The following is a 228059-nucleotide window of genomic DNA, read 5'->3' on the forward strand; positions in this document are numbered from 1 at the left end:
GCTCATGCCTGTAATCCTAGCACTTTGGGAGGCCAAGGTGGGTGGATCACTTGAGGTTAGGAGTTCGAAACCAGCCTGGCCAACATGATGAAACCCTGTCTCTACTAAAAATACAAAAAAATTAGCCGGGTGTGGTGGCTGGTGCCTGTAATCTCAGCTTCTTAGGAGTCTGAGGCAGGCACATCCCTTGAACCTGGAAGGCGGAGGTTGCAGTGAGCCAAGATCACACCACTGCACTCCAACCTGGGTGACAGAGTGAAACTCCATCTCAAAAAAAAAAAAAAAGAATCCTTACAACAACTCAACAAGAAAAAAAAAAAAAAGATGTAATGGGCAAAGGATTTAAATAGAGATTTTTTTCCAAAGAAGATATACAGCCAGTTTTTTGCTTTAGCAAGAACTGGAAGCCCCACCAGGTTCTCACTGTAAAGACTGGAGAAAATTTCCTCATGCATCCAGCAGGGGGACAGAAAAAGTAACAAATTTGAAATATACCCAGAGCTCTCTGTTCTATTTAACAAGGCCTACTCTCAAAGAAAACTGTTTTACTACAGCCTAACCAACTTGAGTTTTACCAAAGCCTAACCAACATGGGGGAAGGGAAATACCCAACCTCAGCCCTGTCCAGCCTTCCTATCTCTCTACGGTGGACTGGACAAGTGCTGAGATGCACTTGTCAAGGTCATAGCCCAAGGACATAGGCTCATTAAAAGACTGAGACATAATTATAAGACTATATAATGCCTCCCTTATCCACCCCAACCTTCTCACTGCATCAGTGGGCTCCTGAATAATAATAAGTGTTACAGCTAAAAGAACTGCAAGCCTCAGACCCTATTTAAGAAGGAGTCTCTAGGAAAACCCAAAGGCAAAAGGCAAGACAAAAGTAAGGACACTAGGTGTCAGCTTCTGACACCACGGCTACAACAAGTAATAAACACAACCTGACTTCTAGCCAGATAAACATGAAATCTCACATTAAAGGCGTGTCTACCTCAGTTCCTTCTACCTGATACATCATATCTAGTTTCCAAAAAAAAAAAAAAAAAAAAAAAAAATTGCAAGACAGGCTAAAAGGCAAAAAAAAAAAAAAAAAAAAAAAAAAAAAAAATCTGAAAATACAAAACAAGCATCAGAACCAGACTCACATGGTACAGATTTTGGAATTATCAGGCTGGAAATTTAAAATAAGTATGCTTATATGCTAAGGGCTCTAGTGGGAAAACTGGATAGCATACGAGAAAAGATGGATAATGTAAGCAGAGTAAAGGAAACTCTAAGAGACGATCAAAAGGAAATGTTAGAAATTTAAAACAGTGTAATAGAAATAAATAATGTATTTGATGGACTCATCAGTAGAGTGGACAAGGCTGAGGGAAGAATCAGTGAGCTCGAAGATATATCAATAGAAATTTTTCAAACTGAAAAGCAAAGAGAAAAAAGGAATGGGGGGAAAAATGAAACAGACTATCAAGAAGTGTGGGGCAATAACAAAAGGTGTAACATACATGTAATGGGAACACCAGAGAAGAAAAAGAGAGAGAGAGAGAAAGGGAAGGGAAGGGGAGGGGAGGGGAGAGGAGGGGAGGGGAAGGGGGAGGGGAGGGGAGGGGAGGGGGAAGAGAAGGAAGAAGAGGATGAGGAGGAAGAGGAGGAGGAGAAGAAGGAGGAGGAGGAGGAGAAAGAGAAAGAGAGAGAGGGAGGGAGGAAGGGAGGAAGGAAGCAAGAGAGAGGGAGGGAAGGAAGGAAGGGAAGAAAGGAAGGAGAAAAGAAAAGAAAAAGAAAGCAAGCAAGCAAGAACATAAATATTTAAAGTAATAATGACTCAGAATTTTCTGAAATTAATGACAGCAAGCCACAGACCCAGAAAGCCCAAAGAATATCAAGCATGATAAATATTGAAAAAAATCTATGCCTTGGCATATCATATTGAAACTACAAAGAGAAAATCTTGAAAGAAACCACAGAAGAAGATATACATATAGTCAATAAGCATATAAAAAGATGCTCCGCTGGGCGTGGTGGCTCATGCCTGTCATCCCAGCACTTTGGGAGGCCGAGGCGGGTAGATAACTTGAGGTCAGGAGTTTGAGACCAGCCTGGCCAACATAGTGAAACCTCGTCTCTACCAAAAATACAAAAAATTTCGCTGGGCGTGGTCGTGCATGCCTGTAATCCTAGCTACTTAGGAGGCTGGGATGGGAGGATAGCTTGAACCGGGGAAGCAGAGATTGCAGTGAGCTGAGATCGTACCACTGCACTCCAGCCTGGGTGACAGAGTGAGATTCTGCCTCAAAAAATAAATAAATAAATAAAATAAAAAAGATGCTCAACATCATTAGTTATTAGGGAAATGGGAATCAAAACCACAGCAATATACCACTTTATACCCAGCTGGATAACAGCAAAATGATGAACAGTAAATGAGGGTTCCAGTTTCTCCACATCCTTCTCAACAAGTGTTTGACACTTGCTTGACCAGTAAATGAACCCTCATTTACTGGTGGTGGGAGTGTAAAATAGTGCAGCTGCTTTAGCAATAGTTTGGCAAATTTTCTCAAATATTTTCTAAAAATGTTAAACATAGAGTTATAACCATATCAGCAATTCCACTCCTAGGTATCTACCCAAGAAGAGAAAAGATGTGTCCACACAAAAATGTATGTACAAGTGTTCATAGCAGCATTACTTATAATAGCCCCAAAGTGGAAACAACCCAAATGTCCATCAACTGATGAAAAGAAAAACAAAATGTGACATATAAATACAAGGGAATATCTTCAGCCAAGAAATGAAGTACTGATACATGCAATGACATGGATGAATACTGAAAACATGCCAAGTGAAAGAAGCCAGATGCAAAAGGCCACATGTCGTATGATTCAATTTATATGAAAAGTCCAGAATAGGCAAATTCATAGAGTCAGGAAGTAGAATATTGGTTGCGAGGAGCTGAAGGGACAGCGAATGGAGTAACTGCTAATGGGTGTGGGGTTTCTTTTTGGGTGATGAAAATACTCTGAAATGTGATAGTGGTGATAATGCACAATTCTGTGAATATACTAAAAATTACTGTGAATTGTACACTTTAAAAGGATACACTTTATGGTATATATAGGGTATCTCAATAAAGCTGTTACTTTAAAAAGTAATAAAGCCAAAGTAAAAACCTGACTACTTAGAAGTAGTAACAACTACATACTCAACAGTAAGGAGAAGCAGGGATGCTCCTAAAGTACAGTATTCCTACTGTGATACAAATGGAACTGACAGAAATTTTGCAAATGTTTCTCAGATGTCACTATAGCAGGAGACCTATTTATCAACGGCCATGATGGTATCTTAGAAAAATTGTCTTTGACTAATTAGTTTATAATATAATTTATATTATTAATTTTATCACTTGTTGTAGTCACTATTATACGATTTACCAACCAACAAGTGTGGAAATACAGTATGGCTATATTTCAGCCCACATCTCCATTTCTATTGAAAGCACAAATGCACAAAAAATATTAAAGAAAAAGGAAAACTATTGGATTGAAAACATTTTGGAAGAAATAATTCCCCCGCTCCCAGATTGTATATGAAATTTTTGACATTTGAGTCATTGTACAACACTTGCAGAGTAAAATGCACAAGAAATTCCCATTCCCCAAAGTCACAGATCCAAAATAAGAAAAAACTTAGAATACGCTGAACTTTGGCAAGCCATGGCAAAATGATTTCAGTGAAACAGCTGCAAATAAATTAAAAGTGCAACTAAACTAAACTCAAAATTGTCAACTGATACTTTGTAGAAATCATTAAAAGTAGTTAAAATCAGCCCAACCATGCAAATTGTTGTCAACTTCACACATAACTAAAAGAAACCAACTTTTGGTAAACTGACAAAATTGGTAAGTTCCAACAAATTGATCACTCTATGATTGAAACTGAAATCCACAGGACTGGCTTTCCTTACTTCCCATCCCAGTGGATAGGAGTCCTTCCTCTTCTCCACATTTAATCCTCCACCTATGTTCTAGATTCCATTTCCTTCTACTTTCTCTGGTTCTTGCTCTGTGGGAGAGCATAGGGAGTTTCCTTTTCCTTTCCTAGAGCCTCTACAGGGAGCTGAAGTCCTTCAGAGCCTAGAAAACATCCTCACTCTTAAAAGATCCCAATTCAAACAGTGCTGGACTCTGGCCATTCTTTTTTTAATACTCCTGCTCACTTCTTCCAGGGCTGGGCTGTACCAAGGAGTTCTAATGACTTGTGACTTATAAGTATTTTGAACTAAGGCTTGGAGCAGTCTGAAACCAAGTACTAATGCTACCCAGTGCCTCCATCTCACTAGGAAAAAACAAAAGATTAACAGAACCACTGAAAACTGTCTGCTTTCCACTCTGTCACTCAGGATCATCATTCACAAGGTAGGCCTTTCAGGTCATCTCTCCTTTCACATTTGGTCATCGCCACATTGATGTGCCCTTCCCTGCCCCTAGTTGACTGGCCCTCCCCCTGCTTCCCTGCCTTTTAGCCCTTGCCATCATGGATTCACCCCTCAATCTTTCCTGTTCTGAAACCTCCATTTCATGGTGACAAATTCCTGAACTCTCAGCCCCTTCATATACCTCTGAGCCTCCACTTCCTGCGTAAGAGAACTGGCTTTGCTTAAGTACTGCCCTTCTGCACATATTTCCGTGTATCTTGGAAGGAAGAGGGAAGGAGTCACGACTCTCCAGGCTTCCCAAGGCCTAAATAGAGACAACTATTTCTCCATCCTCACCTCTCAGCCTTTGAAATTATGCCATCTTACACAAGCCTCTACCCTCCTCAGTGTTGTCATGAAATGACTTTCCCTCTTTTTCATCAAGGACTTAGGTGTGTGTCTCTATCCTTTGTTCTCTTGCCAGTATCCTCAACTCCTTGGTCTTTTAGGCCTGTAAGGCCACCAGCTATCACTCCCCTTAACAGTGTCTTCACTCCTCTAAAACTTTCAAGATTTCTAACATTATTGCCTCCCTCGTGCCCATTTTTCACAAAATCCCAACTCCTCTCTAGAGAGAATGAGATCATCAGGTATGATGGCCTCAAATTCCTGCCCTGTCCGCTTTCCTCCCCAACTACCACATACTTATACACATGCCCTTATCTGCACCCCACTCCTCTTCCTTTTCAGTCTTGAAGGAGGAGGTACTTCTTTTCCTGGCAAAGACCAATCCCTCTTTGTTGTGATGCTTAATTATTCAGTCCTTCCTCTCTCCTCTGGGGCCTTGCTCCATTCTCTCCATGAGCTCCTTACCTGGGATGTTAAACATGCTCTTGTTGCCTTCTTCCAAAGAGCTCTCTGTCAACCCTTTCTGCTCCCACTCCTCCTGCCAATACGCCACCCCACCCCACCCTCCCACCCAGGTTATCTATCCTCTCTCTTTTCTCTTGCATTCACTGAGTAACGGTACTTGATTCTGTTGTCTCACTAACATCCTTTCTTTATTCTGAAACAACCACCCCCTTCATGTCAGCCATTCACTTAACAAATATTGACTGAACATCACCTATGTGCATATATGTGCTACAGTGGTGAACAAACCAGCTTTACCATTTAGTGGAGTATATAGACATTTAACCAAATAGTCACATACTAGAATGAATATAAACTTGCCACTGTGATAACTGCCACAGAGGAGAAGTACCAGGCACTATGACAACCAGGCACTATGACAATATGGGGATTATTACTAGTATTATTATTATTATTATTTTGGAGATGGAATCTCACTCTGTCACTGAGGATAGAGTGCAGTGGTACAATCACATCTCAATTCAGCCTCAAATTCCCAGGCTCAAGCAATCCTCCCACCTCAGCCTCCCAAGCAGCTGGGACTACAGGCACACACCACCACACTTGGCTAGTTTTTGTGGTAACAAAGGTCTCCCTTTGTCACCCAGGCTGGAGTGCAGTGGTGTCATCATGGCTCACTGCAGCCTCAACCTACTGGGCTCAAGTGACTTCTCCCACTTTAACCTCCACACACCCCCCACCTCCCTCCCCTGAGTAAATGAGACTACAGACACTTGCTACCACCTGGCTAATTTTTTGTATTTTTTGTAGAGATAGAGTTTCAGTATGCCAGTACCAGGCACTATGACAATATGGGGATTTGCCCTAAAGAAGTCAAAGAAGATATCTGTGATGAAGTGGTGCTTCAGCTGAGATATGAAGGGTAAATGAAAGGTCAATTAACAGAAGAAGGGACGAAAGTATGCCCTAAACAAAAGGGCACATGTATGCCAAAGCATTTTTAATAATCAGTCTGAATGGGAGCTGCTGTCTTTTAAGTGACCTGGCCCCCTGCTCCCAAGATTGATCTGGATGGGCATATAAGTCAGCCCCGGCCCCAGGCCATCCAGACTCTTTCCCCAGGATTTCTGATCTGTGGTTTTTGTTATAAGGCCTATTTTTTAAACTAAGTAAATACATAATATTGATTAGAAAACTAATTTTAAAAATCAGTAAGAAAGAGCAGAAGAGCCAAATCTGCATATGGAAGAATTCCAAATAAAGTATATTATGTTATAATACATATCATACGTACCCCCTCTAGGAGATGGAGCTTAATCTCCCCCTCCCTGAGTATGGGACTTAGTGACTCACTTCTAAAGAACAGAATACAGTAAGGGGGAAAATAGCCTTACAGGGAGAGATCTTAATGCAGTGACTAAGGTTAACATTACCCGTGAAAATTCATTTATATCATGCACCCCCTGATATGACATATAGAGAAGGCACTTCAGCTCTGTGGTAGTCTCTCTCCCCAGTTTAATCACATGGAAAACAGCAGAGAAATCCAAATTGAGGGACACTCTACAAATTGCCTAGCCAGTACTCTTCAAAATTGTCAAGGTCATTAAAAAAAAAAGAGCAAAGATGGAGACACTGTCACAGACCAGAGGAAACTAACTAAACACGATGACTAAATACAAGGTATCCTGGATTGAATCCTGGGATAGGAAAAGGACATTAGTGGAAAAACTGGTGAAATCAGAACAAAGTCTGGAATTTAGTTAATAATGACGTACTGGCTTGGTGCAGTGGCTCGTGCCTATAATTCCAGTATTTTGGGAGGCCAAGGTGGGAGGATCACTTGAGGCCAGGAGTTCAAGACCAGCCTTGGAAACATAGTGAGACCCCCTACACTCTACAAAAAATTAAAAAATAAAAAAACTAGGCTGGGCGTGGTGGCTCACATCTGTAATGCCAACATTTTGGGAGGCCGAGGCGGGCAGATTGCTTGAGCTCAGGAGTTCCAGACCAGCGTGGTCTGGAAACTGATGAAACTCTGTCTCTACAAAAAATACAAAAAATTAGCCAGGTGGTAGCAAGTGTCTGTAGTCTCATTTATTCAGGGGAGGGAGGTGGGGGGTGTGTGGAGGTTAAAGTGGGAGAAATCACTTGAGCCCAGTAGGTTGAGGCTGTAGTGAGCCATGATGACACCACTGCACTCCAGCCTGGGTGACAAAGGGAGACCTTTGTTACCATGAAAAGTAGCCGAGTGTGGTGGTGTGTGCCTGTAGTCCCAGCTGCTTGGGAGGCTGAGGTGGGAGGATTGCTTGAGCCTGGGAATTTGAGGTTGAATTGAGATGTGACTGTACCACTGCACTCTATCCTCAGTGACAGAGTGAGATTCCATCTCCAAAATAATAATAATAATAGTAATAATAATGACAATATACCAATATTTAGAGGAAGCTCAGTGAAGGTATATGGGAACTCCCAGTACTATCTTTGCAACTTTTCTATAAATCTAAAATTATCCCCAAATAAAAAGTTCATTAAAAAATCAGTAGGAGAAAATGAAGCTGATAAACAAAATAAAATGAAATGAAAAACAGAAACCAGAGACACAGAGAAAGTCTTAATGGGCTTTCAGTTTCTGGTTCCATTAGCCAGTTGTCTCCCAACTTTAGCTATCTGGGCCAATAAATATACCCTTCCTTCCTAAATGAATTCAAATTGGGTTTCTTTCATGTGCAATCAACTTTTCACTCTTCCACACACAACACTATTGTTTTACTTCCACTTCACCTTTCCTCCCTGTGGCCTGGTGTCTTTCCCCTCCTCTCCTTTGATACGGAGATCATCGGCTGTCTCCTGATTCCAGAATCTAATGAAGACCTCTCAGACTCATCTTCCTGCAATATTTTTACTCTGATGAGAACTCTTATTCTAGTGGTTGTTTCTTCGTTTTCTTTCTATGATAACACATCAGATGCTACTTTTCTTTTTTTTTTTTTTTTTTTTTTTTTTTTTTTTGAGACAGTGTCTCACTCCGTCGCCTAGGCTGGAGTGCAGTGGCATGATCTCAGTTCACTGCAACCTCCGCTTACTGGGTTCAGGCGATTCTTCTGCCTCAGCCTCCCGAGTAGCTGGGACTACAGGCACACACCACTGCGCCCAGCTAATTTTTGTATTTTTAGAGATGGGGTTTCACCATGTTGGCCCAGGCTGGTCTCAAACTCCTGACCTCATGATCTGCTGCCCGTCTTGGCCTCCCAAAGTGCTGGGATTACAGGCATGAGCCACCGAACTGGCCAAGATACTACTTTTATTTAAGTATTACCTTGTTGCCTGCTTCTTCTCAATCTCTTTCATGACTCTTCTTTTTTTGCCCATGTCTTAAAGGCTGCCTAGATGCTCTTCTCACTTCATGCTCTCTGTGGGAGGCCACATGCATTCACACGATACCACTTACCACCTGCATACTAACTGCTTTGAAATATCTACCCTCAGCTCAACTCTCTTCTGAGTTCCAAATTTTATACTCAATCACCTATTAGACATCTTTATTTGGATATCTCACATGCATCTTAAACTCATACATCCAAAACCCAACTCACCATCTTACCTTCTCCCCACAAACCTGCTTCTCTATTACTTCCCCAGCTTCCTAAGTAGCATTACTAATGTACAACCCAAGAACATGGAAGCCATCTTAGAATCCTCCCATGCTACACCCTTTACTTCTAGTAGTTTTCTAAACTATAATTTCTCTCTTATCTTGCTCCTCTTTTCTAATCCTACTATCACTACCTTAGTTTAGACCCTCATTATAAGCTGGGAAATAGCCAAAATTATGTTGATGACACATAACCTGTCCATTTCATTTATCTTATTAAATAAACCCTTCAATGGCTCCTCAGAGCCTGGACCATTTGCATGACATATATTTTTCCGTGATTTGGCTCCATTTATCTTTCCTGTTTTTGCTTCCCACACTAGCCCATATGCTCAACACTCCAGCCAAGCCGGTCTGCACAGGACCACCACCACTGAAGCCTGGATGCCACCCTGCATGGCCAGAGCTATTTTCATTCATGCTTTTGTGATCTTGAACATGTCACTGTTCATTCTGTCTAAAAGTCCTTTCTCTAACTTTTCCCTCTGCTATGCTTCTAATCCTTCAAATCCAGTTCCATTGTCATCTCTGTGACACTATTTGCTGATGTCCTAGCCCCTGTCTGGATTAGGAAACCCCCTGTATCCACAACCCCACGCTCTCCTCTACTGCACCTTCTGTTGTCAGTTGGCAGGTCTGTCTTTACAGCTTACCGTGAGTTCCTTAGTCATGTCTTAATTTGTATATTTTAACTATAAAGCTGCACATAGCAGGCACTTAAATGTGTCTTCAATAAATGAAGGAAGAAAATAAATGAATTTAGATGCTCCTATTTGAAAAGCTTCCTGATCCCCTAAAACTCCTGTCCCTTACCCCAGTTACAGGTCTCTCTCCAGCCCTGTAGTTAGGCCTCCTTAAAGAATAAGCTCTACGGCAAGTCTTCAGTTCCTCACCTTCCATTCACCCCTTAATTACTGAGCGCTAATTAGCTATCATCCTTACCACTCCACCTACCACACTGTCCCCAAGGTCACCAGCCTGCTCCCTAGGCCCCAGCCAAATCCAGTGGATACTTTTCAGTCCTTACCTCACTGGCCTCCTCTGTGTCATTCCACACTAATGACCTCTCCTCACTTCATGGCTTCTTCCATAGCCATTCCCTGGGCTTCAATGGCACCACTCACCTCCCTTTCTTTCTCCTCCATGTCTGGCTACGCCTTCTCACTTTCCTTTGAGGGCTCCTCCTCTTCTCAACCTTTAGATGTTGGAGCTTCTCAGCATCTGTCCTAGACCTTCTTTTCTTCCTAATGTACATGCTCTCCCTCAGCAATATCATTCACTCTCTTACCTTCACTTACCATTTGTCACACTTACTATACAATATAGCTTACCGTATACAAAGCAACCCAAATTGGGTTGCTGAGGACATTTCAGGTTAATGAGTCTTGCCCAAAGAGTAATTTTTCATTTTTTCCCAGTGAGAAGATCCAAAAAGCTTTTCAACCAACCTAGAAATGTAAAACTTTAAGGATGAGGATGAAACAATCAGAAGTGTAATTCTATGAGTTAATGGACTTTACTGCACATATATTTAAATTCATATATCATATAAAAATATATAATTGATATTGTCTTTTCCATTCTCATAACTTATTAAACAATTTTATGCATACTCTTAACACAGGCAGTGTCTTTCTCATCATTAGGATCACTTTTTCAGCCGTCTTACATGTTTTCCCAGAACAGATGTCCTCTTCAGTCTAAGCGAAGGGCTTGGGAGAGGACACAGCACAGTTTGAATTTGCAGATGATGCAGTCCTTGGAAACTTTATCCTAAGTCCCAAGTTTCATTTGCATCACACTAGGGCAGTTGGTTTTTTGCATGCACCCTGCCTGAGTATATTCATGACTTCAAAACATCACTTAATGTAATGCCTTTTAAAAATTATATTTCTGTTAACTTTTTTACTGAAATACAGCATCTATACAGAAAAGGCCACAAGTCATCATAAGTGCTCAGCTCAATGAACTGTCAGAGTGAAACATCACTCAGGTTCATATAACCACTCAGGTCAAGAAATAGAACATTTTCGGCATCCCAGAAACCTCTTCCAAGTACTACTGTATTGCTTTTTAAAGCAATCTTTAAAAAGCATATTCTGATACATCCAACACATGCGGTTATGAGGTCATACTACCAGGAATAGTTACCAAAGCTGTGTTAAATTTCTTTGACTACAATACATCCAAAATAGCGTTGTTGAGGACATTTCAGGTTAATGGGTCTTACCCAAACAGTAAAAATAGTTAGCATTTATTGGGAACTTACTATATAGTGCCAGGTATATAGTGCTTTATATATATTACATAATTTAATCCTTAGGCCCACTTTATAGATGAGAAAACTGAGGCAGAGACAAGTTAGGTAACTTTCCCAAAGCCACACAGCTTGTAAATAGGAGAGTCTGGACCCCGAGCTAGGGAGTCTGGCTCCAGTTCACAAGCTTAGTCACCACACCATACTTCTCTATCCAGTGGTTTGTTGTTCAAAATAAAGTAGATGAGAGCAAACCCTGTAATATGAGAAACTTTGTAAGGACTCAAATATAAGGTTACTCCCTCTTTCCTGAGGGATGATTTTGGAAAAACAAAAAAGCAAAAACCTCACCCTATATTCAAGCTTATACGGCATTTGCAGATGAATCCCAAATATTTATGTCCATCCCAGACGGCTCCTCTAAGTTGCAGACCTACCTACCCAACCAGCACCTCAAAGTTAGCAGCCCCAAGTCACAGTCATCATCTCCTCATACCAACCCCCTGCAGCCTCCTCCTGCTCCTTTTGTGGAGCACAGCCAGCCTCACCACCATCCACCCAGCTGCCCAAGCCAGAGCCGTGGATATGATCAAGGACCCCAGCCTCTCCCTCACTCCTCTTCCAAAATCATACTCTCTTCTTCTTCAACTGAAACTTTGTTCCTTCTCCACAGAAGTTCCTGCTTTCTTTGTGCCATTTGTACACATCTCAAGTCCAGAAAACCCGTTTTTCTCAGTCTACTCGCAGTCCTAAAGAAGAAGGTCAGGAGTCAGAACTCTCCAAGTTCCTTTAAGATTGCTTGCTCTCTGTCTTTGTATGATTTCCCCTCTCCCCATATTCTCTCCCAAGTTGGTTTTTTGAGCCCCTTCCCACTTCCCTGCCCGGTTTCCTCCTCACTTTATTTTTCTAGGGAGTGTATTGTGAGTGGGACCACCATCCCCGAAGCTCTTCTTTCCAACACCTCCCGATCTCTACCCTCAAATTTGGGATAAAGAGAAAGTGGGGAAAAGGGAGCCTGGGGGTGAAGGAGAGAAAAGAGATAGAAATCATGGGATAATGAAAAGTGACTAACAGGGGAGAAGGCTGAGGTTACGAAGGAAGAAGGGGAAACAAAATCGGGTAAGGAAAAGGGCAGCGGTGAGAAAAGGGAATGGGGAGAAGTCGTGAGGAAAAGGGGATGATGAGGTGAGGCGAAAGACACAGGGAGAAGGGGATGGGGAGAAAGAGGTGGGGAGGAGAGACGGGGACAAAGGGATAGGAAGAAGAGGATAAGAGAAGAGGTAGGGAAGGAGATGGAGAGAATATGATGTGAAGACGCTGGAGAGAGATCGAGCAGACGGGATAAGGAGAAGAGAAAGGCGAGAAGAAGTGGGGAGAAAAGGATGGAGAAGGGGCGAGAAGAAGGGGATGGGAGAAAGGCAGAGGGGAATGGAGATAACGGTTGGGAAAAGGAAGGGGCGAGAGGGAGACCAGGGCAGTGAGGGAGAAGAGGGGAATAGGGGATGGAAAGAAGATGGAAGAGGAGGAGGTGAGCAGCAGGGAGCGGAGAGAAGGGGAAGAGACGAGAGGGCGTAGAGAACCGAATCGGAGGAGAGGACGGGAGAAGTGACAGGGAGAAGGGAAGGGAACCGAGACGGGGGCGCGGCGCCGCGCGGCGCTGGGGCCGGATCCGGAGCCCGGGCCTGGGGCCGGGAAGGGGAGGGGCGGAGGGAGGCCGGGCGGGCGCCGGGGGGAAGGGGGGGGACGGCGGCGCGGAGCGCGGGTGGGGGCGGGGGCGGGGGCTCCGCGGGCGGAGGGGCGGGGGCTCGGGTTACCGCGCGGAGGGCGGGGGGAGGGGAGGGGAGGGGAGGGGGCGCGGGGCCGCGGCGGCGAAGCTCGCATCCTCGGCCGGGCTGCTGTGCAGGAGGCGGCGCCCGGGCGTCAGCGGACGGACCGATCGACGGCCAAGGGCTCTCGGACCGACGGCGGCTGCCGGGAGGGGATCGCCGGCCTCGGAGACAGCGACTGCGGACGATGCGCGGCCCCAGGCCCCGCGCGGGCGGGCGCTGCCCGGGGGGCTGACCGCGGCCGGACGGCGCCCCAGCACCAGGCGAGGGAGCCGGAGTCGCGCGGAGGTCAGTGCCCGCGCCCGCCCGGCCCGTCCGGCCGCGCCAGCCCTGCCTGCCGGCCTCCCCGGGGCTGCGGCGGCGGCTGCGGCGGAGCCGGGGGCTTTGTTCTGAGCCGGAGACAATGGGGGAGGGGGGGCCTGGGCCTGCGGGACCCGGGCGAGCGTGAACGTGAGCGTGGGGGCAGGGCCTGGGGGTCTTTGTGTGCGTGTGTCATCGAGTCGGGGAGGGTGGCGGCGTGAGCGTGCGCCGGGGTTATGGGGTGCGACAGTATTATGTACCAGTGCATCGTCGGAGTGTGTCAGTGCGTGTCACTGTGAGGTTGTGTGTCCTTGGGTGTCTCTCTGACTGTATGTGCATGTGCGTGTCACTCAGAGGGTGTGAGGGTCAGAAGGAGCGTGTGTCATGGTGAGCGAGTCCCTGTGAGGGTGTGTTGCCCGCTTTGCGGGAGCCCATGTGTCAGAATGTGGAGGATGGGTGTGTGACAGAGACCAACTGAGACAGAGACAAAGAAACTGAGCGGGGAGAAGTACAGAGAAGCAGAGGAGAGGAAGGCACAGCCTGAAGTGGATGCAGGGGGGTCACCCAGACGTGTTCTGAGTGGGAGATTCGAGTAACTGGGAGTTTGTGTCCGGGATACCCAGCTCAGAATCCCGTGCAGGGGACAGAGCAAGGTCACCACAGGCGTGGGTCCCACGTGGAGGGGGTGGGGAGAGGGAGGTCTAGAAGCACAATGAACTCAGTGTGGTGGCTGGGCCCACAGCCACAAGGTCATAGGCCAGAAAAATATTGTCGCTTATGTCAACTTCTCAAATACCCATAGGGACACAGTCATAGCCCTACTCAAGCCACAAGAGGACACAGTCCCAGGGAACACACATCCTCGAGAGATACCCTCACAGCCGTCACATGCTTCCAGGAAGCCCACCCCCAGGAAGCACCCCCAGTCAGAACCAACACACGCCCACAGCTGACTCTATCAAGCCAACACACACCTACGGAAAATGCTCTCATGACAACACACACCCACAGCAGAAATGTTGCAACCAACATACTCCCACCAGCTCATTGTCAAGGCCAACACATACCATGGAAGACACTGTTACTGCCAACACTCTCCAGAGACACTGTCACCAGCAACAAACAAGTAGACCAGCACCTCTCAGGAGACACTGTCACTGCAATCCACATCCATTGGAAACACTGTCACAGCACATCTTATTAGGTTTACTTCCTTGGAACTGCACATACATAGTGGATGTCCCAGAGGCCTGTCACTAACAGGAGGCTGTGCCACAGTTGCCCTTACCACACAGCCACTTGTACAACCCCAGGAGACAGTCATGGATGACATGCACACCATAGGAAGAACTGTCCCACCTGCTGAATAAACTGTGTTTAACTTATCATGCTCACACCATCACCCCTTCTCATATGTAGATCTCCCAGTCACACCCTCTTGTTCCCTGAAAACTTCAAGATCTGGATAGTGTATCCTGCAATGGTTTCTCAGTGTCCCTCAACACCACAGCCTCACAGATTCTTGACCTCTGTAGCTCCTGTTACCTTCTTCTTCCCTCCCAGGACCACTCTGTAGAACTATTCCACCTTTAAAATTCTAAACTCTTGCATTCCCCTCTCTACCCACAGCCTCCTATATCCTTCCAGCTTTCAGATGTTCTCACTCCTATTACACTCTTTAACCTCATAATGACCTCTTGCCCTTGACCTCTTTTTTTTCTCCTACTCTGTTCCTTTCTGACTTTGTGCTTTCTTTCCAGCTCATATGCAAGGAATCATCCCTTTAACCACTCCTTGGCCACTGTGTTTCCTTGTCTTCCAAACTCATCCCTCAAATTATTGCCCCTAACTAGAATGATTTCTCAACTACACAAGGGGATGCTTCTATAAATTCATACTTCTAAAAAATTCCAACCTCAACTGGGCCCTTCATAAATAAATAGATGAAATTTTTTCTATTTTCTTCACACTCATTACCCCACATACCTCACATCATTGTTTTCAGTAGATTAATTAATCAATACACTAATTCATTCATTTAACACACACACACTAGGCACCTACTCTGCTAGGCATTGTGACAGGAGTTGGCAGCACAAGGGTGAACAAAATGGGCATGGTCCTTATCCTCATGGAGCTTACAGGCTGTGAAGTTAGTGTTGTAATATAGCAGCACACAGCAGAGTAACCTAGGCCAATATAGGGAAGTCAGAAGAGGCTTTCTGAAGAAAGTGGCATTTAAACTTAAACTTGATGGAGTGGGTGGAGAATATGCCAAGCCAAGGGAGCAGCATGTAAAAGCCCATGTAAAGGAAAATAGTGTGCGTGTGAGGGATAAAGCAGTTCAGTGAGCCTGACACAACATGAGGTGACGAGAGGGAGAGAGTCTGTGGGAGAGGTAAATGGAGGCTTAGACCATGCAGGGTCTAGGAAGCCACAGAAAGAAATTCATTTAACCCAAGAATAATGGAGAGTTACCAAATCATTGGAAGCTGTGGAGCGATATGATCAGATTCATTTTCGAAATACCACTCTGACTGCCATGAGGCTAATGGAGAAGGACCCTGAGAAGGAGCACAGTTGGCTCTTGCAGAAACTCAGGAGGGTATAACACTGGCCTGAACTGGAGTAGTGGCAGTAGAGGAGAAAGTGGATGGTTTCAAGAGCTCTTTAGGCAGTGGGATCAGCAGGGCTCAGTGACAAAGCAGACGTGGGGCGGGGGTGGTGAAGGAAAGGAAGGATTTAAGAGTGGACAACCTGGTCTTCTGGCTCACTGAGGAAATTGAGGCCATCTGGTTTGAATTCCCTTAGATTTCTGCCTCCTCCCTCAACTTTTATCTGCATCCTCTTCAATCTTTTCTCCTTCCTTCCTATAAGAATGAAGTGGTGTCTCTTCTAGTTAAGGCCAATCCTCTACCTGTGTTACAGATCCCATCCCTTTCCCCTTCCACAGGGACCTCAACTGATTATTCCGTGTGTTTCCTATGTCTCCAGTTCCTTCCTTTCTCCCATTCCTCCTGGGAGAACATAAAGATCCTCTAGCCTCTCCTATCTTTCTTTAACCCTGTAATACCCCATTAGCTAAGAGGCTTCCTCACTTTTCTTCACTGTCACATTTTGTGAAAGAGTCTTCTGCATATAGCTGTTCCTACTTCCTCACTTCCCATTTGTGCCTGCCCCTCAAATGTAACTGCTTTCCCTAGGAGAAAGTAGCATCTCTTCTGCTCAATCTGGAGGATCTTTTCAAAAGTCCTTAACTGCCTGACCTCTCGGGAGGAGCTGACATTATTGACCATTCTTTTCTCTTTGAGTTGTTCTTGTCGTTTGGCTTCTGAGCCATGATTTTATTCCATGAACATTTAACAGGCAAATAAGCGGAAAGTTACAGTATGGTACGTATCTCCCCTGGAGCTCCTCCTAGCTATTCTGTCTCAGTCTGCTTTGAGGGATCCTTTGTATGCCCCCTGAATGTCACTGTTCCTTAAAGTTCTGGCTTGGACCTTCTTATTGTCTCACTGTATACACACCTCTAGGTAATCAATTTCATTCATTTTGCAAGGCTTTAATTAACATCTATAGGCTGATGAGTCACAAACATCTCTCTTCTAGGCCCCATTTCTGCATACCTGCTGCATGCCTGCTGTTTACTGTATAGCTCGCAGACCCCTTATCATGTGCAAACCTGATCTCATCATTCCTTCCTCCCTCAAATGACCATCCCCACTCAGGTTGCAAGCTGGAATCCCAGAAATTAACTGTAACCATTCCCTTCTCCACATATCCCATAATTCAGAAATCCCTTGGAACCTGTTGGTTCTATCTTCTCTCCAGCAATCTCTGATATCCCATCCCCTTTCTCCATCACCTCTGCTGTTGCCCTCATCTACCATCTTTTCACATGAATTTTTGCAAGAGCCTCCTAACTTTTCTTTCTACACTTATCTTCCTTCTTTCAATCCATTCTTTTCATTGCAGTAATAGACACCTTCCTAAAGTACAAATCCAACTATGTCACTCCCTGCTCAGCATTATTCAAATGCCTTCCATTTTCCTTGAACAAAATCTTTTCTTTTTAATGAGGCTTATGAGATCATAGCATGACCTCCCCAAGCCTCCTAGTCTCATCACCTGTCCCATTTCCCTAGCCCCCTCACATTTTGAGTTTCAGCCATATTGAATTTCCTGTAGTTCACCAAAGACACTACATTTTTCCATGCTTCTGGCCCTTTGCAAATACTGCTCTGCCTGCCTGAAAGGCCCTTCACTCCCTTCTCCTCCTGGCTTATCCCTTCCCTTCCTCATATCTGATCTCAAACCCTGCCTTTAATGACTCCACCAGGCAGGCTTGAACTCTGTGTTTCATTGTTGTCATTACCTCTTCCCTGTCTTGTCTCCCCAAACCACGCTGGGACCTCCTTGATGGCAAGAGTGCATATTACTCATCTTTGTGACTCAGGGTCCCACACAGGTGCTTGGCTGTGAACAAAATGAATGAATACATGGGTACCTCACAGCACATCCCTCACCCTCGTTCACTCTTCAGAAGACTGACACCTAGTCTGAGCTGCCCACGTAATTAAGAAATGTTCACACTACCCACTTACTCTGCTGGAGACACTTCCACTCCCCTCACCTACAACTTATCCTTCCTTCGTCTCACTCAAACCTCTTCCTCACCCTTATCTGTACTTTATCTTTCATTCAATTAGCAGATATTTAAGAAGTACCAGAAGTTTGCAGACCCAAATCCATTGAGTCAGGTGTCTACTGGGGCTCTGGGAAGGGATGAAAGAAGCAGAAACTGTGACCTGTCACAGAAGCTGTGCCAGGCTACAAGGCATTACAGTGCCTCACCAGATTCTTTCCCCAGAGGTGTCCTAGGCTGCTCCTTCCTTTAATGCCCTTTTACCCTGCGGACTCACCCACCCTGAGCCCTCCAACTCCTGGCATCCTGGCCTTAGTCCTCCCCATATTAAGTTCCTTGATTCTTGTACCTTTTTCCTCTTGCCTGTCCTGCCTGTCAGTGGTAACAGAGGCAAGACTGGACTCTGTCTTCTCTGATGCCCTGGTATCTGCTAGCAAAAGCCCCTCCCAGGGGTTCATGCTATTGTCTCCCAGCTTTTTCCCAGCTTCCTGCTGACTCTCCTTCCTTCAGCTCCCATATCCATCTTCCCTAGGTAACCTTCTGACACCAGGGCACTTTCAACCACTGCCTCTTGGGAGGGGCTTCCGTTTCCCTGTGTCTCCTGGTGAGAGGGCACCTCCTCCAGGAGGTCCACCTGGAACTTCCAAGCCCTTCTCTGCTCACTTAGTATGCTGCGATGTCCTTGTTATTTTTTTCTCTTTCTAAGCTACTGGATGGAAGAAGCTTGTTATCTCTCAGAGCCTAGAACACACCTCTCTATGGATGGTGGAAAAGAAAGAAGGAAAGGAGGAAAGAGAAGAAAGAAGGGAGAGGGAGCCACACTTTAGACTTTCCAGCCACACTATTTATGGCCTGGATGACTTAGCTTCTTTGAGGTCCCCTTTCATTAGGTGAAAATGGAGGTAGTAGTATCTCCTTAAGAGAGTTGTTTTGGGGATTCAGAAGGAAAATTATTAAGTGTTCAACTATTAACTTAGTTAATTTTACTTCTAACATCTCAGCCCCTCTACTATGCTGTCCTACCCTCAGCCTCCCACTTTTCCAAATTTGTTCTTCTACTTTGACATCTCTGTTTGCTACATCTCCAACTTTTCTGCTAGCTCTGGCCTCATTGACCTCTTCTACAGCCTAGACCCTGATTGTCAGGGTCAGAATTTGGGCACCTTGCTGAGTGTCACTACTCCGTGCCCCAGCTCCCTCACCCTGCCCTGCCTATCCCTGCCAAGTCTCCCTACCTGTGAACATCATGAAGGAAAGGACTTGATCTGTCCATGTCACTTCTATCCCTAGTGCTTAGTATGGCATTTGGCACATGGTAAGTCTTCAACAAGTATTTGTTGAATAACAGATTTATCATTGAATCACTTCACATGCATACCCTAGGACCTCCTCTCCCCTCTCCATTTTTTCTTTGTCTCCTGGAGGCCTCCTATCATCCTCCATGTTCCGTCCCCTCTCTTACCACCTGCCCCCATGCTCACCTGACCCTCTACCTGGACTGACAATTTCTCAACATTGAGCTCCTCCTCCTCTCACCCACCCTGCACACACTGCCAGATGTATTCTCCTAAAACAGAACTTTGATCATTCTCCTTCCCTGCTTTGCTGCCTGACCAGTTATATGACCTTTTATCTGGGCATCCTGAGCCCTCCAGCAGAGAAGCAATGTGGTCTAACAGAAAGCACTAGCTTTGGAGTCCTTCCGAACTGCATTCTAGATCATTCTAAATATCTCTCTGCTACCTTCTTTGAGCCCTCAGTTTCCTCATCTCTGAAATAACACTTATTGCAGAGTTACTGTGTGTGTGGCACACAACAGCAGCAGCTAACATTTAATGAGCATTCACTGTTGCTGGACATTGTGCTATGTTTATTGTTAGAATTATTTCATTAACTCTCATATCAACCATTTAAGGTAAGCACTTTAAACCCCAGAGGTTTAAGCGGAAACTAACACTTAGAATGTTTAGTAACTTGCCTAGACTCATGCTTAAGTGGTAGAGTCAGGATTTGAACTCCAGCCTGACAGTCGAGCCTATCTTCTTAACCACTATAATAATATCTCATGCTCACATACTTATGAAGTTTACTATGTGCCAGACACTAGTCTGACAGCCAAATACAATGTAGTAGGTATTATTATTGTCCTTATTTATAAATGAGGAAATGGAAGCACTGAGAAACTAAGTGGCTTGCCCAAGGTCACACAGCCAGTAAGTGAAACTGGGAACCGAATCCAGCTGGCTTGGCCCTGGAGTCTGCATCTTAGCCACTATCCTGTCCTGCCTTGCTATGATATATTGTCTCCCTGTTCTAGGGGTGTAGCAAGCATGTATTGGTGAATGAATCTGTGCTGATGTCTGGTCTATGGCTAGCTACTGGTTGATCCATTCTTTTTCATTTCCCACTGCAAGAGGCTTGCACCCTTAGTACTCTTCTGACACAGTTTTCTGCATGATCACTAGAGACCGCCTCACTGCTAAATTCGGTGTCCACTTCTCAGCCCCTATCTTACTTGAATTCTCAGCAACATTGGACATTATCGATCCCTTTCTTTTTTTGAAATGTTGTCTCCCTTAACTTCTGTGATACTGTCCCCAGGAAGAATAAAGATCTCTTCAACCTGCTGCTTAATGTAACTAGTTCTCAGGGTTCTGTCCAAGACTCTCGTCTCACGCTACACATTCTATCTGATGGAGTCTCTAAGGCTACAGCTTTCAGTTACCCCATGACTTCCAAATCTCCAACCCTAGTCTCTATGCTAAGCTGCAGGCTTGTAAACCCAACTGTGCTTGAATATCTCCACATGGGGATCCCAACAGTCACCCCCCAAAATGGCTTTTCCTCTGCAGTGTCCGAATGGAACCACTTTAGTAACCTGGCCAGAACCCTGGTAGGTAGGCTGCAGTCTAGAGTCCTTCCACTCCTTCATCTTCCTGGAGAGTCAGTGACCAAGTCTTCTCACCTTCATCTCCTCACATCTGTATCCTCAGCCTTACCGCTGCCAACCCAGACTCTCCCAGAGGCCTCATTCTTCACCTCCCTCCTCCAGATTATCTTCCTTTTCAGGCCTCTGTTGTCCTGCCAGGACTCTGTCCCCTCAACTTCCCTGTAATTTCTTATTGTCTCCATCTTTCTCTCCTCCCTAAGGAGGAGGGAAATCTCAGGCAACATAGACTACATAGTCCTGGGACCAAATTAAGGCTGTGTTAACCCAGGAAAATTGTTTCACTCTGAGTCTCAATTTCCTTGTTTAAAAATGGAAGCCGGGATTCCTTCCTCACAGGGTTGTTATGGTGATTAAATGAGATACTGTCTGTGAATTGCTTGGCACAGGGCCCAGCACACCATAAAAACTCAGAAAATAGACTTTTCCTCTGCCTCTTCTGCTCACATCTGTCCTCAGCCTCTCCCTGGAGTACTTCCTGGGAACTAGTCCTCAGGAGGGACAGAGCCAGGCCCGGGCACTGCTCTGGTCACTGTCCTATGGGGCTGTCCCAGGGATATCCAGGGAAGCTAATTTGTCAGCTGTCTCCTCCTCCCTCCTGAGCCCCCTCCTCCTTCCTCCAGCTCTGGCCCAGCACGCACCGGTGGGGCTGGGGCTATTCCTGCCTCAACTCACCTCCCCTTTCTGAGTTAGCGCCGCTCCCTTTTTCCTCTGCCATACACAGTCACTCTCCCTCAGTCTTGCTCCCTGTCATCCCCCTACCGGAACCTCTTCCCACTTCCTCTTTCCTTTATGCCTGACCCTGTATCCTCACCCCTTTGCTCACTGAGGCTACCCTCTTCTTCCTCCACTTCTAGCCCATCTGCCTTTCGTGGCGCCCCTCCTCACCCCTGTTGTCTTTCTGCCCCTCGCTGGCCCTGGGACAGGAAGTTGAGGGAAGAGGCCTGGGTGGTGCTAGCTCCCCCAGCCTGCTTCCCCTTTAGCGTCTCGGGCCACTCCTCTACTTCCTCCTGGAGCACCCCCTTCCCTTGTAGTCCCCCTGCTCCTCCCCACCAGCCCACCTCTCTTTCCTCTCCCATGTTCACCCTGCTTCCAGGTCCTATAGACACACAGGCTGGAGGTGTGAGGGGGGCTCTGTTAGTGAGGGAGGGGGAATTGACATCACGTTTCAGGCCCCAATGAACAGTCTTGCCCCTCCCCTTCCTAATGAGAACCAGCTGTGGTTCCAGAGGCCCAGATGTGGGAATGGAGGAGGAGAGCAGGATGGAGTCAGAGAACCAAGTAGCAGGACTGGGGACAGAGTGAGGGCATGTAGCAAGGCAGAATCAGGTGGGAGAAGAGCCATGACAGATTTGGGGGAAGGAAGAAGACAGATCTAGGCAGGATGCAGCGCATACTGAGAAAGAGACAAGACGGAGGGGCAGGCCAGATCTGGGGGAAGTGACGGGACAGACCTGGATAGGGAAAGAGACAAGAGCAGGGAGGAGGAGCCAGTCTCAGGGAAGAGGAATGAGAAACACTGGACAGACTCGGGGAGATGGTGCAGAGGAGAGCTGGAGCGAGCATGAGACGGTCTCGGGAGAGAGTCTGGAGTTCGAGTTTGGAACTGGAAGCCTTGCAGCAGGAAGTGATGAGGCACAGTCCAGACAGAGGCCCCAGGGACCTGGAGGTCACAGCTGCAGCCGCAGAGCTGACCACGAGTGCCCCGGCAGCATGTGTGAGAGCATGCCTGCGTGTGGGTGGGTCTTCAAGTGTGAATGCATGCTCGCCTTGTCAGTCTGTGCATACGTGACACTGGGCCTCTGTGTGTGGAGGGTGTGTGTGTGTGTGTGTATGTGGGGGCATATCAGAGGGTGTGAACATACCTCTTGGTGTAAGGGCCGTGAGAAAGTGTCTTTCTGTGTGTGTGTTTCTCTGTGTGTGTGTATGTAAGCCTGCATATGTGTGTGGGTGGGTTCCATGTGAAGGAATAGGCTCATCTGTGTGGAAAATGTGCTTCTGCATATATATGGGAAGCGGTCTCTGTGTGTGTGCGCTGGCTGTGTATATGTTCAAGCAAGCCTCTGTGCATGTGTGTATGAGCATGTGTTGAATGTACGCATCTGCGTAAGCCTGACAGCGTGAGAGAGGGAGTGCCAGGCAGTGCATGGGGCTGTGACTTCGTGAGTGTGCACTTTTGTGTGTCCACTGTGAAAGTGTTCTGCAAGAGTTTGCAGTGGAAGGAGCACAAGTTGGGAGAAGGAGTTGTTTTCATACAGGGCATCTGCCTGGACCTGAGTCTCTCCTCTTGAAGGCTAATCTTTCACCTGAGATTTATCTCATACCATTCATAGATTCCTTCATTCAGAAAACATGTTTATCATGTACTATATGCTATGCTCCATGCTACATACAAAGATGACTAAAATACAGTCTGGGCTGACAAACAGCTACTTGTCTGGGTAGGAAGACAGGTAACTATGATACAGAGTATGATAATCACATTGGCCTCACTATTATCTTCCCTCCCTCCAAACCATGACTGCTTTCTCTCCACTAACTGATTAAATCAATAGGGCCATTCTTACCCCTTGACCTTTAGCCCAGCCTTTGGGCCTAGACCCCTGATCTGGGCCCTGGAACCATCCTTGTACTCTCATCCTCTCCCCTCTTCGAATCAGGCCTGGGTTCACCTGACCTCCTTGTTCTGAATCCCTCTGACCTGTTTTTCCATGCAGCACACATACAACCCCAGCATTCTGAAGCTGGGATGAAGGCAGAGAGGAGGCCTATCAGGGGATGGTGCTGGGAATTCATGAAAGAGAGTCTAGTAAATACCCAGCTCTGTGTTCCTTTCTTACATTGTTTCTAATTTTCACAAAACCCCACAGGATAGGTGTCACCATAGCCATTTTACAGATTACGGACATAATGCCCAGCCTGGGGCTCAAACCCAGTCCAAGCTCCAAAGCCCCTGCTCTTTTTATTGTTTCACACAGATGGGAGAGAGGAGGTGGGTCAGAAGTGTAAATAAGGGACAGAAGCCCACCTCTCTTTGTGGAAAGGAAGTCCTACAGCAGAGCAAATCTGTAAAGACCTGAGGACACATTTGTGTAGTCACAGGACTGACCAAGGTGCCTCAGGGTCCTGGGCTCACATGTGTTTGTGTGTGTTGTCTCAGTTGGCATGACCATGGATGTGTCTCTTATCAGTGTGTTATGTGAGTATGATGGTGTGGAAGCATGAGACTGTGACCATTCATTGAGCACGGGCTGTCTGCTCTTGCTATAACTCTACTAAATGCTGGAGAATCAAGAGACTAACCAAGACCTGTCACTGCCCTCAAGGAGTCTTCAATCCAGTGCAGAGGGCAGACACATGAACAAATTGAGGCTGCTGTGCCATTTATTGTCAGTGTTTACCAAAAGTAATGGGAGCCCAGTAGTGTGTATAATAGGCTCTGCATGGGCAGGAGGGAGTGATTATGTGGAGAGGATTTTTAGAGGATATCTCATGACAAAACAGTAGCAGATACAAGGCAAGGAGTTAGGAAGCACCAAGGAAGGAGCATGGTAATAGATTTCATGTTGGAGTGCAAGGTATGGTGGGGGAAGTAAAGGTGAGGGACTGTGGAGAAGTTGGCAGGGCTCAGATCATGAAGACGTGTTAAGGAGGTTGGACTTTATCTTGTAGATCAGAAGTTCTATACCTAGTTAGTGTCCATGAACCTCTTGACACTGTAGACACAAGTTTGTGTGGTTGCCTTTCTTTCTGTAGAGGGGCATTTGTTTTCTGCCATCAGTTATGGGAACCAGTGGAAACCTTTCATCAGGAGTGGTTTGGTGAGAGTTTTGTGGGTATCTCCAGTTGGGTGGAGATGGATCAGAAGGCCCAAGCCAGGAAGCAGAAGACCAGTGAGGAGCTGTTACAGGAATCACAAGGAGAGATGTTCGGACTGGGATATGGCAGTTAGGAGAAACAGGAAATACCTGAGACATGTCTAGTTGAAGTGGTGGGGTTTACGTGACTAATTGGAAATCAGGACTGAAGATAAGCAAGGACACAAGGAGAGCTTCTGGACTTCTAGTTGGACACCTGGATAGATGGTGGCCCTATTCACAGGAATAGGAATGGAGGAGAAGCAGTTTGAGGTGCTGGCTGGGGATACTAAAGCCCAGTATATGGCTGGACATGTGTCTCCAGAGCTCTTCAGAGCTGGAGCTAGAGATTGGAAAGTCATTAGCAAATAGATGGCACACAAAAAATGATTGATACATTTGAACTGAAGGCATAGGAGTGGGTAAGATCACTCAGGCAGAGTGTGGAGAGTGGGAAAAGACGCTGCCCAGGACTGAACCCCAAAGAGCACCAATTGTGAAGGAGTGGGCAGAGGAAAAAGAACTTGCAAAGGAGATGGAGGAGTGGGCAGGGAAGCATGATGGAAATAAAAGGTGGGGTCACAATGTGAAACCTAGGAGAAGAGATTTCGAGGAGCCAGTGATCAGTGTTTCAGTGTTCCAGAATGACCCAATAAAAGGAAGATAAAAAGGTGGCCGCCAACGTAGAACATGGAGATGTTTGGAAGCTTAGTGAAAGCAGTGTCACAAGAAAGGAAGCCTCACTGCATAAAGGGAGGAGAGTGTGAGAAATGAGAAAATGGGGAAATGAAACAACCTTTCAGAAAGGGCTGTAGGTTCTGAATGTCCCTCATCCCTCTGGTGACTACGTCCCATCTTCAGTCTTTGCTCTCACTTATCCACAGATTCTTCTCTCACTTACTCACTAAACTAGGGTCTCTAGGGCATTTCCTTCCTGATCTTAAGCATCATTTGAAACCCTGGCTCCCTTTGGACCCAGAGGCACCACCCCTCTTTGGTCGCTTGCCCTGCCTCTTTTTCTTTCTGAGCAGTTAAGGACACCTTTATCCAGCTGGTCGTTCAGGTCAGAAATGTGGGCATCATCCTTGACTTCTCCCAATCCTTCATCCTCTGCCTTCAAGCAGTCAGCAGGCCTGGCCTCTCTAACTCCTGAACTCCACCACAGACCTATCCACTTCTTGCCATGTTCATTGTTTACACTCATCCAAGTTACCATCAAAGCAGTGTCATCTCCTGGATGCCCATAAGTGCCTCCTCACTGTCTGATCTGCGTGATCTTTGCTTTCCAAAGGACTGCAATAGCTATCTTCACAAAATATAGGTCATATTCTGGCACTCCTCCTTGAAGTGCTTTAGTAGTTTCCATTTGCCTTTAGGATAATGTCAGAATCTTCAATGCAGCTTACAAGTCCCTGTCTTGTTTCATACCCTCTGCCCCTAGCACTATGCTTCACACACATGCCCCCCCACCCCACCCTCAGACACTCTGAGCCCCACCTTGACTGTGGGTTCTAAGTCTTTCCACATTCTGCTCACTCTTCTAGAACATCCTTCTCTCCTTTCTATATCCCCTTCTCTGGCCACCATTGCCTAGCTAGCGCCTAGTCATTTAGATCTCAACTTCAATGTCACTTCCTAGGCAAAACACGGACTCCCTGACTCTCTGCCTGTGTTGCTTCTCTTATATTCCTCCTTGCTCTATGTACATCTTCTTCACAACTCTTATCACACTTGTAATTACTTGTTCAACTCATGGACTATAAGCTCTCTGAAGCCAGAGACCGTTTCCTTTATTCACTGTGGTATCATCAGTGCCTCCACATTGTAGGTGTTCAATCTCTTATTGAATGGAGAGGGGAGTAGGGAAGTAGAGCTAAGGGAACAACATCATTCCCTTCTAGCAGAGTTGGGGGTGGGGGGAGAGAGAGAGACTTGGGCATATGTAGTACTGATGGAAAGCTCCAGGAGAGAGGAAAAGGTTGACAGTTCAGGAAAGGTTACCAAATACATGGTTATAGAGGCTGGAAGAAGCGAGTATTAATTCTGGATGAGAAGAAAATGAGAAAAGAATGTCCATATTTTTAAGCCTAGAAATAGGAAGAAGGGGGTTTGTGGGCATTCAGACCTAAAAAAAATAGGACGCAGAAAAATCTGCTGAGGGTAGGAAAGGATGGGATCTGCCAAGGAGAAGACTGGAGTGGCCCCAAAGAGTCCTGAGGCAGAGATCCATGTGGCCCAAGATGAGTGTGAGGCAGCACAAGGGCCTGCTGGGGGCTGAGCATGTCTGAATATTGATGTGGCCTTGATGCTGATCCCTCCTCTGTCGTGACCTGTTTCTTTCTGTTTTCTCCCAGGTCAAGGAGTCTGAGCTGGAGCCAGGGCCCCAGTGGGACCTGACCCAAAGTCTGAGGTCAAGCTGGGCCCAGAGCCTGGCCCAGAGCTGGAGCCCAAGGCACAGCTGGACTACCCTTGTCATGCAGAAGGAGCCGGGCATTGTGCCTTCCTGCCCTGGCATGAAGAGCCCCAGGCCCCGCCTTCTGCTACCATTGGTGCTGCTGCTGCTGCTGGGAGCTGGGGTGCCAGGTGCCTGGGCTCAGGCTGGGAGCCTGGACTTGCAGATTGATGAGGAGCAGCCAGCAGGTACACTGATTGGGGACATCAGTGCGGGGCTTCCGGCAGGCACGGCAGCTCCTCTCATGTACTTCATCTCCGCCCAGGAGGGCAGCGGCGTGGGCACAGACCTGGCCATTGATGAACACAGTGGGGTTGTCCGTACAGCCCGTGTCTTGGACCGTGAGCAGCGGGACCGCTACCGCTTCACTGCAGTCACTCCTGATGGTGCCACCGTGGAAGTTACAGTGCGAGTGGCTGACATCAACGACCATGCTCCAGCCTTCCCACAGGCTCGGGCTGCCCTGCAGGTACCTGAGCATACAGCTTTTGGCACCTGCTACCCACTGGAGCCTGCTCGTGATGCAGATGCTGGGCATCTGGGAACCCAGGGCTATGCGCTATCTGGTGATGGGGCTGGAGAGACTTTCCGGCTGGAGACACGCCCCGGTCCAGATGGGGCCCCAGTGCCTGAGCTGGTAGTTACTGGGGAACTGGACCGAGAGAACCGCTCACACTATATGCTACAGCTGGAGGCCTATGATGGTGGTTCTCCACCCCGGAGGGCCCAGACCCTGCTGGACGTGACACTGCTGGACATCAATGACCATGCTCCAGCTTTCAATCAGAGCCGCTATCATGCTGTGGTGTCTGAGAGCCTGGCCCCTGGCAGTCCTGTCTTGCAGGTGTTCGCATCTGATGCCGATGCTGGTGCCAATGGGGCTGTGACTTATGAGATCAATCGGAGGCAGAGTGAGGGTGACGGACCCTTCTCCATCGACGCGCACACGGGGCTGCTTCAGTTAGAGCGGCCACTGGACTTTGAGCAACGGCGGGTCCATGAACTGGTGGTGCAAGCACGAGATGGTGGGGCTCACCCTGAGTTGGGCTCAGCCTTTGTGACTGTGCATGTGCGAGATGCCAATGACAATCAGCCCTCCATGACTGTCATCTTTCTCAGTGCAGATGGCTCCCCCCAAGTGTCTGAGGCCGCCCCACCTGGACAGCTCGTTGCTCGTATCTCTGTGTCAGACCCAGATGATGGTGACTTTGCCCATGTCAATGTGTCCCTGGAAGGTGGAGAGGGCCACTTTGCCCTAAGCACCCAAGACAGCGTCATCTATCTGGTGTGTGTGGCTCGGCGGCTGGATCGGGAAGAGAGGGATGCCTATAACTTGAGGGTTACAGCCACAGACTCAGGCTCACCTCCACTGCGGGCCGAGGCTGCCTTTGTGCTGCACGTCACTGATGTCAACGACAACGCACCTGCCTTTGACCGCCAGTTCTACCAACCTGAGCCCCTGCCTGAGGTTGCGCTGCCTGGCAGCTTTGTAGTGCGGGTGACTGCTCGGGATCCTGACCAAGGCACCAATGGTCAGGTCACTTACAGCCTAGCCCCTGGCGCCCACACCCACTGGTTCTCCATTGACCCCACCTCAGGCATTATCACTACGTCTGCCTCACTGGACTATGAGTTGGAACCTCAGCCACAGCTGACTGTGGTGGCCACAGATGGTGGCCTGCCCCCTCTAGCCTCCTCTGCCACAGTTAACGTGGCCCTGCAAGATGTGAATGATAATGAGCCCCAATTCCAGAGGACTTTCTACAATGCCTCGCTGCCTGAGGGCACCCAGCCTGGAACTTGCTTCCTTCAGGTGGGTAGGCCTGGCACATAGCAAGATACAGTTGGGGGCATCTGAGAGCCACAGGGGACCTCAGAGCAGGAACAAAGTCTTACAAGGTCATCTACTGATGGTGACTTATGCTAGAGGGTTCTGCCCTATGTTGTAAGCTCCAAAATCTGTGCAGAGGGTGAGGGTTAATGAGAAGATGAGAAAGCAGAGTGCAAGAGCTGAGGCAGATGGTCTTGGCAGGTGAGGAAATTAAGATTGGATCTAGTGGAGAAATGATTTGTGGTGTCAGGAAGTGAAAGTCTCAAAGCTGTTCTGCAGGGCAGAGATGGAGATTCTACATACCGATGTGGCTTCTGTTCCCCAAAGAAGACACCAGAATTTATGAGGCCCTCCATTTCTTGTCAAGTGCTGGGCTGTGCTGGAAGAAATCCTCATCCCTGCCCTCAGAGCTGAGCCTTAATAGGACACTTTGGATGAGACATGAGAATGAGAGATAGCAAGAATTATCTCGATATCCAGAGCAGGAAGTCCTCTCAGGGGAAGAAGCAGGAACCCCGGACAGGCTGAGAAAGACAGAGACTGGCTGCAAGTCAGGCCTGGAAAAGTGGAGGGAACATGAAATGGAAAAGGCACTCTGAGACCAGGCTGCAGAAGTCCCTGAACACCAAGCACTGAGGGTTAGGACTACTTGGAAAGCAAAAGAGCTCACTGAACTTCTTTGGGTTTTTTTTGTTTTTTGTTTTTTGTTTTTGTTTTTTAAGATGGAGTCTCACTCTGTCACCCAGGCTGCAGTGCAGTGGCGTAATCTCAGCTCACTGCAAGCTCCGCCTCCTGGGTTCACGCCATTCTCCTGCCTCAGTGTCCTGAGTAGCTGGGACTATAGGAGCCTGCCACCATGCCCAGCTAATTTTTTATATTTTTAGTAGAGATGGGGTTTCACCGTATTAGCCGGGATAGTCTTGATCTTCTGACCTCAAGGAGCTCACTGAATTTCTTTGAGCTGGGAAGGGAATGATCAGGTTTGGTTTTATTAAGTTAGCTATCTGGCTTTAAGGGTGATTGGATCAGCAGGTGTGTGACAGATTGTTCCTTCATTTGTATATTCAAGATTTTATTTACATACTGTAAGCCTGGCACTGTGCTAAGCCCAGAGAACAAAGAAAAGAGACAGTCCTATTCCCAGGGTGGTCACAGTCTAGATAGGGAGACACATCAGTAACTAATGCTGCAGCAGGTGGCATATAAATGCTGTGGAAGCCCAGAGGAAGGGCCTTGAAGGACTAATGAAACTTTGCCAAATGGATAATATGAAGTGTGCAGACCAGAGACTCCAAGCCTAAGGAAAGAGCTGCTGAACAAATACCAGGACACATTCAGGAGATTGTATTGTTCAGGCTGGCATCAGCTGTACTGATGAGAAAGAGTCAGGGGAGATGAGACAAGACAGTAGACAGGAGCCAGGTCACAAATTCAACTTCATCTTTAAAATCATAGGGAGCAAGTGAAGGACTCTAAGCAAATCTGATATGTCTTTTAGAAAGATTGCTTTGACTGCACTATGGAGTATGGCTGCAGGAGAGAGGATAGTGGGCAGGGAGTCCTCTTAGGAGGCTGGTGCTTGGTGTCCTTATGTCACCAAACTCCACCAGACTCCTGAACATCTCCTCACGGCATAGACTTCCAGGCTAGCTCTGGGCCTGGCTGACCTCTTGTCCTCTGGCCAGACTGTGCATATTTGCTCGCCTGCTGCTGTGCAGCTCCACCACTCACTCTTCTATGTGTTTACTCTCCTTCTTGGCCAGGACCAATGGTCTATGGCTTCCAGACTTCTTCTCTCCTCACTAGTGCCTGAAGCAAGAGGGCAACTCTCCAGGTGGTTTCCTGGAGTTTTTACTATTAGCAACCATAGAGAATGAGGGGTAAAAATGACCATTTGGGGTTTACAACTGTTACAAGAAGTCTTAATGTTTGATTTATTCAATATAAATGTATTGAATGTTTACCATGTGCCAGTCACTGTATTAGAGACATGGAATACAGTCATGAAAGCATCACTCCCCTCATCTTAAGGAGTTTATAGAGGGGAGATTCATGTGCAAAGAAATAGTTTCATTCCAATAAAAACATTTCCATTTGGGGATATATATAAGGTACAGATAGGCAGTATGAGTGCTTTCCCGAAAGAAGGGACCCTTGAGTTGAGACTTAAAGAATGAGCAATTTATGAGAGTATCAGATGGGGTAAGGCTTCCAAGCAGCGGTGAGGTGCACAGAGGTGTGGGAGGGCCCAGCTTGTTCAAGGGCCTACTAGGGGTTCAGGATATCTGGAGTTAATACCGGAGATGGGAGGGTGGCAGATGAGAGTGCAGGGAGGCTCAGTCAAGTCAGAGGGTTTGAGCTTTTTTCTATAGGGAATATTGAAAATTCTGAGTAGAGGAGCAATATTACCAGATTTGTTTTTGCAAATGGTAGTCAATGTAGAGCAGTGGTTTATAACCATGGGAGACTTTGCCCCCCAGAAGGATATTAGCAATATCTAAAGAAATTTCTGATTGTCACAACTGGTGGTATACTATTGGCATCTAGTGGGTAGAGGCTGAGAATGCTGCTAACCATCCTGTAATGCACTTGACAGCTCCCATAATAAAGCATTATCTGGTCCAAAAGGTCAATAGTGCCAATGTTGAGAAACCGTGGTGTAGAGTACAGATCAGAGGGTCAGACCTCTATAAGAAGGCAGTCAAAATAATGCAGGGGAGCAATAACTCAGGACAACTCAGGCCTAAGTCAGAACGGTGATAATGGTGATGGAGAGGAACAGACAAATAGAGTTAATGAGGACTTACTTAATCCCTGGTTGATTGATATACCGGGTGAGAAAAAGGGAAGAACTGATTTCTGGCTTTAGCAACTGTGTGGATGGAAGAATCATTAGAGCAGGTTTGGAATGATCATGAGTTTAGTTTTGGGCTGGTTGGATTTAGGGTGCCTGTGGGACATCCAAGTGGAGGTGCTGAGCAGCCATCTGGATGTACAAGTTTGGAAATCTCAGAGGAGTGGTCTAGAGTGAAAGTATAGACGATGGTTGAAGACAAGGCCCTGAGAGTGTGAAGTGAGAAGGGGCCAAGGAGAGATTCCAGGGAACAGTGTGTAAGAACAGGCAGATAAGGGGAGATGGAGGAAGACTGGCAGTGGTGGTGGGGGAAGCAGTGGGTGGAGAAGCAGGAAAAGTAGTGTCAAGAAGTCATAGCAGGAGAGATGGGCATGGTGATGCATCCCTGTAATCCAAGCCACTCAAGAGGCTGAGGCAGGAGGATTACTTGAGCCCAGTAGTTCCAGACCTGCCTGGACAACATAGTGAGAGCCTGTCTTACAAAATAAATAAAGGCCAGGCACAGTGGTTCACGCCTGTAATCTCAGCACTTTGGGAGGCCAAGGTGGAAGGACTGGCTGAGGCCAGGAGTTTGAGACCAGCCTGGGAAACATACTGAAAACTGTCTATGCAAAAAATAAAAAAACTAGCCAGGCATGGTGGTGCACACCTGTAGTCCTAGTTGTTCAGGAGGCTGAGGCAGGAGGATTGCTTGAGCCCAGGAGTTCAGAGTTGCAGTGAGCTAGGATCACACCACTGCACCCCAGACTGGGCAACAGCCTGTCTCAAAAATAAAATTAAATAAATAATTTATATTTTAAAAATCAAAGCAGGAGGTACACCTGGGGAGGAGGTTGGGATGGGCATATGGAGTAAGTTTGGAGGCTGGTAGGAAGTTTAGAGAGTTCACAGATAAATGTCTTTCTTTTCTCCTTGAAATAGTGCATCTGATGAGAGCAAGGGATGGAATAGGGGCAAGAGGAGAGGGATGAAGTTTATTATGGCTTTGGGGCAGAAGGGGAGAAGGAGCTGACCAAGGTCGGACTGAGATGCTGAGCTGAGAATCGGCTGAAAAAGGAGACTGTATTTGCAGTGAAACCTCTGAGCAGGGGTTGTACAGGCCAGGAAATTCACTTCTGCCTTGTTCATTTCCAGTCAGTGGCCCTTGTGCCTTTTGGGTCACTTCCTGACAACTTCCCCGGACCACTGTTTATTGCTTTCTTCCTGCAGCGAGTCAGAGGGCAAAGGTCATTAACAGCTTCTGGAGATGGTGCCGCAGATGTACTGCTGCCTGCCAGGATTGGTGCAGGGGAAGTCTGTCTCCTGGAATATCCGGGCCCACAGCCACAGTAGAGAGTTGGAGCAGAAAATGTTTCCAGGGTTCAGCCATGGCGGGGTCTTGGTGTCTCTCAGGAGGGTAAACAATGCACAAGTCATTTCTGTCAAGGGTCTGGGCAACAATCAGAAGTCCTTGGCCAGCTTTCTCTCTAAGCACATTTTCTGGCTGAAAAAGGGGAACTCTCCAGCTTCCTGTTGCAGCGTATCATGACCCTGAGGTCCTTATATCCACAAAGAGCACTTTGTCACAGGCTACAGTTGTCAGTACCAGCTAACCCACTATTGAGGGCGTAATGTGTACCCAATGTATAAAACTTAGTGTGAAAGAAGGTTTTGTTACAAAGCAGGATGATCAGACTGTCGATTTACTCAGTGAAAAAAAATACGGGTAAAGCACCTACGGTGTACCTTGCACTGTACTAGGCAAAGAAGAGGGGACACCACTCACCCCAGCCTCTCCCTAGGTGACAGCCACAGATGCGGATAGTGGCCTATTTGGCCTCCTCTCCTATTCCTTGGGTGCTGGACTTGGGTCTTCCGGATCTCCCCCATTCCGCATTGATGCCCACAGTGGTGATGTGTGCACAACCCGGACCCTGGACCGTGACCAGGGGCCCTCAAGCTTTGACTTCACAGTGACAGCTGTGGATGGGGTGAGTCAGTAGACCATGGGTAGGTTGGGATGTTGGGGTAGGGCACTCACCGGGGTCAACCAAGGCTCACCTGACCTATGGCTGCATGTCCCACCAGGGAGGCCTCAAGTCCATGGTATATGTGAAGGTGTTTCTGTCAGACGAGAATGACAACCCTCCTCAGTTTTATCCACGGGAGTATGCTGCCAGTATAAGTGCCCAGAGTCCACCAGGCACAGCTGTGCTGAGGGTGCGTGCCCATGACCCTGACCAGGGGTCCCATGGGCGACTCTCCTACCATATCCTGGCTGGCAATAGCCCTCCACTTTTCGCATTGGATGAGCAAGCAGGTGAGGATCCTCCCATTCCTGGGGCCTTCCCCCAGGTCTCCCTCCCCACCTGCCTAAATGATGTCCTACCCACCTCTTCCATAACCTTTCTGGCCCTATTAAGTTTCATTATATATCTCTGCTTCTATCTTTCCTCCCAGGGCTATTGACAGTAGCCTGGCCCTTGGCCAGACGGGCCAACTCTGTGGTGCAGCTGGAGATCGGGGCTCAGGATGGAGGTGGCCTACAGGCAGAACCCAGTGCCCGAGTGAACATCAGCATTGTGCCTGGAACCCCCACACCACCCATATTTGAGCAACTACAGTATGTTTTTTCTGTGCCAGAGGATGTGGCACCAGGCACCAGTGTGGGCATAGTCCAGGCACACAACCCACCAGGTATCATTTAGCTTTATACCCACTTGGTGCCAGACCCAAATACCCCAGTATAACCCTCCAGCACCATCTGAAGGTACCTTAGAGTATCACAGCGCAGATAGCCCCTGAGTATAAAACACTCTGGTACCAATGCCCAGCACCTCCTTAGGCACAGTGCAGGCACACTGCTTCATGAGGCACAGGAATGTCACCTCAGTGCCAACCAACCTCTTTGCCAACCCCTGCCCCTCCTCCTAATATTTTGAAAGGCATGGGTGTGGGCACTGCCCATTCCTTCGTGGGATCAGAGTCTGGGTCCTGACTCAATAAGGGACTTTTTCCTGATCCCGTTTTCGTCCTCCCTAGGTCGCTTGGCACCTGTGACCCTTTCCCTATCAGGTGGGGATCCCCGAGGACTCTTCTCCCTAGATGCGATTTCGGGGCTGTTGCAAACACTTCGCCCTCTGGACCGGGAGCTACTGGGACCGGTACTGGAGCTGGAGGTGCGAGCAGGCAGTGGAGTCCCCCCAGCTTTCGCTGTAGTTCGGGTGCGTGTGCTGCTGGATGATGTGAATGACAACTCCCCTGCCTTTCCTGCACCTGAAGACACGGTATTGCTACCACCAAACACTGCCCCAGGGACTCCCATCTATACACTGCGGGCTCTTGACCCCGACTCAGGTGTTAACAGTCGAGTCACCTTTACCTTGCTTGCTGGGGGTGGTGGAGCCTTCACCGTGGACCCCACCACAGGCCATGTACGGCTTATGAGGCCTCTGGGGCCCTCAGGAGGGCCAGCCCATGAGCTGGAGCTGGAGGCCCGGGATGGGGGCTCCCCACCACGCACCAGCCACTTTCGACTGCGGGTGGTGGTACAGGATGTGGGAACCCGTGGGCTGGCTCCGCAGTTCGACAGCCCTACCTACCGTGTGGACCTGCCCTCAGGCACCATCCCTGGAACTCAGGTCCTGCAAGTGCAGGCCCAAGCACCAGATGGGGGCCCTGTCACGTATCACCTTGCAGCAGAGGGAGCAAGTAGCCCCTTTGGCCTGGAGCCACAGAGTGGGTGGCTATGGGTGCGGGCAGCGCTGGACCGTGAGGCCCAGGAGTTGTACATACTGAAGGTAATGGCAGTGTCTGGGTCCAAAGCTGAGTTGGGGCAGCAGACAGGCACAACCACCGTGAGGGTCAGCATCCTCAACCAGAATGAACACAGTCCCCGCTTGTCTGAGGATCCCACCTTCCTGGCTGTGGCTGAGAACCAGCCCCCAGGGACCAGCGTGGGCCGAGTCTTTGCCACTGACCGAGACTCGGGACCCAATGGACGTCTGACCTACAGCCTACAACAGCTGTCTGAAGACAGCAAGGCCTTCCGCATCCACCCCCAGACTGGTGAGCACAGAGACCCAAATCCTGAGACCCCATAACCTTATCCCCATCCTGGTGAACATCCAGACAGTATCCCCAACCCCCAGCTCCCATCTCACCCCTGAGAGTGAAGATTTAGCCCTGGCATTCCCTCCCCCACTCCCCAAACCCCAGCTTCTTAGGTGCAGGCCTCAGGCTCTGCATCCCTAAATATCTCATACATGATCCCCTTCTTGCACTCCCAGGAGAAGTGACCACACTCCAAACCCTGGACCGTGAGCAGCAGAGCACCTATCAGCTCCTGGTGCAGGTGCAGGATGGAGGGAGCCCATCCCACAGCACCACAGGCACTGTGCATGTTGCAGTGCTTGACCTCAACGACAACAGCCCCACCTTCCTGCAGGCTTCAGGAGCTGCTGCTGGCGGCCTCCCTATACAGGTATGTGAAGCGGCAGGACTTTGTCCTGAAAAGTGTGAGAGGGAGTGGGGATCTCCCCATAGAGCTGTAGACGTAGGTAAGAGACTGCCTCCTGGATCGGGTGTCGGAGCCCAAAAGAGGTTCTGCCTGCCCACAGGTGAGGGAAGCTTTATCCTGAGTTGTCTGAAGAACAGGAAAGAGACAACTAGGTGAGTTGTGTTCCCACAGGTACCAGACCGCGTGCCTCCAGGAACACTGGTGACGACTCTGCAAGCGAAGGATCCAGATGAGGGGGAGAATGGGACCATCTTGTACACGCTAACTGGTATGGGAGTGGAGAGAAGAGAATTGGTGGGTGATGGCATGCCCTCATGGCCTGCCCAGCTCTGGGCCCCAAGCCCTCATCTTACTCTGCCTGTCCCCAGGTCCCGGCTCAGAACTTTTCTCTCTGAACCCTCACTCAGGGGAGCTGCTCACTGCAGCTCCCCTGATCCGAGCAGAGCGGCCCCACTATGTGCTAACACTGAGTGCTCACGACCAAGGCAGCCCTCCTCGAAGTGCCAGCCTCCAGCTGCTGGTGCAGGTATGGCTGCCCTTCCCACAGTCTGCCAACCTCCCCTTGGCTACCGCTGTAAGTCCCCTTCAGTAGCTCCAGCTTCATGGGAGTCCTTGGGCTCCAGTAGTAGTCAGGTTACTGACCACTCTTTCCTACCACCTGGGAAGCCAGCCCAGATCCTCTTTTACACCGGCCCTCACAATTCTGTTCTCCTTCCCCGGTCCACAACAGGTGCTTCCCTCAGCTCGCTTGGCCGAGCCGCCCCCAGACCTCGCAGAGCGGGACCCAGCGGCACCAGTGCCTGTCGTGCTGACGGTGACAGCAGCTGAGGGGCTGCGGCCCGGCTCTCTGTTGGGCTCGGTGGCACCGCCAGAGCCCGCGGGTTTGGGCGCACTCACCTACACACTGGTGGGCGGTGCCGATCCCGAGGGCACCTTCGCGCTGGATGCGGCCTCAGGGCGCTTGTACCTGGCGCGGCCCCTGGACTTCGAAGCAGGCCCGCCATGGCGCGCGCTCACGGTACGCGCTGAGGGGCCGGGAGGCGCGGGCGCGCGGCTGCTGCGAGTGCAGGTGCGCGTGCAGGACGAGAATGAGCATGCGCCCGCCTTTGCGCGCGATCCGCTGGCGCTGGCGCTGCCCGAGAACCCGGAGCCCAGCGCAGCGCTGTACACTTTCCGCGCCTCGGACGCCGACGGCCCCGGCCCCAATAGCGACGTGCGCTACCGCCTGCTGCGCCAGGAGCCGCCAGTTCCGGCGCTTCGCCTGGACGCGCGCACCGGGGCGCTCAGCGCTCCGCGCGGCCTGGACCGAGAGACCACTCCCGCGCTGCTGCTGCTGGTGGAAGCCACCGACCGGCCAGCCAACGCCAGCCGCCGCCGTGCAGCGCGCGTTTCTGCGCGCGTCTTCGTCACGGATGAGAATGACAACGCGCCTGTCTTCGCCTCGCCCTCACGCGTGCGCCTCCCAGAGGACCAGCCGCCTGGGCTCGCGGCGCTGCACGTGGTAGCCCGGGACCCGGACCTGGGCGAGGCCGCACGCGTGTCCTATCGGCTGGCATCTGGCGGGGACGGACACTTCCGGCTGCACTCAAGCACTGGTGAGGGTTAGGTTGAGGGTGAGGGCGAGGAAGGTGCTGATGTGGAGTGTCGAGGTCCCCACCAACCTGCCTTACCGCTCACCTAGGAGCGCTGTCCGTGGTGCAGCCTTTGGACCGCGAACAACGAGCTGAGCACGTACTGACAGTGGTGGCCTCAGACCACGGCTCCCCGCCGCGGTCGGCCACTCAGGTCCTGACCGTCAGTGTCGCTGACGTCAACGACGAGGCGCCTACTTTCCAGCAGCAGGAGTACAGCGTCCTCTTGCGTGAGAACAGCCCGCCTGGCACATCTCTGCTCACCTTGCGAGCAACCGACCCCGACCTGGGTAAGACCTCGGGGGATAAATTATGAGTGGGATGGACTGGGGCAAGAAAGAGCGTTTTTACCCTCTGATCGCCCTCCATGCTGTCCCTCCTCAGGGGCCAACGGGCAAGTGACTTATGGAGGCGTCTCTAGCGGAAGCTTTTCTCTGGATCCTGACACTGGTGTTCTCACGACTCTTCGGGCCCTTGATCGAGAGGAGCAGGAGGAGATCAACCTGACAGGTACATGTTGACAGCACCCCAAAAGCCTGAGTGAGGTGTTGTAAACACCAGTATTACCTGGACAGAATACCCAAAGTACTACCTTCTAGAAGTTTTTGCCTAATGCCACAAAGCTCCTGTTACGTTTTTGGACCCTTTTGGGGAGTCAAGAGTTTGGCAGGGTGCAAGGTGAACTGACTTCTAGACTGCCACAACTGTGACCATACAAATTCTAAAATGCATAATGTCACAGCTGTGCCCTCCTGGCCTCCCTCAGATACCGCAGCCATTTAACAGAGGAGCATATTGATACTGAATATTGGAGAGGTCAAGTGACTTGCTCAAACTCATGCAGCTTGGAAGTGGCAGGGCTGGGACTTGAACCCAGATCTTTTCATACCTCATTTAGTGCCTTTCCTGTTACACCACCACTAGTCCAAGATATATCTTGCATGCACCAAGCATGGGAGGTAGGACACATGTATGTTTATGTATGCATGACACATGTGTGCCTGGGAGGTATGGAGAGATGGACATTTTCTGGTTTGTGTGCACCGAATGAACATATATGACCACTATGTGGTGTGGATTTCTCCATGTGATGAGAGCAGACTAGACTTCATTGATTTTGCTTTTCCACAGTGTATGCCCAGGACAGGGGCTCACCTCCCCAGTTAACTCATGCCACCATTCGAGTGGCTGTGGAGGATGAGAATGACCATGCACCAACCTTTGGGAGTACTCATCTCTCTCTGGAGGTGCCTGAGGGCCAGGACCCCCAAACCCTTACCATGCTTCGGGCTTCTGATCCAGATGTGGGAGCCAATGGGCAGTTGCAGTACCGCATCCTAGGTGAGAACCTTCCCACTCCCACTAACTCAGCACCCACTTGCCTGGTTCTTGCTCCTCCTTGGCTGCTGTCAGCCTCAGTGCATGTGTCTGGGTCTCCTTTTCCCTCGTGATATCGTTCACCTTTTCTTTCATGCTTATACCCAGTGTATCTGGGTATCTCTTTCCATGCCCTTTATCTCCCTGTGTGTCTCTGTTTCTATCTTCCTATTTCTTTTCTTTCTCATTTATTTCTCCCGGTAGAGCAGTCGTTCTCAAACTTTTTGGTCCCAGAAACCCTTAACACTCTTAATTTTTGAGAACCCTAAAGAGTTTTTATGTGGATTATATCAGTATTTACTGTATTAGGTAATAAAACTGAGATGATGTTAAAATATGATTGTGAAACAAGCCAATGAAGTATACAGCTTGCCAGTATTTCTGTGTAAGCACAAGGAAATACTAAGATTTCAAGTAACAATTTGTTGGACAGTAATTAATTTCAGAGATTAAAGCAGGTGTAACTGAAGATAGCCAGAACAGACTGAATCTCTGAAGACACACACATTCATGCTCTAAACTTTCTATCTAGAAAATTCTAGAAAACACAGGAATACATAAGCACACATTGCATTAACCAAGACATTATATCATCACATGTCATAGAGCATCTGCAAATTCTACTGTACATTTGTGAGATAACGAGAATAAAAAGGCCATATAATGGCTTAGTAGTGCTATGAAATAATTTTGATCTTATGCATATGAAAAGGACCTGGGGGACTCCTGGGGTTCCCAGACCACACACAGATGATACCAGCTGCTTTATAGTATCTTCTGTTACTTTCCATTTCTGTTTTTCTGTTTTTCTTCCTTTCTTTCATAAGTTCAGTTGCTTTTGTGCACATGCTCACTCTCTCTGCTGTTGTCTGTAAATCACCCCCATCCCCATGACACATGTATATTTATATGTGCATGCCCTTCTCTGCAGATGGGGACCCATCAGGAGCCTTTGTCCTAGACCTTGCTTCTGGAGAGTTTGGCACCATGAGGCCACTAGACAGAGAGGTGGAGCCAGCTTTCCAGCTGAGGATAGAGGCCCGGGATGGAGGCCAGCCAGCTCTCAGTGCCATGCTGCTTTTGACAGTGACAGTGCTGGATGCCAATGACCATGCTCCAGCCTTTCCTGTGCCTGCCTACTCTGTGGAGGTGCCGGAGGATGTGCCTGCAGGGACCCTGCTGCTACAGCTACAGGCTCATGACCCTGATGCTGGAGCCAATGGCCGTGTGACTTACTACCTGGGTGCCGGTACAGCAGGAGCCTTCCTGCTGGAGCCCAGCTCTGGAGAACTGCGCACAGCTGCAGCCTTGGACAGAGAACAGTGTCCCAGCTACACCTTTGCTGTGAGTGCAGTGGATGGTGCAGCTGCTGGGCCCCTAAGCACCACAGTGTCTGTCACCATCACAGTGCGTGATGTCAATGACCATGCACCCACCTTCCCCACCAGTCCTCTGCGCCTACGCCTGCCCCGCCCAGGCCCCAGCTTCAGTACCCCAACTCTGGCTCTGGCTACACTGAGAGCTGAAGATCGTGATGCTGGTGCCAATGCTTCCATTCTGTACCGACTGGCGGGCACACCACCTCCTGGCACTACTGTGGACTCTTACACTGGTGAAATCCGTGTGGCCCGCTCTCCTGTAGCTCTAGGCGCCCGGGATCGTGTCCTCTTCATTGTGGCCACTGATCTTGGCCGTCCAGCTCGCTCTGCCACTGGTGTGATCATTGTTGGACTGCAGGGGGAAGCTGAGCGTGGACCCCGCTTTCCCCGGACTAGCAGTGAGGCTATGATTCGTGAGAATGCACCCCCAGGTGGGTTCCCAGCCATTTCTCCCAGATTCGAACTCCCAAATGGGCTGGGGTTGCCCATTGAAAATGTCCCCCAAACTCTCCCAGTCTCACGCTCGCAGTCCAACAATGCCATTCTTTCTGCAGGGACTCCTATTGTCTCCCCGAGGGCTGTCCATGCAGGAGGCACAAATGGACCCATCACCTACAGCATTCTCAGTGGGAATGAGAAAGGGACATTCTCCATCCAGCCTAGTACAGGTAAGGAATAGGAGCAGGGGCTCTGTGCGGGACAGGCTACTGGGGAAGCAGGTTCTTTGCATCAGAGGAGCCTTTGATGGGTGAAGGGCTATCCTTGAGTAACAGGTCTCAGAGAAGGAGGCTCCAGGGCAAGCAAAGGAGCTGTCACTGATGCATTCTGCCTCCCCCAGGTGCCATCACAGTTCGCTCAGCAGAGGGGCTGGACTTTGAGGTGAGTCCACGACTGCGACTGGTGCTGCAGGCAGAGAGTGGAGGAGCCTTTGCCTTCACTGTGCTGACCCTGACCCTGCAAGATGCCAACGACAATGCTCCCCGTTTCCTGCGGCCCCATTACGTGGCCTTCCTTCCTGAGTCCCGGCCCTTGGAGGGGCCCCTGCTGCAGGTGTGGGGCGTGATGGAAAGATGGGGGAGCAGGGCTAGTCAGACTTGTCTGTGGCCAGACCAGTCCCAGCAGCCTCCTACCCTCACCAGGTGGAGGCAGATGACCTGGATCAAGGCTCTGGAGGACAGATTTCCTACAGTCTGGCTGCATCCCAGCCGGCACGTGGATTGTTCCACGTAGACCCAGCCACAGGCACTATCACCACCACAGCCATCCTGGACCGTGAGATCTGGGCCGAAACACGGTGAGTCCTGGCCCTGTGGACCCAAGACCCTATCTTGGGCCTGTCCAGTTTAAAGCCCTGCCTTGAACCCACCTCAGTCCCTTGGCCACATCCTGAATTCCCCAGCCCTAAAGTCTGTCCTGAGTGCTCCTGACCCTGCCCAGAGTTCCCCCTTATTGCCATGCCCCACCCGATGATGGTGCTTTGTACCCAGGTTGGTACTGATGGCCACAGACAGAGGGAGCCCAGCCCTGGTGGGCTCAGCTACCTTGACAGTGATGGTCATCGACACCAATGACAATCGCCCCACCATCCCCCAGCCCTGGGAGCTCCGAGTGTCAGAAGGTGAGACTGGGTAAAGTGGGTGGCATAAAGGGTGGCAGAAAGACATTTTTCTCCACCCTGCGGCTCAAGGTGGGGCTGTGTCCATGCCAAACACATTTGTCTCGTGTATTTCAGATGCGTTATTGGGCTCAGAGATTGCACAGGTAACAGGGAATGATGTGGACTCAGGACCGGTGCTGTGGTATGTGCTGAGCCCATCTGGGCCCCAGGATCCCTTCAGTGTTGGCCGCTATGGAGGCCGTGTCTCCCTCACGGGGCCCCTGGACTTTGAGCAGTGTGACCGCTACCAGCTGCAGCTGCTGGCGCATGATGGGCCTCATGAGGGCCGTGCCAACCTCACAGTGCTTGTGGAGGATGTCAATGATAACGCACCTGCCTTCTCACAGAGCCTCTACCAGGTATTGACACCCCTGGATCCACCTTCACCTGGGCCTGGGTTGTTCCTATTGGAGGGAAGTATCAGAGCTAGCAGCTGCTGAGGTGGGCTGGATGTTGGAGCTGATCTGGGAATGGGAAGGTCCCAAGTCCTGTGAACTACATCCTGGTTTTGCATCCTGTACCCACAAAGGGGAGAAGATGGGCATTTCCCATTCGAATACTTAGGAGTAGGGGCTCTGAATATTCCAAGTATTGGAATGGACGCCAAGCAGGGCTCAAGGAAGCAAGCTCCAGAACAGGCTGCATGGACAGCAGGGCAAATGGGAAGCCTGGCCATAAGCACTTCTCCTCACACTTCAGGTAATGCTGCTTGAGCACACACCCCCAGGCAGTGCCATTCTCTCCGTCTCTGCCACTGATCGGGACTCAGGTGCCAATGGTCACATCTCCTACCACCTGGCTTCCCCTGCTGATGGCTTCAGTGTTGACCCCAACAATGGTGCGTCTTTCCCAGGATCTGCCCCTTGCTTTTGACTGTGTTAGGCTATAATCTGACCTCATTCCTTGAATTTGTTACTCAAACTCTGTAACTCCTAGATGTCTGGCCCAGGGAGGACATTTCCTCCCCTCTGTCTTCATTGTAAGCCCCTTGTTGAGTGCATGTCTAGAAGCTGTTCCCTAAGCTGTGAAGCCTTGAGGCCATCCCCTTGTCTCCCAGCAGACAGGCCATTCCCTGAGTCTGACTTTCAAAACCATTTCCTAGATCCTGAAGGGTCACTCTTCTGTTCACTCACAGCCTTTGTTGAGTATGTTTCTTTCCCTTCCATTCTCATCTCAGGGACCCTGTTCACAATAGTGGGAACAGTGGCCTTGGGCCATGACGGGTCAGGAGCAGTGGATGTGGTGCTGGAAGCACGAGACCACGGGACTCCAGGCCGGGCAGCACGAGCCACAGTGCATGTACAACTGCAGGACCAGAACGACCATGCCCCGAGCTTCACATTGCCACACTACCGTGTGGCTGTGACTGAGGACCTACCCCCTGGCTCCACCCTCCTCACCCTGGAGGCTACAGATGCTGATGGAAGCCGCACCCATGCCGCTGTGGAGTACAGCATCATCAGTGGCAACTGGGGCCGAGTCTTCCAGCTGGAACCCAGGCTGGCTGAGGCTGGGGAGAGTGCTGGACCAGGCCCCCAGGCACTGGGCTGCCTGGTGTTGCTTGAACCTCTAGACTTTGAAAGCCTGACACAGTACAATCTAACAGTGGCTGCAGCTGACCGTGGGCAGCCACCCCAAAGCTCAGTCGTCCCAGTCACTGTCACTGTACTAGATGTCAATGACAACCCACCTGTCTTTACCCGAGCATCCTACCGTGTGGCAGTACCTGAGGACACACCTGTTGGAGCTGAGCTGCTGCATGTAGAGGCCTCTGACGCTGACCCTGGCCCTCATGGCCTCGTGCGTTTCACTGTCAGCTCAGGCGACCCATCAGGGCTCTTTGAACTGGATGAGAGTTCAGGCACCTTGCGACTGGCCCATGCCCTGGACTGTGAGACCCAGGCTCGACATCAGCTTGTAGTACAGGCTGCTGACCCTGCTGGTGCACACTTTGCTTTGGCACCAGTGACAATTGAGGTCCAGGATGTGAATGATCATGGCCCAGCCTTCCCACTGAACTTACTCAGCACCAGCCTGGCCGAGAATCAGCCTCCAGGCACTCTCGTGACCACTCTACATGCAATCGACGGGGATGCTGGGGCTTTTGGGAAGCTCCGTTACAGCCTGTTGGAGGCTGGGCCAGGGCCTGAGGGCCATGAGGCATTTGCACTGAACAGCTCAACAGGGGAGTTGCGTGCACGAGTGCCCTTTGACTACGAGCACACAGAAAGCTTCCGGCTGCTGGTGGGTGCTGCCGATGCTGGGAATCTCTCAGCCTCTGTCACTGTGTCGGTGCTGGTGACTGGAGAGGATGAGTATGACCCGGTATTTCTGGCACCAGCTTTCCACTTCCAAGTGCCCGAAGGTGCCCGGCGTGGTCACAGTTTGGGTCATGTGCAGGCCACAGATGAGGATGGGGGTGCTGATGGCCTGGTTCTGTATTCCCTTGCCACCTCTTCACCCTATTTTGGTATTAACCAGACTACAGGTGCCCTGTACCTGCGGGTGGACAGTCGAGCACCAGGCAGTGGAACAGCCACCACTGGGGGTGGGGGCCGGACCCGGCGGGAAGCACCACGGGAGCTGAGGCTGGAGGTGATAGCACGGGGGCCTCTGCCTGGTTCCCGGAGTGCCACAGTGCCTGTGACCGTGGATATCACCCACACCGCACTGGGCCTGGCACCTGACCTCAACCTGCTATTAGTAGGGGCTGTAGCAGCCTCCTTGGGAGTTGTGGTGGTGCTTGCACTGGCAGCCCTTGTCCTAGGACTTGTTCGGGCCCGTGGCCGCAAGGCTGAGGCAGCCCCTGGCCCAATGTCACAGGCAGCACCCCTAGCCAGTGGCTCACTGCAGAAAGTGGGCCGGGAGCCACCTAGTCCACCACCCTCTGAGCACCTCTATCACCAGACTCTTCCCAGCTATGGTGGGCCAGGGGCTGGAGGACCCTACCCCCGTGGTGGCTCCTTGGACCCTTCACATTCAAGTGGCCGAGGCTCAGCAGAGGCTGCAGAGGATGATGAGATCCGCATGATCAATGAGTTCCCCCGTGTGGCCAGTGTGGCCTCCTCTCTGGCTGCCCGTGGCCCTGACTCAGGCATCCAGCAGGATGCAGATGGACTGAGTGACACATCCTGCGAGCCACCTGCCCCTGACACCTGGTATAAGGGCCGAAAGGCAGGGCTGCTGCTGCCAGGTGCAGGAGCCACTCTCTATCGAGAGGAGGGGCCCCCAGCCACTGCCACAGCCTTCCTGGGGGGTTGTGGCCTGAGCCCTGCACCCACTGGGGACTATGGCTTCCCAGCAGATGGCAAGCCATGTGTGGCAGGTGCACTGACAGCCATTGTGGCCGGCGAGGAGGAGCTCCGTGGCAGCTATAACTGGGACTACCTGCTGAGCTGGTGCCCTCAGTTCCAACCACTGGCCAGTGTCTTCACAGAGATCGCTCGGCTCAAAGATGAAGCTCGGCCATGTCCCCCAGCTCCCCGTATCGACCCACCACCCCTCATCACTGCTGTGGCCCACCCAGGAGCCAAGTCTGTGCCCCCCAAGCCAGCAAACACAGCTGCAGCCCGGGCTATCTTCCCACCAGCTCCTCACCGCTCCCCCATCAGCCATGAAGGCTCCCTGTCCTCAGCTGCCATGTCCCCCAGCTTCTCACCCTCTCTGTCTCCTCTGGCTGCTCGCTCACCCGTTGTCTCACCATTTGGGGTGGCCCAGGGTCCCTCAGCCTCAGCACTCAGCACAGAGTCTGGCCTGGAGCCACCTGATGACACGGAGCTGCACATCTAGCTGTGGCCCAGGCTGGGCCCCGACCTGGGATGCGCATAGTGTCCCCAATGCAGGTCCCACTCTGAGCCTGCCCTGGGCAGCCTCGTACTATGACTGGCTACGGGGAGGCCACCACCAGGCCCCAGCTCTCCACCCTGAACTCCCCAGCCCCCTCAGAGCACTAGGACCATAGAAGTCCTGTTGGTCACTGACCTGTGACCAGATCCAATGTGGGGAGAAATATGAAGGAGGTAGCAGCCCTGGGTTCTCAGTGAGGGCTCCCTGCCCTGCACCAGCACCCTGAGATGGAGCTGAGACTTTATTTATTCGGGGTAGGGGGATGGAGGAGGTCCCTCCAACATGTTTGGACCCAGCTCCTTTGGGTTCCACTGACGCCCCTGCCCCTGCCCCTGCCCAGAACCAAGTGCCAATTCTCACTCTGGAGCCTTAATAAACTGCAATTTGTATCCAGTCTCCAGCTTTGTTCTATAGGGATGACTGGAAGACACCTGGCAGAGTATTGTGGATACCTCAGGAGGCACAGAGGGGTGGTGGGGTGGGGATGGCACTGGGAGCTCAGGAGCCTAGCCTGAGGCCGATGATCACATCTCTCTGCAGCTAATCTTCTCCTTCTAACATGGGCAAGAGGCCAGTAGGGCCTTGAGAGGGATCAGTTGGGTGTGAGAGGGGATCTTGGGGATGACCAGCTCTAGGCCCGAAATTCTTTTTTAAAATAAGTCGGGGTGGGTACAAGAGCAGTCAAGGGGTTTATTTGTTTTTTTGGGGCCACTAAATATCCACATTGTAATAATAGCTCAATTTGTTGAGCCTTTGTCATGTCAGGCTTTCTGCAGGTGGCTGTCTTGCTTCATCTCAGTGTAAACTTTCACAGTCATACAAAGGGATTTGGGAACCACTGGTGTAGACCATTCTTTGGGGGAGCCAGGCTGTGAGGGAAAGGCGATTGGCCAATGTTTGAGAAGTTCATGGGACTGAGGAAATTAGAAAAAAAAAAAAAGTGGTCAAAGAGAAATGTTTCTGAGCATGATGCTAGTAAATACAGCTCTAGGATCCAAGCTTAGTGGGAAACTGGAGGGATCAATGGACAGGAGGAAGTCAGATTAATAGGAGTAAGGAAAAACAATAGCTTGAAAAAACAGAAGGTTATAGTCTAAGAAAGGATTCTATAATTATAATTTCAAAGGTAGAGCAGTTTTGAGAGAGAGCAAGCCCAAGTGTAGCCATGGGACTGGTTTGCTTCAGTGAAGTGAAGGTAATACTCTTTAGGTTTAATGAGATGAAGAAATGGAAGGTTAGGGTGTTGAATGGGTCTTTTACCTAGATAATTTGATCATCTAGGTCAAATGATCGCAGGAATTGGGATGGAGAGAAAAGTGAAGTGCGGTAATCTTCAGCGTGGGAATATGATCTATAGGTTAATGGATATCAGTGGCCTATAGGACAACAGCAAGAGTAGAGGGATCTATCTAAAAAGTATTGAGGTCAGAACAAGGGATTTCACATGAGTATAGGATTAATGGTTTTGGAAGTTAAAATGACACTGCTGACACCATCTTCCATATGGATTTTTTGGGGAAAAAAATGCTTAGGAAGACTGGAAGGGAACTGAATCCTCAGGGTTTTAACTCTCATTGAAAATCTTCTTGTAATGACCCCAATTCGAAGCAGTAAACTCAGACCTTGTGGGCTTTGAGTTACCATTAGAAAGAAGCAAAGGTCTGTTTCCATTTTATCCACCTGAGCCCACTAAACAAGATGCAAGATTCCTCCATGGCCCTTGGAACAAAGTTGATTTCCTTGAAAACCTTGGGAACCCGTAATAAACAGGACCCCAGCTGATTGTAGATCTCCTGGGAAGCTACTTAAAACTGGAAACTGATTAGAATAAAAGGATCTTGATCTTGCAAAAGCTCTACTCTGTTCATAAATGTAGTCCTAAAATGAACACAAAATTGATAATATGGGGACATAGAGGATAAAGGAGGAAAAAATTTTTTCACTGCAATATTTCAAGGCAGATCACATTTATATAAGTCTCCATATTGTAAATGCAGAAACCTAGGCTCTGAGAGGTTATTTTGCTGATATCATATAGCTAGGAAGAACCCCGGTCTGTGGGTCTCTAGAGCCTACTCACTTGTGATTCCCAGGAGACCAAGCTCAGGATGCAGGTGGAGAGGCCTGGGCTTACTCAGCGCTTGACTGGCCAGAGGGGAGAATCCGAGTGGCGGCACCACCCTTGCCTAGCATTCAGGACCACCCACGCAAGGGAGGAGCCAGTACCGTCACTAGTTACTAGGCAGAGTGTTTAGTGGTGGTGGAATATAGGGTTCATGTGATCTGTCACATGACAGCAGATCTGCGGAAGGGCAGAATGGGACTCCAAGCCTGGTGAGAAATTGAGAGGGCTGGGGAGAAAGGGATCACGTTGGGGGGAGCACACATTGGGAGGGTGGGAACACAAGGACAATGTAGCTCCCACTGAAACCCACCTGCTGCCCTTACAGCCTCCTAGGGCTCTTTGCCCTCATCCTCTCTGGCAAATGCAGTTACAGCCCGGAGCCCGACCAGCGGAGAACGTGAGTTGACTTAGCACAGACCACCCCCTTCCCCATACCCTGTTTTGCGTCTCACTGTCCTGGTCCTAGCTTCTCTCACCCCCATGCCAGCTCCTAGTACACACTCCATAGTTTCATCTCTAGGTTCCTAGGCTCAGTCCCCTATCATTCACCTCATGTGATCTGTATCTGCTCCTAGGATCCTACCCAAGGTCTCAGCTCCTAATCTGGAACCTTCCATGACCAATATTTTCCATCTCCACCGTAACCAAAGCCATGTCCCTGACCCCTGACCCTACAGGCTGCCCCCAGGCTGGGTGTCCCTGGGCCGTGCGGACCCTGAGGAAGAGCTGAGTCTCACCTTTGCCCTGAGACAGCAGAACCTGGAAAGACTCTCGGAGCTGGTGCAGGCTGTGTCGGATCCCAACTCTCCTCAATACGGTGCCTTTTGGGACTGAGGACAGGATGTGGGATGCAGTGGAGGGACACAGGGCTGGGTTGGGCATGGGACGGTGATCATGTCAGGGCCTGACAAGACACTTGTGTTCCTCAGGCTAGAAACCTAAAAGGGGACATGGTTCAGCATATAGGCTTTATGATCAAATATGAACTCAAATTCTGACTCTGCTACTTACTAGCTACCAGGCAAACGGGAAAATAGCATCTAGTACAACTTAAGTTCCTTCCCCTACCCTCGAATCCATTCTAATTTCTTCTGTTCACATATTAAGGCTGCCAGTTCTAACTCCCAAAGAGCCTTTGGATTAGTTTACTTCTTGCTGTCCTTTGTTACTACCAACTCACTCATTTATTCCCACTCCTGGACTACTGCCCAGCTCCCCAGCTGATCTGCAGTCTCCTCCCTCCACCCCACCCCTCACTGTACTCCCCCACTCTGCTTCAAAACAGTCTCTCCAACAGTCAGAATGGATTGGTTCCTTCTCCTGGTTAAAGCCCTTCACAGCAGGGGGAGTGTGCACATGTGAACTGCAGAGGCTGGGGACAGGGCAGTGTGACACTAGTATGCATAGCAGGAAACAGTGACTCACCATCGTGTTAAGCTTAAAATCAACAAGTATGCAAATTTGAGCTAAACTGGATAACTAGTGCCAAAAGATTTGAAAACATTTACTGGACATAAGCTTAAAATTAAAATGGAAAATGTATATGTATTAATCTCACTGATTTTCATGATCATGGCAATACATGCTGTGGTGCGACATTTGCAACTTACTGGCCTTTAGGGCAAATCCATATTCTTGGCCATGGCATTTCAAGTCTTTCCAGCCTTTTCTTCTTCTGCTCCCCAAGTACACCCTACACCTGCACGCACAACCCTCCTTTACCCTGATCCAGGCTTTGGGAAGTCCTGATGTCTCATAGTCGAGGTCCAAAACGGGGAGTTTGGGAAAGCAATGAATGAGGGCAAGTGCCTCTTCTGAATCCCTGCAGGAAAATACTTGACCCTAGAGAATGTGGCTGATCTGGTGAGGCCATCCCCACTGACCCTCCACACGGTGCAAAAATGGCTCTTGGCAGCCGGAGCCCAGAAGTGCCATTCTGTGATCACACAGGACTTTCTGACTTGCTGGCTGAGCATCCGGTGAGAGGAAATGATTTCTCCATGGAGGGCACCAGTCATCCCCTCAGTGAGATGGATGGGAGGGAGTTGAGAGCTTGCTGGGGCTTGTGGGTGGGAGCTGATGCATGGGGAGACAGTGACTGACTGCCCAGGGACGCTCAGAGGCAGCTTCTTCTGTTCCGTTTTGAGCTTTCTGACCTCTGTTTTCTGACCTCCAGACAAGCAGAGCTGCTACTCCCTGGGGCTGAGTTTCATCACTATGTGGGAGGACCTACAGAGACCCATGTTGTAAGGTCCCCACGTCCCTACCAGCTTCCACAGGCCTTGGCCCCCCATGTGGACTTTGGTAACACCTATGGGGTGAATGGGGGTTGGGGCAGACAGATCCAGGGGCTGGGGAAGTTTAGATGCCTTTGGAGACTGAGGGTAGGGTGAGTAGTAAGGTGGGCATTACAGTCTATAAGATCTCCTCAAGCCTGACTTCTCCCTACAGTGGGGGGACTGCACCGTTTTCCCCCAACATCATCCCTGAGGCAACGTCCTGAGCCGCAGGTGACAGGGACTGTAGGCCTGCATTTGGGGGTGACCCCCTCTGTGATCCGTAAGCGATATAACTTGACCTCACAAGACGTGGGCTCTGGCATCAGCAATAACAGCCAAGCCTGTGCCCAGGTGAGCCAAGCAAAGAGCCCCAGGGTCCTCAGAGTCTCACACAGTGTCCTCAGTGCCTTGCCACACTGGGACTCACCCTCAGACCCACGACCTCTGCTCTGACTCCCTCCATAGTTCCTGGAGCAGTATTTCCATGACTCAGACCTGGCTCAGTTCATGCGCCTCTTCGGTGGCAACTTTGCACATCAGGCATCAGTAACCCGTGTGGTTGGACAACAGGGCCGGGGCCGGGCCGGGATTGAGGCCAGTCTAGATGTGCAGTACCTGATGAGTGCTGGCGCCAACATCTCCACCTGGGTCTACAGTAGCCCTGGTACTGCCAAGAGGACTGGACGGTGGGGAAGAGGGTGGGAGATGGGTATTGATCCCTGCCCCCTCAAGGGAATGCTGTAAGCTGGAGATCCTGACAACCCCCAATGACTATCTTTGTGCCCATCCCTCAAACAAAAATAATAATCCAGGCCGGCATGAGGGACAGGAGCCCTTCCTGCAGTGGCTCATGCTGCTCAGTAACGAGTCAGCCCTGCCACATGTGCATACTGTGAGCTATGGAGATGAGGAGGACTCCCTCAGCAGTGCCTACATCCAGCGAGTCAACACGGAGCTCATGAAGGCTGCTGCTCGGGGTCTCACCCTGCTCTTCGCCTCAGGTGACCTCCTACCCTAAACTTAGACAACGCTTCCACCCCTGCAACCTGGGAGCTTTGACCCCACAGTGACCCCTGAGCCTAGTCTCTGACTCAAAATCTGAACTTAGACCTTCCAACAGGGACCACTGACCTAACCTCTACACTCTGACCTCCTGCAGTAACAGCTGACACATAAATTTCCTCTCTGACATCTGAACCCACATACTAAGCCCTGACCAATTAATATGAGTGCTACACTTGGTCTCTCTTAGGTGACAGTGGGGCCGGGTGTTGGTCTGTCTCTGGAAGACACCAGTTCCGCCCTACCTTCCCTGCCTCCAGGTAAGTACTCTAGCCTACCACTCAAGTATAACCACCACCTTTCACTTGTGATCTCATGATGTAGAACCTTTGTCTTGACCCCACCATGTGCTCCTGTGGTTCAGCCTTAAGCTTTGCCTGCCCTGGTTGCTGCACTCCTGTCTCTTCCTGTAGGTCCCAGGCCCCAAATCTCTTGTGTGGGATACAGCTCCCATTGTTCCTTTTCCTCAGTCCCCAGGCATTTTAGTGGAAGATTTGGTGGATGTTCTGTAGAGAAACGTGTGCACAGTCACCTCGGACCATGCCTTGAAGGCTCAAAATCTCTTAGTCAATCCTATGTAGATGCTTCCCCATAGAGTCTAGTTCCTCCAGCAAGACCTGGGCTATACTCACCCCTCCCCACATATCTTGGAGGTCCCCTTGGGTCCCCTACTATCTGAATGCTGTCTTCTCCCTTCAGCCCCTATGTCACCACAGTGGGAGGCACATCCTTCCAGGAACCTTTCCTCATCACAAATGAAATTGTTGACTATATCAGTGGTGGTGGCTTCAGCAATGTGTTCCCACGGCCTTCATACCAGGTACATGTGTTTATGTGCATAGATGCAGGGTAAGAGTGAGGATGGGGGATCCTCAGTTCAGCTGACTGCTGGGCAGGCCACATGCCAATACTCACTCAAAAATGCCTTTCAGGAGGAAGCTGTAGCCAAGTTCCTGAGCTCTAGCCCCCACCTTCCACCATCCAGTTACTTCAATGCCAGTGGCCGTGCCTACCCAGATGTGGCTGCACTTTCTGATGGCTACTGGGTGGTCAGCAACAGAGTGCCCATTCCATGGGTGTCCGGAACCTCGGTGAGAATCAGCCCATCTCCAAACTCTCACTCAGGAACTACTCTTACCCCCTAACACCTTGAGTACCTGCATCCAGAACCCCTGACTCCTTAGAGATGTCTGATACTTTAAAGCATCACTGTCAAAAAGTCCAGTCACTCTGAACCCCTGACCTTTACTTGCACCTTCACTCTTGCAGGCCTCTACTCCAGTGTTTGGGGGGCTCCTATCCTTGATCAATGAGCACAGAATCCTCAGTGGCCACCCCCCTCTTGGCTTTCTCAACCCAAGGCTCTACCAGCAGCATGGGGCAGGACTCTTTGATGTGAGTGTGGAAGGGAAGGGTGTGGACATTTTCATACAACTATGGGGAGTACTAAGGGGGACTTGGGGGCAGTTGGGGTGGTATGGAACAGCCTCTGAAATATGAATACAGGATGAGGAGGTATACTCTGTAAGTATTGGTACTAGCAGGCCTAGATCTGATGCCAGCCTCCTCCCTAGGTAACCCATGGCTGCCATGCATCCTGTCTGGATGAAGAGGTGGAGGGCCAGGGTTTCTGCTCTGGCCCTGGCTGGGATCCTGTAACAGGCTGGGGAACACCCAACTTCCCAGCTTTGCTGAAGACTCTGCTCAACCCCTGACATTTTCCTATCAGGAGAGATGGCTTGTCCCCTGCCCTGAAGCTGGCAGTTCAGTCCCTTATTCTGCCCTATTGGAAGCCCTGCTGAACCCTCAACTATTGACTGCTGCAGACAGCTTATCTGCCTAACCCTGAAATGCTGTGAGCTTGACTTGACTCCCAACCCTACCATGCTCCATCATACTCAGGTCTCCCTACTCCTGCCTTAGATTCCTCAATAAGATGCTATAACTAGCATTTTTTTGAATGCATCTCCCTCTGCATCTCATCTTTCTCTTTTCAATCAGGCTTTTCCAAAGGGTTGTGTACAGACTCTGCACTATTTCACTTCATATTCACTGCCCAATTCACTGCAAGGAGACCTCTACTCTCACCTTTTACCCTTTCCTACCCTGACATCCAGAAACAATGGCCTGCAGTGCATACTTCTCAATCTTTGCTTTATGGCCTTTCCATCATAGTTGCCCACTCCCTCTCCTTACTTAGCTTCCATGGCTTAACTTCTCTGACCACTCTTGTCTTCCTCCCTCATCAGCTTCTGCTACTTCATGGAATGCTGACCTTCATTGCTCCATTTGTAGGTTTTTGCTCTTCTCAGTTTACTCATTGTCCCCTGGAACAAATCACTGACATCTACAACCATTACCATCTCACTAAATAAGACTTTCTATCCAATAGTGATTGATACCTCAAATATAAGATGTGTGATATTCAACATTTCATCTTCCACCTTCCCAAACCCAAACAATTCCATCTCTGGTTTCTTCTTGGTAAATGATGCTATGCTTTTTCCAACCAAGCCAGAATCTGTGTCATCTTTCCACCGCATCTTCAATCAACAAGTCCTCAATCAACAAGTCCTAAGCACCTCGTACCTCTTAAATATCTTTATCAGTCCACAAGTCCTTCCAATGATATTTCCCAAGTATATCTAGAACTTATCCACTTATATCCCCACTGCTACTACATTAGTTTAGGGCTACATTCTCTTGAAAAGTACAGTGTCCTTACTTCCGGCCAATCCCCAAATCATCTTCCAGAGTAAAATGCAAATCCCATCAGGCCACTTGGATGAAAATCCTTCAAGGATTACTGGATAGAGTTCAGGCTTTTTATTTTCTTCCCCCAATCATAGCTCACAAACCTTCCTTGCTATTTGTTCCTAAGTAACAAATCATTTTTCCTCCTCCCTCCCCAAACCCCAAGGAACTCTCACTCTTGCTCAAGCTGTTCTGTCCCCTTAATACCACTCCTGATACAAACTGCCTGGTTAATTTCCAGAATTCTTACAAGATTCAGCTCAGAAGTCACCTTCTCTCGTGAATGTTTTGATTCCCTGAGGCTACTTCATTTTGGTATGGCTGAAAAATCCTAGATTTTCTAAACAAAACCTGTTTGAATCTTGGTTCTGATATGGACTGGGAGAGAGACTGGGTCAAACAAGTTTATCTCCCTGAGGCTGTTTCCTCGTCTGTTAAGTGGGAATATTAATAGCTGCCTTTCATAATCACCAGGGAATAAAGTGGAATAATGTTGATAAGAGTACTTGGCACCTGGAAGTAGGTGGCAGATGTTAATGCCCTTCCTCCCTTGCACTGCGACCCCTGTGTCTACCTCTAGTATTGTAACGACCACATAGTATTGAAATAGCCACTTTACTTGTCTGGCTTCCTTTCCAAGACCGTTGGTGCCTAGAGGACTAGAATCGTGTTCTATTTAACTTTGTATTCCCAGGTCCTAGCTCAGGAGTTGGCAAATAAGAATTAAATATCTGCTACATTGAAAACCTCACGCCTTTCACTCGTTGTGATTTTTGCATACGTTGTTGACTTAGGCTGAAACCCCTCCTCCTCCTACAGCAGCACTGTGGGCCGCCCCACTGCTGCCCCCACCTCTCGGGGCAGTTGGTGGAGAAGGGCGGGGGGCTTTCCAAATCCACTATGAATCCTTACAAGGCTGAATAAGGGAACTTGAAAGGATGCAGACAGGCAGGCAACCCGTAGTCGAGGGATGTGGGGCCCATAAACCTCGAAGCAAGGTCTTCAGCGTCAGACAGAATGAGGCGTCGCAGAGCGGCGGAAGAGTCCCGGATGCACGCTGCTTCTGGTCTCGACGGAATCGCCACCGAGCACCGCAGAGGCTAGGGCAGAATGGCGACGGCAGCGCAGTTCGCCAAGGCTTGGTCTCCGCCCTTCAGCCTATTTCCTCTAACCAGCAGACCCACTACCGGAGGAGGCGGGGAGCGGGCTGGAGAGCACTAACACTGACAGGCGGGGCGAGTCGAGGGCGCGTGACGTCACCCCGGGGTGTGCGCGGCACGAGCGGAAGCGGAAGCGGCTCTGTTCGCCGCCTCTCCCACCGGCCCGATGAGCTGCAGCGGCTCCGGCGCGGACCCCGAGGCGGCGCCGGCTTCCGCCGCCTCGGCCCCGGGCCCGGCGCCCCCGGTCTCGGCTCCTGCCGCGCTGCCCGCCAGCACCGCTGCGGAGAACAAGGCCAGCCCCGCGGGGACAGCAGGGGGGCCTGGGGCTGGAGCAGCTGCTGGGGGCACGGGACCCTTGGCGGCGCGGGCCGGGGAGCCAGCTGAGCGGCGTGGGGCGGGTGAGGGCCTGACGGGTGAGGGCGAGGGAAGCGTCTGGGACTGGGCCCAGCGGCGCGTGAGGGCAGAGGGTATAGACAGACCTCGCTGGGGCCCTGCGCCTCCCACCTCTGTGTCTCATTTTGCTGGTTCTCCTCCAGCTCCGGTGTCGGCGGGTGGCGCGGCGCCCCCAGAAGGGGCCATGTCTAACGGGATTTACGTACTGCCGAGCGCGGCCAACGGAGACGTGAAGCCGGTGGTGTCCAGCACGCCTTTGGTGGACTTCTTGATGCAGCTGGAGGATTACACGCCTACGGTGGGCTTCCGCCCGAACAAGGCCACCTAGCCTGCTGTCACAACTTTCAGCCACATCTCCGTGCTCTTCAGCACCCTCTGATGTTTGCTTCCCTAGTCGCTCTTGTGTTTGCCCTCTGCTCACCCAAATCGTGAGCTTCCTGATAACCAGGTCTATCCGACATTTCCCTCACCCTCATCCCACTCTGCTGACAGTTCTCTTAATTGATTTCTTAGATCCCAGATGCAGTGACTGGTTACTACCTGAACCGTGCTGGCTTTGAGGCCTCAGACCCACGCATGTGAGTAAACCCAGGGCAGGTTAGTTTTGGGTGCTTGTGCAGTGTGTTGTCCATCTCCTTCTCATCTAAGTTTTTTCTCTCTAGAATTCGGCTCATCTCCCTAGCTGCCCAGAAATTCATCTCAGATATTGCCAATGATGCCCTACAGCACTGCAAAATGAAGGGCACAGCCTCCGGCAGCTCCCGGAGCAAGAGCAAGGTGTGAGGGGAGGCTCATTGAATCACTAATTACCTTCCACAACAGTGGAAGCTTATCCTGCCACCCCTTTGGGGAAACTGAATCCTAGGGGAGGTGTAAAACTTACTCAGGGTCAGCCATCTGGGATTGAAGTGTGGGATTCCTGTGCTCAGTTGGTGCTCTTCCCTCTTCCCTCAGGACCGCAAGTATACTTTAACCATGGAGGACTTGACCCCTGCCCTCAGCGAGTATGGCATCAATGTGAAGAAGCCGCACTACTTCACCTGAGCCACCCAACCTAAATGTACTTGTCTGTCCCCATGTCCCCACACCAGCCTGTTTTCATAATAAACTTTATTGTGACAGGCGGGGCTGATCCCTCCCATGTTGGGAGACACCATGTGGCAAGTGACAAAGCTCTGAGCCCACCCCTTTTGGGGCCACAGTGGTAGGGATGGGGGAAGGGGATGGACCCCATGGCTGGGGTAGTACCATGACTGGAGGCAGGGGAGGCAACCAGAGGCCTGCTGCTTTGGGGAGGTGCATTCCCCCAACCATGTCCTGACACCTCTGGAGTTCAGGCAAGGACCTTCCGGTCCTACTTGTCCTGCATCTTCTCCAGGATAGGCACAATCATGTCAAATTTGGGTCGCTTTGCAGGGTCTTCATTCATGCAGATCTTCATGAGCTTACACACATGAGGGGAAATACCTGGTGGGATAGTAGGCCGAAGGCCTTCCAATGCCACCTGTGAATACAAGAAAAAACTGAGCCTCACAATTTGAGTCTGTCATGTAGAGAGAAGCCACTGGCCCCTGGGACAGGATAACCGTATATCCAAACAAATACGGGAGGAGTCCAGGCCCACTACAGTTATTTTCACCATAACCAACCACTCCCCCAACACAAATGTATGCTGTTCTGCTCTCACCTTCATTCCAATCTCCATATTGGAAAGATCAGCAAAGGGTACCTCCCGTGTCACCAGTTCCCACAGAAGCACTGCAAAACTCCACATGTCTGCTGAGCGTCTGTTTGTGTCTTCAGGCTTCTTCTGCAGAGCTAGAGGGATAGGGCTTGTCTGTTCTGGCCCCCTGGCCTTTCCTGTCTCTGCCCCCTTCCACTACTTCTGAGCCTCCCAACATGATGACTTCACCCACCTTCAGGGGCTACCCAGGCAGGTGCATACATGCGACCAGGACATTGGAAAGAGAACTTGACATCAGCCATGCTAATTCGGGCAGTCATGTCCTCATCAATCTGAGGAAGAGAAAATAGAAGGAGGTAAGTCATAGATAGGCAAAAAGGGCTTTTGGGGCCTGGGCCAGGAGTGAGCTTGTGGTCTTACCATTACACTACGGCTATTGAGCGCATGTCGTGGGATGAGGGGCTCTAGTGTGTGTAGGAAGGCCATGCCCCTTGCCATGTCCAAAGCAAACTTCACAGCCTGGCTCTGGTCTACGACGAAATCTGAGAGGAAGCAAAAGTTCAAATAGTTCAGAGAGGCTCATGCACCCTCTCTCCCATTTCCTCCCCAAGGAAATTCAACATCTCTACTCACTGGTGCCTTCATGTAGTACATTGTAGAGGGATCCATATGGCATCCAGTGTGTGATGAGAGTAGGATGAGGAGCAGGTGGAGACTGACAGGCACCTAGCACTGGGAGCACATTTGGATGTGAGAAAATCCTGGAAGAGGGAGGGAGTGGTTGAGACAGAGTATAAAAGATCTCTTTCAGTGCTATTCAGGGTTCCCTGGAACTAGCAGCTTCCTTTACGCCTTGCACTACCTGAGCCGGGGACACTCTTCATTGAAGTCCCTGCTCTTCCTTGTACTCCAGTCTCGAACCTTCAGCACCTTCACGACAATGTCATTGCCCTGCCAGCGGCCCTTCCATAGCTGAAGAACAGGTAGAGGTTAGGAGGCTTTTACTGTTGCTACCACTTCCTTGCCCTCTAACTGGAGGAAAAACTTAAACCAGGTACAAAGCAGGTAATTTACGGGGGTTTAGTGAGGGAAGGGCAAGAAGGGCAGGGGTCACCTCTCCAGAGTGATTCTCGTTGAGCTTCGTCAGGAAGTTAAGCTGTTTGAAGTCAATGCCAGAGTGTTTGTTCAGGGTTCCATTTCCTAAGAGTGTGGGCAGGTCAGGTACCCAGCTTCACCCTAACCCAGCCCCAAGAGGCCAGGATTATCTCCTTTTACAACCCTTCTTCCCACAGTGGTGACTCACGGGGCCGAGTGCGGGTGGTCCCCTTCCAGAATGTGTCCTTGTATGGAATACGGTTGAGATTCTGGCCCATCTTCTCTGCCCGCTCTAGGGAAGAAAACCAACGTGAGCTGTGGTACAGAGGGAGAAGACAGGTGGGAAGGGACAAGAGATAAGCTAGAGGGTGGGGAGATGGACCTCGGAGAAGCTCTCTCAGGGGTGCCTTGGCTTTGTCCACAGGCATCTCTCCATACTTGTTACAGATGCTGACAAGGGCCCCATTTGCCACCAGGTCCTGGAATGAAAAGGCCATTATGATGAGAGCCACTGCTGCCTCGCTGGCAGTCAATGAACCAACCATGAACGCACAAATGTAGTACTTAATCCTATGAGTGTCACACAGTAGTACTGACAGAATGGGTTGAGGGTTCCAAAATCTCCCACCCAGGCTGACTTTACTTCCTACCCATCTCAGGACTTGAGGGCTGAGTACTCACCTCTGCCACTTGGTCTTGTCCCCAAAAACAGGCATAGTGCAGGGGCACATTCCCATGTTCATTCACTGCATTGATGTCTGCCTTGTACTGCAATAGCTGGACCCCATGGCCAGACAAAAAGAAGAGGCAGAAGGTACAGTCAGTCTCAAATGAGATACTGGTGTCAGGGCACGGGAAAAGGGGGAAGAGTACACATACTTTCTGCTTTATGTTACAGTGCCTGTGACTGACCCTCATGGCATGTATGTGATGTGGATGACGAAAGGGTTTGTACGTACCTTCTGTACAATATCACGGTGTCCATGACTGGCTGCCAGATGCAGGGGGGTGTCATCCCCACGGTTCATTACATTGATCCGTGCCCCCCGCATGATCAACATCTCAACCACAGCAGAGCGGCCCTCTCGGCAGGCCCAGTGCAAGGGGGAGAAGCCATGATCGTCCCTTTGAGGAAGGGGCAATGGTCATTGAGCTGGAGGTGGGATGGGGCAAAGGTTTTGATTCCTGAAAAACTGATCATTACATACTCTCTGGGAAGGCTTACCTCTCTAGGACTTTGATTCTCATTCATGTCAGCAACTCCCAAAGCTGTCCATTTCGGACCTTCCCCTGAGCTTCAAACCAAACCAACCACCTACATACCTCAATGACCTCTATAAAAAATTTTGTTATCTTCACCATATCCCACATCTCATTTCATTAGGTGGTAGCGCTCTTCCCCTGGTTTCTCCTGCACCCCTTCTGCAACATCTATTGGTTCTTTCTGTTTTCCACCACATCTTATATATCCCCCTACTTCAGCACTTGTCGCACTCGATTGTAAAAATCTGTTAGTGGACTGTCTTGTCTGTTAGATTTTAAGTTTCGTGAGGGAATGGATTGACAGCAGCTGTTCGGTGCATGTTAGTGGGGAAGAAGAGTGTCTTGGAGAAGGCAGGCCACAACTTATAGGAGAGGGAACAAACTTACTATTTGGCTCTGGTACTGAAACTAACATCTAAAAATGGAATGGAATTTAAATGATGTTTTGGAAGGGTTTATATTGAAAAGGAGAAATCCTTTTGACTACTGATGAGGCAGATAACAAACCACCATGCAAAGCAGGATTCCCCTACTTAGCAATCCTGTGCACAGAAAACAAGAAAATGAGAATGGCTGTTTGGGATGAAAACGATACCTTATTTTTTTCTTTTCCAAGAGATATGTATTTTATAAAGTAAAATAAGTATACAAACAAAACAAAACAATTGGTTTGGAGCTGGGCCTGCCTGACAGCCTGGGGCCATAAAAGGAAATTCCCTCTAGTTCGGGGCTGCAGATTCAAGGGGTGGAGCAGGGGGCGGTCCGTGGTCTGGGCCAGCAGCCTCCGGATGCCTTAGTGCTGTGGTCACTTCCTGTGTGCGACTCTAGGCAAGGCCTGGAGCTGATCAGGGGTCTGGCCATCCAGATCCCCCTACAGCTGAAGGGGTTGGGGGTGTGGCCTTTTACTTAATCATTTTCCTCCACAACTTGCTGGCATCTGCTAACACAGAAATAGCCAAAAGCTTTCCCTAGAGGTGGGATATCCCCAGGAAGCATTACACCCACTGTTTATCAGCTGGTCTTGCCTCCTAGACCTTTAATTTGTGCCCTAACTTATCAGCTTCCAGTACTGGGCAGGCCAAACTCTGGGGGCAAAAGTATGGGCGCAAGGGTTCTGTTCACTATCAAGCTGCCTGCCACCTCAGGGCCTGGACTTTTATCTCAAGGAATCCTACTAGGAATTAACCCCTTCTTCATATCCAGCATACAGCCAACTTAGGCCCCCATACCTTACCCCTCAAACCAGCACCACAACCATCCAGTTTCATTAATGCCACCCCTTTTCCTTCTGGCAGCATCTTCCTAGAGTCTTCCTAGATGCTAGGTCCACTGGACAACTGCCTAAGCCTGTATTTCCTCACCAACAAAATAGTAACAGTGCTTACTGTCTTTATCAGGGTACCCTTTGAGAATTATGTGAAAAATGGAACAAATGACTTTGCAAAGTATTAAAGAGAAATAGTGTAGAACCTAATGGAAACCAGTGAAGTCTAGACTAAGATGACAGGTGATCCTGACTTGTCAAACCTAAAAACTAAACTCTACCAATCTTAAAAAATAAAGAATTTGAATCTGCCACCCTGAGTCACCATCACTACTGCTCTTCTTGCCTTCCTATCTCAGCCAACCTTGTAGAACTGGTCTACATTCCCTTTCACTATTTGCTTACCTCCCAACTTTTCTTTTTTTTTTTTTTCCTTTTTTGAGACAGTCTTGCTCTGTGGCCCAGGCTGGAGTGCAGTGGCACGACCTTGGCTCACTGCAGCCTCTGCTTCCGGGTTCAAGCGATTCTCCTGGCTTAGCCTCCCAAGTAGCTGGGATTACAGGCGCACACCACCACACCTAGCTAATTTTTGTATTTTTAGTAGAGACAGGGTTTCAATATGTTGGTCAGGCTGGTCTCGAAATCCTGACCTTGTGATCCACCCGCCTCGGCCTCCCAAAGTGCTGGGATTACAGGCATGAGCCACCGCAACTGGTCTACTTTTCAATCTGCCACAAATCTGCTGTCTTGAGAGCAGAGATTATGTCAGATTCTGGACTCTAGCACCCAGCACAGAAGGTGTTCATCATAGTCTCTTAAATGAAGGAACCCAGTGTAGTCTGATTTCTTCACCCATTATTCTGAAACAATACTCACAGATCATCAAATACATCCTAACTGCACATTGAGGGGAACAACAGATGCTGGGGCCTACCAAAGTGGGGTGGATAGGAAGAGGGAGAGGATCAGGAAAAACAACTAATGGGTACTATGGCTTAATACCTGGGTGATGAAATGATCTGTACAACAAATCTCCATGACACGAGTTTATCCATATAACAAACCTGCACATGTACCCCTGAACTTTAAAAAAAAAATCCCAATTGTAAATTCAATGGCTACTTTAAAATATTAATGTTCTTTGATCTCTCAGTAGCCTGAACTGCTGTTGACCACCTCCCCTTCATTAAAACATTCTCTAAGCTTTACTGACACATTTTCCTATTTCTTTTTCAACTTATAGCTGCTCCTTTTCAGTCGTGCAGGCTTCCTGTCTCCTGACCTCTTGCCTTCCACTCTCTCGAGACATTCTCCTTCACACCCATGGCTTCAAGTATCATCTATATGCTGATAGCTCTCAAATCTGTATCTCCAAGTCAGATTCCTCTCCTGAATTGCAAATCTGCGTAACCAACAACACACTCAACATTTCTACCTTGCTGCATTGTCACCTTAACTTTAACACGTCCAAAATAGAATGCCTTATCCTCCAGTTTTCTCCATCTCAGTAAAAACAGCCACCATCTATCCAAGTTCCCAAGCCAGAACCCTGGTCCTCATCTTTGCCCTTACTCCCCACCAAGTTCCACAATTCTTTGTCCTAAAGACTTCTGGAATTTGATCACTTCTCTTTTTCACTCACCCTAATTCTAGTCCAAGACATCATTACTTCTACGATGAACTAGGCAACTGCCTCCTTTCCACCTGCTCTTCACAAAGCATCCAAGATGATACTGAAAAATGGACCATCTCATTATGTTACTACACAGCTTTAAAACCTTGCTTTTAAAATGAAGACTTTCTTATAGCCTAAATATGCTTGCATGATCTGGCTGATCCTTGCAGACCTCTACAGTCTTATGTCCTGTTCTTCTCCTCTTTTACCCAATGCTCCGACCCACAGAGATCATCTATCCTCCAGCTATATGGAACTCCAGACAATTTCCTGTTCTCTCTGCTCTGTGCCTTGCCTCCTAGCCTTTGCCCATGCAGTTTACTGAGGCTGGAAAGCTCTCTGCAGCCTCTGCCTGTGAAACTCTCATTCAGCAGTCAAGATTCAGCTCAAACTGCGTCCTCTGTGAAGACCCTCTGCCCCCCACAGGCTGTGCTTAGCACTCATTACACGGGCTAGCAAAGGCAGCCGCCCCCACCAGACATGAGCACTCCACTCCACGTAGCCAAGAGATATCTAGCCTTCCTCTCATCCACCAACCGCTTCAGCTCACCCCTGGTTGAGATCGTTCTCCGTGTTGTCCAGCCACAGGCGAACGGCGACTGCGTTGCCCTCCCGGCACTGAGTGAAAATGTCGTCCATAGCAGCGTCCCAGCGCCGAGTCCCCTGGATTAGGGTAGCCTGAGGACTGTGGGGTGATCCAGGGAAGGAGGATGAACCCCAAGCTTTATCCTCCACAGGAGAGAAGTGTTTGTGTTGGGGGTAAGGGGCCTGAGCTGCGTCCCCGGCTATTGGGGGTCTGTGAAGGAGTTTGTGGCTGCGGGATGATGCCCGGCTGTGTCCTCTAGGCGCGAGGTAAAGGCGGGTCAGGGGAGGCAGGTAGTGTCTCCTAAGAGGTAGTGTCTCCTGAACGGATGTCCGAGAGTAGGCAACTAAACCCTATCCGCGAATAGAGTTGGGGGAAGTGGGGAGGTTCAGGATCCGTATACGCTGGGGGAGGGGACTGGGGGTCCTCCCCAGGGTTGGCTCCGTTCCTTACTTGGAACTCAGGAGAAGTGAGGGGTGACAGGTTGGCAGGACCCCTAGTCGTGGGCAGGGGGCGCGGGTCCTCTCGCACTCACCGGGACTCGGGCTGCAGGCTCCTTCTCCGGGGAACTCCCGTCCGGCCGCGCCCGCAGCCCGACGCCGGCCCCGCCCCGCCCCGCCCCGCCCCTGGTGCTCTTGGGCAGCGCGGGCCTCCGTCCCTCCCCTCCCACCGCCTCCCTGCCCTTCTAGCCGCGGCTGGCTGAACTCGATGGTTCGCTGCGCCGCGCCGGCCGCTCTAGCAACCCCTGGCTGTCACGCTTTGGTTTCCGGCTCCGTTCTGGCGGGTGTGAGCGCTCCGACTCCCGGAGAAGAGCTCTGCACGTGGAGAAGATCGGGGACTCAGCGAACCTGCCCTCCGGTCCCTCATGTTCGAAGAGCCTGAGTGGGCCTCGGCGGCCCCAGTAGCCGCTGGCCTCGGGCCCGTAATCTCACGACCTCCTCCTACGGCCGCCTTGCAAAACAAAGTGAGTGACCCTCAGAGGCGATGGGAGCTGTTTCAGGCCGCGAAGCAGACGCTGGTGGATCCCAGCGCTGTGTGTATTGCAGGGAGGGACACCTGTGGCACCGTTGAGGGCGAGTCCTGATCTAAAGATCCGAGAATTTCCAAAAGAAACTGACGTTGGGTCAGAGAGAGTTGTTGAGTAGAAGCTGGGGAAGCGAAGAGGGTTCTTCAGACAGGGAAAAGTACGTACAAGGGCCCTGGGGCAAGAGAGCATGTTCTGTTAGAGTCACACACACAAGTGATCCTTGTGGTTGGAATATAGAGTAAATGAGAAGGGATGCTGTTCAAGTTCAAGAGGTAGATTAGAAGTTTTGCATATATTAGAGTAGAAGCCAATGAAAGGTTTTAAGCAATGGAATTATTTCTTCAGATTTGTATTTTGAAAGGGTCATTGGTTACAGTATGGAGGATGGATTGGAGAAAGTAAGAGTTGTCAGTATCATTGTTCAAGGGAGGGTGTGGGTAACTTAGAATCAAGGTAAGTGCCTGGCCTAGGATTACCCAGTAGGACTGCAACACAGAATCAGCCTTCTCGACAGTACACCTTCTCCTTTGAGCCTCTCAGATGTGAGGGCCGTACTTCCTCAGGCTTTTCTTAGGCTTCAGTCTGCCTCCAACTTGGAATCGACCTACTTTGTTTCCTCTTTTTTCATCCCCTAGCCCCATTACCATTGTCCAAGCCGCTGGCCTCTCTGCAATTTCTCTCCTTCCGTTTTTTTTCTACACTGCAGCTAGAGACATGTTAAATATTTAATATACGTGTGTGATCATGTACCTCCTGTTCAGAAACCTCCTTACCTCTTTTGGGAATGTATCAACTGGAGGCAAAAGCTCAAGGTGAAGGGTTGGAACTCCTGGTCTCTGGCCTTGGTCTTGTTGCTTGTGGCCTTAGCACTTTCCTTTGGGAAAACCTCTATTAACTCATTTACACATTGAAGAAAGTGGGATAGGTGGTTTCTCTGCTCTCCAGCTTCCCAGAAGTTGGGGTGGTGACGTGAAAGTTCTTCTGGGTTCTGGCAGGCTTGACTGGGAGGAATTCAGCTGCTTCTGCTAGTCTGAATCAGGTCGACATCTCTCCCTTCTTATTCTCCAGGCCTCATCCATTCTCTTTAGGCCCACTGTCACCCCTTGTTTTCCCCCAGGGCTCCAAGTGCCGCCAGCTCTTGGCCACATTACAGGCCCTAGAGGCAGCATCTCTTTCCCAGCATCCCCCCAGCCTACCTAGCAGTGACTCTGAGGAGGACGAGGAGGAAAGGAAGAAGAAATGCCCCCAAAAGGCATCGTTTGCCAGTGCCTCTGTTGAAGGAAGGAAGAAAGGGAAGAAGAAATGTGAAAAACAGGGCCCACCTTGCAGTGACTCTGAGGAAGAAGTGGAAAGGAAGAAGAAATGCCACAAACAGGCTCTTGTTGGCAGTGACTCTGCTGAAAAAGAGAAAAGAAAGAGGAAGTGCCAGAAACATGCCCCTATAAATTCAGCCCAGCACCTGGATGGTGTTGACCAAACAGGTACCATTGGATGTGTATATGTGTGTGTCGGGGGCGGGGGTAGGGAGTAGGTCAACTGATTCTACATACAACAGAGGTTATTGACTGCCATTAGGATTGGGGCTAATGGTGTACTCAGGCAATAAGAAGTACTTTTATGCAGGCCACAGTCACTGTTTCAAAGACAGAGGTATGGCTGGGATGACTTGCCATGACCTGAATGTAAGAGATTTTGCCTCAGGTGCACCTTCCCATCTCCCTCCCTGCAGGTCCCAAAGCCTGGAAGGATAGTACTACAAATGATCCACCGAAGCAAAGCCCTGGGTCCATTTCCTCTAAACCCCCTCGTACATTAAGCCGCAAGCAGTGGCGGAACCGGCAAAAGAACAAAAGAAGACATAAGAACAAGTTTCGGCCACCTCAGGTGCCAGGCCAGGCTCCAGCTGAGGCCCCCACAGAGAAGACAGAGGTGCCTCTTGTTTCCAGGACAGACAGCCATGAGACTCGGGCAGCGGATTTCCGAGCCCGCATGGCACAGCGGCTGGATGGCGCCCGATTTCGCTACCTCAATGAACAGCTGTACTCAGGGCCCAGCAGTGCTGCACAGCGTCTCTTCCAGGAAGACCCTGAGGCTTTTCTTGTCTACCACCGCGGCTTCCAGAGCCAGGTGAAGAAGTGGCCACTGCAGCCAGTGGACGGCATCGCCAGGGATCTTCGCCAGCGGTGAATGGGGGTCAGGCACTGTGAGAAGCCATGTGGTGGGTCAGTAATAGGCTCAGATCAGACCAATATGTGACCCTTGCCTTCCACTCTCAGGCCTGCATCCCTAGTGGTGGCTGACTTCGGCTGTGGGGATTGCCGCTTGGCTTCAAGTATCCGGAACCCTGTGCATTGCTTTGACTTGGCTTCTCTGGATCCTCGGGTCACTGTGTGTGACATGGCCCAGGTAAACCTATATGTTATCTGGCTTGTGCTCTAGGCCCAACCTCCATATGCTAATCTCTAACCCTTCCTTCCCCTTTCCCATCCTGGTGTCTCAGTGCTGGCTTTCTTCTTCTGCACTGTGTGCCATATACAAGACTCTCACTCTCCACAGGTTCCTCTGGAGGATGAGTCTGTGGATGTGGCTGTGTTTTGCCTTTCACTGATGGGAACCAACATCAGGGACTTCTTAGAGGAGGCAAATCGAGTACTGAAGCCAGGGTAAGAGCCCCCAGGACACAGATGGATGTATGTATGTGTGCATGCATGGGGTCTGTGCATTTACACAGAACTTTCTGTCCTTCTCAGGGGTCTCCTGAAAGTGGCTGAGGTCAGCAGCCGCTTTGAGGATGTTCGGACCTTTCTTCGGGCTGTGACCAAGCTGGGCTTCAAGATTGTCTCCAAGGTGAGGGCCCCAAGAAGTCTATACCTGTTTTTGTCTCATGTGGCCCTTTTCAGGATACTGGTGTTCAGGAAGGAGGCTTCATGCACAGGAACAGACATTTTGCTCCCCAACGGAGGTGGGAGCCCTGGGAAGCTTTCTGAGCAGAGGCAGTACATAGAGGGAGGTGTTTTAAGGTGTTGGGATGAGGATTTGGTTCTCACTGGGTCTTTTCTGCCCCTAGGACCTGACCAACAGCCACTTCTTCCTGTTTGATTTCCAAAAGACTGGGCCCCCTCAGGTAGGACCCAAGGTTCAACTTTCAGGCCTGAAGCTTCATCCATGTCTCTACAAGCGCAGGTGACCTCTGGATCTTCCTTGAAAGGGGAGGCAGAGCTCAAACTCCAGGCTCAGAACTGTGAAGACTATTTTCAGCCTGGCTGTAAGCCAAGACCTGGTTCCTGGTGGACCCCGAGGACAAAGTGTGATAAAACCTCTGACTCAGCTGGGCACGTTGGTTCATGCTTGTAATCCCAGCACTTTGGGAGGCCAAGGCAGGCGGATCACGAGGTCAGGAGATCAAGACCATCCTCCTGGGTAACACGGTGAAACCCCGTCTCTACTGAAAATACAAAAAATTTGCCAGGCATGGTGGCGGGCGCCTGTAGTCCCAACTATTTGGGAGGCTGAGGCAGGAGAATGGCGTGAACCTGGGAGGGAGAGCTTGCAGTGAGCCAAGATTGAGCCACTGCACTCCAGCCTGGGCGACAGAGCGAGACTTTGTCTCAAAAAAAAAAAAAAACCTCTCAGACTTGCTGTACTGAAGCCTTCTTGGTTATAATATGCATAAAGTCACCGGGGCTAGCTAAACAATAAAGAGTTTATTGTGAGAACATGGGGATATCTGTCTGTTTCATGACACTTTAGGTGTCATGAAAATTAGATGGTTTGGAATTCAAGGCATCTTTAGGTTTGGCTTGTCTTTCCAAGTAAGAAGACACATGGCCTTTCTGTCCTGCTATTTCCACTCTGCTGTCATCTGATCTGTCTACAGTTCAGCTTCCTCTGCTCACTCATAGTTTCTGCTCCTTCAGCTTCAGTTTGCCCAGGCCTTTAAGGTTGCAGACAGGCAGCTGTTGCTGCTTGACTCTGAGGCAACTGTTGGTCCGCCAACATCCTGGCTCAACACGTCAGTCTGAGCCACTAACTTGAGACTGTTTGGATGTCCCTGTACTGAGCATTTCTAGTGGTTTATCTTTCCCCTCTCCCCTCATCTCCATCTTTGGAACCATATAGCATCAAGGCACTCCCAACACGTATTATCCTGTGGGACTTTGGAATGTTTATGGCTGAGAGCACGGATTTTGGAATCAGGTAGACCTGGATTTAATTCCTGGCCTGCTACCTAGAGGCACTTAAAGTCATTTAATCTCTGTGTGTCACATTCCTCATTTGGAAAATGGTAGAATTTCTGTCTTGCAAGGTGGTCGTGTGGATTAACTGGGGAAATTTGTAGCCAGGGCTGGGAACATAGGAGGTGCTCAGTAAACTAGCTATGACTATTATATGTTGTAAGCCTTATTGTTTTTTGAAGATGTTCCCTAGGCTAGTTGGAGGCTGAGGGGTAAAGAATGGATTTGTTAACTAAGGAAGCCTCTGGGAGAGGCTAGGCCTTTCAGCAGGCTTACTTCATAGGCTATTTATTGACTCTTAATAGATTCTGAGCTTCTGTCCTTGGAGGGGTAGTGAGGGAGCTGGGTCTCTGTTCGTAAACAACTTGTTGATGCCGTGTGGGGTTTGGGGAATTGGGCTGTTCATTGGTGGAAGAGTCTGTCCATTGTTTCTGCCTTGCAGTGGACTCAGATCAGCATGTCCTGGGAAAGCTAAAGGCAAGGTGCTGAGGGAAGGTGAGTTTGAATGATAGATTCTAGGCCTCCCCGAGAAGATATCTGCCATGTGTCTAGGTGTAAAGATATGGCCTCTTGTACTTGTTTCCAGGAATACTTGACAGTACCCATCGGGAGATCATAGGTTCTATGGCCCTAAAGCCAGTTGAATGTCTTTAATAAGGGGATGGAGGTTTTGAAACAGGCTGTAGGTCAGTGGGCGTGTTTGGAGACTGGGCTGTGAATCATTAAACAGGCACTGCACAGTGCCTCTACACATACTGTTCTTTCTGCTGAATACTCATCTGACTGGCAATTTGCTCACCTTTCCAAATAACCTAGTTGTTTCCTATTCTACTCCCAAAGCAAAATCAATTCTTCATCTGTACTCTCAAAGTACTATGTGAAGAGTGCTACTTCAGCTTTTAAATATTGCATTGTGATTCATTTGTGCATTTGGCTGTAGTTTTCTCAAGCCGTATTTATCTTTATATTCCCAAAGCTTGTCATTTGAGATATAGCCAGTGTACTTATTCACCTAGGGAGAGATAAGGAATGACAGGGTCCAGCTGAGTGGGATGGATGAGAACAGGGGTGTTATAGAAACCCAGGTTCTAGGGCACAAGATGAGGGCACTGTTGACTAGTCATGATGGAAGAAGTAGGCAGACAGGAGAACTTCATTAGGTAGAATTGGTGGGATGCCGAGGATGGTAAGAGAGGAATCTGAAGTAAGTTCCAGGGTTCTGGCTTGAGCAACTGTGGGTAGGCTGGTGATGCCATTCAGAGTGTTGGATTTCAGGAAGTGGGACATGCGTGAGATCTGTGCTGGGGGTCTGGGAATCAGCAGCCTAGACGTGGTAATTAAAGTCAGAATAGATGAGATATTCAGGGTAAGACAATAAGAAGAGAAAATGGCTCAGAATAGAACTGAGGAACCTGTCATGGATGGATAAAGCAAAATGAACCAGTAAAGGTGATGGAAGAGGAGAAGGTTCACCCAGAGATGTAGGAGTAAAACCAGGAGAGTTATTGTTATTATTATTTTTTTTTAAGACAGAGTCTTGCTCTGTGGCCCAGGCTAGAATGCGGTGGCATGATCTCGGGTCACTGAAACCTCTGCCTCCTGGTTCAAGCAATTCTCCCGCCTCAGCCTCCCGAGTAGCTGGGAATACAGGCTGAAGTCACCATGCTCAGCTAATTTTTGTATTTTTAGTAAAGACGGGATTTCACCATGTTGGCCAGGCTGGTCTCGAACTCCTGACCTCAAGTGATCGGCCTGCCTCAGCCTCCCAAAGTTCTCAGATTACAGGCGTGAGCCACCACGCTCAGCCGATTTTTTTTTTTTTTAATATGGGAGGATGGGCAGGTTGTTAGCTGTCGAGTGCTGTTGAGATGAGAGAGAACTCAGAATGTAGTGGGGTAAGGATTGCTGAGTAATGTGGAGGGCCTGTTTGAGGTAAATGGGAGTAGTAAGAGGTTGCTCCATTGTGAAAACCCTCTTCCAGAGTTCCTAATAGGGCCCCAGAAGTTCATTTCTGGTTGCTTTGATTTTTTTTTTTTTTCAGGAAGCAGGAAGCCAGTTTATCATTTGAGAGTGAGAATGGGGGAGAGGAAGTATCTTCCAGGCCCAGAGGGCACAGAAATACCCAGTCAGGCCAGACTGATTTATCTCCTTACCTCTCCTCATCACTTGGGCCCAGAGCAATCAGCAGTGATTAGGTAGAGAGGAGCTGAGGAGAGCAAAGAGCATACCAATCCCTCCTCCCTTTCCCAGTGCAGGCTTCTAGACTTAGCTGGGGCAGAGCTGGGAGGGGAAAAAAGATTTAAAACTACAACAGGTGCAGATTGTTGTTACACAGGATTAGACGTTCTAATTGAGATGCTTGCTCCTTAAACTGATCACAGGACTATCAAGAACATCACAACCTAGCTGCAATTTTTCTCCATAGCAAGGAGAGTACCTCCCAGTGAATAAAATTTGGAGGGGTGGTAAGAGACAAGAATAAAATTGGGTTTGGTTATCCGTGCCTCATGCTTGTTCAGCATCCCTTTTAGAGTTCTCCGAATAACTAGTTACTGCTTCTGCAGTTACTGGTGTGCTCCAGCTTCTGTTCCCATAATATAGTCCTAAGGGAACACAGTTCTAAAATAAACAACATGATCTTGGCAGAGACACCGCTCAGCTCCAAACCCAACCATTTATGTAATTGCACAAAACTCTACAGCTTTTCACAGATACCAGTAATTAGAACCTTTCATCCGTAAGTCATCCTCCTTCCAGGTGAATTCTCATCCAGGTGAATTCTCTGACCAGCCATCTGGTTTTAGGATACCCAACTCCTGCCGTAACTGCCTTACTGGTCTAATTGCTTCTACTCCTGTCCCCAAAGCAATTAATTGTCCACACAGCCATGTGATCTTTTTAAAATGCAAATCAGCTTATGTCACTTCTCTGCTTAAAGTCCTTCAATGGATTCTCACTGCCCCGAGAACAAAAGACAAACTCTTCAGGCCCTGTGTGATCTTGCCCAGGCCTCCATCACCATCACCATCTGCATCTTAACCCACTCCTCCCCTTTCACAAAACTCCAGCCACACAGACTTGCTTTTTTATTCCTCAAGCTTTCCATACTGTTTGTACTGAGAGTCTTTGCACGTGCTCCATCTTCCTTGAATACTGTTTCCCCAGTGAGCTCATTTTCATCTTCCTGACTTCATACCACTATTACCTTTGCTTCTGTGGAAGAAACTGGCCAGATGCTCACCGAAATGTCCTCTTTGTGGACACAGGTAAACTGCGTTTCCCAGTTCCATGCATCTAGGCATGTGTGAGTAGTTCTCACCAGTGGAAAACGAGTGGAAATGATGTTTCAATACTAGACCAAGGCAGTTAAAGGGTGGCTGAGCCGTTTCCATATTCTCTTCCTCCCTCTTCAAGGTGACCTTGAAGCACATGTTTTGACAGTGTTGGAGTCATAGCATAGAAGAAGTCTGAATATCTGAGTTACTATTTAGACCATAACAGCTACTTGACCAAGAACATCCATGTTGGACTTTGAACAAGAAAATAAACCTGATTACATTCTGCTGATGAGTTTTGAGGGTGTTTTAGCAGTTATTATATACACTGGATATATCTTCTATGGTATCCTGTCCACCTTACTCTTGACCACAATACCCTCTTTGTTTCCTTCAGGGTGTTTCAGATATTTAATTATCTTGCTAGATGCCAGTCAACACTTTCTATTTGTCCTATGAATTTCAAATCAGGGGAAAACATATACTCCCAATAGGGAGTTGATATACTCTTTTAAAATCAGTCATTGTGTCTGTGACTGGAAAAACAAATCCCACTAAAGAATGTCCTAAGCAGATTATTTTTTTCTTTTTTTTTTTGTCATATAACCTGGAGTTAGGTGACTTGGCATTGGTTCAGGAGCTGAAGGATGTTAGGGATGAGGTCTCTGTAGTTTTCTTGTCTCACAGTCACAAAATGAAGTGTTATTGATTAAGCAGGGATGCCCTACTTAGTATTAGACTTCTTGGAAGTCTCCCTAATTGCCACAGCCCCTATCTTTTTGGCTTCATTTCAAGGGTCCTTCTACATTGTTAATACTCTGGTATAAATAAGTTCTATTATTCCCTATAACATGACTGAAACCAATCTAAAGTATTAACATTTTAAATATGTTTTGGGGAGCTACTCAGCTACTAGGGAGGCTGAGGTGGGAGGATTGCTTGAGCCCAGGAGTTTCAGGCTGTAGTGAGCTGTGGTTGTGCTACTGTACTCCAGCCTGGGTAACTGAGATCCTGTCTCAATAAATAAATAAAACAAGTATATGTATAATATGTAATATTACAGATACATATGTATGTATGTATGTTTTTCATCCCCACTCTTTGCCACATCTCGGGGACCTGCCAGCAGCTCATCCAGTTTAAAGCTGCTGTTCCTCTATCTCAGTGGTTTGGGAGAACATGGTCATTATTTCACTCATCCTTTACCTCCTCTGTCTCTTCTAGGATTGGAATGGGGGAGGGCATATTAGAGGATAAAGTCTCAACTTATGTGATCAATGTACCATTGGTGTGTTCTGTGCAGACAAGCATTTAAATGTTGACTCCTGTTTGAGCTATTGGGGTTCTCTGGAGCTCTCCGTGAGGACTGGAGCACTAACTGACTTTGACTGCCTCTTTTTGATGCACAGCCCACACTGCCCTTCAGCTCTTCAGCCCCTGACCCTGACAATGTATCCACAGCCTCCTTGTGCTAAAGTGCCTCACCCTCGTACACAGCCCTCCTGGGAATGGTCCCAGCAAACCCTCAAGACTGGTTACCTTTCATGGAACCCTCAGGAAATGCATACATATTTGTCCTGCCAAACTATAAGTGCAACCCAGCCAGCGGCTTGCTTTTCTCACCCTGCCTTGTCCCAGCCAGCCTGACTCATATATGTGAGAAGTGCCAGTCTCTATAATTCACATGGCTCCAAATCCTCATAAGTGATTCAGGTTATGTTCTCCCAAGAATCCTCTGTGCCACATTCCACTCTGGTGGCCAAATGGAGATGGGTCTGTACATTTCTGAGCTTAGCAAGTCTCTATCTAGAGAATGTAATGCTGAATGAATGTAATGCCTCTCCCTCACATGGAAACACTAATATCTACAAATGATTCTGTTGAAGCCCTCCTCACTCAGGAGGGCTCTACTAGAATGAAGGGAGCATACTACTCCTTTGTCTTGCAGGGAGAAGTTATCCCTATTCCTAAAGATTCCCATCAATGAATCTTTTATTTCTAATCTCATATACAATAGAAAGTGTAGCAGTCTTCTGGATCAGCTTTACTGTCTTAGAATAAACTTCATGTGGATATATCTAGTACCTTTATTTGGAATGTGTTGGTTCCTATCACCTCTTGTCATCAGTTTCGATATGTTATCCAAAGATCTTAGGCAACTGAAAAACTCTAACTTCCTCTTTTATACAGATATTCTTATTAAATGTGAAATTTCCTTTTTTGTGTGTGCTTTATTTCTATGGAGTATTGTCTACAAATCTTGTCTTCTTTTTAAAATCACTCAACTGTGTTTTTTAATATTCATTCATGTTATCAGTCAGGACCCAGTCAGGAAAACAGAAACCACACTAAGTATTTCAAGAGGAGGGCTTTTAATACAGAGACTTAATTACAAGTATTAGAAGACTAAAAGAGTAGAAAGAAGTTGCTGTTGTAATTCAAAAATTAGTAACTGTAGAAATCAGAATATTCCAAGGCCTGGGAAAACAAAAGGGAAGAGGTGATGTGACTACCAGAAACTAGGAACTCAGAGAAGGGGCCTTCTTTGACTGATACTTTTATGGGAGAAGCTCCCTCTGGGTATCTTGGTGCTTATACAAACTCTGAGGAAAGGCATGGCCCTGAGGGTGGGAAAGCAAGGGATGACTGATCTCAGACTGCCAAGTGGGTAGTCAGACTGCTGCTAATATCTCTGAGATGTGTGGCAAGCTGATGTTGAGTGCAGAACTAGCTAGTAGAAGCCAGATGTCTGCAGCTGAGAACATGTGACAACTGGAAAACAGGAATGAAGTCTCCTCTCTTTCAGGTTTTCTTTGGGGCATCCTATTGGCAGACCCTAACAGGAAATTTGGCAATGGATTCTGGGAAATGTTTGTAGAATCCCGGCTACAGCAACACAGCCAGAATGTTGGGGTGGGGGTGGGTAGGGGAGGGAATTGGGGGAGTTGTGGGGGGAGATATGGAGAGGCTAGCAGCTGGAAAAAAAAAAAGATAAAAAACCAGTGTAATCCATGTAGCTGGTCATCTAGTTTGTTGCTTCCATCAGCTGCAGGAGTATTCCATAGTATGCATCCACCATAGTAAATGTATCCATTCACCTGGTTGCCTCAAATTCTTTGCTACCTGGAGAAATTAAAACCCCTGAAGCTAGGGTTCTGAGTACAAGATCAGTTCCACCAATTAGATTTCTTCGTTTGAGACTTGGGAGGTAAAGGCTGTCTTTCTGCTGTTGTGGTTGTTGCTGCTGGAAAGCAAGTTTATGTAGATACTGAGCTTTCTGCAACAGCTTTCCAGCTTTGAAAACCTGCAGCATTCCCACTGAGGCCGAGAACAAAATGAGGATGCCTACTGTGATGGGTTAAGTTCAACCTAGGACTGGACATTCAACAGGTAAAATAAATCTACTCTGTAATAGTATAAGTTTGACTACAATAAACTGGTTAAGAAAAAAAAATTGACCAGGCGTGGTGGCTCATGCCTGTAATCCCAGCACTGTGGGAGGCCAAGGTGGGCGGATCACGAGGTCAGGAGTTCGAGACCACCTGGCCAACACAGTGAAACCCCATCCCTACTAAAAATACAAAAATTAGCTGGGCTCTAATGATGTATGCCTGTAATCAGGAGGCTAAGGCAAGAGAATTGCTTGACCCCAGGAGGTGGAGGTTGCAGTGAGCTGAGATCGCACCACTGTACTCCAGCCTGGGTGACCAAGCAAGACTCAGTCTCAAAAAAAAAAAAAAAAAAGAAGAAAGAAAAGTTATTGGAAGGATAGCAATAAGTAATTCACAGAACTGTGAAGTCTGGAGGTGAGGCGTGAAACAGACAGGAATCAACAGAGGATGAACCACTGCAAAATCTAAGGTAACATGTTAGAATCAGTCTAGTAAGCATGGCACTGCTGGCACCACTGCTATTGGTCTTTTCTCTTGCTCTTGGTACACAGATTAATGAGAATTCTCAATTAATGAGAATTGAGTTAATCCTCCTCCTAAGTTCGTGACACTACGTTAGGATCAGTCCATGAAAGGCCCCTCTCCTGTTCTTTTATTTGTTCCCTTCATTCCTGATTTGCACATCAATCAGTTCCTCTTGTGTTCCCCACAGTGCATTTGTTATATGTCCCTAGACACATACGCATCTTTGGCAACATATATGGTGGTTTTTTTTTTTTTTTTTTTTTTTTTGAGACGGAGTCTCGCTCTGTCGCCCAGGCTGGAGTGCAGTGGCCGGATCTCAGCTCACTGCAAGCTCCGCCTCCCGGGTTCACGCCATTCTCCTGCCTCAGCCTCCCGAGTAGCTGGGACTACAGGCGCCCACCACCTCGCCTGGCTAGTTTTTTGTATTTTTTTAGTAGAGATGGGGTTTCACCGTGTTAGCCAGGATGGTCTCGATCTCCTGACCTCATAATCCGCCCGTCTCGGCCTCCCAAAGTGCTGGGATTACATTGCCAGCTGTTTCTAATACCCATTTTCTTCCTGGGAAATCAGCTGGACTGTATTCCCCAGCTTCCCTTATAGTTAAGAGTGGCCATGTGATTGAATCTAACCAGTTGGATGGTAGTGAAACTAATGTATGTTATTGCCAGACTTGGTTCCTTAAATTTTCTTATGCATAGTCCCTCATATCATAATCAAATTGCTGAGAGCCAAAGATAAAACATTGAAAATAATAGAAAGACACATGTACAGAGAACAAGGGTATGACTTACAAGCCAATGTCTCATCAAAAAACAATGGAGGACAGATGATATTGGAATAACATATTCAAAGTGCTTAAAAAGGAAAAAATATGTCAAACAAGAATTCTATATCAAGCAGTTTTGTTGCCTGGACTCAACATGAAAACAAGATAAAGACATCTTGAATAGGGCAGGAAAGAATAAAAACAAGACATTTATTGCTAACAGACCTGCATTACAAAAAATTAGGTTCTTTGGGCTAAGGAAAAATGGTACCAGATGGTAACTCAGATCCACAGAAAAAAATAAAAAGCACCTGAAATGGCAAATATGTGAACAAATATAAAATTTCTCTATTTTCTCTTCCTATTTCTTTAAAATACATAGGACTATTTAGAAAAAGTATAACACTTTTGTATTGGACTTATATATTGATTATATATACAAGGCAATAGCTCAGAAGGTGGGGTGGGGTGGGGGAATTTATTGGAGTTATATTGCTGCAAGTTTACTATATTTTACCTGAAACAACTTATATTATTACCCCTAAGTGGACTGCAATGAGTTAAAGATTTATAGTGTAATTCCATTAAAATATAATGTGGGAGGATTGCCTGAGGCCAGGAGTTTGAGACTAGCCTCAGCAACATAGTGAGAACCTGTCACTACAAATAATAATAATGATGATCAGAGCTCTCACCTCAATAATCTAGGAAAAAAATAGCAAAATAAATCCAAAGCAAACACAAGGAAGGAAATAATAAAGATAACAGAAATCCATAAAATTAGAAACCGAAAAACAGTAGAGTAAGCCAATGAAACAAAGGGCTGGTTCTTTGAAAAGATCAATAGAATTACAAACCTCTAGCAAGACTGAAAAAGAAGAATAAGAGGAAAGACAAATTACCAATACCAGAAATTAAATATCACTGTAGACTATACAAACATAAAAAAGTAAGGGAATACTGCAAAACCTCTATGCACATGTTTTTGACAGTTTAGATGAAATGAAACAACTCCTCCAAACACAAAGTACCACAACTTATGCAATATGAAATAAATAATTTAAGTTGCCCTGTAACTATTCAGGAAATTAAATCTGTAATTTAAAAATTCCCAAGAAAAAAAACTCCAGGCCCTGATTGTTTCACTGGGGAATTTTCCCAAATGTTTAAAGAAGAAATAACACTAATTCTATAAAATATTTTTCAGAAAATAGAGGAGAGCACCTACCAATTCGTTTTATGAAGCCAGTATTACTCTGATACCAAAACCAGAAAGAGATGGTATAAACAAACAAAACTGCAGACCAGTATCTTTGATGAATGTAGACACAAAGTTCTTAACAAAATAGAATGCAACAATATGTAAAAAAGAATTATACATTATAACCAAGTGGTGTTTATTCTAGGGATGGTTCAATAATAGAAAATAAATCAATGTAATCCATCATATTTTAAGGTTAAAGAAGAAAAAAAAATACAGGATTATATCAATAGATGCAGGAAAAAGTACTTAACGAAATATAATACCCATTTATGATGAAAACTCTCAGAAAACTAGGAATAGAGGAAAACTTTTTTAACTCCATAAAGACCGTCTATAAAAATACATACAGCTATTATTACACTTAATGGTGAAAAACCAGATGCCTCTCCATTAAGATTAAAAAGAAGGCAAGGATTTTCACACTCATCACTCTTACTGAGTTTAATATAGTGCTAGAAGTTCTAGCCAGTGCAATAAGGCAAGAAAGAAATAAAAGGTGTATAAATTAGAAACGAAGAACTAAGCTGTCCCTATTTGCAGATGACATGTTTGTCCACATAGAAAATCCCAAGGAATCTACAGAAAATTTTTAGAATTAATAAGTCAGCCGCGCACAGTTGCTCACGCCTGTAATCCCAGCACTTTGGGAGGCTGAGGCGGGCAGATCACGAGGTCAAGAGATCAAGACCATCCTGGCCAACATGGTGAAACCCCATCTCTACCAAAACTGCAAAGATTAACGAGGCGTGGTGGCATGCACTTGTGGTTCCAGCTACTCAGGAGCCTGAGGCAGGAGAATCACTTGAACCTGGGAGGTGAAGGTTGCGGTGAGCCGAGATCGAGCCGTTGCACTCCAGTCTGGGCAATGAGAGTGAAACTCTGTCTCAAACAAACAAACAAAAATAAGTCAGTTCAGCAAGATTGCAAAATACAAAATAAACATAAAAACAAAATACAAAACTGTATTTCTATATACTGGAAGTGCACACATAAAATTAAAAATAAAATTCCATTTACACTCACTCAAAAAAATACTTGCTGTAAATCTAACAAAACGTATAGAACTTCTATACTGAAAACTGTACAACACTGATGAAAGAAAACAAAGATCTAAATAGAGAAAAACAAAGATCTAAATAGAGAGAAACAAAGATCTAAATAGAAAACAAAGATCTAAATCCATGTATATGGATTGTAAAACTCAACATAGTAAAGACATCAATTATCCTCAAACAGATAAAGAAGTCTAACAATTCATAATCCCAGACAAGATTTTTTTGTAGATTAAGGAAAGATTATTCTAAAATTTATATGGAAAGGTAAGGGAATGAGATAGCTAAGATTTTGAAAAATAAGAATAAAGGGAGGAATGAATCTACCCAATTGTAAGACTTACTGTAGTTACAGTAATCAAGATTGTGTAGTATTGGTGGAAGGAAAGAGACAGATACATAAATCAATAGGATAGAGAACTCAGAAATAAAGCCACACAGATATGTCTAACTTATTCCTTTTTTTTTTTGACACAGGAGATTCTATAACTTTTAATTAACTGAACTGAATGGGTACACATTTATTAAAGCATTATAAAAAACTAGAACAATAATCATGTCATAATCTACAAATATGAATGTTGTTTTTAGAATGGCTACTCCATATCCCTTTATTCAGATATATTATAATCGAACTAATACTATATTATTGGATATTTGTTTTCTCTGATTTTTGTAAATGTTCATGTTCTCTGCAATCAATATCCTTTATACATACATGTTTAAGGACTTCTTTTTTTTAATCAATTCTTTAGGGAAAAAAATCTTATAGGTGGATCAAAGGCTATGTACAATTTTAAAGCTTTTTTATATGTGTCGCTAAATTGCCTTCCAGACTAATTGAACAGATTTAAATTCTCATCAGCAGTGTCTGAGATTGTCATGGGAAAACTTTTCAATGAAGTAAGGCCAATTGATCTATAGCACTTTTGGTTCCTGAGAATGTCTAATAAAAGCAAAATAACAAATAAAACAAACTATTTCCCAATGCAGTGCTTCATAACCCAGATGCACCCATTTCCTACTCCTTATGTTATTTCTTACTTTCTTCCAATGTCTACTTTCTTTTTAATTTTTAATTTTTATGAGTATGTAGTACATGAATATATTTATGGGGTACATGAGATATTTTATTACAGACATACAATGCATAGTAATCACATCAGGGTAAATGGAGTATCCATCACAGCAAGCATTTATCCTTTTTTCTTTGTGTTACAAACATTCCAGTTATACTCCTTTAGCTATTTTAAAATGTACAATAAATTTTTGTTGACTGTAATCACCCTGTTGTGCTATCAGATACTAGATCTTATCATTCTAACTATGAATATATTTTTGTGCCCATTATCCTCATTTGTCTGTCCACCCCCTGCACTGACCACCACTATCTTTCCCATTTTTCTACTCTTTATCTCCATGAGTTCAATTGTTTTAATTTTTAGCTCCCACAAATGAGTGAGACCGTACGTTACTGGATCTTTGGGGTGTTGTTTTTCTGTCCAGAAACTTTTGTGGCCAGTAGGTCCTTTGCCCAAGTTTTGCTCGGGCCCACTGGGCTCATTTCACCCACTCAGCCTGGCAGGTTGCACTTGGCTCATGCTGCTGGCCTGGGTCCCATGCCTGTCAAGAACAAGTCAGGCATGGAATGGCAAGGGGTGTGTGAGCAAGCACAGGGTCTGGCTACTGCACACAGTCAGACATGCTGGCTGCTACAGCAAGGCAAGCAGCTCCAGTTGCCAGCACAGGTGCCATCTCTCTGCGAGTCTGCAGCCAGACCGGATGCACCGCAAGCAGCTTCCACGGCTGGCACCAGGGAACACATTGGTGCCTGGAAGCTTGCAGACACCAGGAATTGCAGGGTCCAAGAGAGAGGGTCACAGCCCTGGCTTGGGGAGCTCCCAGATCTGGGCTTTTTGAAGGGCTGCAGCTCTTCTTTCCTTCTCTTTGCCTCCAGTGTGGTGAGCCAGGGGCATGTCTCAGCACTGTTTGTGTTACAGCTCTTTTAGCCTCGCCCTTTGGTGGGTCCTGAGTTTTTGTCCTGCGACCAGGAAGAATGAGGTATGCAGACAAGTGGGGAGTGAGCAAGACAAAGAGGAGCTTTATTGAGCAATAGAACAGCTCAGAGGAACCCCGCAGCGGGCAGCTCCTTTCTGTAGCCAGGGTATCCCAACCTCCTAGCAGAGAGGGTAGCTCCTCTCCACTAGGCCAGTCATCCCAACAAATGTTCAGCTCTCAGCAGAGAGGTGACCCCCAGTTGGTCCATAGTGACCATGGGCTGGCCGGGAAAAGCGCCACGAGTTCCCACTCCTGTAAGTGGGACTGGCAACCCAGACCCCAGCCTTCAGGCCCTCACCCAGGACCTACCCACTTCTGCCCAGGAACCTGTCTGCCTCCTGCTACCGTTCATGGCGCCCAGGCTATAGGTGCCAAGGGGCGCCTGCAGGCCAGCACCAAGCTGCTCTCAGCCCCTCCCTCAGCTTCCCTCCTATGCTCGTTGGTGCCTAAAGCCCAGAGGGGGCCGAGGAAGCAGGGGGCTGGCGTGGCAGCCCTGCCCTGAGCATGTGCACACCCGGCTGGGCCATGACATAACAATGTCTGGGCTTGGCCCCGACTGTGCTGTGAGATTGGAGAAGTGCTGACAGCAGGGAGAAGCCACGCAAGGAGACCAGGGCTCCTGCTCTTTGGAGCATGAGGCCCAGATCTATAGCCTTGGTTTGGGTGGTTGCAGCTGTGCCCAGGAGGGCGGGGCTCCTGCCTGCTCCTGGTCCCGAGAGCACAGGGATGCCTGGGTCCACAGCTGTGGCTTGGGCGGCTGCAACAGCACCTGGGGAGCTTCCGCTGGCCCCATGAAGCATGCAGCCCTGGCTGTGCCTCCCTGTGCAGCCAGAGTGATGGCAGTGGCCGCTCCAGACGGCCTGCCGCTGCTATCACATGCAGTTTGTCTTTCTGTGCCTGGCTTATATCACTTAATATCTGTCCTCCAGGTGACAGGATCTCATTCTTTCCTATAGCTGAATAGTATTTCATTCTGTATATGTGCCACATTTTCTTTATCTATTCGTCTTTTGATGGACACTTAGGTTGCTTCCGTATCTTGGCTATTGTGAATAGTGCTGCAATAAACAGGAGTGTAGATACATTTTCCATATACTGATTTGTCTTTTTTGGGGAGAGGGGTATATACCTAGCAGTGAGATTTCTGGATCATATGGTAGTTCTTTATTTAGTTTTTTGTGGAACCTCCATACTGTTCTCCACGCTTGTATTAATTTACATTCCCCCCAACACTATACAAAAGTTTATTTTCTCCCCATCGTCACCAGCATTCATTATTGCCTGTCTTTTGGATAAAAGCCATTTTAACTGAGGTGAGATGATATCTCACTGTAGTTTTGATTTGCATTTGTCTGATGATTAATGATGCTGAGCACCTTTTCATTTACCTGTTTGCCATTTGTATCTCTTCTTTTGAGAAATGTGTATTAAGATCTTTTGCCTGTTTTTAAAATCAGATTATTAGATTTTTTCTTTTTTTTTAAATTTTCTTTTTGAGATGGAGTCTCTATCGTCCAGGCTGGAGTGCAGTAGCGCGATCTCAGCCCACTGCAGCCTCCACTTCTCAGGTTCAAGCAATTCGCATGCCTCAACCTGCCTAGTAGCTGGGATTACAGGTGTGCGCCACCATGCCTGGCTAATTTTTGTATTTTTTTTAAGTAAAGATGAGGTTTCACCATGTTGGCCAGGCTAGGTCTCGAACTCCTGACCTCAGGTGATCTGCTTGCCTCAGCCTCCCAAAGTGCTGGGATTACAGGTGTAAGCCACCATGGCTGGCCTAGATTTTTTTTCTATTTTTTTGGGAGGGATGGGGCAGACAGAATCTTGCTCTTGCCACCCAGGCTGGAGTGCAGTGGCACAATCTCGGCTCGCTGCAACCTCCACCTCTCAGGTTCAAGCAATTCTCCTACCTCATACTCCCAAGTAGCTAGGATTATGGGCACCTGCCACCACGCCTGGCTAGTTTTTGTATTTTTAGTAGAGATGGGGTTTCATCATGTTGGCCAGGCAGGTCTTGAACTTCTGACCTCAAGCAATCCACCCACCTCAGCCTCCCAAAATGCTAGGATTACAGGTGTGAGCCACTTCACCCGACCAATTTTTTTTTTCTTAGAGAGTTGTTTGAGCTCCTATGTATTCTGATTATTAATCCTTTGTCAGATGGATAGTTTGCAAATATTTTTTCCCATTCCATGGTTTGTCTTTTCACTTTGTTGATTGTTTCTTTTACGGTGCAGAAGCTTTTTAACTTGATGTGATCCCATTTGTCCATTTTTGCTTTGATTGCTTGTGCTTTGGGGATATTACTCAAGAAATCTTGGCCAAGACCAATGTCCTGGAGGGTTTCCACAAAGTTTTCTTTCATTAGTTTCATAGTTTGAGGTCTTAGATCTAAGTCTTTAATCTATTTTGATTTGATTTTTGTATATGGCAAGAGAGAGGAGCTTAGTTTGATCCTTTTGCATATGTATATCCTGTTTTCCCAGCACTATTTATTGACGAGACTGTCTTTTTCCCAATGTATGTTCTTGGCACTTTTGTCAAAATGAGTTTACTGTAGATGTATGGATTTATTTCTGGGTTCTGTATGCTATTCCATTGGTCTATGTGTCTGGTTTTTTTTGCCAGTACCATGCTGTTTTGGTTATTATAGCTCTGTAGTATAATTTGAAGACAGGTAATATGATTCCTTCAGTTTTATTCTTTTGCTCAGGATGGCTTTGTCTCTTCTGGGTCTTTTGTGCTTCTATATGAATTTTAAGATTATTTTTCGATTTCTGTGAAGAAATGTCACTGGTATTTTGATAGGGATTGCAGTGAATCTGTAGATTGCTTTGGATAGTATGGACATTTTAACAATATCAATTCTTCTAATCCATGAACATGGAATATCTGTCAATTTTTTTGTGTGTGTCCTCTTCAGTTTCTTGCATCAATGTTTTCTAGTTTTCATTATAGAGATCTCTCACTTGTTTGGTTAAGTTTATTCCTAGGTATCTTATTTTATTTGTAGCTATTGTAAATAGGATTACTTTCTTGATTTCTTTATCAGATTGTTTGTTGTTGGCATATAGAAATGCTACTGATTTTTGTATGTTGATTTTACATTCTGCAATTTTATTGAATTTGTTTTTCAGTTCTAATAGCTTTTTGGTGGAGTCTTTAGGTTTTTCCAAATGTAAGATAATATTATCTGCAAATATGGATAATTTGATTTCTTCCTTTCCAACTTGGATGCCATTAATTTTTTTCTCCTGTCTGATTACTCTAGGTAGGACTTCTAGTACTATGTTGAATGACAGTGTTGAAAATGGGCATCCCTGTCTAGTTCCAGATCTTAGAGGAAAAGTTTTCAGTTTTTTCCCCATTCAGTATACTAGCTATGGGCCTATAATACATGGCTTTTATTATGTGGAGGTATGGTCCTTCTATACCCAGTTTTTGGAGGGTTTTTTTTTTTTTCACAAAAGGATGTTGAATGTTATCAAATGTTTTAAAAGCATCAATTAAAATGATCCTATGGTTTTTGTTCTTCATTCTGTTGATATGATATATCACATTCATTGATTTGCATATGTTGAACCATCCTTGCATCCCTGGGATAAATCCCACTTGGCCATGATGAATGATCTTTTTAATGGGGTGCTGAATTAAGTTTCCTAGTTTCCTAGTATTTTATTGAGGATTTTTGCATAAATGTTCATCAGTGATATAGTTTCCTTTTTTTGATGTGTCTTTATCTGATTTTGCTATCAGGGTAATACTGGCTCACAGAATGAGTTTCAAAGTACTCCCTCCTCTATTTTTTTTTTTTTTTTTTTGAATAGTCTGAGTAGGATTCATATTAGTTCTTTAAAGGTTTTGTAAAATTAGTCAGTGCAGCTGTTGGGTCTCATGCTTTTCTTAGCTGGAAGACTTTTTATTATGGCTTTGATTTCATTACTTGTTATTAATCTATTTAGGTTTTGGATTTCTTCATGATTTAATCTTAGTAAGTTGCATATGTCTAGGAATTTATGTCTTCTAGCTTTTCCAGTTTATTGGCATTTAGTTGCTCATGGTAGTCTCTGATGATCCTTTTAATTTCTGTGGTATCAGTTGTAATGACTCCTTTTTTGTCTGATTTTATTTGGGTCTTCTCTCTTTTATTCTTAGTCTGGCTACACATTTGTTGACTTTGTTTATCTTTTCAAAAAACCTGTTCATTTTATTGATCCTTTATATTTTTAAATTTTGAATCTCATTTATTTCTGCTTGATATTTATTATGTCTTCTTTTAATTTTCTATTTGGTTTGCTTTTACTTTTCTAGTTCTTGAAGATGCATCATTAGGTTGTTCATTTGAAGTTTTTCTACTTTTTTGATTAGGTGCTTATTGCTGTAAACTTTCCTCAGTACTGCTTTTGTTATATCCCATAGATTTTGGTCTGTTATATTTCCATTTTCATTTGTTTCAAATATTTTTAATTTCTTTTTCGTATTTGTTGATCCACTGGCCATAAAGCATATTATTTAATTTCCATGTGTTCATATAGTTTCCAAAGTTCCTCCTATTATTGATTTTATTCCATTGTGGTCAAGGAAGATACTTGATATTATTTCACATATTTTTTGAAATTATTAAGGCTTGTTTTATGGCCTAACATATGGTTTATCATTGAAAATAACCCATGTGTTGAGGGGAAGAATATAATATGTATTCTTCAGCCATTGGATGAAATGTTCTGTAAATATTTATAAGATCCATTTACTCTATAGTGCAGATTAAATCTGATATTTCTTTGTTGATTTTCTGTCTGGATGACCTGTCTAATGCTGAAACTGGGGTAATTAAGTCTTCAGCTGTCATTGTATTGGAGTCTATCTCTCTCTTTAGTTCTAATAATATTTGCTTTATATATCTGGGTGCTCCAGTGTTGGATGCATATATGTTTACAATTGGTATATCCTCTTGCTGAATTTACCCCTTTGTCATTATGTAATGACCTTCTTTGTCTTGAAATCTATTTTGTCTGATGCAAATATTGCTACTCCTGCTCTTTTTTGGTTTCAATTTGCATTGAATATCATTTTCTATTTGTTTATTTTTAGTCTATGTGTGTCTTTATAGGTGAAGTGTGTTTCTTACAGGCAAAAGATTATTGGGTCTTGTTTTTTCATCTGTTCAGCCATTCTATGTCTTTTGATTGGAGAGTTTAGTGCATTTACATTCAATGCTATTATTGATAAAGACTTACTCCTGTCATTTTGTTATTTGTTTTCTAGTTGTTTTGTGATGCTTTCTTCCATCTGTCCATCCGTCTTCCTTTTTGTGAAGGTAATTGTCTCCGGTGGTATTTTTTTTTCTTTTTTTTTGAGATGGAGTTTCACTCTTGTTGCCCAGGCTGGAGTGCAATGGCATGATTTCAGTTCACTGCAACCACTGCCTCCCAGGCTCAAGTGATTCTCCTGCCTCAACCTCCCAAGGAGCTGAGATTACAGGTGTATGACACCATGCCCAGCTAATTTTGTATTTTTAGTAGAGATGGGGTTTCACCGTGTTGGCCAGGCTGGTCTTGATCTCTTGATCTCAAGTGATCCACCCACCTCAGCCTCCCAAAGTCCTGGGATTACAGGTGTGAACTACTGTGCCTGGCTTTTAAATTTTTTTCTTTTGTTTCCTCTGTGTATTTTCAAATAGCCTACCTTCAAGTTCACTAATTCTTTCTACTGCTTAATCCATTCTGCTGTTGAAAGACTCTATTGCATTCTTCAGTTTGTCAATAGAATTTTTCAGCTCCAGGATTTCTGCTTGATTCTTTTAAATTATTTTACTCTCTTTGTTAAATTTATCTGATAGGATTCTGAATTCCTTCTGTGTTACCTTGGATTATTATTATTTTTTTTTTTAGCTTTCTCAAAACAAGCTATTTTGAATTCTCTGTCCAAAAGGTCACATATCTCTCTTACTCCAGAATTTGTCACTAGTGCCTTATTTAGTTTGTTTGGTGATGTCATGTTTTCCTGGATGGTCTTGATGCTTATGGATGTCCATCAATGCCTGGGCATTGAAGAGTTAGGTATTTGTTGTAGACTTTGCAGTCTGGGTTTATTTATACCCATCCTTCTTTGGAATGCAATTCAAAAATTTAGTATTGTGATCAAAGTCTTTGGTCACTGCAGCCATATCTGCATTAGTGAGAACCCCCAGCCCAGCAATGCTGTGGCTCTTGTAGATTCATAGAGGTACCACTTTGATGGTGTTGGGTAAAATTCATGAGAATTCCCTTGATTACGAGGCAGAGACTCTTGTTCTCTTCTCTTAATATCCCGCAAGCAAACAAAGTCTCTCCCTCTGTGCTGAGCTGCTTGGAGCTGGAGAAGAGGTGACACAAGCACCCCTGTAGCCACCATCACTGTGATTATCCTGGGTTACACCTGAAGCCAGCACAGCACTGGGTCTTGCCCAAGGTCTGCGGTGACTACTGCCTGGTTACCGCTGATGTTTCCTCAAGGCCCAATGTCTCTACAGTCAGCAGGTGGTGCATCTAGCCAGGTTTATTGTCTTCCCTTCAGGGTGGCAAGCTACCCCTCAGTCCAGAAATACCATCCAATAGCTGGGGCCTGAAGTCAGGAACCTTAGTAATATACTTGGTGGCATGTTCTACTGTGGCTGAGCTGGCAGACAAGCCATAAGACAAGTTCTTCCCATTCTTTCCTCTCCTTTCCTGAAGCAGAAGGGGCCTCTCCCTGTGGCCACCACTACTCCAAGCCTGCAGCAAGTACTGTGTGGCTAACACTGTTGTTCATTCAAGGTCCAAAGGCTCTTCAGTCAGCTTGTGGTGAATGCACAAAGCCTGGATCTCTCCCTGCAGGGCAAAAGACTCCCCTCTGGTCCAGGGCAGGTCAAGAAATGCATCCAGGAACCAAGGCCTGGAATCAGGAACCCCAGGAACCCGCTTAGTACTCTACCTCACCCTGGCCAAGCTGTACCCAAGTCGCAAGACAAAGTCCCCTTTATTCTTCCCTCTCCTTTCTTCAAGCAGAAGGAGTCTCTCCCCATGGCCACCACAGCTAGAAATGTGTTGGGTCACCCCTGAAGCCCCCACAGCACTGGGCCTCACTGAAGGCCCCTGGGTAAGTACTGCCTGGCAACCACTGAGGTTTATTCAAGGCCCAAGAGCTCTTTAGTCAGCAGGTGATGAATTCTTCCAGGGCTGGGTTCTTCCCATGAAGGATGTGGGTTCCCTTCTGGCCCAGGGTGTGTCTAGAAATGTTGTCTGGAAGATAGGATATGAAATGGGGATCTCGGGACTCTTCCTCGTGCTCTATTCTACTGTGGCTGAGCTAGTGTTCAAGTTGCAAAACAGAGTCCTCTTTACTTTCCCCTCTCCTCTCCTTAAGTGGAAGGAAAGAGTCTCTCCCAGATCTGCAAACTGTACTGCCTGTGGTTGTGGGACATGTAATGCAAGCACTCCTTTGGTTGCTTCAGCTGGTGTCTCACTAGGTCATGTACACCCCAAGTCCACTGGCTCTAAGCCCAGCACAGCACCAGGACTTGCCCAGAAATTGCAGTCCTTGTGGCCTAGGCTGCCTTTCAAGTTTGTTTAGGATACAGGGCACTTTAGCCTATGGTCGTGGGGCTTGCCAGAACTCAGGTTCCAGCCACTGGGATGGACAATTCCCCTCTGACTGGGGCTGGTCTAAATTCTCCCTTCATGGGCACTGGCTGGATTCTGTTTGTGCTGTTTTCCACCCAGATAGGCAGCACTGAGTTCCGATGAAAAGTCCCACAATCACTCTGCTCTCCTTCCACCAAGTGCGCAGATTCTCTCTCTGTGCCAGCTGGCCACAGAAAAATAAATAGAAATAATGAAAATACAACAAAGCAAAAGGTGTGAGATGCAGCTAAAGAAATGTTAGAGAGTAATGTATAACTTTAAATGCTTATATGGGAAACAAAAAACACCTAAAATCGGCCAGGTGCGGTGGTTCATGCCTGTAATCCCAGCACTTTGGGAGGCCAAGGTGGATGGATCACTTGAGGTCAGGAGTTCGAGGCTAGCCTAGCCAACATGGTGAAACCCCATCTCTGCTAGAAATACAAGAATTAGCCAGGCATGGTGGCACACGCCTGTAATTCCAGCTACTGGGGAGGTTAAGGCAGGAGAACTGCTTGAACCCAGGAGGTGGAGGTTGCAGTGAGCCCAGATCGCATCACTGCACTCCAGCCCAGGCAACAGAGAGAGACTCTGACTCTGTATTTTAAAAAAAAAAAAAAAAAAAAAAAAAACAAAACCTGAAATAAATAATCTAAGTTTCCACATTAAGAAACTAGAAAAAGAGAAAATTAAAACAAAAATAAGTAAAAGAAAGGAAATTTAAAAAGATAAAAGTTGAAAGCAATAAAATAGAAACTGGAGAACCAATAGAGAAAATCAATGAAATACAAAGCTAATTTTCTGAAAGGATCAATAGAATTGACAAATCTTCTATTTAGGTTGATCAAAAATATGAAGACTGAAAATATGAATGAAAGTAGGGACATCCCTATAGATCCTACAGATATTAAAAGGATAATAAGGGACTATTATTAACAACTTATACCAGTAACTTCAGAAACTTAGGTTTCATCTAAGATAACATTTTTGAAAATACCACAATAGACTCAGAAAGAAGTAGAAAACCTGATAGCCTTGTATCTACTAAAGAAATAGAATTTGTAATTAAAAACCTCTCTCTCTCTCTCTCACACACACACACACACACACACACACACACACCCCAAAACAAAAGAACTCCAGGCCCAGATGGCTTTACTGGCAAATTCTACCAGCCTTTTAAGAAATATCACTCCTACATAAACTCTTAGAAAGAAGAATAGGAGAGAACACTTCCCAAATCCCTCCCTCCCTCCCTCTATCTTTCTCTTTCTCTCTCTCTCTCTCTCCTTTTTTTTTTTTTTTTTCAACATAGTCTTACTTTGTCACCAAGTTTGGAGTGCAGTGGTGAAGTAGTGCAATTACAGCTTACTGCTGCAGCCTCCACCTCCTGGGCTCAAGCAATTATCTCACCTCAGCCTCCTGTATAGCTGGGACCACAGGTGTACACTACCACATTGAGCTAATTTTTTTAAAATTTTTTTTACAGAGATGGGTTCTGTCTATGGTGTCCAGACTGGTCTTGAACTCCTGGGCTCAAGCTATCCTCCTACCTCAGCCTCTCAAAGTCTCAGCTCATATTGTGTGTGACCATCTGAGACATAAACCTGAGAGTGGAATTGGTAGAACAAAGTATATTTAATTTTACTAAGTGCTGTCAGATTGCTCCCCAGAGTAACTACACCAGTTTCTGCATCCGCCAACAATACTTGAAGATTCTTGTTTTCCACTATCTCACTAAATCTTGGTATGATAGAGGCAACAGAATACTGCAGAGATCGTGGATTCTGGAGACAAATGCTTGGGTTCCAAAACAGGTTCTACCATTTTCTGGCCGTGTGACCTTGGACAATTTACTGAATGTGTGTCTCAGTTTCCTCATCTGTAAAATGGAATAATAATAGTACCTATTTTACAGATACTGGGGCTTCATAAGCATTAGTCGATGAAACTGTCATTTTTTTCTGTTTCAGACATTTCCCCTGTTTATCCTGTTTCTGAATATGGATTTCAAATTCGACTGTAAAGCTGAAAAACTAAATGAGTTTTTAGGTGAGCTGCAGAGTGCTAGTCAGACCTTTTTTGTCTTTGGATTATTAGTATATGTAGTATACAGGGCAGGATCACGTTTTTTCTTACTAAGTTGGATACATAAATAAAATGTAGCTTTTTTCTCAGTTACTGATCTGATTTTCCTCACAAATCTTACTCCTTCCTCTTCACTGGATAGTGGAAGAGGCTGGAAATAAATTTGGTTTCATTTCATTAGGTTTCATTTATTCTCTTTGAAATAAATGATCAGAATTTTAAATTACTCCCATTCTACTGCTGCTCCTCTCTAAAGTGGCATCTGGGTATAGAGGGCAGGGCTTATAAGACCTTTTGATGTTAGACTGAAGGGATCCTCAAGCCTGACACTGGTTTTGGTTGTGCACAAGTTGGAATCTTCTGGGTAGTTGGCTCAGTTTCATACCTGGGCATTCTGCCAACATTTGCCTCTAAAGCTGATAAATTTGTGGTCTTGTGCCCCCTGTTCCTCCCCACTTCCCCCAATTTGGCCATCTCTCAACAACTCTCTTTGGTGCTGGAGACCCCAGTGATTCTCTGCCGCATTCTCCTGTGGGTCTAAAGGCTCTCTAGTCAGTATCTATGCCATATAGAGATCAAGAGACACCTCTTCCTGACCATGCTGCTCTGCTCTCTTAATGCTTTTGGGACCACAGTTAGTCCATCCATGCTACAGAACAGCTTCCTTCCACAGTCCCAGTAGGGAAAAGGCAAAAGCCTCTTTGCCCTTGGCGCTGCTGCTTCTTTCTCTGAGGCTTCGCAGGCCCAGGTCAGGTTGATTACATCATATTCTTCCCTCTCTTGTTTCTACTCCTTTATTTACCCCTGTTCATCGGAATGGGAAGAGACATATTTCTCCCCCTTGTCAAGCCTCTTACTTCTTCCTTCCTTCCATTGTTTGGGATTTTAACTTCCTAATGGGATTTTAATTGCTCTAGTAGAACTTAATAGTGCAATTATCAAATCTGGAACATTTTGACATAGCAGTCATTGTATTTGGGTTATGCTGTCATATGGAACTCATTTAATAATCTCTACTTGACAAAGTTTAACAACTTGGTTGGGCATAATTCAAGAATGACTTCAGTCTAGAAAACGGCATGAATTTGTAGAAAATATTCTAAACAATTTCAGATGGTTCTACAGATATCTCACTATTGTTCCCTGCTCCCACTGGAGGGCAAATAGTGGTAATAGTAAACATAGACAGACGGTTCATTTTTCCAAAAGGACTTCTTTTAATACTCTACTTATTTCCTTTCCTGAAGGCACAGCCATGCACCCTGGTTGACTGTAGAAAAGAAAAGGGCTCTGAGGAAAGTGGGAGTTTTTGCCTCTCTGCTCAGCCTTTTGTTAAAGGACATCAGTTGCACCACACTCACTGGTGAGTTACCATTTTGAAGAGGCTGTGAAGAGTGATGCTCAGTACAGGCATACCTCATTTTATTTTGTGCTGTGCTTTATTGCACATCATAGTGTGTTTTATAAAAATTGAAGATTTGTGGCAACCCTGTGTTGAGCAAGTCTATTAGCACTATTTTCACAATAGCATGTGCTACTTTTTGTCTCCGTGTCACATTTTGATAATTCTTACAGTATTTCAAACTTTTGCATTATTATTATATCAGTGTGATCAGTGATCTTTGATGTTGTTATTGTAATCATTTGGGGGCACCACAGGCTGCACTCACATGGGATGGCAAACTTAATCGAAAAATGTCGTGTGTGTTTTGACTGCTTCACTGACCGCCTGTTCCCCCATCTCTCTCCCTCTTGTTGGGCCTCCCTACTCCCTGAGACAAACAATATAGAAATTAGTCCAATTAATAATCCAACAGTGGCTTCTAGGTATTCAAGTGAAAGGAAGAGTCACATGTCTTTCACTTTAAATCAAAAGCTAAAAATGACTAAGCTCGGTGAGGGAGGCATATTAAAAGCCAAGGTAAACTGCAAACTAGGTTTCTTGTGCCAGTTAGCCAAGTTGCGAATGCAAGGAAAAAGTTAGTAAAGGAAATTAAAAGTACAATTCCTGTGAACATGTGACTGATAAAGCAAAACACATCCTTATTGCTGATATGGAGAAAGTTTTAGTGATCTGGATAGTAGATCAAACTAGTCACAATATTCCCTTAAGCCACAAGCCTAACCCAGGACAAGGCCCTAATTCTCTTCTATTCTATGAAGGCTGAGAGAGGCAAGGAAGCTGCAGAATAAAAGTCTGAAGTTTGCAGAGGTTGGTTCATGAAGTTTAAGGAAAGCCATTTCTATAACATGAAACTGCAAGGTGAAACAGCAAGTGCTAATGTGGAAGCTGCAGTGAATTCATGAAGGTGGCTACACTAAACAACAGATTTTCCATGTAGATGAAACACCCTTCTGTTGGAAGGAGATGGTATCTACGACTTATTGTAGCATCAAAGCTTCAAAAGACAGGCTGACCTTCTGTTAGGGGCTAATGTAGCTGGTGACTTTAAGTTGAAGCCAATGCTCATATAACATTCCGAAAATCCTAGGGCCCTTAAGAATTATGTTAAATCTACTTTGTCTGTGCTCTCTTAATGGAACAACAAAGCCTGTATGACAGTACATCGGTTTACAACATAGTTTGCTGAATATCTTAAGCCTACTGTTAAGACCTACTGCTCAGAACAAAAAGATTCTTTTAAAGATTTTGCTGCTATTGGCAATACACCCAAGAGCTCTGATGGACATGTACAAGGAGATTAATGTTGTTTTCATGCCGGCTATCACAACATCTATTGTGCAGCTCATGGATCAAAGAGTAATTTTGACTTTCAGATCTTATTAAGAAATACATTTCTAAGGCTATTGCTGCTATAGTCTTATAGTCTTATTAAGAAATTCATTTTGTAAAGAAATGAAAATTAAAAAAAAAAAAGAAATACATTTTGTAAGACTATTGCTGCTATAGGAACCACTATAGATAGTGATTCCTCCAATGGATCTGGGCAAAGTAAATTGAAAACCTTCTGGAAAGGATTCACCATTCTAGATGCCATTAAGAACATTTTTGATTCATGAGAGGAGGTCAAAATATCAACATTAACAGGAGTTTGGAAGAAGTTGATTCAACTCTCATGGATGACTTTGAGGAGTTCAAGACTTCATTGGAGGAAGTAACTGCAGATGTGGTGGAAACAGCAAGAGAATTAGTATAAGAAATGGAGCCTGATGATATGACTGAGTTACTGCCATCTCAGGTTAAAACTTTGATGGGTAAGCAGTTGCTCTTATGGATGAGCAAAGAAAGTGGTTTCTTGAGATGGAACCTATACTTCTGCTGCTGTGAACATTGTTGAAATGACAACAAATGATTTAGAATATTATATAAACTTAATAAAGGAACAGCAGGGTTTGAGAGGATTAATTTCAATTTTGAAATAAGTTCTGTAGGTAAAATGCTGTAAAACACCATCACATGCCACAGACAAATTCTTCATGAAAATATGAGTCCATTGATGTGGCAAACTTCACTGTTGTCTTATTTTAAGAAATTGTCGGCCGGGCGCGGTGGCTCAAGCCTGTAATCCCAGCACTTTGGGAGGCCGAGACGGGCGGATCACGAGGTCAGGAGATCAAGACCATCCTGGCTAACACGGTGAAACCCTGTCTCTACTAAAAAATATAAAAAACTAGCCGGGCGAGGTGGCGGGCACCTGTAGTCCCAGCTACTTGGGAGGCTGAGGCAGGAGAATGGCATGAACCCGGGAGGCGGAGCTTGCAATGAGCTGAGATCCGGCCACTGCACTCCAGCCTAGGTGACAGAGCGAGACTCTGTCTCAAAAAAAAAAAAAAGAAAAAGAAATTGCCACAACCTTCAGCAGTCACCACCCTGATCAGCGGCTATCAACATTAAGGCAAAAAAGATTAATAGCAAAAAGATTACTATTTGCTGAAGGCTCAGATTATTAGCATTTTTAGCAATAAAGTATTTTAAACTAAGGTATGCACCTTTTTTTTTTTTTTTTTAGACAGGGTCTTGCTGTGTCACCCAGGCTGGAGTGCAGTGGCGCAATCTCAGCTCACTGCAACCTCCACCTCCCGGGTTCAAGAGATTCTTCTGCTGCCTCAGTCTCCTGAGTAGCTGGAATTACAGGCGCCTACCACGACACCTGGCTAATTTTTGTATTTTTAGTAGAGACAGGGTTTCGCCATGTTGGCCAGGCTGGTATACCTTGTTTTTTTTTTTGTTTTTTGTTTTTTTTTAACTTAACATAATGCTATTTCATGCTTAATAGACTACAATATAGTGCAAATGTAATCCATATGCAATGGGAAACCAAAAAGTTCATGTGACTTGCTTTATTGCAATATTCGCCTTATTGTGGTGGTCTGGAACCAAACCCACAATAGCTTCAAGGTATGCCTGTATAGACTTCTGTTTGCATTTCCTCCCACCATGTTTCTGGTACCTAGCCAAAGAGCAAGGGAGCTAAGTTTAATAATACTACATAAGTTTTGGTGCTTGGGGGCAAGGAGTGAAGCTCATATAAGACTTTAGTACTGCCATACTCTAACTCAAGTTTTGTCAGACAGGCTCGCCCTGGCATAGCATGCAGTCATGCAACTAATAATAACAGAAAATATCAAAGCAGCAGAACTCTTGATTCCTTAGCTCCAGCTGCTTGCTCCCTCAAATTTCCCATCTCAGTTAATGACACACGATACACCTAGTTTCTCAAGCTTACAATCCAAATCACCCTAGATTCTTCCTCTTCCTTTATTCTCCACATCCATTCCATCAGTCCTGCTGGTTTTACCTCCAGAATATTTCTTAAATCTGTCAATTCTTCATCTCTATTGTTAAGACCCTTGCCCAAACTCCAATATCCCTTACTTGAATTACTTCAATTGGGTCCAAATAGATCCTCCGCCTTGTTACCCTGGCTTTTCTAGCATCTATCCACCATAGAACAGGCAGAGTGACCTTTGAAAAAATGCAAATTAGATCATATAATCTCCCACCTACTATTTGACAATACATTCTCATTATACTTTTGAAAAATACAAACTCATTACCACGACCATGTGAGCCACCCCTTTCTATATCTTTCCATCATTTTGGGTCACTCTGCCCCTCACTCACCCACCATGCTCTGGCTGCATACTCTGTTTCTTGAACACTTCAAGGTTGTTTCCACCTCAAGACTTTTGTACCTACTGAGGGCTCTACCTAAATGAATATTCCTTCTGGATCTTTAAATAGCGACTTTCAAATATGCAGAAAGCTTCCCTGACCACTCAAATTATACTAACTGCTCCCCTCTCATCACATATCCTCTTGACGCATCGGTCTATTTTTTTTTTCTTTATAGGACTTCAAAATCATCAAACTTATTTATATGTTGGCCTTTTATTGCTTGTTGCCCTACATTAGAATAACTCTATTAGCACACAGAAGAATACCTGGTTCCAAGGAGTGCTCAATGAATAATTGTTGAATGAATGTAGGACCTTGTATCTTTCTTGGTTTTTTTCATATGCATGACTCACTGAGAGAATCCATCATAGGAGAGGAACGAGTGGTAGGGCAGGATTGAGGCATTGCCAAGAACACCACTAAATGCCTTAAGAAAGAATTTTCAGTGCTAATGTTCTCCTTTCAAACATATCCATTGTGGATTTAGCACAAGTGCTGAGACCACAATAGAGAGCGGGGCAAGGATTTAGGATTCTGTGTGTCAGCCACTGCTGGGTCTGCCTAGCTTCTTGGATGCGTGATTAACACCAAGCCCCACCCCACCCCAAGTGTACCCACACTTTCCCCTTCCCAGCTGCCAGGCACATGCCCTCTTCTACCTTCAGTGTGAATATACCTCCTCTTTTCTCAATTATGCACACTGTACCTTTCCCCTAGTGTGTCACATTCTGCCTTCTTGGTGTGAAGAAGGCAGATCTTTGACTTTCAGATCTTATTAATACATTTCTAAGGTTATTGCTGCTGTAGTCTTATAGTCTTATTAAGAAATTCATTTTGTAAAGAAATGAAAATTTAAAAAAAGAAGAAATACATTTTGTAAGACTATTGCTGCTATAGGAACCAGTATAGATAGTGATTCCTCCAATGGATCTGGGCAAAGTAAATTGAAAACCTTCTGGAAAGGATTGCTGCTCTACCCTCATATCTCAGAAATCTTTCACGGAATCACTAAAACTTTATTTTGGTAGATGGGCTCAAGACAGGGGTGGGCTGCACACGTGGACCCTCCGTTGGACACAGGTATTGGGGGTGAGCTTGGTGGGTAGGGGCAGATGCATCACGATGTTCCTGCTCTGCAGCTTAGTGTTGCCAAGGGGCCCTCCCATGTACACAGGACAGGAGTACACAGTCAGGTCGGCTGGGGGTGGCAGGTCGCTGGTGCCTGGGGCCTGTGTGCTGATGCTGACTGGAGGCAGAGAACTGGGTTGGCTGGAAGGACTGTCTTGCAAGGCTCCAGCTATCGGGTCCCACTCCGCATGTAGGACCTGTAACCCGATCAGCAGCAGCCCTCTCTCTGGAACCGTGGGGTTTGGACCATTCTCCACCTGGGGGCGTCAGAAGCTGGTCAGGCAAGGCTAGGAAGCTGGGAGGTGGCAGGTGGGGAGTGGGGGTTGGGGGTTGGGAGGTCGTGGTGGACCGAGATCAGAGAGGCTAGCAGGGTTACCGAGGGGCAAGATCACCAAGAAGGGGTAACTGCGAGGTGTAATTAGAGACTTTGAGGGGACTGGAACCGCGAACGAGGGGTGGCGCGAAGATACCCTGAAGTGCAGAGGGTTGCTGTTCATCTCCAGACGTTTATACGGGAGCGGACCAGAGACTGCGCCTCGGCTACCAGGGAAATTCGAGCTGGGCACATTCTGGTCCAGGGCAGCTTCCCCACGCAATGCCAGCAGCAGGCGGCGCGGGTGGCGAAAGGCTGACAGGTGGAAGACGCGCTCTGGTACATCACTGTTCGCGTCCGCGCCCACGCCCAAGTAGCGAACCAACAGCTGCCCACGGCGCGACAACTGTCGCAGCCAGTGCCAGGGCGGCTGCGGACCGGCCGGCGCATGAGGTCGCCAAGGCAAGGGTAGGCGGCCAGTCCAGAGAGCGTGGGCCACCGCAGCACAGCGGCGGGAGGGACACGGGGGTGCGCCCTTCAGCTGCTGCAACAGGCAATCAAGGTCGCGTTGTAGCGTGCCCACCAACCGGCTCAGTTCCAGAGCCTCTGTCTCTAAGACGCCCTCCAGGGGCCGCCGCGCATTCGGCCCCAGCACTGACCTCGGGGCGCCAGACTCGTCTTGGCGAACCAGGTTGGTCAGCAGATCCTGCAGTGACTCCAGCCTCCGGTTGACTTGCACTAGGCGTTGCCGCAGTCGCCTTTCCGCGAGCTGGGCGCCTCCTCGAGACTCAGGAACCCACACGGGTGAACTCTGCTGCAGCGCACTCAAGAGAACGCGACTCTGGCGTCGCAACAGCCAGGCCTGGGGGCCCTCACTAAGTCCGCAGAGCCGGGGTTCAGGTGGTGAGGGCAGTAGGTGCATCTGGGCCTTGCACTCTGCCATTGCATCCGGCTCCCTTAGCTCTTGGGGATAGAGGTGAGGGGTGAGGGACAAGATGTACTCTCCCCACCCTAGACTCCAGAGAGTAAGCCTTCCTCTGATCCTTTACTGCCATCACCCCCCATAACAGTATGAATATTACCCCCATATACCTTTATTGAGACTGCTGTCCACATTTCTGTGGTGGGTAGCATTGCATTGTACTATTCCCTACCCCAAAACAGATACCTGAGTGAAGCTTACCTGGGAGGGGCATGAGCCTGGCGAGCAAAGACTGGGGTGTGTGTGGCTGGACCCAGTTCCTGCTACTGGGGCTCAGGCAGGCTTGCGTGAGGCTAAACAGGGCCTCCCTGTCCTCAGTGTCCCCCAGAGGACCCCCGTAGAAAACTGAAGCTGAAGATGAGGTTAGAGCCTTTCAGTTCCAGTACCTTCAGTTTCCACCACTCCCAAAACCAAAGCTGTGAATTATATCCCACCCCCACCCTCTTCCAGGCTCTCCTGGGGGCTGATGACTCCAAGGGGGACAGGAAGGGTCTTACCAGCCAGCTCTTGCATGGCAGCACAGGGATTGCTAAGACTTGCCCACAGCTGGTCTTGGGTCTGAAGAACCTGGGTTAGGGTCACTTGACTCCTAGAGAAGGGGAGCGGAAAGCAGGGTTTCACATATCATCTGTATGCTGAGGACTGTCAAGTCTTCTCTTCAGTTCAAACCTCTCTCCTGAGCTTCAGGCCCATGAGGGTTCACTAGTCATTGCTGCTTGGCACCCCAAATACAACTTGCTTTCAACGGAAATCATCATTTCCCCCCATAAAACCTGTTCCACCTCCTATTTCAGTGAGAGGTACCACTAGCCACCCAATTATCTAAAACAAAAATCTGAGAGTCATCCTTGACCTTGACTCCTCCTTCCTCCTCACCCCATATTTATTCTCTATCCCTTCCATGGCTACCACCCTACCACCCATACCACAATCTCTTCCCTGGAGACTTCCAGAGTCTCCTAAAGCTGCTCTGCTTGTCCCCAGTCCTGCCTCTTCTAGTCCATTCTCCACATTGCATCCAGAGTGATCTTTTCAACACACAAAAAGGATATTGTTTCTTCTTCTACTGGGACTACAGGCGCCTGCCACCATGCCTGGCTAAGTTTTTGTATTTTTAGTACAGACGGGGTTTCACCGTGTTAGCCAGGATGGTCTTGATCTCCTGACCTCGTGATCTGCCCGCCTCGGCCTCCCAAAGTGCTGGGATTACAGGTGTGAACCACCATGCCTGGCCTACCTTGCCCTAGTCTTAAAGGCCCTTTATAATGAGCCTTACTTCTCCCTCCTCAACATCCAGCATGTCCATGTCAACCACACTCAAGTCTCCTCCCTTCTGTTGAATTTAGGTCCCTCTGCTCAGAAAGGTCCATCTCTACCTGATTTGCCCCTGCTTTTAAGATTCAATTCAAAGTAAAATCTCAAAGTCTTTGGAGAAGCCTTCCTTGACTTCCCCTTGCCCTTGCTCTTTGGAGCTTCCAAGGATGAATTAGTTTTACTCATCCCAGCATACGGAAGATACTCAATGTTTGTTGAGTGATTGACTGAGCAGCTCACCAACGCCCCCTGTGTGCCTGCAGCCTCGTTCCATAGAGCTGCCGGTGTAGCATGAGGCCATGGAGGAGGAGCAGAGGTAGTGCCTGGGTGGGGGGTTGCATATAGAGTCCTTGCTGGGCTAGCTCCACACTGTCAATCAAAACATGGCCCAGCTCCAGGGACTGGTTCCAGAAAACAGGCATGGAGTGCTGAGTCAGCACAGCTGGGGAGGAAGGAGAGTGCTGAGTCAGCACAGCACAGTTGCCCTCCCACTTCCAGTTTGAGAGCCTGTAGGGGGTTAAGCTCCTCACCTGGCAAAGAAGCACTAGACTCTGCAGGCACAATAAGCCAAAGACGAAAATCTCTGTGAACAGTGGCTACATTCCTGCTTTCAGGTTGGCCTAAAAGCTGTTCTGATTCCAGGTCTGCAACCACTAGAGTCAGACAAGGGTCTGAGATCAGTCCTTGGGTAAAGGGTCAGGCAGAAGTCTAGGGATCAGACTTGAGGCTAGGGGTGTCAGGAGTCAGCTATAAGGCCAAGTGGACAGGTTTGGTGCTAGGTCACTGGCCATGAGTCCTGAGATTTCAAGCTAAGGCCCAAGTGTAGGATAGGATCCTGGCAGCCAATCTAGGCAATAAACTCACCTTTGGCTCTGCCTAACAGTTCCAGCAAGAGCTGTAGCAGCTCTTTCGGCCAATGGGGCATCAGATGACAGTTGTCCAGCACCAGCCAGTGCCCCTCATACATAGCCTGGGATAGAGTGCTGACCACAACTGAGACCGGGTCCCAGACTTCAGAGCCCAGGGCTATCACCTGCAGATGTTTCTGCCCCGGGGACCAAAAAAGAGATGGTGGCATGACTCAAAGTGATCCTAGGGTGACCCGAGGGACCCAAACTAATGCTACCATTATCCCAAAAGTCCCTAAGTAGTACAGAAAGATCCATGAAAATGCTTGGAGGGGGTCCCCACGCCCCAGCCTACAGGAACCTGGTCACTCTGTGACCAAAAGACTAGGTTCAAACCTGCTGATACTTGGCAGCCAGATTCTGGATGACAGTCAGAGGATGCAGAGTGGCTGTGGGGTGGCCAGGCAGTGGCAACAAGATCAGCATGGGCTGAGTAGCCCGACTATGTTTAAAGGGCATGGTGGGAGCGCCCATGTTTTCATCCAGGGGCCGACCCAGGAGGCTGGTGGTGAAGTCTGCCAGGGCACCTGCCAGGCACTCAGGTCGCAGAACGCGCCACAGGATCAGCTTCTGGAGGAGGCTAAGTGGCTCAGGCCCAGGCCCAGGTGCAGGACCCAGCACTGTGGATGACAGCGACAGGTAAGCCTGCCAAGCATTGGAGTGGCCTGCCAGGGAGGCACACAGGCCAACAAATGGGGGCAGCAGCTCTAACATCTCACATTCATGCCAGGCTTTTGGCCCAAGCCAGGCCGGTCGAGCCACACCTGAGACTGGCTTGCTGTGGACTGTGCTGGGAGAGGCTGCTAGTCCAGGCCAGAGTGCCAGTCTTTCCAGCTCTGATGCTTTCCCTGTCGCTTGCAGCAGAGCCAAAGCACCCAATGCACCCACCAACGGTACCTGGGTAAGGCCCAGTGCTGTCACGGTGCTGCCCAGCAGCTGGCGGGTCAGGTGTGCTCTCAGTTGCAGTAGATGACTGGCCAGGTCCTCCCCGTGATTAATCTCACGTGGCTTCATGCTATCCAGAGCCTGCTTGGTGACTGCCAGCCACTTCTCTGGGCTCATACGGAAAAGTGGCAGCAGTTTCTGCAGTTGGCTTAGGGCCTTTACCATGGCTATTCCATGCCAAACCACAGGCCGATAGGGTGCCCATGATACCATTTCCTGTAGTTTCTGCCCTTCTAGCTCTTCACAATGGGCACGCAGCTGGCATAGCTTTCCTTGGGCCCTCACCATGTTCCGCAGAAACTTGGCTGGCTTCTGACGCTTTGGATTCTGGAACAGCAGCATCGTCAGCAGCCGCTCCTGCATATACTCATTTGTTGGATGGATCTGGCCCTTTCCCACAGTCCCCAAACATCTACATTCATCTCCACCCCCTTACCCAGGTACATCCAATACTCATCTCAACCCACAGACTGAGCCCCCAAGCACCTCAGCAGCCTCCACAGCCTTGCAGGTATCTAGGGCTCTGATCTTTAGGTTCTGCCAGCGGGTCTCGAGCTCAGGACACTCTCTGCACAAGATTTCATGCAGCATCTGTTCTTCCAGTATTTCCATGTTCAGGCCCAGATCCAGCACATTCAGCCCCTTTAGCAGTTCACAACCTAGCACTTGGGGTAACATGGGAGATGCTTAACCTCTTCCCCTTGGCAGAGCCAAGGGGTAGAGTAGACAGGGAGTATGGCTCCCTGCTATAGACCTGAACCTGCTCTGGGCCAGGTTGAGTGAAGCCCTCTTAGGGCTGGTGCTGAGGGCCTAGTGTGTCCACACAACTGTGCTGGCAATTTGCCCTCTGGGCCTCACCTTTTTCCATAGCACAGAGGGAGAGGGTGGTGCTGAGATACAGACAGAAGCCAGGCTGCACCTGGGGTGGGCTCAGCTGCTCCCGCTGCAGCAGCCATTGCAGTTCTTGGCACCCTAGACCCAGCTCCACGTTGGTCAGTAGCACAGGCAGGCCTGTGAGAGGGAGGCAAAGGAACCCTACCCACGATGCCAGCACCCATGATCCCCATTCCCCATCCACGAGGTCTGGCTCCGACCAGCTTCCCTGTGGCTGATAGGAGGGTTTCCACAAGACGCTTCAATATAGTTAGTGCCCGGGACGAAGGATGGGAACTGAGGTTAGACTGAGGTGTGGGAGGCCTGTGGGGTCACAGAATGGGGGGAGTCAAAAGGGGTCCAGGGTGGGTGGGGACCAGTTCTCACCACAAGCAGCTGCCTCCTGGAGCTGAGAACCTAGCTCCGGGTCAGCACCTGAAAGAACACTAAGGTAGGGAAGAGACGGAAGCTGAGTCTCATAGGCTGGCTTTGACCCCTGACTCTCTGTCTTCTCCTCCTTCTCTTCATTTTCCTCTTGCTCTTTCTCCTGCTCATTTTTTCTTTCCTCTGCCTTCTGCTCTTTTGTCTGGTCCTTAGCCTCATTACTGTCTTCACTATCATCATCTTCCTCTTTCACGTCCATTTTATTCTCTGTGTTTTGATTTCTCATGAGGCCTTTCCCTGGGGCAGAGAGATTCAGAGGAGCTCTTCTTAGGGGAGGAATCAGACTCCTTAGGGGAGGAATTCACTCAAGGGCTCCATTTCATGAGTGAAGGTCTGCGGGACGACATCTTAGGAAAGTTGCTTAAGCTCTCTATGACTCAATTTTCTTATCTGCAAAATGAGGTTGATATTAGTGGCGACCTCACAGGGTTACTGTGAAGATTAAATTAAATTATACATAGAAAACACTTAGATGTGCACATAGTAAGCACTCAATAAATGTTGGCTCTCAAAATTATTACTCTAAAATTCCAGGGAGGGATCCTACTCATCCTGTATCTTCCCATAGCCTCTCTTCTGTATTTTCTATGCCTTTTCTTCTGCGTCTTGTAAGGGCATTTGTGGGATTTAGGGCCCATCCAGATAAGAATCAGGGTGATCTCATTCAAAGTCCTTAACTTAATTACTCTGAAAGAACCTCTTTCCAAATAAGGTCACGTTTTTCTCACAAACTCAATCCCCAGCCTCTTCTTCTGGGAAATAAACACTCTATTCCTTCTCCTAGAAAATGTTCCTTCCAATACTCCACCCAGAAGGGTCCCCGATCCAAACAGAGCCAACAGAAATATTACCCAGGATTTCTGAACATTGGATAAATTTGGGTAGTGCTGAGTAGACCAGGGAAGTGGAAAATCATGGACCAATCAGTCGTGTAGATTCAGAATCATTGTAATAAAGAGAAAAAATAAATGTGACCAAATTGATTCCTGTAGTATAGGCTGGTGCAATCTGGGACATCCTGATCACAAAAATGCAGTGTCCTCATTATGAAGGGAAAGACCACAAGAGGCTGAGTGATGGGCAGTTCAGATACTCTGGAAGCATTGCATTTATTATGTCTGCTTACCTCTACTCTCAGTGGGGGCTGGTGCCAAGCATCTATTCTCTGCCAGAGGTAGCGGGTCCAACCACATGAGGGCCTGGTTGCTGGGGTCAAGCAGCAAAGGCCAACGGCAACTACTATAGTGGGTGGGGCTTCGCAGAAGCAAGCCTGCCAGGTGGGCTGACTTTGCCTGTGGCTTCAGGTTTCCATCCCACTGGTACTGTTCAGATGCAGAGCTCAGCAGGGACAGAATATTGAAGGGACAGTGTGTAGCCAGCAGGGGGGTCTTCGGTGGTATGCTGACAGATTTTTGCTTCTGCTTCAGTGCCTGTGCCACATCATCTGGGCCCAGGGCCTCCTGAAAGCCCCTACACAGAGCTAACCACTTGTCCAGTAGCTCTTGGCGCCGCAGTGGTGGGAAGGGACCCAGGTAGATGATGGCAGCTGAACATAGGAGGGCATCTCCGAACACAGTCATGCAGTGTCCCTTCAGCTTCTGGAGTGGACGGGAAGACCAGAGGCTGTGTAGGCCAGTGAGGAGGGTGCAGGGAGAGATATGGCAGAGGGAGGGCAAGGTGGGGTGTGGAGGAAAACATGGCAAAGAGTGCAGAGAGGGACAGAGGGAGGCAGTGAGGGCACAGGGAGGAGCAGGGGAGTGGCATAAAAGGAACTTTGGGGGAGACATCTGGGAGAGGGATGGTTACCTGGAGCTGTATAGTCCAGGCATGCATAGGCATGAGCAGTGCAGCCTTCATGGGCCATTTGTGATACTGCCCACGCTGTGCTTGACTGAGGGTCTTTGCCACACAGTTGTGGGAAGCTTGGGCATCCTCCACCATCTTAGCCAGGGCCAAATTATTCTCCAGGGTCTCCTGGGCCTGAAACTGGTAGTAGCCCAGGCGGGCCTGCTCCCGAATGAGTGTTGCCTCCACTTGCTGCAGCAGCAGGCCCGTAGGCAGTCCCCGGCAATGTGCCAGCCCATAGTGCAGAACAGCCCAGAGCCAGGCTGCCAGGCTGGCTGCAGGTCGGCTCACTGCCCGCAGGGCTGCATCACTCATGCCTGGAGCTTTCAGAATTAGATGTAACTTTATCAGCTGTGAGTCTGTTATCTTCTCCTTGGGAAAGAACACCAGCTCCTGGAAGGATGTATGTTAAAGGGATGGGGAAGACACGGATGCTCTGGACCTTGACCCAGCAGTTTAGCCTTGCCAAGTCTCCCTTTTATGCCTCCCCTATCCTCCTTCATTGTGCTCCACCCTTCCTACCTGATAAAAATCCTCAGTGCATAACAGCTGTTTGGCACTGGCCCAGCCTGTTTCACGGTGGAACAAGTCACACATTGCATCAGTCACCCGGACCACAGATTCTGGTGGTGCTCGATAGCTCCGTATCTCCTCGAAGTCAGCCACCTGCAGCTGGCTCAGAGGCTCCAGAAATGCCTTGCTCATCTAAATGAGGAGAGATACCTTCTAAAGTGAGCTCCTGAGATGTTCTGTTCTTCCTTCAAGGTGTTTCTAGGGGGATCATCTCCTCCTTGGAGTCCCCATGAGAGGTCACTCCCCAAGCCATCCTATTACCTTTGTCCCCTCCCCCCAGAAGACTCCATGATGAGTCACTCCATCCTCTCCTCTTGGTATCTTTAGAGGGATTGCCCTCTTTCAGGAGAGGAGCAGTGCAGGGCAGGCGGCAGGAAGAGCCCACCTGCTCCAGGAAAGCCTCTTGCTGAGCCTGCAGGGCATCCCGCTGCTTGGCGAGGTTCTCAATGAGGTTCTCTTGATGCCTACACTCTTCCAGCTGCTGCTTGTATAGGAGCTTGCTTTGCTGTAGCTGCTGCTGAAACATGCTGAGGCTCTGCAAAGAGATATCCAGGCCCTGCAGTTCCAGATCCTGAGCCATGTGGGAACACCCCAGAAGACCCTATGATCCCGGGACTCTAGCATACTCCTCACTTGAAAGACTGACCACGTTGAACCCCAAGTAGGCCACAGAGAGAGGCTGAGCTCTGGGTCTGTCACTTATTAGTCCGTGAGTTACATATCTAGTAATGCAGCCCCAAGTGTGTGGTTGCTTTTTCTGCAGCCGCTTCACCCAAAGACTATGTGTGTAACAGTTACGTTACATTACTCTATATTTTAGTTGACCCATTAGCAGCAGTTGTCACAGAAGACAGTTCCCTCCCTCTTGAGGCATCCCCCTCTGTTGGCCTTCATGATACCGTGTTCTCCTTGGGCTTTCTCTAACTTCTCTGGCTGCTCTTTCTCATTCCCTTCCTCTGTGAGCTTAACTATTCCTCATCAATTTTTTCAGAGCTTCCTTTCTCTTCTCACTCTACACTTATAAATGCCTTCTCTAATCTAATGGCTTTGATTCCCACTTATGTTCCAACTGCCAAATCTCTCTCTCCAGCTAGGTTCCCTCCCAGCCTCATACCATGTATTCACCTGCCTAGTGGAAATCTCTTGGGTGTCTCACAGGCCCCTCAGATTCCACATGTCCCCACATGAATGTATTTGGTTATGCCTCCTCAGCTCTCCTGCAATCTGACTCCTCTCCTGTGTATTCTTTTTCTCAGAGAATGGTGGCAAGATACACTCAAGTTTCCCAAGGAACAAACTGAGTTGTTACACTTGGCTCCATCTCCTGTATCCCCCAAATCCAGCCCATCTTTGAGGCCCTTCAATTCTACCTCCCAAATGCCTCTCATGTACACTGCCCTTCCCAACGTTGGTCACTCACACTCAGGCCCTCTCACTCCTCACCTTCTGCACTGGCCTCCTAACTGGTCTCTCAGTTTTTATTCTTACTCCCCTCCTTTTATCCCCCCACTGCAGCCTAGCTGGTTTTCTAAAAGCTGAATCATTGTCATTAACACTTGTCATTTCTACATTTGATTGACAATACCCCCATGACCAGACCCCTACTCATCATTCCAATCTCATCTCTTTTCTCTCTCCTAGCATGCTACTTTCCAGCCATTCCTGACTTTCAGTTCCTCCAACGTGGCACACACTCTTTTGCCTCTAGGCCTTTCACATACTGTTATATCAACCTGGCCCCTTTCAAACACAGATCAAATCTGACCTAAGTTTCAGTAATCAACTTTCATGTACTTTATTCCTTTGTTTACATAGTTAGGGAATTTTCTGAGCTCCTACCATGTTATATACATGCTCTGTGCTGCATAGCAGGGCACTCTGCTTTCTCTAGAAAGTTTTTCTTGATATTTTGGAGCACTCTGAACTTACTCCGTTATAACATGGTTTTGTCATTGCCTGGATGAGTATATCTTCTGCTAAACTATAAGCACCATGAAGGTAAGGATAGTGCCCTATCTTCTCCTTTTATTAGGAAGCAATCTAACCTCTTTTTTTTTTTTTTTCTTTTTTTTTTTTTTTTTGGAGACAGGGTCTCACTATGTCACCCAAGCTGGAGTGCAGTGGTGCAATCATGTCTCACTGCAGCTTCAACCTCCCGGGCTCAGGTGATCCTCCCACCCCAGACTCCTGAGTAGCTGGAACTACAGATAGGTGCTACCATGCCTGAATAATTTTTTGTAGAGACAGGGTTTTGCCATGTTGCCCAGGCTGGTCTTGAATTCCTGAGTTCAAGTGATCCATTGGCCTTGGCCTTCCAAAGTGCTGGGATTACAGGTGTGAGCCACTGTACCTGGCCTAACCTAATATTAATAGTAACTAACATTTATTGAGCTCTTACTATGTGCCAGCACATTTAAATACTATACATGTAAGATCTTGTTTAATCCTCATTACAACCTTATAAGATTAGGGAAGTATCCCCAACCTTTTCTGGACCTTTGTTTTCTCATCTGTAAAGTGAGAAAAGAATAGCTACCTCAGAAAGGTGTGGCAAGGATTCTGTCATCTATCTATCTATCTATCCATCCATCTAGATGTAAATGTAGGCATGTATTAACATAGACATATATATTAAGAAATGCCTGAACAAAAAATAAATTTTTGTTGAGTGCAATAATGAAAAAATTAACCAGTTGAATATAAGAGAGTAAAGAGATGGAAGGGCCCAGACTGAGTCCTGGGATTTGGCTCAGTGGATGGTAATGCCATTTCTTGGAGTGGGGAACACTGGAACAAGTACACACTATTACGGCTATTGATTGAATGACCAAGGGATCTGACTCTGAATGACCCTGAGACTACAAACATCTCTTATCCAGATCCTTGGCTTACTGTGTTCTGCTCTGGTATAACTGACTCACAGATCAAGGAATACTAGCACCCCTAAACCAGATCAACAATCCTGGTATTAATCATCTTGGGAAAATGTAGGGCAAAAAACTGGGAAAGGGGATTTCTGTTGCTCTTTGACTTTTGTTTTCTTTCTTTGCAACTTAACTGAGTCTTGAGGTCTAATCTAAGCTGTTCATCCTAGGTGGTGAATAGTAGGGGGGCACCAGTACCTTTAAAACTCCAGGGGACACCATTTATATCAAACACAATGAAAACCACATTAGTAGACACGACATATGCCATGTATCTGGAGTTGTGTGGCACTGGATGATAGTCCTAAGGGCACTCATCTGAAGAAGAGGCACAGACCTGAAGAAGAGCTGGCTAGGTGTTAGGAGCTTAAGACCTGAAACCCTAGTAGAAAGATTATTTGAGTGTGACATGGGCACTAGTTCACTGCTCTGAAGTTATACCAGAACATTTATCAAAATCTTGTGTAGTAGGAAGAAAAGGTGCTATTTTAGAATTTCTCTTATTAAAAGCAAAACTGCTCTTTAGTTTGGGAAAACACCTTTAGTTAGGAGTATTTGGCTTTAGAAGGTGTGATAAGCCCTATCAACACCAATTTTAGCCAGATATAAGAAGTCTGTTTATTCAAAGAATAAGATTGTTCTGTATAAGACAGCAAAAGGTTTTGAGGTTTCAACTAGAAGGGCATGCTAAAGGAAAAATGGGACAGCTCAGAAACATTGTAGACCAGGTATTAGAGAGATGAGAGAGGAAAGGAAAAGTTGGTCACTGGAAAATGCCTGGTAGAGAAGGGTGAATAAGAAAATTCAGGACACTCTTGTCTAGTATATCGTTATAAATCTACTTCTGGTTCTATGCTATAGCATAAATTTCTCCCTGCTGCCATCACCCATCTACATGTCCTCACTGTACACAATGGTTTTGTTTGTTTGGTGCTTTTGTGGAAGAAAGGGTATAGGGACAAAGTGCTATGGAAAAAGAGGATAATTCTAAGAGGTGAGTGAGTGGTGACTGAGATGTAATCCCTGCCCCAACCCCCATGGGAATCTACAGCATACTGAACTTCTCATGGTCAAGGTGCTAGGGACAACCAGAAGCAGATGCTTGGATTTCACACATGAAGAATCAATCTGATCTTGGCTGTGTCATGGGAAACTTTTGAACCTAAGCTGTAAAGGAGGAGGCAGCAGAGATTAGAGAGATTTCCTAGGGGAAGTGGAAGCTCAGGGGGACAAGAACTAAGGTTCATTCTGGTTGCTTCCTTTCAAGTCCCCTTTTGGGCTTCTGCTTTGACACCACCATGGAAGCCTCAAAATCTTCTCCTTACCTTGCTGGAGGCTTTCAGCTGCTGTTCCAAGTCAGAGATCAGATTGGCATGAGTACCATGCTCCTTAATCAGCATTCTCAGATTCTCCAAGGCATTCTGGACCCTGGAGATACAATGTGCTGGGGAGGAAACCCAAAGGAGCAGAAGGAGGTACATTGCAGGGGATGGGACCACTCACCGCTGGGCCTTGTTCTTAATCTTCAGGATTGTCTGTTGCTGCAGCATCAGGAAAGTGTCCAGGAAGTCTAGGAAGGTCTTAGGGGTGACGAGTGGCAATGCAGGGCATAGGTGCTCATGGTAGTGGGTGGCCGAAAGGTGGATAAGAGCCATGGCTTTGGCCACACTGGGAATTGAGGCCTGGAGGTCTGGGTACTTCCAGGAGCCTGCAATGGGCATGGCTTTAGCCTCACTTTGTGAGCTTGTAGGAAAACAGGAAAGGAAAGGGATCATCTCCTAGCTCAAGAAGAAGGGTAGGAAATGTGAAGGGGGCTCTGTAGGCTCTAGAGAGGGAGAGAGAGATTGACCTAGATAATAACCCTCAGTAGAGCCTGGTAAAGATGAGTGGTAAGGACAAGTAAAAAGGGCTCACCATCATCAAGGGGTAGACTCCGAGCACCCTCCAGGTGATGCTGGGCCACTTTGACCAGGGCAGCTTGGTCCCAGGGTTCATAGCGGTCAATGCTGGCAGTGGCCAGTTGAAGGAGCCTCAGGAAAAGGGTGGAGGGCAGCTGCTTGTGGGTCTGTTTATCTCCAATCAGGAAGAACAGGTGAAGGTGGCTGCACACTTGCTGGTGGAACCTGTGGGCCAGGGCTCAGCTAATGTCCTCCCCTTTACCTTTGCTTGCCCCTCCTGGCCCTAGTCCCAACCAGACCACTTAGCCCCAGTCTCTCAGCCCTTATGGCAGCCCACAGAATTCCTTTTGGCCAAGACAGAGTAAAAGCAGAGCAGACTCGGGTATGGGGTTCTTGGCCTCACCTCTGCAACACCATTTCCTTCTTGATGTTCTGTTTGACACCAAGGTTCTCCCTGGGGAAGTGTTCTTCAATGCGGTCCAAATCTGCTTCTGTGTACTGGCCAGGGAAACTGCCTGAGGTTGCCAGGGCCAGGAGGCGATGAAGTGTAGTGAGATCCACACCACTGGGTACCAATAGAGCCACAGGCTGGCTTAACAAGCCAGCACGCCAGCTGGCATCTCGTAGACATTGGAGAATGTCCTCCTCTGACCCAGATGGTAGATGAAAGAGATGGGCCTGACATATACTAGAAGCCAGAGTGATGGCAGTGTGGCGCCCAGTACCCAGAGCCCCCGAAAGCAGCAGGCCATGCTGCCGGGGCCTGGCCAACACCCGGACCAGGCGGGCCACATGCTGTGCCATGGAATGACACCGGGCAAGGTGGGGGCTCAGCTTCAGTTGAGCAGCTGAGGTGGCCAGCTGCTCCTCTAGCTTCTCCCACTGCCGTTCCAGGTACAAGTTGGGGGTTTCAGAGTTAGGCCCCAGTGTCAGCTCCTGACTGAAGACCACGTCTGAGGGCTTTTCCTGGGGATGTAGTAGTAGCACTGGTAATAGCAGGGGTGAGACCAGGTCCATCTGGGGTGCCTTCTGCCACCAAGTCTTGAATGATCTCCTTACCTGGAGCCTATAGTTGGAAGCCCTTGTGCCTTTCTCTTGCCTTATCTTGTGACTTATGCTTTCCCTCATCCCTCTGCTTACTGGTCCTATAGATGGTGTTAGACTTGGATCACTGGAGTTTGAGCCTGTGGCGACCTGAAGTCCGTAAGGCTCCTCTTCCTCCTCTGTTTCACTGTTGCTGTTGCTGAAGTCCTCCCACTGGGCCAACTCCCCTTCAGATTCTACTTCGGGCACCCTCCCCTCCTCCTCCTCATCCTCCTCATGGTCCTTGCCCAGGTTCTGGGGCCCTGGACCACAGCAGAAGACACTCTGAGCTACTACTAGGAGCAGCTTGGCACAATAGGAGCGTTCCCTAGGGCTGTCCAGCCGGTCACAAAAGGTTCTCTGTGCCTCATGCAACCAAAGACGCACCACGTTGCGTGTGGCCATCATAATGGTCAGACGAGTGCCACGCAGGCCTGACACCCGGCGCAAGTGCTCCTGGTGGTTGGGATAGTCCACAAAGCCTCGGGAGCCTGTTCTATTAGGCAGCAGCTGCAGGTTGCTCAGTAAGTGGCTCACAGAGTGTGGGGAGAAGTGGTAGTGTGGGTGGAGGGGTGAAGGCATGAAGCAATTGCACACAGCCTCCCAAGCCTCTACTGAGGCCCTAACTAGGGCTCGTGCCAGAGCATGCTCCCGCTCCACAGAAGGGAAACGCTCAAGCCAAGCCTGAATAATAGGCACATGTCTGTCCAGCAGGGTGGCCTGGGTCATGCTTTCTAGGGCCAGGACTGTGAAGAGTCGGAAGAGGCGTGGACACAGTGGGCGCTCACAGTAGCCTGGCACTGTGACAGTGGCAAGGAAATTGACTGTAGGCTGCAGTGTCTGCAGTTCCAAGGTGCTGTGGACATACACAGTGCCATCCATGGCCTGGCGCAGAGTCTCCAACACTGGCTGGCAGCTCTTCTCTGGGTCTATGGGACATGAGGAATAATAATGAGGACATGTAAAAGTCCACATGAGAGTATCAGTCTGTTCCTTCTATTCCTGCCACACACGGTTCTAAAGGAATTTTGTGAATCTAACATGTTGGGACTCAGTCACATTTGAGTAAGCTATTCTCCCTCCCCAACATTCTCCCTAAAATTGAGGAATTTCTTCTCCCTTCTCCCTAGATCCTATCTCTTCTCCTTCTCCCTAGTTCCTAGCTCCCTATCCTATTTGGAAGCTGAGAAGGATAGAAACCAGATCTGACCACAATTAGGGGGAAAGTGCAATCATTTCAGTCAAAGAGAATAGAGTTATATCACATGTACACACAAAAAAATCAAATTTAGGCTGGGGTGTGGTGGCTCACCCCTGTAATCTTAACACTTTTGGAAGCTGAGATGGAAAGATTTCTTGAGGCCAGGAGTTCAAGACCAGCCTGGGTAACATAGCAAGACCTTGTCTTTACAAAAAATGAAAAATAAAATAGGTGGGCCTGGTGGCGTGTGTTGTAGACCTGTCTACTTGGGAAGCTAAGGCTGGAGGATCACTTGAGCACAAGAGCTTGAGAGAGCCGTGATCGCACCGTCCAGCCTAAGTGGCAGAGTGAGACCTTGTCTCTAAAAAATGATAATAATAATAATAAATTTTAAAAACAAACTTTATTAAGACACTATTTACATACAACAAAATGTATACATTTTAAGTATACAGTTCAGCAAGTTTTGACTAATGTACACACCTGTGTCATCACCACCCCAATGATATTTAGAACATTTTCATCACCCTAGAAAGTTCCTCATGCTCCTTTAAAGTCAATCAATCCCCCTGCCACCACCATCACAGGCATTGTTATGTGATCTGATTTCCATCACTATAGGTTAGCTTTGTCTGTTCTAGAACCTCAAATAAATAGAATCATACAGTATATACTTGATCATGTCTATCTTCTTTTACTCAGCAGGTTTTTGAGACTCATCCACGTTTTTGAGTGTTTCCGTAGTTTGTTCCATTTTATTCCTGAGTAGTATTTTTCTGAGAGCCCCCAGTTAAACTGGTGTTCTAGTACCAGAGCAGCCAACAACCCTGCCCTAACAGGAAATAAAGGGGAGCTGAGTGTGGGGGTTTACAGTGTGCCTTTCACAGGATACTTCTTTTATCTGATGGACTGCCTAATGCCTAGTTGTCTGACCTGTGACCAGAGAGTCCTTCACACAGAAAACTTGCTCTGATTCTTTAGATAGAAGGACAAATTCAATACACCACAACAATAGGAAACAAGTTCAAAGATTTTTACTTAATCCTGTGCAAGGAGGGCATAATGAGCCAGGAGGTCGTCAGTCTTCCATCCTCATGTCACCTGAGGCAGCAATGAAGAGTCAGACAGAGAGAGAGAGAGAGAGAGAGAGAGAGCGGGAGGAAAGGAGGAATGGAGGGAGGGACTGGCAGTATATATAAGGAAATAGGGTGTGGGTCATTTTAAGTTTTCAGGCAAATGCCTGAATGGCCTGTTTTTAAAGGAAAGGAGGGAAAGCAGGGAACTAGTCGGCTAGGTGGGAGAGGTGCCTCTAAATTCTTATCTCTTGCCACCACCTGGAGTCATTTGGGTGTATATGTGGATTTACCATTATACAGAACAATGCTACTGTGAACATTCATGTATACTAAGTTTGAGGATATGTGATTCTCATTTTACTTGGGTGAGTACCTAAGAGTGGAATTGCTGGGTCATATGTTAAGTAACATTTAATTTACTAAGAAACTGGCATATATTTTTTATAGTGGATGTACCATTTTACATTCTCACCATCAAAGTGAGAGAGTTTCAGTTGCTCTACGTCTTTGAAAACACTTGTTATTGTCAGTCTTCTTAATTATCACATGGTGGTTTAAATTTGCAGTTCACTGATGCCTGATAGTATCAAGCATCTTTTCATATACTACTGGCCACTCATATATCTTTTGTGAAGTGTTGTCTGTTTAAGTCTTTTGTCCATTTAAAACATTGGGATGATGTTTGTTTTCTTATTGAGTTGTAAGAGTTTTTATGTATTCTGGGTTCAAGTCCTTTGTCAGATACATGTATCATGAGTGTTTTCTCTGTCAATAGCTTATTTTTTCATTTTCGTAACAGTGTCTTTTGAAGGGCATAGGTTTTCAATTTTGATAAAATTTAGGTTTTGTGCCCTAAGAAATCATTGTCTAACCAAGGTCACACAGATTTTTCTCCAATTTTTTTCTAAAAATTTCATAGTTTTAGCTTTTACATTTAGGTCTGTGATCCATCTATAATTTATTTTTATCTCTATTTTGAGGTAGAATACATGGTTCATTTTTTTCCCATGCATATATCCAGATGTTCCAGTACCATTCTTTGAAAAGCCTATCCTTTCCCCCCATTGAATTATCGTGGCACATTTATTAAAAATCAACTGGCCATATATGACTACTTATCAGATTTTCTGTTCTATTCCATTAGTCTATATGTATATCCTTATACCAATACCACACTCTCTTTGTTACAACAACTGTAGAGCCAGTTTTAACATCACTAGTGTGGGTGTCCCAACTTCATTCTTTTTCAAAGTTGCTTGGCTCTTCTAGATCTTTTGCATTACCATGTAAGTTTCAGAATAAGTCTGTCAACTTACCAAAAAAATATCTGTTAAGATTTAGCTTCGCATTGCATTGAATCTATAGATCATTTGGGGGAGAATGAGGACCTTACTAATACTGACTCTTCTGATCCATGAACATCATAAATTTCTCCATTTATTTAAGTTTCCTCTATCTCAGCAATATTTAGTCATTTTCAGTGTCCAGATCTTGAATGCTTTTCATTAAATTTATTCCTAAGTATTTTATCCTTTTAAGTGACTTTTAAGTAATATTTTAAAATTTCAATTTCCAATGGTTTGTTACTAGGATATAGAAATACAAACGATTTCAATGGATTGATTCTGTATCCTGTGACCTTGATGACTTAACTTATTTATTGTAGTAGTTTTATGGGGTTTTCGAAAAATATTTCTTTGGGGTCTCTATGTAGACAATCATATTATATGCCAATACAGACAGTTTTAACTTGTCTTTTCTAATTTTAAAAGCTTTCATTTCTTTTTCTTAATTGCATCGATGTGGTCTCCAGTACAATATTGAATAGAATCAGTGAGTATGTTCTTGCCTTTTAACTGATTTTAGGGGGACAGTATTCAATATTTAACCATTAAGTATGTATTTAGCTGTAAGTATAATAGATGCTCTTCATCAAATTGAGAAAGTTATCTTCTATTCCTAATTTCCTGGGAGTTATGGAATAGTGTTGGAATTTTGTCAAGTGATTTTTATCTACTACCATTACTTACTCATTTGCTCCTTTATTCTGTTAATGTGAGCTACACTGATTGATTTTTCAATGTTTAGTCAGCTTTGCCTTCCCAGGATAGACTCCATTTGGTCTTAAGATGTTATTATTTTTGTATGTTGCTGAATTTTATTTAATAATATTTCAGTGAGGATTTATTTTTGCATTTAGGTTTATGAAAGATAACAGTTTATTTCTTTTCTTGAAATGTCTTCGTCATGGCTTAGTATTCTCCATTTTCTGAAAAAGTATGTGTAAGTTGTACTTTCTTTTCTAAATACTTGACATAATTCAACTGTATAACCATCTGGGACTGGAAACATTTATTATTATGCATTCAAACTTTTCTTAGGTATGAGGCTGTTCATTTTCTATTATTTTTCTTCTTTTGGTCAGGCTTTGACAAGTTATGTTTTTGTAAGGCATGTGATACGGTTTGGCTCTGTGTCCCCAACCAAATCTTGTCTTGAATTGTAATCCCCATATGTTGAGGGAGGGACCTGGTGGGAGGTGAGTGGATCATGGGGCCAGTTTCCCCCATGCCGTTCTCATGATAGTGAGCAAGTTCTCACAAGATCTGATGGTACATCTCCTCATCCCCCCACCCCCACCCCACTGCTATGTAAGACGTGCCTTGCCTCCCCTTCGCCTTTTGCCATGGTTTTAAGTTTCTTGAGGCCTCCCCATTCATGCGGAACTATGAGTCAATTAAACCTACTTTTTTTTTTATCTTTTGAGACGGAGTTTCACTCTTGTCACCCAGGCTGGAATGCAATGGCGCGATCTTGGCTCACTGCAACCTCTGCCTCCCAGGTTCAAGCGATTCTCCTGCCTCAGCCTCCCAAGTAGCTGGGATTACAGGTGACTCCCATCATGACCAGCTAGTTTTTGTATTTTTAGTAGAGATGGGGTTTCACCATGTTGGCCAGGCTGGTCTCAAACTCCTGACCTCAAGTGATCAACCTGCCTCAGCCTCACAAAGTGCTGGGATTACAGGCGTAAGCCACCACGCCCGGCCTAAATCTCTTTTCTTTATGAATTACCCAGTCTCAAGTAGTTCTTTATTGCAGTGTGAAAACAGACTAATACAGCATGTGTCCATTTTATCTAAGTTACTAAATTTATTAGCATAAAGTTTTTCATAACTTTCCCTTATTATCCATTTTTTAAAACTTTAAAAAAAAAAAAAAAAAAAAGAGTCCCACTATGCTGCCCAGGCTGGTCTTGAACTCCTGGCCTCAAGAAATCCTCCTGCCTAGGCCTCCCTCCCTAGTAGCTGGGATTACAGGTACATGCTATCATGCCTGGCTCCCCCCAACTCTTTTTTTTGATATGGAGTCTCACTCTGTCGCCAGGCTGGAGGGCAGTGGTGTGATCTCAGCTTATCGCAACTTCCAACTCCCTGGTTCAAGCAATTCTCCTGCCTCAGCCTCCCGAGTAGCTGGGATTACAGGCACATGCCACCATGCCCAACTAATTTTTGCATTTTTAGTAGAGACGGGGTTTCACCGTGTTGGCCAGCATGGTCTCAATCTCCTGACCTCATGATCTGCCCTCCTCAGCCTCCCAAAGTGCTGGGATTACAGGCGTGAGCCACACTGCCTGGCCCTGGTTCCCTTTTTATCCTTTTAAAATATTTAATAAAAACTCTTTCATTCCTGATATTCAAAATTTATGTTTTCCTTTTTATTTCTTGATTTGTGTTAACAGGTGATTGTCAATTTTATCTTTTTCAAAGAAACAAAATACGGCTTTGTTGATATTTTCCATTGTTTGTATGTTTTTCTATTTCACTGATTTCTGCTCTGATCTTTATTATTGATTTCCTTTTAAATGCTTTGCGTATAACTTACTCTTCTTTTTCTAGAGTCTTAAGCTGAAAATTTAGGTCATTGATTCCAAGCTTTTCTTTCTAAGAGATATTTAAAACTATAACCTTTAGTTGCATCTTACAAGTTTTGATATGCTTTGTTTTCATTATTATTTAGTTCAAAACATTTTCTAATTTCCCTTGTAATTTCTTTTTTGGTACGTAGTTTATTTAGAAGTGTGTTGTTTAATTTTAAATAACTTGGAAATTCTCTAGGCATCTTATCAGTATTTGTATTGTTATGGTCAGATAAAATATTTAAAATGTTAATCCTCTGAAATTTGTTGAGACTTATTTTATAACCCAGCATATGGTCTATCTTGGTGAATGTTTCATGTGCATTTGAAAAGAAGGTGCATTTTGCAGTTGGTGAGTACAATGTTCTCTAAATGTCAGTGTGTTGCTAGTGTTATTCAGATCTTTAATGTCCATACTTTCTTGCTCCTTGTCTTACCAGTTACTGTGAGAAGCATATTAATTTCTTACTATGATTTCAGATTTACTATCTCTCTTTTGTTTCTATTGGCTTTTTTTCATATACTTAAATGTCTGTTTTAGATGTGGACACATTTAAGACTTTTGTCTTTCTGATGAGTTGAATCTTTTAATTATGAGATATCCTTTTCTATCTCTGGTAATATCCTTTGTCTTAAAGTGCTTTGGTATTAATATTGCCACATCAACTTCCTTATGCAAACTATTTCTGTAGTAAATATTTTGCATTAAAAAACTTCTTTTAATCTATCTGTGTTTAATATTTAAAGTGCATCTTTTGGACAGCATATAGCTAGATCTCAGGGTGAGTTTCTATTCTATTGCTTGCTTCTTCTTGACAGCAGGTCACATTATTTTCTGGGGGTTTCTGTTGGCATGTCTATTCATTTTTTATTTTATACTAGATGTTTTGGTGGTTGTCACTCAAGGACACCTTTTACATTCTGCCAGCAGTAATATTCTTCACTCTACAATGTTGCTGAAGTCTCTTCTCAGCTGAAATCTCTTCATATATCTGACTGTACCACTCTTTATTCCTTCTATTGTCTCTAATTTTGTGCAAATTCACTACAAAGACCAAATAATATAGCTGGAAGGAACTACAGGTTTTGGAACCAAATACACTTGAATTTTAATCTTGGTTCTGACACTTAATAGCTAGGGTATCTCGGGCAAGTTATAAAATCTCTGTGTCTGTTTCTTCATCTTTAAAATAATTGCAAAAATTCTCCATCTTACTTGGCTTTTATGAGCACTGAAGATGACACAGACATATCATATAGCACATAGTAGATATTCAATAAATTGTACCGGCTATTATTAAGTACTAATACATCTGGTTCAAGTTTTCTACATCTCATAAGAGACTTCGCTATTTAACTGGATAGACTATCTACCAGGTTGTTGGAGTCAAGGAAGTCAATGGACTAAACCTCTACCTAAAATTCACTTCCCAATCCCATGGCCATATTTAGAAGCTGTCATCATCTAGAGGCGCACCACTTTAGAAACTTTACACTTCAGTATCCCAAACTTTCATCACGATTTTTCTCCTTTCCTTTGTTATCTTGTTTTCTACAAACTTTTATTGAGCACTTACTTCCTGTTGGGTCTATCAAAATGAATGAGACAAATTTCTGTTCTCTGTTCTCATAAATCTCCAAATGTGGCGAAAGGGACAGACAGGCAAGCATACAATCATGATATCATGGTTATCACAGCTTATTGTACAGAGCACAGGATGGATAGCTAACCGAGCCTATGAATCAGGCTTCCTGGAGAAGCTACTGCCTTAGGTAATTTAGAAAGAATACATAGGATTTATCCACATAAAGAAGGCAGAGAAGACAGCAGTCCCAGGGTGTAAAGGAAGCCTGACTTGTTGAGCCCAATTAGAGGGCGTGTAAGAGGACACAGAAGAAAGCCTCGTCACAGAAAGCTTTGTAAGAGCATTTGTCAGATTTCCAAGTCAAGATCATCTGAACTACGGAAATAGTGGAAAGATTCAAGAAATATGTAGGAGGTAGGATTGAAAAGACATGGTGACTGGATATTGGTGAAGAAGAAAGAGATGTCCACAAGATTTCTGGCTTACATGACTGGTTGGATGGTGAAACTAAGAGGACACACAGGAGCAGATTTTGGCCGTGGGGAGATGATGAGCTCAGGGTTGGATCTGAGGTACCAACAGGACAACAAGGCGGAGACGTACAGTAGACAGCTGGATAGACAGATCTGGTGCTTAGAAAAGAGGCGAGATTGGAGACAGAGATTTAGCAGTCAAAGCAGAGAAGAGGCCATGAGAGTGGATGGGATTATTCAGGGAGCATATGTAGAATGAGAGGATATTAAGAACAAAACATTAAAGTTAGATCTATAGACATATATTTGAGAGTCAGTGAATATTGCTAGGGATTTTATAATCTCAAGAGAGGACAGTAGCTCCTTCCTTCCCTCCTCCCAGCTCCTCACCAGAAGTGGCCAGGTGCAGATCCTCCAGCAAGAAGAGGAGGGAGGCTTTAGAATCCTGGTGATGCCCAGGCTGTGGGCTGGCTTGTGTTTGGCCCTGGATTCCTCTGCTCAGCAGGAGACGGAGGTGGGTAGAACTGAAGGCAGGGTGGATGGGGCTGTATATGTAAGGGTGATGTGGCTCTACCAGCACCTCCACAAAGACTGACTTCCCTGTTGCTGCCTCTCCAGCCAGCAGCACTGGCTGCCCCCCTGACAGAAGCAGGTCCACCACATACAAGAGCCGCTCAGTCTGCAGGACAGAAGTGGGACTTACTGCAGCACCTCCAGTATAAGACAGTAATCTAGCTGAAAATAAAAGTCTAGGAGACTTGTCCTAGAGTGGGCCTCAGCTGATCTTTGAACATGGATTACCCCCAAAAGTAAGTCCTGAAGTTCTAACCCTAGCTCTTGCCTTACTGTCCTCATACCTGGATAGAAGCGTGAAAGGTGCCCAAAGTTCCTTTGATGTGGCTGCTCAGGTATTGGCCAGTGAAGGGGACCAGTGTTCCATCTTCAGGGCTTACATGTAGATCAAACACCAAGGCTGAGGGTGGTGGCTCAGGGTAGTTGGAGAGGCGACTAATAGAATCCCTTATGAAGGTATCAAAGACGGGCCAGAACCTGCTCAGATGGACACACAGGCAAAAGCGTCAGACAGTTACAACACTTCCATTTATGACACACTCACAGACTCCACCATACTCTAACAGTGATGTCATGTGGGTTTTTACTTCCATGGGCCAGTCCATCTCAGCCCTCTGCATTTCCCATCCCCCATCCCGGTAGGTACCTGGAGGGAAGGTGGGCTCCGAAGCCCCAGATCAAGGCAAAAAGAAAACTGCTGACAGCCAGCAAGTGTTCCCTGCGCCTATTTGGCACATCGTCACTGTCAACCTGGGACCGATTTAGAAAGCTGCTTTTTGAAGACCTGAAGCTTTGGGCCACAGGATTGCTACAGCTGAGGTCCTCTGCAAAAGTTGCCAGGGCCACGAAAGGAGCCCCAGTAGAAGAAGGTGGAAGGTGAAAGAAAGAAAAAAGGTTGACACTATTACTTCTCACTCCTGGCCCAGATCCACCAAAGAACACATGCCCCAGGCTCCAGCCATATACCCCAGCTACCCTTAAGGCTCCATCTCTCTCAAGCCAGCCCTTCCATCTTCCCACCTGGGCCAGGGGCCTTCTCCTTTAGGCGCAGATGGGGGTCAAGCAGACTATGCAAGATGCGTGCCATGCTGGTAACTTCTGCCACACCTGCACAAACAGCTTGCTGCCCGTGTACCTGCAGCAGAGAGCTGACACCTTGGCGCGCGAGGAATCGGAATGTTGCAGGCACCAGAACTTCAGCCATGTGGTTGAGCTCAGCGACTGTCTGGTGCTGCAGGCGGTACTCATAGGGAAGGGATGCCATCAGGGCACTAAGTATACACTGCCAAGTCTGCTCTCCACCACACCAGACTAGGGCACAACAGCCTACCACTGTGGGGGACATGCCTGTTGCATCAGCCACCTCCATCAAGAGAAAGGTGCCTGGGGGTCGTGCTATCTGCTGTCCACTGGGGAGACTAAGCTGCGGAAGCTCACTCAGGAGGCAAGTGATGGAGTCCAGCCAAGCAGCACTGGAGGCTCCATCACATATTATCCAGTGCTGGATCCCCATTGATTCCTCTGTCTGCCTCTTTTGGCCCATGTTGTTACACTGGCCGGCTGCACGAAGTACCTTGGGGAAGATGCCATGATGCCAGCAGGAGCCCTCTAACCATCCCAGGAACTCCTGGGGGCTGAGGCCACTGGGGTACAGGTGGGTAATTTCCACAGGCTGGCAGCCTTGGGTTGAGGTGTCCTCCATGGCTGCCAGCCGATTCTGGATCTTAAATAAGCTGTGCCAACAAGTGGTCTTGCCACTGCCTGCAGGGCCTAGGAGCAGAATGCCTGAGGCCCGGCTCAGGGCCTGGCTCAACTGTTCCAAGGACCCCAAAATGTCAGGGCTGGGATGCAGACCTACCTGCTGCAGTTCCTCCACCACTAGTGCCTTCATCAGCTTGTAAGGCATAGCTTCTGCCAGCACTTGGCTGGCGCTAGGGAAAAGTACACACAGCAGCCCTCGGAGGTTGTGCAGGTGGAGCCCATTGAGAACGCTAAACAGTGGTGAGTGCAGTAGGGCATGCAGTAGGGCAGCCTCCTCAATGGCAGCTAGGCTGCGAGGCTGCTGGCACTTCGGTTCCTCCTTGGTCACATTTAGTGTCTGTATTGTGTCTTCCAGTATCTGCTTGAGCAGTGGCAAGCGGCAGGGCAGGGGCCCAGACACCAGCTCACGCTCTAGAGAGAAGAATTTGGATAGGCGGGTAGCCATCTGGAAGGCATCCCGCATCCCTGCACCTAGCAGAGTCAGCTCTGCCACTTGCCGCAGATCAGGCAATGCCAGTGCCACAGGCCGCAGCAGCAGGTGCAGGTTGGCAGGCACAGCAGAGCTCAGGGTACGCAGTACCAGGAGACAGCCATAGCCAAGGCGCATAGACACGTGATGGTTTTCAAAGAAGCCACTGCCAAGGAGCTGGGGCTGGGTGGGGTCTATGGTGCTTGTGTTTCGGGAAGCCTCCTGGTACAGTGGGGCATACAAGCTGTGCAGTTCACCCAGGCGCTGGCCCAGGGCAGACAGCAAGCCAGGAGGAAGCTGCTGAACTTTCTCCAACAGCAGCCAGGCACCACCCTGCAGGGCACCATTCAGATAGTTGCTCAGGCATTGAGTCTCTATCTGAGGTGAGCAGGGCAGCATCACCAGCTGGCGGCCCAGGGCCTGTGCCAGGCTATTCACTATAGCTCTCTTGCCCACACCATTAGGACCCAGTAGAGTCCCACAGGCCACCTCCTCTAGGGCCAATAATAGTACCAGTGCTGGCCGTTCAGGCAGCAGGCTGGGTAGAGGCCCTAGTCTAGGTCCCAAGTACTCATAATTGTATAGGAAGGACCTGCCTAGCACATCTACCCAGCATGCTGCTGGTGACAGAGAGTGTTCAGAAGATGTAGTAGTCTTAAGACTCTGTAGGGGGCTTTTGGGGATTATGTGAGGTGAACCCAAGTGATACTTGAGTTGGCGGACCCAGTGAAAGTCTGTGAGATCACTGACCTGGTGCTGTTCCAGCAGCTGTGCTATATCCCGGTGAGTCACTGCCATGACCAGCAGGGCACTGAGCAGGCTGGTCTGGCGGACAGAAGGCAGGGACTGTCCACCTTGGGAAGCCCTCTGGGCCCGCAAAAAATTCACCAGTACCTCAAGCTTGCGCATATGCATGGAGACCATGGCCAGGGTACCCCACTCAAGCAGAGCTTCCTCCATCTCGGCCCGCCATACCACCTCCTCTGCCACCAGCACGCACTGCCATGGGAAGGCCTGGACTAAATCGATCCAGTGCTGGACATACAGTTGCAGGTACAACTTGTTTTGCTTGGGCAGCTGCTTGAGGGCTTCACCTAGAGATGGGCCTCGAGCAAGGCGAGCAGCCACACAGCCCTGCAGCATGTGCACCAGTGCCAAGCGCAGACACTTCTCCAGAGAGGCCAGCCACTTAGGGAGATCTGGATGCAGAGGAAGGGGACCCTGCAGCTTCACCTCCTCCCCACCCGCCCCTAGCACTGCAAGTGCCTCCACCTGAGTCTGTGCGTTCAGGCTTGACTCCCAGTCATCCATGTTTTTCTCACCAGTTGGGCAAGACTTGAACCTCACAGCATGCACATGAGGAAAGCAGCGTCGTACCCATAGCTGGGCTTCGCATGATTCCAGTCGAGCAGCCAGCAGGGCTACCAGCTCACTGTCACTAAGGAAGAAGAGGCGGGGGAAGTGAGCACACACTCCATAGAGCACGCTCTCCAGAGTCATGATGATGCCCTCCAGCTCCACCGATCCTGCTTGCAGCAGTTGTTGCAGCTGCTGGCCTTGGAAGTAAGGGCTCCTCTTGGCACTGGGCACTACCAGTGACAGAACCATGGGGTCAGCTACAGAGATGCGCATCAGGGTTCGATACTGGTCGTCCATGACCTTGAAACGAGAGTTCTGTGGTGAGGGAGAGGATAAAAGTGAGGGCCAATATGAAGTGGCAGCTCCCCTTTCCCACACTGAGCCCTGCTATTCAGGAACCCTTTTTGCCCTCTCTGCCTTAACCCCCTTCCCTACCAGGTCAGCATTAGGAAACTGGATCTTCATCTCATGCAGAACTTTATTCAGAAAAATCCACTTCTGCTGGAAAGTCAGCCACACCTCCAGCAGGGCACCTGTGTAAGCAGCCAGAGAAATGCTGGTGGGAAACACTAGGGTTCTACCTTCTGCAGAGGAGTCCACCCTGCTCCTGACTTCTCAGGTGCCCCGCCAGCCCAAGCAAAATACTCTGCCCAGCAGGACTTGGGGATCCTGCTTGAGGGAGCAAAAATTTTCACTGTGAATAAAAACCTGATCTCTTCATCCCAAGAAACAGCCCTGAAGGAGGTCCTCCCTCTGTTCTTCATATGTTCTCCCACCCAACCTCCACCTCTCACCCCCATCCCTCTGGGACATCCTGCCTCAGGTCTCACCCATCAGCCCGACTAGAGGCCTGCACTTACCCAGGCCATGCATGATGGCCATCCACTCCAAAGCTATTTTGTTTAAGTCTCCTGACTTTTGGATGGCCAGGATCTTGGACAACACCTGAAGACTTTCCTGGATGGAATCCTGCAGGTTGCTGTAATCTAAGACAGAAAAAGCTGAACTGGCAGTCAGATGGGGCAAGGGCCGGGGCTGGGGGACAGAGGAGCAGACCAGCAGGACCTTCCAGGAGAGGCAGTTACAGAGACCCTGATGCCCTTGCTATCTTTTTTCTTTCCCTTTTTTTTTTTTTTTTTTTTTTTTTGAAAAAAAGCCCAGGCTGGAGTGCAATGGCATGATCTCGGCTCACTGTACTATGCTTCCTGGGTTCAAGCAATTCACCTGCCTCAGCCTCCTGAGTAGCTGGGATTACAGATGTGTGCCACCACGCCCAGCTAATTTTTTGTATGTTTAGTAGAGATGGGGTTTCACCATGTTAGTCAGGCTGGTCTCGAACTCCTAACCTCAGGTGATCCACCCACCTCGGCCTCCCAAAGTGCTGGGATTACCATGGTGAGCCACCATGCCGAGCTGCCCTTTCTGCCTTTAAGGATTCCATCAGTCAATATGTAGAGCCTATAAAGCACTTGGGTCTCAAAATGGTGAGAGAAGAAGCTCCTCCTTTCCCAAGGCACTGTGGGCAGACTCCAGGCCAGCTGAGTTCCCTGACTAGCTGCTGTGAGTATCAAGCTAACTCCATGGAAGTGCTTTGTAAGAACTAGGGCCTGTAGCCTGGGAAGAGGGCTCAATGGCTCCAGGACCCTACATCATATTTCTATAGCAAGAATGCCCATTCTGTCTTAAAAGGGGTCCTGGTAGAGAAGCTGAGAACAAACTTTTCTCTATAGTCTTAGCACTTGGCTCCCTGGTGCTGCTTAAAGAGTTATCCCTTCATGCCACAAGTGCTTGGTTAGACTAGGGCTGGAAACGAGGTAGGGACACTAATTGGGGTAAAAATGAGAGAACAATCAAGAAAGGAGGTTTATTCAGACAGATGTAGAACTCTCCAGACATCCCTGGTGGGAAGAAAACTGTCTATCCCCTTCCCTTGCTCTTCCCCATGTGAGGAGGCAAAGAGGCCCATCTTTTATGCCCTATGGGAAATGAGGCAGGCCACAGCCCTCCACACAGCTACCTGTGTAAGTGTACTTCAGCTTTCCTCTGCATATCCACACAGACCTCAAGTTCTCACCTAATTGGGGGAAGGTTATGATGAGGTAGCGTGAAGTCTCACTTGACCTAGATCTGAGCTGTGTCTGCCAACATGATATATAAAAAGCACAAACTTCCTTGGGGGTGATGGTCCTGATATTATACTTTCATTTTCATATATATCCTTGTTCTCATTTGGTTAAGAATCTAAAGGGGAGATTAATAATTTGTAGGTGTGCCCAATCCTGTAACAACCTGTCTTCTTGAGGTAAGAATTAAGTACATAACAAGTCCATCATTTGGGGTTTATTTGGGTGAATGAAGTCACCAGCTTCATGGTGTGTGGCCACTACAAAGATGTTGTCCTTGATTAACATGCCCAGAGTTAACAGGAAAAGAAAACCTGGTACAGAGAAAGGAGAGAACCCATAGGAAGAAACCTCAACCATACAAGTGCTTGGTGCAAATGCTAGCTTAGAGAGAGAAGGGAAAACTGAAAGGGAGCAAAGGTGGAGGAAGGGCTGTGAGCTGAAGTAAAGACTGGTAGGACCCAGGCTGGTATCTGAAATTATGCTCACAGACATCCCAAGGCCCAGATTATCCAGAGCCTTTACTCTGCACTATGAATTTTTATTTATTACTTTTGGTAGCAGAGAAATCTAAGGATGAGGCGAAAAGTGGTAGAGATCAAGTAGGAGCAGATTGGCAAAGTGTAGAACCAGGGTCAGAGATGGGCAAATGGATTAGCATAAAATGTGCTCAGGACAAAAGTGGGAAGAGAATCTCCTTTCAATCTTGGTGCAAATGTTAACTGCAGACATCCAGCCTTTGTGTCAGTCAACACCAAAACTTACAAGTCCTTAATAAGGGAGATGTGAACAAGGAGGCTGGGTGCCATGTATCAATGTGCTGCAAATGGCTGGAAAAGGCACCCCTAACCAAATACTGGATATAAAGAGGTGAAAAGGATAAAGAATTTGGGTAATAAGGAACATCTATATTAGAATAGAAAGGACCTACATTCTCCTCCATGCAGAAGTTGAACCAGTTACACATCTTGCCTGGTTGACTTCTACATAGCTTGAGTCCACCCACTTTTCTTTCCCCATTGCTACTATCCTAGTCTAGACCACTATTATTTTTCACTTGGGTTATACCAGTCATCCCTTAATTGATCTTTCAATTGCCATTCCTTGCCTCCTTTCAATCCATTCTCCATATTGAAACCAGAATGATATTGTTAAACTAAAATCTGATTATGTTACTACCCATAAAAAACATACAGTGACTCTCTATTGTTTTCATGTTATTGAGTAAATTCTTAATGTGATCCACAAGACTTTGCATGATCTGATCCTCTCCAGTTCTATCTGCTCCATCCCCTCCTCCACTATTATTTGGGATCCAGCCACAGAGAAATAGAAACAGAAGCTCATGCTCCCCATTCTTACCATCAAATATACCGACTAAAGCCCTAACTGAACTGAAACTCACAGATTTCAAGCTATTCTTTAGAAGATCCAAACATTTTTGCTTCCACTAAAGTGTGTGCACACTAAGAATAAGAGTGTGTTTGCAAATCTATTTATGTGAGTTATATTGTGATTGTAAGTAAAGAGTTGAATCTAATATTGTAACAACCACTGACACATTGGTGGGGGAAAAGTTGCTGTTTCTATAGAAACCACAGAAAGCTTCAGTAAAGGCAAACTGATTAAACATATGCTATTAGGTATAGGCAAGTCAATTTTTTATAAACTGGGAACTTATAATAAAAATCTAGAAAAGCTCTGGACTCTGAGACAGTGTCTTCTATGTAACTCCCAACTGTCTCAATCTCCTTGGAAGTCCTCTCCCCACCTCCCTCTCTCCACACGGTACCCAGCTCCTGCAGCTAAGGCCCTTCCCTTCATAGGGACTTTAAAAGTGTCTTCATGTTGCTGCCCAACTTTACAGAAAGTGAAAGCAGAAATAGTAGACAATGCATTAATGCAAGAAAGGCAGTGAGGAACTATCAAATCAAATAAAAGCTCTTGTCATTAGCTTAAAATGTTAGTAAATGTACATGCATATGTTTTGCTAAAATAAAAATCTTAAACTATGTATGCATCATTAGATTTTGGATTCACCAACTGGGTTCCAGTTGTGTTGAATAAGAAAATTTCTCCTCTATTGGCAATGCCCCAGCTATATCATCTTGGATGCTTATGTAAATGCTGTTCCCTTTGTCTGGTCTGCCCTTCTCACCTGGCAAGTTTGGCAAACTCTTACTCCTTCAGAGTCAGCATAAGGCCTCTGCCTAAAGAAGACTTCTCTGATTCTCTCTCTGGTTCTCTGAGCTGGTCCTCTCTCTGAGATTCTACTGCCCTCGGTAAGGTGCTCCATTTTGTTTATCCCTAAAATATTGTCTGTCTCTCACTGGACTCAGAAATCTCTGAGGGACAGGGATACTGTCTGTAAGTCTCAAGGTCTCCCGTGTAAAGTTTAGCACAGAGGATGCAGGTTTGATGAGGGAGAGAATAAAGAAATGAATTAATGAATGAGGCATAAAATTAGACAGCAGGGTGCAATCTAGAGGACAGAGCATTGAAAGGTGTAGATAACTGACCATGAGGAATTTCTGAGTGTAGGCAGAAAGGGGAGGAAGGACCTTTGCTGAAGGACCCAGGCATTGAGTAGATACAGGTTAGGGGAAGGGGATCACAAGGAGATTAAGACAGTAGGGGGCTACATGGAAGACACTGTCTCAGAACAGACTAATGTCTCAGGCTGTCTAGTAAGGATGGGGCCCTGGCTAGAGAATCAGATCTGCCAGGGCTTGATGGATATGGTGGATGAAAATGGCCCCCAGCAGGGGGCTTTCACTAGGTCACAAGGACTGAGTCTCACCTGAGAGGATGAAGGTGCCACTATCTTTGTCCACTACCTTCCACTGGGGGCTGCGGAGCACCTGCCTCTTGGAGCGCTCTGCGGCTGGGGGCTCGTAGGGTACATGCAGGATAAAGTTGAGCAGGCGCAGCTGGCGCACTTCCCAGTACCGCTGCAACTGCCGTATAGTCTCTTGGGCATGAATTCGTTCGTTTTCATTTTGCCAGACCTGGAACAGCTGGGTCTCAGGAACCAGGATTGGGCAACTGATTAGGGGATAGGCTTGGAGCTGGGACTTGGGGATTGGATCTGAGGCAGAACTCAAGGGTCAGGGCTCCGGAGAGTGGAGGTGTCAGAGATGAAGGGAGAGGGGGACCATCAGGCTTCAAAGATACACCATCAGCAGCATCTAACTACCTTGCCCTGGGGCCACTGCTTTGGAACCCCCACCTACTTTTGCAAGGCTCCAGTTGAGCAAATACCTCAGTCAGCTCATGCTCTCTGGGGACAAGTGTTGGGGGGTACCTGCCATTCTGTTCGCCCACGACTTCGGGGCTGCCACCCACTTCCTTCCCCCATCAGGGACATACTCTCAGTCACAGGGAGGCTGGAAGCACCCAAGAAATCCCCATCTGGAGATTTAAAGAAACTGCTCCTGCCCTTCAGGCAGGTTAGCAGTCTCAACCCCCATTAAATCCCATGCCAAACACCCACCACCCTCTTGTCTAAAGGGACTGCTGGGCCTTGACTGGCTTTATTACAGGTCCTGGCTTTGGATCACTTCTCTCGCCCCCGTACTGCAGGCCCCACCTGGTTGATTCGATCTGCAAACTCCAGCAGTGGATAAGTAAGCAGCTGGCCCAGCGTTAGGAGTTCTATAGTTTGGAGACTGCCCAGCCCGAGGGCTGGAGGTAGAGAAAACAAGTCAGAGCAACACTCAGTATGTGACAGAGTCCAGCCCATATCCCATATCCCAGAGCCCAGCCCAGCCCAGCTCAGACCCCAGATAGCAGATCCTAGAGCACAACACAGAGTCAACAGCTTAGAACCCAAGGTCTAGAGCACAACTCGGAGCCCAGAGGTAAGGCCCCAGCCCAAGCCCAGCCACCATCAGCAGAGAGGAGGTAGTAAGGGAAGTTAAAAATTTTTGTCCCAGTTGAGGAAAAGAGATTGAAATATGTGGGAAAGGTAGGGACAAACCTGGGGAGGAAAGGTGTTTCCATCAGGAGCAGCAGGAAACTGAGTTGTTGCATCGCTCTAACCTTTCCCCCTCCTCTGACATTAACCAAACATACCTCTCAGGAGACACTGGCAGTTGAGACTCTGTGGCTGGAGGCTGCCCAGCTTAGCAAGCAGGGGCAGGTAGCTGCGAAACTCCCCCAGGATGCGCATGCAGTGCTGCAGCACAGGGCTGTTCAGCCCCAGGGTTGTGCTCATCCGTGCTGCCTCTGTCAGCCAGCCCTCTGTCTTCTCCTGGGCCATAGCTAAGCTGAACTGCAGGGAGGAGGGCTCACTGTCAGCTTTAGACTCTTCCCCTTCCACACCACTGTAGTCCTCCACTCCCAGACAAGAGCTCCAAGGAAGGGTGTCCGCACCTTGGCAAAAGCCATGCACTTCCACTCGCTGATGTTTTCAGAGATGACTCGGTACAGGTGCCATATGCGCTGCTGCTGCACAATAGGACGTGTCCCACAGATTGGCAAGGGCACAGGAGTCTCATCCTCTGTGGGGGAGGATTGACTGAGACCTGGGCTGCTTGCAGTGTTGGGAGGGGGGTGGTGGAATGATCAGTCAAGAGCCCATAATGACAGAGGTAGGGTCCAGAAAGTGATGGTTGGGGATAGGGGAAGTGGAGTTCCAAATTGTTTGGCTCAACAATGGAGGTGGGGTTAATCCAAGGAACAGTTACCCCAAGGAAAGACCATCTGAGAAAATGTGATGGCAGTGAAAGGGAAGAGTTCCTCTTTTATTAGTCTCCATCTCACTCACTCCATTCTAGTCTAGTGACACCGGACTCTTTATTATTGCTGAGATGCACCAGACATGCACTCTCCTGCTAAGGGCCTTTGACTGGCAGTTTATTTCTTTCTGGAACACTCTTCTTTCAGAGAATCACATGGCTCATGCCCTCACCAACTTCAAGTCCTTGTTCAAACAGCATCTTCTCTTTTTTTTTTTTTTTTTTGAGACAGAGTCTTGCACTGTTACCCAGGCTGGTGTGCAGTGGTGTGATCTCGGCTCACTGCAACCTCTGCCTCCTGGGTTCAAGCCATTCTCCTGCCTCAGCCTCATGAGTAGCTGGGAATACAGGCTCATGCCACCACGTCTGGCTAATTTTTGTATTTTTAGTAGAGACAGGGTTTCACTATGTTGGCCAGGCTGGTCTCGAACTCCTGACCTCATGATCTGCCTGCCTCGGCCTTTCAAAGTGCTGGGATTATAGGCATGAGCCACCAGCCCAGCCAAACAGCATCTTCTTAATGAGGCCTATGCAGGCTATCTGTTTAAAAATTCCTAGCTACCCTCCCTGGCATTCTAGACCCCTCTTACCCTGTTCTACTTTTTTTTTCCTCTATCACTTATCACTTTCTTATATACTACAGAATTTGGTTATCGTCATTGTTTATTGTCTTTCTCTCCCAACTAGAAGTTTGGGTTCATCAAGAAAAGCGTTTTGTCATTTGGTCACTGATGTACCTCAAGCCTAGTGTACACAGTAGTCTGTCAACAAATATGTGTTGAATGAATGAATGAATGAATGAGGGAGTGAATGAACTGTCAGCCCAAGAGAAAGTTCAGCAAGATGAATATAAAAAAAGATCTGGCCCACATAGAGGACATGTCATGTTTACCTCTGGCCATTATCCTCCACCCCTTCATCTCACAGGGTACTACATTAGTTCTTAATCAATTAAATCAATTATTTATAGTCAGTTGTGAGATATGTGTCAAAAGGAATTTATAATTAACAATAATTATAGTATCGAGGTTTGCAATTTACTTAAAAGACAACAGACATCTCATTAACTTGAGTGGGACAAAAAGTGATAGAGTCACACCCAAACGCTGGGCCTCATGCATTTTACACATGTGCACATCATCCATTTTGGAGATCTCAGAATATTAAAAAGCTTGAATCACTAGGCTATCAAAGCTCTGATCTGACAAAAAGTAAAATGACAGTAAATCTGAATTCTTCCAGTCTTTGTCTAAACTCAAAGATATGGCTAGAGTCCCATATAATCTTTGACAGCAGTTGTTTCAACATTAAATATTGGACAAATAAACAACTTCATCTGTAAGAAAGAGCAGACATGATATCTCCAAACACATGAAAAGATAAAAACAAACTGGGGATTAAGAGCAAATGTCCTTTGATGGACATTTTGTGGTATCTACTTGATAATTTCCATGCATTTTAAAACTTTTTATCTGAAAATGAGTTCTGATCTTTAAAGTTGTAGGAAAAAGTAGTAAAAAAAAAATTGTGTACCTTCTATCTTCCATAGGTATAGATATATATTTATACTGTTTATCTTTGCCTTTTGTTGACATTTTACCCATCTGCTTTATCATTTGCATTCACGTGCTCTGTGCATGGGCATGTGTATGCACATATTCACACACACAATGTTTTTTCTGAACTATTTAAGGGCAAGTTACATAAATACTCAAGTATGCATTTCCTAAGAATAGGAATATTCTTTTATATAACCACAGTTCAATTCCCAATTTCATATATTATATTGACACAGTATTTTAATCTACTGTCCATATTTCAGTTTTGTCAGTTGACCTAATAATGCCCTAGATAGCTTTTTTTTTCTTTTTTTTTTTTTTGCCTCAATTACAGCATCTGGTCCAGGGTCAGGTACTGCATTTGCCATGTCTCTTAGCTTCTTTAATCTGGAACATTTCCATAGCCTTTCTTGCTTTTGTAACAGACATCTTTGAAGTATACAGTCCCCATTTGCCACTTTTTTGTTCATAGAAAGTTCCTCATGTTGTGTTTTTATGATTTTTAAAAATGATACTCATGCTCAGCTGGACTACTACATAAATGATATTGTATCCTTCTCCAGTATCACATCTGAAGGCATATGACGTCCCTATGTCCTTCATTGGTAATGTTAATTTTTAATCAGCTGGTCAAACTGTCTGATTTCTCCACTAATTGTTGTTTCTTTTTCTTTTTCTTTTCTTTTCTTTTCTTTTTTTTTTTTTTTTTTTACAACGAATAAGTGATCTCTGGGAGAAACTCTCTAAGATAGTGCAAATATTCTGCTCCTCATCAAATTTGCCCTAGATTTGGCATCCATTAATCTGATCTGGTAATTACCATGATGGCTACAAAGTAATAATTTTCCCATTCCAGCCTTCCTTCCACATTTGCCAGTCAGCTCCTGGCATTTTACTGTAAGCATGAGTCCTCATTTCTCTCTTATTGATTTATCTATTTATTATTACTAGGGATAATAAATGCCTTTACTTCAATAGCTTAGAATTTATTACTGTACTTACTTTGGTGATCAAATTGTTCCAGATTTAGCCAGTTGGTATCCCTTCTGAATCCTTGTGATATGCTCCCATCACTTTTTAAAACACCTTAATACTTTCTTACTTTCTGGTATAAAAAGACACTCTAGGTTCATCTTGTACCTACCCTGCCACAACCCTGGAATCATCCATTTCTCTAAGGAGCTCTGGTTCCTTTTAATGGGGAATGGTATTAGAAACTAAGACCTGAGCACAATATGGCTTCTTGCTACAGTGGTTTCTTTGCTTCGTGTCCTCTTCAGCAGATAGAGATAGCAAATGTGTGCACACGTATATACACATAAACATACAGTCACATGCATATACATGTGTACATAAGCATGCATACACATGCAAAATGTGTGTTTTAAAATGCAATAGAAATACAAAGTGATGCCATAGGAAACGGAAGCTTATAAAACAAGCTCACAACATTTTTCCAGAAATCAGAGAAAAAGAATAAAATAATGAGTGATGATAAAGAAGATAAAATCAGTGAGTGAGAGAGATTCAGTAAATCCAACAAACATAAGAATTCTGGAAGGAAGGCCAGGCACAGTGGCTTACACCTGTAATCCCAGTGCTTTGGGAGGCTGTGGCAGAAGGACTGCCTGAGTCCAGGAGTTTTAGACCAGCCTAAGCAACACAGTGAGTCCTTATCTGTACAAAAAATACAAAAATTAGCCAGGCATGGTGGCACATACTTGTAGTCCCAGCTACTCAGGAGGCTGATGTGGGAGGATTGCTTGAGCCTGGGAGGCTAAGGCTGCAGTGAGCTGTGATCATGACATTGCACTCTAGCCTGAGATCCTGTCTCAATTGTTTGGTAAAGGTTCTTATATTTGCTCTGGTCTCCTTCCAGAGCCCACAGACTTGTTTAAGAACAGAAGGGAACCAGCTTCTACTGTATGGAAGAATTGAGACCAATAGTTATGTCCTGGTCTCCTCCTGTGTATTAGTGAGGCACTCAAGTAGCCTCCTCTCTATACCACATTGGCTGGAGGAAGTAATCTGCTAGAGCATCAAGACCTACTCTTATCTGGGGTCTGCTAGCTGGTGTAGGATTGTGTTGAACAGGGCTACACAAAGGCTAAGTTCTATAAGGAGGGCACCCTTACATTTCTCCTGCACATGCTTTTAGCCCCTGACCCTATCACATTCTGATGGAACATTCACTTGTTTGCCTTCCTTATCAGACTGTGAGCCCCCATGCCCCCACCCTAAGCACAACACCTGCCATGGTCAATATATGATATTTTTGTCCTGAAATTTTCACTTATAAAAGACACCAATGAAGGTATGTGATTCCCAAGGCTTGCTTGGGGTCATACAGGACATAGAACTCTGAGTTCCAACTCTTGTTTCAGTTGAAGGGTCTATCACAGAGTGATAATGGAGGGTGCGGGGATCCTCAGTACCAGTGAAGATGACATAAGCGTGGTGCAGTTCACTGAGGTCGCTGACTGTGTTCTGGAACTGACGCTCTAGGGAGATGAGCTGGTGCTCAGTACTCCTCTGATCTTGTGTGGGGTCCATAAAGGGACCGGAGAGAGCCTTCCCAAGCAGGCCTTCCAGCTCTGCCAATGCTGCTGCCATCAGCTGCTGCAGCTTGGGTATAATGGCATGTCGCTTGCTGAGCAGGAACTCTGAAGCCTGGCTTTTCTCAAACTGAAATGCCTCCCACATATCCAGAAGCTGTGGGGCAAGCAGAGGGCAGTGGAGTAGATGTGGTTGTGGGGGAGGAGGGCGGGGAGGGATGGGTGACTCCCTGAATTGCCTTCTCACCGAGATGTCCAGTGCTTCATTCTCAGCACTAAAGAGGCTAAAATGGTTGCGGATGAGTTCATGGAGTGCCCGTACGTATTCCATTCGCTCCTCCAGCTCGACGTACTGTTCATTGGCTTCATTCAACTGCAGGAACTACAGCATGAGACCAGCAGCCCCACAACCCTATGTGCCTCTTTGGGCCCATCCCTGAGGGCAACTCCCACCTTTTGGAGTGAAGTCTCCAGACCCAGTTGCAGCCTTGTAATCAACTGGTGTCAGGGGCAATCTAGGATCAAAAACCTCTCTGACCCAGATCTCTCTGGTGAAGGGTCCACTTCTCACCCACCACCCCATTACCTTGATGACAAGGCAACAATTTTCTATCTGACTCACAGAGAGCACAACTCTCTCATCATACCAGGGCCTCCCTGTGACATGAGGAACCTGAGGGCCACGTGGACAGGGTAAGAATTAGCAAGGGTAGATCTCTTAGGTGAGCAATTTAAGAGCATCAGGCCCTGATGGGAGCTCAGCAGAGACCTGAAGACAGTGCGCTGAGCTTTTAAGCAGGATGGACCCTGAATAAGCTGGGAAGGATGGATGGGGAGAGCCCACCTTCTGGGTGCACTGTGCAATGGCGTGAATATCTGAGTTGATGGTTCGGAAGACATGCATGAAATTTGTGAGCTCTGTCATGAGTTGTTGACTGAGGCTCCAGCACTCATTTTGCACCTGTGCAAGAATGTCCTTCCTTATGCTGTCCAGCTTGGATTCTGGAGACAGGAGAGTAAGGTGTGAGGGGATGCATAAAAAAGAAGGGGTGCTGGGGACAGTGCTGTGATCCAGAGTGGGAGTAGGTTGAATGGCAGGTCAGACCATGAATTATCTCATTTAATGCTTGTCGGATCCCTGCTCAATGTCCAGTCAGCTGCTATGCACTGAGGACTGTGCTCTACACCGGTAGACAAGAGCAAATGAATGAGACAGAAAGTTTCCCCACCCTGAAAGGCTCATAATATGAGGCAGAGACAGACATATAAATGAGCAATCACAAATCAGAATGATAAATCCACTGTGAGTGCCTGGGAGCCTTCAGCCAGCATAGTTAAGAGGTGGGGGTGCCAGGGGGTATCCCGAGAAGGCTGGGCAAGGCCCCTTCAGAGAAGGAACATTGGAGTTGGATGTGTTGAGTAGTCAATGCTCCAAAAAGATGAAACAGTGTGTGCAAGGGTATGGAAATGACATGTTTGTGAATAGCAGAACACCCTAGCAGAGATAAAAGTATTCTGCTTTTGGAGTCTTACTGCCCTTGCTCTAGAAGAAGGGGGACCAAGAAGGTAGTATGATCTGCCTTTTGTTTTTAAGGATTAAAGTAAAGAAGGTCTCAGGTGGAAAACGGGCTAGAAAGTAATCCTGGAAATTGCCCTTGGCAGTATGAACAACTTTATTATCTCAGAGGGCAGGGATAACACCCATATGATACCTCATGAAATCTAAGATCTGCTTGTAAGAAGTACCATTATTTTACATACCACTAACAAAGAAAAAACTGATGCCATCTAAACTCTAACATGTCTTCAATCAGGAGACATCTTTAAAGTTCAGAGATGTTAAAATATGCACAGGATGGGAAAACACAATATGGAAATCTGGTACACCAAATAGAGTATAGAGTGCTTTCTACATACCAGATGCTATTTCAAGTACATTAATTATATTAACCTATTTTATCCTCACAAATTCCCATTGAAGTAAATACTATTATTTTACAGATAAGCAAACTGAAGCTCAGAGAGGTTATGTAACTTGATCAACATCACACAGTGGCAGAGCAAGGATTCAAACTCAGGCAGCATGGCTCCACTCCATTATATTTTAAATACAAATATGTTTATGTTATAAATATAAATGTAAACATATATAAAATATGTTTATACAAAGTATTTAAAAATATATTTTATGTGTGAAGTAAACTGGCCAACCCTCTATTAGCATCTCTGCAACTAGAAGGTAAAATAGTGAGTTTGGGGGACAGATAATTGAGACATACTGGGCATGTCACTTTCAGAGACTTGGAGGAAGTAACCAAGACGAATGGGTACTAAGACCTGAGACTGAGAAAACCTACTGAGAGGAAGCCTATTGAGGGACAACCTATATCAGACAGAACACAAAGATCTAAACTCATCCTTTTTCACACTGTCCCTTTGGAACATAATAGTAACTAGGCCATTGCAATGCTGCCGCATTTTTGTTTTTTTTTATGGTGCTGCTTTTGGACCAGTAGCAACAGGCAGATGAAGGCAGATGGGAGCTCAACAGTGACACCATATGGTATAAAGGAACAATGTATTGATTAAAAAAAAAAAAAAAAAAAAAAAAAAAATACCAGGACTCCCTTGGGATTAGAAGCTGGAGATGGATAAAAACAGATTTAAGAGATACTTAGGGGGCAAAAGAATGACAAGGATTTGGTGACACGTTGGATGTAGTAACATCAAGGAGAGGGAGGAGTAAAGGGTGACCCCAAGTTTCTGGTGAAGCTAATTCATCAGAGTGTATAATTACGCCATTCGTTGTTCAAGCGAGCTCAGGAAGAAGAGAAACAACAGAGTTAAGTTAGAGGGTTAGATAAAATTCAATCAGCAAGAAGGATGAGAGTAGTCACAAGGGGATAAGGTGAAATGAAAAAAATTATTGAGTACCTACTGCATGCCACACTCAATGCTAGGAGTATTGCAAATAATATCTCACTTAATCATCCCTACTATAACCCTGTGAGTGACTGTGTTATCATGCCTAGCTTACAAATAAGGAAACTAAAACACAGTAATCTGAAGTTACCAAGCAAGTGAAAAACAGAGACAGGGTTCTAAATCCAGTGCTTATTTCTCTCCACCTGCTCCTCTTGAAGAGGCTAGTTGGTCTTGAACTGAGGATCAAGAAGCTAACAAACTAGAACAACAATGAGCTTTCTGGAGCAGCAGTGAAGTAAAGCCTGACCAAAATAGGACCAGAGAGAAGGCAAAACAATCATAGGTCCTCCCCATTCCTGCCTTGCCAGCCCGAACCCCTTGTACAAGAGCAGGGAGTTTCAGTGGCCTATTGGATACCTAATGATACATGTGCTTTCCTCTGTTGAGAGCCAAGACAGGGAAGGCTAAGCAAGCAGAGCATTCAAGCAAACTCTTTCCAGGCCCAAGTGGCTTCTAACCTTCATAAAGAAAGCAGGCCTGGGCCGGGCGCGGTGGCTCACGCCTGTAATCCCAGCACTTTGGGAGGCCGAGGCGGGCGGATCACAAGGTCAGGAGATCGAGACCATGGTGAAACCCCGTCTCTACTAAAAAAATAGAAAAAAATTAGCCGGGCGCAGTGGCGGGCGCCTGTAGTCCCAGCTACTCGGGAGGCTGAGGTAGGAGAATGGCGTGAACCCGGGAGGCGGAGCTTGCAGTGAGCCGAGATTGCGCCACTGCACTCCAGCCTGGGCGACAGAGCGAGACTCCGTCTCAAAAAATAAAAATAAAAAAAAAAAAAAAAAAAAGAAAGCAGGCCTGGGGAGCCATGGGTCCAACAGAATTTAGTCTTCACAGGAAGTAGATACTATTGGCTATTGCCATCCTTGAGGCTCGGTGAGGAAAGAGAACAACCTCCATATTTCCGAAAAGAACAAATCACTGGCTTCCCAATCTACCCCACTGTGAGCCTCTCTATGGCGAACTCCTAGGCTGAGGCACTAGCTAGTACACAATAACATGAGATATCCTTCCTATGGGAAGGGAGAAAGAAGATAAAAGACTAGGTCATAAACCAGATTTCTCAGAGACCCAGGGATACGAACAACTCGGCATTGGCTTAGTAGGGGTAGGAAGTGGCAAGAGGAGGGAACCTGAGATGGGATGAGGAGAAAATAGATAGTAGAATGCTCTTGAGCTCCACTTTCTATATAGAACTTTGCGAAGAGACTATCTTTTAGGGTGCCCCTTGCTAACATGAAATAGTCACAGCAGAGTAGAAATCATACTGCTATGTGTTGTAGTAAAAAGAGGGGCAGATATAATGCTTACCAGTTTCCCATAACTCCCAAATGGCAGGGAATACAGAGGATAGCAGAGAATTGATAGCCAGTGGCCTGGATGAAGTTCCTGTGTTGAGGGGCTAGGGACCCTGAAGCAAAAGCCGTGGGGGTAGCCAGCCTAAGACAGAGACTGGATGAAGGATTCACTAAAACCCCAAGGATCAGCTATGCCAGCAAATGCCAAGGCAAGGATGGGTCAGCAAAGATAGACACTCCAGGTCCCTATAAGGCCAAGAAAACACACCCCAGCTCTATCAGCCCAGGACACAGCAGCACCAGAAGCAGCAATGTCAGGAGGGCAGAGACCAGGCAAGGAAGTATTACACCTCAGAAGCCAGCCCACCAACCTTCCCCAGTACAGGTGGCACCTTGGGAAGGAACAGGGAGAAAAAGACATTTGAGAGTAAAAACAACCCAGAACTATAGTATAAATTTTCAATTGCCCAGATACCCCAAATAGACTGAATCAGACCAAAAGTGACTGCCTTAAATGAAAGGAGCTTTCTTTAATTGGAAAGGTTACATTCTTTCACTACCAGTAGAAGTTAGGACTACAGAGTAAGACAAGATCAGTTAGAGAGTAGCTTTTTACCCACGCAAATTGTAGTATAAATTTCACTCTGCTACATGCAGAGAGAAGGCACCCTAGATTCCCAAGAACCTGTAAAGACACTGAGCTTAGTAGCCCAAGCACAGGAACATGATTCCTAAGGAATACAGGGTATGAGCAGAGACAAAACAGAGAGGCTGGCCTCTGCAGTGAGCATACCTTTGATGGCAAAGGAAAGGGCCATCGGGCTTTGGAAGGCTTCATAGGTCCAATAAGAGGCCCACACCGAAAGGTCTCTGGAGGACATTCCAGGACCAAGGCAGGCCATGTGAATAGACGTACAGAAAAGGGAAGGAGGAGAGGGAAGAGAAGTAGTGCTTACCCATCTCTGTCTGTACATCACGGCAGCTAAGTAGCAGCAACTTGCCTTTTGTGAGCAACTCGACAGGCATACTGGAGACACGGGCCTGCCAAACATTTAGGCGGCTCACCAGTGTCACGTAGTTCTTGATGGGACCACCTCTCATGTCTTCCAGCTTCTGAGGCACCCAGGATTGCAGGAATTCGTAAATGCCTGTTATCCAATGATGTTCCCTGCAGAATTCCTGCACCTCCCACAGCACACCCTAAGGGCAGACAAGGTGTTTAGGGCAGAGGCAGGTGGCTATAATGGGAATTGGTGGGCAGTACCCTATCCCTTAAACCACTGTTCTCACCTCCAGCAGCACCTGTTGTATATTCAGTGCCTGCTGGATCTGAGGGTTGTTGTTCAGATCTTCCTCCAGCTGCTTATAATCGCGGGGGAAGTACTGGCCCCGCAGCCGATACCCGCGGACCTCCAAGATACCAGCAATTGGGTGAGACTTCCAGGGCCACACCAATCCTACATTCGGGCCACAGAAGATGCTCACAGCATCGCTGGGCTGGCCCTGGAACTTGGGCGTCAGAAATTCGGTTTTTGAGTCCTCCTCTTCATCTTCTTCTATGGAGCACATGCCATAATTGTCCGTGAGTACCCTCCAGAGCCCACAAACAACCTTCCCTTGTCTTTGCCCTCAGTGTGTACACACACACACACACACACACACACACACCCATTCTCTGCTCATGAGTGAGTTAACACATACATCTATATCACAAATGTAAAATACCAGACCCATGGAGGGGATTTATTAGTTAGGGTTCATGTGCAAATTACATAATTTACTCTAGCTAGTCTAAGCAGGGAGGGACTTATTACAGAATATTAAATGGGTTACAGAATAATTAGAAGAGCTAAGATACAAAACCACTGTAGGTTGAGCATCTAGCACTGCGTGCTGCCTGGCAAAATGGGATGTCACTGTCACACCGTCAACTACAAAACACACTGCCTCTGCTATGATCCACAGAATGGATGGCATATGCCCTGACTTTCCCCCCACTTAATTCAATTCTGAATCAAAGTCTTTTGTAGATCTAACTGGTGGATCCTAAATTGTATATGACACCTAGCTGCAGGCGAGTCTGGGAAGTGTAGTTTGTAGTCTCCGGCATCTGCAGAACATAGGAGTTGGTGGGAAGGAATATTGAACATGCCAGTCCTCAGTTACCTGTCTTAAAGAATATTCTTGAACCTAGCCACTCATTAACTCTTTAGGAACAGGTTAATTGACAAGTTTAGTATTTGTGTTAAAACTTGACACAAAATAAAGGAAAGAATTAAAATGTTCAGAAATAAGAGCCATACTATCCATACCCAAGCCCTGTAGTACTCTTAGCTGATCTCTTCTCTTCTCCAACTGTACTCACTCTCCAGGAAATCTCATCCAGCTTTATGACTGTAAGTACTATCTATTTGCTCCCAAATTTATCTGCAGCCCAGATCTCTCACTTAACTCCAATCCCATTTAAATAACTGCCTACTTCACTTCTCTATCTGGGTGTCTAACATGCACCTCAAATTTAACAGAGCCAAAATGAACTCTAATTCCTCCCCGCCAAAACTGCAGTCTTCCAATTTCAGTAAATGGAAACTCTGTTCTTCCAGTTTCTCCAACTGAAATCTTTATAGTCACCTTTGACTCTTTTTCACATACAACACATCCCCCCATTTAAAAATCCTGTTGTCTCTACTTTTAAAATATATCCAGAATCCACCAATTCTCACCACATTTACCACCACCTGCCCTTCTCCCCCATCCCAAGTCACCATTATCTCTTACGGCATTATTGCAAAAGCCTTCTAACTTTTCTCCCTGCATTGGCCCTTGCCTCCTACACCTTGCAGTCTCTGCTCCATATAAGAACAAGAATGATCCTTTAAAAAAAAATGCCAGAAGAGATTCTGAGAAGATGATGGCAATGGCAGCATCATTTTGAAATCTCCCCCAAATGCCCACATAAAAATGATAGAACAATTAGATAGTAAAACCAAAAATGCAAGGATAACATTTTTTAACAAATGAGGACAAGGGATCCTCATAAATCCTAAAATACAAATAGGTAGGGTCAAACCACCTGCAATCTCAAAATACACATGGCATCACCATTTGTGATGAATGATGCAGAGGGAAACAATGAAGCAACAGATGGACCTAAGAATAAGAAAACCCCCAAAGAGCCATCAAGCATTTACTGGGAGGCAGAGGGCCCATTTGAGAACAGCAGGTAAAACTGGAAGGGGGTTTTACCCCCTCCAAGAACAGGTGAGGTAAGGTCTATAGAAGCTTAAGTAATCTATACCCTGTGTACTCTTGAAACCAAACACTCAGGGCTCCCTTTTGGGACAGAGCTTGTCATGGAGAAAATCCTGGGAGTAGAATAAGGATTGAGCAGCCATAGAGAAAAAGGAAAAGTCTAGATGTCTAGATGAAGGTAGGGGAGGGAAACCAGAAAACCTCAAAAAGTAAGCCATCATTTTTTTTTAATACAGAAAAACAATAGAAAGTGAAACTCAGAGGTCAGGGAACTATTTTGAAACAAGTCTTCTTTTGAAAGTTAAGAAATGCTAAAATTTCCAGTTTTCTATGAGCAGCAGAAAAGTATCAACATCAAACCCCATACCAAACTTTTATAAGAAAAAACAAAGCAAGGTGTAGAATAAATCCCTAGAGACAACGAAAGCATGTCAAAAACCAGAGTAAAACTATAGCCTATTTCAAAACAAGCTAAAAGACACTAGAAACATGATAGACGTCATGAGAGGACACATATCAGAATTAGAAAAACTCAGAAATTATGTGACAGAACTATGGAAAGAATTAGAAATGAAAGAAACAATTTCATAACGGAAATTTAACTAAAATGGGACATAAGAGCAAACAAACTCAAAGGATAATTTCTTAAGAAAAATAGAAGGCAAAATAAGGTAACTATACAACTAAAAAGGAAATTAAAAATTTTTAGAAGATTTCAAGAGAAAGGGAGAAATACTGGGGATGGGTGAAAAGGATCTAATGTATCATTAACAGGATTCCCCGAAGAAGAAAACAAAGCAAGGGAAGAGAACAAATATTAAAAACTGTAATTCAGAAAAATTGTTCTGAAATTTAAAAAAGATATAAAGCCACATTTTGAAAGAACATACCTGAGAATTCTTCCCCAGAATGTTCAATACCAACACATATTCTAACTAAAATAACTAGATTTCAATAAAAATGAAAAAAAATCTAGGCAAAAAGAACAAGTGATTTTGTAAAGAAAATAAAATTAGCTTATCAGAGGCTTTTTGATAGCAACTCATAATATCCTAAGAAAACAGAATAACATATTTAAGATATGCAAAGGAAAAAAGTATAAACCAATAACTTTATATTCAGCAACACTAACTTTCAAAAGGTACAAATTGTTATCAACATAGAAGGACTTCAGAATTTTGTTCCTACAAGCCCTTCCTGAGAAATGTAGTAAAAAGTGACCTTCAGACAAACAAAATCACTAGAAATACCTCAACACAAGGACTGCTGGCGGGCTTAAAGATATTGAACTAAGATTAAGTGAGGGATAGAAGGTAAAGAGTATAGTATGAAATGATGATGTAGAGATGGCTGGTGATTCTCTTGCTTGCCAGGTGGACAGAGACTACTTGAAGAATGGAACTCTGAAGGCACATTGGTTGATTACCCAATAGCTATTCCCTTCTCCCTTCCTCTATGGTTGGAGAACTGCCTTCCATGAGACACTGAGAATGTCAGTCATTTATTTCCCAGCCTTTCTTACAGCTAGAGGTAGACACATGACGCAGGTTTTGATGGTGAGATGTAAAAGTGAGTCTGACGGGGAGTTTCCGGGAAAGGTTCCTTTTCCTGGCAAAAAGTGAGAGTCAGACACAGAGCTCTCTTGTTAATCTTGCCTCTCTTTTTCTGCCTGATTTTGCTTGAGAATGGGATGCTCGACATTGCAGCTTGTCTTGCAACTATGAGGCAACAAGCCTGAGAATGAAAAAAACAAAAAAACAAAAAACAAAAACCACTTCATTGCGGCCTCCTCTGCCACACATACTTCTCTTACAGAATTGGCTCTTAAATATAGCTAAAAGCAGGAAAGAGTGATGGAAAGATACAAAGAACCTGGTACTTGATGATCACTTTTAAGCCACTGAACAAGCTCTGGAAGCACCTCCTTCAAGACTTCCTGTTTTGTTTTGTTGTTGTTGTTGTTGTTTAGGCCACTGTGGCTGAATCTAGCTGCATCATGAATTTTCTAGTTATAGGTGTGTAGTTTTGAGTTAAGATTACTTCATCCAAAATCAACCCCCATACTCAGGCCCATATAATAGATGTTTATAGCCAAACACAAGCACAGCTGAAGACTGCAACCTCCCCCACGATACACAACCTTCTAAGAGGATCTGCCCTTGCCTGTAGCTAAAAGCCAGTTATTTCGCACCATGACACATCCCCTTGCCATAGCTTATGAGTAAATCATGCAATCTACAGGAGACGCTGAATCAATCATACTCCTTGTCTTGAAATTGGAACTAAATCAGTCTCATGGACAGGAAAACTTAAAGATCACATAAAGTCAAGTATGGAGTTGGTGCCATAAAAAGTTTAAGTTATTTGAAAGAAGTAGTTATAAGGGAGCAGAAAGCCCAAAGGAAGCAGAGATAACTGGTCTCAGGAATCGGGACAGGGGAACTGGAAAGATGCACAGAGATGAAAAAAGGATAATCAGAAATTTGAGAGACAGGGGTTCTCTTCCTGATATTCTAGTTTCAAATTCTGTGAAGATGGGTGCTGTTACTTCTTCTGTACCTTTGAATTTAGTAATTGTCTATTTCATGAGCTCCAAAATATAAGACAAGCTTGAAGAGCAGTGATTCAAGGTGCCAAGACCTATGAGAGTGCTCAGGCAATATGGTGCTATACAAAGTCAATTGTGATTCCAAGCAATGGAAAGAAAAGCTAGTCTATTTTTAATGGAATTTGGCAAAATAACATACCAACAAAACAAAACAAAAATCACTAACTTCATAGCCAAGGTAAGAATGAAATAAACTTTGCTTATAATGAGAATTTTTTTCTTTTTAATTTTAGATATGGTATCTCTGTCACCCAGGCTGGAATGCAGTGGTGTGATCATGCCTCACTGCAGCCTCAAACTCCTGAGATCAAGCAATCCTTCCACCTCAGCCTCCTGAGTAGCTGGGACTACAGGTGCACACCATCATGCCTGGCTAATTTGTAAATTTTTTGTAGAAACAGGGTCTCACTATGTTGCTCACACTGGTCTCGAACTCCTGGCCTCAAGTAACCCTCCCGCTTCGGCCTCCCAAAGTGCTGGGATTACAGGTGTGACCCACTGTGCCTGGCCATAAGAAGAAATTTGAAATCAACTAAATCAAAGAAATGTAATTTACCTGCCATTTCTAAGGGATTTGGGACTTCAATTGAAAATTCATATGTATTGATATAATACATATAAGTCAACATGGAGTTGAATTTTAAAATATCAATCCAACTTGAAAGGCTTCAATGATATAGATCTTTAATATAGGTTTCCTTGAATGAGTGACTCAGACATTCCACACAGAGCAAAGCTTCTGGTTAAACATATTTATACGACTCCTCATATCTCCAGGATTTCTTTCTCACAGAGCGGCAAGGAGAAAAAAGAAATCTTTCCTTCTCTCTCATCTATAAGTCTACTCACAGTCACACTGCTTCCCTCTATATTTCCTCTTCCTGGTCCTACTGTTCATACTTCATACTCCAAAGAGATCTTCCCTGTGCAGTCCCCTTGCAAAAAATCAGTTTTCATTTTTTACATTACATCTCCAAGCTAATTTCGGCTATCCCAACCAAAATGTATATCAAGAGATTATATAATTAAAATTAGGCAATTCTTCGTCTCTTTTCAGTGTAACAGATTTATCTTACCGCAAATATCAAAAAGTTATTTCAATCTTAATAGGATATTGCCATATTAAAGTTTAAGGTTTTTGAATTTGACATCTGACAGATGAGAAAAGTGATTATCTGATTGTGCTTTCTGAGTTTTGAACTGCAGAAAACATCTGATAAGATTGTAAGGATGTCAGATAGTAATAGTAATACTCTCTTGTTTAGTTGTAAAATGTTCTGTGGAAAATCTTGGAGAACACAGTTTAAGACTGGAGAATATACCCAGGATTATAAATCATGCTGCTATAAAGACACATGCACACGTATGTTTATTGCGGCACTATTCACAATAGCAAAGACTTGGAATCAACCCAAATGTCCATCAGTGACAGACTGGATGAAGAAAATGTGGCACATATACACCATGGAATACTATGCAGCCATAAAAAAGGATGAGTTTGTGTCCTTTGTAGGGACATGGATGCAGCTGGAAACCATCATTCTTAGCAAACTATCACAAGAACAGAAAACCAAACACCGCATGTTCTCACTCATAGGTGGGAACTGAACAATGAGATCACTTGGACTCGGGAAGGGGAACATCACACACCGGGGCCTATCATGGGGAGGGGGGAGGGGGGAGGGATTGCATTGGGAGTTATACCTGATGTAAATGACGAGTTGATGGGTGCCGACGAGTTGATGGGTGCAGCACACCAACATGGCACAAGTATACATATGTAACAAACCTGCACGTTATGCACATGTACCCTAGAACTTAAAGTATAATAATAATAAAATAAATAAATAAATAAATAAATAAATAAATAAAGACTGGAGAATATGTTGCAACTATTTTATTAATAATACACTGAGTATTCTTTTAGTGATTAGAATCTAGTCAATGTATACATTTCTATTGAAAAGGAGTTAATTTTCATACTTTTGTGTGTAAGTGAGGCTACTGAAATTATTTTGTAATTTAGTTAAAAGGCCATACAAATTTTGCCTCATTTAAGTAAAAGTTTTCTCAGTTGGATGCATCTTTCTTAAAGACTACTAGTAGTGTTTTAACTGCTACTTCTTTACGTTTATTCAAAATGTACTCCACTTTTTAAACTTTTATTTTAGATTCCGGGGTACATGTGCAGGTTTGTTATATAGGTAAACTCATGTCACAGGAGTTTTTTGTACAGATTATTTTGTCACGGTACTAATCCTAGTTCCCAATAATTGTTTTTTTCCATTCCTCTCCTTCTGCTCACCCTCCACCCTCAAGTAGGCTCCAGTGTCTATTGTTCCCCTCTTTGTGTCCATGAGTTCTCATCATTTAGCTCCCACTTATAAGTGGGAGTCACAACAAAACCAAAATTGACAAATGGGATCCAATTAAATTTAAGAGCTTCTGCATAGCAAAAGAAACTGTCAACAGAGTAAACAGACAACCTACAGAAGGGGAGAAAATATTTGCAAACTATGCATCTGGCAAAGGTCCAATATCTAGCATCTATAAGGAACTTAAACAAACTTACAGGAAAAAAAAATGGCCCCATTAAAAAGTGGGCAAAGGACATGAACAGACATTTTTCAAAAGAAGACATACATGTGGCCAACAAGCATATGAACAAAAAGCTCAATATCATCGATCATTAGAGAAATGCAAATCAAAACTTTTTCATTTTTTTAAAGAATTTAAGGACAACAGAACTTTGGTTCTGGCTGGGCACGGTGGCTCATGCTTGTAATCCCAGCACTTTGCAAGGCCAAGATAGGAGGACTGCTTGAGGATAGGAGTTCACGACTAGCCTGGGCAACATAGCAAGACTCCATCTCTACAAAAAATTTAAAAATTAGCCAGGCATGGTGGTATGTGCCTGCAGTTGCAGCTACTTGGGAGGCTGAGGCAAAAAGATGACTTGAGCCCAGGAGGTTGAGGCTGTACCACTGCACTCCAGCCCGGGTGACAGAGTGTGACCCTGTCTCAAAAACAAACTAACAACAAAAAGAACTTTGGTTTTGATTACTCCATTCTATTAATCTGATTTTCCATTCAGATCCCTTTTTTCTTCAAATTTTGTAGAAAAGTTTAAAAAATGGTACTATGAATACCCTTATCCATCCATTTAGATTAAACAATTATTAACATTTTGTCACACTGCATTATTTGTTTTTCCTTCTATCTTTTCATTCCCCTAAACATTTTGAAGGTAAGATACAAGCATCATGACATTTCACCCCTAAACATACCAGTCCGTGTGCTTTTTTAAAAGCAGAAGGGACAACCTAACGTGAATATTTTCAGTTTCACTGGAAATCAGATTAAAAATGCAAGAGGTTTTTTTTGCTCCTTTTAACCATTCAAAAAATACTACAGCATATTTATAACATGAATTAGTACCACATATGGTGAGAAAATATTGTGAAATGTCTGATTTATCTACATCTTTAATACTAATAAAGTAAGAAGGCACATCTGTAGCACGTATTTCTATGTGCTGAGCACCATACTAGATACATGACCTCTTTTAATCTTTAAAATAATGCTTCAGGTTGGGTATGTTTGTTATTCCCACTTTGCAGACTAGTAAACTAATGAGTCTGACTCCAGAGTCTTACTTCTTTCCACAGCACCATGTAAAACAAATATCAATAGTCTCTATCAATTAACCTATTTGGGGAAAATAACGTGCCCCAACTGGTGTATAATTTGTAAAAGACACAGAATCCTTGCAATGAACCTTTTTGCTCCTTGTCACCTATTTCCTAAAATTAATGCTATGTCTTTAATTCTTCTGATAGAAGTTGAATGGGGAAATTAAAAAGTATTGATGAGTCAGATGTGACTGATTGCATTTAATGATTTTATTTGTGACAGCATTAGTATCCTAAATAAGAGAAATGTGAAGATATATTTCCATCCTGATGGTTAATAAGTGTGAAGATTGATAATCAATAATAATTAGTAACCGTGAAATGTTTCAATAATACCGATGAATTAATCCATATGAAATGAAAGAGAGCTATATGACATAAAGCAAGTGTTGAGCAAGCAGAGCTCTTCAAACAAGTACAAATTTACTTAGCAATAAAGTTCAGTAGTAAATGAAATGCAATTATGGCACTGGAGAAAAACCTCACACAATTTTGGATGAACCAGGTTTGGAAGGACAATATACTCACACTCTTTCATACACCCTCTCATTGCATGCACATACACAGAAGCACGTGAATTTGTGAGCAAAAACATTCCCTGACCTTTCTACCCACAACACACATGTGCAGTACCCAGGTTAGAGCTGTTCCATCCACACCCAATGCCTGACTCTATAGCCTGGAACTCCTGCCTTCTTCCCATGCCATTTGTACTTGTGCCCTTACCCTCCTTCGGCCTTCCTACCCCCTGCCTAGGTCTCCCTAAATACCTTCAGAATACAGGGAATCCGAAGAGGTCTTCAGGTCTGCAGACTGTACTACCTTCATGCCAGGATATGGAGAAGGGGCAGAAATGGGAAAACAATGAGGGATTCAAACCAGGTTGTGAGAGTCTGATTATTCAGAGGATATGAACTGGGAATTCCCACAGCCAGCTCTCTGCTCAATCCAGAATACCTGTAAGGCAGAGGTCTTGACAGACTGTAGGCCTCCAGTTAGAATCTGAATCATATTTTCAACACAAGGCACATGAGACAGTTGGTCATGATCATCAAAGACCAGCTGTGATGAGAGAAAGGGTTTCTGCCTTGGGGCCTGTAAAAAAAGGGTCAGGAAAGGTCGAGGGGCTAGATGTCAGTATACATTCCTCAGCATCTGGCCCTGGACTGCCTGCCACCTCCACATATGCCACCCACCACCTCACTTGAAGGATGTTGGCCACAAAAGAGGTTATCTGCTCTTCCAAGATAGAAATGAGGCTCTGACAAATCATGTAGTCGACCAGGCGGGCAAACTTTCCCAGCTGCAGCCACCAGGCCTCTGCTTGCTTCAGCTTCTGCTCCAGTTGTTTGCGCTGTACCCTCTGAAGGTATATGGAGCCTTGGCCTGCCCTGATCCTGTCGCAGTTTTGCACTCGCTCCTGTAGGCCCTGTTGCATGTGGTATGTGTCCTCGTGAACCTGTAAGCATAGAGTGGAAACTCACCAGAGATAGGGTGATGGAGAGCAAACCAGCCACCCACTAGTCTGTGCAAACTCTCAGGTCCTGGAGTCTGGGACCTAGAACCTAGATATACACATGGAGGGCTCCTTTTTAGCAGAGTTTACCCCCATCCCACCTGATCCCCTCAATTTTTAAGTGACCAGAGAAGATATGAAATAGAGAACACATATTGAGGGGTCACAATGTGCTAATACAGTAGGCCAGGCCTGTCTACTGAAAACCCCCAGGGTGAAACTCAAATAGAAAATTTGTGTATATGTAAATGTAAGCGTTCACAATGCATAGAAGAGACAAAAAAAAAAAAAAAAAAAGACGGGATGAATAAGGCTAAATAATAATTTCAGGATATGGACTCTGGGTAATAATTAGGCCAGGTGATGTGGCCTGCTGAGTAGAATGATATTGCTTTATGTTACAATAGAAGCTGTTTCTGGGCACTGATATAGACTTTCTATTAGAGGAGAGGGAATGTGGAATAAGAGCCTGGGAGTCTTTTTGTGGGTTCTTTCAGATCTGGGAGGTTCCCCAGCCTATAAAGGCTGCTGACAATTGCCAACACTCTGGGCTTTCACTGTTGAGGAACAGAGAAGAGGTACCAGAAAGCTATGCTTGGCCAGATGGATCCTTTGTCTTCCATGCTCTCCTGTCCCTTTTGATGCTCCCTAGAGCTTGTGATTAGAACTGATTGGTGTCTGTGAATTGTACTTCTGGTATCCATGAGCTCAAGCCCCAATCTTCTCAGACCCAAGCATAAGACAGTTCAGTCCTAAGCATGGGACATCAAATACATACATGCCCTATGCGTATGATGATTTTGTATATGAGACTAAGTGAAGTGTTCTTTTCCATGTTCTAACAATACTCCCCAATATCCAGTGCTTCCCACTTCATAACCCTTAGTCTAGTGTACCATGATTTTGTTATTTATATAACTCATCGACTACACTGTAAGCTCCTTTAGGAGGCGATCTTATTACACCTTATTTCATTTCTCTATTGCTTAACACAGGGCCTGGCATGGGGTAGTTCCACAGTAAATGTTTGTAAAAAGAATGTATAATCTCACATTGAAAGAGCCTACTGAGTGCTATTAGGATAAAACCATACCAATGACAACAATAATAATTGCTAATACCATAGAACATAATCAGTATACATTTTTAAAGCACCAATACTAGGGGTGATAACGTACAAATTATAAGAAAAAAATGTTTAGGACAGGCACAGTGGCTCATGCTTGTAATCCCAGCACTTTGGAAGGTCGAGGAGGGTGGATCACTTAAGTTCAGAAGTTTGAGACCAGCCTGGGCAACATGGTGAAACCTGATCTCTGCAAAAATTACAAAAAATTAGCCAGGCGTGGTGGTATCAACTGCTGCAGTCCCAGCTACTCGGGAAGCTGAGGTGGGAGGATCACCTGAGCCCGGGAAGTCGAGGCTGCAATGATCCCTGATCATGCCACTGCACTCCAGCATGGGCAACAGAGTGAGATTCTGTCTCAAAAATAATAAAAATCCTGGAATTCTATGCCTAGTCAGAGTATCATTGAAGTTTGAGGATAAATAAAAACACTTTTTAGATATACAAAGACTCAGAAAATTTTCCATCCACAGATTCTCCCTTAAAAAAAATAAGGAATAGTATTAATATATTCCGGGCAGAGGAAAATGAATCCAAGAGGATAAAGTATTCTACAAAAGATTTGGTGGGTAAAGAAATCTGTGAGATATATTCTTAATTTTAAATAGTGCTATGGCCTGTGTGTTTGTGTCCCTCCAAAATTCATATTTTGAAATCTGAACCCATAAGGTGATGGTATTATGAGGTGGAGTCTTTGGGGAGGTGATTAGGTCATGAGGTCTCCAGTCTCAGGAATAGGATTAGTGCCCTTAAAAAAAAAAAAAAGTCCCAGATCATACAGTATTTGTCTTTCTTCGTCTGGCATATTTCACTTAGCATAATGTCCCCAGGTTCATATGTGTTGTCATTAATGGCATTATTTCCTTCTTTTTATGATTGAATAATATTTTATTGTATATATGTATTAATATCACAATTTATTTAACCATCTATCCATCAATGGACACATTGATGTTTCTATATCTTGGCTATTGTGAATAATCCTGCAATAAAAATGGGGGTATAGATATCTCCTTGAGATACTGATTTCATTTCCTTTGGGCGTATACACAGAAGTGGGATTGCTGGATCATATGATAGTTCTATTCAAAGGGTTCAAACTTTTAGTTGTAAGATGAACAAGTTCTGGGAATCTAATGTACCGCCTGTGTGGTAATAGATGTGTTAATTAATTTGATTGTGGTAATCATTACACAATGTATACATCTATCAAGTCATCACATTTTACACCTTGAATATATTCAATTTTTATTTGTTAATTTTATTTTTAAAAGGCCCCAGAGAGCTGGCTAGTCCCTTCTGCAGCAAGAAGGTGCCACCTATGAGGACTGAGCCCTTGCCAGACTCTGAATCTGTCATCACCTTGATGTTGGACTTCCCACCTTCCAAGAATAAATGTTTGTTGTTTGAAAGCCACCGAGATTATGGTATTTTGTTATAGAGGCCTGAGTGGACTAAGGCAAATGAGTAGGTTATAAAACAAGAATGTTCATAACAATCTTGAAGAAAATTCCAGGAGATGTCAATATAAGAGTAATGGGAGGAAGAGAGAAGGGAAAGAAAAGTATGATAATGCCAAGGTTCTTATTCCTCTTGGGAATGACATGGATAAAAATTCATACTTATCATTCATTCACTCAACAAATACTCACTGAGCACCTATTAAATGGCATACCCTACAGTAAGCACTAGAGACATATTAGTGAATGAGTACTTAAGTCCTTGCCCCTCCAGGAGGAGGGAGACAGCAAACATAATAAATACATAATTTATGGTGTACATAAAAAAGTGATTAGTATTGGCGGGGTGAGGTGGCTCACACTTGTAATCCCAGCACTTTGGGAGGCTGAGGTGGGTGGATCACATGAGATCAGGGGTTTGAGACCAGCCTGGCCCATGTGGCGAAACCCTATGTCTACTAAAAATATAAAAACTAGCCGGGTGTGGTGGTGGGCACCTGTAATCCTAGCTACTCGGGAGGCTGAGGCAGGAGAATTGCTTGAACCCTGGAGGCAGAGGTTGCAGTGAGCCAAGATCGTGTCACTGCACTCCAGCCTAGGTGACAAGAATGAAACTCTGTCTCAAAAAAAACAAAACAAACACACAGAGTGATTAGAGTACTATGACAAAACAAAAGAGAGTGAAAACATGTATTTTAAAATGATTTTAAAATATGATTTTAAAATACATGTTACAAAAACTGAAAGAACAGCAAGCAGAAATGAACAAATCTATAGTTGTAGGTAGGAAGGGATATTTAACATATATCTCTCAGAAATTGAAAGACAAAGGAGGTTAAAAAATCACTGTGTCTTGACTGGGTGTGGTGGCTCATGCCTATAATCCCAGCACTTTGGGAGGTCAAGGTGGGAGGATCATTTGAGCTTGGAGTTCGAGACCAGCCTGGGCAACATGGTAAAACCCTGCCTCTACAAAAGAAATACAAAAATTAGCCAGGTATGGTGGCCCATGTCTGTAGTCCCAGTTACCCAGCAGGCTGAGGTGAGAAGATGGCTTGAGCCCAAGGGGGTGGAGGTTGCAGTAAGCCAAAATCATGCCACTGCACTCCAGCCTGGGTGACAGAGTGAGACCCTGACTCAAAAAAAAAAAAAATAAATAAATAAAATAAAAATAAAAATAAAAATTTTTGTCTATAGAATATTTGAATACAACAATGAATGAGCTTGGCCTAACACATATTCTTTTAGGTTGGGTTTCCTAGAAGCAGACCCTGAGACAGGGATTTGGAGAAATGTGATTTATTGAAGGAATGATCTTCAGGGAAACAAGAGCCTCTAAGGGAGTAAACAAAGCAGAAAAGAGAAGGGGAAAGTACCCAGCAAGATCTCAGCTAAATTCTATTTTTGATCTGATCTGGAGTGGGGAAGGAGGCTTTGGAATGTTCTAGTCGTATTGTAGAGTTGTCATGCTTTGAAGCAAGTAAGGAAAAAAAAGGCTGAGGAACTGTTCCATATGAGAGAGACTAAAGAGAAGTGAGCACTGAATTCAATACATAATTCTGGTTTGGATCCTGAAGAACGAAAAAATATAGTAATAAAGGACATTATTAGAATAATTGCCAAACTTTGAATAAAGATTGGAGATTAGATAACAGAGTTGTATCAAAGTGAAATTTCCTAATCTTTGATCATTATACTATAGTTATAAAAGAAAATGTCCTCATTCACAGAAAAAACATACTGACATATATAGGAGTTGCTATGATTTGAATGATTTGAATGTGTCTCCCAAAAGTTAATGTGTTGGAAACTTAATTGCCATAGTAACAGTTTTAAGATATGGGGTCTTTAAAAGGTAATTAGCCAAGAGGGCTCAACCCACATGAAAGGATCAATGTTTTGATCATGGGAGTGGGTTAGTTATCATGGGAATGGATTACTGATAAAAAGGATGAGTTTGGCCTGATTTCCCCTCTCCTCTCTCTGTCTCATATTCATGTCTCATCACTATGTGATACCCTCCACCATGGGATGAGACTCTTGCCAGATGCTCTTGGACTTCCCAGCCTCCAGAACCATGAACCAAATAAACTTTTATTCTTTATAAATTACCCAGTCTTTGGTGTTCTATTATAGCAACAGAAAACAAACTAAGACAGGGTAAGGGAGCTGATACCTGCAATTTACTCTCAAATGATTTAGAAAATAATGTGTACATGTTTAGACAAAAAGAAAGAGCATAAACGATAAAGCAAATGGGAAAAATAATCTATATAAAGGATATGTGAGAGTTTATCTTACTATCCTTACAATTCTAATAAGTTTGAAATTATATCAAAATACAAAATCACAGAAGGAAGGAAGGAAGGAAGGAAGGAAGGAAGGAAGGAAGGAAGGAAGGAAGGAAGGAAGGAAGGAAGGAAGGAAGGAAAGAAGGTAAAAAGGGAGGAAGGGAGGAAAGAAGGGAGGGAGGGAGAAAGGAAAGGAAAGGAAAGGAAAGGAAAGGAAAGGAAAGGAAAGGAAAGGAAAGGAAAGGAAAAAGGAAAGGAAAGGATGGAGAGGAGAGACAGAGGGAGGGAAAAGAAAAAAATAAGTGTTGGTAAGAATGAAAGGCAACTGAGGCCAGGTGCAGTGGCTCATACCTGTAATCCTAGCACTTTGGGAAGCCAAGGCAGGTGGATCACTTGAGATCAGGAGTTCAAGACCAGTATGGCTGAGATGGTGAAACCCTGTCTCCACTAAAAATATAAAAATTAGCTGGGCGTTGTGGCTCACACCTGTAATCCCAGCTACTTCGGAGGCTGATGCAGGAGAATCACTTGAACACGGGAGGTGGAGGTTGCAGTGAGCTGAGATCACGCCACTGCACTCCAGCCTGGGAGACACAGCCAGACTCACACCTGTAATCCCAGCACTTTGAGAGGTCAAGGCGGGCGGATCATGAGGTCAGGAGATCAAGGCCACCCTGGCTAACACGGTGAAACCCCGTCTCTATTAAAAATAAAAAAAAAATTAGCTGGGCATGGTGGCGGGCACCTGTAGTCCCAGCTACTCAGGAGGCTGAGGCAGGAGAATGGTGTGAATCTGGGAGGCAGAGCTTGAAGTGAGCCGAGATCGCACCACTGCACTACAGCCTGGGCGACAGAGTGAGACCCTGTCTCAAAAAAAAAAAAAAAAAAAGAAAAGAAAGAAAGAAAGAAAGGCAGCTGGAAATCAACATCATTGATGGAAATGTACACTGGTACAACCACTCTGGAAAACTGTTTGGCAGTGTAAAACATACATATATTCTATTCTAGCAACTCCACTCCTGGAATACATATCCCCAAAAAATAAATGCTTATGTTCACCAAAAGGCATGCATGTATAAGAATGTTCATAGCAGTATTATTCATAATAGCAAAAAACTGGAACCAACCCAAATGTCCACAATAGGAGAATGAATATATAAATTGTGGTCATTCATACAGTGAAATACTACATAGCTATACAAAAAGAGTGAACCACTGATACCTACAACATTATGGATAAATCTCACAAACATAATGTTGACTGAAAAAAAGTCAGGCAAAAAGGAGCACACACTGTCCAATTCTAGTTATATGAAATTCAAAATGAGACAAAATTAACCTGTGGTGACACAGGTCAAAGTACTGGTTACCTCTGCGGGGGTATCAATGAAAAAGGCACCAGGGAGCTTGCTGGGGTGCTGGAAATGTTCTCTATCATGATCTGGGTATACAAATATATAGCAATACAAATACAAATGCAAAAAATTCAACAACTGTACAGTTAAAATTTGTCTACTGTATATGAATTATACCTTCATATAAAAAATTGACTACTGGATTTCAAAAATTTATAACTATTTTTGTAACATTAAAGGTAGGATTGAGGAACTGAGAGGTAGAGAAAGGCTGTGGAGCAGCTCACCCGCCATCTCCTGCCTCATTCAGATTGGTACAACGGCAGGTCCAGCATTTATTGCCTGGAGGCTAAAGGCCGCTGTCTCCTTTTCACTCCTGCACCTTGGCTTTAGGATCCTGACATTGCTGATGCCTTTAGCCCCTTTCCGCTAAACCTCCTGAAGACAGACTATGAATTTCCTTTTTAGCCACACTTCTAAAACATCCAAAGAAGATATCACTGAAGAGTCCAATCAATACAAACTTGTAAAATACGTAGAGGTTCTGTTAAATCCAAGGTTTTAAACTCTGTGGAGCTGTTATTCAACGTCTTTGTGCAAAGACGTTCAATAATATCCCTAGGTTCCTGGGATACATCAATGAATGAAACAAAGATCTCTACCCTTGTGGAAGTTACAATCTATCATGAGACATTAGTAAAAATAGTAAGCAAATTATATAGTACTTTTAAAGGTGAGAAGGAAGACAGAAAAAGGAAAACAGAGTAGGATAAGGAGGATAGGTAATTCTTAGAAGGGGAAGGAATTTGACTATTCAAAATTTTGTGAAAATGTTTTATTATAGGTATTTTTAAACATTTAAGATTTCATCCAAGAGCAATCAACAGAAGTTATTGTTTCCTCCTAGGAATAGAAATTCCTTGCAGTCGGCCGGGCGTGGTGGCTCAAGCCTGTAATCCCAGCACTTTGGGAGGCCGAGACGGGCGGATCACGAGGTCAGGAGATCGAGACCATCCTGGCTAACACAGTGAAACCCCGTCTCTACTAAAAAATACAAAAAACTAGCCGGGCGAGGTGGCGGGCGCCTGTAGTCCCAGCTACTCGGGAGGCTGAGGCAGGAGAATGGCGTAAACCCGGGAGGCGGAGTTTGCAGTGAGCTGAGATCCGGCCACTGCACTCCAGCGCGGGCGACAGACCAAGACTCCGTCTCAAAAAAAAAAAAAAAAAAAAAAAAAAAAGAAATTCCTTGCAGTCGGCCGGGTGCGGTGGCTCACACCTGTAATCCCAGCACTTTGGGAGGCCAAGGCGAGCAGATCACAAGGTCAGGAGATGGAGACCATCCTGGCTAACACGGTGAAACCCCGTCTCTACTAAAAATACAAAAAAATTAGCCAGGCATGGTGTCGGGTGCCTGTAGTCCCAGCTACTTGGGAGGCTGAGGCAGGAGAATGATGTGAACCCGGGAGGCGGAGCTTGCAGTGAGCGGAGATCGTGCCACTGCACTCCAGCCTGGGTGACAGAGCAAGACTCTGTCTCACAAAAAAAAAAAAGAAAGAAAGAAATTCCTTGCAGTTGAGGCCATTTTTGGACTTCAGAGTTCTGTCCTTTGTGATTAACCTGCTCTGATGGAGTTTAGAGCAACAGGTAGAACTCAAAACCTGGCTCAAGCCAGGCAAGGTATACCTCCTTCACATTAATTAGTTATTTTCACAAAACCTGGGTGGGCCTCCTCTCTCAGAACTGGACTATCTATACATGGTAATTAGCCATAGTCCTGTGTGAATATCCAGCCCCACCTAACAACAAACCATGATAACAGGCCATGGCCAGAGGCAAGTATACAGGAGGGCCTCCCGGAATTCTAGGCAGGGGGTGTGCATTGCAGATGCAACATACACATAATTAGGAAGGATTCCATCATTGCATCCTTCCACTAACCACAGTGGCCTTCCAAAAGTTCAAGATAGGTTCAAAGATAAGCTCAGCAGCATAAAAGACCAGGATTCCTGTTCTCAAATTCCCTAATTCCCAAAGGTCAGCATAAACAACAGACAAAATAAACATTGATATATTCCTTCTCCTCCCTGCTCCTAGGTCAAGATCAACCCACAGGGAAAGGTCGAGTCCAAGCCTCTACACACCTGTTATTGATTCGTCCATCTGAGAGTAGAAACTGCTGTTGCTGGGCAGGAAAATGGCTCTGATTCAACTGCAGAGTCCAGGTCTCACAGTGGATTCCAGGAGAAACTTAATGAAAGGAGGCTGAAACTCTGGGGAGCTCAACTTGGAGAAAAGGTCTACAATAAACTAGAGCCTCTTACCAGTCGAAGAATGGATGTGCAGAGGTTCAGGCAACGATGGAGCAGTCGTAGAGCCTTATGCTTCTCCTTGGCTAGAGCTTTCTGCAGGTCCAGCAGCTCATAGCACCGATCCAGTTCCTGGGGTAGCCAGGATACAGAGTGTAGCTCCTGCAGAAGCCTAGAATCAAGGACTAAGCTGGTCAGAGCTGGCATCCCAATCCTTCCTTGGATACCTTTGACCTCTTCTCAGCCTAACTTACCTCAGAGTGCACAAATAGTTACAGGGCTTGTAACATTACCAACAGTGACCAATAGTGATAGCTCCCTCTCGAGAGTTCTCTGAAAGAGTATAAGCCCAGAAAGCTGCTTTCTCAGCTATACAAGCTGAGAAAAGGCTTGGGGTATGTGCAAGTGCTTATACCTAGTGATCTCTCTGCTAGAAGAGACGGTCAAATAAGTACCAAGATCTGTCTTAGAAGGAGAGACAGCAGAGGCTTCTTCCTTGGAATAGAGAAAACTAAGGGTCCTAAAAGTCTAGGTGGACAGGTAAATTTTAGGATCAAATGTCATGAAACTGGAACTTCTCTATGGGCTGCCCATCCCTGAGGAAGCTCAATCCTGTTATCCATACCTCCCAAGCCCCAGAGAACACCACATCTGTAAACATCCTTGAAAAAGATAAAAGACTCCTAATAATCAGACAGGATGGTCACAATGGGCATCACTTATTCAGTGTCTACTGAAAGATACTGAATGTGGCACTTCGTATTCACAGTCTCGTTTAATTCTCATTACAGAATTAAATGTAGAAATCTTTATCTGAGTTTTAAGATCAGGAAACTGAGGCTCAAATACTAAAGTCCCTTGCTAGTACTCAAAGTCTAAATAAGATTTGTCCAGCCTCCCAAGCCCTTATGCTCTTAATTACACCATGATGATTAGGCTAGACTGGAGGATGAAACCCCCTAGAGCAGAAGTTGCAAACTGGGTTAAATTCAGTGGAAAAGTTTTTCAAAATGAGTCACTAAGAGTTGGCTAGCATACAGTGTTTTAATAAAAATTTGAAGGCCTGGTGTGGTGGCTCATGCCTGTAATCCTAGCACTTTGGGAGGTCGAGGCAGGTAGATCACCTGAGGTCAGGAGTTCAAGACCAGTCTGGCCAATGTGGCAAAACCCTGCCTCTATTAAAAATAAAAAAAATTAGCCAGGCATGGTGGTGCATGCCTGTAATCCCAGCTACTCGGGAGGCTGAGGCGGGAGAATTGCTGGAACCCAGGAGGCAGAGGTTGCAGTGAGTTGAAATCATGCCGTTGCACTCCAGCCTGGGTGACAAGAGCGAAACTCTGTTTAAAAAAAAAAAAAAAAATTGAGTTAAAATTTGGTTGAAATTTGAGTTAAAAGTGAGAAATTTTGGGCCGGGAGCAGTGGCTCAAGCCTGTAATCCCAGCACTTTGGGAGGCCGAGACGGGCGGACCACGAGGTCAGGAGATTGAGACCATCCTGGCGAACACGGTGAAACCCCCCGTCTCTACTAAAAAATACAAAAAACTAGCCGGGCGAGGTGGCGGGCGCCTGTAGTCCCAGCTACTCAGGAGGCTGAGGCAGGAGAATGGCGTAAACCCGGGAGGCGGAGCTTGCAGTGAGCTGAGATCGGGCCACTGCACTCCAGCCTGGGCGACAGAGCGAGACTCCGTCTCAAAAAAAAAAAAAAAAAAAAAAAAAAAGTGAGAAATTTCACAACAAAATGTGGACTTCTAGGAAATCCTGAAATTTAAGGTGGCTGATCACACTGGACCTATATTCCCAAATGGCAACAATTAGTTGGAACTGAGTAGTGACTATCCTCTTTAGATGCAGTCTCCAGATTGCACTTCCCATGCTCCCTAATGTCTTCCACCTAAACCACTGCATTCCTTCAATACTTCCTGCTTAGGCCCTTTAGGCATCTGAATTTGCAACTCTTATCACAGAATATACCTAAGAATAGCTGAGGAGTCGCATAGGGAAAGCAAGGAAATATTGAAAATAGGAATAACCAACCTTTTCCAAAAAAAAAAAGTATCCAAGTAATATCTTGGAAAGAACAGAGAGTTTGGATTCAAACAGCTGAATTAGACCCCCAGATCTGACATTACACATAATTACGTGAGAGCAAGTGGTTTAAGATATATAATTATCTGGAGAATATTGCATATATTCTCCATAGAGAATATATTCTATTCATGAAATAGAATATAATCTTTTCAGAATATATATTCAGAATATATATTCAAACAAAAAACTGGTTATTTAACAGTATGTAAGGTATGATCACATTTTGTATACGTGATAGAAAAGAGACTAGAAAGATATGCAACAAAATGTTCATAGTGGTTGGAAGGATTAAAGGTTTTTTTCCTTTGTGCTTTTTTGTATCTGTCAGATTTTCTACAACAAACATACTATTACCTTTAGTAAAACTAATTTTTAGAAACTCAATGAAGTTGTGTTTTTAATACCTCACCTACTAATATGGAGTAGCCCAGCTCCAAAGTGGGGCACAGCCAAGAGCAGATGATTCTCTAGGAAATTCCGGAGTCGATGCAGCCCCTGCAATCTCACATTCTTCTTCCAACTAGAAATTAGAGGTCAGTGATTATATACTGTTGCTGTCATCCATTTCCTACCAAATCACATATCTGTCATTACCTACCAGGTAAAGGACTTGCGTAAGAGGCAATACTTAAAGAATGGAATGAACTGGAGCTGTTGCCAGAGAACACAGTGATGGTGCCAGGTACCCAGTGTCATCGTCTCGCTACCTTCTACAGGATGTACGTGCAAGATCCCAAAGGGAGAGAAGATGTAGTGCTCGGCATTCACTTTGTCGGGTGGCACCACCATCAGGCTGTAAGGCCTTTAAAAAAAAAAGAGCTCTGATCAGTGAAGGCCCTGGTAACTTGGTCAGACTTTAAGAGACCAAAGGAGGATAGAGGAGATGAAAAAGGGAAACAGGAAGGCAGGCAGAAGAAAGGAGAAAAAGGGGGAAAGAGAACAGAATGATTTTTAAACTAGAAAGATGAAACAAATATTATTAAGAAACCAAAGCCAAAGGTAGATAGGAAGAAAGAAAAAGGCACCTAGCCAGTTCCAAGAAATTAATATCTTCACACGCAGATATCTTACATCCCATCAAATCTAAGACACTGTCCACCATAAGCTGCAGCATTATCTTATGAAATGCTAAGATAAAAATGCTTCTAATAAGATATTCCATCAATTTGTAAGATGCATCACAATTTTAGAGATGATAAATGTGAAAAATTCTCATTTCTAGAAATGATAAAATACATACATACTTGGGTACTGAAAGACATGCAGAGATAATCAGAATGTTATTTGGTGGAGTAACCGAGATTGGAGAAAAGCAGAGGAAGACTAGAAAATTAGAAACAGGCAAATAAAGAGGAAAATTGCAACCTAGTTAACTAGACAAGTACCTTCAGAGCCATCTTAAAAATCTTAGTTGGTCTTGGGTTCTCTTACTTCAGCAAAATGCACCTATATCCCACAATAAATGCAATATATATGTAGTGATATAATAGGTGTATCTAGTTACAGTAGGCCAGTTAGCATAATGCTATGTTTAGATACATTTAATAAAGCATTTATTTTTATTTTTCTGTTTTCTTTATATAACTCAGAGCCAGCAATATTTTTAAGTATTACATATATTTTTAGCACTTTAAAGGCTGTATCATAGGTCCTATAATGCCTAAGAGATAAAATAGCCCTCCTCTATCTCTTATCTCTCTCAACTTTCTAGAAAACATTGTTAAGCAAGTGACTTAAGAACATTTAGATAGATACCAGAATGGACACACTAAGTCAAGTCATATTAAAACCTTGCTTTGTTTTTGACAAAGTTACTAAAGTGTCTCAAGTATAGTACTAATATCCCCAAATTACAGTTAGGAAAACTGAAACAAAGAGAAAGTTAAAGCTTTGCCCAAGACAGTTAAGGGAACAATACAGGATTTAAAACCAAAGTTACCTGACTCATGCCCCTCCTTTAATCAGTGGGCCATTTAGCTTCCCACAGTGAGGCTGCCTATGTTAACTAAGCCCTGGATCTTCCCAAGAGGTATTTCCTTTTCCTATGACTTACTTAATGGAGGCTGCTGTTTCTGTGTAGGGCCAGGAGTTACGGAGTACCCTTCTCATTCGCAATGGCCACTACTCCTTTGGAGGAAATTCACTCATTCTACAAATGTTTAATAAGGCAAGCAGTGTGTAAGCCACTGAGGATACATCAATGTTCAAGAAAAATTCACTCCCTGCCTTTACGGAACTTAGTTAAACCATTTATCAAGTTGTACCTCTGTTCAAGTATTGTGGTCAGTGATGGGGACATAAAGATGACTTCTATATAGTCCTTGTCCTCGAAGGGCTCAGAATCAACTGGCATATGACATGATACTACAGAGCAGATGTGGGAAATCAATATCTTCCTGAGTCCCAGACCCAAACATTCAGCTGCTTCCACAACATCTCAAACTCCGTCTTGCTTGCATCTGAAACTCAGCAAGTTCTGTACTAAACTCAGTATCTACTCCCACCAAATCTTTCCCTAATCTGGGCAATTAGTTCACTCATTCATTCAACAAATTACTGAGTATCTACTCTATGCCAGACTGTTCTAAGCCCTGAGGATACATCATTAAACACAACAAACCCAAACCCCTCCCCGATGGAGCTCTCATTCTACTAGAGAAGATGATAAACATCATTAACAACAGGGAGCGGGGAAAAGAGCAGGCAAAGGGAGATTGGCGGTGCCAGGGGAGAAGTGCAATTTTAAATGGGGTGGTAAGGGTGGGGAAGTGACAGCTGAGCAAAGACTTAAGGAATAAAGGAGGTGAAGGAATAAATTCCTAAATGTAAATCAAACACTGGAGAAAATGCAATTAAAATTTTGATAAATTCAAACACATTTTAAAAACCTATTACATAGCAAATAAAGAAATAAAATGAAACAAGTGAAAAAGTTATTTCCATTGATGGTGTGCTAGAAATTTGGACCAACATTCCCACTTGAGAACAACTAGAAAAGGCCAACTATCTGGATAACATATGAAACTGGATAATACATGAAATATAATATCTGTATAACACATCAGAGAACCCAAAAATGTAATCCCCCAGGCTTCAGGTTGAGACCCCAAATGGCTACAACACACGAGTAAAGTGGAACCAGAAATATACCTCCTCCTTGGTATGGGGCCTGAACTACAACTTTTGCTCATTTAGTTCCCTGAGTCTGTTGAAAGCTTGGCTCCTCTTTTCAGTATCTCAGGAACGTATAGTAAAATTGACATTTAACTACCTTTATATTGAGAGGAATTGAGAGGTGCCTCTGTCTGGGGAAAAGCAGCACCAAATGCTGAACTCATTGCAGTGGGTTTCCTTCTTTGGCAGATCCTGGCCCTGTAATCATCCATTGCCTTTTTAGTTCTCTTGTCAATAGTTTCTTGTCTCGTTATGTGCCTAATTGTCTTTGATCGTGATGCTTCTCTGATTATAAAAGATGCTAATAGTTTAAAGCCCTATGCTTGTCATTTCCTTTCTGTAAGCTCTCCACTATGATTTGTAGGCATTCCATCCCACATTGTCACCATTACTATCATTACAGCCATGACAGTCAAGTGTAGCAGCCACTAGGTGTCAGTATCACATTCAACCACAAGTGATAATTTAATTAATTGTGATGCCACTATGTGTCATGGATTACTAGTATCCTATTTCCCATTAGCAAGGAATTCAATACTGTTTTAGGCCAAGGACATTACCAAATCAAAGAAGATCCTATATTAGAGGCTAGTTTCCTGGGGCCACTCATAATACCAGATACCATGTTAGCCACGGTCCAGGCAGTAAAACAGAAACCATACTAGGCATTTCAACAAAGTGAATTTAATAAAGAGAATGTATTTTTTGAAAAGATGTCGAAGCCAGGCGCAGTGGGTCATGCCTGTAATCTCAGCACTTTGGGAGGCCAAGGTGGGTGGATCACTTGAAGCCAGGAGTTTGAGACCAGCTTGGCCAATATGGTGAAACCCTGACTCTACTAAAAATACACAAATTAGCCAGGCATATTAGCAGGTGCCTGTAATCCCAGCTACTTGGGAGGCTGTGGCAGGAGAATCACTTGAACTTGGGAGGTGGAGATTAAAGTGAGCCAAGATTGCCACGGCACTCCAGCCTAGGCGACAGAGCGAGACTCCATTTAAAAAAAAAAAAAAAAAAAAAAAAAACAGCTCCAGAACTAGAGGAACAAATGGAAGAGGTTCGGGTTATTAGAAGCTATGAGATTGGAGGGGGGGCCTTGCAGAGTTGAGACTCAAAACTCTGAATGGGGCTGGGTGCAATGGCTCATGCCTGTAATCCCAGCACTTTGGGAGACTGAGAAGGGAGGATAGCTTGAACTCAGGAGTTCGAGACCAGCCTGAGCAACAAAGTGAGATCCCATATCTACAAAAAATTTAAAAATTAGCCAGGCATGGTGGTGGGCACCTGTGGTCCCAGTCACATGGGAGGCTGAGGTGGGAGGATCACTTGAGCCCAGAAGGTGGAGGCTGCAGCAAGCTATGTTCCTGCCACTGCACTCCAGCCGGGGCAACAGAGCAAGACTGTCTAAAAAAAGAAAACAACAACAACAAAAAGAACTCTGAAGGAAAGGGGCTACCAGCTGGTGTTGGTACCTCTCAGCGTTATGAAAAGGCTGATTCAGACAGTGCTGGCTGGGCCACGCACGGTGGCTCACACCTGTAATCCCAGCACTTTGAGAGGCTGAGGTGGGTGGATCACTTGAGGTCAGGAGTTCAAGACCAGCCTGACCAACATGATGAAATCCTGTCTCTACTAAAAATACAAAATTAGCCAGGTGTGGTAGCACATGACTGTAATCCCAGCTACTTCAGAGGCTGAGGCAGGAGAATCGCTTGAACCAGGGAGGCAGAGGTTGCTGTGAGCTGAGATCATGCCATTGCACTCCAGCCTGGGCAACAAGAGTAAACTCTGTCTCAAAAAAGAAAAAAGAAAGTGCTGATGCCAGGGTGAAAGACCATTGCTGAGGCGATGATGGCAGAAAGAGCAAGCAAACAAAGCAGCAAGTCCCTTCCCCTCTTATCTTGCTGTCCAGTCTCCTAGCACTCTCCATTAATCAAACCTAATAGGAGGCCAGCTGAAAAAAGAGAAAAAGTTTGCAGAATCTCAGCCTCAGTATCACAAAGCAGAGAGGGAGGAGAATTAGAATCAACAGACAATCAATTAATAACTGACAGATGCTCTCAGTGAACATTTATTAAATGAATTGATCAGTAAATTAATGAATGATATTGATCATTAGTGCTACCTAAGTTCAAGAGATCAGTGTGTGCAGGAAATAAGGTTTTTTGGGAGACTGTATTAGATACTGCTTAAGAGCATAAACTTTTGGATTAAGATAGTCCTAGGTTTAAATCCTAGTTACACCACTTATTATGTAGCTTTGGATAAATTACTCAACCTCTCTTATGTATCAGTCCACTCATCTCATATACCGAAATAATAATAGCACCTACCTGGTAGATGAGGATTAGGTAACCCATGTCATGAGTTTATTAGCACAGTGCCTAATATATTGAAGAGCCTGGTTAAAGGCAATTACTACAATTATTTCTGGGAGCAGATGGACTTGAATAGGGCTTTTAAAAATAGGTGAGATTTGAGCTGGGCATGGTGGCTCATGCCTGTAATTCTGGCAATTTGGGAGGCTGAGGCTTGAACCCAGGAGTTTCAGACCAGCCTGACAACATAGTGAGATCTCATTCTACAAAAAATAAATTTTAGAAAACTGGCCGAGTGTGGTGACTCATGCCTATAATCCCAGCTACTCAGGAGGCTGAGTGAAAGGATTGCTTGAGCCAGAGAGATTGAGACTGCAGTGAGCCATGATTGCGCCACTGCACTCCAGCCTGGGTGATAGAGTGAGCCCTTGCTTCAAAATAATAAGAAGAATAATAAATTTTTAAAAGTAGGTGTGATTTGGATCTAATGAGAGGAAGTGAATAAATGCCTCTTGAGTCATGGGGAAGGAGGAGACCTGTTTTTACAGCCACATAGATAAATTAGAACCAGGAGGTAGAAGTTAAAAGAACACAGACTTTGATTCAGTCTAAGGAACAAGATGCCTGGAAAAAAATTTTCCTGACACTGCAAAGATTTAAACAAACACATGATTCTTCCATTGGAGTTGGAAGAGATCAACATAAAATTTGTTTCTGAGGCTATGAACAAATGTTTCTATCATTCTAGGATAGAATAAAGAAGAGCAAAACATGAGAAAAGGATGTGTAAGACAAAAGTCTGCAAAAGCAAAGGGGAGTGAAGGGGAGGTAGAGAGTGGAAAGGAGGAGGAGGCTGAGGAGAAGGGAAGAGAGAGGGACACTGGAGTCAGAGGAGGAGTATGTGGAGAAAGGACAGGGAGAGGGGTGCACACGCGGAGAAAGAGGAGGCGGAAGATAGCACAGAAGGAAACCAGGCAGTGGGAGGAGAAGGGGCCTGGACATAGGCTCTCACCTAAAGTACCGGCTGGGAGCCACATTGAGATAGAGGAAATGGATCTTCTTCAGGTATCTCTCTGTCTTCAGAGCAGTCATCACCTGGCTACCCAGGAAGGAAGTCTCAGGTGAGAAGCCAGTGCTGCTCTTTTGGAGGGTCTTTTCCCTGGGAACTTCATAGTCAAGCTGAGACCTGTATGACAAGAAGTCAGGAGAGAAAAGGCAGAGCAAAAAGGTCAAGTACCTTAGAGGGAGGCCTTGCCACTGTTGACTAGTGAAAGGAGGAGCTAGATCAGGTGCCTGAGGAGACCTGACATGGCATTGTCAGAGCCTGACTACCATCTATATTCAAAGATACCACATACTGGGCAAATATAGTGTATTATGCAACACAGTTAGGCAACAATATTGACACAAACATGTGTGTGAGCAACCTCTCCCTTTCTGATAAACAAATAATCATTCTGGATTGATTGTAATTACCGTGAAGTCAGTATTACACAATACTGTGTACAAATAATGGGAAGACTTTATTTTCGCAACTCATAGCTATGTAAGTCCACAGTACTGGATTTCCCCTCCCAGCTCAACCTTCTTAGCCTTTCAGATCTAATATTCTATCTTTGATTCCATTATACGTGCTTTCCAACCCTGAATGATCTCCATGCCTGTTACATTTTCTGCTCTTCCCCCACCATCACCCAACCTCTAGCTTCATATTCTTTCCTTTCCTGCCAAGATCTAATGGTGGCCCCCTCAAGCCTGCACCAATACGCTCATCCTCTTACTCTTCTGCATTCTGGTCAAGAAAATTGGTATGGAAATTAGTTACCAATAACTCAAAAGGGAATGACTAATAATTTTTAGTCGGGGTGACCTGAGAGCACACACAAAAAAACTCGGGAATGATTTAACTTAGACTTAGCCAGTCAGAATATACCAGTATCACTAACTGACCCAAACTTAGATCAACACAAATTTCCCCAGGGATAACAGTGCAATCCTATTTTAGAATTCATATCAACAATATGGTTTATAACCTTTATAAATATGTCCTTGATGAACTGTTGTGTTAGATCAGGACATCTTAAATGGTATAATTGCTCTTATAGGTTCATTTTCTCAGCAAAGTCCTATATGATATGGTATATTCAGAAGATCACAAAACCAAGGACATTTGCTCCTCTACAGGTTCCTGGTGTCCAATCAGTTGTGGGCTCATTCTGCTCTGATGTCTTCACACAAGTCCTCAGGCAGCTACCTCTTTCAGGCCTCTCAAACTGCTATCCCTAACCCCATGCAAGCCCAGCTGAGCTCCCAGTTCCATCCCATTCTCTGTCTCCTTCCCTGCCTGGAGAAAGCTGAAGTTTTTAGCCATTAGCCAATTCCCTCAACTTCAGTTGCCTTCCCACACACTTATCTGTCCCCCAATTTCAGAGGAAGAGGTATCCTTTCTTCTCTGTAAGATTGATTCCTCCATCAGTGCTCTGGATCCCTTATTCTCTATGATATATTTTTAATCTACTCTTCTTGTTACCTTAGTCTATTCGTTCAGTCTATGAATATTTATTGAGCACCTACTTTTCAAGCACTATGTTAAGGGCTATCAACATCTCTCCATAAAAAAAAAAAAAAAAAAAAAAAAATTCCTACCCAGACACCAAAATTCTTTCAAGCTGCTGCCCTGCTATTTGTCTTTTTCCTTCAAGCTAAGCTTCACCAAAAAATTGTAAAATGCGATTTCTACTTCATCTTCCATTCACTCCTCAATGCACCACAATCTAGCTTCCTCCCCACAAAACTTAACCTCTTCCTTGTTACTACAGCCAATGAACATTTTCATTCTTCTTACTTGTCTCATTTAACATGTAATACTACTGACTGCTCCCTCCTCCTTGAAACTCTGTTTCACCTCCTAACCTGCGACAATGTTTTTGTTAATCTAATCTAGACCTGAACACTCCCCACAGGTACTTTCCCCTAACTACACACACATTCTCTCTCTCTCTCTCTCTCTCTCTCCCCCACCCCCAGAGGAGCAGCCAGGCAAAAGACAGTATTCTTTCGTTTTATAGCACTTATTACAATTTGTAATTATATTTTACTTGTTACCAACTTAACTATCTCTCCCTAACTAAACTGTAATACCTCAAGGGAAGGGATTGAGTCTGTCTCATTCACTTCTGTATCCCTAGAATCTTGCAGTTCCTAATAAATGTTGCTATCCAACACTTATTAAATGAATGAATGCCTGGGAAGCCACTCCTGGAGAACATAATGCAAATGAAGCCATATTAGCTAGACCTTAGAGGTTTACTGCCAGGTTCAAAGGTAGGACAAAGAACTTGATCCCTTCCCAACATCTCAGCCCATGCCAATTCAGTTAAGTTCCCCTAGGAAATGAAACTTGTACTCAGGGCACAGGGCAGCTCTTTGAAAAAGGAAAAGATTCCGATAGGCCTACCATAAATTTGTGGCATTGGCCACCTTCCATCAGCACCCCAGGAGCCTACCTATCTATCCAACATTAGGCTTTAATGGAAAGACTTCACCCAGCCATAAACTTACAGCAAAAACTGCAGAAGTCAAGCTTAATTAAAGGTAAAACTAGCCTTCTTCCCAAACAGTAAATGTGCCACAGACAGCTGCAAAGCATTGTCTAGAAAATGAGGTCAGAGGACAAGAAGAATTCCAAGATTAAAGTTAAAGAACTCTCTTGGGCGCGGTGGCTTATGCCTGTAATCCCAGCATTTTGGGAGGCCAAGGTGGGCAGATCACTTGAGACCAGGAGTTGGAAACCTAGCCCGGCCAGCATGGCGAAACACTGTCTCTACCCAAAATACAAAAATTAGCCGGGCATGGTGGCATGAGCCTGTAATCCCAGCTACTCGGGAGGCTGAGGCAAAAGAATCACTTGAACCTGTGAGGCAGAGGTTGCAGTGAGCCAAGATCAGGCCACTGCACTCTAGCCTGGGCGACAGAGTAAGACTGTTTCAAAAAAAAAAAAAAAAAAAATCTACAGTTAAAGAACGCTGAGAAGAGAAGGTCTCCGTAAGCATTCTGAAATCCTGTAGAGAGCTCTGCCAGCCAGATATTTTTAAAAAGAAAAAAACAGGGCTGGGCGCAGTGACTTACGCCTGTAATCCCAGCACTTTGGGAGGCAGAGGTGGGCGGATTATGAGGTCAGGAATTCGAGACCAGCCTGGCCAACATAGTGAAACTCCATCTCTACTAAAAATACAAAAATTAGCTGAGTATGGTGGCACATGCCTGTAGTCCCAGCTACTCAGGAGGCTGAGGCAGGAGAATCACCTGAACCCGGGAGGCAGAGGTTGCAGTGAGCCGAGACCACACCATTGCACACCAGCCTGAGCAACAGAGTGAGACTCCATCTCAAAAAAAAAAGAAACAAAAGAAAAAAATATCACTCAAGGGGCCAGAGTGCCCACATTGGCAGGACAAGAAGACTCTGGAAGGGTCAAAATGAAATTCTATCCAGTAGTGCTGCCAACTCCACTCTGCCTTGGAGCTGTTTTAACTCACATACATGTGGTAAGGACACTCAGACATGCATTCCCTTAGGGGTACCTTGAGGGAAAGACCCAGCATCCAGGAATCAACTCACGGTAGGCCTGGGCAATGTTAAGTGATTATGAATGAATTACAGAAAAAGAATTAAGGAGACTTCTGGCATCATCTAAGAAAGAAGCCTGGAAACTGAAAAGTCAAGCTGTTATTCTAAAGCTTTGGCTGCCTCATAGTTGACTTCTGATTTTCACTAATTTCTGTATTTCTCCATGGGGATTAACACTAACACCACTGGGTTTATTTTGCAGAGAAAAAGGGAGAGGAAAGTAGCCTCACACTAGCTTTGCGTGGAGTTGGGTTAATCCCTATGATCAACAGAGAGCTGGATCTAAATTTCCAAGTGACCCTACAGGCACCCATAAAACAGCTCCTTTTTCTCCTCTGCTCAAAGCCCTAGACTGAGTCCCTCACTTACCTGGTCTCTCTTCTTCCAACAGGCTCCTCCTCTGCATTGTCAGTGTCACTGCTTTCATACTGTACAGGGATGTCCGTTGCCAGTGCCAAGGGAAGGAGACTAAGTCCATCCAGCCACACAGCCTCTTCTAGGGCCACCTGAGCACCAACAATGCCCAGGCAGCGCTGTAGTTCGGGTAGTGTCAATGGTCGCAGCCAGGTGGCCAGCTCCTCCTTTTCTTGCTGCCTACTCCACCGGGCCTGCACAAAAGGGCAAGCTGGGCATGGGGGCCTGTGATGGAGCCTCTGCTTCTGGGGACAGCAGTCAGCATGGGAAGCACTGTCTAACAAAGAGCTGTCTGGAGGAAAGGCCTGGTTAATGGCACCTAGCAGGTCCAGATGGAGGTGGGTTTGGACCCAGGGTGCCCAGCAGTACAGCTGCTCCAGGAAGGGCAGCAAATCAAGGTGGCCAACTAGCAACTCACGATATGGAGGCAGCAGACCCAGTACTGCATGCAGATAGCGCCAAGCTGCAGGGCTACTGTCCTGCAACGCAGCTGAGAACAGAGTTCGGAGCTCAGCTAGCAGGAGTTCCAGCACTGTGGGCTGCTCTGACTCAGTCGCTGGCTTCACGAACTGCCTCTGTCTCTGCTGACAGGCCAAGGGCTCTTCTTTGCTGTCCAAGACACATATGGAGTGCCAAGACTTAAGGGCATCAGATGATGTCTCATCAGAAGACAAACCTACCCTCTTCTCCTCTGGGACCATGAGGAGCTGGGCATTCAACTGCTGTCGAAGTGACCGTGCCCACAGCTCAGGCTCCAACTGCCAGTTCCAGGATGCCAGATGCCGGGCCTCACCTGCATGGGCCAGCCCAGGAGAGGGGCCAGAGAAGGGACCTCAGGTTCTGGGCAGGGGATGGTCAGAGTCAATGGTGTTAGGAGGAAGAAAAGACCTGGGACAGGGAAATAGATGGAGCTACAGAGCAGAGCCAGACCAGCAGAGAGCCTCTCCTGAGATCCTCAGGCCCTCCCTACTGCTTCCCCAAAGACTCTGGTAAGGAGCAGGCCTAAGAAAGAGGTAAGAGCCCTCCTGGCAGAAGAGTTCCTTCTTACCTCCCAATACCCTGTCCCCCTCACCTGGCCTAGGGGATTTAGGAGGCAAGGCAAGGGAAGAGAGCCCAATCTTCTGATGAGGTTTCATGGAAGAGTGCCTGCTGAAGCAGTGAATGAACTTAGACTTGAGTTCCAGTCCGAGGCTCACCCTAATCATAGCCACCCATACACGGAGAGACTGGCACACACACGTGCAATCACCTGAAAAGGCAAACTGACACACCGACAGAGCTCACTCTGAACCTCAGTCACAGCAAGAAATCTGCACTCGAGCTGGCGATCGCCTGAAAAACGGGTAACAGGTCGTCACTCAGAGGCAGCAAAGCCCCAGTCCCATGACGTCTTCGCCCATAGGCTAAGGAGGTCGTGAAGACAGAAAGCCAAGGAGCAGGCAAGGCAAATGACGGTCAGGATGCGGGTAGGGGAAGACGTTAAGAAGGGGCAAAGGAGGGGGGCTGGGAACGCGGGGAAGAGGAGGCGGACTCTGTGGGAGGGGGTCCTGAGCGCAGGGGCGAGAGCGGGTCCTGGGGAACAAAGAGAAACGGATCCCGAGCCGAGGACTCACCCCGCAGCTCCACCCGCACCCAGCAGTTAGAACCGTTACAAGATCCCAGAAGGACTGAGTCTTTACCAGGAGCATCCGGGGAAGCCAGAAAGAGGAGGGGCCAGGGTCCGATATGGGCGGGGCCGAGAGGGGAGAGCCCGAGCCAGGAGGGGCCGAACCAGGCCGAACCTGTGGGCTGAGGCTTGCCTGGGACAGGGACCTGCAGGGGACCAGGCCGGCTCTGAACGTGCAGCACAATTGACTCAGGAGACTAGCAATCCAGAGGGTGTCATAAGCAGGTGTTTATATCTATACAGTGTCTAAACTAGTGCCAGGTCTTTGGTAAGTCTTTGGTACTTCCCCACCCCAACCCCCAACGTATCCATCTACCCTATCCCACCTCCCCACAAGAAGCCTGAATAAAACAAAATCCTTGATCTCAAGGAGTTCAACATCTATTTGGCACGGGGGGAGGGATTTTTGGGGGGAGAGCTTATGGAGGGGCTGATTTTTAAAAATTAAGTTGAATGAGGCCGGGCGTGGTGGCTCACACCTGTAATCCCAGCACTTTGGGAGGCCGAGGCGGGTGGATCACGAGGTCAGGAGATCGAGACCATCCTGGCTAACACGGTGAAACCCTATCTCCACTAAAAATACAAAAAAATTAGCCGGGCGTGGTGGCGGGCATCTATAGTCCCAGTTACTCTGGGAGGCTGAGGCAGGAGAATGGCGTGAACCTGGAAGGTGAGATCGCCCCACTGCACTCCAGCCTGAGCGACTGAGTGAGACTCCGTCTCAAAAAAAAAAAAAAAAAAAAAAAGTGAATGATTAAAATAAAAAAAACAAATTCAGCCCCACCTCTCCTCTGAAATCCAGATTAGTATATCCAACTGCCTACTTAATGTCTCCACTTGGAGAGCTTATAGGTATCTCAAACTTAAAATGTCCAAAAGCAGGCTCCTAACCACCCTCTCCCCACCAAAGAAATGCTGCTTCTTTCACTGTCTTTCCCACCTCAGTCAATGGCAAATCCATCCTTTCTGGTTTCTTACATCAAAACCCTGGAGTCAGCTTTGAGACCTCTTCCAAACCCCTTCTCTACCCCTCTTTCTCTTTCTCTCTCTCTCTCTCTCTCTCTCTCTCTCCATAAGTAATCCTTCAGGAAATTCTGTTGGTTGTACCTTCGGAATATATCCAGAATCCAACTATTTCCCACCATCTTAAGTATGACAACCTTGGTCTATGCTGCTATCATTTCTCACCTGGGTTTTCCACACAGCCTTCGAACTGTTCTCTTTGCCTCAAACCCTTCTCATGCTTCTCATCATTGCCCCTATAATCTATTCTTTTTAGAGCAGCCAGTGATCCTTTTCAAATATAGGCCAATCCTATCACTCCTCTGCTCAAAGCTCACTAATGCCCCCTTATCTAATTCCTTCAACTGAAGGCCAAAGTCCTATCATGGCCTACAAATTGCTAACTAACTGCCTGCTACCTCTATAGACTTCTCTCTCCATATTCACACTCTACTACCGCTGTGCCTGCATCACACCAGACATGCTCCCACCTCACAGACTACACACATGCTGTGCTGTCTGCTTATGTATCAGTTTGGAGATACACAAGTTATGATTGTTATTTTTTTATAGAGACAGGGTCTCAATATGTTGCCCAGGCTGGTCTCGAGCCCCTGGCCTCTAGCAATCCTCCCACCTCAGCCCCCTAAAGTGCTGGGATTACAGGTGCGAGCTATCATGCTTGGCCGTGATGGTTCATTTTATTTGTCAACTTGACTGAGCTAAGAGATGCTCAGATAGCTGGTAAAGCATTATTTCTGGGTGTGTCTTTGAGGGTATTCCTGGAAGAGATTAGTATTTGAATAGGTAGACTAAGTAAAGATCATCCTCACCAATGTGGATGGACATTGTACAATCTGTTGCCTAAACAGAATTTAAACAGACAGCTGGTGGATTTGCTGTTTTAGCTGAGACATTCATCTTCAGTCCGTGGACATCAGTGCTCCTGCTTCTCAGGCCTTCAAACTTGGATTGAATTACACCACCAGATTTCCTGGTTCTCTAGTTTGTAGACAGCAGATTGTGGGACTTCTCAGCCTATCAGTTCTGTTTCTCTGGAGAACCCTCACTAATACACAAGTTTTCTGGAGCTGCATAACAAGTTATAACAAACTAAGCAGCTTAAAAACAACAGCTACTTAGTATCTCACAGTTCTGTAGATCAGATGTCCAGCATGACTTGACTGGATTCTCTGCTCAGGGTATCATAAGCCTGAAGTCAAGATGTTGACCGGGCTACTCATCTGGTGGCTCTAGCGGGTGGGGGGTGTGGGGGTATCCACTTCCAAGCTCTTATGGTTGTTGGCAAGATTTGGTTCCTTGCAGTTGTAAGACTGATGTCCCTGTTTTCTTCATGGCCATTAGCCAGGAACCACCCTCAGGTCCTAGGGGCCACCTGTCTTCCTTGACATGTGGTTCCTCCATTTTCAAGCCAACAATAGTGCCTCAAACCCTTCTTATGCTTCACACTTTTCTGATGTCCCCTTCTGCAACCATAAAGAAAACACTCTGCTTTTAAAGGGCTCATGTGGCTCATGTGATTAGATCAGGCCCACCCAGACAATCGCTCTTACAGTCAACTATGCCATATATTATAATCTAATCACATAAGTAAAATTTGTCATATTCACAGTCCCATGGAATATGCAGGATATACTAGGGAGATATATACTAGAGAGCAGGAAATCTCAGAGACAGTGGTCCCCAACCTTTTTGGCACCGTGGACCAGTGTAGTGGAAGACAATTTTTCCACGGACCAGGGGAGGGGTTAATGGTTTTGGGATGATTCAAATGCATTACATTTATTGTGAGCTTTACTTATTTTATTATTGCATTGTAATATATAATAATTATACAACTTACCATAATGTAGAATCATTGGGAGCCCTGAGCTTGTTTTCCTGCAACTAGATAATCCCATCTGGGGGTGATGGGAGACAGTGACAGATCATCAGGCATTAGATTCTCATAAGGAGCATGCCACCTAGCATGTGCCGTTCACAATAGGGTTCATGCTCCTATGAGAATCTAATGCAACCACTGATCTGACAAGAGGCAGAGCTCAGGTAATAATGTGAGTGATGGAGAGTGGCTGTAAATACAGATGAAGCTTCATTTGCTCACCCACCACTCACCTCCTGCTATGTAGCCTGGTTCCAAACAGGCCATGACTGGTACCAGTCTGTGGCCTGGGGGTTGGGGACCCCGATCTAAAACTTCTACCTACCACACAAATGCTGTAATAAAAAGACCCAAAATATCATGGCTTAAACATGATAAGTTTTTTTCTCTCATATAACCATCCAAATATAAATACTCTGAGGCTACCACGGTAGCCTTTAGTTGTTCTGCCTTCTCGAAGGAAGTAGTTCTCATCTTTAAGGTCCAAAGTAATCTACCACCATGTGCCGGGTCCTATCCCAACTAGAGAGACGGACGGAAAAGGAAAGGAGAAGGCATACCCTTTCTTTTAAGGGCACAGCCTGGCAACTGCATACATCAATCACATGACCAAACCTAGCTGTAAGGAAAGCTACAAAATCTAATCTTTATTTTCAGTGGTCATATGCCAAAAGAAAATTTAGAGGTTCTTTTTGTAAAGAAAGAGGGAGACAGTGGATACTAGGGACCACTAGTGGCTTACACAACTAGTTGAACAGTAGAAGAGTGAACACTTCTTCAAGATGCTCTCAAGGCTTACTCTTTCATTTTAATTCTCTGCTCAAATGTCACCTTATTAGTGAGTTCTTCCCTAACTGCCCAACAGAAAATAGCAACTCTCTCCCCAACATTCTTATCCTCTTTATCTGCATTACTTCTCTCCATAGCACTTATTACCATTTCATATAAACACTTATTTATTTCCTATTTCCCCTAACTAGAAACATAAGCTCCATGGTAGCAGAGATTCTGATTGCTGCCTACTCTATCCCCAGCTCCTATACTAGGCACCATGAGTACGTGATCAGAAAATATTCGTGGAAAAAAAATACATGAATGTATAACAATCTTCATTTGTGAGTAAGAAGATAGGCTCTGGAATCAGACTGCCTGGATTGAAATCCTAACTTCATCACTTACTAGTCATGGGATATTTTACCTCAGTTTCACTTTTTGAAAATGAAGATAATAATGTCTACCTTATAGTATTGTTGTAAGGATTAAGTGAATTAATGCACACAAAATGCTTTAGAATAGAGCCTGGTAAGTAGTTGACATTTGATATAATTGTTAAGTGTTTGATTGTTATTCATTTTGACATAACTGTGAACAAGACAAAGGATTCAGTGAGGGCATGAATAAAGAGCATGGACAACTCTTTCATAAAAGGGCAAGGAGGAGTACCTGAGTCACAATAGGCCTGAAACAAGAAAAAGGTGGGTGCAGTGGCTCATTCCTGTAATCCCAAAACTTTGGGAGACTGAGGTAGAAGGATCACTTGAGCCCAGGAGGTTAAAGCTGCAGTGAGCCGTGATCACACCACTGCACTCCAGCCTGAGCGACAGAGCAAGACCCTGTCTCAAAAAACAAAAACAACAACAAAACAAAATCAAAGCTCTTCAGACAAAGACAGAAAGGATTTCTGTTCAGTAAGCTCTGCTGAACCCTCAACACTGCCTAAAACTCTGTTTCTTTTGTCAGTTCACTCCTCCATTCTGGGCAATGAGTATTTCAAACCTCTTGTACTCTCTCATCTTCCATTTCCTTCTGCTTTATTCTCAGATGATGACTTTATCTTCTATTTGAAAAAAGGAGATGCTGTATTATCAATCAGCATTCTCCAGAGAAGCAGAATCAATAATATGCATTCATATAAAGAGATATATTTTAAGAAATTGGCTAACACATGTGTGGGGGCTGGTAAGTGTCCAAAATCTGTAGGGCAGGCTGGCATGATAGAAACTCATGCAGAAGTTAATGATATAGCCTTATTTTTTCCTCTTAATTTTTTTAAATTTTTACTTTATTAGAGACAAAACCTCACTCTGTTGCCCAGGCTGGAGTGCAGATCATAGCTCAGTGAAACCTTGAACTCCTGAACTCAAGCAATCTTTCCATCTTGGCCTCCCACAGCATTCGGATTACAAGTGTGAACCACTGCACCTGGCCTGATGCTGGAGTCTTGAGGCAGAATTTCTTCTTCTCTGGGAAACCTCAGTTTTACTCTGAAGGCTTTCAACTGACCCACATTATCAAGAGTAATCTCCTTTATTTAAAGTCAACTAAGTGTAGATATTAGCCATACCTATAAAAATGCCTTCACAGTAACACCCAAATTAGTGTTTGATTAAATAACATAGCCTAGCCAAGTTGACACACAAAACTAACCATCACATGCTATTTAAAAGGAATTCTCGGGGCTGGGTGTGGTGGCTCACACCTGTAATCCCAGCACTTTGGGAGGCCGAGGCAGGCAGATCATGAGGTCAGGAGATCAAGACCATCCTGGCTAACACAGTGAAACCCCATCTCTACTAAAAATACAAAAAATTAGCCGGGCATGGTGGCCGGCGCCTGTAGTTCTAGCTACTCAGGAGGCTGAGGCAGGAGAATGGTGTGAACCTGGGAGGCGGAGCTTGCAGTGAGCAGAGATGGTGCCACTGCGCTCCAGCCTGGGCGACAGAGTGAGATTCTGTCTCAAAAAAATAAAATAAATAAAAATAAAATAAAATAAAATAAAATAAAATAAATAAAATATAAAATAAAATAAAATATAAAATATAAAATAAAATAAAATAACATAACATAAAAAATATAAAATATAAAATAAAATAAAATATAAAATAAAAATAAAATAAAATAAAATAAAATATAAAATAAAAGGAATCCTCGCAATCTCCAAATGCCAAATTTTAAAAACATTTAGATCTGCTCTTATCCATTCCTCCTTCCTTCCTGTTACCAATTAGAGATGCTCTTTCTCTCTCTAAAGGCAAGTTCTATACATTTGTTCTGGGACTATTCTTTCTTGCTTCCTTTCACTCAACAAATATTTACTAAGTATCAACTGCATCAGGCACTGTTTTCAGTGTTTGGTTATATCAGTGTACAAAACAATGTTCAGTTATATCAGTGTACAAAACAGAAACAGTGACAAAAATTCCTGAGTTACAGAGCTTACATTCCAGTGGGAGAGACAGATAATAAAGAATAAAATGACACTTTGGAAGGCTGAGGCAGGCAGATCACAAGGTCAGGAGATTGAGACCATTCTGGCTAACACGGTGAAACCTCATCTCTGCTAAAAATACAAAAAACTAGCTGGGTGTGGTGATGGGTGCCTGTAGTCCCAGCTACTTGGGAGGCTAAGGCAGGAGAATCGCTTGAACCTGGGAGATGGAGGTTGTAGTGAGCCGAGATCAAGCCACTGTACTCCAGTCTGGGCAACAGAGCGAGACTTCATCTCAAAAAAAAAAAAAAAAAAAAAAAAGAATAAAATGAATAAACTTATATAGCATGTGAAAAGTGATACGTGCTATGGAAAAAAACAAAGCAAAGGGAATCAGGAATGTCTAAGGGGAGTATGGTTTACCATTTAAATAGGATAATCAGAGTAAGCCTTAATAAAAAGGTGACATCTGAGCAAAGACTTGAAGGAAAGGAGGACAGACCTTCTCCCTGTCTTTTGTCTGGTTTGTTTTATTATTTTGAGACAGGGTCTTGCTCTGCCACCCAGGCTGGAGGGCAGTGAGGTGACCACGGCTCACTGTAGCCTCAAATCTCCCGAGGTCAAGCAATCCTCACACCTCAGTCTCCTAAGTAGCTGGGACTAGAGGTATGTGCCACCATGCCCAGTATATTTTGGGTTTTGTAATTTTTTTTTTTTTTTTTTTGTAGATATGGGGTCTCACTATGTTCCCCAGGCTGCTCTCAAACTCCTGGGCTCAAGAAATCCTCCCGCCTTGGCCTCCCAAAGTGCTGGGATTATAGGTGTGAGTCACCATGACAGGCCTGTCTGGTTAATTTTAATTCATCCTTTGGGTTTCAGCTTCAAAATCACTTCCAGTGAAGCTCTCCTTCATCCCTCAAACAGAAAAAGTTTGCACTACTGTATGTTTCCATTACAAGATACATTTCTTCTTTATAACATTCATCACAGTTGTGATTACTGGTCCTATATTAACTTTCACATAACTACGTTAAGTTCCAAGAGAAAACGGATTGGATGTTCTTGTTCAGCTCTGTATCTGCAGGGCTTATGCTAAAATTGGTAAAACCAGTCACTCAAATATCTGTGGAATATGTGAATATATGATGAATGTGGGGCATACCCAGAAAAGGAAAAACAGAATCTCTATTACATGTAACTAAGCTAATTCCTAACTAATCAAAAGGGGTCCAGACTCAAGACAAAAAGCTATTAGGAAGCACTCTGTTGAGCCTGTGTCTCTGTGCTGGAGCTGGAGGGACTCCTTTTTTAAAAATTAAATTAAAAAAATGTTAAAGTGTAACAACAACAAAAGCTGTTAGGAGACTGCTGCTGTAATCTGTGTAAGAGCTGATAAAATTTTAAAGGGCCGGGCACAGTGGCTCACACCTGTAATCCCAGCACTTTGGGAAGCCAAGGCAGGTGGATAACCTGAGGTCAGGAGTTTGAGACCAGCCTGACTAACATGGTGAAACCCCATCTCTACTAAAAATACAAAAAGTAGCTGGGTGTGATGATGGGCACCTGTAATCCCAGCTGCTTGGGAGGCTGAGGCAGGAGACTTGCAAGGCGAGGCAGAGGTTGCAGTGAGCTAAGATAGCATCATTGCACACTAGCCTGGGCAGAGTGAGACTCCACCTAAAAAAAAAAAAAAAAGAAGAGCTGATAAAACTTTGGTTAAGGTAATAACAATGAAGATGGAGAGAAGGAAAAGGGTTCAAGAGATATTTAAGCAGAACTATAGGACTTAGAAATTAGGTGGAAACTATGGAAACTAGAATGGCAGAGTGATTTGCTCCAGATGGGGTCTTTTAGATGTTGACTGATCTGTGACTTTATTAAGTGTAGAAGATACCACCTACTGAGATTTTGGGTGTAAAACATCTTTAAATCATTGACATAACATCAAAGGTTAGATGTGCAGGTTCACTTCTGTCTCTTCTGATAAAAAGCCTTTCTCTTAGTTATATTAATAGTAAATTGAGCTGGGAGGAGATTCAAAGACGTTCATTCAACAAATATTTGTTGAGCACGCATTATATGCCAAGCACTGTGATAAGGATACAATGGTGAGCAATACAGTCATGGACTCTGACTTTATGAGGTATATAATGAAACACCATTAAAAGCACTACACACCAGCTGCTTGCTTTGCTCCATGCCTCCCCAATGAAGCCCCTGTCATAGCTGCCGCCAAGCCTGCCACCACCACCTCTGAGCAGAAGATGACTGTGCCACCCAAGTATGCCAATCTTGGCAAATCTGCCAGGAATATCTCCACCAAGGGCTATGGATATGGCCTAATAAAACTTGATTTGGAAACAAAATCTGAGAATGCATTGGAATTTGTAAGCTTAGGCTCAACCAACACTGAAATTCACCAAAGTGACAGGCAGTCTGGAGATCAAGTACAGACGGACTGAATACGGCCTGATGTTTATGAAGTGAAACACACAACACTAGGACTGAGATTACTGTGGAAGATCATCTTGCAAGTGGACTGAAGCTGACCCTCGATTCATCCTTGTCACCTAACACTGGGGGAAAATGCTAACATCAACACCAGGTACAAGCAGGAGCACATCAACCTGGACTGTAACCTGGATTTTGACATCGCTCGGCCTTCAATCTGGGGCGCTCTGGTGCTGGGTTACAAGGGTGACTGGCTAGCTACCAGATAAATTTTGAGGTTGCAAAATCATGAGTGACCCAGAGCAACTTTGCAGTTGGCTACAAGTCTGATGAACTCCAACTTCACACTAATGTGAAAATGGGACAGTTTGGTGGCTCCATTTACCAGAAAGTAAACAAGTTGGAGATCACTGTCAATTTTACCTGGACAGCAGGAAACAGTAACACTGATACAGTTTGTCTGTGTCCCCACCCAAATCTAATCTTGAATTATGGCTCCCATAATTCCCATGTGTTGTGGGAGGGACCTGGTGGGAGATAACTGAATCATGGGGGCAGTTTCCCCATACTGTTCTCATGGTAGTGAATGTCTCACGAGACCTGATGGTTTTATAAGGGGAAACTCCTCTCACTTGGCTCTCATTTTCTCTCCTGCCTACCACCATGTAAGATGTGACTTTCGCCTTCCACCACAATGGTGATGCCTCTCCAGCCACGTGGAACTGTGAGTCCATTAAATCTTTTTCTTTATAAAATACCCATTCTCAGGTATATCTTTACCAGCAGTGTGAAAACGGACTAATACAAACACTCACTTTGGAATACCCAAGTATCTGATCAACCCTGACACCTCCTTCTTGGCTAAGTGAACAACTCTCGCCTAATAGGTTTAGAATACACTGAGACCCTAAAGCTAGGTATCAAAATGACACTGTCAGCTGTCCTGAATGGCAAGAATAACAATGCTGGTGGTTACACACTAGGTCTGGAACTGAAATTTTGAGCATAAATACTGTACAATTATTTATTTTTACATTATTTTGCAGCAGAGCTACCTTTAGAATTTAGTGTATCTTTTACTGTATGTTTGGGATGCAAGCATTGCTAAATGTTAGACTTCCAGGCTAAGTATGTTAGATTTCCAGGCTAAAGATAATTCAGTTTTAAAATGTTACCCTTTCAGAGATAGAGAATAAACTCAATTCCAAAAAACGTCCTTTCAGCTATAGACTTGGGGAGGCAACTTGGTGGCCCCTCCTCAGAAGCCAGTTTTCTTTTTCATCTAGAAATGACTGCACGTGGAAGTTGGTAATATGTAGGCATTTTGTAAATTCATATTGAGTAAATGAATGAAATTGTGACTTCCTGAGAATTGAACCTTGGTTTCCTAACCCTAATTAATGATAGGCTTGTTGCTTGATGGCGTGTGCAAACTCACTTGAAAGAGACTCTTCTAGACAGATCTTCGTGATCTTTCCACCCCAGTTAATCATCACCTCTTTTACACCAAAATGTCTGCAGGGTGTGGTAACTGTTTGTTTTGTGCCATTCTGGGGTAAAGAGGGTGGATGTGATGAAGCCAATAATTCAGGACTTAATTCCTTCTCATGCTGTGGTTTTGTGTCCTTCCACCAGAATATGAAATAGCTTCCAGGAGTTCCACATATATGCTTGGAAGAATCACATGGTGATAACACTCAGAATCTAAATTGGACTTCTGTTGTATTCTCACCACTCAATTTATTTTTTAGCAGTTTAATGGGTGTATTTTAGAGTCTTCCATTTTGTATGAATTTAGATCCTCCCCTTCAAATGCTGTAATTAACATCATTCAAAGTAAAATTTGAAAAATATATTGAAAAAAGTGTGATATACCAAAAGCATGAGGAATTACGGGAGCTGGAGTCTGGGGAAGAGTTATCTGAGGAAATAGTAACTAGGATCTCAAGAATGAGTAGATAAAGGCGGAAAGCATTGTAAGCCAGGAAACAGCACATACAAAGGCCTTGAGATGAAACAGTATATGACAATTTAGAGGAAGCGAAAGAAGGCCAGTGTGGCTACAGCACAGAAGGAAAGAGTGAAGTGTGATTTGAATAAATTCAGCAAATAGTATTGACAGTCCATTGTTACTGATAAGATAAAGCTGGAAGTAGACAGAGGCTGGATCATGCAGGCCTTTGTAGGTCATATTTAGAATCTCAGTTTTTATCCTAAGAATGGGAAGCTATTACAAAGGTTAAGCATTAGTTTTTATTTTATGGCTTGAGTGAAGAAAAGATTGAAGGGATACAAAGTGTGTATCGGAAGCGCAGCAACTGCAATAATCCTGGTGAGAGATTACGGTGAGGGTGGATAGAGGTAGTGAGAATCCAGGGATATTTAGAAATGTAAACTCATAAGATTTGGCAATTGAGTGATAGGAGAAAAAGGGAAATGCCTTCTATCTTCTCCAACTGGATGAGTACCAGGCATAGGATAGTTTATTAGGAAACATGTTGAATTTGGGATGTTTTTGAGATACTTAAGTGGAGATGTCAAACAGCTTGGAGGAGATCTGGAAGTTACCAGTAACTGAAGTTCAGAGTGGGGATGAAACCGTCCTAGGAAAATTAGACTGAGAAGAACAGGACCTAGAAAAACTTTTAGATTTAAAGGCTGGGAGGAGGATGAGCCTGCAAAGGAGGCTAAGCAGCTGTGGTCAAAGAGGTAGTAGTAAAACCATGACAGTACAATAAGACACCAGTGGAAGAGTATCAATGATAAGAAACTAGAAAACTATACCAAATGCTACTGAAAAGTGAGGTAGTGAGGACTGGGAAATAACCACTGGATTCACCGACAGGAAGATGATCACCAAGGTGACCTTGGTAAGAACCATTTCAATAGAATGAGGGTTGTAGAAGTCAAAATGGACTGGGTTGAGGAATGCAAATGGAAAATGACTCGTAATATGGAGAGGCCCAAACTATCTGTTTTGAGAAGTTTAACTGTAAAGTAGAAAAGATGGAAGCGTAACTGGAGGGGAAATGAGATATGAAGTGGTTTATTAACAGGGGAGTCTTTAGCATGTTTAAACACTGATGAGAAGAATTCAGTAAAGTGGAAGTCAAAGATCCTCCAAGAGGGAAGGACTAAGATTCTGAGAACAGGAATAAGCACTGGCCTTAGACAGAGGTATGCTTGCCTTGTTTAGACAAGAGAAACAATGATGCGTATGTGTGGGTAAATAAGTTGGAGGATGTTTAGAGAATTACCGATACCTTCTACTTTTGTCTATGAGGTAAGAAACAGTTACTTGCATAAAGTGAAGATAATGGTGCGGGGGAGTGACAAGAGATTTAAGAATGTTGGTTTGAGATAGTTATTGGCAGGGAAAAGTTAAAATGACTAGAAAAATCTAGGACTATGGGGCTGAGACTACATTTGAAGCTGATAACCATGGATTCATAGTGATATAAATTTCTCCACAGTTGTTTCCTTGGGTGGCATTTAGCTGTCCAAATGCAGGCACAGATAAGTTTCACTTTATTTAAGGGTTCAAAAAGAGATGAAAGGCAAGGAAATTCAGCCTATTGCAGGAAAACCACTAGTTTAAGCTATACAGCAATCTAAAGAAGGAAGGTACTAATGGAAAGTAGAAGCATTGGTTGGAGTGAAATCAGAGAATGATGGAATAGTTCAATAAACCAAGTGGAAGGAATATGGTCAATAAATAAGGTGCAAGTATTTTGAAGATAGAGCAGTTTGTGGTGATGATAATGGCCAAGACATGACAAACGGAGTGAGTGGCCAAGACAGAGTGGAAATCATCAGAGATTGGGCCAAATAACTAAGAGACAAAACACCAAATAAAGTGTCTATGTAAATGTTAAAATATCAAGGAGTGGATAGGAAGACCAAGGGCTAGCTATTTAGAGTAAAGTAGCAGCAGAGTAGTACTAAATGAGAGTGGTAGACAAGTAATGAGAGGGTTGTATGGATGAACAGCCTCAAAAGAATGAGGCTTTGCAAAGGAGTGGGCAGTTCTGAAGTCACAATGGCAAGAACACCAAAGTATCTCCAAAGTTTATGTTTATGATAATATGATAAAACTTGTCAACATCTATTCTTTAGTGCTGTGCTTGGAATATCACATTGCTCCCATTATGCCAATGGCTATCACTTTATGGCAAGACCTGAGGACCAGGTTATGGAAGGCAGAGTGGTAGGAATAAAGTTTTTCTCCTGAACATTAAATATTTTTAGAAACAGGAAAGAACCAGGGCAAGAGATTGAAATTTTAAGAAAGGGATTAAGACAGAGGTCAGACTGAGGGACACTTGTTTTTTCATGCCTAGAGGCAGGTTAAGTACAGATAGAAGCTCTCAAAGTTCAAAGAGCAAAGGCTTTAGAGTCAGACATATCTATGCTCCTAGCTCTTTTTTAGCAATTACTATTATGTGACATGGAAGGACGAGAGCACAGATAATTCACAATGGAAGTTGATTCCAAGGATACACACACATGTTGATGTGGAAGGGTCCTCTCACCAGCAGCACAGTATCACAGGTCCCATCCTCCTGTCTTCTGGAAGTTAAGATGTTCAAACCTGTTTTACTTGCATTTATATTTCCCAAGGACAGAATGCCACTCAGTGGGTAAGGTCCTGGTCAGCAACTTTTACCTTCCTAACATCTCTGTTCAAGAGATGGCAGCTAAATGGGGCAAAAAACATGATTGGAACCACTTTTCTCAATAAGACACTTTGTATAGGCCGGCAGCAGTGGCTCATGCCTGTAATCCCAGCACTTTGGGAGGCTGAGGTGGGCGGATCATAAGGTCAGGAGTTCAAGACCAGCCTGACCAATATAGTGAAACCCCATCTCTACTAAAAATACAAAAAAATTAGTGGTGGTGCATGCCTGTAATCCCAGCTACTTGGGAGGCTGAGGCAGAATTGCTTGAACCCGGGTGGCAGAGGTCGCGGTGAGCCTAGATCGCGCCAGTGCACTCCAGCCTAGGCAACAGAGCGAGACTGTCTCAAAAAAAAAAAGATACTGTGTATAAAAGGGCCTTCTGGCACATTCTGGATTCTTGCTTCCTGATCTGTTAAGTGAGGCTAATACCTCTTACTTACAGTTGTGGTAAAGATTAAGATAAAGCATGACATCTACCAAAATCAGAACCTACACAAAGTGGGTGCTCAATAAATACTATCTTAAGAGGCAGCCTGGTGTGTTAAAATGAACATGGACTTTAAAGTCAGATCTGCACTTTAATACCCTACTTGAGAATTTCAATTTTCTGCTCTGTAGATAGGATAGAACATCTGCTTTGTGGGTAGTTGTAACAAGTTTTAAAATTATTACTGTGGAAACCAATGTCTAAGAGCTTCAATTCCTCTAAAACAGGAAACAGGGTCACCTGATGAGGGGTATGGGATTAAAGACAGCTGTGAAGGTGTAAAATAACTGCCAATGGTAATTAGAGAAGGAAATGGACCAGGAACCCATAAAGGTGCATGCTGGTGTGAGGACTAGGTCGAGGTTGGAGGCTTTGAATATTTAGTGGCATTCATTACACAACTGTTTTTCTCTAGCAGGAATAGAAAAGACAGAATAAATGGAATGATACAAAAAGATGGCCAAGGGTGGCAAGAAAATGGGGTGATGGAATGATATGCTATTCAGGCTGCTGAATACAGAAGTAAATTACACAAAGTTGGGGGGCGGGGGAGGCAATAATGAGAAAAAAACGGAGAGGCTGGAATTAGAAATCACAGAATGTACTCAATGAGACCAATGTGGGGCAGATGATGGAAAGCTGGAATTAGGAGATTCTAGACAAGCAGTGAAACATTAAGGTAGCATTAAGGAAGTCACGAAGATTTCGTTTTATCCTTTTTATCATAACCATTGCCATCTACTTCTCCCTTCAGTTTCTCTTCCTCAGATTTGGCTGTATTGCAGAATATGGTCCCCAACTTTCTCCCTTCCCGATTGCCCGTGAAGACAAGCACACAGACCTTGGTTCAAAGGTTTTACTGCTCATCCTGAGAAGACTGTACATGCTAAGAAAGTAACAACCTGGGGAAATGGCTGAAGTTCCAAGACTCCAGACTTCTTACAGGTTTCATCTCTCTTCTGTGGCCACTAACTTCTCAAGGAGGCAGTGCCCAAAAGCCCTGTGGTTTTTTGATCCGTTGTACTTCGACAGCTTCTCCTTTCCCTAGATCCAGCAGAATTCTAGACATATAAGACATAGTTCACAAAACAATAGTTATGAACCAACAAATACTTGGTTCACGGTTATAAGCCATTGAAGTCAGTCAGACTTAAGGACAACTAGACAGAACTCCCATTTTCTGTCATCTGGGCAGGAACCAATCTCCTGTTGTATCAAATGGCCTTCTGGTACATTCTGGAATCTTGCTTCCTCATCTATTTAGTGAGGCTAATACCGCTTACTCGTAGTTTTGTTGTAAACTAAGATAAAGCCTGACATATTACTCATTTTAAAATTGTACACACAGACCCTGCTTTAACCAGATGCCTGCAAATACTCAGGTTTTCCTTCTACATATAGAAGACAACTTATCAGCTGCCAGGGCTGAAGCCAGCAGATATGGCTACATGACAGAACAAAGGATTATGCCAATAAAGTATGCAAAGCTTCCTTGCCCAGAATATAAATCAAACAGAGTAAAAAGCGAGTATATTGGCTCCAGGAAAAGGAGCAAGGACAGCCAGTTTTCAGGCAACCTCGAATTCTCTCCGTTTAGGATTCACCAACCCTAAGGTCCACTGGGTCCTTAAATCTGAGGGTCCATCCAGGGCCTTCCCTCCTGGGGTTGGGGATGGCTAGCTGCCTGATGGAGAGACCCCAGGCTGCTCAGCAGCAACGCCTGGCACAGCCGAGACAGCCTCGTAGTCTGCGATGCGGCGCTGTACCAGGGCAGGCATGAGCTGCACGTAAGCGGCCATGAGGCGGTGGTTGGAATGGATCAGCTTCCCAGCACAGCTGTGCAGACAGGCCTCCTAAAAGGAAGATAGGGTTTAAGCGGAAAATAAAGGTGTCCTGTCGGGCCCGCCTCCTTCCTTCCCCATGCACAGCCTAGGGGTGAGGGTCTGGGAAGGCCAGGACCAGGGGTAGGAGAAGTGGGGTGAGGAGGGAAGCAGTCTACCGCTAAACTCTGTTTGCAGCGTAACCTCCTTACACAGTTCCCCACCTCCTCAGCGTCCAGAGCTCGGTGGTGCAAGCTGGGCACACAACGCTGGAAGCAGAGTTCTGTCATCCGATTGTAGACCAACAGGAAGTCACGCAGCTGGGAGAAAACCGGGACCACGAACTCAGCGATATGTGCCCCACACTTCTACTCAAGGTCGCGCCGCCCAAAGTTTCCCAGGCCCGCGCACCATAACCCGAAGTTTCCAGCCCTCAGATTCCTGGCTCTATGGGGTTTCCGCGATGTGTGCAGGAATGCGAGCTGAACGTCTGGCCCCGAAACGACTTAGTTCTCACTCACGTTTCTCAGTTGCTGTTGCTGCTGCTGCGGCTCCATCACGCCACCGGCGCATGCCCTACGCCACTTCCGTTTCAGCTTCTCGGTGCCGCCCCGGAAGTAACCTCTCGCTGCTCTCGAGAACCAAGCTAGAGTATCGCCCTGCCCGGGCTGCGACGTCACTTCCGCCCTTATAATCTGCGACGTGGCCGGCTTCTTCTGCCCGGAGAGGACGTCACTTCCGCCGAGTCCCTGACCTGCTGCTAGGATCGCGACGGGAACTGGAGCCCGAGGTCCCCGCGCGGCCCGGGCCTGGCGCCCTGAGGGGAAGAGCGGCCCGGCCCGAGGTGAGAGGGACATGCTTGGGCGACGGGAAGTTGAACGCACAAACCTGTCCAGAGGGCAAGATGCCCCGAGCCCTGGGGAAGAATGAGGACACACCTGATGTCCAGGTGTATGGGGGTGGGGGCGGGGACTCACATACCTGGGATACTGACTGTGGAAGGGATCACCGATATCCTGGTAAAGACAGGCTTTTGCCAGAGACTGGGAACATACACCAACTGTTCTAACTAAGGCCTGGTGGGGAGGGCCCGAGGAAGAGGAGTTGTATGAGACGGAGGAGGGGAGACCCCCTGAAGGAAGGGGGAAGAAACACTAAAGGAGTGAGAAAGGCCAAGCAATGGAGAACAAACCTGAATGGGGGGTGAAGACCTGAGCCCCGGAAAGGGTCCATCTCCTGCTCAGCATAAACACGCCTGCATGGAGATAAGTTCTAAGAGAGCATACTTTCCCTCTTCACTGTTGTATTTTCATTGTCACAAATAGTGCCTGACACAGTAGGCACTCACTAAATGTCTGCTGAATGACTGAATGAGTGTAGAATAATCACCAGAGGCCTGGTGAGGTTGGGGGCTTGTGAGAAGACACCGTGCTTTGGTGTGCCTGTGTACAAATGTGCATTTTGGAGGGGAGAAATACATATACCTGAAGAAAGGAATGATGACCAAACGCTGGGACACTCAAACCCTGGGACAGCCTTTAAAGAAATGACAGAGGAGGCCTCCTTCTTCTAGAGTGCTGGCCAGTGCCCAGAACTTCTGTGTTGGGCTTTGCAGGGTGCTGGGGCGGAGAGTTTTACTCGAATACCTTTCCTAGCCATGACGGACGGGATCCTAGGGAAGGCAGCCACAATGGAGATCCCTATCCACGGGAACGGCGAAGCCAGGCAGCTTCCTGAAGATGATGGGCTGGAGCAGGTGCTTCTGTTTGATTCTTCTAATTGTTTCAATTTAGGAATCCAATTTATAAATCCTGGGTTCTCACCCTCCATTCCAGTAGCCTTCCCCTGACTTATCTGACTCCCTTAATTTTACATATCATTTTGATTCTGTGCAGACTTCCCTTGTGTAGTGTCTTTATGATGCTTGAATTCAAACTTGTTCCCACCTCCAAAATGCTTCTGCAGTCCCTATGTTCCTGAAGCAACCCCTCTTCTCTGGCCTATAGGACCTCCAGCAAGTGATGGTGTCAGGACCCAACCTCAATGAAACCAGCATTGTGTCTGGTGGCTATGGGGGCTCTGGTGATGGACTCATCCCCACAGGTATGAATGTTCAGAAATAGGAAGCTTGGGTGGAGGAGGGGACAGGAATGGTTTGGGGAAGCATAGGACATGTCTAGGAAAGCTTGAATTATGTCTGGAGATCTTAGGAACTTCTGCTTGTAGGAACCCCATGGACTCTCCTCAGCCCAAAAGCAACTCCCAGCATTGTCCATCCATTTCCCTTTTGCCACTTGGCCCCTGAAATGGCTCATTCGTCCTTTCCCTGCCACCACCTGAGTCAAGTTAAGATCTACTTCACAGGAATGCCCCCTCTCTACAGCTTTAGGCTGAGTTGGAACTTTGTGAGGCTTTTCAGAATTTTTAGATTCTAAAGTTTAGAGGAACAAACAGCCCTGAATCTCACACTAAGATTCCACATGGGAATGCAACCAGGTTTCTTGTTATCATGACCCACCATCCTTGACTCCTGCTGCCGCCAAACTCAGTGTATTTTCTTCTGTTTCCTCTGCCCCTATACACCAACAACTCCCTGCAAACCCCTCCTCTGGCCTCCAAGGAGGCCATATGTATATCAGGATTTGGTTATCACTGTGCAAGGTCCGAGTTCCTCCTAGTAAACAGGAGAATCCAGTTGTCTCTAGCATCTCCTTCAGGGAAGTCAATTTCATATGCTGGGAGAGAAGCATGGGTGGGGCCACAGAGGTGTCTGGTGTATCTGAGAGAGGCTGGTGTCAGAGAACTTGATCCTTTAGGGTCTGGCCGCCATCCATCTCACAGCACCACTCCCGCTGGCCCTGGAGATGAGGTGGCTCGGGGCATTGCTGGAGAAAAGTTTGACATCGTCAAGAAATGGGGCATCAACACCTATAAGGTAGGATTTGAGCACCTCTCACTTCCCCAAAACTCGTTATGGGTACCTTTTTCCCCTTTCCTCATGATCGTAATATCCCATCTGTGGCTGAGAGTAGGAGCCTGGGTGGTGTTGGGGTAGATACCTGTTGTGTCGGGAGGCTATTAGGGTCTCTGATCTATTTCCCCATTTCCCAATCAGTGCACAAAGCAACTGTTATCAGAACGATTTGGTCGAGGCTCACGGACTGTGGACCTGGAGCTAGAGCTGCAGATTGAGTTGCTGCGTGAGACGAAGCGCAAGTATGAGAGTGTCCTGCAGCTGGGCCGGGCACTGACAGCCCACCTCTACAGCCTGCTGCAGACCCAGCATGCACTAGGTGATGCCTTTGCTGACCTCAGCCAGAAGTCCCCAGAGCTTCAGGTGCCTCACCCAGACCAAAGAGGGTGGGGGAACTGGGCATGGGCCCTCCCAGGCAGTCATTCGTCATCCTCCCTCCCTCCTGCAGCCCACAGAGAGAACCCCTTCAGGGTGGGCCCAGCCCTACCCCCAGCAGCACTCACCTGTGGAGGCAGCCTAAGGGTTTGTACAGAGGTCCAGAAGTTGGAGGGGGTGTGGGAGGGGGCACACTAGGTGCTTCACAAATAACCCCTCTCTGCATTGGGGAGAATGCCTTCAGTGCTCAGCCTAATCAGAGCCCCTGCCCTGCTTGCCACACTAGCTCTTAGACTGTTCCAGTCTTGTGAACTTATCCAAGAATGCCCACCACCCACATTCCTACCCCAGGTATCCCCAGGGTGACCCCACTGACTTTTTAGCTAAAAGAGCTTTGCTGGAGGCAGTCCTTGGTTCTTCCAGTTTTGCTGGCTGTTTCCTCCCCAGGGAGGAGGGGAATGAAGGGCTCTACAGCTCCAGTCAGGTAGGTAGTATTATTCAAGGTCTGTTCCTCCCTTCTGCCCTCAGGAGGAGTTTGGCTACAATGCAGAAACACAGAAACTGCTATGCAAGAATGGGGAAACGCTGTTAGGAGCTGTGAACTTCTTTGTCTCTAGCATCAACACACTGGTCACCAAGACCATGGAAGACACGCTCATGACTGTGAAACAGTATGAGGCTGCCAGGTGTGGGCACTGGCAGGGCTTAGGGTTTGGGGAGTTGGCTGGCATGGGTGGAAATTTGGGCATTAGGGGCATAAGAATTCAGGAAGGAAGGAGAGTATGTCTTGAGGATAAAGGGGTGGAGACCAGCCTTTATCACCCCCTTCCCAGGCTGGAATATGATGCCTACCGAACAGACTTAGAGGAGCTGAGCCTAGGCCCCCGGGATGCAGGGACACGTGGTCGACTCGAGAGTGCCCAGGCCACTTTCCAGGCCCATCGGGACAAGTATGAGAAGCTGCGGGGAGATGTGGCCATCAAGCTCAAGTTCCTGGAAGAAAACAAGGTGCCTACCCCACCCCCTTGACCCTAGCCCACCTTTTCATCTGTGACACTAACCTTCCCCTCAGACCCTCCCCATTATTGAATGACGAAATGCAGCCTAGCTAGGGAGTAGAATGTTACCCCCTCAACCCCTGGGCCTTTCCAGATCACCCTCCCTCCAATTCCTGGCCCTTTCCCGTTGGAGGATTTGGCTGCTGGTCCCAGGAACATAACTGGGAAAAATCTCCCCCTGAGCTGGGATACCAAAACCCTAGGCCCAACAAATCCAGTGAGGTCTCTTCCATCAGACTGACCCTTCTCTGACTCCCTGGGTAGAGTTCAGCCCCTACCCCAAAAGCACCATCAGAGCAGAGTCCTTGTGCCCCTGGTTTGTGCCTGGGCTCAGGCTCATAGACCCTCAAAAAGGGCGCCTGAGTCCAGCCTTAGCTGACCCTGCTGGACCTCCAGATCAAGGTGATGCACAAGCAGCTGCTGCTCTTCCATAATGCCGTGTCCGCCTACTTTGCTGGGAACCAGAAACAGCTGGAGCAGACCCTGCAGCAGTTCAACATCAAGCTTCGGCCTCCAGGAGCTGAGAAACCCTCCTGGCTAGAGGAGCAGTGAGCTGCTCCCAGCCCACCTTGGCTATCAAGAAGGACATTGGGAAGGGCAGCCCCAGGGTGTAGGAGATTGGACATGGGACATCCCTTGTCACTTGCCCTCTGGCTTGGGCTCCTTTTTCTGGCTGGGGCCTGACACCAGTTTTGCCCACATTGCTATGGTGGGAAGAGGGCCTGGAGGCCCAGAAGCTGTTGCCCTGTCTATCTTCCTGGCCACAGGGCTTCATTCCCAGATCTTTTCCTTCCACTCCACAGCCAACGGCTATGACAAAACCACTCCCTGGCCAATGGCATCACTCTTCAGGCTGGGGTGTGCCCCCTGACCAATGACAGAGCCTCAAAATGCCCTGTCAGCCAATGGCAGCTCTTCTCATACTCCCCTGGGCCAATGATGTTGCGTCTAATACCCTTTGTCTCTCCTCTATGCGTGCCCATTGCAGAGAAGGGGACTGGGACCAAAGGGGTGGGGAAAATGGGGAGCCCCATTGCTGGCCTTGCATCTGAATAGGCCTACCCTCACCCACCCACCCAGTTTAATTGTGCTTAGAGCCCGAGAAGATTGGGATCTAGCACTAGGAATAAACCTTTCATAAAAGCAGGCCCAGTGAGGTCAATTTGTGGGGGACTCTAGGAGGGTGGCCTGGGTGGAAACATGCTCAGTCTAATCATGCACCAGAACCCTATCAAGAGCTGGGGCCAGGCAGCTGAAGTCACAGGTTTCAGAGATGGTTTGAAGGCCCAGTCTTCTCTCCCAGCCCCAGTTGGAGCCAAAGTTTTATTTGTCCTTTAGCCAGCACCAAGATAGCTAAGGATCTTAAGAGCACCAGATCCAGAGGGGGTTGGGTTTGCTGACCATAATGCATTGATTCATACAGCAAATATTTACCGAGTGCTTTCATTTGCCAGGCACTGCGTTAGACCCTGGGGAAACATCAGTGGATAAAACAGTCCCTGCCCAAGTGCCTAGGGCCTATTGGGGGAAAGAGACAAGTAACCAGGCAACTACAAAACAGTGATAAGCATTAGGATACAGAAGTACAGGGTGCTATGGGAGCACCAAGGAGGAGCATCTGGCATAGACTGGGGTGGAAATGATGTCAGTTTGAAAGCTGAGACCAGGCCGGGCGCAGTGGCTCACGCCTGTAATCCCAGCACTTTGGGAGGCCGAGACAGGTGGATCACGAGGTCAGGAGATTGAGACCATCCTGGCTAATCTCTACTAAAAATACAAAAATTAGCTGGGCATGGTGGAGGGCGCCTGTAGTTCCAGCTACTTGGGAAGCTGAGGCAGGAGAATGGTGTGAACCCGGGAGGTGGAGCTTGCAGTGAGCTGAGATTGTGCCACTGCAGTCTAGCCTGGGCAACAGAGCAGGACTCTGTCTCAAAAAAAAAAAAAAAAAAAGCTGAGACCTGAAGGGTGAGTGGATGACAAACAGGCAGGGTAAAGGGAAGAGCATCCCAGGCAGAGAGGCCAGCATATAATGAAGGCTCCTAATAGGAACTAGGAGGAACTGCTTGGAATGAAAAATGAAGAGGGAGTGGCTAGATGAAGACTGCAGGCTGGTTAAGGACTTTTGCCCTCTGGAGAAGGAGCTGAGAAGTATTTTGAGCAGAAATTTGACTGCATGGGAGAAGTATAGGGTTGAGAAAAGTAGTCCTCTAAGGCTTAAGATAGTGTCATGTAGACTCCAGTTCCCTCATCTTGGGTAGTCTAGCAGCCCCCGCCCAAAGATAGTGTCATATAGACTCCAGTTCCCTCATTTTGGGTAGTCTAGTAGCCCCCGCCCAAAACTGCAAGCATGATCCCCGTCTGGGGTTCCTTCACAAGCACTGGAGCATCCTGTGCTATGTGCTGAACTCAGGTGGATAAGAGGTTGAGCCAGTTCCCAAAGCTCCTGCTGCACTCAGGTGTTGAGCCTAAATCTGAACCTTGTGGAGAGGTCACAAGAAAGCTCCCTAACAGCACTTTGGTTTAGTCAGGGCTCAGGTGTCATCACCTGAATACCCTTTGGCCAAGGAAACTAGAATTTTTCAGGATTCTCCCCAACTTTGGAAGGTTGGAGGAAGGGGATGACCCACTCAGCAGATTCCCATAGTGCAGGGATCCTCACAGGCCTGAGTTTGCCCTTTGTCACGGATATTGCAGCTCCCAGGCAGTCTTCTGGGCTTTGGTCAGTCTGCAGTCATCTGACTAGAGCTTGATTTTTGGGGCAAAGAAGGTGGTCCTCGTATGAGCTGCCACTTCACAGGCCACTGGGGATTTTTCAACATGTAAGGTACTGAGTCTCCAAATGCTGGTTGTAGGGCCTAAAAACAGGGCTCAACTCCAGGTTCTGCCCACTTTCTAGCTGAGTGATGAGGGCTAATGTCTGGGGAGCCAGATCCCTATTTTTTCCATTGTAAAATAAGGCCAATAAAAGATGCTACCTACTGACTATTGAATAATATATGTAAAGTGGCTAGTTCTGTGTCTGGCACATAATAACTACTCAGTCCCTGTAAACTGTTGTAATTATTTTCCACTTGGGGCTGCTTTTTGCACAAGGCGATGATTCTGAGAATTGCCCAGTGTCTTTGGTGTGAGGAAGGGGAGTCGCTGCATGGTCTGAACCAGAATTTCCTCAGGAGGTGGCTCCTGAAGCACCCAAAGCCTAATCAAATCCCCCACCTTTCTACCCCTTAACTCCTTCTCCCAGAGTTCTGGGTACTGCCCTTCTGCCGCCCAGAGATCGTGCTAAGGTACAGACGGTTTCTGCGTATTCCTGGTCAGGCGATAGACCAGCATATTCCATAGGAGCACTCCAAGGAAGCCGGAAAGGACGCCTCCAGGAGGCAGGCGGCCCGGACAGGCACCCAGAGTCCGAAATCCCTGCTGCCCCAGCTGCCTTTTCTTGACGGAGTCTCATCTCAGTCCCTGAGACCGACTACACCGCCCTTCCCGGAGCTGGAGGCAGCTGGCGGAGATCCGGGATCCGAGATCCGGGATCCGGCTCGTCGGCTCCCCAGCAACACCAAGGAGGCAAAGTGCCCAGGAGGTTGGGGCGTTGGGGAGGGGCGTGCCGATGCGGTAGGGGTGGGCGGGGCCTCCGTGGCGGTGGGCGGGGCGTGGGTGGGTCTTCCCTGCTGGAGTCGCCCCCTCCCCCGGCCGGTCCGCAGCCCCGCCCCGGCCCCTCCCTCCGGCCTGTGCTGCTAGTCCGGCGGCGGCGCCGGCGCGGGGACAGGCTGAGGCGCGGGCAGGGCCGGGCGGACGGGCGCTGGCAGCAGTAGCAGCGCCGCGGGCCCCTCAGAGTGGGCGCAGTCCAGGCTTTGCCCTCGCATCCTGCTCCAACGCGGTGAGTGCGACGGGCGGGCCCCAAAGGTGCGTTTGTATTCCTGTCAGCCCGGGTCTGGGTCCGAGCGTCTGTGGGTGGGGGCACGGATGATTTTCAAAAGCTGTGCTTCTCTCTGCCCACGTGAGGCGTGTCCATGTCCGTGAGAGCAGCAGGGGGATTCTTCGGGCTGTGGCTGCTCACGTGAGGTCCCTGTTTTGAGGCGGGGAGGCGCGGGTGGATGGGTGATGGTTCCTTGGAGGAGCGCGGGGTTTGGGAGCTTGTGTGTGTTGGCGGAGGGTGCTGAACGCTGCGGCCGAGGGTGGTGGTGGTGGTGGGTGCTGAGTGGGACTCTGAAATATTGTGGCCCAGCTTGTCTGAAGGGCTCTTTTCTCCCTGGTGCAGACACCTCCACCCCTTGCTCCCCCACCCCCACCCTATCCCCCCCCCGCCCCTTCCATCCTCTGGCACCCACAGGCCCACCAGTCAGGATGGAGGACACCCTTTCCTCCCCATGCACTGCTCTGTGGACAGGAAGCCTCATGTGGAGGCTGTTTTTTTGTGGGAAAGGACCCCTCTGGTTCTCCTGTAGCCTGAGCCCTGCCTGGAGGACCCCAGGCCCCTCCCTGGTTCTGACCTCCTCCCTTCTGGAATTGGCTTCAGATCCTGGGCTGCAAACCTGCAGGGACAGATGGTTGCAGGTTGGAGGGGCAGGCTGCACCCCAGGGAGGTCAGTTCGACTGAGGGCAGGCCCTGGGTTTGTTCTTGGTGTGGGGGTTCTCTGATGTGGACAACAGAAAGTCAGGACTGGCCCTAGCAGGAAGATCACATCTGGGAGGTCAGAGCAGGTGCAGAAAATACCACAGGTCTCTCCTGGCCAGTCTGTCTAGCCCACTGGTGCCCATTCATCCCCTAAGCAGGGGATGATTTGCTGCAGAATTGGAATCAGAGCTGCAGGCCTGACAGGAGCCCTGCTTCTTTGGGCTTGTATGCCTCCAGTGACAGAGCACTTGCTACCTTCTGCTGTGGAAAAGCTTCCTTATATAAGCAGAGGTCTCTCTTCTTGGGACTTTATTCACTGTCTTGTTACTGCTATTACTTTTGCATCTCTCTCTGTCATGAAAGGGAACTGCAGAGATGTAAACAGGGCTCTCCTGTAACCAACATATACTGAGTACTTCCTGCATGCCAAGTACTGCCACAGCCACTTAGGAGACAATGGCATTCTTGCTGAGAGAACTTGAGCAAAAAGTCCATAGTTGAGATAGTATAGCCCAGGTTCAGAAAAAGCAGAAAAACCCTATGGTTAGAATAGAGAGCATTCGTAGAGTGTCACAGGTGACTTAAAACTCAGCAAACATTTATTTACCGGGGGGGCAGGGTGGGGAGTGGGGGGGGGGTAGTGTGGAGGGGAGGGAACTAAGACCATCCTCTAACACATTTAGCCTAACAGTGAAAACTAGAAGTCAAATCATCGAGGTAGTACAAGATGGGATTTAATCATGGGCTCATGGTACGATCTGTAGAGACTCTTGGCTTGAGAGGGAACCTTGGGAGTCTCAAATTTTGAGAAAACACCCTTCTTCTCCCAATTTACAAGTAAGGGAATGGGGTCAGAACTTGCCTAGAGTTTCACCTTGTGTTAGTGGTGTTAGCTACAGGGTCAAGACTAGATCCTAGATCTCCTTACTTTTTAAACCTAGCCACATTTTCAGAGGCAGAATTGAGGATGTAGTCATAGCTTGTATCTGAAAGGTGAAAGAAAAGGCATAATTGATAAGACTGCCAGAGTTCTGGTTTGTGAGGGTAGGTGAGTGGCAGTGTCTTTTATTTATTTATTTAGATTTATTTATTTTTATGCTTTTAGGATGTAAAAGCATTATGTATAACCTCTGCCTTTTTGAGATTTGCAGTCTGTCCATCTGGTCCATATTTCTTAGTTTCTCTTGTTTCTGTTTCTTTACTCATTGTTTCCCCAATGTACATATCCATGTCCTATTTGTCCCTCAAGACAGCTCAAATACCCCTTCCTCTGGAAGCCTTCTTTATTCTATACCGCTCTCAGAGTTAGATACTTCCTCCAGTTTGCTGCTGTAGCAATTTGAACATGTCAATATCATGGTACTTATCACATTGTAGTTACGTGTTTCCATTTCTGTTTCTCACATTAGTCTAAAAACTTGTGAAAGACAGGGAGTGTGTTTGATTCAGCTTTGTGTCTCCATTTCTCAGCTGAAGGACCTGGCCCACAATGTGCCCAGAGAAGTCTGATTGAATGGTTCATTCACTTTACTCAGTCTGGCAGTGTTGGGAGAGATGGCCATGAATTTCATTGCTTTGCTTCCCTGCCAATCTTATTTAAAGGATTCATTGGCTTTAAGGACTTTGCCTCATCCAAGGCTTCATTTGTTTCGGAGAAAGCCCAAAGACTGTAACCTGCAGTCATTTGTCATTTTTTTGAGGTCTCAAATGATCAGATAAACCTGGAAGCTAGTGAGTAGACGTGAGTTATTTTAGCAAGCAAGTGAGCCTAGCTGGCCTCTCACATCCATTTTCAACAATGCCTTGGTTACCTCCATTCACAGCTGTGTAATTCATGTATACGGGGAATCCTGTGAGATTGTAGGAGGAAGTCCTGGGGGAAATTAATGCTGTTTGAGAATTTGGAGAAACTGAAAAGCCTTGAAACACATGCTTTGCAGATGTCCAGGATCTAGTGGAGTCAGCACTGGCTGTCTTCATTTGTTCACAATCAGCTTCTTGCTTGACTCCCTGGATCTGGCTTCCTGTCCTCCATCCCCTGAAAACCACACGCTCTGAGGTTAATGAGAGCCTCTTTGGGGCTTAAATAATGGGACCTCTGCAGCATTTCACTCCCTTGTTCGTGAAGTTCTCTTCTTCCTTGGCATTCATGACATCTCTGTTTCCTGATTCTCTTGCTTCTCTGGCTGTGCCTTCTCAATCTTCTTTGCAGACTCTGCTTCCTGGGCCTATCTCTTAAATATTGAGGTTCCTTGGGGCTTGGTGATAGGCCCTCCTTTCTCACTTTACCCTCTCTGGGTAATGTCATCCACTTCCATGGCTTCAGGAACCATCTCTACACCAACATCCAAATTCATGTCTCCAGGCCAGACGTCTCTCTTAGGCTTCAGCGTATCTTGCCAACCGCCAACTGGACCTCTCCACTTGAATTACATCCCATAGGCACCTCAGATTCATCACATTAAACACTGAACTCTAGCTGGGTGCTGTGGCTCATGCCTGCAATCCCCACACTTTGGCAGGCCAAGGCAGGAGGATTAGTTGAGCCCAGGAGTTTGAGGCTGCAGTGAGCTATGATCATAACACCACATTCCAGCCTGGACAACAGAGTAAGACCCTGTCTCTTAAAAACAAAAATGAAAAAACCTTAAAAGATAAACACTGAACTTATCATCCTCTCATCCAAACTGCTCTTCTTTGAGTTTCCAAAGAATTGTCTGTTAATTCCTTCTTCTCCCCTAACTCTTCATATGTATACTCAGCCACCAAGTTCTGTTGCTATCCCCCTGCAAAATTCATTTATCTTGGCCTCTCTTTGCTATTCTCCTAATCAAGGCAGTTTCTTAATTTTCCATCCTTGCCCTTTAAACTATTTTCCACACAGCAGCCAAAAATGTACTTTTGTCACTCTATACATAATAGCCCTCACCACTACCAAGCTTTTCCTTTGCTTTTTGGATAAATCCTTCATCCCCTAGAAGGTAAGGGTAAAGTCTCAACTCCTTAATAAGCCCAACAAAGCATTGCATCATGTATCTTTTGCCTACCTCTCCATCTTGTTTCTTAGCCCTCCCATCACAGTGTCTGTCCTTTCTTTAGGAGAAAGTAACTTTCTTTAGGAGTTACTAAAGTTACTTTCTTTAGGAGAAAGGTTGGCTTCCAACCTCTGGACCCATCCCTGCTCCAGATCTAGGTTAGGTAACCTTTGTACTCCTGGAACAATTGGTGCTTCCTCATTATGGTCTTCACCACTTTGCATTGCAGTAACCTATTTATTAGATTGTGGAATCCATGAAGGCTGAGCTGTGACTATTTGTCTTTGTGTCCCCAGGCCTAGCAGCAGTATCAAGTGAATGCTGAATGAGGGAATGAGGTGCCTTGAGAACTAAGCCATAAAGGATGGTGGGAATAACCAATGCAGGGATAGCAGAAGGCAGTCTGAGGAAGGAGAGTGAAGTCCAGCTCTGAGACCAAGGCCTTATAAGTGTCTGCTGTGATAAACAGTCCACTTGAACCACCACCTATAGGATCTTGGGGGCAAATCTCTAGAGCACAGTGGGATGGAAGAGCTAGGACCCCACGGGAGGAAGAGAATCTCAGATTCAGGCAGGGGTATGGCCTCAGCGGCTGCATGCCCAGTAAGTCTGGGAGGCGAACTGAAGCAGGAAGGGGAGGAAGTGGGGAGGAGCTATTAGTCCTTGGAGGTAGCCCAATCCCCGCCCCTGTGTGACAGTCTGGGAGAGCCCCTAGGCTTGGAGAGAGGTGGAGCCTGGCATCCAGCTACCCCAGCAGGACCCAGCAGACCACTCCCACTCTTCCTCCCAGCCTTTCCCTTCACCAGACAGAAGCTTCAGCTTGCCTCCCGCCTCCTGGTCCTTCTGCCAACCTTCAATCTGTCCTCCCTCCTGCTATGTTTTCCTGATATTAAGTCTTCAGACTCCAGAACCCATTACAACTGTAGAGAGAACATCAGGATGCCAGTGCCCACATCAGGAGAGGATACTTTCAGGCATGCCCTTCCCACTCTACCCAGGCCCACTCTTACACAAATAAAAGGCACAGCAACTCAGCCCTTCTATCCCTCCCCAAATCTAGACTCCCTCCTGCATTCATTCATTCATTCACTCATTCACAGTCTTCAGAAAAAGGCTCATAATGCATCTAACAGCATAGACAATGGTGACCTGGTCCTAGTCACTGCCTATTTTGGAGTAATTCAGCTATTGTTCTGCCACCTTTCATGACCAAATCCCTGCCATGCATTGTCTACATCTGCTGTGTTAAGTTCATCTCCCATTTACTCTTCAGTCACTCTGATGTGGCTTCTACCCCTGCCACTCCACCACAGCCAAATCTAGTGGACACTCTTCAGTCTGTTTCTTATTTCACCCCTTCTTTTTCTTGCACTGTTCTGTTGATTTCTTTGGTTTCACACTCTCTTGGTTTTCCTACCATTTCTCAGGATTCTCTTTCTCAGTCACCTTTGCTAGCTCCCCTCCCTTGTGCCAGGCCCTTTTCTTATCACTGTCTGCCCTCTGTCCCTAGGTGGTCTCATGTGTTTTCATTGCTGTAAGTGCCATTTATATGCCAGTGATCCCAAATAAGTAACCAGCCCAGACTTTTGAGCTCCTGTATTCTGTTTCTCACTTGACAGCTTTACCTGGACATCACAGAGACACATCGTACTTACCATACATAGAACAGAATGCCCCAAATCAGCTCCACCTCAGCTCTCACTGTCTCCATTCATGGCCCATCATTTGCTAAAATGAGAAAGCTAGGAGTCATAATTGACATCCCTCTCACACCCAGTTCGTCTTGATGTCCTTTTGATTTCTCTTTTATTTATTTTATTTTTATAGAGATGGAGTCTCATTATGTTGCCCAGACTGATCTCGAACTCCTGAGCTCAAGTGAACCTTCTTCCTCATCCTCTCAAAGTGCTGGGATTACAGATGTGAGCCATCTTGCCTGGCCAATGAATATTTCTCAAATCAGTCCAGCTTTTTGCTTGTAGCTCAGATGATACCCTGCATTATCTTACCCGAAGAACTTTTGGTAGCTTCCTAACTGGTTTCTCTGATTCCACTCTTGCTTCTCTTTGTCTTCAATTCTCACAGCTGCCAGAGTAGCTTTCTAATTTATTTTCACTGATTTATAAACCACATCATCCCCCGCTCCAACTTAGGATAAAATCACTTTTTTTTGAGACAGAATCTCACTTTGTCTCATCCCAGGCTAGAGTGCAGTGGCACGATTATGGCTCACTGCAGCCTCTACCTCCTGGGCTCAAGCAATCCTCCCAGCTCAGCCTCCCAAGTAGCTGGGACTACAGGTGTGTACCACCATGCCCAGATAATTTTTAATTTTTTTGTAGATATTGGTCTCATTATGTTGCCCAGGCTGGTCTCCAATTCCTGGGCTCAACGATCTTCCTGCCTTGGCCTCTGAAAGTGCTAGTATTACAGGCATGAGCCACTGCACCCAGCCAAAATCACATTCTTAATGGCGGTTATAAGGTCCTTCATGATCTCATCTCCACCTATCTTCCCAAACTCACCTCTAGCTTTTATTGACTTGGCTCCAATAAAAGAAGCTTTTTATTTATAGGACCCTGTCCTAGGCATTGGGTATGCAGTGATGAGCCTAGAATGATTTCCCTTCCTGATTCCCTGTTGTTTCTCACTCTCACCCATACCATTTTTCTCCCATCCACCCAGAATTCTGCTTAAAAGTTACCTCCTTGGAGAGCCTTCCCTGGTGACCCAATCAAAAGTGTTCTTTCTCACAGCATCCATTTTTTCTTTATATCACTTCCCTGCCACCATTGTTTACTTTTAGAATATCTGCCACCACCTCCCCACCACAGGGACAGTGACCATATCTGTTTTATCATTCCATTCCTAACACCTGTGCAAAGTAGGCAGTAAATATTTATTGAATTCCTGAAATCAGTTCAATAAGTATAGGTCAATCTTTATGTCAGACTCTGTGCTAAGTGCTAAGAATGAAAACATAAAATAAAATGTAAATACATAAATAAAATGCCTACCCTCAAGAACACTGCATGGAGTGGAGAAAGCAGAGAAGTAACAAGAAAATCACAGCATAGCTTTTAAGAGTTAGGATGGAGTAAATACAGGGTGCTGAGGAACACAGAGGTAGAGCACCCAAGCCAGACTCTGGGTAGTCATGGAAGGTCTTCTAAAGAAGGTGACATTTATATGGGGATGTGAAAGATGCGTAGGTGTCACATCAGCCAGGAAAAGGGGCCAGGAGGAGGATCTCAGGACAGAACGAATGGGTGATCTCCCAGAAGCAAAAGAGAACAAGGAGTTTTCCAGGAACTGGGAAAACAAACAAACAAAAAAATCAAAACAAAACAAAAAACCAGCAAGAATGATTGATCATAGACTCATGAGACATGAGGTTGTAGAAAAGGTATGGGGCAAAGTTAAGCCTCACTGGCCAATTTAAGGACTTTGGACAATGGAGAACCATTGAAGGAATTTAAACAGAGTAGTGACAAGATCAAATCTGTGTTTTAAAAACTTCATTCTGGCTGCGAGGAAGATAGATGGAAAGGTGTCAGTGAGGAGACAAGAACACCAGTTAAGAGGCTATTGCTGTATTCCAGGAGAGAACTGATGGTCGCCTGAATTGGAGCGGGGGAGTAGCTGTGGGATTGGAGAGTGGTTTAAGATATTCAGGGAGCAGTCCTGAACTTGATACTAACTGGGTGTGAAAAAGAGTGCAGTTTCAGGTAGTTGTGCTAAGAAGTGGGTCAGGGGATAATTGGAAGAGCTACAGGTAGTCAAAGGGAGACACTCCATTCAGGTCTCTTGGAGGAGGATTTGGGGGAGGCAGAGGAGATGAAGGGTAAGTGTGTCAGTGAAAATGGACATCTGTGTACCATGCACTCAATATACACTATGTCACACTTTCAAATTATTATTCTTGTAATTACAAATTAAGACACTGAGGCTCAGATAAGTTATATGAATTGTCCAAGCTCACACAGCTGGTGAGAGACTGAGCCAGGTTTGAAACCCAGTCTAATCCTACATCTGTGCTGTTAAACAGAACACCAGGCTCAGGGGTCACATCACCCTGATCCTTCCAGTCACTGCCCTGTCTTGCCCCTAGCAGGGAAGAGGTGGGGGCAAGTTCTCTGCAGGGGATTTGAGTGGCGGGGATTGGGTGGGGAGAAGTGCTGGATTCCCTGGTGCTGACCATCTCTCTGTACAGAGGCTGGTGTGAGTGGCAGGAGCCAACTGTGGGCGCCATGGCAAAGAGGGAGGACAGCCCTGGCCCAGAGGTCCAGCCGATGGACAAGCAGTTCCTGGTATGCAGCATCTGCCTGGATCGGTACCAGTGCCCCAAGGTTCTTCCTTGCCTGCACACCTTCTGTGAGAGGTGAGGGGATATGTGTACTGGGGAGGGATGAGGATCCTGTGGGCTCTCCTGAGGGAGCATGTGTAAACCTGTAGTAGGTGAGGGCAACATGCTTACTTGGGAGGAGAGCAGGTGAACCCCAGCCTGCAGGAAATGAGGTTTTGGGGGCAAGAACCTGTGAGAGAACCATAAGCTTGTAACACTGGGCCATGGTTCCTGTCCAGAATAGGGCCTTCTCTGCCCTTTCCCAAACCTCAAGGCGGCTTTTGACACCACCTGATAAATCAAACAGTGTTGAGACTCAACCAGCTTTGGCATCAGCAATTTATGACTAGTAGGAGGATATTTGAAGCTAGGTCTGTGCTTCCCTGCTTGTCCTCATTGTTGTCCTCAGGTACTGAGTGAATAGCAACCCATCCCAGCCTCTAGGCTTCTATCAATCATTTATTCATTTAACAAATATTCATTTATTGAACAACTATGTGCCAGACCCTGTCCTAGGCATTGGGTATGCAGTGATGAGCAAAAACAGATATGATCTTTACTCTTTTTAAAAACGGATACACAATAGTTTACATATTTACAGGGAACATGTGATACATTGTTACAAGCATAGAATGGGTAACAATCAAGTAGGGTATTTAAGGTACCCAACACCTATAATGCTTACTCTTAAAGAGCTAACAGTCTAGTGAAAGAGAAAGATAGTCATCAAATAATCATATAGCCAGATTATAGATAAATAGAACTTTTAGTAAGTGCTGCAAATAAAGTGCTGAGCTATGAGAGATTGGCATATGGAATCTGTTATGGTTTGGAGAATCAGGGAAGGTTTCCCTGAGGAGCAATTCAGAGAATGAATAGGAGTTAACTAGGTAAAGGGAGTTGGAAGAGCATTCTGCGCAGAAGGAAGACCACTGGAAAAACCCATGTGACATGAGAAAATATGTCAGGTAAGAGGCCTCGAGGAAGCCTGGTGGGGCTAGAGCAGAGTGAGTGTGACTGAGAGTAGCATGGGATGAAGCTGGAGAGGTAGGTGGAGGCCACACCACCTAGGGCTTTGTAGACCTGTTAGGGAATTTCGCCTTTACCCTGAGAGCCACATGAAGCCTTTGCAGTGTTTTATATGTGATCGCATCTGTATTTTGACAGTGTTCTCTCGGGCCCTCATCTCTCATTGTTCTTTCTTGGATGGCCTGGTCCCTGGGTCTTCTCACCATTGCCTCTATCCACACTTTTCCTCTGTCATCTGCCCCAACTGAAACCTGGCTCTGCACCAGGGATACTGCTTCCCTGCCAGCCCTGCTCTTTGAGATTCCAGCTCCACTGCCCACTCTCCTTTATCAACTGGAAATGGCCTCAGTTTTCTTGTCCATTCAAGTTCTTCTCTCAACCTGGGGACAACCACCCTCTTGTGCCTGTTGGTTCTTAACTATTTCTTCAGGGTTGTTCCCCATTCCACCTCACTTAACACTCCCTCCCAACCATGCCCTGAATCTTTTCATCCAGAATCTTATCTGTAGTCATAAACTCCAGCGTTCCACTCCTGGCTCCCATTACCCCACTTCCCATTACACCACTTTTGATACAATATAAATTTCTAGCCCCTTTGACTGCTCCCTCTTTTCCCAGTCACCAACTGCATGCTGGCCTCCCGTTCTTTCCTGCCTATCCTGGACCCTGTGGCTGACCGACTGGCTCCCCTGCAGTTCTTTCACATCTTTATCCTTTGCAAAGCCCATGCAATAGAAGCTCAATGTTGGATCAGAGCCGAAATTGGATGTCTCTGCACTTTCTCCTGTGCCCAGATCACTGAGCACTCCTGGAGAAAATCAGTGGCTGAGAAATTTTAATAACAATAGCTACCACGTATTGATTGCTTACCGTTTGCCAGAGACTGGCTAAGTGATTTATACATACTGATTTCCTTAATCCCTGCAACAGATACTTTATTAACTTCATTTTATTATTTTATTTTAATTTTGTTTGTTTGTTTGATTTTTGGTTTTTTTTGAGACATAGTCTCTCTCTGTCACCCATGCTGGAGTACAGTGGTGCCATCTTGGCTCACTGCAACCTGTGCCTCCCGGTTTCAAGTGATTCTCCTGCCTCAGCCTCTCAAGTAGCTGGGATTACAGGCACATGCCACCATGCCTGGCTAATTTTTGTATTTTTAGTAGAGACAGGGTTTCACCATGTTGGCCAGGCTGGTCTTGAACTCCTGACCTTGCGATCCGCCCACCTCAGCCTCCCAAAGTTCTGGGATTACAGGCCCACCGCGTCCAGCTTGTTTTAATTTTTTAATTTAATTTTATTTTTTTAGAGATGAGGATCTTGCTGTATTGCCCAAGGTGGACTTGAACTCCTGGGCTCAAGTGATCCTCCTGCCTCAGCCTCCTGAGTAGCTGGGATTACAGGTGCAGGCCACCACACCCAGGTATCCCCATATTAGAAAGGAGGAAACTAAGGTTCAAAGTCAGTAGGTAATTAAGAAATATCTCTGGCCAGGTGCAGTTGCTCATGCCTGTAATCCCAGCACTTTGGGAGGCCAAGGTGGGAGGTTCACTTGAGCCCAGGAGTTCCAGAGTAGCCTGGGAAACAACATAGTGAGATGTGGTGTCTACAAAAGAATTTAAAAATTAGCTGGGTGCGGTGGCATGCACCTGTAGTCCTAGCTACTCGGGAGGCTGAGGTGGGAGGATCATTTGAGCCTGGGAGGTGGAGGCTGCAGTGAGCTGTGATCACATCACTGCACTCTAGCCTGGGTGACAGAGAGAAGCTCTATCTCAAATTAAATAAATAAACAAATAAAAAAATAAAAGAAATATTTCCAAGGCTACACAGCAAGTAAATGGCTGAGGTCTGAATCCAGTTTTCACTGCAGAGCTCTCACTGTATCCCTTGGTCTCTGCTCTCAGAGTATGTTCTAGTGGGCAGTCACTGACAGTAAGCAATCAAGAAAACGAGAGCTGCAGCTTGTATTAATGTTTTGCAGGATATAAACAGAGAGAAGTAGGGGTGTTTGGGGCAAGAACTATTCTATATAGTCATCAAGGAAGGCTTCTCTGAGGAGGTCACATTTGACCTGAGTTCTGAGGATAAGAAGGAGACAGATTTTTCCAGGCAATAGAAAAATCTGTGCAAAGTTCTTGAGGAAGAAGTAGACAGGACATGTTCAGATACCAGAAAAGAAACCAGTGTGGCCAAGTGAGGAGGAAAGTGGGATGAGGTGAAATTGGAGAGAATAAGGGCAGTTTAAGGGGGAGCTTGTAGGTTTTCGGAAAGTGTTTGGATTTTATTCTAAGTGCAATGGGAAACCATTGGAGTTAAAAAAATATATATATATATACACACACACACACACACACGCACACACATACATATACATACCCCCATACAGGGAAATAATCTGATGTAAAAAGTTCACCCTAGCTATTATGGAGAGAATGGATTATAAAGGAGCAAGAGTGGAAACAGAGACCAGTTAGGAAGCTATCGTGAGCCAGGTACACTTGACAAATAGGAAAGGGATATTGCTGAATTAGAAGGTATTTTGCATGGGGAAACACTAGATTCAGTGAGCTGGGAAAAAAGCTGCTGAAGAATAGCGTGGAATTGTTGAAATGCAATGATAGTTGATGAGAAATGGGTGTTAGTGGGAGCATGGGAAGGGGGAAAAGATCATTGAGGATGAGAAGGTCAAGGAATTAAGAAATCACAATGGGGGATGGATGTTAGTGCCACTGAGAATGATGACAGAGTGGTGGTGGGGGTAATGGAAGAAGAAAGTGAGCTAAGAGAAAGATGTCCACAAATGGAGGTGGGGCAACCATTAGGTTAGCAGAGACAATAACAAGGAGTGATATAGATAGAAGGCATGAGCTTCAAAGGAGCTAGAGTTGAATAGTTTAGAAATGTTCCAGTTGGGAAGAGGGAGGGCTCAAGCCCACCTTCTGGCCCTAAGGAGTGTGGAGTATGAGACAAAAACCACTCTATTTGAGAGGACTGCAGGGAAAAGTAAGTCACAGTTAAATAAGTTAGGCTGGGCATGGTGGCTCACGCCTATAATCCCAGCACTTTGGGAGGCCGAGATGGGCAGATCACCTGAGGTCAGGACTTCAAGACCAGCCTGGCCAACATGGTGAAACCCCATCTCTACTAAAAATACAAAAATTAGCCAGGCATGATGGCATATGCCTATAATCCCAGCTACTCGGGAGGCTGAGGTAAGAGAATAGCTTGAACCTGGGAGGTAGAGGTTGCAGTGAGCCAAGATTGTGCTACTGCACTCCCACCTGGGTGACAGAGCAGGACTCCATCTAAAAACAAAACAAAACAAAACAAAAAAACACCAAAAAAACAAAAAAACAAAAAAAAATTAAATACGTGAACACTTGTGAAGCACTTAGAATCATGCCTGGCACATAGTGTTTGTCAGATTTTAATTAAGATCCTAAGTTATAGGAAACATTAAGGCATGAGATTGAGGATATGGGAGAGTTTGCACAATGCAGATCTTCACTCCACAAATTTGAGGTCCCCAAATACAGCTGCCTTCAGTTCTCATATCTGGTTCTAGTAAGTGTCCTCTGCCCTCCCATCAGTGACTAATCTGAGCCATCATCAGGCCCCTGAATCCTCCATCGTTCACTCTCCTGTGTCCCCTGTACCCCTCTACATCCTCCTCTCCTTTCCTCCTTCCCTCCATTCAGAGACTGACATCCAGTCCTCCTCTTCAGGCCAATCCGAGGCACTCCCCAATCCTCTGCACTCCCCAATCCTCAAGATCTTGTCCTCTCAGTTTTCTAGTCTCTTCCCCTACTCCTTCTCTCCTGACTCTTCTATTCATAAGCAAGCTCAAAACTCCCATGCCAAACAGATAAAAACCCTTTGTCACCTTGTCCCTTTCTAGCACCATCCAACTCCTCAACCTCCTTCTCATTCGAACTTTCAAGCTCCCTTTCACTTAACTTCCAGCAGTCAAGCTTTCCTTCTTCTGCCACTCCCTCCCTGTTTTCCCTACAAAGTACCCTCGCATTTGCCAAATTCAGTAGACATTTTCCTGTCCTTACCTTACCCAACTCCTCAGCTGCTTTTGACACTGATGACTACTCATTCCCTCCTGGAAATGTACCACTCACTTTTCTGCTCTAACACTGCTGCTCCTCCTGCCTCTCGGCTTGGTCTTTGTTGTCCTCATTCAGTTTTTGCTGAGTGCTCTGTCCCTCTCTCTTATCACCATCTATGCTTTCTTGGCTGATCTCATCCTCTCCCAGTGCTACCAAAGGCATCTAAATGTTGATGGCATGCCCATCTCTTGTCTCTAATCTTCATTCTCCTAACTGTCTACTGGTAACCTCAACCTGGATGTTTATTGTTACAGTAAATTCAACCAGGACAAGGCTGAACTTTCCTATAGCTACTCCTCTTTCTATGTTTCTCATCTTAGTGAATGTCACCACTATCCACTCAGTTATCTAAGCTAGGAAGCTGGAAGTCAATGAAGACTCATCACCTCCCTTTTCCCCATATCTAATCAGAAAACACCTCCTACCTTCCCTCCTTCTTAAACACTTCTCAAATTTGTTTGCACCTCATAGTCTACATTACTACTGCCTAAATCCAGGTCTTCCTCACTTCCTGCCTAGATTATCATAAAAGTATACTTGTTAAACACATACTTTGCATTTGAAGACAGGCTTTAGCACCCACTGCTGTTGTTACCTTGGGCCACTTGCCCTTCCTCCTGCTAACAGAAACACAAATCAGAAAGCATGGCACCTGGCATATATGCACTTAATAAATGGTAACTAGCTGATGCCACTGCCCTCGCCGCCCTCCCCCCTGCCCCCCTCCACCCCATCTGCTGTCTCATTCCCTTTAAATTCACTCTCCACACAGAGGTGGTGAAGAGGAGCTTGGTAAAATGTATACCTGGCTATACCACTCTCTGGCAGCTTCCTATTGCTGGTGGGATAACTTCTAAGCTCCTTGATTTCTCTCACCATTCCTTGCCTTGGATTTTGTCTCTAGCCAGCCACATCAAACTGCTCATAGTTCCCTATTCATACTATGCTGCTTCTTGCTGCCTTCTGTATCTGGACTACCCTTCCCCCTCTGCCTGCACCTTTCTTTGGTCAGGCTAACAACTATTTATCCTTGAAGATTTAGTTTACATCAACTTCTCTGAAGACTTTCCTGGACACCCTCTCCACCTACCTGAGCCAGATGCATTTCCTTATCACTGTATCTGTCATTCCTTATATTAACAATAAGTAATACAAGTAGCCTACCATATATAGTGCTATTGTGAATCAGGCATTTTACATTTAATTCTCTTCAAATATAAATACATACTTTACATGTAATCCTCTAACACTCCGTGAAGTCTGTATTTCTCCATCTTACAAAGGAAGAGTCCTTCACTTGCCAAAGTTATGTAACTTGTCAGGGGTCACACAGTATAACAGGTGACCGACGGGGTGTTGCCCTGGGCAGCCTAGCTCCAGGACCCATTCCCTTAGTCATCATGCTATTTACTTCTGTACTATTCCTGTGACTTTTTTCTCTGTAGATGGGAAGTATTTTAAGGGTAGGCAATGTGCTTTATCTTTTTGTCCCCAGAGCTTGGCATAAATTTGGCAAGAGTAGATAGTAAATGTTTAATGAGTAAAAGAAGTTGGGCAGGGGGTGCCTAGTTGCACATTCCTATGAGAAACATTTGTGAACACCTGTGAAAGGTGAGCCTGTGTGCACACTGTGAGGAATGTGGATAGTCTGCTCTTCTGAGAGGGGTCAGGGATGTGTTCCTCAGTTGTAAGAGGCAAGGCCATTATACCTGCTGGCAGATGAGATGTATCAAGCAGAGAGGTTTTAAAATGAAGTGTAATGGCACATCTGTGAGGGAAGGGGTCGGCACCCATGGGAAGTATAAGGAAGGGTGCATTTATGCTACCCCATTCACTCTGGTCTTCGACTCTCCTTCTTCCTGGACAGGTGTCTCCAAAACTATATCCCTGCCCAGAGCCTGACGCTATCCTGTCCAGTATGCCGGCAGACGTCCATCCTCCCAGAGCAGGGTGTCTCGGCACTGCAGAACAACTTCTTCATCAGTAGCCTCATGGAGGCAATGCAGCAGGCATCTGATGGGGCCCACGACCCGGAGGATCCCCACCCCCTCAGTGCAGTGGCTGGCCGCCCTCTCTCCTGCCCCAACCATGAAGGCAAGGTGGGCCCAAGCGAGGCCCAGTGAGGCCGGGACTTGGGGTGGGAGGAGAGGAGAGGCATTGGGGGGTGCCGAGTGGCTGGGTGAAAGGGTACTGCTCTGGATGAGTGGTCCAGGTAGGGGGTGCACTTAGAAAGTAAGGGGCAGGGAGGGCAGGTGGGGAGGGGAGGGGACAAAGAAGTGTGATGTCTAGCCATTACCCAACTGGAGTCCTTGTACCACAGACGATGGAGTTTTACTGTGAGGCCTGTGAGACGGCCATGTGTGGTGAGTGCCGTGCCGGGGAGCATCGTGAGCATGGCACAGTGCTGCTGAGGGATGTGGTGGAGCAGCACAAGGCAGCCCTGCAGCGCCAGCTTGAGGCTGTGCGTGGCCGGTAGGCACTGGGCAGGGTCCTGGGCTGGTGGGGCCACAGGGATGGTGTGGGAGGGGAATAAAGGGTCTGGGAAGGGCAGACAGAAGTCTTAGGGAGGTCTCAGGAAGGAGATCTCCACGAGGGCAGCAATAGGGTCCCCAGGGAGAAGGGAAACTTCTGCAAAGCCACCCTCAGCAACTCTGGCATGAGATGTTCCCCCTCCAGATTGCCACAGCTGTCTGCAGCAATTGCCTTAGTTGGGGGCATCAGCCAGCAGCTGCAGGAGCGCAAGGCAGAGGCCCTGGCCCAGATCAGTGCAGCCTTCGAAGACCTGGAGCAAGCACTGCAGCAGCGCAAGCAGGCTCTGGTCAGAGATCTGGAGACCATCTGTGGGGCCAAACAGAAGGTGTGTCTTGTGTTCACCCTTTCCTACCATCGTCCTTTGTGATGGTTTTATTGCCTCCATTGTTCCTCTGTCTTCCACACCAGCTCCCCATTCCCCAGCCTAGATATTCTGCCTCCTCACATGCCCTCAGTAGGTGCTATGGGCATCTATGTCCTCTGTCCACAGGCACCCTCTTGTATTTCTTTTATGCCACAGTGCTACAACTTCAGTAATCACAGAGACTCCCCTTGTGCCTGTCTGCTCACCCACTCCTCCCTCTACTCCTCCTCAGGTGTTGCAAACCCAGCTGGACACTCTGCGCCAGGGTCAGGAACACATCGGCAGTAGCTGCAGCTTCGCAGAGCAGGCACTGCGCCTGGGCTCCGCCCCGGAGGTGTTGCTGGTGCGCAAGCACATGAGAGAGCGGCTGGCGGCATTGGCGGCACAGGCCTTCCCGGAGCGGCCACACGAGAATGCACAGCTGGAACTGGTCCTTGAGGTGGACGGGCTGCGGCGATCCGTGCTCAATCTGGGCGCACTGCTCACCACGAGCGCCACTGCACACGAGACGGTGGCCACCGGAGAGGGCCTGCGCCAGGCGCTAGTGGGCCAGCCTGCCTCGCTCACTGTCACTACCAAAGACAAGGACGGGCGGTTGGTGCGCACAGGCAGCGCTGAGCTGCGCGCAGAGATCACCGGTCCGGACGGCACGCGCCTTCCGGTGCCAGTGGTGGACCACAAGAATGGCACATATGAGCTAGTGTACACAGCGCGCACGGAAGGCGAGCTGCTCCTCTCAGTGCTGCTCTACGGGCAACCAGTGCGCGGCAGCCCCTTCCGCGTGCGTGCCCTGCGTCCTGGGGACCTGCCACCTTCCCCCGACGATGTGAAGCGCCGTGTCAAGTCCCCTGGCGGCCCCGGCAGCCATGTGCGCCAAAAGGCAGTGCGTAGGCCCAGTTCCATGTACAGCACAGGCGGCAAACGAAAGGACAACCCAATTGAGGATGAGCTCGTCTTCCGTGTTGGTACAGACAGCCCAGGGCAGAGCCAGATGGGCCAGGCTCAGGTAGTGGGTGGGGAGGGGAGGTTCAAAATGACGTCTGAGTGAATTCTTTTGTTTTCCCTCCCATCCCTTCCCACAGGCAGTCGTGGAAGGGAGAAAGGTGAATTCACCAATTTACAAGGTGTGTCCGCAGCCAGCAGCGGCCGCATCGTGGTAGCAGATAGCAACAACCAGTGTATTCAGGTAAGCACCTTTACCGCTCGACTCCACCACCAAAATAAGGGTTTTCAAGCTACAGCCTCCTGAAAAGATAGAATGTACAGGTCACCTCCTGGAAAGATGGAACCCTGCAGATAGTACCGTTCCTTAACAGCGGTGAATCAAAGGATCACCCCTTATGCACCCACCGGCCACCCCATTCCCAGAGGCCACAACTGTAACCAGCACCTTCAGTCAGAAACCAGAGTTTACTATGCTTGTAGCCTCTACTTTGTAGGCCATGGCTTAGGCCAGGTCAGCTCCTGGACTGCAAAGATCTGGCTCATTCCTCCTTCCCTTCTGCCTCTCCTTGAGCCTCTTACTTTCTCCTTTTTTCTCCTGGTGGCCAGGATGCAGGCCTGCCCTCCCTTGCTGTCTTCCAACATGCTTGCCTGACTCCTGAATGTATGTAGTCTGTCTGGAGTCTCTGCAGTCACATGGGGGTATCTTGGCCAAAGCGGGTATCTTTCAGTGGCTAGAAGTTGTAGCATAACCTCACAGGTGTTCCTCCCACTGCCTCTCCCATAACCTCATACAGTTGATTATAGCATACATCACACCGAATGGACATGGTTTCTGCTGCACTGTGAGCTCCTTTTCAAAGCCAAGAAATGTGCCTTTTTTTCTCTCTGTTTCTTGTAGTAAAAACTCAGAGCCTAGTACAGTGGGTACCAGGGTAGTTGACACAGCAGAGCAGTTAAAAGCTCAGGTTCTGAAACCAGACACCTGAGCTTGAAATCTAGCTGTGTCACATACTAACAAGTCACATGACCTCTTTGAGCTTCAGTTAACTCATGTGTAAAATTAGGAAAAGTATATCTGATAGAGTTGTGGGGAGTGTTAAATGATATACTGTACTTGACATCTAGTGAAACTTCTGATGTTAGCTATTGTTAAAAATATCATCATCTAGGTGGAGGCTGTAAACAAAGGCAAGCAGGTGGGAAAGAGCTGGAGGAGGTGGTTCAGGGAACTGGAAGGCGCCCAGCAGGCTTGGAGGTAGATTACTATTAGAAGCCGGGGGTAGCTGAGGTCAGATTGTAAATGGTTTTGGAGATGGAGTGTGGAATTTTTATTTTATCCTACAGGGGATTGTTTCTAACTACCATGCACTTTACTTCTTCGAAACATTTTACTGGGTAGCAAAACTTTTCGCTGAAAATCCTTACTTCTCAACACCTATACGTTTAAACTTTCTGACCCTGCTTGAGTACTCATATCACTGATCCAGCTGTGCTAAGGTCCTTTCCCTCAGTGATGGCTACTCCCTGACCCCTGCTTTTCACCTAACAGTCTAAAAGTGCCAGGGACTCTTCTGTGGCCATATTCCCAGTTCTGTCCAGTCTGCCTTTACTCCTACCCTATTTCTAAGAGCAGAGGAATGGAGAGGCCCTGTGCAGCACAAAAGGCATTTGGGTCCAGCCTGAATAGTGAGGAGGGGATTGCAGGGGAGTAATGAGGTGGTGCTGAGTCCCTACTCAGTGACACCTTCCAGCTCCTTTCCAACTCCCTAGGCTGGGAATGCTTCCTGGCATAAAAGTTGAGATATGGGACCCCTTCTTTGTTGTGCACACACACAGGTGTGCTCCCTGCTCACATGCACAGATAAGTGCCACTTTGTCTGTCCTGGTGAGGGGGCTGAGCTTCCTCATTATTTTTTGTTTGTTTGTTTGTTTGTTTGAGACAGGGTCTCTGTTGCCCAGGCTAGAGTGCAGTGCTATGATTACAGCTCACTGTAGCTTTGACCTCCTGTGCTCAAGCGATCCTCCTACCTCAGCCTCCCAAGCAGCTGGGACTATAGGCGCATGCCACTATACCTGGCTAATTTATTTTATTTTATTTTTATTTTTAGTAGAGACAGGGTCTCACTATATTGTTTGGGCTGATCTGGAGCTCCTAGGCTCAAGCTATCCTCCTGCCTTGGTGTCTGAAAGTGCTGGGATTACAGGCATGAGCCACTGCACCTGGCCTCCCCATTGTTTCAGAGTGGGGAATCGAGAGGGAACACCTGGTATAGCTCCACTGTCTTCCAAACACCTGCTACTTCTATGGCAGTCCTCCTCTTGCTTCTACTTCCACCTGTCCTCTGTGTCGCCACTGCTAGGAGCCTGGCTCAGATTTCTAAGTTGAGTTTCTGCTTCTCTTACTCTGGAGTCCTTAGGGCTGGCATGGGCTGGGCTCCCTGATGAGGTCTGACCCCCGCCCCCCCTCCTCTCAGTACATGGGGATTGGGATCCTCACGACATGACCGTTTTCTCTTTTGGACCCTTCTATGTTGGAGGATGAGGCAGACCCCCTCATTGAGTGGAACCAGCATCAGCTGACAGAAGACAAAAAACATTTTGTGATTCTGAGTGAATGATTTGATTTGTATATATTGTGTCCTTGTGTAATTGTGTAAGCTCCCAGTTTTATCAGCTCTTCTGTGAAAATTCCCTCATTCCCTTAGGCAGAATGTTAAATCACACTCTTCTCAGTTCCCTCAGACTTTTGCTGCTGTACTTTTCCTACTTTACTGGAATCACTGGTTTGTTTTTGTTTTTGTCTGGTTTTGTTTTGTTTTATTTTGGTTTAAGTCTTTCTCCCCCACTAGACTGTGAGATCCCTGAAGTCAGGGATCTACTTTCAGATACCATGGTATAGGAGAGAGATGTTAAGGACCAAACTAGGACACCAGCAGATTCTAGAGATATTAAGGAAGCAAGAATGGCAGATTTTGCTGAGTCGTCAAATGTCAAGAATGGCAGGACTTTGTGGACTGGGTAGATGGTGTTGCGGTTCAGGAGCAGGCCCAGGTTTAAGTTGATGAATTTGCTTTTGCAGATGTTTGAGATAGCTATGCAGCATTCAAGTGGAGATGTCCAGTTCAGGTCTGAGATTGAGCTGGGGAGTTCATTCATTTGTTGAATGTCTACTATGTGCCAAATGCCATATCAGTGATGCAAATGCAGCAGCAAACAAAACAGATGCAGTCCCTATGCCATGCGAGGCTTACATCCTTAGAAGGGGACACTGATATTTAACAGTTATTTAGCTGCAAAATGATAATTATTATGAAGAGAGCTGTAAAGCATATATCCTGGTGACCTAAGTTGATGTGTGCATATTGATTTGGTAGGGTGAGGGTGGTCATTAAAGTCTTCTCTGAACAAGTGACCTGGAAATTCTAAGAATGGAAAGATGAGTAAGAGTTGGCCAGGTGTCAGGGGTGGGATAGAATTGGACTGGAAGAACAAGACATCCCAAAGCCTCATCAGTATTGGGCCAGAACCTGAGCTGCTCAAACTGGAGGGGCATTACCTCACTGCTGAACCTGTACCTTTTAGTCCCCCTCACTTCTATTTAGCTTGTGGAGCTCATGGTATCTCCCTTCTCATACTGATGAGTGCTGTCCTGCCACAGGGGACCACTGCAGAACCCAAGAGCTGTGCTGGTCAGCCAGAGAAGAGCTTAGTAGAAGGCCCACGTTAGAAGAAAGGGACGCATGTTGGTGGTACCAGTTTAAACAGCCCTGCAGGACTAAGAGATGGGGTTGGGCTGGGGCAGGGACGGGGAGACCAGTCCATTAAGGAAGGCACAGGTTTGAATCCAAGAGCAAGGCCAATGCCCAGAACTTGAGTTCTCCAAGGCCGCTCCTGGCTCTCGTTCATCTTGTGTCCCCAGAGCCTATAACAAAGCAGAGCGTATGAGACTTACGTAGTGAGTAATGTTTTGACTATGAAGGAAAAGCCAGAAAACTTAGCCAAAGCGGGAAGGAGGATTAAAGGAGGTGCTTTTGGGACAGGGAGACCCGAGCGTATTGGGCAGCTAAAGTGGAGAAGGTTGGAGAAGGGAGAGGTTGAAAGGTTCACTCTGTCTAGGAGGAAGGTTTCTTTGTCAGCCCCATAGCCTGAATGAACTAATTCTTGTATACATTCTCCTCTCTCACCTACCCCATTCCAGTCTGCTACTAAGTCTCATGAGTCTACCTCCTACATGTGTCTTGAGTCCATCTGCTTTCCTCCAGCCAATTTCCTTGGTCCAAGCCATCATCATTTCTCAACTGGAATACTGCAACAGCCTCTGACTGGGCAGCTTGACTCCTCCCTACAGCCAGAATGTTCTTTCTTAAAAGCAAAATTGATCTTGTCACTGCTATGCCTGGAAATGTTTAGAGACTCCTCATTACACCCAGGATAAAACATAATTCCTTCTTTTGTTCACCTGGGTCCTCCCTGCAGTCCAGCCACACTGGACAGGTCCTCAAGTGGTGCCCATAGTTGACTTTGTGCCTTTTACAATCCGCTCACTCTGCTCGAATGCCTTTCCTTTTCCTTTTCTGGCCGAATTTGGTTTATGTGGCATCCTTATTAGGCTATTTGTTGAGATATCTTCTTCTCTTGGAGCCTTTTCTCACCATTCCCCTTCATCCCTTCATGTTCTCACAACCCCATTCACATCTCTGTTGCATTCCCCCAGACCTGCTGCCATGTTTGATTTTTGTCAGTAAGTGCTTGTTGAATGACTGAATAAATGGTGGGGGGAGGGTCTCCTCCCTCAAGATCCTACTCCCTTCTGTCTGTGCCCACAGTGTCACCCCTTCTACCTGCTCCCTTCCCTTGCTCCTCTGCTCCAGGTTTTCTCCAATGAGGGCCAGTTCAAGTTCCGTTTTGGGGTCCGAGGACGCTCACCTGGGCAGCTGCAGCGCCCCACAGGTGTGGCAGTGGACACCAATGGAGACATTATTGTGGCAGACTATGACAACCGTTGGGTCAGCATCTTCTCCCCTGAGGGCAAGTTCAAGGTGAGTGGCCTGCTGTCACTTTACTTGCCCTGGTGTCCAGCTGAACTGACCAGTCTAGTGCCTCTTGGTGGTCAGGGTCTGGACTGATCCAAACCTACCTCCTCCTCCTCGCTGTTCTTTCCCCAGCCCAAGGTTCTGCTTTGATGCTGGGTTAGGACTACTATCCCCACTAGTCAGAATAAAACCTCTTATGGATATTCTTTTCCTCCAGACCAAGATTGGAGCTGGCCGCCTCATGGGCCCCAAGGGAGTGGCCGTAGACCGGAATGGACATATCATTGTGGTCGACAACAAGTCTTGCTGCGTCTTTACCTTCCAGCCCAATGGCAAACTGGTTGGCCGTTTTGGGGGCCGTGGGGCCACTGACCGCCACTTTGCAGGTATGGGGGGACAGCTCCAAGATTTATGCTGATACCCCTGTTCCAGAGACCTCCACTAGATACCCCAGTTCTAAAGGCCCTCTCCTCTTATATCTTGGCTCTGGAGATCCCACTTCCCTATACTTTAGCCCTGTCATCTCAGTCCTAGAGACCGCACCCCTCTCCTAACACCCTAGCTTTATCTTCCCAGATACTCTTCCCCATCCCACTCAATGTCCCAGCTTACTGCCTTGAAGACCACTTTGTATTTTCAGGGCCCCATTTTGTGGCTGTGAACAACAAGAATGAGATTGTAGTAACGGACTTCCATAACCATTCAGTGAAGGTCAGTGTCCTCCCTCCCTCTGTGACCACTGTCCCAACATCCTTTTCTCTTCCACAAGACTCCTATTTTACCTCCTCCTTTTCCCCTTGAGATCATTCACTCAAACAATACACATTTACACATTTATGGCATGGCTGCTTTGTCCCAGGCAGTATGCTAGAAGCTGGAGATACAGTGATGCACAAAGCAAATGTATTCTGTGTCTTCTTGAGTATAGTCTAGTAGGGAAGAGAAAAAGGTAACCAAAAAGTTACAATATGATGTAATAGATTCTGTGATAGGAAGGTACAGGGAACTGTGGGAAGGGATACTGAAATGTATGATTCAGGAAAGACTATCTGAGGAGGACCTCAAGCACAAGTGGGAATTAAATGGAAGGCAGAGGAGGACGAGAGTGTTTGAGACACAGGAAGAGCCAAGAATGGAGGTGGGAACCTTGATAGTGTGTTTGAGAAATCACAAGTAGTTCAGACTCAACTTGAGGAGCGGACCGTGAAAGCTGAGGGTGAGGCTTGTGTGCCCCCTTAAGGGGCTTGCTTTCCTCCCAAGAGCTATGGGGAGTCACAGTATTGCAGGCAGGGGAGTGATGCAGTCCTGGGTGTCTTAGATCACTCAGGCTGAGGCAAGACTGAGGCAGGAAGATCAATCTTTTGCAGTGATCCAGATGAGAAATGATGTGAGCCTGGACCATGAGAAAGACGTGACAGTGTATGCGTAGGGTGTAGATTTGAGAGAGGGATTTGAGATGGAATTAAGGGTTGTGTTAATTCATTGGCTTATCAAGCAGAGAGGAAATTGGAGTCAAGAGTGACTCATGGCCAGCTGAGTGGCACCAGTCATTGAGATAGAGAACTGAGAGAACTGATTTCCCAGAGAAAATGAGCTGTTAGATTTGATATTCCCAACAGACATCAGCAAGAGTTGTCCAGTAGGCAGTAGGGCACATGGATGTGAAGCCTATGAAGCAGATTTGGGCTGTAGCTGTAGATCTGGGTGGGGGTCCTCAGCCCTGGGGCTTCACCCTGTCCTCCTCCAAGGCCTGAGGCCAGGTCCCCAGTCCCTAGCCCCTTCCCCCACCAGGTGTACAGTGCCGATGGAGAGTTCCTCTTCAAGTTTGGCTCCCATGGCGAAGGCAATGGGCAGTTCAACGCCCCCACAGGAGTAGCTGTGGACTCCAATGGAAACATCATTGTGGCTGACTGGGGCAACAGCCGCATCCAGGTGAGTAAGGCCTGGGAATGACATGAGGGGGAGGTTTCCTGCTGTGTCCCATATGCCCATTCCCCCAAAACAGACTCTCATCTGCCTGATCTTGCCTCTCCCTCCGTTCTCCACTCCTTCCCCAGGTATTCGACAGCTCTGGCTCCTTCCTGTCCTATATCAACACATCTGCAGAACCACTGTATGGTCCACAGGGCCTGGCACTGACCTCGGATGGCCACGTGGTGGTGGCTGATGCTGGCAACCACTGCTTTAAAGCCTATCGCTACCTCCAGTAGATGCACAGAGGCCCTGCCTGGCTTGTGGAGGGACAGACATTGGGGTGATTGGACAAAAGAGGGTCTGGCTGGGAGGTGGGCCAGACCTGGCAGCACTGAATGTGGGCTGTGGGCGTGGGTGCGCCCGGTGCCCTCCCTCTCCTACCCCCAGCCCCACGGTTGCACTTTATTTATTCGGTTCTTGCTTTGGTGACTGGGTGAGCCGGGACTGTAGTCCCGGGGATGTGTGCAGAGCTTCACCCTACCTTTCTTACACACCTCCCCTCCCCTCTCAGTCTGCTCCCCATCCCCCAGCCTGGGGCCAGAACAGCCTCCTACTCCAGGACAGAAGTCCCTCTAGTTGTCTCCCTACCACCCTCTACACACTGACAGAGACAGCAATACCCCACCCCCCCCATATTAAATAAATGTCTTCACCAAGATGTTTTTGCTGGGTTCTTGTGGGGCAGGGCTGCAGTGAAGAGATGGAATAGTGGGACTAGCTCTGGACTAAAAGGTGGGCAAGCAGGCAGGCAAGGGACCCAGCTTCCCAAGCAGGTCCTGATGTTTTGAAACTTGCATAGAGAGGAGCAAGAAAGGGTGAACCCATGGGACCCTGAGCCACCTGCCATATCCCCATCCCCAGGCCCTACAGAAGTAGGCAAGTCCTTTGCCTGTCTGCCCTGGGGCTGGGAGGAATTGTGGGGTTGTAGGGGGAGGGAATGACCTCTGCCCAGCACACAGCCAGTAAGTGCAGAGAGAACAGTTTCAGGGTATGAAAGCAACTTTGAAGTCCAAGTCTGGGCAAGGGAATTGAGGCTAGCCCAGGTGGTAGCTATGTGTAGGAGACTCCATGGCTAATTTTAAAAGTCATCCCTGAATCCCTGGAGCCCTGATGTATCTGCTTTCTCACCTTTCCAAGATTGCTGCCCGCCCCTTCCCTGCAGTGGAATGAGGGTCCTCACATTCTCTCCTGAGCTCTAGTCTGCCAGGGTTTTGCTGCCATCTCTGGAGAGAATTGAAAGCAGCAGTCAGTGATGATTTGGCAAGTAGGTACTATGATTTCTCTCTACAAAAGACTGAAGCTCACAGAAATAGGTCATACTGTTGATGAAGAGCAGAGCCCAGATTTGAATCTGTAGCTGTCATACTCCTAACTGGTAAGTTATAGCACCTTGTTCACCCTTGTGCCCCTTGCACCTGGCATGATGGCTGGCAGAGAAAGCACTCAACAAGATTTGGGGAATGTTGGATCTGGGAAGGTAGATCATGAGAGGTCATGGAAAAGATCAAGACATCTATCTGGCACAGCACAATTCCTGGGGCTAGGATAAGAGGGACTATCCATGGATCTGTCTAAGACCATGGGGGCTTTGTAGAGATCAAGGGGGTCCCATTTGGAGTATATGAAAATCTTGGTTGCATTTACTTCCCTGGTCCTCTCTGCCCCACTAGCTGAAACCTGATACATAGGCCAGGCACAGTGGCTCATACCTGTAATCCCAGCACTCTGGGAGGCCGAAGTGGATGGATCACCTGAGGTCAAGAGTTGGCGACCAGCCTGGCCAACATGGTGAAACCCCGTCTCTACTAAAAATATAAGAATTAGCCAGGCGTGGTGGTGGGTGCCTGTAATCCCAGCTACTTGGGAGGCTGAGGCAGGAGAATTGCTTGAACCTGGGAGGCATAGGTTGCAGTGAGCTGAGACCATGCCACTGTACTCCAGCCTGGGCAACAAGAGCAAAACTCTACCTCAAAACACACACACACACACACACAAAAGAAAGAAACCTGATAGATAGGTGGAGGGACAGATGAGCTCCCTGAAGATTTTAGTGCAGGTGCTCTGATGGAGCCTGCCCTTCTGGCTCTGATTATGAGTGGAATTGCCTAAGCCCATGCCCTGGCCAGCAGAGATGGTGTGCTCAATTATCAGTCGCTCAGCACCAGTGGAGTCCTCCCGAGAGCTCTCAGGTGATGCTCTATTTTTCTGCACCCCTATCTTGAGCAAGGCACCAGCAGTAATACAGAATGGAAACTCAAAGCTTCCAGCTCTCAACCTCTCACGTGTTTACATTGTGAACACCTAAAAGTAGCAGAGGAATAAAAAGGCGGTAAGGGTGACCTTCCTTGGGTGGGATGCTACAAATGGCTTTTCTACTAGCCTAAGAACAGGCTGCTAGGGCTGATTTCCATAGATTCAGATTAGGTAGTCTTCCTATGCCGTGGAAAAGGTACATCAAGGTGGAGTCATTCTGTTCCTTCTAAATCCAGCCGTGGTGGGCATTTTCTTTCCAATTCAGGCCTTGAGGCCAAGTAGATGAAAGTAGTGCCTGACAGTGGAGGCCAGGTCTTGAATGATTGTCACAGATTTGGGGGGCACAGCAAAGCCCCTCCTGTCAGAATGTTGTAGTCCTGCAAGCGTTCACACTTTGCTCATATAGGGCTGTCTGGTGATCAGAACAGCCCTATGGCCATTTGTGGTCTGCAGGTTCATTTATTTATTGAACAAGTATTTGTTGAGTACTTACTATTAGTCAGAGTAATGGGCCCTGGGAATACAGAGAAATGGTCCCTGCCCTTATGAAGCTTATAGTCTAGTGGAGAAGAGAGACAAGTAAGCAACAAGGAACTAAATGTATAATAACAATTTGAGTTCAAGCTGTGAAGGAAATGAATAGAATACAATGATAGAGAATATAGTGTTAAGTAGAGTGAATAAGGAAGGCCTCTTTAAGCAGTGACCTGTAGGGCTGGAGCGGGTGGGTAGGGAACTAGCTGTGTTAAGAAGAGGTGATAGAGATTTTCAGACAAAGGAAAAACAGGTACAAAGGTCCTGAGGGGTTGAGATTTTGATGTGTTTGAGAATCTGAAAGGAGGCCAGGAGTGGCTAGAGAGGAAGGAGGTTGGAGGGAGAGAGGAAAGGAACAAGTTTGGAGAACTAGGCCTGCCTTGGATCATTTAAGGTAAAGAGCTTGGATTTGGTTTGGAGTATAACAGTAAACCACCGAAAAGTTTAAGTGATAAGGATGAAAGGGATGCCCTGTGAAACGAACTTTAAGCTGGACAGTGATTCTGTGGGGTAGGAAGAGAATTGAGAATGAAAATCAGAAAACAGCATCTCTAAACTGTTCCTCTTGAAGACTGTGTATACATTAGAATTACAACTGACTTGGGCCGGGTGTAGTGGCTCACACCTGTAATCCCAGCACTTTGGGAGGCCAAGATGGGCAGATCACAAGGTCAGGAGATCAAGACCATCCTGGCTAACATGGTGAAACTCCATCTCTACAAAAAATTAGGCAGGTGTGGTGGCATGCGCCTATAGTCCCAGATACTCGGGAGGCTGAGGCAGGAGAATTGCCTGAACCCAGGAGACAGTGGTTGCAGTGAGCCGAGATTGTGCCACTGCACTCCAGCCTGGGTGACAGAGCGAGACTCTGTCTCAAAAAAAAAATTACAACTGACTTCAAGAAAACATTTTAAGCAGGAGCATAAGGTGATTTCAGATATATTTTTAAAGATCACTGTGGTTGTTAGAAAGAATGTGTGGTAGAAGAGCTATTTCAATTGTCAGACAAGAAAAGATGGTGTTCGTATTACTAAAGAGGCAGAGAGAAATGGACAGATTTTATGTATAATTAGGAAGTAGGAATAACAGGATTAAATATTTATTAAATACATACAGTATTTTAGGCATTGTTCTCAGTGCTGAAGATATAGCAGTGACTAAAGCAGGTAGGATCCTTGTCCTGTACACAAAGGCAGCATGGTAGACTGGGGTGCTGGAGCTGGCTTATGAGAGCTGATTGTCAAATTTAGAATTTTGAGAGCTGGTTGTTAAAACACAGCTATTATTTAAAATCAAACTATATAAACCGAAATACATTCTATTAAAACCGAGGATAATCGGTACTTAAAACTAATTACTTCCTAATTATTTTACTATCCCCTGTGCTCTTATGATTATTTATATCTATATGGTAGGAATATTGCATGCAGTGTGTTACTGTACATCCCTTCCCAACTCTACATTTGGTGATGTCTTGTTGGTAGCTTAAAGTTGGCCATGGTAGGAGTATTTATATCACAAAAATCAGCAAATGTTACAAATCAGTGCTTTTTCCCCTCTAGAGAGTAGTTGTTAAATATTTACCAGCAAACCCCTTGCTAAGAACACCCTATCCTTGTAGGAACACACCCCTAGGAGTCAGGCACCCAGGGTTTAAATCATGGCTCTGCCAATTGCTAGCAATGTGATGTGGCTGAGATACCTAATATTGGTTTCCTCATTCATAAAATGGGACTAATAGTATGACCTTTGTCTGTTTGTGCTGCTATAACAAAACGCCCATGACTGGTGATTTATAGTGAACAAAAATGTATTTCTCACAGTTCTGGAGGCTGGGAATTCCAAGATTGAAGTGCCCAGCAGGTTTGGTGTGTGGTGAGGGCCTGGTCTCTGTTTCTACGATGGCATTTTGAATGCTGCATCCTCTGGAGGAGACAAATGCTTTTCATCACGTGGCAGAAAAGCAGAAGAGAGAGAATCCACTTCTGAAAGCCCTTTTTATAGCAGCATTAATCCATTAATCAGGCAGAGCTCTCATGACCTAAACACCTCTCATGAGTCCCCACCTCCAAACACTGGCACATTGGGAATTAAGCTTCCAACACATGAATTTGGAGGGGACAAAAACATTCAAACCATAGCAAGTGCTATATAGCTATGATATGAATTATATGATATCATTCATATCAAATGCCAGACATGTGTATCCAATAGATATGAGCAAATTATTACTATTTATCGATAGAGGAGCAAGAATGGACTATTCAGAAGGCCCATTATAGACTGAGCAAGAGGAAATGTTTATGTTGGAGGGGTCAGCTGGGATTAGCAAGCTCTTTGGCTGCCTGGAGCTTTATCCCTAAGCCTCCTACCCCTGAGGAAAGAGGACATTCAATTCCTGCTCCCTGGAGTATACACTCACAGGCTTCAGGCCCAGCACACCTAGCACTCAGTGGACCCAGGAGAAATGGCTAAGGTCAGAGAACTCATCAACAGCAGAGCAGGCTGGACACGGAGATAACCATTCCAAGGGATAGTAGGTCAGTGTCCAGCTTATGGCTCTTGGCAACGCAGGAGGAAGCTCTGTCCATGAAGACATTTGCAGATTCATGTTCAGACCCCTTCTGGGAGAAGTCAAAAAGCTGCTGGTTAGGAGGATTGAGAAGACTACACAGGAAAAGAGATGGTTGAATTTCTCTGGGCTCGAGTTCCCAGAGAAGCAAGACATTAGGGTCCCCAAATCCATTCTGGGAAGCAAGGTTTTCAGGGGAAGGGAAAGAAGCATAGAAGGGTGCATGCCACTAAGGCTGCACAGACAGGGCTGAGAGGAGTGAGGGACGAAGGCTATGGAGGCCAGTTTCAGAGAGGAAAAACCCCTGGGCTCTGGGCTCTAGTTGAAGGGCGGGAGTGCACTGATTCCTGCGGCCTCCAGGGGGTGCTCAGACCCAAGTACCCACAAGCTTGTTTCCTCAGCCCAGGCAGGAAGCCTGGGAAGGACTCAGGACCCACAGAAGGGGCCTCCTGTAGTGAAGGGAAGAGAAGCAAGGCTGCTGAGTCTTGAGTACCTTGAGAAGTCTTGGCTTGTACCCTGTGACCAACACCAGGGTGACCAACATATTCACAGCTCTGGGTTCCCACATGCGTTCAATCTTCTACTTTCAACTCCTGCCCAAAAGTTGAACTTCAACCTGGATTGCCTGCAGTGCAGATGACTCTGCTGGCCTAGTCCCTGGGTGGAGCAGGAAGCTCCAGTAATGGTATCTAAGCCATTCTGGGGTACACAGGTGAATTAGGAAGCAGCAGTGAAAAGGGACCATAAAGTAGTATTCTGGGATAGATGGACCAAGCGTGCTGTGAGAGGGACCAGGGCCATGTGGGGAAGGGGTCAAGCTGAAAAATGATCATCCAGTATATGTGCTGTATGCCCTCAGACCAGCCCTGTTAGGCCAGAAGGAGACTGCACCCCTGGACTGGCAAGTCAGTGCAAGACCCTGCTAATAGGACTATTGAAGTCTCTCACTATGGGTTTTCTGTGGGGTGTTTGTTTCTTGGGGTGAAAGCTTCCCTCTTCCCAGGCAGGCCCAGCAAAATCTGTAGGATTCAGGCAGGGTTCTGACAGCTGGAGACAAGTTGTTGAGAAAATTCCTGATGGAGGGTTACGGAGTGCTCAGGAGGGAGAATATAAGGTTTCAGAGGCTGAGAGGGAAAGAAAAGGTAAGGGGGAGTCTTGGAATAGTGGCTCCCATTGCCTAACACCCAGAAACAAGACATACCCTGCAATGGGGAGAAGATGAGTGTGAGACATTGGCTGTAGCAGTGATGGCATTGCCCAGGCTGCCAAGGACTCAGAGAGTCCAGCCTTGCCCACTGACCTATGAGGAGGGAATGATGTTCACAGCACATTTTCATTTCGTAAGTCATGAGAGGACATCGAGCCTAATGGTAGAGGCCTGGTGACATGTTGTTCCAGAGGTTCCGGAATCTTTGTTTTCCTGTTGGAAGGAAACTTTGCAGAGTAGAAAAGGGATCTGAGACTTTTGGTAAGATTATATATGGGACTGTCAGGGGTATGGAGCCATTTGTGAGGGATCAGGGCTCTTTCAGCCTTGGCTAGGGAGCAGGGGTCCTGGAACCTCATCCTGACCCATAGCTGAGTCTGCCCATAATTCTTTTCTGACTCAGTAGGCAAATCTCACATAGAAATGGGTCAGCTTTGGGAGTGGGCCCAGGAAGTACTGAGGATAGCAGGTGAGATCCCAGGAAGAGATGGATGTGGGGCTGAGACACTGGAGAGAGAAACATGACTGTCAGATAAACGGCGTCTGTGACTCTTAGATCTCATTATGCCTACCACCATAACCTACCCCCAATTCCTAATATTCTCCTACCCTAGATGGGGGAAAATTGTCAGAAATTTGACTGTAACACTAGCAA

At 46.3% G+C, this 228059-nt stretch overlaps 9 protein-coding genes and 1 pseudogene across 29 annotated transcripts; 7 read left to right on the forward strand and 3 right to left on the reverse strand.

The window, feature by feature from the left end:
- Positions 1 to 13058: 13058 nt before the first annotated feature.
- On the forward strand, positions 13059 to 46688 carry DCHS1 (dachsous cadherin-related 1). 2 transcript variants are annotated; one of them, XM_008008428.3, is made up of 21 exons: positions 13059 to 13313; positions 27129 to 29039; positions 33693 to 33881; positions 33979 to 34210; positions 34351 to 34587; positions 34933 to 35958; positions 36180 to 36373; positions 36581 to 36677; positions 36778 to 36935; positions 37140 to 38004; positions 38091 to 38330; positions 38425 to 38550; positions 39172 to 39381; positions 40349 to 41227; positions 41351 to 41464; positions 41635 to 41846; positions 41936 to 42090; positions 42284 to 42414; positions 42529 to 42812; positions 43153 to 43291; positions 43631 to 46688. In XM_008008428.3, the coding sequence occupies exons 2-21, from the start codon at positions 27249 to 27251 to the stop codon at positions 46240 to 46242; spliced, it is 9891 nt and encodes a 3296-aa protein (XP_008006619.3). In that variant the 5' UTR covers positions 13059 to 13313; positions 27129 to 27248; the 3' UTR covers positions 46243 to 46688. The 2 variants fall into 2 exon arrangements, with proteins under 2 accessions (XP_008006619.3, XP_037855709.2); XM_037999781.2 differs by lacking the exon at positions 13059 to 13313 and having other exon boundaries at positions 27283 to 27414; positions 27492 to 29039; positions 43631 to 46344.
- A 1882-nt stretch (positions 46689 to 48570) lies between these two features.
- TPP1 (tripeptidyl peptidase 1) lies at positions 48571 to 55270 on the forward strand. Its single transcript, XM_008008439.3, has 13 exons — positions 48571 to 48633; positions 48750 to 48821; positions 49102 to 49241; positions 50253 to 50403; positions 50601 to 50728; positions 50876 to 51054; positions 51169 to 51367; positions 51516 to 51704; positions 51956 to 52025; positions 52465 to 52585; positions 52698 to 52856; positions 53035 to 53160; positions 53340 to 55270. The coding sequence occupies exons 1-13, from the start codon at positions 48590 to 48592 to the stop codon at positions 53478 to 53480; spliced, it is 1719 nt and encodes a 572-aa protein (XP_008006630.1). The 5' UTR covers positions 48571 to 48589; the 3' UTR covers positions 53481 to 55270.
- Positions 55271 to 55806: 536 nt separating this feature from the next.
- TAF10 (TATA-box binding protein associated factor 10) lies at positions 55807 to 57193 on the forward strand. 2 transcript variants are annotated; one of them, XM_008008454.3, is made up of 5 exons: positions 55807 to 56092; positions 56216 to 56370; positions 56586 to 56650; positions 56735 to 56849; positions 57027 to 57193. In XM_008008454.3, exons 1-5 carry the CDS (start codon positions 55846 to 55848, stop codon positions 57114 to 57116), a joined length of 672 nt encoding a protein of 223 aa, XP_008006645.1. In that variant the 5' UTR covers positions 55807 to 55845; the 3' UTR covers positions 57117 to 57193. The 2 variants fall into 2 exon arrangements, with proteins under 2 accessions (XP_008006645.1, XP_008006646.1); XM_008008455.3 differs by having other exon boundaries at positions 55809 to 56077.
- On the reverse strand, positions 57165 to 64255 carry ILK (integrin linked kinase). 3 transcript variants are annotated; one of them, XM_008008451.3, is made up of 13 exons: positions 64172 to 64255; positions 63604 to 63738; positions 59811 to 59976; positions 59533 to 59628; positions 59234 to 59330; positions 59060 to 59143; positions 58871 to 58956; positions 58619 to 58728; positions 58390 to 58517; positions 58177 to 58298; positions 57989 to 58088; positions 57760 to 57890; positions 57165 to 57576 (listed from the first exon to the last, which is right to left on the reverse strand). In XM_008008451.3, the coding sequence occupies exons 2-13, from the start codon at positions 63690 to 63692 to the stop codon at positions 57427 to 57429; spliced, it is 1359 nt and encodes a 452-aa protein (XP_008006642.1). In that variant the 5' UTR covers positions 63693 to 63738; positions 64172 to 64255; the 3' UTR covers positions 57165 to 57426. The 3 variants fall into 3 exon arrangements, with proteins under 3 accessions (XP_008006642.1, XP_008006643.1, XP_008006644.1); XM_008008452.3 differs by having other exon boundaries at positions 64090 to 64239; XM_008008453.3 differs by lacking the exon at positions 59811 to 59976 and having other exon boundaries at positions 64172 to 64220.
- Positions 64256 to 64339: 84 nt separating this feature from the next.
- Positions 64340 to 74389, forward strand: RRP8 (ribosomal RNA processing 8). Its single transcript, XM_008008456.3, has 7 exons — positions 64340 to 64600; positions 65781 to 66144; positions 66393 to 66846; positions 66940 to 67069; positions 67220 to 67326; positions 67414 to 67510; positions 67731 to 74389. Exons 1-7 carry the CDS (start codon positions 64502 to 64504, stop codon positions 67848 to 67850), a joined length of 1371 nt encoding a protein of 456 aa, XP_008006647.3. The 5' UTR covers positions 64340 to 64501; the 3' UTR covers positions 67851 to 74389.
- A 22704-nt stretch (positions 74390 to 97093) lies between these two features.
- DNHD1 (dynein heavy chain domain 1) lies at positions 97094 to 173551 on the reverse strand. 7 transcript variants are annotated; one of them, XM_073018793.1, is made up of 42 exons: positions 172298 to 173551; positions 171181 to 172018; positions 167197 to 167370; positions 161291 to 161494; positions 161102 to 161212; positions 158620 to 158776; positions 149755 to 150009; positions 149508 to 149645; positions 149321 to 149372; positions 140289 to 140554; positions 139955 to 140198; positions 135563 to 135720; positions 134599 to 135091; positions 130240 to 130367; positions 129940 to 130138; positions 129455 to 129549; positions 128666 to 128873; positions 124603 to 124728; positions 124178 to 124275; positions 121174 to 124057; positions 120800 to 120977; positions 120438 to 120630; positions 119971 to 120259; positions 110649 to 112257; positions 110262 to 110470; positions 109851 to 110055; positions 109673 to 109775; positions 105809 to 105958; positions 105373 to 105555; positions 104812 to 105243; positions 104132 to 104603; positions 102949 to 103242; positions 102547 to 102699; positions 102175 to 102353; positions 101080 to 102045; positions 100700 to 100880; positions 100366 to 100488; positions 100076 to 100277; positions 99019 to 99110; positions 98723 to 98872; positions 97697 to 98502; positions 97094 to 97483 (listed from the first exon to the last, which is right to left on the reverse strand). In XM_073018793.1, exons 1-42 carry the CDS (start codon positions 172428 to 172430, stop codon positions 97133 to 97135), a joined length of 14481 nt encoding a protein of 4826 aa, XP_072874894.1. In that variant the 5' UTR covers positions 172431 to 173551; the 3' UTR covers positions 97094 to 97132. The 7 variants fall into 7 exon arrangements, with proteins under 7 accessions (XP_072874894.1, XP_072874880.1, XP_072874872.1 ...); XM_073018779.1 differs by lacking the exons at positions 97094 to 97483; positions 97697 to 98502; positions 98723 to 98872; ... (28 more) ...; positions 139955 to 140198; positions 140289 to 140554 and having other exon boundaries at positions 148746 to 149645; positions 172298 to 172371; positions 172475 to 172557; positions 172839 to 173526; XM_073018771.1 differs by lacking the exons at positions 97094 to 97483; positions 97697 to 98502; positions 98723 to 98872; ... (28 more) ...; positions 139955 to 140198; positions 140289 to 140554 and having other exon boundaries at positions 148746 to 149645; positions 172298 to 172557; positions 172839 to 173526.
- A 7717-nt stretch (positions 173552 to 181268) lies between these two features.
- LOC103241426 (non-selective voltage-gated ion channel VDAC1-like) lies at positions 181269 to 182458 on the forward strand (annotated as a pseudogene).
- A 5005-nt stretch (positions 182459 to 187463) lies between these two features.
- On the reverse strand, positions 187464 to 189078 carry TIMM10B (translocase of inner mitochondrial membrane 10B). 4 transcript variants are annotated; one of them, XM_037999789.2, is made up of 3 exons: positions 188963 to 189078; positions 188654 to 188761; positions 187464 to 188474 (listed from the first exon to the last, which is right to left on the reverse strand). In XM_037999789.2, the coding sequence occupies exons 1-3, from the start codon at positions 188996 to 188998 to the stop codon at positions 188298 to 188300; spliced, it is 321 nt and encodes a 106-aa protein (XP_037855717.1). In that variant the 5' UTR covers positions 188999 to 189078; the 3' UTR covers positions 187464 to 188297. The 4 variants fall into 4 exon arrangements, with proteins under 4 accessions (XP_037855717.1, XP_008006835.1, XP_008006839.1 ...); XM_008008644.3 differs by having other exon boundaries at positions 188666 to 188761; positions 188963 to 189077; XM_008008648.3 differs by having other exon boundaries at positions 188666 to 188761; positions 188853 to 189030.
- Positions 189079 to 189157: 79 nt separating this feature from the next.
- Positions 189158 to 193994, forward strand: ARFIP2 (ARF interacting protein 2). 3 transcript variants are annotated; one of them, XM_008008621.3, is made up of 8 exons: positions 189158 to 189285; positions 190057 to 190197; positions 190448 to 190544; positions 191258 to 191376; positions 191557 to 191778; positions 192319 to 192476; positions 192624 to 192798; positions 193245 to 193994. In XM_008008621.3, the coding sequence occupies exons 2-8, from the start codon at positions 190099 to 190101 to the stop codon at positions 193398 to 193400; spliced, it is 1026 nt and encodes a 341-aa protein (XP_008006812.1). In that variant the 5' UTR covers positions 189158 to 189285; positions 190057 to 190098; the 3' UTR covers positions 193401 to 193994. The 3 variants fall into 3 exon arrangements, with proteins under 3 accessions (XP_008006812.1, XP_072874903.1, XP_008006820.1); XM_073018802.1 differs by having other exon boundaries at positions 189182 to 189285; positions 190097 to 190197; positions 191557 to 191937; XM_008008629.3 differs by having other exon boundaries at positions 189185 to 189285; positions 190097 to 190197.
- Positions 193995 to 196562: 2568 nt separating this feature from the next.
- On the forward strand, positions 196563 to 221496 carry TRIM3 (tripartite motif containing 3). Of its 6 annotated transcripts, none has more exons than XM_073018841.1 (13): positions 196563 to 196754; positions 202329 to 202423; positions 204715 to 204882; positions 211858 to 212089; positions 212311 to 212462; positions 212667 to 212847; positions 213119 to 213851; positions 213969 to 214072; positions 218703 to 218870; positions 219082 to 219250; positions 219505 to 219575; positions 220656 to 220796; positions 220922 to 221496. In XM_073018841.1, exons 3-13 carry the CDS (start codon positions 204752 to 204754, stop codon positions 221072 to 221074), a joined length of 2235 nt encoding a protein of 744 aa, XP_072874942.1. In that variant the 5' UTR covers positions 196563 to 196754; positions 202329 to 202423; positions 204715 to 204751; the 3' UTR covers positions 221075 to 221496. The 6 variants fall into 6 exon arrangements, with proteins under 6 accessions (XP_072874942.1, XP_072874946.1, XP_008006857.2 ...); XM_073018845.1 differs by having other exon boundaries at positions 196563 to 196728; XM_008008666.3 differs by lacking the exon at positions 202329 to 202423.
- Positions 221497 to 228059: the final 6563 nt, after the last annotated feature.

This window comes from Chlorocebus sabaeus, chromosome 1, assembly GCF_047675955.1.
Source record: "Chlorocebus sabaeus isolate Y175 chromosome 1, mChlSab1.0.hap1, whole genome shotgun sequence".
NCBI classification, from domain to species: Eukaryota; Metazoa; Chordata; class Mammalia; order Primates; family Cercopithecidae; genus Chlorocebus; species Chlorocebus sabaeus.

Coding starts and splice junctions, on each gene's coding strand:
- DCHS1 (XM_008008428.3), top strand. CDS start 27,249: ATGCAGAAGGAGCCGGGCATTGTGCCTTCCTGCCCTGGCATGAAGAGC. Junction 41,847..41,935: donor TGGAGGGGCCCCTGCTGCAG/GTGTGGGGCGTG, acceptor TACCCTCACCAG/GTGGAGGCAGATGACCTGGA. Junction 43,292..43,630: donor CAGTGTTGACCCCAACAATG/GTGCGTCTTTCC, acceptor TTCTCATCTCAG/GGACCCTGTTCACAATAGTG.
- TPP1 (XM_008008439.3), top strand. CDS start 48,590: ATGACAGCAGATCTGCGGAAGGGCAGAATGGGACTCCAAGCCTG. Junction 48,822..49,101: donor GAGCCCGACCAGCGGAGAAC/GTGAGTTGACTT, acceptor CTGACCCTACAG/GCTGCCCCCAGGCTGGGTGT. Junction 51,368..51,515: donor CTGGGTCTACAGTAGCCCTG/GTACTGCCAAGA, acceptor ATAATAATCCAG/GCCGGCATGAGGGACAGGAG.
- TAF10 (XM_008008454.3), top strand. CDS start 55,846: ATGAGCTGCAGCGGCTCCGGCGCGGACCCCGAGGCGGCGCCGGCTTCC. Junction 56,093..56,215: donor GGCGGGTGAGGGCCTGACGG/GTGAGGGCGAGG, acceptor GTTCTCCTCCAG/CTCCGGTGTCGGCGGGTGGC. Junction 56,850..57,026: donor GCTCCCGGAGCAAGAGCAAG/GTGTGAGGGGAG, acceptor CTCTTCCCTCAG/GACCGCAAGTATACTTTAAC.
- ILK (XM_008008451.3), bottom strand. CDS start 63,692: ATGGACGACATTTTCACTCAGTGCCGGGAGGGCAACGCAGTCGCCGTT. Junction 59,977..63,603: donor GAGAACGATCTCAACCAGGG/GTGAGCTGAAGC, acceptor CCTTCCTCAAAG/GGACGATCATGGCTTCTCCC. Junction 59,331..59,532: donor GACAAGACCAAGTGGCAGAG/GTGAGTACTCAG, acceptor TTTTCATTCCAG/GACCTGGTGGCAAATGGGGC.
- RRP8 (XM_008008456.3), top strand. CDS start 64,502: ATGTTCGAAGAGCCTGAGTGGGCCTCGGCGGCCCCAGTAGCCGCTGGC. Junction 64,601..65,780: donor CGGCCGCCTTGCAAAACAAA/GTGAGTGACCCT, acceptor GTTTTCCCCCAG/GGCTCCAAGTGCCGCCAGCT. Junction 66,847..66,939: donor GCCAGGGATCTTCGCCAGCG/GTGAATGGGGGT, acceptor TTCCACTCTCAG/GCCTGCATCCCTAGTGGTGG.
- DNHD1 (XM_073018793.1), bottom strand. CDS start 172,430: ATGATTAGGGTGAGCCTCGGACTGGAACTCAAGTCTAAGTTCATTCAC. Junction 172,019..172,297: donor TCCTAAATCCCCTAGGCCAG/GTGAGGGGGACA, acceptor TGGCCCATGCAG/GTGAGGCCCGGCATCTGGCA. Junction 130,368..134,598: donor CGCTTATGTCATCTTCACTG/GTACTGAGGATC, acceptor CCTCCCCCACAG/AGGATGAGACTCCTGTGCCC.
- TIMM10B (XM_037999789.2), bottom strand. CDS start 188,998: ATGGAGCCGCAGCAGCAGCAACAGCAACTGAGAAAC. Junction 188,762..188,962: donor AGCAACAGCAACTGAGAAAC/GTGAGTGAGAAC, acceptor GTTTTCTCCCAG/CTGCGTGACTTCCTGTTGGT. Junction 188,475..188,653: donor CTGAGGAGGTGGGGAACTGT/GTAAGGAGGTTA, acceptor TCTTCCTTTTAG/GAGGCCTGTCTGCACAGCTG.
- ARFIP2 (XM_073018802.1), top strand. CDS start 190,099: ATGACGGACGGGATCCTAGGGAAGGCAGCCACAATGGAGATCCCTATC. Junction 190,545..191,257: donor TGATGGACTCATCCCCACAG/GTATGAATGTTC, acceptor TTGATCCTTTAG/GGTCTGGCCGCCATCCATCT. Junction 191,377..191,556: donor GGGGCATCAACACCTATAAG/GTAGGATTTGAG, acceptor TTTCCCAATCAG/TGCACAAAGCAACTGTTATC.
- TRIM3 (XM_008008661.3), top strand. CDS start 197,247: ATGTGGAGGCTGTTTTTTTGTGGGAAAGGACCCCTCTGGTTCTCCTGT. Junction 204,883..211,857: donor CTGCACACCTTCTGTGAGAG/GTGAGGGGATAT, acceptor CTTCCTGGACAG/GTGTCTCCAAAACTATATCC. Junction 214,073..218,702: donor GCAACAACCAGTGTATTCAG/GTAAGCACCTTT, acceptor CCTCTGCTCCAG/GTTTTCTCCAATGAGGGCCA.